At 45.3% G+C, this 288358-nt stretch overlaps 2 protein-coding genes and 2 long non-coding RNA genes across 15 annotated transcripts in view; 1 reads left to right on the forward strand and 3 right to left on the reverse strand.

The window, feature by feature from the left end:
• Positions 1 to 307: 307 nt before the first annotated feature.
• Positions 308 to 125880, forward strand: Dyrk1a (dual-specificity tyrosine-(Y)-phosphorylation regulated kinase 1a). 8 transcript variants are annotated; one of them, XM_011246094.3, is made up of 12 exons: positions 308 to 391; positions 41780 to 41865; positions 89858 to 90054; positions 94103 to 94222; positions 96277 to 96465; positions 99166 to 99313; positions 101664 to 101950; positions 103698 to 103844; positions 107813 to 107953; positions 115396 to 115702; positions 116840 to 116964; positions 121942 to 125425. In XM_011246094.3, exons 2-12 carry the CDS (start codon positions 41856 to 41858, stop codon positions 122560 to 122562), a joined length of 2292 nt encoding a protein of 763 aa, XP_011244396.1. In that variant the 5' UTR covers positions 308 to 391; positions 41780 to 41855; the 3' UTR covers positions 122563 to 125425. The 8 variants fall into 8 exon arrangements, with proteins under 8 accessions (XP_011244396.1, NP_031916.1, XP_011244398.1 ...); NM_007890.2 differs by lacking the exon at positions 308 to 391 and adding an exon at positions 567 to 895 and having other exon boundaries at positions 121942 to 125880; XM_011246096.3 differs by lacking the exon at positions 308 to 391 and adding an exon at positions 812 to 895 and having other exon boundaries at positions 94130 to 94222.
• A 15509-nt stretch (positions 125881 to 141389) lies between these two features.
• Positions 141390 to 144268, reverse strand: Gm41504. The gene is made up of 3 exons (XR_876281.2): positions 144210 to 144268; positions 142655 to 142725; positions 141390 to 142171 (listed from the first exon to the last, which is right to left on the reverse strand). It is a non-coding gene; the product is annotated as a predicted gene, 41504 (long non-coding RNA).
• Positions 144269 to 153688: 9420 nt separating this feature from the next.
• Positions 153689 to 155505, reverse strand: Gm41507. The gene is made up of 2 exons (XR_876285.2): positions 155104 to 155505; positions 153689 to 154921 (listed from the first exon to the last, which is right to left on the reverse strand). It is a non-coding gene; the product is annotated as a predicted gene, 41507 (long non-coding RNA).
• Positions 155506 to 175340: 19835 nt separating this feature from the next.
• Kcnj6 (potassium inwardly-rectifying channel, subfamily J, member 6) overlaps positions 175341 to 288358 on the reverse strand; it is a 252717-nt gene continuing 139699 nt past the window's right edge. Inside the window, exons 1-3 of one of the 5 annotated variants that reach the window (XM_011246104.2) lie at positions 286818 to 287068; positions 262660 to 263580; positions 175341 to 193046 (exon numbers count right to left, since the gene is read on the reverse strand). In XM_011246104.2, the coding sequence (XP_011244406.1) occupies positions 192721 to 193046; positions 262660 to 263557 (1224 nt within the window). In that variant the 5' untranslated portion in view covers positions 263558 to 263580; positions 286818 to 287068 and the 3' untranslated portion in view covers positions 175341 to 192720. Of the gene's footprint in view, positions 193047 to 252892; positions 255375 to 262090; positions 263581 to 286817; positions 287069 to 288358 lie in introns of those variants that run through there. The other 4 variants (NM_001025584.2, NM_001025590.2, NM_010606.2 and 1 more) reach the window with 4 other exon arrangements.

Raw genomic sequence — 288358 nt, forward strand, 5'->3', positions numbered from 1 at the left:
TCAGCCGGGGTTTTGCGTTTTGATTGACAGTTGCTATAGCGACCGGGTCGGTCCGTCGCCATTTTGTTGGTTGGTTTTTTTTTAAACCCTTTCGCTTCCCGCCCGAATAATAATAAAAAGCCCCATTGGAGTGAGGCGGGGGTGGCGGCGGCAACCGCGGCGGGGGGATCCGGGGAGACTGCTGCCGTCGCTGCTGCCGATCGCGGCCCAGGTCGGGCTGAGAAAGCGGACTCCCCGAGCGGGGGTGCGGGCGCCACCGCCGCCGCCGCTTGTGCTGCTGTTCCTGCTGCTGCTGTTGGTGCCGCTGCCGCTGCCGCCGCCGCCGCCGCCGGCGAGCGGGCGGGACCGGTGTGAGTGTGAGGGAGCGTGTGCGAGGGCGAGTGTGCGCGCGGTGAGTGTGCGCGAGTGTCTGTGCGGGATCGGGGGCGGGCGGTCCGGGCTCTCCTGGCGGAGCCGCCGCCGCCGCCGCCGCCGCTCGGGCCCCGGCGCTGCTCGCTGCGCAGCTTCGGAGCGCGCGCCATTTTGTGAGATTTACAAAAATCCTCGTCGGGAAGAAGCGGCCGGCAGCGGCCGCCACTCGGCGCCCGGCCTCGCCGCCGCCGCCGCCCTCCGCACCGGGCCGGGCCGGGCCCCGCCGCCGACACTCGGGGGCCCGGGGACTGCGGTATTTGCCGGGGAGGGGCTGTCGCCTGCCTCCCCGGCCGCGGGCGCCGCCGGCCCCGCCAGCCCGACGGACCCTGAGCCAGCGCGGCTGCGGCGCGGAGCCGGGACGCCGGGGGCGGAGAGAGGCGGCCGGGGCGGCGCTGGCTGCGGAGGCCGCGGCGGGAGCGCGGCGCGGGAGCTCGAGGCTGAGACTCACCGGAGGGAGCGGCGCGAGCGCCCCGCCATCGTCCCGGTGAGTGTCCGCCCCGCCCGGCGCGGCGCGGCCCAGCGCGCGGCTTCTCGGGGCCTGCGAGCCGGGCTCGCCAGGCCTCAAGCGGAGGGAGGGAGGGACCTGCCATCTTAGGAGCGAGCGGGCGGGCGGGCGGGCGGCCCGGGGCCCGGGGAAGAAGGCCTCGTCCCCGAGGAAAGTTGCGGCGGGTGGGACCCGCTGCCTCGGGCCGGGCCGGCGCCAGACCTCCACTGGCTGCCCGGGCGCAGGGGAGGAGGCTGTTCTCCTCCTCCTCCTCCTCTTCCTCCTCATCCTCTGCCCCCAGCTCCTCCCTCGTCCCTCCTCTCGGTCCCCACCGGCGTGCGGAGCGCCGGGGTTCTGGGCAAGGACAATGCACGGGATCAGAAAATGGGGCTGGCGGCCGGGAGGCGAGGACGCAAGGCCCGGCCGGGCCGGGCCGGCGAAGGTCGGCAGCCTGCTGCCTGCGAGGCCCAGTGGGCCCGCGCTCGGGCCTGGGGACCTGGTGTGCTCGGAAGTCGGGCCGCGAGCGCGGGCCACCCAGGGCACCGGAGGGGCCGGGGTGACCTGCATAGCAGCGGGAGGAGACTGGAATTAGAATGGAGACCTGTGTATCGCCTCAAAACTTCAACATCTATTTATAGGCTCAGACCCACTCAGGCTCCAGAGGCCCCAGAGCTGCTGAATATCAGCACTAAGCTAGAGGCCCCTCCCTACCCCGAAATAGTTAAAAATGGCAAAATTCGTGAGTCAGTGACTCCAATGACTTGTCTTGTCTTTGCCCAGCCCTAGATTATGTGACTCCTGTCGTCGAGGTGCAGCATCGTTTGCTTCTTGAGTTCTGCCAAATCCCAAGAAAATATTCCTTGTAACTGTTTGCACACTCATAGATTAGTGCAAGGCCTTTTATATATTACCTCGAATAACCTCCCAGTTGGAAATGCTGCCCATTTTACAGATGAGCAGACTGAGCCTAGAGGTGGGCAGTGACTAGTCCAAGGTCATACAGCCAGTACTCCAGGAGGCCTATGTCAGTTGTTAGCCTGGCTTTCTGTTCATTGGCTCCTAACTTATTATTAAGTACTGTATGATGACTCAGGGCTGTAACCTAGACTGTTTGGGTACAGGTTTTGGTAGAGTTAATTTAGGGTTTGCAGAAGTACAGTTTAGATGAGCCCCTGTAATGAAACTTGTCATGCCCCCCCCCCCCCAGGTAAACTAGTCTGTTTTTCAGTGGAAGAATTGAAACCACTGGTGCATTTTGTTCTTTGCGTTTAACTGTTACAGTGTAGAGTTCTTTTTGCGTATTGATAAGTCATAAAGTTTGGTGTGAAGTTATTTTTTATTTAAATACTTACATTTCTCTTTTGACACTGTACTTTGCACGTTAAGAATAACTATTAGGTATTTTGATTTGAGATGTTAATGTAGTGGAATTATCTTACTTTTTGTTTGTTAAATTTTTTTTAATTGTCTTAAAGAATTACATTTTTAAATAGACTGTAAGTGGGAGACAGGAGCTCAAATTTCACTTGTCAAGGTTTCAGAGGAATAGTGGTTAAGAAGATTTATTTGCATATGTGGATTTTCAGGGTGCTTGTCTTACAGCACCCTGCCCTTCGGAGCTTCTGCCCTAGCACGGCGGTGGTGTCTGTGGTACTGTCCAAAAAGTTAAAACTCTTGTCAGCGTCTATACCAGGTACTCTGTAAAAATGGCAACAGAAAGTTTGTATTTACCTCAGAGAGGCATAAGCTCAGAAATTGTTCTAGAAGGGCTGCTCCTGTGTCTGTAAGGCAAGGACACACATTTTGTATTCCTGGTGGATGATGAAGATTTTGTTGTCTTTTGAAGGAGCAGAGTTGAAGGGATGGTTGTTATCTGTAAGGATAGGAAACTGACTGACTGAGCCAGTGGAGCTTCTTGAAGACACTTTGGTGTGTGACCTGTTAAAATTGTAACCTCTATGCTCTGTGCTATGCCACTGCTATGTGCTAGGAGTTGAAAAATAAAATACCATTCACGAGAACATGGATAGTCAAAAAGACCCTTGGCTAGAGAAGTCTCACTTGAGAGTTCTACTCTGTCACTGAGTTTTCTTCGTGGCTGGACTCCTGTGCTTGTGACTCACAGATGGGAGTGACTGACAGTGTGACAAGTCTGTGCTGTGCAGTGCAGTGACTGAGGGTAAAGCTAAGATGGCTTGTTTCAGACATGGCATGAATTCTGTCATGGGTGTTATTATGTAACTGTCAAGGAAAGAAATACTGTATGTGTTTACTTTGGGTATTACTTTAAACCATTTTTAATAGAAATTTAAATAGCACAGAGATGTTACAGAGTTTATGGTTGGCAAATGTCTGTTCCAGAAAGAAATTTTGTATAGAATCTTGGATGACCAAGAATCATTTTGTACTGCAGGACATAGCTACATAGTATACATAGTTGGACTCCTAGAGGGAGGGCGGGAGGGAGGGAGGGCTTCATTTCTGAATCTCTTGCTACTTGGGGATGCTCTTGTTCGCACCTGCCAGCCAGTGTCCCTCTTCCCAGTAACTTCTCTTCTACCTCTCAAGAAGGAGCTTAGCCCTCAGACCCAGCAAACACCACAAGTTTCCAGAAAGTCTGTCAAGAACATGGCTCAGCACTTGCAGCTGTTAGTTTTAAGAATTCTGTGGTATTTCTAGACAGTAACTTGGCCCTAACACTCTATTTTGTGTTGAGTGTTTTGGTGGGTTTCCTCCATTTGTACTTGTCTACTTTCGACTTGGGAACAGATCTCTTGCTTGGACATAACAGACAGGGTCACCTGTAACTTCACAGTTTGCCTGTCACAGCTGTAGGACCAGAGTAGTAGTGTATGGAGTGGTATGTCTTCTGAAGGCAGGGACCCTGTGCTGTCCTACCCATTGTCATGTTTGATGGCAAGACAGTCTGTGGGAACTCATAACCCAGTGCTCGCATAGGGTGGGATTACAAAATATGGGGATTAAAAATTGGTGTTTAATTACTTGGAAAAACTTATTAAATTATTTTAAGTTACCTAAAGTTGTCCCTAAATGAAGGAATCTTTTGAAATTATGCTTCACCTCAACTTCATAATGTTAAGCTGTTGAGTGTAAAGTCTTCTGTTGGGTACGTGAGAGTTGAATGCAGGTTTCATGTAACTAAAATAAAGGTTCACATTAGCTAGTGCAGGCAAGTGTTATTTTTAAAATTTTAGTTCATATTGACATATAAAAACAAAATTTGACTTGGAAGTACATTGTATTAAACAGCTATGCTTTTTAAAGTTATATTTTGGCTTTGAAATTCTCATTTGAGCATTCTGTAGTGAGTTACAGTTCTTGGTTGAGAGACAAACCTAACGTTGGACATCTAACCTGCTGTGGGTCTACCAAGGCAGATTTGTGCTGACAAGGAGCCATGCTGGATTCTTGGCAGTTAGTTCTGAAGAGATGCCATTTTTCTCAAGGATGATTTTTTATGTATGTTATTATTGTTAATAAACTAAAATTTGACAAGAAATACTTTTTGACTAGGGATATGTGTGTGTGTGTGTGTGATATGCAGGAGTCATGTAAAAGTCATGTCTTGATGAGTCATTTCATCATACAAAATGGAAATCTCATAATTGAGACACTTTGCTTGGTGGGAACCTGCTGTGATGGTTTGAAGTGGTATGAAACCAGCGTAGAGAAGGAAGGCATCAACTCTTCTTTAAACAACATTGTCATAGTCACACAACCCCTAGCTTTTTTTCTTCCTTTTTTTTTTTTTAAAGTTGAAAAAAACAAAACAATTTCAGTGATCAGTTGATTTTTTTACTTAGAGATATTTAGTGGGATTTATGGCTAAGGCTGTGTCTTGGGTGTGTCTGGATGGGTTGCTGACACTGCCTTCCATTTCTCCAAGAGCTTTGAGACACCGGGTTCAGAGTCCTTGAGGCTCCTCAAGTACTTCTAGGGCGTGATCTCAGGACTCAGGCTCAGCATGGGTGTCCTCCCCTGTGACAGCAGGTTGGCAGCTGTCATGTTGCTGTGCAGATGATACTTCTCTGCTCTTCCCTGTCACCTTTTCAGACACACTCACTCTTCTTCCTCTGCATCATTACCTCAGGGGTGCCTTTCCTGTCCCCACCCCCTGGCCCCTCTCCCCCTTAGCTGTGCACAAAGTTAAATCTAGGACTTTACACACATGAGGCAAGCATTCTCCCTCAGCTTCCCCACTAGAGCCAAGCAGGGCTTTCTCCTTCCACAACCTTTATTGCTGATGGTTGTAGGGTGAGTCACAACTGATTTATATACACTTAGTCCTTTAATATCTGTCTGTCTCCTCTCCATTGGACAACAGGGTCTTCCCCACACATGTGCTAGTGGTCAGATCTAGTCATGTGACCATACTTAGCTGCACAGGAGGCTGGGATTTGTGGCCTTTGGAAGGGTGGCTGTTTATTTGGCTGAGAATTTGCTTCTATAGATAGGTGGAATGAAGGAAAATTAAACATTACTTGTTCACTTCTAAATATTTTGGAAGAAATCTCTGGAAATAAGGCAGTTTATTGAACAGTCACTGTTCAGTATTGGCCATTAAGCTTTGTGCTATAGTGAAAACTCAGATTGCCCAGATATATTGTTGGATCTGTTTTTCTGTTTTCTTTCTTTCTATCTATCTATCTATCTATCTATCTATCTATCTGTAGTCTGGTGAGAAGAATGAATTTGTACAATTTTTTTTTTTTGTAGTGGGGCCTAATATTTTACTGACACTGTTTTCTGAGAGAAATAAACTTTTTTTTTTTTTTTTTTTTGGTTTTTCGAGACAGGGTTTCTCTGTGTAGCCCTGGCTGTCCTGGAACTCACTTTGTAGAGCAGGCTGGCCTCGAACTCAGAAATCTGCCTGCCTCTGCCTCCCAAGTGCTGGGCTTAAAGGCTTGTGCCACCACCGCCCAGCCCCAGAACAATTTTATATAGTTATAGTTATATAGTGATTATATCATGTAAATAGTAAAATGTAAACTTTTGGATTTCCTCTTAATAGTCTGCTCTGTCCCAATAGTATGTGTGGCCCAGCAGGGTAGTGCTAGACCAACATTGAGTACTGGACTAACACTGACAGCTAGAGCAACACTTGGGTCTTGGGGCTTTCAGTGTCTGAGAGTCACTAGTGCTGAAAGATGCTAGCAGTGACTTAGGAGACAGTCATTAGCTGACGCCTCCTCCCTGGAGTCCTGGCTGTGAGGGAAGGGGAGCCCCAGCCTTTCTTTTAGCAGGTGGTAGATGTAGTGGGACCTGGGCAGGCTGACCTGCTCTCCTCTGGAGAACTTGGCAGGGTTTTGGAATTCCCAGGCTCAGGCATTTTTGTGTAGTTTTCGATGACCCCTGGAAGGAGCTTTGTTTATAAGGACTCTGGTCATCCTGTTGCAGCACAGACATCTGAGAAGAGCTCTGAGGGACTTGATTCATCTCACCTTACAGAGGAGGAGTGCAGAGAGACCGGGTGCCTGAACTGCACTAGAACGGGCTGCGCTAGCTGGGGCTCTTCCGACTCCTTGTTTGTTCTTTGTGGATGGACTAGAGGACAAGGGTTTATGGGGCATCCACATTTACAGGTGTCTGTCAGTCTCAGAGACAGCACTCTTCATGCAAGGAGCTCATTCCTAGGGAATGCTTGGTGTGACTAATTTCCTTTTAGCCTCACAGAAAAATAGTCCACATTAGAGGAATATTTAGAGGTAAGAATTGAGGTTTTTGTAAGGTATGTTTAGTAGCAGGACTCTAGTGGTGGTGCTGGAGTGGATGGGTTGGTGAGTGAGACCTTGCCGTGATTAGATGAACACAAGGCTTGTGTCCCTGAATTGTTACTTTGCTTCTTTTCTGGTTGCTTACAGTTTTCACTTGTTGGAACTCACTCCATTAGCTTCTCTAAGTTAAAATGGAAATAGGCTCAGAGGACTATCCTCCCTATTATCAGGTTAACGCTATTTCTGTCATTCAGCTGGCTGTCATAGGAATCAGAGGTCAGCACCCGCACTAATAGGAGACTGTTGAAATGGGAGGAAGAGTATGTCCCATGTACTTTTTCCTGAGCAAACATGGTGTCTGACAGCTTCACTTGGTGGGATTGTCATGGGTAGGGTTCGGAGAGACTTCTCTGGGGTTAAAGTTGGTGTCTTATAGTTTCTGGGGTGTGGTAACGCTTTTGGGGGTCATCCCATGTAGGACCTTCTGGGGTTCTGTACTAGACAGAGAAAGTATCCCTGTCTCCTTAGTGTGTGCCTTTCTAGCATGGAGGGTTTCTATTTTAGCAGCATAGCAAGTATCTAATGCAGTTCTGATCACAGAGGCAATTGTAGTCTTTAAAGATCGACAAGGGATGTACACTCTGATTTAAAAGCTATGGAATGCTGTCCCCATTCTCATGGGCCCATAGGTGGTAATTACTCACAGGCTTTCTACCTGTGCACAGTTACATCTGCATTAAGTTTACTATGTGCTGTGCTGTAGAAGTGTGCTAGATACGACCCTTCCACTGGGGAGTCAGACGCAGGGTATTGTGCACACTTCGCAACATCCCTAGTCTTGTTTTTAGGGTTTATAGTTGTACATCTGTGTGTGTATGTAGTGTCTATGCATTTAAGAATCAAAGATATACTAAACATAACAGCTTTTTGACTTAAACTTTATACTTATCAACTGACAGTCTGTCCCCCCACCTGTGTGTATGTCTGTGTGTCTGTGTCTTTGTGTCTCTCTCTGTGTGTATGTGTGTATTGTGCGTGTGCTTGAGTGTGACTGAACCCTGAACCAAGGATATCACCTGTAGGCCACTGAGGTACGTTGTCCAGTCCTTTCTCTTGCTAGTGTTTGGGAGGGACTTACTAGTGTTTCTTTAGCCTTGAGTTCACTCTGTGTTCCAGGAAGGCTTTGAACTCAGATCTTCCTGCTTCAGCCTTTGGAGTAGCTGGGGTTATAGGCCTGTATCACCTGGCCTGGCTTTTTTTTTTTTAAAGATTTATTTATTTTATATTATACTTTCTTCAGACACCCCAGAAGAGAGTATCAGAGCCCATTACAGATGGTTGTAAGCCACTATGTGGTTGCTGGGATTTGAACTTAGGACCTCTGGAAGAGCAGTCAGTGCTCTTAACCACTGAGCCATCTCTCCAGCCTGAGGCCTGGCTTTTTTAAATTTATTTTGGTGATAGCCTCTCTGGTCCTCTCTGGTCTGGAATTCATTATGCAGCTCACACTGGCTTCAAACTCACAGCAGTCCTCCTGCATTCTCTCAGGAGCTGGTGTTATAGGACTGAGCTGACTTCCATGTATGTGTTGTTGTTTTTTTCTTTTCTAAGTTGTGTGTCGTGTCGATGAAAAGGTTCTGCTGTGTGTGTCTGGCTGGCCTGGAATTTGCTCTATAGACCAGTCTGGCCTCGAACTCACAGCGATCTGCCTATCTCTGCCTTGGGGTGTTAGGATTAACATGTGTGCCACCTTCTTTAAAATGTTAGAGTATTTGTGTGTTTGTATGAGTGTATGCCACATTTGTGGAAGGGCCCTTGGGTGCCAGAAGAGTGTGTTGGATTCTGTAGAGTGTGGGCAGTTATGAACAGCCCAGATGGATGCTGGGAACCAGACTGGGTTTCTCTGGAGGAGCATGATGGGCTCTCATGTAGCCCAGGCTACCTTGAAATCCTTCTGCCTCAGCCCCTGGAGTGTTGTTATAGGTATGTGTCCCCATGCCCACTTTATGCCATGCTAGGGTTAAATCTGGGGATTCATGGGTTGTAGGCAAGTACACTACCACAGGAGCTGCATTCCTGGCCCTGGTCAGGTTTGGTTCTGTTGGTTTTGTTGATTTTTGCTTTCATTTTGCTTGGGAACGATTTCCTTTTATACATACCCTTTGGTTTCTTTAGTTCTCATGAAGGGATATTAAAATTGTTGTCACTTTTGACTGTTTTAAACAGTGCTGTTCTTATGTACACTTAGTGGTATGTAAACTTGTGCTCTGAGCATCTGCTGTAGGATACCTATTTATAAGGAAGACTGTGTACCAGCTATGAGCACACTGGAACGTATATTGTTGCCAAGGTGTCTTCTAAAATGTCATACCAGTTTATGTGTTTACAATCAGTGTCTGAAGAGCGCATTTTCCTCTTTTAAATTTTATTTATTTATTTATTTATTTATTTATTTATTATTTTGAGGCAGGATTTCTCTGTGTAACAGCCCTTGGCCCTGGCTGTCCTGGAACTCATTCTTTAGACTAGGCTGGCTTCAAACTCAGAGACCTGCTCCCCTCTGCCTCTCTGCCTCTCTGCCTCTCTGCCGCCTCTCTGCCTCTGCCTCTGCCTCTGCCTCTCAGTGCTGGGATTAAAGGCGTGCGCCACCACGCCCGGCTACAGGGTCTTCTTAGTTGAGAAAATATCGGCATGTCCTCTGTGTGAGGTGTGAGTGCAGTGGTGGTCTCTGTTGATTGTAAGGGGGAGGGGGACCTGACTGCTTTCCAGAGATAGGTTCAAGAAAAGCTGGGCGCAGGCACCACTTAGAGGTGTAGTCAAGGAAAAGTGAGCACAGGCAAGCCTGTGTTCTGAGAGATGTGGCCGTGTGGAGAGTGTGGAGAGCTGGTGGGCGCAGAACACAGGACGGCTAGATGGCTGGGCAACTCGAGTGAGTGAGGCTCTGTATGGTAGGCCAGGTTCCCTTGGTCAGGTGTGTTTATGGCTTTGGAGAGGAGAGGCAGGGCAGCTGGACACAGCGATGAAGGGGAGGAAGCAAGAGCGGGACTGAGGAGTGAGAGTCAGGACGGGCTGACAGGCAGGTGCAGCACAGAGCATGGTGTGCGTGTGTGGGGCTACAAACGAAGGACAAGGTAGATGATGGAGGGCACAGGAACTTCTTACCTTACATTTCTAGTAGGTAGCAAATGCATTTCTGTGTTCACAGAGCAATGTGGCTGAGGTTCTGGAGGTGGAGAGCCGGGTGGGGTGGGGAGGAGGGTGCTGTGGGGAGGGTTGCATAGCTCCCAGTGGTTTTAGTGTGACGCTGAGCCTCCTTCCTTCTTTCTGGTAGAATTAGTAGAGTACTTTGTGTCTTCCATGATGCTGGGTGGGGACAGTTTGCAGCACTGATGAGGATGAGAGAGAAGGTGGGGCAGTGGGGAAAAGGAGATTTTCAAACTGACCCCCTTTTTTTTCTAAGACAGGGTTTCTCTGTGTAGCTTTGGCTGTCCTGGAACTCAGTCAGACTGGCCTAGAACTCACAGAGATCCTCCTGCCTCTGCTTCCTGAGTGCTGGGGCTAAAGATGTGCACTACCACTACCCATTGAAACTGACTCTGGAAAGGGAAAAGTTGTTTCCTATTTTATAGTTGGAGATGCAGAGCAGTGGAGTATGTGAGCATAGTCACACCATGTTCTTAGTTTGGCTGTAGAGTGTATGGATGCAGTTATACTAGGTTCTTAGTGTGGCAGACTGTATGAGAGCAGTCACACCAAGTTCTTAGTGTTCTCATGGAAATCTCATGTTGTATTGCTTTGTACATGTATCTTAATTAGAAGACTGATCCTGTGTGCTGATAGAACTATTGATTGATTAGGCAGGATCTCACTACACACACACACACACACACACACACACGCACACACACACACGAACACAGACATGTACATGCATACACACATATCTGGCTTGGAGCTCACTATGTAGACCAGGCTGACCTTGCGCTCACTCAGAGTTGCCTCCCTCTGCCTCTTGAGTACTAGGGTTAAAAGTGTGCACCACCATTCTGGTTAAAACTATTTATTGAGTACCAAAGAGTGCCAAACATGTAACTGGAGCCTGGAAATCAACTCTAAAACAAGAGCTACTGTTGCCTTTGCCATTATGGAATGTTCTGGTGGGAAAGTTATTTTATAGTTAGAGTAGGATTAAGGATATAGTCTACAATAGCCATAAATTAAATCTCCATTTAAAGGGACATAGGATGATTGTAAAAATATTTTTGAGGGTCAAAAATGTCTTAGAGTCCTTTTGATGGTTAATTTTGAGCTAAACTATATTTAGATAGAAATAGAGCTCTAGTCCCTGAGACAAATACTGTCTGCTAAGAAGGTTGTTGTGATTTGATAATTTTTTTCTTAAAAACTGTCATTACAGTGGTGATTTTTTTGCTTTATCTTTATATCACACACATTCCTTTTTGATGGATCATTCCTTTTGTGATAGAAAAGATTCTGAAAGTTCTTCAAAACAGCGTGGATAAGAAAATGAGTAGGATCTCATTGAGTACACTCTAACTTTGTACATTCTCTGATAGTAATCCTACAGCAGAGTTAAAAACAGTGCTGAGTCTGCTGAGTTCCTGCGGGGCCTGGCTCGGTTGCTCAGCAGCAGCACAGTTAGGTACAGAGAGGAGAAAGGAAGGAAGGGAAGGTTAGGATCGTGGCAGATAGTTTGGAGAAGGCCTCGTCCTCTGCAGGGAGGCCCTCTATGGAGACGGCTGGGAAAGGGATTCCATGTGGGGAGGATCCCAGCAGTGTGGAGCCAGAGAGCTAGCGAGGGAGGGACTTGTTGTCATGAGAAGCAGCACTTGTCTGTTATTCAAAAACAAAAGAAAATTTCTGGCCAGATGTTGTGGTATCAGCTTGTGGAAGCCCCTGGAAACTTTGCTCAGGATCCACCCACCTTCTCTTTAGAGACAGTCCCTTTCCTCACAGAGTTCACTGATGAGGTGAGTGTGGCTGGCCCGGAATCTCTAGAGCTGTCTCTGCCTGCCTCTGCCCCTGCCCCTGCCCCTGCCCCTGCCCCTGCCCCTGCAGCACTGGCTTTGTGGGGGTGTGCCACCACACCTACTTTGTTTTTTTTTTTCCCATGGGTGCTAAGGTCAAACTTGGAGCCTAGTGCTTGCGCACCTATACTTTTAGCAATCACATAGGTGCTGGGCATCAAGCAGGAGTTACTCAGTGAGGCTTTTGTCTCAGAACAAACAAAATCAAAGACCAAAAAGAAAATCTAAACTCTGCCCAGAGCAAAACCACCCCCCACCCCCAAAAACCCAAACAAATCCAAAACCAAAGCCTTCCTTAATGGTGTTGTGACTTGTAAGGTAAAGACTAAAGGAGTCATAGAACCTGTGTTCTTGCCTAAGTGTCCTGTCCCAGGTGACTGACTCACCCCTCAGCTCTCTCTGGACCACATAAGTGACCCTTCTCTGCACTGTTGTCTTGGTCTGGGGTTATACCTTGTTTAGTAACTTTTTTCCTCATTCAGTTTTTGTTGAGAAATCCCTTTGTTGGGGAAGCACCCCCACCCCCATGTTACTCTAAGTATGTAAAATTGCATGCCTGTTTTTTGTTCATAATACTTTAAAAAAATTAAGCACTTTTTAAAAAGTGTCTATTTCATTAATCCTCTGTAGAAATCAGCTGAGTTTTTTACCTTCAGTATTTTACAATCATAGGCATTCCGGGTACCTAGTACCATTTAAGCATAAAATAAATGCTTGTTGAATGAATCAATACATCTTAACTTTTTTAGTTAGTCCCAAGGACATTTGCATGTGGAATAAAGAGTAGGGCAGGGAGTTTGGAAACCTAGAAAAAGGCAGAGGCGAAGCATGGTAGAGATGGATTCAACTGGAATCCGGATGTGTTGGCACACTTAGACCAGTTTTGAGGTAGGACTGTAGTGAGTTGAAGCTTCATAGTGAGTTCTGGCTAGAGGGTGAGTGAGACCCTCCTTAAAACTACTGTATGTTGGGACAATCTACTGAATATGGAAAGTGGAGAGATGGGGCCTCTGTATTATAAGAATAGCCTAGTAGTTACTTGGAGTCCATACAATTCTTAGTGGATATTTGGAGCGGTTTTATCGATTGACTGAGACGGGGAGACGGGGTCTTAGCAGGCAGCCCAGGCTGGTGACTGCATTCCGCCTCAGCCTCCAGAGGGGCACTCACTACCTGTCCTACTGGGGTAGACTAGCTTAGAGTCTGGGAGCAGTCAGCTTGGAAGGTGAAGTTGTTCGTTATTCCTTACTCCTAGCCAACAGAGGAACATTCTTTCAGCTAGAACTTAGATCCAGCTTTGTAGTAGGTCTCGTGCACATTTAAAATATGTCTAGCTTTGGAAAGTGACAAAAAAATGAAGAGAGGAGTCTAGATGCCTTGTGGCTGGAATTTCCTCCATTTTCATTGTTTGGGTTCAGAACAAGAGTGAGGCAAGGTTTACTGCATGAAGAGGTTTCCAAAAAGTGAGTCTTGTCACCACAGTGAAAGAAAAGTGAAGCTGGCATTCTTGCCAGGTGCAACAATTTCTTTTATGCTTTTTTTTTTTTCCTGAGATAAAGTATCTTTGTGTAGCTCTGGCTGTCCTGGAACTAGCTCTGTAGACCATGCTACCTCCAGACTCAAGAGAGATCTGCCTGTCTCTGCCTCTCAAGTACTGTCCGCCTGGGATTAAAGCTGTGCACCAGCACTGCTGCCTGGCTGCAGTTCTCTGTGAGCTTGGAAGGTGACATTTAAACAGGTGTTTATTCTCAGTGACAGCTTCCATAGTCAGTATTTGGAAAAGCAAAAATTTGGGTAACTTGTTGAAGATGTCCTTCCTCCCTGTGCCTGGTTCCTTGCTGGCTTCTTGGGACATGGTCATGGATCAGATTGATGTAACTGGTCTCTGCCCTCATGGAACTTTACTATGTTGTTAGAGCTTACTGGAGGGAAATGTAGAAAAAAAAATACAGGTTATACCTTGTATAAATGGCTTATGCCTTTTTTCTTGGGCTTAGTTTTGATGGTGACGCTTTATAACTTAATCTCTGGCAAGGTGGGAATCAGGATGGGGATGGCGTGGGCCACAGTAGTAAGGTAAGCTCCAGCTTGTTGGCACTTTGAGACCGCTCAAGCTGGCTTAAAATTCACGATAGATTGAGCTGGCCTTGACATGAGGGTCCTCCTGCTCAGTCTCTCAGATGTGAAGATCACAGGCTGCTGTTAACACTTTATAATGTGTCACATGGTTTTCTTTTTCAAGAAGGGCTCATGTAAACTGCGTTCCCACTGTTTAGTGGGAGCAGTAGCCACTATTGGTCAGTGCTCTGCACTAGGCAGGCCATTGGGCAGGCATTTGTTATCAGGCATTGTACCCTGTTCAGCAGCCCTACAGTGTAGCTGATATTATTTGTATTTTATAAGTTAAACAAATGGGGATGCAGGGAATTAATCTTGTTTCACATTGCTCATAGTGCTCATATGCTCAAAGTGCATATGGTCCACATAGTGCTACCAGGTAAAAGGCCCAGTTCAGCATTTTGAGGGAGGGCAGCTAGCCTGTAGCCCATTTACCTAAGGAACAGAGAAGCTGAGTGGTCAGGCCTAGAGCCCTGTGGTCAGTTTATTGAATCCTCTCGCCATCCAGGAGAGTCCAGGAGCTTCCCTGAATGGCACTGCAGGGAAGCAAACCGAGGCACTGCTTGGGGCCACTTGGTCCCCATCTTGGTGCACTTGGGTCACTGGGGTCCCCATCCTGCATGTGCTGTCAGGCACATTGTAGAGTTGTATTTAGTGGCAGTGTATCTATCCCAGAGGCAGCAGTGAGAGACTCTAGTTGTAGTGTTTAATCTGTTTTTATTGGTGTCAGGACAAGGGACAGTCGTTGAGTCTTGTGTTTTCTTCATTAAACAGGATCTATGGTTTGATTTTGGTCAGCCTGACTATACACCTGTATAGGTTTTCTAAGAGTGACTTACTTTCAGGCTGTGAAAGCCAGTGCTAGTATAGTATAAACCTATGCTAGCTATGCTAAGGAACACTGTCCTGTGGTAGGTAGGGAGTTCACGGAGAGTCAGGGCTACAGTGGGAAATCCTGTTTTAAAAGAAAGTAATTGTGGCTACAGCCTGAAGTTATTAGTTGGTTTCCTTGATTTGCAGAATAGTTGAAAATAAAAGTCCCAATAGCAGCAGGGATGGCAGAAGGAATCAACCTTAATATGCAACAAACAATAGTTTTCTCTTGCCGTGTAACTGTACCCTCACAGAGTTAGGATTAGGGTAAAATGGGGAGTCATTACCTCAGTTTCTGAGTCAGGTTCTTGGGTGCATTTTAGTTGAGTCTCTGTTCTAGAGTCTTAAAAAGATGTGCTAGATTTGATTGGGGAAGACCTCTTATAAAGTATGCTGTTGCTAGCAATATGGAGATTGGCAACTTCAGTTTCTTTCTGCTATTTGACAAGTATCTGTCTTAAAATCTTACTATACAGTTCTTTCCAACTTAGCTATTAACTCTATCAAGGCCAGAGTAGGAGCCTCACTTTACAGGCAGTTGACAGTCATATCTTAAAACCTTGGAGATAACATCTATTCGATTATTTTCTTAGATAAAGTCAAACCTCTGGCCCTGTTCATGTTCAAGGAGAAAGCAGGTGAGGTGAGCACTGAGAGGGTGATGGGAGCCAGGGTAGTCTCGCCAGCAGTGTAGAGAGGTGGCAGGAAGGGCCTCTGTACTCCTGGCCTTCAGGCTTTGAGTCCTAGCCCTGTCTTCCCCAGCCACAGACATACGTGGCTCTCTCTCCTCTTGAGCTTCCAGCCTAAGGTATTGTCTTCCTGCTCTGTGTCCTTGTGAAGAAGTGGATGCAGCTGAATGAGAGGCCTCTTCGGCCTCGGTGTGCTGCTGAGTCTTTCCTGCACGTTGTTGATGGCATCTTCCCTCTCTGCATCCAAGGGTTTCCTTGTCCTTACTTCAGACTCACTCTCTTGACGTTCATGCGTAGATGTGTTTGTTGGCCCCACCTTTTTTACAGTTCTTAAAAATGTCACAATTTTATGGTTCCATCTTTTGTTAGACCAAGTTGTGGTTTGTGCTTTCAAGGCCTAATGTACTAGTGTTTGGAATTCTGACTCCTTAAATATTGGCTGATTAATTGTAAGGGTATATTAATGCATCATGTCTTAGAATACTTCCTGCTACTCTATGATGCTTTGGGTTCTAGAGAAGTCAGTCCCCCTAAGGTAAGATGCTAGCAACTTAACAAGCACTGGCAGGCCTTTTCATCCTCTTGTCTGTGGTCACTGCCTTCTTTCTTGTGTTTTAAAACAAGTCCCTTAAGTGATTCTTCCTTGTGATCCTGTTGCAGGTTGGTGAGCAGGCGGAGCTCAGTGTGCTTGTTTTGTTTTCCATTGTTGTCCCCTTGTGTCCCCACCCCGAGTGTGTGGGGTGTATTCTCGTTTCCAGTATATAGGGTTTCATGGCTCTTACTGCATGGAATGAAAAACACTTTTATTTTTAAACTATTCAGATTCTGTTTGTAACTGATCTAACTTGTCTTTTTAGGTTACTTTCTGTTCTCCTGCCTTACTGTTTTTATTCCATAACTATTCTGACTAGTTTAATTTTCTTGTGTGCTAGCCTTTTCTGTTCCTTTAGTCTTAGCTGTCCCTTGAGCATGTTGTCTGTGCTTTTAGATTGTCTATGGAGCATAGAACTGGCATGTAGCAGATGCTTATTGCGTTAAACAAACAACGCTACATTGTCTAATTCAATGCTACTCAAACTTTGTGTTATTCATTATCATTTCCAAATGTTGTATTATCTCATTTAATTGCAGCTCAGCTCTGCCAGCGTCATTCGTCTTTCATAAATGCTGTTGAGCAAATTGCCCAAGGTTGCATAGCTGTTGAGATGAAGGTTAGACTTAACAAGTGTCTGTGTCTTTTAGGCTTAATTTTAGCTGGCTCAGGTTGGGAATAAAGCAGAAAAATCAAGTTCCTTTGAGCCAGCATTAAAATGCGTATATTTCACCCTTGATGGAGTGGGTGTGAGGGAAGCTAGCCTTAGTTACTCATTTAGATGTCATCTCTAGTTTTCTGTGACTTGGCAGGAGGGAAGCACATTTCTTTCCTGCTGCTTTCCCTAGTTTCTGTCTTTGTTCTCATTTTATTACACACACTATAAAGTTGCTGATGCAAAGTGTTTGGGGCCTTTCTCAGTCCGTTTGTGCTGCTTTGCCAGGACTTACTCAGACGAGGTGAGGTAGTAACACTATTGCTGCATGGCCATTGAGTCAGAGGTTGAGAGTCCAGTCACCAGCAGAGTCAGTGCATGGTGAAGGCTTGCTCTCTTTCCTGCCTCAGGTGGCAGGGCAGGCAGGTTATTCCAACCCAAACACTCGGCACTTTCCAACAAGCTCCATCTGTTTTCTTTAATGTTAAAAAAAACAAAACAAAACAAAACCCAAATTATGTGTTTGTGCATTCATGTGCATGTGTGAGTGCAAATACGCACGGATTCCAGAAGGGGGCGCTGGATTGTCTGGATCGCCTGATGTGGGGGCCAGGAATCAAACTCAGGTCCTCTGGAGATGCTCTCAGTCACTGAGACTTAGCTCCAACCAAGCCCCAACTCTTCCCTAATACTGCCAAGTTCTAACAAATTTTGGAGAAGACACCAATATTCAGACCTTAGTGCATGCTGCTGTAGTGCAAGTAGTGTGGACTGGATGAAGGAGCAGAGATGTAGTCACAAGTCTTTAGGCTGAGAGAGCCAAGATAAACTGGTAGGTTCATTGTTCGGTGATGATGTAGTATCTGCTTCCAAAATGGCCTCTGACAGAGAGATGAAATGCTGAAAATCTCTCCTCCTCTATGTCTTTAATCTGGGGTCTTGACTCTCTTCCTTCTCAGTATTAACCGTATGATATGAGTGAATATCTGTTGATATGCCGAAGAAAGAAAGTGTGAGGAGGTGGGATTCACAGCCTCTTTTTCAATTCGGAAAGACATTTCAGAAGAGGGAGAATGTTCCTGTTAAACGTTTACAAACGAGTTCATTGTAATTGTCCCTATATTTGTTAGTAAAGGAAATGCTGAGTTCCTGAACACAGTTGTAGTAGCATATAGCAACAGCACTGCTTGTCTACTGAGTATTCAGGTCTAGACAGGATAATTTCTATTCCAAATGGTATCTGCTTTCACTGTGCGGTCCAAGTTGACTCAGCCTTTACTTGTCTGGTGTCTGTCATCGTCTTCCACATTGCCTTTGCCCTCCCTGTTTAGGCTTTTTCATAGATTGGGATAGTTGGGCTTCTTATGGAATGACTGCTTTCCAGAGGTTAGACAGAGAGCTGCCAGTTGGAGCCTTCCTGGAAGCATGCCACTTCCCATCTTCTCTTGTCTTGGGTCAGGTCAGTCTCAGGGTCGGGACTGTGCAAGGTGTGGATACTGCAGTGGTGGTTGACTTGAGCCAGTGGACATTCTCTGCCATAACAAAAGGTGACAGTTTGTGTTGGCTCGTTCATGTTTTCATTATATAATATTATTTTGTGCATCAGCTTTTAGCTGTAAGTACATTGAAAGCACTATATAATAATATAATTCTCAAAATCAATTAAATGATATATTTAATTTTGATAGTATTCATACACACGTAAGGACTGAGCAGAAGTGATGATGGGTACTTTAATGGGCGTCTCAGTTCCATCTTACCCGTCACATTATGAGATAAAAGCCAGGCTGTGTAGTTTTTCAAATAAACCACCTTTTGGATCATGTTACAATCCATAAAACACCTCAGATATTCCCACAGTAACCTGTGGCTGTATTTTGTACAAGGAAAAAAAGGGCCAGACATTCTAAGACTGACTGTAATTGGAACTCGCTCAAGCTGTGCACATATCCAACTTCTAAACCGTGGGCCACAGCGCTGGCTACTTGACGGGAGACCTGAGAGATTCTCCTCAGAGACACATTCATCTCCAGCTTGTCCTTCAGCCATAGCTGTCTCTTCCAGGGAGTAAACCAGTTCCGCGTCTGCTCCTTTATAGTACAGGTTGGTGGGGGGAAGGGTGGAAGACAGCCCAGTGCCCCACCCTGTAGGCCGAAGGCATGGGATGGCTGCTGACATCTGGCGTGTTGGCTTAGTTCTGTGCTTTGAGCTGGGTACAAATAGAACTGTGTCCCTAGGAGTTGGTGGGAGCTGCTGGACAGGCATGGCAGAAGTACAAGAGTACTTTTTATCCCTAACACAGGGTTTCTCTGTGCAGTCCTGATTGTCCTGGAACTCAGTCTGTAGATCAGGCTGCCTCAAACAGCCCACCTGCCTCTGCCTGCCAAGCGCTGAGATTGAAGGTGTGCACCAGTACTGCTCAGCAGAAGACTGATTTTTTTAAACCTGCTATCTTCTATAAGAAAACTGCCAAAATGTCTATAATTTCAGAATCTGGTTATATCATAACATTGAGGGCAGAGGGAAGGAACAGACAGTTAAGAGCAGTGCCTGATGGTTCTTGCTTCTTGCAGTGCTTCTAAGTCTCCCTGGTCTGTCAGTATTCTTGTGTATAAACACCTGGTTTATAATCTTGTGATCAGTTTTTGGCATCCAGAATTTTCTTCTCAATCTTGTACTGCCTTAGAGGTGCCCTGTGAAGGAAGTTAGTTGCACTTGGCATCTAGACAGTAGAATATAGGGCCAGTGGCCACACACTGTAACAGATGCTGAAGGCAGGCGCTAGTCTTAAGGGGCTGCTGGGGTAGTTCACTCATTTCCTGTTGTGTTTTGCTCTCACCTGAGTGGGGAAGGTGCTCTGGATAGGGAAGTACGGGGACTGGGCTGCGTCCACTCTGCCCTTCCCGAGGCTTTAGAGGGTACCTTTCACTTTCTGTTATGGGATTAAGATAGATGGGCATAGCACCTGCATAGAGATGGGAAATTCAACAGGAAAGGGTCTGACCACAGAGGCCAGACTAGTCAACCAGCATCTCTCTATTCTTGGGAGGGTGGGGCTTTTTTTTTTTTTTAAGATTTATTTCATGTGTATCAGTGTTTCACGTGTGTGCGTGAATGTGTGTGTGTGTGTGTGTGTGTGCGTGTGTGTGCGTGTGTGCGCGCGCGCGCGTGTGTGATGCCTGTAGAAGTCAGGAGAAGGCATTAGATTCCCTGGAACTGGAACTATGGATGGTTGTGAGCTGCCATGTGGGTTCTGGGACTTGAAACAGTCTCCTCTGCATGAGAAACAAGTGCTCTCAACAGCTGAGCCACCTCTCTAGCCTCACCTTAGTCATGCATTTTACACAAAGTAAAATAGTTTGGCAAGTAGTGGCTAAAAATGCTAAGGATAATGTAATGAAAGATGTGTGAAGTTAATTAGAAATATACAACTCAACCAAACCTGATTCCGTGTTTGCCTCAGGAAGAGTTGTTGCAACCTTGCTTGTACTTAGACACATATTCAGTCTCTCTGCAGTGGAGGTCCTCTTCCTGGGAGCCAGCTCAGAAAACCTTCCTGAGCATTACCCAGGCTCTTGGACTCTGGGTTCTTGTCATAAATTCCCAGTTTGGCCTTGTGTCAAGATTGCCTAGGGATCTTGTTCAGCAAGTAGGCTCAGGCTATGCCCTCAGGAGACTGATGGTTCTGTCTCAGAATCTGAATTTTTAACAAGCCCCCTCAGGGTGATTCCAATGGAGCTGTCAGTAGTGTGGGAAACACTTCCTTAGAAAGTTGGTGTGTCATTTGCCTTATAGGAAAGTGCTTCTTTACCTCATAGGCTGAGAGAGGATGAAAATGGGTTGTATTTGAAGTTGTTTCATAAACTGAAAAATAGCATAAAAGCTTTAGATAGCATTGTAAAATTGAGTATCTGCCTGGTTAGCCCAGAAAGGTAAGTTTATTTCCTGTCAGAAATAAACTGGGAGGTACAGGTGGGAATCTAGGCTTCTAGAGTTTTGCATACTTGAGCAGGACTCAAAAAATGTTACCCTTTCAGTTTAACTGTTCTTGAAAACTAATCATGAGTAGACAGTTTTGATTTTTCACAGTTGTAGGATAGTAGGTGACAGCTCAATGCCCTGAGTGCAACACACTGAATATAGTATGCATGGAAGAGTCTGAGCTTTGGACTGTGGCAAGGCCAAGCTGAGTAAGATGTTCCCTGTCTGTGAGGAAGTTGCAGTGTATTACAGGGGGCTCAGAAATCATACTGTAAGTGTTAAGAGTTGCGTTCTCCTTTAATCAGAAAGAGATCATGTGAGGTAGTCTTTGTGTCAATAGTCTAGCTAGAGACAGCAGGGAACAGTTTGTTAGGAAGTATGAGGGCCCTTTGCTGTGCTGTGGAGCAGTAACCAGAACCCAGCAGCAAGGAAAATGGTGGGAAACTTGCAGAAGCGAAGGCTGCACCTTGCTTCCTGTGGGAAGGCAGAAGAGCTCAGATTTGGATGCAGGTTACGTGAGTGGGTTCTTGGTATTTGCTGACTTTGCCTCAGCAGTATCAGAGCAGGAAGAGACAGATAACTTAGTGCATACTAAGATAGTATAGGTACTGTAGATAAATAGTTTGGCATAGGGGATTTTGAAAACCCTCAAGCAGCAGTTTATAATTGTGGTGCCAAATCTGGATTGTTTGTAGGTATTTAAAATAAATGGCTTTTCTTGGTGAGGCAGCTTCCTAAGCCTCATTGGGTTCTCTGCCTTGTCAGTACATTAGATTTAGTTAGGTTTTGACAAAGACAGGATTGCTTCTAACCCATTGTGACATGAAGGATAGAGATCTATGGGTTTATTAACAAGCTGAGGCACTGGCAGGGGAAGAGCAGCGTGGAAAGCCTCAGCTGTTGGTAGTGAGGCGTGTTCACAGGAGCCAGGTTGCTTCCCCACTGCTGACGCGTGATGTGCCATTCTTACGTTGGGGGCTTGTAATGGAACATCGTGACTGATCCTGTTCAAGATGGTGCACACTAGTGTTGAACTTCAGCGAGCACAGTGGTGGTAGCTTATGCATGCCTTCATAAAGCTGGCAGGGCTCACTGGAAAGTCCTCTGACTGGAAGTCATTCCAAATAAGCTGGACCTGCAGTGCCGATTTCTACTTAAGACCACAGAGCACCCAGATCTGCTAATGAATGCTCTTGGAGTGTCTCCTAGGAGGCACTTCTAGAGTGAATATATTGTATGGAAATTTGAAAGGTTCTTCTTAGCTCCTTTATTAGTTTCTTGTGGCCTCTGTAAGAACTTTATGACTTAAAGCAACATAAATGTGTCCTGTTAGCTTTGGAGCTCAACAGTCCGAAATGGCAACCACTAAACTGTCATCAAAGAGGCTCCAGGCTGTGTTCTCTTGGGAAGCTGTGGGGGAGAATCCTGACCTTTTGGGCTAGCTGGTGGCTGCTAGCTGGCTTTCCTTGGCTTGTGGCTACATCATTCTGGCATCTCCTTCTGAGGTCACATTGCCTCCCTGTCTGCCCATGTCATGTCTGCTGCTTCTGTCTTAGGGGACACACGTGGTGGTGTTTAAGACACTTGACAGTTGTGGACTTGTGGACCCTGTGCTTCTTAAGGTCTGTCACTTAAACCACAGGAGCTGTTTCCAAAATCAGCTACAGTTTCTAGGTTCCAGGGTTCAGGATAAAAATATCCTCGGAGATATTCTTGTAAATGATTTGAAAGAGTAAGAAGATTGCGTTTGAAACAGTTAACTTTTTGGGTAGTATATCTTGTAACTTTTCAATGTTAGTTTGATGATCCAAATTTGGAATCTAAACTGGGAGGCAGTTCTCAATCTGTAAGGTGTCATTGACAGCATTGAATCGAGCTGCTTTCTGTCAGTGATGGAAGTTAGTTCTTCTAGAGCTGGCTTAGGATGGCTGACACTTTTATACCAGGTATTTATTAAAATGAGACTATTCAGGAGTTAACACCTGTAAAAATGAGTCTAAATTTAGGGAGGTAGTACAAATGCTGGAGCCTGTTTAGGAGCCTTAGAGTTTGAGTGACTGAAAAGATCGTAGAGAGTAGTGAGAAATACATGATCATGCTTTTCCTGAAGATTTGTGCTTGAGTTGAAGCGAAAATAGGTTATCATTGTGTTCTCACTGTGCTGCCTTTATGTAGTTAATTTTGGTGTGGGCTGCTAGCTTGTTTTAAATAAAGTATAAATATATATTCAGTAGTGTTGATGATCTACACACTCGAAAGCTGAGTGTGGTAAAGGTGGCGATATACTTACTCACTCCGGGAGTTAACACTCTGGAGACAGGAGAAGTGACTTTACAAGGTCAAGGCCACCTTTAGTTCCAGGCAGCTAGGGTAAGAATAAGACCCTTTCTTAAAACATTTAACAAGAAAGGTGGGCACACGTGGAGATGGAGGTGCCGGTGGAGGGCTTTTGCAGTTACCTGTACTTTCTTTTATCTGAGCATCCTACGTAATACATGTTTTGAAGTTTTCAGATCAGTGAATTCTAGTTTCTTCAGCAAGTGACCTAAGGCTGAGGTACATGTCCACCCCCTAAGCTTGCAATGTGATGGATTGCCTGCTACCTTTGTGATGGAGAGTTTGTGTCATCTTGTGTGTGATTGCCGAGCTTCTGAAGGTCCTCTGTATTTTGAGGGTGTTCACACCTGCCTTTAAGTATTTAGAGTCAGTGTTGTTCCAAGTCCTGTTGCACACAACCCTTTCCCTTCTCCTGTGCAGGGTCCGGTGAGTGGTGTTGAGCATGCTACCTGCCCTTCCTTAGGTTTGCTGGGGCCCAGCTTCTTACTACTGCTTGTATTGTACATGAAAGGCTTCTGCTTACTCTTACTGGGTTCTGCCTTAGGCCTGCTATTAAGCTGTCAGTTTCTTAATGAAATTAATAGGACAATAATCATTTATGAAAATTTATCTACTTTTTCATTTTCATTTTTTTAGTGTAGATTTGAATTTCCATGTAGTACTTCTTTTCCTTTAGACTGAAGAACACTTTTTTTTTCTTTTAGATTTATTTTATCTATGAGTATGAGTGTTTTGTCTATGTGTATGTTTGTGTACTGTGTATGTTCCTCATTCCCAAGAAGGTCTCAACAGGGTGTCAGATTCCCAGGCACTGGAGTTACGGATGTTTGTGAGCCACCATGTAGGTGCTGAGAATCAAACCCAGGTCCTGTGCAAGAGTAATATGTGCTCTCACCCTCTCACCGTTGAGCATCTCTCCTGCCCCAGAGGAACATTCTTTGACATTTCTTGTAGTGCAGCTCTGTTAGGATTGATGTTTCTTAGTCAAACACTTATCTACCAGTCTCTATTTCTTCTGTGTTTGAATGTGAAGAGTGGACGTTGCTATTTTCTTAGCACTGTGGCTGCTATCCTCACTCACGGGCCGGTGGGCGGTTCTGAGCACTTAGCTGCTCACTCTCTAGTGTCACTTTCTCTTGGGCTGCTTTCAAGACAGTGTCTGTATCTCTGGTTTTGAGCTGTGGGGTATGGCTATACTTTGAGATTTGTCTGGCTCACTATCTTTGGTTTCATTTTATGTGTGATTGTCAGTATTTGATGCTTCTCAGATCTCTAAGGCCTCTTCATCATCTTCTGTCTCCCTTCTCTGTCCTTAAGACTGATCTGTCATCGGGTTTCCTGAGTGTGTGTGTGTGTCTCTCTCTCTCTCTCTCTCTCTCTCTCTCTCTCTCTCTCTCTCTCTGCCTCTCATTCTGCTTATGTGAATGATACCTTCAATGTGTTGGTGAATCTATCTAGTACATTTTCTGTTTTGGTTATTATACTCTTTTTTTTTTCCTTTTGGTTATTTTCTATGGTTTTAGTTTTTCTATTGAGATACTCTGTCTGTTTACACATTGAAAGCCCCTATGTTTAGGTAGGCACTGTGATACTGGCCTTGACCCTAGAACTCTAGAGGTAGAAGTAGGATTTCTGTGAGTTGGGGACCAATGTGCTTCATGTGGTGAGTTGTAGGCCAGCCGAGGGTACATAGTGAGACCCTGTCTCAAAACAAGAAACTTTTAAATACTACTACCACCAACAAAAATCGTGTTTTCCTCTAAATTTCTTAACTTCATTTTGTCCTTTTCTTTGAGTATGTAAAATACCTGCCCTAAATCTGCTAGATCTGCAGTGGGTCAGCTGACTCCGATCTTCTGTCCAGTTGATCCCCATTCCATTGACATTTTTTCGACTCCATTTTTTAAATATTACATTTAATTTTTTCCAAGCAATATATTTTGATCATATTTTTTCCCTCTCTAATGTTCTTCCAGATTCTCTCTACCTTTCAGTCAACAAACAAGCACACAGAGAGCAGTAGAGTCTGCCGGCTCTGTCAGTGGCTGCTGAGCAGGAGGCCTGCTCTGTAGTGCGCTTGATACAGCCAGGATCACCCTACTGGAGAAAACCGAGTTTCTTCTCTCACTTACAAGGAGCTTCTTGGTTAGAGGTGGAACTTTGTGCACACTTCCTCTCTTGCTGGGATTTTTGTCTGGATGGTATTTGTTTAGGTCTTATGTATGTTAACACAGTCTCAATGAATTCAGACGGGTATCAAGTCCTGTTTGGAAAGGCCCTGTCTTTGGGCTTATCCACCACCTCTGGCTCTTACAGTATTTCTACCTTCTCATCTGCTTAGTTCCTCTTTGAGGAAACAGCTTCGAGGGGAAGAGTTTTATATAGACACCCATTTAGGGCTGAATGCTTCAATGTCTCTGTCTACACATCGGTATCTGGGTTAATTAAGATTTCCTGCAATAAGTTGTTTCTCTGATGAGGGCTAAACAATGCAGCAACAATGGGTATAGCAATGTTACTAGGAATAGTTTTATTGCTAGGTTCACTTAGTAGAATAAGTATTATATTTTCCCCTAGGAAATAGAAGTCTGTCTATTCTCACGTTCTTGGCCTCATTAACAGTGTCATGTCTGTTTCATCTCATGGAATGGGCCTTAAATTCAATCAGAAAGTGGTTGGTTGCTCCTGTAACATTGACTACTGTTATTGCACCTGGGTATCCTGCAGGCAGCTTGCCGTGGTTGGGTGCAGGGCATGTACCTGGATGAGAGACATGGCTACTTTTCTCTTCCAGCGGTGTGTGTAGCAGCGCCTTCCAGCAGTATTGATGGTTGTTAGAAGGAAGGCCTGAAGAAGCTTCTAGGTGGGCACCAGCTTGGCTTCATGATGTCTTCCAGTAAGGCTTTACTCTCGTGTTGTGGACACTAACCAATTGTGTTGGCAGCAGCCTGTAATGTTTGCAGTGAGTTAACAAGATAACAACACATACCTGGTAGTAAGGTAGCATATGATGTCTAGTTGGGCCTCTGCCTTTCCCTGTTAAATGGTAACTCTATTTAAATTCTTTCTTATATATTTTAGGAAGCTTCTAGAATAGTAGGTTTTTATATAGCTCCCCCCCCCCCCCCGGGTGTCTCTGTGTAGTCCTAGTTGTCCTGGAACTTACTTTGTAGACCAGTCTGGCCTCATCGAACTCAGAAATCTGCCTGTCTCTGCTTCCCAAGTGCTGGGATTTTTTGGTTTTTCGAGACAGGGTTTCTCTGTGTAGCTTTGGCTGTCCTGGGACTTGCTTTGTAGACCAGGCTGGCCTAGAACTCTCCTCCCCATTTAGTCTCTGTTCTACTTTGCCTCTTTTGTGACATGATGCTGTAATCTCCCCTTCCTTGGAAGATATCCTTCTCCTCCTCCCTGGTCCCTCACCAGTTAACTGCCCTTTGTGGATGTTCTAAGCAAAACATATACACATAACGATAAAAACTTAAAGCTAACATCTGCATATAAGAGAAAACATGTAGTGTTTGTCTTTGTGGGTTTGGGCTACTCACTCAGGGTCTCCATCTATCAGGTTTCCTAATAGCTAAGCAATAACTCCATTGTGTCCATGTACCATTGATTTGTTCTTCATATATCAGTTGATGGACATCTAGGTTGTTTTCCATTTCTGCCTGTTAGGACTAGAGTAGAAGTAAGCGTGGATGAGCAAGTGCTCTCTCTGTAGTGGGTACAGTCTTCTTAGTACATGCCCAAGAGTAGGTGAGCTGGATTTTGTGGCAGATCTTTCATCTTTTCGAGGAACTACCACACTAATTTTCATAGTGCTGTAGCAGTTTGCATTCTACCAGCAATGAATAAGTGTTCCTCTTTTGTCACACTCTTGCCAGCATCTGCTGTCATTTTTAAAATGAATCTTGGTTATTCTGACTAGGGTAAGATGATATCTCAAAGTAGATTTAATTTGCATTTCCCTGTGGCTAAGGATGTTGAACATTTCTTAGATATTTCTTAACCATTTGTATTTGATCTCAATTCTATACTCTATGTTTAACCAGGTAATTTTTAATTTTTTTAATGTTCAGGGTTTTTCTTCTTCTTTGCCTAGTCTAGATACTGTGTGTCAGATGTATAATGGTAAAGGTTCTTCTGTTGTATGTTGATGCAGAGGAGTTCCTTGTAAGCAGATGCTCGGTCTCTGGCTATCAGAAGAGAAGAGCTTTGCTCTCACTGTGATTCCATCTGCAGAGTATGACAGTCAAGGGCAGGACGTAGGCTCAGCTCAAGAGCCTTTCCTGCCTCAGCTTAAAGACTTTTCTTCAACATGTAGTTGTGCTGACTGTGTCATGTACTAGGCACATTAGCAAGATCCCATAAGTATAGTGCTTTATTGTGTACAAACTTTAGTTTCAAGCATAAAGTTATAAACAAAGTCCTCTTTAGGCTATGTTTATAAAGAACATTAAAATTGTAAATGTTATCTTTAGACTTTGGTCCCTCTAAAATCTGGAAGTCTGAATCACTTCTGGTTGTAAGCATTTTGGAGCAGGGATATTGGCCCTGTCCATCTTTAGTGACAGAGGCCTCAGCCAGGCTGGTTTGGGTCAGTCCAGTCAATTGCTCAACGCTGCTCACCTACTGCTAGAATCTGGCCAGAGAAATGTGCTGGGGCTTGAGTCCTGCAGAGGAGGCCCACCATCATGAGACAGCCCCTCACTGATCCCTTACAGCATCGCACATCTTAGCTTGACCCCTAGAGAACATGGGCCCTGTCTGCCTTTTTGTATGTTGTGAGTGATTATTTGGAGACACAGAGTTGCTGTTGTGCTTATTGACCTAGCTTAGCATTTCAAGATTCCCACCACTCATTGTTCAGGTTTTGAATTTTCTTACAAATTTTTCTGTGTAGATCTAAAAGTGAAAATTATGTCTTAGGAAGTTTTGAAGACTGTAAGCTTGGGTCCTACCTGTTAAGTTTTGGAACACTTACATCTGTCAGACTTTCTTTGACAGATCTAAAAACGTTTCTCCCCTGTATTTGTCAGTCTATGCCAGCAGTTCTCCGTCTGTGGGTGTGGGGGCACCTTTCACAGGTGACCCTTTCACAGGGGTCACATTGGATATTTACATTAGGATTCATAACATTAGCAAAATCATAGTTATGAAGTAGTAACAAAAATAATTGTATGGTTGGGGCTCATTACAACAGGAGGAACTGTACAAAGGGGCCAAGCATCAGGAAGTGTGAGAACAGCTGCTCTGTGTTTTTAGCCTTATCTTCAGCATGGTTTGCCATCATTTATTAGAGCCGTCCCTGCCCCTGTGTGTTTTTTTTCCACTTTGTAGTCTAAAGTCTGTGAGGGACTGTAGTGACAGTAACAGTGTAGAGTACTGTCTCTGTGCTTGCCTTGCTGGCTGAGGGACTGAATGACCACTTTGAAACTTTATCTTGTCATGGCATGGCTGGTTTATAAGGATGCTGTTTGTGTGTTCTCTTATGTGATGGTGTTCCTCTGGGGTCAGTAGTGTACATGTAGTTGGGCTGTTGAAGTGTGTACCCATGAGTGTGTAGCTGGGTCCCATCAGTTCTCCCTTCTGCCGGGCTATTCCCCAGTCCCATTGGTTTGATCAGAAGTTCTGCTGTCACTTTTGTCCATGCCCGTTTGAATGTGTCTTATTGGGCGGATCGCTGAAGCAAAGTAGCAATGTAGCGTGGGCCTGGTTGTACTTGGATGGGAGAAAACCTGTTAAATACAGGTTTTGGCTGTTACCTTTTTGGTAAGGGCTCGTGTTCTAGTGTTACATACTTAGGTGAAGCAGTGTCGTGTGAATATTCAGTCACAATGATGATGTGAGATGCCTTGATTTTACCATTGGTTTCATAACCCTCTTCAGTGTTTGTATTTCTTCTTATGTTTGTATACTCATAATTAAGGGATACAGCTTTGCTACATCTGTTTCTAGTGAAGGATTGATTCATGTGCTCCCCCCACCCTCTCCCTCTCTCTTTCTCTTGAAACAGAGTCCCTCTTCATAGCCTTGGCTCTCTTGAAACTCACTGCATAGACCAGGCTGGCATTGAACTAAAAAAGAGCCAACTGCCTCTGCCTCCCGAATGCTGAGGTTAAAGACTTATGCCATTATGTCCAGCAAAGGATTAATTTGAATATCAGAATTAACCCTTTAACTTTAAATCTGACAACTCAGTATTATTGTATAATTAATCTGCATTAAATAGGTGCTATTCTGTGTTGAGAAAGTATGGAGATAGGAATCAATGTGACTTTGTTTAAGGAAAACAGAGTTTAGGGGACTGGAAATGTAGCTCATTTGGGAGTGTGCTAGCCTAACATTCTCAAAACTCTGGGTTGGATCCTAGGGCTGAAAAAACCAGGTGTGGTATATATCTGTAATCTCTGTTATTATATGATTAATCTGTAAACTCAGGACGGGTGAGGCAAGAGAGGTTTCAAAACAGGTCATCCTCCTCTCACAGGTTCAAGGCTAGCCTGGGCTATTTATTATATGAGGCGGTCTGAAAACAAACAACAGAAGGGCTTGGGAGAATTGTTGGGACCTGCTGTGTCCTGCACTAAGACTGGTGACAGCCACCAGCAGCACTAGTGACATTTTGTCTGTAGGTAAACTGAGTCATAGAGTGTTCTGAAGTGATCCTGAGTTGCCTGACATATCTGAAAGGGAAAGGTTACTCTTAACTTCCTCAACTTTGACATTCAAAAAAAATTTTTTTTTAACACAATGGATGCTTTTTAAAAAGTTACAGAAATTAAAGCTTTAGGTAAATTTTTGTTAGTGACTTAAAATAATATCTCATGGAAAATAATTTGCTAAGGAGTTTTTGCCAGAGAGGAACAAGCACCTGCTCCCTGCAGGGGTTTTGTTGAGTTGGATGTTGGTGAGCTCTTCATGCAGTGTCCCGACGACATTTACACTTCTCTTAGCTGGCTGCTTTTACAGTCTAGTCGCTTCCTTGTTTTTGTGCTTTGAGGACTGTTGTACTCTCACAGCTTACATATTCTTTGTTTCCATCTGTGTGTGTGTGTGAGTGTGCAAGTGTGCAAGTGTGTAGGTGCACATGCATGTAACTGAGCTCTTTTCTGGAAGGTTGAGGAAAACTTACAGGAGCACAGTCTCCTCCCATCACGTGAGTTTCTGGGTTCCAACCCAGAGTACCAGCCTTGGCAGCAAGCAGTTTCATCTAATGAACCATCTTGTCAGCCCTAAAATATGTTTTAGAAAAGATAGTTGCTACTTAAAGGAAATTATTCCCATGCTTTATCTGAGTGCTAGCTGTTTATATAGAGGGATAATCAGAACAATTAGTCTCTACAGAGGCACTAGGTTTTGTGCTGTTTGTATTGGACTGAGTTACAGGACTAAGACACAGCAGACTCGACTCACTCATTGTGTATTAAAAGGGACCAACTTACTTGTGTCTGCAGAGCAAACCCATGTAGATGGCTTTGGAGATGAGTGGGTTAATAACTATGGCGTCCACGTTGTTCTAGTCAGTCAGCAGTGGTTGCTGAGGCTGAACTTCTGGGAGGTGAGGTGCACAGGACCTTTGTGCTGTCAGTGCCTTAGATGCTGTGCGTACAATTAGCTCAGATAAAGGTTGTAGGTCACTGTATCTGTGCGGTGCACTGTCTTTAGGAATGTGGTGGACACCCTGAGGGGAAAGTGCTAGTGTGTGTGTGCTTGAGTGGTTGTGGCAGGAAGGAGTGGACAAGGAAGATTTATGAAATAGTCAGCAAAAAAGAGGTGTTTATGGGAAGGATGGTTGGATGTTGGTCCATTTAACTTAGTTGTAGTAGAAGATAAGACTGAAAAAGGAAAAGGTAAAAGTAATTAAACTGAAGCACACAGTTCATTCTTGAAGGACAGTGCTGTGAATTGTTGTGAACTGTGCAGTTGAGTTTAACAATAAAATGCTTGGTGGCGACCAGAAGAGCTTAGATTTGATTCAAAGCAAAGCCAAACCACAAACACCAGAGGAGTTAGGTGTGTGCCCTTTTTGATCTACAGTTTTCCTCTTTAGGTCATACGACTGTAAGAACATAATTATTTCATGGTATTTAACATAGAGTATATGTACCACAATCTGCCATAATTTCTTTGTGGTAAGCACTTATATTCTAAATTTTTATTTTGATTGGTGAGGTTTTGCATATAAAGTGCATATTTTCTATGGTGAAATGAGTTTCTAAAAGTAAATTGAGCCAGGCAGTGGTGGTCCCAGAGTTTAAGAACAGCTGGGGTTACACAGAGAAAACCTGTCTTGAAAAGTAATAAACAGATAAGCAAAAGGAGTAGATTGCAGTTAGAACACAGGTGGGCTAGGGAATGGCTCAGTTGGCCAAGTGCTTGTCACCGTGTGAGCAGGAATACCTGAGGTTGTCTGTCCTTCTGCACCTGTTTAAAATCTGAGTCTGACAAGTGCACACTTGTGATAGCAGTGCTGGGGAGGTGGAGACAGAAGGAGCCATCTAGCTGAATTAGTTAGCTCCAGAGAGAGAGTGGGGTAGGGGAGGGAGGGAGGAGGTGGGGGAGGGGAGGTCCTTTCTCAAAAAGTAAAGAGGAGGCTGACCCAAGTCTGATCCCCAGTATACATTCACATCAATACACACGTGCATAAATACAAATAAACCTAAAGAGAGTGTGACACATTTGCATGCAACTGCACATGCCCTGGTGCGGTACACACATGCACTGGCGCACACATGCACTGGCGCACACATACACCATGCACACAGAGAACAAAAGTGGGTCAGTGCTGCACCCAAGGACTCCAGTGAAGTTCTTTTTTCACTTACTTGTGTACACTCTGTGCACTTTAGGGATCATAAGTTAGAACAAAACATGAGATTTGAGCAGAGAATTAACTGAGATTTAACAAGAATGATGGCGGTATTAATGTTCACTTGGAGATGAAGCTGAAGAATAGTCTGTCTCTAAAGAGGTTTGGTTGGCTGGGCATAGCTTAAAAAAAAAAAACCCAAACAAGAAATGCAGGCAGCTTGAATTTAAATTGGTGCAGAGGAGTTGGGGAGGTGATTTATGACTCAGGCTTGGGGGTTGGTAGGATAGTTTGTCATGAATTATTCTCTGAAATGGGTAAATTCCTAGTGCCTGTAGGATATTTGTCTGCTAAGGAGAGGGAGTGATGGTTATGACATCACGGAAAGCCCTTCCCCCACTTCCTCCGTCCTTCCTGCCTGCCTCATGTGTTTTTTGTCAGCTGGTTTCGTGTGGAGCCTGGAGAACAGTCACCCTGTGCTGAAGGACATCTCAGAACAAGGAAGCAAACACCACTTTACAAGGAGAGGGCGTCACGCTGGGGAGCAGTGTCTGTGTTGCAGGACTGAACCAGCTCGCTCAAGTTTGAATATTTAGATTAATTGAAGCTGGAGGAATTTGAAGCATGGACTTGTGATATTCAACTAGTGCGTGCGTGTGTGTGTGTGTGTGTGTGTGTGTGTGTATTGTGACAGTACCAGCTCATTCCCACAATTTTCCCATTGATAGTAAAATTACAGGTAAAAGCATTTAAAGTATAAGATTTTGTTTTGTCAGAAAAATTCAAAAAAGTTTTTTGAAAACTGAGAGGACAAAGACAATTTTATGCCATCCTCTCTTTGGAGGCAACTGTGTTTGTGTATATTATGCTGGTTCCTGTATAGCAAAATTCAAGTCCCACTACCTCCCCAACCCCCCAGCAGAACAGCATTTTGATTGTTATTCCACTGTTCCAGTCTGTTCACAGAATGGCAGTGGGAGACCAAGTAGTACTTTGCACATTGCAGATGTCATTTTGCTGAGTTATACAACAGTCACTGGAACCTACTGATAGATAATGCTTAATCAGGCCAGAAGGTAGTGTGTCTGTAACTGCATGCAGAGGAGATTCGAACACCAGCACAGGAGCTAATATATTCTTACCCATGAGGTGTGATGTCTGTCAGCTGTAGAAGGTTAAATCTGTATTGGAGATCATTTGTTGCTGAAGATACATGTAGTATCATGCTTGACAACCGGGGAAAACAGGATGGGTTAGAGTTAGGCTTAGTGGCATATTCTTGTAATCAGAACACTTGGGAGGCTGAGACGGGAGAACTGCCACAAGTTTGGGCTAGCCTGTGTTACACAGTGTATTTGAGGTCAGCAGCTCCTTGTCTCCCAAACCAAACACACACACCGAGAAAGTAGAGAAGTAGTCAGTGGCTGGTGAGGTGGTGCGATCACTGCAGTGCTGGGAACAGAGGTGCAGACTTCTCACATGGAATGTGGACACAGTGAGCTGGGGGAGTGGGAAGGACTCGCCCAGCAGCTTGCAGACTGATACTAAGTAAAAAGTTAAGCAGGAAACAGAATCCAAGTCCTCCTTTTGGCAGGGAGTCTTACAGTGAATGAATGGAGGGAGGGGAGAGTTCAGGGAAGCTCCCACCCTTGTTCAGACTAAAAGTGGAGGAGAGGCAGAATAGCGAGGGGCTCAGGGACACAGTAGTAGGTATTACAAAAGCACACACACAGAAAGTTCTTTAATCATGTTTAAGGCAGTGGGGCAGTTAGTTAGATCTGCAGCCTCTGCTCCAGGAGTCCCAGGACTAAGCTGTTAAGTGAGTGATGACCAGGAGTAGAGAGATGAGCTCCAGGCAGCATCACACTGGAAATGAGTGGCCAGTAATCCAAAGTTTGTCTTTGGCCCACTACAAAGAGCTTTAGATTTGAATAGAGGGGGGGCTGGGGCAGTAGGTAGGAGGTGTGCATATTTAAGTGGTCTTGGTGGAAGAGTGACTCACTTGATAATTACCTCATCTGCTATAGAAGGTTGTCCATCCTCAGGGGTGAGTTCGCTCTCCTGGGGATGGAGGGTTGGGATGCTGCACTTTTCTTGGGATCCAGGATAACACAATCGGAAGCATTCCCTATATTCCTCAGTTGCTCTTGCCTCTTCCTCCCCCTTTGAAGGAATGAGATAGGTGAGGCATCCCCAGCTCTGACTCTGAGTTATTATTAATGTGTCTACATGCACAGCTGATTAGATGACTCAGAATAAAGGAGACAGCTGTAAGACAAAGGCAGAGAGATACATAGTCACCTTGTAGAGCCAGGTGGGGACTCAGTCCTATTTAACAGAAGGAACTTCCAAAGTGCCTGTTACAGTAGCATTTCTCTGTAAAAGTTTTGTGTGGGAAGTAAATTACACTCTCGGTAATGGTTTGTTAGCAGTGTAAGTGGCAAACAACTGTGTTTTTGTTATTTCTGGACCTTGTTGTTTTTTCTCCATTTCTTCAATCCTAAAATAATTAAAAGCAATGGTTTATTAAAATTATACACAATTACATGTGTATAAAAGTATATAGCTAACTAAGCATATGTATACATGCATACTCTGATATAAATTGTATGTAACTTTTATATAAAATATATGTGAAGTGTTGTACTTTTAGACCTCTTTATTTAGGAAAACCAGTGCAATCAGAACGGTAGAGAGGGGCCGGTCTTTATGCCTGTCTCAGAAATTGGGTTTCAGAAAAGCTTTCAGGTTACTTACTGAGTGAATATGTTCTTTCTAATGCTTTATGCCTGATAGGCAGCGCTTTGTTTAGGGCATAGACACAAGTGGTTACCCTAGGTGCTCCGATTAGGGAGAGAAATCTAACAATATATTGTGTGAAATCCTCAGTCTGAACCGTGTTTGAATACAGACCACTGCAGGCCGCCTGCCACCTCCTAAGTTTCCAGATCTAGAATCTGAGAGAAAATGTGAGCGCATAGTTTGTAGGTGGTGTCTGTAGATGAGCAAGCCATTGGAAGGGGCTTACAATTCTTAGCCCTGTGTGTTATGCTCATATCACCATTAATTCCTGTTAGCAGATCAGTAGAGGGAGGTACCAAGTTTCAGAATTTTATAGTAGTGAAAAAATGGAAACCACCCACACAGTGTTCAGTGGGTGCTTGCTACAGTGCACTCAGGTCTGTTCAGGGGAGCACTGTCAGCCTGTTGATACCATGCAAGTGCAGTCTGTAAACTTTTCAAGTTCACCTTTACCTTTTGAGTGTTTGAGTCTGTCTGTGTTTGTGTTGTGTATTTGCCATGTGTGCCTGGTGCCTGTGGAAACCAGAAGAGGGTGTCAGATGCCCTGAGTCGGTGCTGGGGACTAAACCTAGGGCCTTTGCAGGAGGAGCTGGCGTGTAGTCTTTACTGCTGGGGCATTTCTCCAGCTCTGTAAGGAAAATTCTGATGTAAAGTTATACAAGTTTTCCAAAAGAATCAAAAATTGCACGACCACTGTAGACAGTCAAACTTTATGTGAGTTTTAGTTTCCTTTTTGTATTTAATACCTTTTTAAATCCAAGTAATTTTAAAAGTTATTATTATTTTATATAAAATGGTAGAAACATTGGGAGTTTTAAATTTCAAATAGAGGGTAGACTCATTTTTAAGTAGTTTTACAGTGTAATTATGCTTGGTGGGGTTAGTCTTGATGACAGGGCTGGCTTTTGAGGACTCTAGTTGGGATGAGAATAGGCTATTGCAGGTCAGAAGAGGCAAGCAGTGAGTCTGAGGAATGAGAGCCATGGCCAGGGTGGAAGGCCTCGCTCGCTCTCAGGCTGAAGGCTGCCGAGGAGATTATGGAATGTGCCGGAAGGGATAGGACAGAGTCCTGGGAGATAAGAACTTTGGTTTGAGATACTGGGCTGGTGATGACCTCCATTAACCCAGGTGGAGAATACCGGAGGAGATGGGTTTCTTCCCTGTCCTCCCTTGTTTTTGAGAAAGGCAAGTGATGGGAAATTGTAAACTCAGTTTAATATGGGGGCAAGAGTAGTGGTTTTGAGTATGAAACTTATTATCGTTTCCATGCTTGTATTTGACTTGGGGTGACTTACTTTTTTTTGGGCCTTAGTTTTCTCATGTGTAACAATAGACATGATAATGTGATTTATGTAACTAATTAGTAGAGGCTAAGAGACTTAAAAAGATGCTTCATGCAGTGAGTTATAACAGGGAAATTTTAGTTCACTGGGTCATTGAGAATCTTGATCTCTGGAGAGATATGAGTTGGAAGAGACTAAGGACTTAGACCCAGGACTTCTATATGTGCTCATGGCAGAGTGTTTCCCTGGCATCTTTTTATATACTTCGGAATCTGTGTTCTGATGTGGTTACTGAGGCAACCTCACACTTCTCTCCTTACATACACTTTAGTTGCTTCCCGTGGCTAGTCCCCATTCTAGGGTGTGAGTGTACCCATGCTTAGAGCACTTGGGGATTGTCTGGTTGTCATTGGCTTCTTAACCCCTCCCCATCTTTCTCATTTGATGGAATTTTTTTCTTTCTTTCTTTCTTTTCTTTTTTTGATAGAGGGAATATGTAGCAATCTGTTAAATGTTTGAATCAGAAATTTCTTAATTTGGGATAGTTAGCATTCCATTTGCCTAAGGTTTTTTTTTTGCATACTAATTTTGTTTGTTTGTTTGTTTGTTTTGAGACTGGGTTTCTCTGTGTATCCCTGGCCTGGAACTCACTCTGTAGATAGGCTGGCCTTGAACTCAGAAATCCGCCTGCCTCTGCCTCCCAAGTGCTGGGATTAAAGACATGTGCCACCACTGTCCAGCATACTAATTTATTACTTAGGTCTTTTGTTCTTCCATGTTGGAGATACATTCTTGTATCTTTGTAATTTTCTCAGTCAATTTATGACTTCCGGGAACCATCCTGAGGTGTAGAGAACTTTAGTATCTGACTGGAGTTCATAATTAATTAGTGGGTGGGGCCTTTGACCTGTTAGTCTCCTGACCCTGACTTTCCACACCTATGAAGAAAGGGAGGCTGCTTCCTTGTAGGGCTGCTACAGGATTAAATATGTCAGCATTTACCAAGTGTGTGAGCTGAGTGGTGGGGTGAGTAGTGTGTGTCAGAATGGGCTTTTCCTTGCACCTTACTAATAATGTTGGCATGGCAGCACATGCTACAGTTTTTGCAGTTTTGTTTTTTTAAAAAAGGCTGTGATTGTTTTCTGGAGGTTTTGATAAATGTTCTTGTTTTTTGGGGATTTTACTTGAAGTCTCCTGTTGGTGTAATTGCTTTTCCTATAATACCACTTGATCATCTTATTGGGAATTAGAGAAATGGATTATTTTCTCTTCTGTGATTAGTATCAGAACAATGAAATTTTTTCTTTTTCTTCTTAATCACTCACCTACTGTGATTTTGGAAAATTTACTTGTAAAATGACATGGAAAAGACTATTTTCTTCTGCCACTTCTTTTATCTGTCATGTAACTGAGCACAGAGTTACTAGCCACACTGTCATTTTTAGATAATTATAGCTTTAGTTTATGAATTTTTTGATATTTTTTTTCTTACGTGTATTAATTTTTACATGTATGAGTGTTCTGCATATATGTTTATATGCCACGTTTTGCTTGGAGCTGTTGGAAGTTAGCAGAGGCAGTCAGATCACCTGGATTACAGATGGCTGTGAGTCTCAGCTTAGGTGCTGGGAACTGAACCCAGATTCTCTGAAAGAAAAAGTGTGCTTAGCTGCTTAAGCATCTCTCTGGCCCCTACTTGTAGGTGTTCTATATTTAACTGGTTTTGCTTGTTTTCAGTTGGTGTCTTTTGAGCCACCTGAATTGTCCTTTTGAATTCCATGGTGCATCATATTTTTTCATATAGACAAAAATTATTTATGAAGTATATATAAAGCACAGGTACAATTAGAGAACAATAGGAAACTGTATATTTGCACTCAGTTTAATAAAATGGTACCTAATTAATCTTTGAAGCTCCTTGTCTCACTGTCTGCTTTTGTTGTTATGACCAGGCCTTATTGTAAAGCTCCAGGTAGCCTGGAATTCATAGAGAGCTACTTGCTGTTCCTTCTGTGTGCTGGGCTTAGGGTGTCCACCATCTGCCTTTTGTAGCAGGTTCCCATTGCCTAGCACTGAGTTAGAGACACTTTGTAGCTTGGTGTGATTACAAGCCGTTGTGACATTAGTGAAAGCTTTATCCCTGAGTTTGAGTACATTGGCCCCACCAGAGCATGCACTCACTTCTCCTTGCAGTCACAGTCTTGCCATGCTGGCCAGGGCTGCCTTTGTAAACACTAGCAAGTGGGCTCTGTTTACTAGTCTCCCTCTACACACCATGTGCTCCTCAGCCTGTTGACATTCTGAAGATAAGTTATAGGTTAATTTTAATCTACTTATTTCTCAGACAACTAAAAAACAGTTTGCAAGTTTAGCCTTAGAAAAGCACTTAAGTTTAGTTCTTGAATTGTTCATAGACTATTAATAGCCTTTGGCAGAATGTGAGCTAAAATATGCTGAAAGATTTTGAGACCCAGGAGAGGTTCCTTCTGTAGGATCATACATGGTTTTCATTAGTGCCTACTGTTACCCTCCACAGTCTGTGAGTGATTCCATTTATGAGGGAAATGAACAAATTGACTATATATGTTTTTCAGAAATTAAAAAAATATGGCTGTCTAATGTTGTAAGGCTCTTCACAAAGACAATCATATCCAAAGCAAGCCTGCAGGAGCAGCCCATTGCTGCTTGGAACACTCTGTTTGCAGTGAAGTCTTAGGCTACAGATTCTTAGCTCTTTCTTTCTTCCTTCCTTTCTTTCTTTCTTCCTTCCTTCCTTCCTTCCTTCCTTCCTTCCTTCCTTCCTTCCTTTCTTTCTTTCTTTCTTTCTTTCTTTCTTTCTTTCTTTCTTTCTTTCCTTCCTTCCTTCCTTCCTTCCTTCCTTCCTTCCTTCCTTCCTTCCTTCCTTCCTTCTTTCTTTCTTTCTTTCTTTCTTTCTTTCAAGATTTATTTATTTATTTTATGTATGTGAGTACATTATAGCTGTCATCAGCCACACCAGAAGAGGGCATCGATCCCATTACAGATGGTTGTGAGCCACTTTGTGGTTGCTGGGAATTGAACTCAGGACCTCTGGAAGAGCACTGAGTGAGTGCTCTTAACCAGCTGAGCCATCTCCAGCCCAACTTTTCCTTTTTTAGTGAACTCTACTGACGCCGTTGGGAGGGGTTATTAGACAGTTTGTTTAAAGTAACACAGGGTCTAGATTTCTAGTGCTAACTGTGCTGCTAACCTCAGTGTGTGATGGTTAGGTAGTACATAACCCAGGAGCATGTTGTGTGTCTTGTAGACACGTGTTATCCTTTGCTGAGGGCTGCTTTTCACGAGTAGTGATGAATGCATGGTGCTTCTAAAAGGTGTCAAAATTTTATTTTACCTTTCATTATTTAAATCAGCACTGAGTATTTTAATAAAAAGAATACTGGAGGCTGGAAAGATGACTCAGCAGTTAAGAGCACTTGATGGATGTTCTTACAGAGGATCCAGGTTCAATTCCCAGCACCCATATAGTAGCTCACAACTTGCTGTATGTAACCTCTTCTGGCCTCCCGGCACAAGACATGCACATGATGCACAGATACACATGCAGGCAACACACACACACATCAAACATTAAAAAAGTAAGAAAATCAAAAGAATACTGAGAGCTTGTTTGATCCAGTCTTTTGAGGACTTTGCTGTCACCTGTTTAGTTGAGACCATTCAGTTTGTAAGTAGCAGTATGAATGTTACAGGCAAATAGTATGAAGCAGAGATGAATACAGCTGTTTCTATGGCTCAGAGCTAGAGACTGAATTGATACTTTGTCTGTAGTTCTTAGTATCCATGCCAGGAGACAGACATTACTGAAGCAAAGATGGCATGAAGTAAACAGACGTACCTAATGGCACTGGTTCCGTTGTTTTAAAAGCAAAACTGTCATGATGGTTCCTTTATTGCTCATGGACTCGCCTCTTCATGCACTTGGTGACTCATCCGAAATGGCTGTCCTCTAGCAGGAGGTCAGGAATAGAGGCAGTGACTTCAGAACAGGCAGTTTGCAATTTAAAAATAATCCACAAATTTCAGTCCCTGTCCAAAGCAGATCGCTTACCCGGTAGAGTGAAAGTTACTTCTGTTAGGAGGGCAGAGCTGGAACTCAAACGTTCAGAAGTAGGAGGAATAATTAAAGAACAAAATATTTGGCAATAATAAATAATGGAGATCTCTGATATATATCACTTGCTGAAGGGCTTAGTTTTCTTATTATTTTGTAGCACTATTTGGATTTCTAGTAATAAGCTATAAATAGTAGAGCTCTGTTATAGTCGTTGATGCAGCTGTTTTAGTCTAGATTTGTTTTTGTTTTTGTTTTTGTTTTTTACTTTTTTGGTGGCTTATCTGAAATGGACTACTTTTGGGGTGACTTGAGTATAGAATAAGTTGGAGAAAGGAGATGCTTGGGAGGATGCTGTTATGTAAAGTGTAGGGAATCACAGGGCTTGGAATGCAGACAGTAGAACAGAAGGACAGAAGGACAGAAGAGAGATTGCCTAGATGATTTAGCTTACATAGGTTTTGTCTTTTCTTTCTTACAGTCTGTAATACCCATGACTACCAAGATCTTTGTGTTTGTTGGTTTGTTCCTTTGCAGGTTACTTTCTTTAAAAAGAAACAAAACCAACAAAACCAAAAACTTTTATGTGGTCAAGACCACTGGCTGGTCTTCTAGAGGACTCAGGTTCAATTATATGGCAGCTTCCCACTGTCTGTATCTTAAGTTCCAAGGGATCCGGCACTCTCACACAGACAAAAAGATGCACACAAAATAAAAATAAATCATTAAAGTTTCTTTTTTTTTAAAGATTTATATATTTTACATATATGAGTACACTGTAGCTATCTTCAAACACACCAGAAGGGGGCATCAGGTCTCATTACAGATGGTTGTGAGCCACCATATGGCTGCTGGGAATTGAACTCAGGACCTCTGGAGAAACAGGCAGTGCTCTTAACCACTGAGCCATCTCTCCAGCCCCCATCATTAAAGAATTTACATTGAAAACTTTTTTTAAAGGTTAGTATGTAAGCTCAACTATCTTAGGAATCACCAAGTTTTGCGCCTTCACCCCCCTCCCCACCTGCCTGCCTGCCTATCATCTGTCTGTCTTTCTGTTTATTTATGTATTCATCTATTCATTCATTCATTCATTCATTCATTCATTCAGCTTGACCAACATAAACAACTGCTTTCTTTGGAATGCTCACTGAATTTCATAGTATAGCTTAAAAATAATTTTTTTGAAAGTTACATTATAGCCTATTTGCCTTTGCTTCTCTCTTGTTACTATTCTTCTTGTATTCTTGCTTGCTAGCTGTGAGATTGTCCTCAGTTTTGTATCAGCCATCATGGTGGGCTCAGCAGCCCTGAAGTGGAAGTAATAAACAGGAGGGGCTGTGAGAAAAGTGAGGTGGACCAGTTGGAGAACAAGGGAGGGGTTTATGGTAGTATGTGAAAAATGTCTCTGAACTTTATCTACAAACAGTATGGTATCTTATACGCAGTCTTTCCTACAGGTAATTTTTATTACCTAGGCCTTGATAATCACTGTGAAAAGTGAACTAAAATTCTTATGGTTTGTGCAAATTGTATAAGATCATAAAAAGCAGTTTATTTCCTTAGATAAATTATATAAAACTTGACAGTTTCATGCTTACTTGATGCCTAGAAATGCCTGAAATGTGTATTGGTCATAGGCACATTTTAAAACTTTTTTTCTTTTCCACAATAAATGTCTACATATATTTTCATTTGCTCTAAGTGAATAGAGATTATTTAAATACGTGTAAATGTTAGTAATTTAAATTGACAAATTTGAAATAATTTATCAGTGTTTTGGGGTTGTAGTTATATTAGATACTCCTCAGTTAGGGGAAATTGTCTTACACCATCATATCTTATCGTAATTTGTTTTTCTTCACACAGTGTTATAGTTTTGCCGCTGGACTCTTCCCTCCCTTCCCCCACCCCATCAGGATGATATGAGACTTGAAAGAAGACGATGCATACAGGTGACTCAAGTTTTGAAATACAGTAGAGCTATGGCTGTAAGACAATGTGGGGACCACTGAGAGTGTACCTGGGGGGGACTTCAGATAACATTGAGTGGCGGGAATTACTTAGGCAAGTATGCAGAGGTGGAAGATACTGAAAGTGAATCTGGGTCTCAGTTTCATACTCAGTTTTAATAGTGATGTGAACAGTAAGAGTAATTCCTAGTAGTTGAACTTTTAAAAGCTGGCTCATACTTTTAAAGTTGAAATAATTTGTTTTAAAAATTAATAGCATTTACTCTAGTGGTTAAATATATGTCTCCCTGTATTCCTGTGAGAACGTAACAGATCTTCCATGGGAATGCGTGTTAAGATGATTTCAGCCCGACAAGTAAGAGTGGTTATGGTTAGCACAGCACTGCGTCCGTTGCAGACGTGCTGGCTGTGGAGGTTGTATTTTGTGTTCCTTTTCTCCCTATATTATTGTTAATGTAGTTTCCTGCCTCTTTCATCCCCGTGGCATTTGAGTTTCTTGATGGAAAAGAGTATGGTGTTGTCTGAGGCTTATGTTTCTTACTTCATAGTTAACTAAGGCATCTTATTGGTATTGAGAAGGCAGAGGCCCCTCCATTACCAGGGTGGCTGTGTCTATTAGACTCTAAAAAAGACAGTAGCCAGTGGGTAAGATGTGACAATCATGGTAAATCCGGTAGATGGGAGACATTTTACAAAATGAAGTTATCTTTACTGGTACATGTGAATTTTTATTCCATTGTATTGTAAATTAATATCTGAGAATGATTTTTCACTGGAAGGAAGCCTTGTTTTGGTGTCCGGTATTAATTGGTAGAACTGGTGCTGATTTTTATTTTTTGTGGTCCAATAATTTTCTCTTTTGTTTTAGAATGAAATTTTAGATGTCATTTTTTCATTGACAAAATGTAGTTGAATACAACATTTATAAATTATATGGTGTGGGAAAGCAAGTTAACATGTATTTACATGAGGGACTGTTCATTTTCTCTGAGGTACTTGTCACATGAGCATGCAGACTTCCCACATGTGTTTGCCTAGACACACACACTATTGCCAGTGTTCTGGGGATACATTGTCCCCAGTGGTTGGCTGCTAAATCACCTAGGTACTAACGCTGAGCGCCTCAGCCGTCATCAAGGAAGAATCAACAGGAGTGTTTACAGAAACGCTGCCTTTAGCTTTATAAACTTGGCCTTTTGTTGCATGAAGGGTTTGTCAGCCAGCACTGTTGGTTCCTAGATGGACCCTTGGCTGCAGTCGATAGCACCCGGGCTGTGCCTAGCACACATGGTCTGCTCTGCAGTGGAGGGCAGGAGAGCAGAGTGGCTCTGGTCGTTCCCTAGGTACCTGTGACTTACAGATGGCAGAGGTGTTCTTCCATGAGGTTTTCAGTTTGTAAATAATCAAAGATACAGTGCGTTTCCAAGTTACTGTTTGTCTTAAAAGCTTTATGGTCTCAGTGGAATCAAATAACTGGAGAGTAAATCTTGCTTTAATAAGATACACAATTTACTTGTTGTATTGCGGTACAAGAGAATTCTATGGACTTAGATTTGTGATATAAACCAGTCTTTTGGCTTTTTGGAACTTACTGAGTTATATTGCCTTACAAAAGAAATAACCCAGAAAGCTTTTTATTGTTTTATTGTTTACATTGTTGGTATATTTCTCATTCACAGTTTGAAAACTAATTGTTTTTTGATCAAAAAAATCAACAGCTCCCTGATCAATTAATATGCTCCTTTCCTCTAATATAACACACATGTGCTTATACTTTAGATGATACAACACATATAAGCTTATGAGGAGTTTTTAAATGAAGATTTATGCAGTGTCTACACATATTTGAAAGTGAATTCTGCTTGCCCCTGGCTCATGGACTGGCCTTGTAGTGTTGGTTAAGTGGAATGGTAACTTATTTGCCCATCCCATGGTTTTCATGGCAACTATGTGAGGTGATGGCTGTGTTAATCTTCTTGATTTTTTTTTTCTGTTTTGTAATTACTTTGCTGTTGTATACATACATAACGTATCATGCAGTATACCATAGGTTTGTACACTTGTTTTTTAGTTATATTCCAGTGAGGCTGAGGAGAAAGGAAGAAAGAGACAAGGAAAGAGTTATTGAACACTAAGCCAGTCAAACCTGTGTGTCTCCAGCACAGGTGTGTTCTGGTTGCCTGTGCCATACATGGTAAAGTCAGGCTCCTTTTGTTGTGTTAAATGGAACCAGAACTTGGAATTAAGTAGTCCATTTCTTTTGAAGTTTGGAAGAATACATGTAAAACATTTATTTGGCTAAAACTTGTTTTGAAACAGGTACTGTAATAGGTGTTGTGCCTCTAACTGGGTATGTATTTAGGGTCATATTTCCTTTAGAGCAAAGGGGTATAAGAACATAAGTCATGGAATGGGTGTGTGTCATACATTTTAGCATTTACCCATTGAGTTCAAACCTACAGCAAAAATAGCATGTTCTCAGGCTTCATCCGACAGCTCAGTGCCCATGTTACAAAGATGAGTCTAGGGTCAATGAAGTGTCCCAGTGGGTAAGGCTGACAGTGGGCATGAGTGTAAACTAAATGGATGTTCTCAACGGTTTTTACTTAGTTGTGTGTGCCTCAGTGTGCCTACTGTGGAAGTCAGTTCTCTCTGTCCTCCATATGGGTCCTGAGATTGAATTCAGGACTGCAGGTTCCTTTACCCACTGAATCACCCAGTCCCTCACTTGCAGATGTCTGTTTGGTTTCGGTGTACTCATCCCGACTGCCAGCTTTAGACTCAAGTGACTGCCTCCTGGTTGTCTCTCCTACATAACTCCTTCTTCCCATTCAGAAAACATTTTAATGATAGGATGTAACATCCCACTTGGGGGCACTTGTAATCCAAGGGCCTACAAGTAACCACATTGAGTTGATTTGGATACTGGATCATTCCTTAGATATGGGGCTGGAAGGAAGCAAACTTCTCAGAGTCCTGGTGCACGTTAACAAAGCCTCTTGCCGAAGGAGCCCGTGAGGCCAGCAGACTTCAGTGTGTGTTATCAAAGGATACCCTTTATATTTTGATTTTTACTCATTTACATCCTATAGATCATTATTTTGGAAAACTTGTTCCTTATGACAGTTGGTTCTGCTCTGTTTTAACGGATTTCTTTATCAAAGTAGTTTTTTGTTTGTTTGTATGTTTGTTTTTAAAAAGCACATTAATAGTGACATGCTAGTCACTTAGAAAATTGTAGTGGTGGTGGAGGAATGCTTCATTTGGCAAGGTGCTTGCTTTCCCAGCCCTGGGCAAATGGAGACAGGAAGATTTCTAGAACTTATTTTCCACCCAGCCCAGCTGAATCAGTCCTGTCCTGTCCTGTCCTGTCCTGTCCTGTCCTGTCCTGTCCTGTCCTGTCCTGTCCTGTCCTGTCCTTTCCTTTCCTTTCCTTTCCTTTCCTTTCCTTTCCTTTCCTTTCCTTTCCTTTCCTTTCCTTTCCTTTCCTTTCCTTCTTTCGTGTGTGTGTGTGTGTGGGGGGGGTAGAGGCCAGTAGAAGACACCTGATGTTGATTATTTGCTGCTGTGACCACACCCACACCCCTAAGAGATCATTTGAAGTAGTTTCAGAGCGCATGCCCCATTTTACACCACCTCCCTGCAAAACAGGGTGTCTTGTAGCTGAGATCGGCCTCACTCTGAGCTTCCTGGATTCTACAGGAAAGAAAGCAGGTTGAGCAGGCAGCACTCTTCCATGGCTTCTGCTTCAGTTCTTCTCTTGAGCTCCTGCTCTGACTTCTCTCAGTGATCAAGTGACCTGGGAGTGACTCTTTCCTCCTAAGTTGCTTTGGTCATGATCATAACAACAGAACTGTCTTCTGTCTTTTGAACTATGGCACATTCCCATCAGTCCCTGTGTCCCGTCTCCCCCCCTCCCCCAGTGCACCCCCTCCTCCCAGCCTCTGCCAGTGTCAGTTGAGATCATATTGAATACATTTATGATGGTGAGCTTGGGTAGCATGCGTTTGATGTTACTATTGACTACTGTCCCATCATTGAGTGACCTACTGTCACTTTGTGAGGTACAACCAATTTAAGCTTATCCCTGACTAGCTTATAAATAAATGAGACTCAGACTATAGCTATTTTATTTGGCTTTTGACAATTACTAGGGGGGTAACCTCTAATGTTCTCTTCTAACTGCTGGCCTGGCTACCTCCCCAGCAGTGAATCCCAGACACTTGTTGTTTCTCCTGGCCCTGTGCTCATGGTTCCTCTCCCCTCATGGCGGCTTCCTCCTTCTACCCTGTCCTTTTCCCTCCTCCTCCTTCCTCTCTCTCCCCCCCGCCAGGTCACTCCAAACTCACCTACCTCTAGTAACCCCAGTAATTGGCTATGGCCAATTTTATTTAACTAATAGTTTTAAATCAAAACAAAAAATTGTAAGCATGAGAACTCCCTCGCAAGCCTAGATCTTTGGGTATAGAATTTAGCATTACAATACATAGCAGACAAACCAAATCTCACCAACTTTGTCACGTGGGTAGGTCTAGATTACTTGGAAATAACTTAAATGGTCTTAGGGATGGATTAGTTGTGGCATGTGCTTCTTTGAACCTTTTTTATTTATCATGTGCATTTCCTAGTTTAAGTTCGATATTGCTTATTCACAGTTTCCCCCTACCCCACCTTTTTGGGTCAGGGTTGTTTTGTTATATAGCCCTAGCCATCTGGAACGTCATTTGTAGACCAGGATTGGTCTAGTACTCACAGACATCCCCTTCCCACCCCTCCCCTGCCTCTGCCTTTGGAGTTCCGGAATTACATATTTGTCACCATGCTTAGCTGTTCTTTAGATTTATTTCATATGTATGAGTGTTCTGCCTGCATGTGTGCCTCTGTACCATCTGTATGCCTGGTCAGTTCAGAGGACAGAAGAGGACATTGGATCCCCTGGGACTGGAGTTACAGGTGGTTGTGAACCACTATTTGGGTGCTGGGAATCAAATCTGGGCCCTGTGCAAGAAAAACAAGTGTTCTTAACCACTGAGCTAACTCTGCAGCCTCCAGCTGTTTTTTAAATTAATATTCTCAGTTTTACAAATGACTAACAGGTATTGAAGAGCATGTAGCTCAGGTCATGTGATTTGGAACACTCTAAAGCTCTCACTAATGTAAGTCACATAAGCTCTCACTTTCCAGCATTAGGCTTTCCTGGGGTCTCTGGTGGCAGTGTTGTTGCAGGGAGTGCTGTATCGGGTTGGCAGGGAGAGCACTGTCTGGAGCATGAGGTGCAGCGTCTGCTCAGCTGTTTCAGATACACAGAAGGTGAAAAGTCATGGCGGCTCCTTTTCCTGCGTTACAGGCCAGGGCTGTGCTTAGAACCCTTTGCTCCACGTGTGTCTGCAGGGTCTCCAGGAGAGCTGCCATCTTACCAGAGTTCATGCACAAGCCGCTCTCATGGTCTGCTGCATGCACTCTTCAGGGTCTGGTCCTCATTATTTGCCATTTCTTTTCAGGTCTTGTTTTGTGATTTTAGCTTTTATTTTCTAAGCAGAAGCAATGCTGATTGTGTCATGTGCATACACAGTATAAAGTTTTTTATGAAATATAGTATAAAATAAAAATATGAGGGCTGGAGATATGGATCAGTGGTTAAGAGCTCTGACTGCTCTTCCAAAGGTCCTGAGTTCAAATCCCAGCAACCACATGGTGGCTCACAACCATCTGTAATGAGATCTGACGCCCTCTTCTGGTGTGTCTGAAGACAGCTACAGTGTACTTACATATAATAAATAAATCTTTAAAAATATCTGAACACAGACACGTAGTAAGACCTCTACTAAATTTAGAAAAAAGCAGATGTTTACTTTCATTACATGTTTAAAATGACGTTATCTATGTGTGGGTATGCTCTTCTGCCACAGTGTGCCCGTGGACGTCAGAAGATCACGTGCCTTAGCCAGTTCTTCACTACAGTGTGGGTTTTGGGGAAATTCCATTTTACTGGTCCTTATAGCGTTTTATTTTTATTTTAAGGCCAATTTGTAAATGTCTGTCTAGTTAGGTGTCTTCTTTTTTTTGTGATAAAATATGATGACCAAAAGGAGCTTGGGGAGGAATGAGCTTATTTTAGCTTACAGTTTCACATCGTAGTCTATCAATGAAGGAAGTCAGGAACCACCTGAAGCAGAAGCAGTGGTGAAATGTGCTTGCTGCTGTACTTGTTTAGTTTGCTTTCTTAAGCCATCCAGGATGACCTCCCTAGGGGTGGCCCCACCCACAGTGGGCTAGGTCCCCCTCCTTCAGTCAGTAATCAAGACAGTACTCCACAGATTGGTCTTTTAGACCAGTCTTACAGAGGCATTTTCTATATTAGCATCCCCTCTTCTCAGATATGTCTGGTTGTATCAAGTTGACAAATACCGACCAGCCCATTGTACACCTAAGAGAGTGAGGGCCTGGCGAAGTGAGTCCGCTCTTTGAGAAGGCACTGGTGTGATTCCCACCCAGAGCTCCAGTTCTAGTGGATCTGGCACTTCATCTGGCCTTGGTAGGCACCAGACACACATGAATATGCACATACACATACAAAATACTGTGAGGGTTCTACAGAGTTACAGCTTAACATAGGTACTTCCTTTTTCCTCTAAAAGTGGGCAGAAAACACCTAGATGGGTAAAACCTCCAATGCCATAAACGCATCTACGATACTTGGTGGAAAACAGTAGAGAGAAGTGGGTAGGAGCAATGTAGTAACTATCACAGTGGTGTGGTATCAGGGTTTGTGCAGAAGAAAGGAAGCACAGTGGGCTTAATAAGAATCCCAAGAGTTCCAAGTTTACCAGCAAAGACTCCCACAGAAGCATATCATGCGAGTCTGAGAATATCAGAGAAGCCAACAAAGTGTGTATGCGTTTCCTGATTCCCAAAACCAGTTAAAGCTGCCTTTCTGGCCAAAGCAGAGACTATTGTAAATAGACTCCAATTGAGCAGTTGTGGAATCATCTTGGACAAAAGAAAGGAAAATTGGGGAAGATGAAAATACAGGAGATCTTATTTATTTTAATCTATATTTTGACCTCCTTCCTGAGAACAGGAGAGAGAGAGAATGCTTCCTGAGGACAGAATCCCAGCCTCCCGGGAGTGTTTTACGTCTGCTGTGTGGAGGTCAGAGGACAGCGGTCAGGAGTAGGTTCTCTACTGCCACCTTGTGGGATGCAGGGATCAAACTCAGATGGTTTGCACTCACTGAGCCATCTCGCTGTTCCCTCATAGCAGTACATTTTATATAACGCTGTATAGATTTACCGTTTTCGCAAAGATTATCAGACAAGTATGCAGATTCCTCACTGGTGTAGAGGTCAGCGTCGGCACTGCCACCTTTGTTGCTGCTGCTTTTGTTGTTGTTGTTGTTGTTATTGTTATTTTGACGTAGGTTTTTGATTGCATCCAAGCTCAGGATGGCTTGGAACCCCAAATCTTCAGCCTTGGTATGTGAAGTGCTGGATTTATCGATGCTAGCTGTCATGCTGACTGCAGAGATGCTTAGTGCTTAAGAGCACATAATGAATTGGCTGCAGCCCACAACACCCACACGACAGCTCACAATCACTTTAACTGTAATTCCAGAACCTACATGGACATCAGGCACATACATGGTATACATACATACATACATACATGCAGACAAAACACTCATATATATAAAATAAAATAAAAATAATCTTTAAAACCGTTTAAAAAGGAAAAACTGAATAACAGAGCATTACGTAGATAGTTAAAAAAAACACAGCAGAAAAAAATGCCTGCTGACCTGATGTCTTAGAGAAAGCCCAGAGAATCTGTAGGATTGATGGAGGAAAGAAAAGAGGGAAAACCCCCACCTAGGTGCTGGAGGTTTAGGTGAGTTGACAGAGTGACTGCTCATTGTGAGTGAGGCTGCGCTGCGCTGTGCCCAGCAGGCCAGCCGAGCTGTGCTGGAGCACTTGGAGGAGCAGGCAAGAAGAGCAGAGGGCCAGAAGCCTGTCATCCTCAGCCAACCTGGGATGCACGGTACCCTGTGTCAGGGAAACAGATGAAAAAGTCCCTGCCTCGAATAAATAAATGGTGCAAAAAAGAGGTTTGAACTTTAGAATGAAAATTTCTTTAGATAAGCAGGTAGTTAATTGCATGCAGAAAAATGTTACAACTCAACAAAACTAAATTTCAAAGTATATACCCTAAACATTCCAGAGAAAGTAATAGTTACTGAAGAAAGGCAGAGAAGTTTCATCATACAGCAACAAGAATAATGCAAGGATATTTCCTGAAGTGGAACAGTTTTGCCTGTGTATCAGGGGGTATAGTGGCTATTCCTGGTTGTCAACTTGAGTACATCCAGAATGAACTGCAATCCAGAATTGGAAGGCTCACCTGTGATCCTGATCTTGAGGCTGGGAGATAGAAGCTTCTGACCTGGATCTTGGCACGGAGATCTTGAGGCACAGTGGCTATGAATCCCAGAAGACTAAGGCAAGGAGATCTCTGAGTTCAAGGTCATCTGGGACAAAGCAAGTCACAGATCCAGGCATGGTGGTACACACCTTTAACCTGGGCCACACCTTTTGCTGGAGACCTACATGAGGTCATTGGAAGAAGGAAGATTCACTCAAGAATTCTTCTGCTTGCATTTACTTGCCAGCACATCTGTTGGAATCTACCAGCTGAAACAAGTAGCCTTGAGGGACTGAGTAACTGGTAGACGATTGGACTTCCTATCCACAGCTGCCCATTATTCGTTGGACTACAGACTAAGCAGAATTACCGTAATCAGAGAAACTCTGCGAGGACTAAGAGAACAGCTTCTTCACTTGTTTGTTGAACAGGAAGCAGAGATGTCGGAACAGAAAGTTTTAAATACTACCCACCTGACTTTGACCCATCAAAGATCCCAAAACTCAAGTTACCCAAGGACCGGCAGTATGTGGTATGGCTGATGGCCCCCTTCAACATGAGGTGTAAGACATGTGGAAAAGACATCTACAAGGGGAAGAAGTTCAGTGCACAAAAGGAAACAGTCCAGAATGAGGCACTGTTGGAGTTTATCAAAAGACCCTTACTCACAGGATCACAGAGACCGCCGCCATTGCTGCAAAATGCATGAGGATTTTTATTGATCCAACATGTTGGGGACTCCTCTTTCATCACACAGGCCAGAGGAGAGACCCAAAACAGAGAAAGAACACACTTTTTATACCTTTGTAAGGGGCAGATTTGAGCAACAAGGTTCTCATTGGTGTAGCAAGTAACCCTTTCAGGCATTGGTTGGTTTGTATAGTGACTCAGTAACCCTTTGGCCTAGTCCCTCACTTTGCTTGCCCCCAACGTGGGTTATTATGATTTGGTCAGCAAAGTAATAGTACATTTTGAACTTATGAATCAGCTATTAACGTCACAGCTATTAACGTCACAGCTATTAACGTCACAGCTATTAACGTCACAGCTATTAACGTCAGGGGGATGTCGGGGATTCTCGCAACAAGGTCTTTGTCAGAATTCAGTGTGGGGTGGGGGGCAGGAGAATTGCTAATCTTGTTATGGTTATTTCTTTGAGAATAGCTAATATTATTTTGGTAGCTGCAGGTTTAATCATTTTGACTGCTAAAACTATGTTTTTACATTTGTTTAGTCAGCCAGCTTCCTTATCTGGCCCTGCACTTGGCCTGCTAGTACAGTTTGGAAAGTCCTTTTCGAAGGGGGAATGTACTGGGTGGTCTTGAATTCATTTCGGATATTACAGCACAGGCTTCCATTCTCTGCTGTAGAGAGGAACAGGATGGGGAGTTTGTTCAGAGAGAAGAAATAAAGTCTTGACTGCCATGTAGTTATTGACAAGGAGTAAAAGAGTGTCACTTCAATTTAGATGCAGGTGGGGCAGGTTTTTATTGTTTTTCTGTGGGGAATTCTTAGGCCATATGTGTCCCTCAGACACATAAGAAACAAAAGAAATAGACAGGATTCGGTGTAGGAATAGTAAAACCATGCAGTGATAGCCATGGAAACCAGAGTGCGAAAGTTGACACTGACAGAATAATGTAACAGTGACCCAGGCTCAGCAGTGCACAGTCCCTGAGAGCACCACCTAGGGAGGGAGGGCCCTGTATTAATTAATGGTTTTTATGGCCCCTCCCAGTAGGCCCTGTGCTACCTATTCACATATGGGGCTAGCAGTTTCTTAAATTTCTCCCCCCCCATAGCCCCACAAAAGATACTCTTTAATCACCATCCCCCCAGTTCCATCCTACCAAATAGTATCCTTGTCTGAGTCACCTTAAATTTCTTGTTTGTATGAGAAACTGATAGATCTTGTCAAATTACATATAGTGCTCTACATTTTATTCTTCATGTTTCCAGTTCAAAATCATGTCATGTACGTAACTGGGAGTTTTTGATAAACTGTAGCTGTCACATTAGCAGTGAAGTTTGCATGGACTGCTGTGTACTCGGCAGGCACTGAAGCTCTGCTCCCTCAGCCCGAGCTCTGTGCTTGTGCCCGTACCTGTGGCTTGGGATTGGAATGCCGATTTATTAATTGAGGGTTTATAAGGCAAAAAAATGACTGGGTGAAGACTTTTTGGAACAAAGCTGAAAAGTTAGCATGTTGTTTTGAATGCCAATGCACTTGAACTGCTTTTTTGGCATTCATTTTGGAATGAATAAAACAAAGATATTTTGAGTTATGAGAATTTTTAGTTGACATATACTTAAAATAAATACTTGATGCTATGCCTGGCTTCATAAAGTGAACCATCTTTGTGACTGTAAATTCCTTATCTTCTTGAGGGGAAGCTGCTGCTTGTTGCTGTTTTACTTTAAACTTATCATCTGGAATACATTGTATGAGCATAAAAGTAACATTTGTGACTTGTACACTTGCTGATCTCATAAGTTCTTATGTCCTGGTGCACCTGTAATCACGCTACACCAGTTGGATGTGTTCCATTAAGAACCATTTCAGTTCAGGCTGGACTTGGATATAAAGAGTTCACCCATGCCCCTCACATACAGAGTGTATGGTCTTACTGTTTGGTGGCTGTGTTATCACTTGCTCTATATGCATTGAACCATTACTGTATATCAAGAACTATTATTTGTTTATTATTTATGTAGTAGCCTATTTTCTCTTGTTAGCTCACACCAGGTCTCACGCTGGCACACAGGCTGGGCTGACCTGCTTCTGACCGCATGCTGGGTTACTTGTTCCCCTGGGTATTTACCTGCCGGTTGTTTTCATGGCGCCACACTGCCTGGGAGCTTTATGCTCTTTCTTTCTTTTTCCTGGAATGGATAAGGTCCCGCAATAACAGCTGAACATAACAGGTTTACAGGTCTGTTGAACAAATTAGAATAAAACCATTAGCAATCTGTTGATGGTGATGACATTTTATTTTCCCTAATATATTTTCTCATGTAAAGAGATCTCTAAGCAGCTGGCCAGTGCTGGAGTATGCCTTTAATCCCAACACTTGGGAGGCAGAGGTAGGTAGATCTCTGTGAGTTCCAAGACAGCCAGGGCTATACAGTAAACTTTTTGGGGTGGGTTGGGGGCAGAGGGAATCCCTGAGGCTTTATAACTATTTTTTGATGTGATAAGGTACAGTAGCTTGCCAGTTTGGCTTTTTGTTTTTTGTTTTGTTTTGTTTTTGTTTTTTTGTTTTCTTCGAGACAGGGTTTCTCTGTGTATCCCTGGCTGTCCTGGAACTCACTCTGTAGACCAGGCTGGCCTCGAACTCAGAAATTCGCCTGCCTCTGCCTCCTGAGCGCTTGGATTAAAGGCGTGCGCCACCATCGCCCGGCCTCAGTTTGGCTTTTGTTCGTAGAAATAATCACTGTTTGAAACAGGAACATGTTTTCTTAAATAGTCAAATCAGAGTTTGCATTATTAACAGTGATTTAAATGCTTGACTGAATTGAAATAATATGCTTGTTTCTGAAAATAATTTTGCGTTTATGCTTTATGTTTTTAGAAAATATTATAGATTTGACTATTGTTTAAAATGTTTTAAATTTTAATTCAACAAATAAAACAGAAAACCCATACCAAGAAACCTGATGTCGATAATCCCTTAAAAGATAAAATGGAAGATTTCACTTTTGTCAAAGATTTACCCTGTCTTTTACCTAGACTTCAAGGAAAGTGTAGAGATCCATGTTCCCAGTGGCTCGGTGTTAGAGAGACTAGTAGTTTTATTATCATTTTGGCCTGATTGGTTTTTGTCAGCTGGGCATACAGTAGAGTTATCTGGGAAGATGAACCTTCATTGAGAAAATGCCATCATCAGATTGGCTTATAGGCAAGTCTGTAGGGCATTGTCTTGATTGATGGCTGAGGTGTGAGCTCCAGCCCACTGTGGGCGTGCTGTTGTAGAAGATAGCATTTTAAGCAAGCCAGCAAGCAGAGTTCCTCCGTGGTCTCTGCTTTAGCTCCTGCCTCCAGGTTCTTGTGTTAACTTTTCTGTATATCAAGAACTATTATTTGTTTGGATGATGAGATCTGTAAGCCAAGCAAACGTCTTCTTATTCAGATTGCTTTTGGTCACGTATCACAGGACTAGAAACCTAAGACACAATTCTACAAATTACAAATCATCTACAAGGAATTTATTGTAAATTTTTCTTTTAAAACAGATGTGCCACATATAGTAATTTTAAAACATGGCTGATAATTAAAAGTGGAGTAATTCCCTCCTTGTAGTGTGGTCAGGTGGTTATTTTGTTTTGTTTTGTTTTGTTTTTGTTTTTTGTTTTTCTGAGACAGGGTTTCTCTGTGTATCCCTGGCTGTCCTGGAACTCACTCTGTAGACCAGGCTGGCCTCGAACTCAGAAATCCACCTGCCTCCCAACACCCGGCTGTGTGGTCAGTTTTAATAACCTTTTGGCGGGGGGGGGGGGGGGTGGTGTTAAAGATTTATTTATTTCTTATGTGTAAGTACATTGTAGCTGTCTTGAGACACTCCAGAAGAGGGCGTCATCTCGTTTTACAGATGGTTGTGAGTCACCATGTAGTTGCTGGGATTTGAACTTAGGTCTTTCAGAAAAGCAGTCAGTGCTCTTAACCTCTGAGCCAGCCACCCCCCCCCCCCTTTAAAAATGTTTATTTATTTTTACTTATATGAGTACACTCTAGTTGTTTTCAAACACACCAGAAGCGGGCATCAGATCCCATTACAGATGGTTGTGAGCCATCTTGTAGTTGCTGGGAATTGAACTCAGGACCTCTGGTAGAGCAGTTGGTGCTCTTAACTGCTGAGCCATCTCTCCAGCCCCTAGTAACTTTTCTAATGGACATACTAAGCAATGCCACTGCTGCCTGGTTCTCTTTTTGTCTCTGAATATTAATCTCTCTGTCTCTCTTAATGTTCAGCCTTGAAATCTGGGCTTAATGTTGAGAGGAAGCCAAATGAGCTCATGAGAAAACCTCCTGTAGATGACTGGCTAGGTCCTCAGCTCTGGATCCTAGCCAGCGTAAGCTGCTGGCTTATGAGTGAGCAGGTTCCCCGTGGTCCTCACTCCTTTCAAGGCACTAACACTGAGTGTGGGAGTGATTCCCCCTGCCATATGCTGGTGGTTTGAATATGCTTGGCCTAGGGAGTTGGCACGGTTAGGAGGTGTGGCCTTATTGGGAGGAAGTGTGTCACTATGGGAGTGGGCTTGGAAACCCTCATAGCTATCGGTGAGATAGACTTCTGTTTGTCTCCAAACAAGATGTAGAACTCTCAGCTCCTCCTACAGAGCCATGCCTGCCTGGATGGTGCCATGTTTCCTGCTATGATGATAATGGACTGAACCTCTGAACCCAATTAAGTGTTGTCCTTTATAAGTGGTGTCTTTTCACGGTGGAAACCTAACTAAGGCACATATCCTACCCAAAGTGCAGTTTTATATGCAAAATAAACATAATAAATGGTTGAGTGTTGCCTTGCTGTGAAGTCAGACAGCAGCTGTGTCCAGGGCTGTTTTCCAGTTGTGTTCTGAGAGTGTCACCATGAAGTCTGACCCAGGGTCACTGCTGAGACCCCACAGTTGATGCCATAGAGGCAGGACACCCCAGTTAGTGACAGGCTACCTAGGAGAATGTGCACCATTCATTGGTGGGGCCTAATTCAAGACAGGAGGCTGAGACACATGACTGAATCCAGGGAGGACTCAGTATTGTCTTCCTGTGCACCCACCCCCTTTCACTTTCCTCACTTAGGATTTGTCCTTCACTGCTGGTACCACTCCAGGCACTCTGTGACTTCCACACGTGTACGTAAGCAGTTGCTGATAGACCTTCCTGTCCTCTTTTTGATTGGGTTGGAAGTTGGATGGACGGAGGGGTTTGCTCAGTACTTCATCAGTGCTGGCACTGCATGGAAAGCTACGAGCAGTTAAGTTGGTGTTGTGCCTGTAACGTGTTAGTTGTAACCAGTGCTCACATCCTACAATCATGGTCACTTAGGCCATGCTCAGCCCGTGTGCTAAATTCAGGCTTTCGTTTCCCTTTTTTTTTTTTTGTTTTTTGTTTTTTGTTTTTTTTTTGTTTTTTTTTAATAATTAATTTATTTATTATATGTAAGTACACTGTTGCTGTCTTCAGACACTCCAGAAGAGGGAGTCAGATTTTGTTACGGATGGTTGTGAGCCACCATGTGGTTGCTGGGATTTGAACTCCTTTTTTGCTGGGATTTGAACTTGACCTTCGGAAGAGCAGTCGGGTGCTCTTACCCACTGAGCCATCTCACCAGCCCCCTCGTTTCCCTTTTTGATATGCTTTAAGGTCGTCATTTCTATGCCTGCTTAGAAACCTCCAAGGTTTAGTGCCCTTTGGAGATAGAGACAAAAGGGAATTTGTTTTTCTTTTTCTTGTTCACATTTTTAGGAGTAACTCCTTTAATTTCTTTAACTTTAAAGTTCTTTCTTGATTACTTACATGATTTCTTAGATACAGTGATGGTTTATTGCTGTGTTTTTATATTCAGAAAACTACTGACAGTCTGCCAGGAAGACAGAGTAACTCTCTCTTATACCGTCCCTTCTTGCCATGCTCTACTAGGGCTCAGCTTAAAGTTTTTAGTTAATTAACATTCTATACAATTCGTTTCTGACTCATGGATTTTTAGACAGTCTTCCTCCCCAAGATAAGAGCAACCAAACTCATTTGCAGTGCCTAGCCCACCAGATGTGTATGCTGTGGCACAGGTATATAAACTTGTAGCCATTTTCAAAGTTATAGCTACAGCTCGTTGTTTTGTCTTTAAAAACCTGATGACTAGAGCCTACTATTTAAAATAACTTATAAGGTCAGTGAAAGGGAAGGTTTGCCTCCTCACTCACTGTATTTGTTATGGCCACAAAGAACATGTTAGCCCTGGGGTTGAAAGAGTTTTGTGGCAGGCAATAATGTCTCTAACAGATTCCTTTGTGTGGGACATAGTCACCCATCGCATAGTGTGTTTGCTGCTCTTTAATCTTAGATGCAGAGTAAGTGTTCTTGGTCATGTGTGCCTTTGCCTTTGTTTTATAGTGTTTTAGTGATAAACACTTTGAACCCTCATGGCCCAGTCAGGAGCCAGAGCTTACTGTCTGCCTCTTGTGCATTTCTTCCAAAGGAGAGGAAGAAGACAGGTGTCCATTGGCTGTCTGTGGATGAATGTAGTGAGGGTGAATTGAAGCTTTGGGAAGAAAAATACTTTATTAAATTGCCAGCTTGAGGAGGCCCTTCGGAGGAGTAAGGCCAGTCCTGCCCAGTCCTTAATCATGCTATGTAGTGTCCATAGTCATGGCTCTTCTCAGGCTTGGCCTGGTGTGAGGCCTTCTTTGTATGCTGCTTGGTGCCATAGATGCTTTCTTAAGAGTGATGAAGGAGTCCCTGCCTTTCCAGTTCTCCTCTCTACCCAGACAGCATGGTGGGGCTGTTGGATACACACAGACTTGTGCACATGCACAGAGTAGGTGGGGTGGGGTGGTCCCTCTGTGCTGCTTCATGGCCGCACTGCCACTTGTGCTGATTGTGGCTTTGGCTCTAGTGTTTCCATGGAGATGGTTTTGCTCTTAGACTTGTAGAAAGCTCTTAGAAATAGTTTGCTCACTGACAGGTCACTACACCATTTTAATTGATCCTTGCTTGTGATTATTACTATTCTGTTGGGTGTTTTGTTTTGTTTAAGATGTAAACAAGTATGCTTAGATTTTTCTAGATTTTTTTCCTTAGGGTTGTCTTTTCCCCCAAACTTACAGAACTAAGTTTTCGATGTCCTTTGGCTCCTCTAGTTCTCAGGGCTCCACTGTCTGGGCTGGTTCTTCCTGCCCTCAGAGAAGCTCTGGCTGTGCTGGGAAGTAGATGGCGAGCCTAGCCTCAGGCCACACTGCCTGCTGTGAGCAGCCAGAGGATGCCACGTCAAGTTGCCCCAGGGAAAGCCACTCTGGGAGCTCCACCTGTCTTCAGCCCTGTCTCTGACGTTTGAATTGGGATCTCTTTGCACGTTGTCTTCTGTCTTGTTTCCTCCCTGCATAGACTCAAGGGCTCTCTCTTCTTGCTTCTGAGGCTTCAGCTGCCTAGAGAATGACAGAGCATGTGTTCTTTTAGGTGCCCACCCCAGGTTTCTCAGAAGTAAAATATCATACTGTTCGGAAAAACGAAATAGGGTAAACTTCCTCTTTTAATTTGTTCAGTCTGGGAATGGATAGGTGGATTTCTGTGAGTGTGAGGCCACCGTGAATTTCAGGTTGGTCGAGATCACAAATGAAACTATATTTCCAGTACAAGCAAACAAGCCCCCATCAGCAACCAATACAAAAAGTTTCAATTCTTCTCAGATGAACAGTGACTAACAGGCAGTCACTTAATGTATTTGGGTACATTAGAGTACTTAAAAATGAGGATGCTGTTGAATAAGTATAGTTCAGAAGTATTTTTTAAACCATAAAACCAGTTTTTAAGTCTTTTGTTTTTAAAGCATATTATTAATTTCGTTAACTTTAAGCTAAATAAAAACTTCTGGTCTGATGTTCAATTTCCTTAATACCCGACTGAGAAAAAGTACATTTACTGTATAATGGTGAATTTGGAAGAGAACACTCCTAAACATGGATCAGACCCCCGAGAGTAAGACAGTCCGGTATTTGTAGCTTCCTGTCTGCAGTGTGGATGGATGCAGTTAACAAGTGGATCTGTTAGCCTTTTAAGAAGTAGGAGTAGGGTCAGGGCAGCTCTAAGGCTGGAGAACACAAGCCTTTTGTAAAAGATGCCCAGCATGCACTGCTGTAGCTAGCAGCTACTATAAAGATTCCCAGCATGCACTGCTGCAGCTAGCAGCTACTATAAAGATGACCAGCATGCACTGCTGCAGCTAGCAGCTACTATAAAGAGGGAGGTATTAAAACCGGTCAACATAGTCACTTACAGTTTTTGACTATTTTTTTCTAAGTAGATATTTTCAAAACTGTAAAGTTGACTGTTTATTGGAGTGGAGCATGACATATCTCTGGAGCTCGTAGGAGAGTGGACAGCAATGCCATGCTTCCAAGTCAAGTGTCTTGTGTGTGAAAGGAGAGCTGTTGCTTCTGCTTGTTGAACATGTTTGCAGTAGTTGAGAAATTACCGCCTGGTTGTTCTAATCTAGTTCTTCCTACAGTGGAGGAACCTGACTGAAAGTGCTGGCTTTTTAAAAGTTAATGATTAATTGTCTACTTAGCAAACCTTAGTATTTCCTTTCCTAGAAATCCTAGTGCTGCTCATGTGGTAAGGAGTCTAATTTAGTGAGTGAACCGCTTTTGAGCATTTTAAGTCTTTAATTTGTTTCTAAAACTAGTACTTACATTTTCCTAAATTCTACTTTTTAATTGCTTTGAAAAGAAATGATGTTACGCTACAGACATTTAAATGTAGGCTGCTTTACCCCAGAGCATCTGCCACCAGGCAGAGGATGTTTCCTTATGTCTCAGACCTTGAAGAGACTGCCGTAGTACCGAGGCTTTATTGGTCACCCCTTTCAGTGATAAGGGAAGTTCTGTGGTATGTACAGTGCTTGTAAGGTATGCTGGAGACCGCCTTGTGTACGTGCAAAGTGCTCTTGTTGCTGCAGATTGGAAACTAGGCTGAGTTAGGGATCTGAGTGAAGGAGACTTTAGAGCTTTGGCTGAAGTATGAAAGTATGAATGTGATTAGATTTTTTTTTTTTTTTTGCTTCGTGCCTTTATAATTGAGAATTAAAGGGGGCTCAATAAACTTGCAAGTATTTTAAAAACAGGCCAAATGATACTGAAGTTGGATGTATGAGTGTGAGCTATCTAAGGGTTAATGAGTGAGTTTTAGCTCTCAGTAGATGTTGTTAGTATGGTGTAGTGTGTGTAGGTGTTAGTGTGGTGTAGTGTGTGTAGATGTTAGTGAGGTGTAGTGTGTGTAGATGTTAGTGAGGTGTAGTGTGTGTAGATGTTAGTGAGGTGTAGTGTGTGTAGATGTTAGTGAGGTGTAGTGTGTGTGGATGTTAGTGAGGTGTAGTGTGTGTAGATGTTAGTGAGGTGTAGTGTGTGTAGATGTTAGTGAGGTGTAGTGTGTGTAGATGTTAGTGAGGTGTAGTGTGTGTAGATGTTAGTGAGGTGTAGTGTGTGTAGATGTTAGTGAGGTGTAGTGTGTGTAGATGTTAGTGAGGTGTAGTGTGTGTGTAGATGTTAGTGAGGTGTAGTGTGTGTAGATGTTAGTGAGGTGTAGTGTGTGTGTATGTTAGTGAGGTGTAGTGTGTGTAGATGTTAGTGAGGTGTAGTGTGTGTGGATGTTAGTGAGGTGTAGTGAGTGTTGATGTTAGTGAGGTGTAGTGTATGTAGATGTTAGTGAGGTGTAGTGTGTGTAGATGTTAGTGTGGTGTAGTGTGTGTTGATGTTAGTGTGGGGATGATTCTGGGCTCACACCTTATTTGTATCAACTACTGAGATACAAAATTACTTTAATATAAAAGGTATTTTTGTTTTTCCTATAGACAGGAGAAATTATTGTTGATTCACCAATACTATTTAGAAGATGGTTTGGGAAGGCTTAGATTTTTTTTTTATCTGTAGGATTTTTGTTATGGACTAACATTCAAAAAATGCAGTTGGTAGGATGAAAAGTTAGTACTCAGTAGCCTTTAGGTTTTCTTCCAGCTTGAAAGTTCTGTTATTGAAACCTCTGCACCTTGCAAGAAACCTGCTGTTTCTATCTTGGTACCTGTGGACTTTGAATGCTTTATTTTATTTTTATTTTTATTTTTTTATTTTTCAAGTCAAAAATCCTTGAGTAGAGAGAGAACATGGGAAGAAATTAGGGGACAGGAGTGAGTAGTGGGTGTTGGGGCTAGGCTGGAGATGGTGAAGAGTGACTTTAATTTTCAGTGTTTGTTTATAGTTGCTTTTGATTTTTTTTGTAGTTTTCCAGAACCACTGTTTGAGTGTGGCAGTCTCTACTCGCTGGCTGCTGCCCTGTGCTTAGCTCCTCCAGGCCCTTCCCTTCCTCCTCTACACAGCGGCAGCCTTAGGCATCGAATCCACTCACTTTCCCTAAGCTTAAAGTGTTCTGTGTCTTCCTAGGAAATATTTTTACAAATGATGCGAGTCTTTCTGGAGACATATACTGGCTCTGTAGAAAATTATTTAAAAGTAATAACTTCTCAACGTTGTGGGACAAATCTACATTCCATTTAGGTGAGGATAATTGCTAGGAATGGTGACATAAGTTCATGTATTTTAAAATGTGTCTTTGTGAGGTACAAGTGATAACTGTCTCTTTGACATATTTTAAAGTATGTGATATTAAAGAAATTCCCTCAACCACAAGATTGTCAGAACACTGATTTAAAAAAATAAACAAAACCCAAAAACAACTGTCGTCGTAGCTATTAAAATGTATTAACAGAGTTCGACGGTGTACATATAGTATCTAAATTGTGGCTACAATTGTAGTTGAATGCCATTCTCAGCTAGGAGAATGACTTGCATGGTTCCAGCCTGCATGTACTAAACCTTATGTGATTAACACTTCTTACATTTTATTCTTTGTGAAGTTATGTACATAATAAACGGTTAACAGGATTACATATTAAAAGTTACCATAATAAAAGATAAAATACTACTTTTTCCTAACCCCAAAATACTTCCTTGAGCTTTGTTAATATTCACCTCAACTATAGTTTTATGAAGATTAAAATGGTATGTAGGGTTTTCCTAAAGTGTAACGTTTCAGAATCTCTGTAAATGTATAGAAAGTCATTTAAACAATACCTAAATATTGAAGGCTGCAGGTGTTAGAAAAACAAATGTCTATGAAGTAAAAAGTTAAAAATTTAACAGATAACTGCTTTTAACAATATTCCCCATGTGTTAGCATCTGTTTGTTTTTGTAGTACAAAGTAGATTAAGATCTAATCCTTTATAGTTGCTGTTAATTTTGTTCTAAACCTGAAAGTGTTAACAGCAACTTGAAAATGTGACAAAGCTCAATTTCATTTCTTGTTTATTGCATGTTTTCCTATTGGACAATTGGAAGTAGCTCTACCCTGGCAACTAAAATAGTCTATTTGCATAACCTAGTTTGATTGGCTAGCATTCTGACTAACAGCTCCAATCATATGGTCCCGGTTTAGTGGTAGGCTATGCTAATTAGCTGCTGTTGCTGGGGTTCAGGATGCTTTCTGTGTGCTTTTCTGCATTGTGTTGCCTGCAGAGAGACATTGATAAACGCGAGATTAATGATCTGCAGCAGTTCCCACTCACTGCGGGCAGGCGGACTTTAGAAGACAAGTGGAAATAAGGATTTAATTGCTCTGTTTAATGTTTGTACCAAATAAGTGTATTAAATTATAGAAGTGAAGTTGTAAATCTTGATTAATTAAATATAACATAAAAGGCACTTTTGCTTTGTCTTTTGATATCACTCTGAGGTACCAGCACTATGTAAAGATTTTTCTAAAACTGTTTAGTAAATCGATCCTTTTGAGACTAGAAATAGTACCAGTTTGCAGTCAGTGGCATATATGGCTCTTTTCACAATCGTGATTTCCTGCAGTAATACCTGTGTGTAGTATATTACTGTAAACTCTCGGATAGAATTTATCTTGTATTCCATGTCATCTAGCAGATAAGAGAATGATGAACTTTGGTTCCCTGTCCATGTTCTTCTCTTCAGTTTGAAAATCACGTTGTATTCATTTACTGCTGTCATTTTCCTAATTGAAACCATTGACTGTTTAAGACACTGCTTTACTGCTCCTTATCTTTGGTTGACAACAAATCTACAAGGGTATGGCTAGGTGGATAGTTCTGTGGAAATCAGAAAGGTCAAAGCCTTGTTGATGAGATATAAGAGCTGAGACAGAAACATACACCTTGTTAGACGAGAATGCAAAGTGACCACAGCAGAGTGCCACCACCATGGCAGAGTACCACCACCACGGCAGAGTGCCACTGGGTTAATTTGAATGATTTGATGGGGTGGTCTCTAGCATTATTTTTAAAACTGAACTTGAACCCAACGTTCATATTTATTTTGCTTCCTGACTGTGCTTGTGTTTTCGTCAGTTTCTGGGCCTTAGTAAGGCATCGAGGAAGCCTGACCTGCCCCCCCCCCCCCCCCCCCACACACACACACACATAGCGCATACCACACAGAGCCCCCTGGGCCCTGCCGCCTGACCTGCTCTTGGAAGGACTTTACCCTCAGTGTGCCTGGACACACCCACACCATAGGTGGATTCTGGTGATTTCCCATGAAGGTACACAGTCCTATTGACAGATTTAAGACGGCTGAATTTTGTTGGAGGCTATGTTGTTGGGGAACCTATATCAAATGGTGTGTCAATCCCTGGACCATTCTCAGTGTTGCTTCAGAAGCTCTGGAAGGACTCAGGGCTCTCCAGAGCTCCATCAGAGGATCTGCTTGCTCCACACCTCTCCTGTGTTCCTTACACCAAGAACAGCAGACCAGCACTGCCCCCCCCCCCCCCCCCCCCAGTCATCCTGCAGATCACACTCCTCTGATTGGCTGCACTGTAAACAGAACAGACACAGAGAAGAGACAAGCCACCATCCCTCAGCCCTAGGACTTTTGACCAAGGGATGAAAGAATGTCTAGTCTGAGCAAATGTTAACAACACAGCCCTTAATACTGTGGTTTGGTAAAGTATGGCGTACAGATGAAATAGCTGGGCGAGTTATAGGAATGAAGAATTTTACTTAGGATGTGGATCTAATGAATAAAACAGCATTTTGGTGAGTAAGTACAGGTGCTTATCCTGATCAAGGTTTCTAGTGTTTAATCATTTTATCGTCTGAGATTCCAAACTGGCTGGTGTCATCCAGTGTCTCAGAATCAGAGCTATCATCTTACTGTTCAGCTAGTGTTCCTGGCGTTTTTCTTCCTTGTTTGTTTGTTTGTTTGTTTGTGGTTAGCAGTGCTTTGCATTTTCTGAGTCTATTAACATAGGGCACTTTTAAACTTTTTTTATTTTCTTGTTTGGCCCTAAGCCCTTGAAACACCCAAAATGGTCTGAACTTGTTTGTCTTCAGTTTTCTAAAATACTTACCCATTTAACTGTTCTGTCCATTTATTAAAGAACTAGTTAGGTCAGGGGGACAGGATAATTGGATAGTTCTGCAGACTTGTGAAGAGTGAAAATAAAACCAAACTAACTTGATTATTAGTTATATTTTTCTTTAGCCATGTATTATGAAGATATTTTAGAAAATAATCTTATTATTTATTATAACCTGTTTTATTTATTCTCAGTGTCAAAGCGGCTTGAACTTAAGTTAGAGTTTAATGGAAAGGATGTGATTTGACTTACAGGGCAGGGCAGGGCAGGGCAGGGCAGGGCAGGGCAGGGCAGGGAGAGCTCTGGACTGGGACTGGACAATCACTGCCTTTTCTTGCAGTGGCGATTGGTTTTTGAGACAAGAGTTTCTCTGTGTCCTGGTTGTACTGGAACTTGCTTTGTAGACCAGGCTAGCCTTGAACTCAGATTCATCTATTTGCCTCTGTCTGGCTTAGACAAGCATTGTGAGTGGAAGTAGCATCTGTGTGGTCTGGAGGTAGTGCTGTGAGGTCTCAGAATGTGGATGATGGCTCATCAAATGCAGGGAAGTAGATTGATAATGTAGTTGAGGGTTTGGAGAGCGATGGTGGTCTGGATACAGTGACTCATGTCTGCGTCCTAGCGTTCAGGAGGCTGAAGTAGGAAGTAGGTTTGAGATCAACTTGGACTACATAAAGAGTTAATTCCAATCCATACTTAATGAAAGATGCTTTATCCCTTAACAAATAGAAGCAAGAATGATTAATCTCAATTCAAATATCATCTAGTGAAAATGTGGGCATTTTGGTTTCTTTGCAGAATTGGTTTTACAATTAAGATATCTTAATTGTGTTATATTACATATCAGTAGTTTATTTCTGTCTTTTTTTATTTTATTTTACTTTTTTTTTCAGATTCTTATTTTGTTGTTACCACAGCTTACACATTTGTCTATTGTAAGCTTTTATCTTTTCACAGTTTTGACGTTACAAATGAAAGTCTCTATGAGTATCATGAAGACTGTCTTAAATGGCCGTGCTTTAATTTCTTGGGTAGAGTGAGATGATAGCATGTAAGAGATTTACACAGAACTTTTAGGGGCTGTGGGCTGTCTGAATCACTTTGCATTCTTAGCAGCACAGCATGGAACCGGCCTTCCATGCTGCACCATGCCTTCCTAGTGCACAGAACTTGTGGTCTGTTAGAATTTGATGGTGCACCGTGATGACTCACTCAGCTTCCTGGGAATTGTCAAAGGTGAACACATTTGTGCGAGCTTATTTGTCCTTCCAGTGGAAAATATTTACCTTTTTCTTGTTTTTTAAAAATAATCTTTAATAAAACAACTGGTTGTTTTCTTACTGAGCTTCAAAAGTTTCTGGTTTATTTTAGTCTTTTGTTTTTATCTGTATATGGGTTTTCAGGAATTTCCTCTTATTCCATGGCTTATTTTTCATTAAGTGTCTTTTAGATTAAATGTTTAAAATTTTTATGAAGTCTAATAACTTGATTCTTTTAAAAATTGTCCATTTGCAAAATCTTGACCTAAATGCTCTGAGATTGAGAAGGTTCTCCTGTGGTTTTTCCTTCCTAGATTCATAGTTCCATTAAGTCAGGGCTTCATTTTGAGTTAGTGTTTGGTAGTGTCTCGAAGCATAGGTCAGTTGTTATCATTGTTTGTTGAGTGTGTGTACCCGTGCGCATGTGCATGCCTACCCACATGAGTGTGCACCACCTGAGATTTGCTAACTGCTGAGCCCTGCCACATTTACAACAAAACCCAAAAGCCCAAACCCTAAGGGCTGTGCTGCAGGACCCTTTGTTGAAATCACTGTTTTTTTGAGAGTTACCGTCACAAAGTGTTTTTATAATCATCTCTCAATATCTGTGTTTCTCTGTGACCTTCACAGTTTTTGTTCCATGAATGTGTCTTTTTTTGTTTGTTTGTTTTTTTGTTGTTTTTTTGTTTTTTTTCGAGACAGGGTTTCTCTGTATAACTCTGGCTGTCCTGGAACTCACTCTGTAGACCAGGCTGGCCTCGAACTCAGAAATCTGCCTGCCTCTGCCTCCCGAGTGCTGGGATTAAAGGTGTGCACCACCACGCCCGGCTACATGAATGTGTCTTAATTCTGCCATCTTTTTTCTCTTAGCACTGTTGTGAGGTAATGTCAATCATACAGTTTTCTTCTTTAAAGTTGTTATCACCTTTATGTTTCTGTTTGAATTTCTAAGAGTTTGTTGTTGTTTTTGTTGTTGTTAATTTCTTTAAAAAAAAGCTTTCTAGAACACGGAATTAGATAGACTGTGTTAAATCTATAGTAATTTTGGAGGAATTTTAAACTATTGATTCTTTGTTTGTTTGTTTCTTTTTTTGTTTTTGAGACAGGGTTTCTCTGTGTAGGCCTGGTTATCAATAGTATTGATTCTTTTGGCTCAGTGCACATACTTACTTTACTTAATGTCTCCAGTTTAAGATTGTTTGATTTTATAAATCTTTCATATATATATATGTATATATGTAATCATTTATGACAAAAATCTTACAATTTTCATGTTATAAATTCATTTATACTTCAGATCCTGACTATGTGTGTGTGTGTGGACTTTTCCTTGTTGTTAACTGGGATAGGTTGTTGGTTTATGTTTTCAGTTTTTTGAGACAGGGTCTTTATAGATTGCTCAGCTATTCTGGAACTTTCTCTGTAGATCAGTGGCTTTGGGTTTACAGGGATCTGCCTGCCTCTGTCTTCTGAGTGCTGGAGTTAAAGATGTGTGCCACCACGCCCGACTTAGTAGGTTTTTTGATGGTAAATTATTTTCCTTCAGCTAGAATGGCCTGTTGTTGAGACAGTTCTCCTATTTGGTTGCTTGTATTTGTTTTCCTTACTTTATTATATTGACTGGAGTCTCCATGGACTGTATTTACAGAACATACTTACAAAACATATTCTCAGAAGACAGAACATAGCATTGAATAGAAATGCAGAAAAACAGCATTATTTCTTCTTCCTTGGTTCAGAAGGAGGAATGTTTTAAATTTTTACTTTTGGTTGTCAGATGTAGGTGGGGTTTTTCTTCCTTTTGCCAGTATTTATCACCTGAGGAGAATATTTTTCTATTCATAGTTAATTAAAAAATTTTTTTCTTGAGTAACTTGAATCTCATTGCTAAACTGACTCTGGATTTGAAATAAAGGCTACAGTCTTTGTCTGTTTGAACTGATTGTTGTATTCCATTTATTAGAGTTTAGTTTGATAATTTGGCCTCTTTTTGACCCACAGAGTGTTAAGGGGCTCACTGATTTCCACTACGTAGCACTGTGGAGTTTGTTCCCTCTTACTATTTATAGAGCAGAACCACTCACTGTTTTGAGAATTTTTGCGCTTTCTAATAAAAATTGGTCAGTGGTACTAGCCCAGCCCCGACCCCAATATTAGTCCTATCAAACCTTGCATTTCCCTTCTTTTCCATCCAGAACGCGTTGTGGCTTGAGCTCTCTCTTGGCTGTGGCTGCTCAGAACGGGTACTGACGGGCCGCACATACTTGAGGTGCTGCTGCTTCCCAGCTCACTTTTACTGTCTAGAGCGTTTGTGCAGTGCGGCCCCTTTGTTGGGTTCATTTCCTCGTGAAGTGGTGTTTTGGGTAAATGTGCTCTGTCAATGACAAGTGAGCTCTGCTGTTACCCTGTTTTGATAGAATGCTCTTTTGATGTCAGTTAGGTTTTGTTGATAGTGCTGTTGTTATATGCTGTCCTTACTGAATTTTTTTTTTTTTACTCTGTATTCTGATACTGAGAGAATATTGAAATGTTGATGTAGCTGTGTCTATCCTTCTTCCTGCCATTTCTAACTCCATGTGTTTTAATGCTATATTAATAGGTCATAACTATGTCTTCTCGATATTTGATACTTTTGTTATAATTGTTGATCGTTACTTCTTATTACTGTTAAAAGAACATACCCTTTCCCACACTTTTGTCTTTTAATTGTCAGTGTTATTATAGTTGCGGTCCTTCTCACAGGCAGCAGAGATGGAGCCTCGGGCGCTGGACTTGGTTCTGTCTGTTTGCTTGTTTAATGCAGTTACTGGTGGTCGGGTTTGCAGGATCCCCAGCTTGTGACTGAACTTCTCCTGTGTTCTCTTGACCCTTCACCTGGCTCTCCCCTCCCCCAGCTTATGTAGATTATTAAACCTGTTTATGGCTTAATTCGTTTGTTATGTTATTAATTTTAACTTAAACTTGCTGTTCTTTGTCAGAGACTACTCCTTAACAATACTACTCATTTCTTTCATCTGAAATACAGGCTATTGGCTTCCCCACAGGGTACTTGCATTTCTCCTTTGCCAGCTTGCTTACCACTTTTTCAAGGATTTTCTTTTTACATTGGTTACCAACCTCAAGTACATTACTATTCTTTAACAATCAAATTACAGTACCCTCCAATCAAATTTTGTTACAAACAATATTACTATTCTTTAACCATCAAATTATAGTTACTCTCTGTATTTGTCTCTTTATCCCTGGTTCCTTTATCCTCGAATTAAAGGTTTTGTAGTGTGACTCTGTTCACAGTTACTGTGTCTGAAGCTTTCCTAAGCTCTTTACTGTGCATCGGTGTGTTGGCTGGAGAGATCTGAAGATGCCCTTGGACTGGTAGCTGCTTATCCTCACTCTTCTTTCCTTACTGCTTTGTAGGGAGTTTTGTTTGTTGGTATTTTAAAGATTTTCTTCTGCTTATCATTAATTTTGTGCAATTTCTATATGGTTTGTATAATAGTTTTTATCAGGTTTTGAAAAAAGTTTGTGTATCTCCTTTCTTTTCCTGCTCTTTTTTTTTTTTTGAATGTAGGGTCTCATGGCCTGGCCTTGACCTCACCAAGATCCACTCGCCTCTGCCTCCAGAGGCTGGCATTTTCCTTCCTGGTCACTTGCTACATGTAGCATTGGGTTTCTCTGTCAAGTCTCAGAAGGATCACTCCAGTGTCCACTGGGGAGAGAATAATCCTCTAGGAAACGTTCTGTGCCTGGATGCTTCCCGTCAATGACCGGAAAGTATTGCTTGTGGCTTTGGGTAGTTTGCTAGCCTTGTGGATCTCTTTGCTTCTGCTTTCTCAGTCTGATTGCTGTGTATGGTCCTCCATAGTCTCGATCTCTGTGGCATAGGCACCAGTCAAATTGTATTAGTGTCTATCCTGTGACGTCATGTTCACCGACTGCATCTCTTGCCAGACTGTTTCCACAGAAACTTGTGTTCTGAGGTACTGCAGGCTCGTGTGTTGCATGGTAAGTTTAGAGAAGGCATAGTTCACCTTGCAGCCCCTTCTCCAACAGCGTCTCCTGCACTTGTGCTAAGGCGGTCTCAGGTTCTTGTCACTGATGCTCTGTTCTTGGTGTGGCGTGCTCCTCTTCTCCTCTCTTTGCCTTGTCTGAAAGCCATTTGCCAGTCAAAAGTGTTTGAGAAGTTTGCAGTGATACCATCTCACAAATAACCCATCTTGTACCAGCACTTGCTTACAACAGTGATGAAAATTGGGGAGGACTCTTTTGGGCATTTTGTGGTTACAGAGGTCACCAGTGAATTGATATGTACATGAATATACCTGAGGAGACAGGCTGTATGAATGAGATGTTTTAGCAAGGAATAGTATCAGGAAGGCCTAGGAGTTTAGATATGAAGCCAGGGAATTTAATTTGGAGGGCATTTGTAGTTAGGTGAGTTGAGCACACTGAATGGAGAGCCCATCACATTAGACCAGTGAAGTTTTATAATACACCTCTGTGTGATGATTTGTATGTGCTTGACCCAGGGAGTGGCACTGTTGGAAGGTGTGGTCTTGTTGGAGTAGGTGTGGCCTTGTGGGTATGGGCCTTAATACTCATGTCCTAGCTGTCTGGAAGTCAGTATTCTGCTAGCAGCCTTCAGATGAAGATGTAGCACTCTCAGCTTCTCCTGAACCAGGCCTGCCTGGATGCTGCCATGTTGCCGATTTGATGATACTGGACTGTACCTCTGAACCTATAAGCCAGTCCCAATTAAATGTTGTCCTTGTAAGAGTTGCCTTGGTCATGGAGTCTGTTCTCAGCATTAAAACCATAAGACAGAAGTTGGTATCAGGGACCGGGGTATTGCTTTGATAGGCCTGACCATGCTTTTGTTTGGAAGAATGTGAATTTAGGAACTTTGGATTTGGAAAGCCATGGAATGCCTTAAGTAGGACTTAATGGGCCAACCTAGTAGGAATATGGAAGACAGTGGTGCTGAGGGTGATTTGAAATGTGTAGGCCTACTGGCCCAAAAGGTTTCAGTGGAGAACTTAAATATGTGGCCAAGAGACTGCTTTTGTGATGTTTTTGTGAAGAACATGCCTGCTTTTTGCCACTGTCTGAAGAGACTGCCTAAGGCTAAGGTAAAGAGATTTATATTAATTGTATCAAGAAAAGACATCTCAAAAAAGCCCAACAGAGACTTTGTTCTCTGGTTAAGTCTGAGAAGAACATTTTAAACAAACATAGCAAGCTGAGAAAGGAAAAACATAAAATATGTGGTTCGAGTATTAAAGGGATACCGATGGAGCTGAATCCTGTGTTCAAGGATATTAAATTGAATTAAGAAAATAGTGACCTTGTGGCAAGATCCCACCCAGCTAGTTTAGGTTCAGGCAAGGTACAAGTCTTTAATACCAGGAAGCAAAGACAAGCAGATCTCTGAGTTTAAGGCCAACCTAGATCAGAGCAAGTTGTAGGTGAAGAAAAAGTTTAAGTCCAGGCTTGGTGGACCACACCTTTAATCCCAGTGGAAAATAGGCCTGCAGATGAAAAGAACTCAGTTTACGGGGCAAGTTCTAGGACAGCCAAGCTTAGGCAGTGAAGGAGTTGGAAAGCAGAAAGCTGGTGATGATGCAATAGAACAAGGGGGCCATGTTCCAATCCTGCAAGCAGCCTGACTCGGCAGCTTCGGCCATGTGGCTCTGGCTTTTGAGTCCAGAATAGAAGGGACTACTGGAACAATTGATGCTGGTTAGCTGGAGCTAAGATATCAGTGGTGATTAAGAAGAGACCTATATCACTGAGGTGAAATCTTCTGGGAAGTGCGTTCTGAGAACACAGACAGAGAAGCTGTGTTCCAAAGATGGCCAAGGTTGTATCTCCTGCTGCTGTTGGACTTGGTAATATGTAAGAGTCACTCAGGTGGTACTGGTTTTGAAGACATGAGGGGTCATGCAGAGCAGCTGAGGTTGACACCATGAAGAGAGCCTATGAAAGGCTATTGGTGAAGCCTAGTTGCAGCGGAAAACCCCAGCATATTGTAGATGCCAGAACCATGGGATGACCACCAAGAACAGCAGTTGCAGTGGAGTGGATCTACCTGAGCTTAGAGTGATACAGAGTGCAGAGCTGGAGAAGTCACACCAGCCCTTTGGAGGAGCCTAGAAGAGGTCATGTGTGACCCCAGACATTGAAATAAGAAGCTTTATGAAGTTGCCTTGAAGACCCCAAGATGTTGGAGATGTGAGAGTTGTGGGCTGTCTGCTGAGCAAAGCTGCTAACAGAGTGGAACCAGCCCAGGAGAAAGCAGTTTGTTGCAGTCAACCAAGATGAGAAAAGAGTTGGAGATCTGAAGAGCACTGACATCAGCCATGGAGAGGCAGAGTGTGGACTTTGCTGGTTTTCTCCTGTCTTGTTTTGGGGGTTACAGTTAAGGGATTGAATGGGTCTCAGATGAGACCTTGAACTTTGGACTTTTAACATTGTTTATACTACTATAGAGTTTGGGAACTCTAGAAGTTGGACTAAATGTATTTTGCATTATGCTAAGTTTCGGTATGGCCCCCATAGACCCGTATGTTTGAACAAACCTGTGGGGGCTGGGAGTGGAATGTGATGGCTTGTATGTGCTTGGCCTAGGGAGTGGCATTGTTGGAAGGTGTGGTCTTGTTGGAGTAGGTGTGGACTTGTGTGGGTATGGGCTTTAATACTCTTATCCTAGCTGTCTGGGAGTTAGTATTCTGCTAGCAGCCTTCAGATGAAGATGTAGAACTCTCAGCTCCTCCTGCACCATGCCTGCCTGGATGCTGTCATGTTCCCCACTTGATGATACTGGACTGAACCTCTGAACCTGTAAGCCAGTCCCCAATTAAATGTTGTCCATGTAAGAGTTGCCTTGGTCATGGTGTCTGTTCACAGCAGTAAAACCCTAACTAACAGGTACAAGCTTGTTTTGTGGTTTCTGTAGTTTCTTTTGTGACTTCTGGTTTTATTTTAGTGGTGAGTTGAGTTGTTTGCACTCTGGTTTCTGTAGTAGTTGGTCATAGTTGTGCATAAGATCCTGGGAACCTCTTCTTGTTTCCTGGGCAACTTTACAGTTTCTCCTAGGTGGGGGAAGCTTAACACTTCTCCATAGAGGAGCCTGGAAACTCCTTAGAAAGTCTAGACACTGTTAATTTTCATGTCCACGTTAGCATGTCTCTTGTTGTCCTTGTTCAGCTTGTGTTAGGTGGTCATGTTGGTGAGATCTTATGGGTGTAGCTTCTGACATTCCCTCCTTCCCTCCCTCCTATCATAACCCACCAAGTTTAGTTTGTGCTGACTGTATACTTGTAGGTGTGGGGATATCCACTGGAGCATGGTTGACCTACCAGAGTTTGTTAAAGAAGATTAACCCTTCCTCTTCCCTAGGGGATTAACTATCAGTAGCTCCTTGTTTAGGGATGAGAACTCAGGAACCCTCCCTCCTCCAGTTAGAATGTTGACCAGTTTGCTCTTGTGTAGACAGCCACAGCTGCTGTGAGTCTAACAGTCCTGTCATGAAAAAGACATTGTTTGCTCTGGTCATTCTCAACCTCTGGTTCATGTCTTTCTGCCATCTCTTCCATAGTGATCCCTTAGCCTTGGGTACTAGTGGTCATATCTGTATTCCATTTGTAGCTGAGCACTCTATGCAGTTGTTTTTGTTTTTGTTTTTTTCCTTTCTTTCTCTGAGATGGGGTTTCTCTGTGTAGCCCTGGCTGTCTTGGAACTCACTCTGTAGACCAGGCTGGCCTTGAACTCAGAAATCTGCCTGCCTCTGCCTTCCAAGTGCTGGGATTAAAGGCATGCCCCACCACCGCCCAGCACAGTTTATTTTTAATGTGTCTGGTATTTTTCCTCTCAGGACAGATAGATCATTGCCTGAAGCAACAGTTCCATCCTCAAGTGTTGATTGATTGATTGATTGACTGACTGACTGAAGTTGGAGAGGAAGAGTTAATAGCAGATAAATACAAATAGAAATCTATGGTGTTTTGTATTGCATAAAAATACATAGGATGGGAGAGAGCTCCATCGCCTTACAAATATGAGAGAACTAAATTCTGTTCTCAAATCCATGTTTTTTGTTTTGTTTTGTTTTGTTTTAAAGCTGAGCTGGTTTGGTGGTTCATACAGGGAGGCAAATACTGAAGAGGCTGTGACAGGAGGGGCATGAGTTTGAGGACAGCCTGGCTACCTGTGACAAGGTGTATAGTATACACTTGTAAACTGGAGAAGCAGAGATCAATGGATCCTTCAATGGATCCTTGGGGCTCACTGCCCAGCCAGTTTAGCTATTAGAAAGCCCCAGGTCAGTGAGACTCTGCCTAAAAACAAATACCAAGCAAACAATAATAATAGCAACAAAATCACCAGGGTGGGCTGCACCTGAGGAACACTATTTGAGGCTGTCCTTTGGCCTCCACAGGAGTATGCACTCACCTCCAACCCCTTGTCACATTGTTCTCTGTCACCCAGGAGCTCTCAAACATAAAAATGCAGAGCAAAAGTGATGCTCTTTTAAGTCTGTATTGGTAGATACAAGGTGTGTATATACAGACACATACTTACTAACACACATGGATTTAAAAAAAGAAAAAAAAGAAAAAAAGAAAAAGAAAAGAAAAGGAAAGAAATTCAGAATTCCAAGATTTCAGATCTAGCTTCTGCTGATTTTTTGTAAAAAGTTTTATTGGTGATACAGCTGTGCTCATTGGGTTTTACAGCAGTTTCTGGGTGTCTTAGTCAGGGTTTCTATTCCTGCACAAAAATCATGACCAGGAAGCACTTGGGGAGGAAAGGGTTTATTCAGCTTACACTTTCATATTGCTGTTTATCACCAAGGAAGTCAGGACTGGAACTCAAGCAGGTCAGGAAGCCGCAGCTGATGCAGAGGCCATGGAGGGATGTTCTTTACTGACTTGCTCAGCCTGCTCTCTTATAGAACCCAAGACTGCCAGCCCAGAGATGGTCCCACCCACAAGGGGCCCTTCCCCCTTGATCACTAATTGAGAAAAATGCTTTATAGTTGGATCTCATGGAGGCATTTCCTCAATTGAAGCTCCTTTCTCTGTGATAACTCCAGCTGTGTCAAGTTGACACAAAACTAGCCAGTACACCGGGCAACAATGGCAGGAGTGGGTGATTGCAAGTAGAGGCTGTATCACTCGGCCTGGCAGGTGATCAAGCCCAGGTGTTTCATCCTAAAGCACAGGAGCAACACTCAGAGACTCAGCATATGTGTGTGTGTGTGTGTGCGTGCGTGCGTGCGCGCGTGCGTGCGTGCGTGCGTGTGTGTGTGTGTGTGTGTGTGTGTGTATGTACTAATAGCAGTTAAACTCAGAAACTCAGCATGTGTACATGTGTGCAGATGTGTACATGTGTATGTATTAGCAGCTAAACTCAGAGACTCAGCACATGTGTATATGTATATGTACTAATAGCAATTAAACTCAGACACTCAGCATATATGTACATGTGTATGTACTAATAGCAGTTAAAGGAGGAGGGAGTGGGAGGACACAGGAAGAGTTAGAGGGGGGAAGGATTGAAATTATGTAAACAAAGTACTCATGAATGAAAGTGTCAAAAAACAATTAAAATTTTAAAAATTGTTAATTTCTGTCTGAGGCTTTGCCAACCAATTTTACAAAAGGCATGATCCAGGTTTAGAGCTAGAAAATTAAGCTTAGTCTTAGGAGCCACAGGAAGTGATGTGCTTAGACCTGAACTTCAGTGGACAACTCCCATCTCTTGGTACAGCATCATGATGTGATGTGGCCATAACCAGCTTTGACTCTGAACTGACAAATCTACTTTTCCCCTAAGTGTTTCTAGATATGAATTTATGAATTAATAGAAGTATTTGTAAACTAGACAAAATTGCTCTTCAAGCCCCCTGCTTCAAGGAAGTCGAGATAGGGATTTTCCTCTGAGTTTTACCTTCTAGATTGGACTTTTAACAATAATTCTATTTAATAATTTAGAAACATGCTTCATTTTAGGCCATATTCCTTCACATTTTAACCCTTCAATTACTTGGGTTCCCAGAAACACAGTGAGGATTATTGGTTATGTTACTGTAAATAATTTAGGCAGGATTAAGAGAATCTCCTGTCAGCTAAAAAAAGTTGATGCTCTGAATTTTTTATGTTATGCAAAATGTTACCTTGTCTGTCCGTCCATCCATCTCCCTAGCGTTAGTATCTTGCTGTCTTGTACACCAGGCTGGCTTGGAAATCACTCTGTAACCAAGAATGACATGACACTGATGATCCTGCCTCACCCTCCAGAGTGCTGTCACTCCACACGTGTGTCGCTGTTGTTTATTGTTGTTTTAAGTTAAACAGTACCTTCACAGGAATTCTTGTCATAGACTCCCGAGAGACCTTGGGAAAATGTGAATGTCTGACACTACATAGCTGTGGGTGTCTGGCGTGTTTCAGAAGCGTGCCCCCCCCCCCCAATCTTTGGGATAAATACGCATCTTTATAACCTGACCTTGCTATTGTAATGAAAATGGAAAGATTTAAAACAAGTAATGGAGGCATGCCCTAGTCTTCTGATGCAAATCATAACTTACTGTGGTTAACCCCAGTAGGCTTCCTTGAATTCAAATATTGAATGAGGCAGGCGTATGTACAGTAAATTGAGATTATGCAGCTTGACTTGAAGATGCACTCCAGCTTTGTTCTTGCCTGCTTCCCCACTGTGTGTTTGTGTACTTCTTCAGGAAACAAGCTACCATCTCAGCTCCAGAAGCATGTTTCTTGAGGACTTAGGATCAGTCTAGGTTCTTACCTGCTGTGCCCTTGACTGGTGTCTTCAAGAAACACAGACTGACATCTCTGGGAAGTGTATTGAGATTGGTATTTCTGTGTTCTCGGTGTTAGCCAACTGGTATAATCCATGTGCCGTTCCATTGGCTGTTAAATAACTCAGTTTTACAGTTACAGAGCAAAATGTGGACATCTTGTAGCAAAAAAAGTACCTGCAGGTGATACTGGGCTTTGGAAGCCAGTCATTGAATGTGAAAAGAGTGCAGAGTAACCCAAAGCAAGGTTTTATAAGCAGGTCCTGGTCTGCCACTCTGTAATTGTATGGTATTCTATTGGCTGGATTTTGTCATATGGCCAAGCTGGGAATGTAGTCTTATTGCAACAGTCAAGAAAAATAAGTACTATTGTCTATCCTGGTATCTTGATGGATATCATCACCACAGATGTCTTAATTAAGGTGTCTATTGTGATAAAATTCTATAACCAACACAGTTTGGGAAGGAAGGCTTATTTCATCTTAAAACTTGTAGTTTATCACTTAGAGAAGTCAGGGCAAGAACTGACGCGTAGGCCATGGAGGAGTGCTTACTTATGGGCTTGCTTTGCCTGCTTTCTTACAGTACCCATGACTGCCAGCCTAGGGGTGGCTCTGCTCACGGTGAGCTGAGCCTCCTACTCAGTCATCAATCAAGAAAATGCCCACAGGCCAACCGAGTGGGGCCATTTTTTCAGTTGATCTTTCCTTTTCCAAAATGACACGGGCTTGTGTCAAGTTGACATTAGCTCTTCTCTGATTAGCTTTTATTTCATGCTTTCTTTCTTTCTTTCTTTCTTTCTTTCTTTCTTTCTTTCTTTCTTTCTTTCTTTCTTTCTTTCTTTCTTTCTAATGTAGTTCCTAAAACTCCTTCCCTAATACTATATTTAACCTTTGAGGAGTGGTTTCCAATTACTCAATTTATATATGATATAGTCCTGTCTCAGGGATACAACAGAAACTCAGCCCCTGAGCCAGAAATGAGTTTAAGGGCAAGTTACAAATCAGGCCACAGAGCAGATTGGAGCTCTGGAGACTGTGAAGAGGCTGTAAGTGCCTGACGTGGATTGGCTCTGCAGCGCCTCCTGTAAAGCCTTGTTTTCAGGGAGGAACAAATGGGAAGACGCAGGAACTAAAAGAGAGGTATAGTGAGAAGGGCATGCCCATGATGCCCTTGCAGAAGCTTCCGGAACCCACTTCCTTCCCTTTCTCTTCCTTTTCTTGCTGTGTTAGGCACAGCTGTGATCTGTCTGCCATGTGCTCCCACCGTGAAACACCACCACAGGTCCTAAGAACTGAGGCTAAAATGTTCAGAAACCTTTAAGACTGTCAATCAATAAAGAAACTCTTTTCAGGTTCAAAGTGTTAGGCAATAGAAAAGACTGGGTCAAGCCACGGGACAGGCAGCTTAGGATGCCACATCTGGCTCTGTCTCCGTACTCCTTGTAACTCTGGCTTTGGTAATGAACAAACGGTAAACAGTCTGGTGTTTCTGGTAAGAATTTAGAGGTTTGGATAGATATTCCTCTAACACGCACACACAGATAAAATACTTGAGTTGGTATGAGAAAATTCAGGACCATCTGTCACTCAATGAAGAAGTAAGTGCCCTGTGTGGCATGCTTAGCTGATAAATCCTGTTCCTCTATTGTAGGCATGGCTTTCCTTCCCTCCTTCCCACCTTTTGGCTCTACAAGAAGGGTGTCCAGATTCCAAATAGCCCCATATGATAGCATCTGTATGCGAGTGTTTTCTATAGGCCAAGTATGCTGGGCTATAAGATGGGGACTGCTCTAGTCTGCATTTGCCGTTGACCTTTTTATATACGTTTGCAAGGTTCTCTACATCACAGCTTTCCCTTTACAGTGATGTCAGCACATCTACTCATTCAGGGACTGTCCCTAAGAGTGGGTATGACAGTCCTTGCATAGGAATCTATGTGAGCAGAGAAGTTGTGCAATGTTTTTGGTGTGCAGTGTTTATATCACTAGCCTAGGGAAGTGTAGGATTCCCCCAAGGAGTGCCCTATTCAGCCCAAGTCTGCACATCATGGGCAGGGAGCCACAGTTGCTCTTTCTTTCACTCATTAGCTCATTGTCACCTTTAAGGCCTTGCTCTTTTGTAGTTCCAAAATGCAGAGACAAATAACTGTTATCATCCTTCCTTCAAGGGTTCTGATTCTATTTCAAGAGCATAATGATGACTTTAGTACGCTTGCTCTGGGAGCTGAGAACAGTGTCCTAAGGGAAGGATGGTACTGAGTTATTTAGTAAGGTTCTAGGAGAAGTTTTCTTAGGATAACATCTAATTCGGGTCTCAATTTTTTTTTTTTTTAAAGACAGGGTTTCTCTGTGTAGCCCTGGCTGTCCTGGAGCTCACTCTGTAGATCAGGCTGGCCTTGAACTCAGACATCCGCCTGCCTCCACCTCCCAGGTGCTGGGATTAAAGGCTTGCACCACCACTCCCTGGCTCAAATTTTGAGTTCAAAATTTTTGGAGTAGAAAAGGGAGCAGGCTGCATATTCAAGACGTGTCCTGCCAGACGCTGTTGCAGAGCAGCAAGAAGGTCAGTGTGGTTGAGACAGAAGTGCTGGGAGATAGAACAGAGAGGAATGGTGGGAAGTGGGGTGGGAGAGGCGTGAGCACTTAGCCTGCAGGCTCTGGGGGCTCCAGGTGGTGAGATTTTGAGACTTCTGAGAACATCAATTTTGATAGCAATCCTGAGAAGCAACTGGGGGCATGGAGCCTGGGTAGAAGCAGTTTGGACCCCACTGTTCCAGATAAGGTTTTGACAGAGATGATAGAAGTAAGCTGGATGAGGAATGAGAGAGAGAGAGAGAGAGAGAGAGAGAGAGAGAGAGAGAGAGAGAGAGAGAGAGAAGAGAGACTGTGTGTGTGTGTGTGTGTGTGTGTGTGTGTGTGTGTGTGTGTTGGGTAGAAGGAAAAGACTGAAAAAGACCCCTCACTTGGATGGTGGATGGAGGCCATTTATAGAACTGGGTCAAACTTGGCTTTCCTGCTTGCTTTTGAGTCCCTGAAGACTCAGTTAAATATAGTATGCCATGCCTTGCAGCTCAGGCTGGAGTTTGCTTTGGAAGCTCTGCTGTAGCCCCAGACAGCCCCTACCAATGCACTGAGTTGTACTAAAGGAAGACCTGTTTGTCTTTAGTGTAGATTGTGGAGAAGACAAGAGAAGGGAAATGCTAGCACTCGTTCTCGCTACTGTACCTGTCTGGTTTCTTGTGAACAGCCAGCCCTTGGGATCTGATAACTTTGATTTGCACACCTCCCACTCACACAGAGGGACATGCAGACTTTCTGGAGGCCCAGGCTTTGCTCACCACCTTCACAGTTATACCACTAATGATAGACCTTTGCCTACAACAACAGTGTCCACGTAGCAAGCAATCGCATTTTAAAATTAATAATAAATTAAAATTAATTTTAATAATAATTATATAGTTTACCCAGTATATTTAAAATATATTATTTTAATATCTAATCAACTTTAAGATGTTAAGGAGTAATGAAGTTAAAGAAGTTAATGAAGTTTTACATTTATAACTTATCTTGGTCTGAATAGCCACACAGACTGTGAGCTATTGGGCAGTGCTGAGTGTCTGGCTCAGGGCTTAGTGAATGAACTGTTCAGTAGAGTTTGCTACAAAGATTCCATGTCATTCCGGGATGTTTGCTTTCATTGTGAAGCAGTTGAATGTTTTGCTGTACTTAAGTAGTAGTTATATGTTCCTGGGAGCTCCCAGGATCCAGTACTGACTGCGAGAGGAAGTCCTGGGGGGTTGTGCAGGAACGACACAGGGTCTGCAGTTGCTGCCTTCCTTCTGATGAGGACATACATGCTTCAGTTACATTGTAAGAGAATCCACAGTCCAGGCTGTTGGCATAAACACATTGTTTTTGTTGTCATTGGGTTTTGTTGTTGATTTTTCAAGACAGGGTTTCTCTGTGTAATCCACCCTGGCTGTCCTTGAACTCACTCTGTAAACCTAGGCTGGCCTCCAACTCAGATCCACCTGCCTCTGCTGTTCAGCCAACAAATCGTAACTACTCCTTGAGAACATTTTATATATGTACAGTATTTAAATAGTTGAGGATTTAATTTTTGAAGGTTTTAAAATTGAGTAAGGGGCAGAATTCTTAGTGGTTAGAGTAGCTGCAAAGCCCTGGGTACAAATCCCAGAGCTCCTCCTGAAAGGCAAGACTGTTCACGAGAAAAACTACCTTTTAACCTGGGAAGTAGAAAAGTTGGGTTTGGTGTGTGCCAGAATTTTTATATTAGTTATCATTCAGCTGGAAAGAAAGATTTTATGTATTAAAGATTAATTTACTGAATCTGAATTTTAGAATTTACTATATTTGATACTATATAACATGCATTTGAATAAAAGTGAGATAATCTTTCAAAAATTATCCCTTAGTCTTTGCACACTTCAGTAATTATGTCTTGTGTGGTTCCTCATATACTTGATATAAATTGCTGTGAATCAGTTTGACTAACAATTTCTCTTTAAGAATAACACAGGCCCACAATATCCCAATATCCTCTTCCTCCTCCTCTTCTTCCTCTTCCTCTCCCTCCTTCCTCCTCTTTCCCTTTCAAGATCTGGGATTAGAGGAGCATGCTGCCAAGCCTACTCATGATCACTTATTTGATCATAAGCTTCCAGTGGATCAAATGGATTTGTAGAAAAGTGATACAAAGACTTCACAAATCTTTGAGATTAGTGAGTTCATATTTCCAGGTGCTACTGTAAATGAAACTCAAGACCAATATTGGAAGCTTTGTTGTAATAAGTGGGAATTGTGAGGGCCATAGAGTTAATTGAAAACATCGGGTTTGTTTGTTTGTTTGTCTGTCTGTCTGTTTTGTAGCTGGCAACTGAATTCAGGCCCTCTGCAACACCAGTGCATGTCCTAGCTTCTGAGTCCTCTGACTGTCTCCCTTATTGTGGTACTGAAATCTTCTTGGTGTTTTGTTTTAACAGTTTTAACTGTCTTAGACTAGAAAATGTGGAAACTGCTATGCATATCAGAAAGTGGTCTTTGAATTTCGGGTCAGGATACATCTTGGGAAACACCATTACGTAGTGGAGTTGTTTTCTGACTTGTGCTAATCACCATTGTTTTCTAGGTAGTCTGGGCTCAGAGGTGTGTCCTGTTGATGCACTCAGGCTGTCAAGTGGACTTGATCGACTTTCATGCATCTCCCCTTTTCTGCACTACTAGCCTTACACTTATTTGCAGTCTCACGCTTCGGTTGTTGAATTAAAACACAAATTCTCTCTGTTTTCTTACCAAACCCTTTAAGCTCATCGTTTCTGTTATTTTAGTCAGAAACAGGGATGTTTAGATGCTGTTAACTTATTAGCCCATTTCTCAGATGGGAAAAGGTGGCGAGGATCTAGCTGACTTACCCAGTGTTACCCAGTTGCTAACTAATAAGTTGGCACATTGACTCCAGACACCTGAGCGTTGGGATGCTTGTGTGCATCTTCCTGTGCGTGGTCTCTCGCCCGCTTTAACAATCCTCGCTCCGTACTCTTTGCCCCCAATCCTTTTCCCGGCATGCCCTGTATTGTAGACTGAACTTCAGGATCTCATGTGTATGTTACGTCCAGCTCCACCACTAAGCTATACCCAAGCCACCTTGCATCTCCAGCCCGGAACTGTTCTGTGTTTAAGATGCTGCTTAAAAGAAAGGCAGCTGCAGGTGCAGCCTGAGGCTGGCTGGGAAGCACTTTGGAGTTCTGTGTTCTTCACAGGACAGTGAGCTGATCAGAAGATTCAGGACTATTAAATAAGGCCTTTTATCTTTATTTTTTAAATGTGCTTTCTGAAACGTGTGAATGCTGTCTTGCTTGAATGCTTTTTTAAATCTCTCTCCTATGGCCACAGCTACCCACATAGGTTTTGTCTAGAGCAGATGCTCTGTTGACAGTCTGTCTGTCTGTCTCCTTCCTCTACCGTGACTCAGTAACTCCTCCATTTCTTTGCAGATCCAGCAGCCCTCTTCTCTTTGGAGGAATCTGTAGGATTTCTCAAGAACTTTCCCAGCAGTATTTTTAAGGCATGGTAGAGACTGAGGGCTCTGTAAATAGTCTTGCTCTGCCTCCCTAGGAGGTGCTGCCAAGGGACTTGCTTCTTAGTTCTCACCTAGAGATGGAGCTGCAGCTGAGCCTTCACAGGACTGCTCTGGTTCTGTGGCTCATGACACAGTTTGGCAAAAGTTAGAGTTTAGTAAGTGCTTTTACATTTTATTCTTTGCTTTAATTCTTGATAGCTGTGCACAGAGCTGTGGTAAAGTGTCATAGAAACCCATGTTTTCCGTTCTTTTGTTATCAAGAGTAATCTTAGTATGTAGAAATGTGCCTCTTGAGAGGGAAAGGACACTTGGTTGTTACAGACTTAACTTAGATCAAGCAGTTCCACTTGCTTCCCCTCTCGTGTGGTTTTCAGTGGTGTCCAGTTAAGAGCGGGGAGACCATGTTAGTGACTTTACTTGTATCTGTATTTAGGATAGTATGCAGCCTTTGGACAGCAGTAGTTTCTAGATTAATTGCACGCAGCGTTAACTGCTTTTGTGTAATGAATGTGAAGAGGGTGACATTTATTACACAGATAGACTTTTAGTGAGTGGCTTTTATTCTGAAAATAGTAAAAGCATTATTGTGCAATTAATTTGGTTGGTTATGTTTATTATTTATTTATTTATTTAGATGGGTCTCACTGTGTATATCCCTGGCTGGCCTCAGACTCTGTAGACCAGGCTTGCCTCAGACTAAAAGAGACCCACTTGCCTCTACCTCCCAAGTGCTGGGATTAGAGGAGCCTGCCGTCAAGTCCACTCATGATTAACTTTTAAATTATCTTTGTTCAGAGAAATAACCTTGTCTTTTGAATGGTTTGTGATAGAAATTCTGTAAATGCACAGGTTTTAATTTGAATCGTTATCCCAAATGATTGCCTCATTGGATAATTTTAAGTGTTAAGCTATAATTCAATAAAGACACAAATACTCAACTGGCTTAAAATACATTGTTTATTTAACACCTGTTTAGTTAGAACTAAACAAGAGTTAAAAGTATGCACATAGCTCCATTTGTCCTTGGGATGAAGAAGGAGGCATTGTTCCCCCCTTCCCCTCTCCTCCCCTCCCCTCCCCTCTCCTCCCCTTCTTTTCTAGAAATGAGCATGCTGTTTGCCACCAAAAGATGGTGAGCACTTAGTTAGGAAGTAAGGAAACTTGAAAAAAAGTATTCATACATTTCTTGGAAGCCTAAGGCTTACTTCGTTAAGACAATAAGCATCATAAAGCCACTGCTACAGGGGCTGGTGAGATGGCTCAGTAAGTAAGGTCCTGAGTTCAAATCCCAGCAACCACATGGTGGCTCACAACCATCTGTAATGAGATCTCATGCCCTCTTCTGGTGTGTCTGAAGACAGCTACGGTGTACTTTACATATAATAAATACATTAATTAATTAATTAATTAATAAAAAAACCCACTGGTACACAGTGTAACTATTTTTCTTTTATTACATTTACCTCAAATTTAAAACATGATTATATAAGTGGACATTATTCCAATTGGCTGGCTTTGTTTTTTTTGTTTTTGTTTTTTGAAATGGGAACTATTTCTAGTATTGTTTTCCTAAACTCTGAGGCCTGTCAGTCAGTCCCACTTGTTACCATGGAAAGGAGCCTCCCTTTCATGCTGTTGTCTTCAGGCCGGGGACATGCAGGGGCCTCTGTGGCTGTCATTCCCGAGCTACCGTGCAGACAGAATGGAGAGGTGCTGCTTGCTGAGCTGCACAGCAGAGCTGCATTGGTTCTGGTCAGGCCTCTCAGAGAGGCTGGGGAATTCTGTTTGGTAGGTTGTTTTGTTTTTCCTCAGACAGTTTCTATGTATCTTTGTCTATCTTGGAACTCATTCTTTAGACCAAGTTGGCCTCACACTCATAGATCCACCTGCCTCTGCTAGGACTGAGCGTGTGCACCACCACCTGACAAAGTCTGTCTATCAGCCTTAATCTGTTTACCTATCTATCTACTTGACTACCTCTCTCTCCCTGCCTGCCTGCCTGTCTATCTATTCATCCCTATCTGTCTGTCTGTCTGTCTGTCTGTCTATCTATCTATCTATCTATCTATCTATCTGTCGGCAGTGATGGAACTCCTTCAAAGCTTACCCAGAGACATGGCGTTTCTTGGTCTGCCTGTCTTTGATTCCCATATCTCCTGCCCTTTTCATTCCTAGTGGGTGCAGACTTTTACATGGTTTTATTTCTCAGATGTTTTTAGAAGTATAGCTATCATCAGAAAACATTTTCATTTCTCCACTTGGAGTATTCAGTGCTATCAACATCTATAAAATGTCTGCTGGGAGCTGGAGAGATGGCTCAGTGGTTAAGAGCACAGATTGCTCTCCCAGAGGTCCTGGTAGCTCACAACCATCTGTACTGGGATCTGATGCCTGCTTCCGGAGGAGTGTCCAAACAAGTGAATAAATCTTAAAAATAAATAAATAAATAAAAAGACTGCTGCTATTACCTGCCTTATATTTTTGCTATTTAAAAATACTTTTAGCATGTTATAGAAAACACAGGTTTGCACATGTGAGTTCTGACAGTACAGTAATTAAAAATTAAGTTCTTGGGGCTGGCGAGATGGCTCAGTGGTTAAGAGCACCGACTGCTCTTCCGAAGGTCCTGGGTTCAAATCCCAGCAACCACATGGTGGCTCACAACCATCTGTAATAAGATCTGATGCCCTTTTCTGGTGTGTCTGAAGACAGCTACAGTGTACTTACATATAACAATAAATAAATCTTTTTTTAAAAAATTAAGTTCTTGGCTTCCAATCTCAGCAGTAAGGACCTAGTTTCCCCTTTTCAGGAGGTAAAATTCCTTTAGTCATGAGGCTAAATAAATTTTTCTGTTGTTTAGCTTTTAGTATCCTACAGTGTCTCAGAATTAAGTACAAGTGAAATAAGCAGTAAATTAAATGCAGACATTTGCATGCTGGCCTCAGAGTATCAAGACTGTCGTCTGCCTCCCGTCTTTGCAGCTGTCGTCTCAGCTGCTCTGGGGCTCAGCACACGCACTGCTCAGCTGTACTCTGGGGTCTGCTCCTGGCTCATCCCTGGGCCATGACCGCTGTGCACTTTATATAGATGGAATGAGCTCTATAGAATGTTATTTTTGCTCACACAGTTGTCTTTTAGAAGTATTTTTCTGGCGTACTTAATATTTCCATGTGGATCTTAGTTTCTGTCTAGTCATTTTCCTTCTATGAACCTCCCTAAACATTTTTAGTGTATGTTTGATGTTGACAAATTGTTTTGTTTACTGGAAAACTATTTTGCTGTCATTGTTATGAGGATATTTTCACTGAATTATAAATGTGTTGGCTGCAGGTCTCTTTCTTTGGTTGCCTTGATCGTTTCCTTTCTCTTGACGGGGCGTGGTTTTCCATAAGTCAGTGGTTTAGGAACATCTCTGGCTACTTTAATGGTTTGTTTTCTTCATAATTTATTTCAACAGTTTGGTTCCATGTTCTTTGTATTTGCTTTTCCCATTAATTTTCTTTTTTACTTCTTCATTTGATAAGTTTCTGTTACCATCATCATCATCCTTTTCTTCATTGGTCTTCCCTAGTGTCTGATCAATATCAGATGACTAAATTCTTCATTTCTAGAGTTTCCATGTGGTCCTTTCATAGGTCCCATGACTCAAGGAAGATACACTGTTTACAGTAGCAGTTTGTGTGTATTGTTTTTATCATTTCTTGTTAATAGATGCTTATGCCTCTTACAGTTTCCTGTGTTTTTTGGCCTGGTAGATTTGATTAATGTGACAGTGTATATGTTGGGCTGTTGAGCATCTAGATTTTGCAGTCCTTGTTGAGTAAGATTTGTGTCTTCATCCTTTTAGATTTGTTTTCTGTGTTAAGAAGGTCAAGCCTTTATTTTATGATCGAACCAGGTGAAGCCTAAACCTACAAAACATGGTGGTCTGGCTTCTGTTGGCTATCTGTGGTTGTTTATCTCGGTTAATTCACTCTAGGTGAGACACAGTGTCAAGCTGGTCTGTGAGATTCTTCTGATATTGTTTAGCTCACAGCTCTTACAGACTTTTGTTGCCTAGCTGTACGCCATTCTCCATTGTTGTGTAGCTTGGCTAAGATGAGAGTCTAGGATGATGACCCATAGTCATCGTCTTGAGTTCTTGATTGTGCTGCACAGCTCAACAGTGCTGCCATATTTTATTTGCATCTGACACTGCTCTCTCTGTAGGTTCCTGCAGATAGGACAGAGTGACTGTGAGACTCAAGATCAGTTCTTTTCTTTCAATGATCAGAGACTTTTCCAACACATCTGAAAACCAATTAGGTGTGTGTTGGCTGGTTCTGTTGTCATTCATGATGAATGAGTTCTCTGGTAACAGGGATCTGAAAGTGGTCAGAAATTGGAGTCTGAGGTGTAGGCTTTCGTTACATCCCACGGTTACTGAGGACTTGGTCTTTGGTTCATGAGTGTCTCATACTAATAATCACAGGCTTTGCAATGGTCTCATAAGTGATTTTGTCGTTTCTGTGCACAGCTGCATGTCCATGTGTGTATGGATGTGAATCATATACAACATGCATTGGCCATTGTAAGTCAGTTCATATGTCTTTAAGATTGCTTTTGTTAAATAATCCTTGTTACTAGATTCAGCAAAGCCGCAGTCGCTGTATAGTGTAATCTTAATATAGATTTCCCTAACACCAGCAGCTGCAGAGCTAACTAGACCTTGAGCTGTACTGGCCTGGAGAGCAGAGCAGGAGCTGACGCGACGGTCTGACAGCCTCTCTCCTAGAAGCCTGCTCCTTACTCTGACTCTTGAGCTGCATTTGTAGCGTAACTAACTCCTTCACCCTTACCCTTCTTCTCTCCCTCCCCTTCTCAGCTACTTCTTTGTAGATCCAGTTTGTGGTAGACTCAGTCATTGAAAAACTGCTTAGTAAATGCAAGACATGTACCACACAGCATGTTTGATGGAAAACTAACCAGTAGACTCGCCCTGGACTTACAGTCACCACCCACTTACTCCCAGACCTTCATTTCTAGCCATTGAAAGCACAGCTGGCTGCTCTGACATGTTTCCTACTTAACATTTTGTTAGCATTAATTTTGTAGGATATTCCATGCAAACTTGGCTGTTCCTGGTGTTTATTAAGCATTTTGTGTTACACCTTAGCTTCAGAGATTCCATATTTGTGTGCTCTAATTTGGGTTAATTTGAATTACGTTCATTTATTTGTTCTGTAGTATTGTTCTCAGGTTAGCTATACATAGTCTAATCTAATGTAGAACAATGCAGTCACTAGTCTTCTATCTGCACATTAGTAGTAGAGACCTTCAGGGTCACTGAGTATGGTGTGCATCAGACACTGATTAGGCATGTCAGTGTCTGAGGCAGGTGTCTGCTTGTTCCCTTTACACTCACTCAGGTCTTTTCCAGGCTCTGTGCTTGGGTCTGTTTGTGGGTCTGCCTTGGTGAGTCAGACCACATTCAGCCCCACAGTCTGCCAATGGACTGTTGTACACAGCCAGTGTTGCTTTTCATGAGGGACCTGCTCCGTAGCCACCGGAGCTCTGCCTTGAACACATCGACTGACACTTAGTTTTCAAGCTGTTAATTTGACAATAAAAGCTTAATGGAGTTTTGAAAGTTAAAACTTGCTTTTGTGGTAAAAATCAATTAACAATTCAGAAGGATTTGAAAGGTTCTCAAATAGGATCTTATATATGTTCTTCACTTGCTTTTGTGGTAAAAATCAATTAACAATTCAGAAAGATTTGAAAGGTTCAAATAGGATCTTATATATGTTCTTCAGTAATTTAAAATGAACTTTGAATAACAATGTGAAGAATTAAATATTACAACTTTATCAGGTAACGATATCATTTGATATGCTAATATATTGTTGTTATTAGACTAAAATAGTATAGTTACTTGTTCGTTTAATGGGATGAGGATCACTTGTTATGATAAGTATTGAGTTGAATCATACAAAATTGAGCCCAAAGGAAGCTAAATACCAACAATTTTCTATGGTTCAACCTAGTTTTTCATTATCATATTGTGTCCGCTAAAAGATGAGCAGTGTTCACTTTAACTTGACATCTGAGTGTAAATGGATGGTACAGACGTTAGGGAGAACACACATGGTGATTGGCTCGTTCAGTCGGGTTGAGAGAAGTGTCTGTACCCGCTTGTCTGGGATTCTTACAGCAAGAAAGGAATAGTGAATGGATGCCTTAAATAGTTCTTGTGAATGTTGGATATTCATTTTAGAGGAGACACAAGTATCTGAGGGCTAGAATTCATTGCCCTGGGTTTCATGTCTGCCTTTTCTAATTACAAATTTGGCTGGAGATAAGGTTGTTTTGTTTTGTTTTGTTTTTAAGGAAGTATAACCTTTCGGTTAGTCAGCGGACTCCAGTGTTCATTTTCCTTTTCTGCTGTGGAAATTAGAATCATGGTTTCTAGCTTACCTGAGCAGTGAATGCTGACTGTTCTGTTCCCTGTTCTCTCCTTCCCTCCTTCCCTCCCTCCCTTCCCAAATTGCCAGACCTGAGTTTTGTTGGGGCAATATTGGAAGAGTGTAGGGAATCTAGCATCCTTGAATTAAGTTCAGTTAGGTATTTGAGTATCTCTTTGCTCAGCTCTTGGGTAGCCAGTGATGCTAGTTGCTAGCACTGTGCTTTCTCCGATTTGTACTTGAGGACCCAATTAGTTGGCAAGGCTCTTCCCAAGAATTCATACTATATGACTTAGGGTTCTTGAATGTTGAGAATTTCATGTGTGAAAATAAGTATTAAAACTTGTTACTTTTGGATTGGTGAGATGACTCAGTGGTGCCAAATCTGATGGCATGAGTTTGAACCCTAGACTCACATGGCACAAGGAGAGAACCTGACCTCTGTAGGTTGCCTTCTACTCCCTGGGTACACTGGGCACAGGCATGCACAACCACAAAGGGAAAACAGTAAATAAGTGTAATATTTAAGTTGCTACTGCTTGTTATAAAAAGCTTTTTAGAGGATTTTCTCAAAAGAAATTTATACTCATTTTTAATCCATGTTTTCTACTATTTTACATATATAACATAGCTATTATGTTGAATGACCATACTTTTTGGTCATTACTAAGGCTTTTAATATTATTGAATTTTGTAAAGCACTAGTTTAAGTGGCTAAGGTACATCTGATGACACGTATGTCAGGCTGTGAGCACTATCTGAACTTGCTGTGTGTTCCCAGGAGGAGAGACTTCAGCATGCAAACCTTCATCTGTCCGGCTTGCACCGTCGTTCTCATTCCATGCTGCTGGCCTTCAGATGGCTGCACAGATGCCCCACTCACACCAGTACAGTGACCGTCGCCAGCCGAGCATAAGTGACCAGCAGGTGTCTGCCTTACCATATTCTGACCAGATTCAGCAACCTCTAACTAACCAGGTAATTTCATTATTATCAGAAATGATGTTGAAATTACAACTTAGCCCTTTGAAAATACTAGATTAGTAAAACAGCTTCAGTTTTACATGCTAAGTAGAAATATCTGTAGACAAAACATGATGCTCAGAAGTTTTATTTAAGTTTGCTGATTCTCCCCACCCCTTGAACATGAGTGTTTCATTTCATTGAAAGATACTCATTCTGGAATAAAGAAATTATTTTTAAAGAAGAAATGTTTAAAATAAGAAAACATTTGTGGGAAGTCATAGGAAAGTAAGAATCACTACTAATTTAGTGTAAAAAATCTGCATTTGTAAAATTACAGAGGAAAGACTCAAAGGAGAATATGTAAATATTAAGCATGCTATTTATTCTAATATTCAGACTACAGATTGACCAATTTTTCATAAATTGAGGATCTAGAAAGAATGCTGAAATCTCTGTGAACACATTAAACGCATACCTGTGGGTAAGCCTTACAGGCTTGAATTCACCCTGCCCGACCGTAGCCGCTGTTTTGGGGCAGTCTACTCACTGGTCATGTTGTGTTGTCGTTGTGCTGAGTAAGGAACACAACTGTTGTGAACAGATTTAGGATTTGGTTGGCATGGCTTTCTCAGATCCCTGAGTATAGCAAGTGGTTCCTACGCGGATGAGTTAGGTGAGATGTGCTTTCTCTTCTCGAGCAGCTTGTGGTGGCAATGAGTAGTTGGCTGTGGTTGCATGTCTGTGGTGTGGGCATCCTTTGCCAGAGGCCTCTCGCAGTACGCTTGCAAAGCACCGAGTGTGAACAGCAGCATTGTGACAGGGTTTAGAGTTGGTTTCAGGCAGTCAGCTGCTTTAGAAGTTAAGTCCATGTGTTAGAATTGAAGTCGTTCATCAGCACTGCTGTTCAAGTTTAGAAAGCTCTTGCTCATGTCCCAGAGAGAAACAGAAAGTGAGGGAAGTACAGAGTACACGGTCAACCTGAAGTGTGCGCCGAAGAACCAGGGTGCTCAGGGCTAGTCTCCCACTTGCTTCAAATCAGTGGGTCACACAGACATTGCTTTCAATACACTTTCAGTTGAAGAGACAGAATTTCCGTTTTTGACTTCTTGATGTATGTGCATGGTGGTAGGCTTTAGAGTCCAGTCCTGTGTGCTTCCTGTTTAGATGCAGCACTCTTGGATTTATATCGGTCGTCATTTACAGAGAGTCAGAAAAAAATTCCTATAACATTATTTTTTATCCATATATCATGATTGTTTATAATCTACTTAGCAGAGTATCTGTTTTCATATTCAGCTTACATCTTTAATCATTTAAAATATATTTTATTATTTCTGATTTAAGCCATAAAATACTTTTAAAGATTCATGTGATGTAAAAAGACTATTAAGTAGAGGCGAGGAGTATTGCACATGCTTTTAGTCCCAGCATTTGGGATGCAGAGGCAAGCAGATCTCTAAGTCTGAGCCCAGCTTTGTCTACATAGTGAGTTCTAAAACAGCCAGGACTACAAGAACATACACAAAAGCTTATTAATAAATAATTCAGTATTCCTTTCAAAGTCCAGAAGCTTCTGAATCTAATGAAGAAGGTAGATTCTTTAGGACTAATGTGGGGTGGCTTACCAAGAGGTATATAATGGGCTCAAGATCTGCTTGCAGGACTAGAGTTAAATACACACGGACACCTCATGTCTGACAGGTTCTTGAATGTGAAATTAGGACCTAATTCTAGACCTTCTTAGATATCTTCTAGCTGTCATCTTCTGTAAATTTCATAATGTGATTCATATGCTTCTTATCATTTTGCCACAAAATGAATCTTATTGTGCAATTACCTTGAAAGGAACAAAGTTAAGATTTATTTCTAGTCATTAATTTTTCTCATGAGTATGTTGGGTATAAAATATAAAAGGTTATATTTGAAAATGAAAATTAGAATAAAACTGAGCAGAGATGAGTGTCCCTCACATTGGATCCTAGAGCTGTAGGCTAGCCCAGCCCGCATGCTATCCTTTGGCATCCTGAGCTACAGCAGTGCCCTGAATGTCATTGTAAGTGCTGTTCTGTCCACCTCTTGCTTGCTCTGAGAAAAGCAGAAAGGCAGAAAATGCTCTCTGTTCCTTATGGATGGAAGTAGGAGTAATGTAAAGTGAATGAAATAGACACTAGTGTTTGAGTAGATCTCACCACACCTGCCCAGTCTGTGCGATGTGCCTTGTGTGTGTGCCTTGAGGGCTGAGCATTCGGCATTGGGTAACCAATCCTTCCACTTCGAGCACTCCTTAGCTGCTTGTGGTGCTTTTTGGAGGTTTCCCCATTCTGTGTGTCACATGCATTGGTGGTGTCCTTGTTCGGCTGCACTTGCTCTAGAGCATTGATTGAGGCAGCACTCCATATTCTCACTTATAAATGGTGACAGGAATAGTTCACTTATTTTTATAAGATTATTACAAAGTATGCATGCTTAAAATTGTTTTCAGTAGATATCTGCTGTTAGTATTGTTTTACTGTTTTGTTATTAAATTGGCTTTCCGGTAATACCAACTTTTTCATATAGTAGTAATAGACCATTTCAGTGGTGTGTGTGTGTGTGTGTGTGTGTACTCAAATCGAGGCTGCATTTTATCAGTTCAAGATAGAGACTCTTAAACATAAGTTACTTTTGTGAAACAATTCCAGGAACTTAAAAGGGAAGAAAAAAAACCCTATTAATTAAACCTAATTAAAGCTTTTTCATTACTTTAAATGCTTATAGCATTAGTTTACATGAAAGAATTGACATGTTTATTACTAGAATTGTCTACTCAACAAATTAAGTTCCCAAGGAATGGGTTTTTTGAGTTATTTTTTTTCCCTTTTATATTTTAAGAAATAAAACATTTGGGAAGTTAATTAAGTCTTGTTAATTATGAAGCTGGTGGAGTTGAGTAGTTACAGTCACTGTGGTTAGCTCCTGTTAGGTTTCCTTATTGAGAAAGATGACCAGTCGCTCAGTTCACTGAGGTTACCGCTTAGATGGCAAAGGTTTAGGAACTTGAGCATGTGGGGACTGGTGAGTGGCTGTCAGTAAAGCACTTGCCTTGAAGCACTGGTTTAGTCCTGGCATTCATATAGAAGTGGTGGAGTGAGCTTGTCCCAGTGCTGGGTAGACTGAGAAACATGGGGCTCCCTGAGGCTTCTTGGCTAGCTGCTAAGTACACCCTAACTAATGAGCTCCAGGCCAGGACAGTTGAAAGGAGGTAGACCATACTCTTACCTGAGGCTCTCCCTTGTCTACCACATGTGAATTTGTTCTTTCTATAAAAGGAGCAGGTACTTAGGGAACTTAGACCCATACTTCCTTAGCACCCACAACTGCAGTTTTAGAGTCAGCTAGGTTAAGAAGTTACAGGCTGGGGCTGGTGAGATGGCTCAGTGGGTAAGAGCACCCGACTCCTCTTCTGAAGGTCCTGAGTTCAAATCCCAGCAACCACATGGTGGCTCACAACCATCTGTAATAAGATCTGACTCCCTCTTCTGGAGTGTCTGAAGACAGCTACAACTCACATATAATAAATAAATTTTTTAAAAAAAGAAGAAGTTACAGGCTGGTTCAGTGGTTAGGTGTGTTTTTATCTGCCTGCTGGAAACCAGTCAAGCCTTTGAAATAATTCAGAAAAAGAAATTGTCATAGGACTAATTGTAGTAGAGAAAGTATGTGGGTCAGTATCACATGTCTACAAGATTGTGGATGTACCTATAATTCAACTGTTTGGGGAAATGGTCCAAACATAGATATCCAGGCATATTATCTAATTTTATTTATTTGCTCTAGAAGTTGTTTCCCTTAGAATCCATATAAAAGAAATAACTTTGAGAATGTATAATTTAATACAAATGTGTTTTTTTGATACATTAAGTCAACTTGAATTGATCTTGGTAGAAGAAGCTTTACTGGGTTATGGTAGATTGGATTTGACTACTAGATTATGGTAGTGGGAACTTGACTAGGCTGTGGTAGTGGGTGTTCAATACTGACTGCAGTGTAGTTAAACTGCTAGTCTCTCTGTCTATTTAAGGTGATGCCTGACATTGTCATGTTACAGAGGCGGATGCCCCAAACCTTCCGTGATCCAGCAACTGCTCCTCTGAGAAAACTCTCTGTGGACTTGATCAAAACATACAAGCATATTAATGAGGTAAGAGTATTGATTTGCTATAGTATCTTTATTTTCAATAGATCAAGGGGTGAGTTTTTTGATGCCCCTCTAGACAACTAAATGTGTTTTATTTCTAATTATCATTGAATTATATTATTCATATAATTCATAATTATTCAGATAATTATTCATAGGACTAATTGTAGTAGAGAAGGTATGTGGTTCAATATCACATGTCTTTAGGATTGTAGATGTACCTATAATTCAGCTGCTTGAAGAAACAGGATCTTTCGTAGTTATCCAGGCATATTATCTCCCAATTTCATTTATTTGCTCCAGAAGTTCTTTTCCTTAGAATCCAGATAAAAGAAATAACTTTGAAAATGTAAGTGTATTTTTTGGAAGGAGCTTTGAGTTTTTATGAATATTATAAATTCTAATAAGTCAATGATTTATAGGTAATTACAACAATAAAAAATGTATTAGCAAAGGCCACAGATTAGAAAGTTGTGGCTAACTTCCTTTTCAAAGGCATATTTATCACACTGAGCTATTTCTAATGCTTTCCTCAGGGCAAGAAAGAAGGACTAATAATTACAAAAAAGTACTTTTGCTTAAATTTAAAATTCTGACATCATTGAATGTTAAGTTAAAAGGACCCGCTTTATTTCATCTAATCAAAAATTCTGTCATGTCTCTTACACTTTTCTAAAAAAGAAAAATATTTCCTTATTTTAAGACAGGATCTCAATGTGTAGCCTAGGCTGATCTTGAACTCACAGCAGTCCTCCTGCCTCAGCCTGCTGGATTACAGGTAGAAGCCACCATGCTTGACTGTATGTGTTCTTTTATCCATGTCTTTCCATGGTAAGATATCAAAAAAATTATATTGGCAAATATCAAAAAAGAGTTGTACATTGAATTATTTCTATTGTAACTTGGCTTGTTGCCACTAAATTATTTTCTGTTGCAGTGTTTGGACCTTATCTGTTTCATTGGCATTTGCTTCTGGTCAACTCTAGTTTTATAACTAAGTGTTAAGTGAGAGTTTTCCAAAAGAGCGTAGACAATGCCCTGCCTCCCCACTGGAGCCAGTGTGCTAGAGAGATGGTGGTGGTGTGTAGAAGCACTCGCTGCAGCAGCTCAGTTCCATTCAGCCTGCTGTTTCAGCAGTGTGTCAAGAGAAAGTTAGAAAGCCTCAAGAGTGCTCCTGAGGTAGATGTATACATACTTGTTTATTATACCTTGTGATTATCTGGAAGTATCTGGGACATTGTTTCTCACAGCGTGTCAATGTCAGTTTGTTAACATGTGATGAATTGTTATCAAACTAAGTTAAAGTGTTGTTAATAGCATTCTTGCTGAGGCTCATTTATCAGCAGTCTTCACAGTGTATCAAGATACCAGTTTCTTGGAATGTTATTGTTGTCACCCCATTAGCTTTCATAACTAAGCTATAAGAAAAACTTGCTTTTCAATTGACCACAAAGGCTTAAGGCTGGGAAGTATGAAGACAGAATAGGTATGGTTTTTATTCATTATTACATTCTTCTGCACATAGAAATTAGATGATTTTAGTAAAATATCAATTGATTGACATTTAAAAGTTGTATTTTAAAAAAATCTTTTACTGTAAGATAAAATATCAAATTACCATTACCTGGAGAAGAGGGCAAGAAAGACCTTGAACATTGAGTTCAACTTTGAGGGAATGAAATGTTACTTCTTTTGTTTGGGGGTTCCTTGTGTTTCTAAGATCTGTGTAATCCCACTGTATGCAAGTTATGCCATACACTAACAAAAGTATGAGGTACTTTGATTCTTCATTAATGGAATACATTAGACCAGTCACTTAGTATATCTTATCTATAAGTACATCTGCAGTATAGCGCTACATTTCATTATAAACATGTCCCTATTGGTTATGTTTTTGTATTCAGATATCAACTGTTGAAGGTCTTTATTTTGTTTCTCATTTTTTATTTAAAAAGAATGGTTTATCCATTTCATATTGATTTGTTGGGAGTATACTTGTAAAATACATCCTCAATAGTGATTTAACTCATAGTTAACTTTGTATATATTTATTACAGGTTTACTATGCAAAAAAGAAGCGAAGACACCAACAGGGCCAGGGGGACGATTCCAGTCATAAGAAGGAGCGGAAGGTTTACAATGATGGTTACGATGATGATAACTATGATTATATTGTAAAAAACGGGGAAAAGTGGATGGATCGGTATGAAATCGACTCCTTAATAGGCAAAGGTTCATTTGGACAGGTAAGTCTATCAGTTGTTCATTGTTTTAGATGGATGCCTTCTGGGCTCTGGGCTCTGGGCTCTGGGCTCTGGGTTTTACCATGCTTCCGGTGTCTCCTTCCTGTCCCCAGAGCACAGCATTGATTTTCCTCTGCATGGGTGACGGCAGTGGGTTTGGCTTTTCTCTTCATTCTCTGAACCCAGTGTTTTCCTGTCTTCATCTAAACACCTAGACTCCGTGCTCTCCCACAAGTGCTCATTCCCTCTTTTGTCTCCATTGGAAGCGGTCTGCACAGGCCTTGTTCCTTCTTCAGCTTTCTTAGTGTTAGATGGCAGCAAGCTGCCACTTCTTGCACTTGTGTAAAGGTTTCTGGCTAGTCAGTGCCACCCTGCCCCAGTTACTAAGCTGTTGATGTTAGAGGCCTGGATTATTGTTACCGCCATTGTTTAGGTAATTACATGTGATCTAAATGTACTTCTTACGGAGTACAGTAAAGTGGAGGTTAAAGTGACGTCTCATGAGGCTCCCCTGTGCTGGTGTCGATCAAAAACCAACTGTACAGCTGGTGTAGAAACCCAAGATAGACTTACAGTCATGCTCCGTTGAGGCTCCTGCAGTACTCGAGACCATGTCAGAAGACAGACGCACACCTATGAGTCTGAGTGTGATTACGTAGTAGCCTTGAGGGAAAGCAAAATATATTCTTCAGCGAGTGAGGTGATATTCACGTGTCACACATAATTGTGCTAAGGGCAAAAGTACATTGTTGGTCCTAGCAGTCATAGACTGAAACTTAGGAGAGGGCTGGAAACACAGAGGCAGCTCTGCCCTCACCATTGAGACCTCCAGCACTGTGCAGCAAGACCAGAGTCTTAGGGCACGTGTGTATCTGCTCCTTTCTACACCATGAAGAAGTCTGTCACCTTTTTCTTCTGAGTCAAGGTTTTCATAATATTTTAGTAATCCCTCTTTATCAATTTTTCTTGACCGTCAGAAGTCTTCACTTTTCTATAAAACCCTTAGGAAAACACTGTTGCGGCCTGCCTCTTAACGAGGGTTGGGAACCCCTGCAAATGGAAGGAGTGCGGTCCCCACTCTGGGAACTGCTCCAGCATCTGCACATCTGCTCCTAGTAGGACCTCCTCCTCTGCTCCTAGTAGGACCTCCTCCTCTGCTCCTAGTAGGACCTCCTCCTCTGCTCCTAGTAGGACCTCCTCCTCTGCTCCCTCTGCCGTGGGAGCTCTGGCTCTGCTGCTCCCTCTGACCCCGCAGCGCCAGGCCGGTTCTTTCCTCTCTAGCTTAGCCTGCTTGTCTCTCTCTCTCTCAGAGCAGAGGAGCACAGTGTGGAAGCGTGCACACATTTGTTCTGTTTACCTGACACGCAGAGATATGTACTGGTGTATGTTCATAGCTAGGACCTGGCGCTCACCATACGGATGCTACCAAATTTATCTAAATTTTCAGTTGGGGTCTGTCAAGTAAAGGACTTTTCTTACTTCTTTTAGCCATTGTTTATTAGTCCTAACTACACATTGAACATTTCCAGAACTACATTTGTTCCATAGACCTTTGGCTACTCACCTGCTGCTGTTACTAAACTCGGCATAGTTGTTGCCAAAATAAAAGAATATCAGCACTGCTTGGTCACGTGTTTAAAGGCGTAGCTTCTGACATAAAAAAGGAAGCAGGTACAATGTTCAGAATTGAGTCAGTTTCCACTCAGCTGTGTAGGACATCATTTCCAGTGTATTTGACCTTGAGTGATTGCGATTGTGGAGCAGACTCCTCTTTGCTGATACAGTGGTTGTCAGACTTCACTTTGGGGCCTTTTTAGGTTCTTTTACCTCCAGACTTTTTGAAATGTAGTCAGATGTATTTAGGACCATGGCCTATTCAGCCTACTGTGCTGCAGATGGGTAATGTGTTCGTCAGGTCTAACCTTTGTGTTTGAGTAGAAGAGTTTTAAAACATCTTCTAATTACGACATTCCCTCAGAGTACTTTACTGGTAACTTTTTCATAAGCTAATTCTCTTACGTCGTTGTTTTTGTGTATGAGAATCTAAAATTAGAAAATTATTTGCTTTCTAAGAAACATCAGAACCTTTTTTTTTATTCTTAGGACTAAATAAAAATTTTTTTACATTAAAAGAATAGTTGAACTGGAAGTGGCAGTAGATAGCAGTAAACCCAGAACTGGAGAGACAAAGGCAGGAAGATATGTGACTTTGACTCCAGCCTGGTCTTCATACTGAGTTCTAGGCCATCCAGGGTCAAACAGAGAGACACTGTCTCAATAATAAAAAAAACCCAATAGCCGAGTAAGTTGTTTTATTTAAAAAGATACACATAGATGCACACACACATACATGCACACACACACACACACACACACTTTGATTTTAGTAAGAAAAAGTGAAGGTTCAACTCAGCCTTCATCAGGCAGCAGTCATTTTGTTTTCGAGGGAAGAAAACAGTTTCCATTTTGTTAAGTTATGTGAATAGTTAGAAATACTGCAGGAAGGATACAAGAGGACATTCAATTAAACAAAATGGATTTAGCTGCCTTGTGGTAAAGTAGATGATCTGTTGAGGAGAAGCAGCAGCTGCAGAAACATCAGAATGCAGTTAGGTGAGAGTAAAGTAGACTCGAGGACGGAGGAGGATGTAAACAGTGAGGCTGTTCCTAGTGAAACTGATGATAACTTGTTTTGTTTTGTAGGTTGTGAAAGCTTATGACAGAGTGGAGCAAGAATGGGTCGCCATTAAAATCATCAAGAACAAGAAAGCGTTTCTGAATCAAGCCCAGATAGAAGTGCGGCTGCTTGAGCTCATGAACAAACACGACACTGAAATGAAGTACTACATAGGTAAGGGCTCATCACGATGCCTTGATTTCAGTGGGCCTGACCTGTTGAAGAACATAAGCCGTTTCAGTCTGTGGGTGCTTTGCAGGGTGTCTGGGGGGACTGTTTGATGGTTTCCCATGTCACAACTCACAGGTGCCCATTGTTTGCTCTCATGTGTCTTTGTCCAGGGAGCCACTGTCAGGTGACTTGCTAGTGCACTGTGAGTGCCTAAGACTTTTTAAAATCTGTCTGAACTTCCCAAACTTTGTTAGTGAGGTATTGGCCTCATTATAGCCAGGCCACATTGAGAGCACACCACAACACACTCACCCTATCTCCCCTGCTGCTTTACTTCTGGTCTTCCCACAGGAAGGTGACCTGAGCCTTAGATTAGAGAAAAATTCCTTTCAGTGGTAAACATAAATGGTCTTGGGGCTCTGTAGCTGGCATCTGCATCAGCTCCTGCAGAGTCCTATCTCAGTGTTTATTCCATTGTCATGCCATCTTCCCACAGGAAACAAAACAGCCGGAGAATTAAGACTATTGGGAACTTAAGAGAGCAGTTGGTTTACAGACAAAACTCCTTCTAATATATGTTTCCTACTTTATTTCTGTGTACATACATACATATATACACACATGTGTACAAGTATTGTGAGGAGCAACTGTAGTGGCTGTGGGGACAGGTGTGAAAGGACAGGGTAGAGACAGAGTTCTGCTCTCACAGTACAGATGCACCACAGCAGTCCTGATGACAAGGAAGGATTCTGTCTTCTTATAGAGATGGTATTGTTGGGAAGTGTGTAGACTGCCTGTTAGGCTGACTTTAGGACTATTTCATCATGTAAATCATTTCAGTGCCTCTCTTTTATAATAGTGGTGCCTAAACTAATGACTTTCATTGTCCCTGAAGTTTAGTCTCATTGTCCCAAACACTTCCAAATAGTGTAAATGGGGAAAAAAACCTGCACTACACACAAATACATTGTTTCCACAGCAAATGTTGAAGGGCCCAATTTACCACAAATTTTGTGGCAATTTTAATGTTCAGCTGCTGTAATAAGTTACTGAGCATCATTAATATTGAGTGCAGAGTATGTGCGCGAAGAGGAGCAGCAGCGTTGAAGTTGATAAGTAATGCTCCAATGGGAAATTCAGTGTCAGAGGTAAAACTGGGTTCAAGTAATGGGCATCATTAAAGAAGCCATGAGTCTGTGTCATGGCTCCCAGAGCTGTCTGACTGACTGTAGCCTCAGACAATTCACACTGTGCCCATGGTGACAATTCACACTGTACCCTTAGTGACAATTCACACTGTACCTTGGTGAGATTCATATAGCATGAATGATATCCAAACAGCTACAGAATGTGGGCTGCTCTAGGCAGTCTGTCCAGTACTGTGTCAAGACTCCTCACACAGTGGCTGTTTGAATACTGTACTATTTTTCTGTAGAGAGAGTTCTTTTTGAGATACCATGAGACCATAGTGAGGAGTCCTCTTACCATTGTTAGCCTGACATCAAGCTGACTTACAGGCACTTGCTGGTGTGTGTGAGAGAGAGTGCGTGAGTGCGTCTCTGGGTGACGTTATCTGACCCTGATGTGCTTGAGCACAGTCTGGTTTCTTACTGACCTCAGAGAGGGCAGAAGCCGTTGCTGCTTACCTGTCTGTCCTTCACGGGTTTTTCTAAAATTTTTACTCTTATAGACGATTTTTCTTTTTTCAATTTACTGAATATGATAAATACATAGGTTATGGATTCCCAAGAACACAGTCTTCACCAAGTCTTCATGATTTCCAGATACTTGCTGTGTTTTCCTAAAACACAAAAGTATGCTGCTGTCTGTAGGCAGTAGCCCTTCTACACACAGCTTATACATTCATCAAAGCCGGTGGGCAGGGCGGTTAGATGCAGTGCTGTCATAAGTCAATCTTAGCACATGAGGTTTATAAGGTGGTACTTTGTTACCTTATGGGCTGTTTGTTTGTTTGTTTGTTGTTTTCTGAGACAGGTTTCTCTGTGTAGCCCTGGCTGTCCTGGAACTCTCTCTGTAGACCAGGCTGGCCTCAGACTCAGAGATCCTCTATCTCAGAAGTGCTGAGATTAAGGGTGTGTGCCACCTTATGCATTTTTTATTTTTTATTTTTTTGGATAGACTGCACTTCTTTAACTTGGAAGAGTGGTTTAGATCCTCTTAGTCAGCAGAAGAACGGGCTGTTACTGTTAGGGGCTGACCTGCAGACTAACCCGCTTTCCACTCTGCACCAAATGGTGCGGTGCTGGGGATGGAGAACATACCAAGTATATACTAACTAATGCTTGTCTTACCAGCGTGTGTAACTTAGGTGAAATTTTCTTTTCTCTTTCAGTGCATTTGAAACGCCACTTTATGTTTCGAAACCATCTCTGTTTAGTGTTTGAAATGCTGTCCTATAATCTCTATGATTTGTTGAGAAACACCAACTTCCGAGGGGTCTCTTTGAACCTAACACGAAAGTTTGCGCAACAGATGTGCACAGCATTGCTTTTTCTTGCGACTCCAGAACTTAGTATCATTCACTGTGACTTAAAGCCTGAGAACATCCTTCTGTGTAACCCCAAACGGAGTGCAATCAAGATTGTTGATTTTGGCAGCTCTTGTCAGTTGGGGCAGAGGGTAAGTATTCCTTTAGGACTTGTGACTTACCATAGAATTAGGTAGAATGGCGTGAATGATGTGTTTACAGTTGGAGGCGGTTGGTGGATGCTGTTCATCTTGGACAGGTAGCTTATGCTTCACACCCTGCTGATGTCTGTTTAAAATCCAGATAGCAATACTTGAATTGGGAGAGTTTTTAAGTGGATATTTAAAATTATGTTTAATGCTAGAAAATTTTAAAGAAAGAGATAAAAGAATGAAATATTAGGTGATTTATAGCTCTCAAATGGAGCTTTTAATATAAAATTTGAGTAATTCTAACTTAAACTAGGATCTTGACTAGAAATTACTTTTCCTTAAGTCACCAAGATAAATGTTCCTTAAACAAAACACCAAGAAGTACACACAAATGGTTTTGGTACTTACAGCATAGGTGGTATACCTGTTTGTTTTGATAAATAAGTTTAAGTCTTCTTACCTTACCCCACTAAGTTGGAATTGCTATAGATTGAACACATCAGAACTGGTTTTCTTTACACTGTTAAGAACAGACGTGTCTATTGTGATTGAATTCACCTGGCTCAGGGAAGCAGCCTCTCCCTGCTGTAGTTTGTAGCATTAGGACATCTGTAGCAATGGTGTGTTGTGCATGCAGACAGAAGCCTGTGGTCTTCTGGAATGGGGTCAGGGATGCTTCTGTTAGTGCTCGATTCATTCTTAATGCCTTTTCTATTTACATAAAGGTATTGGAATTATTTTAATCTAACATTGTAGTGTTACTATTTTTAATATTGGCATCCACAGTTCTTGCTTTCCAAGCTTGTAAAGCTTCTATCTTGTTCAGCTTGTATCTAGGTTTTAAGTAGAGCAAAGTGTGTAGTCAGTTTAGTTAGCAGACTTAGCTTTTGTCATTCTGCAAATTATCTTATAATAGCAAAGTTATATAATTTTGGAGGTAATTTTTAAATTGAATTTGAAGGCAAAGTGTACAGTTTCAGATGCTGCTGAAAAGCCTAGAGTTGCCTGAGCAAGCACACTGTATAGAGACACATGCCCACTGCGACAACGCTGGCAGTAGATTTTTCAGTTAGCAATTTTTTCCATCAATTTAAACTAAATCATATGTTCAGTCCTAACATCAAACACTATTATTTCTGTCTAGACAAACTGAGATAACTTATCCTTTTCAGCCATTAAGTTTTTAACTGTCGACGTGTATTGGTGTTGCATGTGAACTATTTTTGAGATCCATGGATGTATTGTACTGGGTCAGAGTCAGAAGGTGTCAGGAAGAGAAGTGTATGCATGGGAGAGGGCCCTCAGGGATTTGGTTTAAAACCTGCTTGACCAAAAAGTAGTCAGGTAGGTGACTTCCTTCACCTAGAATCTCTCAGAAACATAGTGTGGTTTGAACACTCTATGTCCAAAATGTTTCCAACTAAGGTATTTGTAGTCTCGATCTTTACTGGGAATCAAACCCAAGTCCTCACCCACGCTGCTCTCTACCGCTGAGGCATGCCCCAGAGCATGCAGGGTAATGACTTGGTTCACTATTTCTCCTGATTACTGACTGGACTACATGAAAGGATCTGAATCCTCAACCAACTTCTTGTTTGGTTATTCCTTTGAAATGTTTAGTTGTTTCACCATGTTTATAGTGTGATGTTTAACTTTTCTGTTGCTGTAAGTAGTTTTCTTAACCCAATATTGAATATAACTATAAATAAGGCATATTGAATTAATACTACTTTGAAATATGTTTCAGATATACCAGTATATTCAGAGTCGCTTTTATCGGTCTCCAGAGGTGCTACTGGGAATGCCTTATGACCTTGCTATCGACATGTGGTCCCTTGGATGTATCTTGGTTGAAATGCACACTGGAGAGCCTCTGTTCAGTGGTGCCAATGAGGTAGGTAAAGGGTACTCTGTAGTGACAGTGTCATCTCAAAGCTGTCCTCATAGGAAGATGTCTTCTTAAGAGCTTGATCATTTCTCTAAGGTCAGTTGATCTTATTTTACATTCTTTTAATTTTTCTTCTTTGTCAGTTATGTAATGGTAGGCTTCTGAACTAGTAATTAAGATACTTAATATGTTACTGAAGGAAAACAGAAAACTAACCAGAAAGTGGCATTTCATAGACATTTTCAGGTTTACGTACAATAATAGCTTAACTATGTGGTGAAGAAATGAGGCCACCCTAGCACTAGTCAGTGCTGTGAACCCTGATTAAAACCCAGATGCTGGGATTTAGTCCTTCAAAAGCAGTGCACAGTGCAGTCGTAGATGCTGCCTGAGTTGTTTGAGATCTACTAGGATTCTGGGCATTAGAGAGACTGCACATCTGCAGGCTACTTTGTGTTCCTAAGATTCCGAAGCTGAGAACAGAAGCTGGAGGGTTTTTGGAAGAGTAAAGGGAATTGCTGCCCTTGCTGTCAGCTGAGCTTGTTTGCTTTTTGTGGAAAAGTTGATCATTGAGGATCTTAATCTAAATTTTGAGTTATATGAGAGAAAAGAAAGACTAAATGACTTAACTCTGGATCTTATTTTTGTTAAGTTGAGATTTTTGTAAGTTGTCATGTTACCTGGGCTGGCCCTCAACTCTGGGACTCTAGTGGTCTTCAAACTTAATCTTTGAAATAACTGATCAGATGCACACCATCTCCAGTCACCATCTTCTTCTCTGCATTTAATTTTAACTTCAGCTCACGAACAAGGTGGAAGCAGCTTCATATTTGTTTTTATTTGAACTTAAGTAATTGTATCTTATAACTGGTAACTTCCTTAGGATTAAACAGATAATCATCTGAGAATCCAGTGGCTTCCCAATTTTCTCATTGTCAGAGCCAAAGTCCTCTTTTGTGTTTGGCATTCTCCTCTTCACTCTGTGCAGGGGTCTCTGCAGTGTCTCCTCTCCTCTGTTCCTTTGCTTCTGACTCATCACTGTCTTCTCTTGCTGCAGCTCCTTGAACACTAACCACCAACCCTGCTTGGCCCCTACACTGTTCTCCCTGTCTTGAAGTGCTGCCTCCCAGATGGCACTGCACACTGCTCTCAGTCAGCTTTCCATGGAGCCTTTGTGCCACCTGTGCAACCTTCCCCTAGCCCCTTCTCATCTCCCATGCATGGAGACGCCGTTTTTGTGGTCTCTCTGCCCCCTTTAGGCTCTTCATCTTTGAGTTCAACGAAAAATAATTGTTTAAAGTATTGCATATGTATAGGTAGAGAAGTGATTGGTCAAAAACTACTCCAGGCAAATCTTTTCATGTTTAGAATTTATCTGTGAGACAATAGAGTACAAATATCTAAATTTAAGTTTTATTAAACTTGAGATTAGTTATGTCTTAATGTTGAAATACAGTCTTTAGGTTAATTGAATCGCAGTGTAACTGTTACTGGTGTAAACTGAATCCATCATAGTAGGAATTTTACCTGTCCTAAACATGTTCTGGTCCTTTCCCTGTGTAAGGATTTTCTAAACAGTATAATGTAATGACTTTTTTTTTTTTTTTTTTTTAAGATTTATTTTATTAATATATGTAAGTACACTGTAGCTGTCTTCAGACACTCCAGAAGAGGGAGTCAGATCTTGTTGCGGATGGTCGTGAGCCACCATGTGGTTGCTGGGATTTGAACTTTAGACCTTCGGAAGAGCAGTCGGGTGCTCTTACCCACTGAGCCATCTCACCAGCCCCCGTAATGACTTTTTCTAGTATTTGTAATTATAAGAAACCTAGAAAAGATCTCAAGTATGAAAGAATGCACACAAATTATTTACAGATATTATTTTTGTATAAGAGATTTGAACACCTGTGGATTTGTGCATCCATAGGGTTGGGGCTAATCCTGCTCAGAACCAGTTCCTTGAGGAGGCTTGACTATGTTTGTAGTTAGCCTTTTCCAAAACAGGCTCTTCCTCTGTTTACCCTGCTGTATTATGTCAGTAAGCATGGTTTCTAGCCTTATGGTAGTTGCACTGTAGCATGAATGCATAGTTTTCACTTAAACTGTAATTTAATTAATGTCTGTAAGTTAGTAAGACATTTTTATTGGTTCTTTAAAACTTGAAAAACTGACCCTTAAAATTTCCTTCCTTTCTATCTCAGTGTTTTCCATTGTATTTGAGGTCCCAAGGTACACTATGGATCTGTATTCTTATTTGCTGATTCTCTACCTTCCCTTCTGTTGAGTGTGCAGAATGTGAGGGCAAAATGTATTATATCTGTTGGTTTTAGTGTATCCTCAAGAGTCCACAGTGTATCCATCCTCAGCGCCCACAGTGTATCCATCCTCAGTGTACACAGTGTATCCATCCTTAGCGTACACAGTGTATCCATCCTCAGCGCCCACAGTGTATCCATCCTCAGTGTACACAGTGTATCCATCCTCAGCGCCCACAGTGTATCCATCCTCAGCGCCCACAGTGTATCCATCCTCAGCGCCCACAGTGTATCCATCCTCAGTGCCCACAGTGTATCCATCCTCAGTGCCCACAGTGTATCCATCCTCAGTGTACACAGTGTATCCATCCTCAGCGCCCACAGTGTATCCATCCTCAGCGCCCACAGTGTATCCATCCTCAGTGCCCACAGTGTATCCATCCTCAGTGCCCACAGTGTATCCATCCTCAGTGTACACAGTGTATCCATCCTCAGCACCCACAGTGTATCCATCCTTAGCGTATACAGTGTATCCATCCTCAGCGCCCACAGTGTATCCATCCACAGTGTCCACAGTGTATCCATCCTCAGTGTACACAGTGTATCCATCCTCAGCGCCCACAGTGTATCCATCCACAGTGTCCACAGTGTATTCATCCTCAGCGCCCACAGTGTATCCATCCTCAGTGTACACAGTGTATCCATCCACAGTGTCCACAGTGTATCCATCCTCAGCGCCCACAGTGTATCCATCCTCAGTGTACACAGTGTATCCATCCTCAGCGCCCACAGTGTATCCATCCTCAGTGTACACAGTGTATCCATCCTCAGCGCCCACAGTGTATCCATCCTCAGCGCCCACAGTGTATCCATCCTTAGCGTACACAGTGTATCCATCCTCAGCGCCCACAATGTATCCATCCACAGTGTCCACAGTGTATCCATCCTCAGTGTACACAGTGTATCCATCCTCAGCGTCCACAGTGTATCCATCCTCAGTGTACACAGTGTATCCATCCTCAGCGCCCACAGTGTATCCATCCTCAGCGCCCACAGTGTATCCATCCTCAGCGCCCACAGTGTATCCATCCTCAGCGCCCACAGTGTATCCATCCTTAGCGTACACAGTGTATCCATCCTCAGCGCCCACAATGTATCCATCCACAGTGTCCACAGTGTATCCATCCTCAGTGTACACAGTGTATCCATCCTCAGCGTCCACAGTGTATCCATCCTCAGTGTACACAGTGTATCCATCCTCAGCGCCCACAGTGTATCCATCCTCAGTGTACACAGTGTATCCATCCTCAGCGCCCACAGTGTATCCATCCTCAGTGTACACAGTGTATCCATCCTCAGCGCCCACAGTGTATCCATCCTCAGCGCCCACAGTGTATCCATCCACAGTGTCCACAGTGTATCCATCCTCAGTGTACACAGTGTATCCATCCTCAGCGTCCACAGTGTATCCATCCTCAGTGTACACAGTGTATCCATCCTCAGCACCCACAGTGTATCCATCCTCAGTGCCCACAGTGTATCCATCTTCAGCAAACACAGTGTATCCATCCAGTTTCCACAGTGTGTCCATCCTCAGTGTACACACACAGCCTTACACAGATATGTGCACTCTATCTAGGAGAGAGTTGACAAGCAGAAGTGGATGAGTTTACAGTTGAAATTACAGGTTTTTTTTTTGTTTGTTTGTTTTTAATACAGGTCGATCAGATGAATAAAATAGTGGAAGTCTTGGGCATCCCACCTGCTCATATTCTTGACCAAGCACCGAAAGCAAGAAAGTTCTTTGAGAAGTTGCCCGATGGCACTTGGAGCTTAAAGAAGACCAAAGATGGAAAACGGGTAAAATGGGGGTGCACTTATTCTTGGTGGAGACTTCCCTTCCCCTTTTCTCCCTCTCCCATCACCCTTTTTTCTCTTTTATTGTTTCCTCATCAGAGCTGTTTGTTCATAGTTCCTTTGAATTTTCTTGCCAACTGTATTATAGTTATCAATTTTAAGAAAGTATTTTGTTCAAAAGTTGATTGTAGTTGAGCTGACTGTGCACTGGGCCAGTGTTTGCTTAATGGTCAGAGTTGTTTGGGTTTCAGTAAAAGCAAATGGACTACTACCTGCCTGTGTTTGGAGATAGCTGATAAAGCCTGTATACTTCAATACCGAATCAGTCAGTCTCAAAGCTTGTACATAGGAGTGAAGCCATAGCTGTAGACAGAAGTTATAATTGTAGTCAGTTACTAAATTTTTTAAGTAGGAAGATGATTTTTAAATTTCAGCAGTTCATGATACTTTTTTTTAGGATACCAGTCAATGCTGGAGTCTTCTGACAGGTTTCCGATTCCTTGCTCAGTGACCAAGTTAACAGGGGGCTTTCATCTTCTAATGCAATTGTATTAATTTATTAGAGTAAACAATACAAAATTTGCGTCTTGATTTTATGTCTCTGCAATTTGCCAAACATTGTCTGGTTTAGTTTGGGCTTTATTAAATAGAAGAACACACGGGTGACATAATTGGAGATGGTGTGCATTTGTTACCTTATAGTTGTAGTCTGCATTTTCAACATTGAAGAGAAGTTTTTTCTTTAGTTATTTTATCCTGTATTTTAGTGATGCTGCCACCAGGTGCCATTTCAGGGAACTAGGGGTACTGTTTCTTTGCTTTAATTCACATTTACTTAGTTGTAGAGTCTTTCAATGTCTAAAGGTTCTTGTTTTGCTTCTTTTTTTAAAGATTTATTTTTTATTCATGTGTGTATTTGTATGTATATATGTGCATACCCGAAAGAGACCACAAAGGAGTGTCAGGTCCCTTGGGGACTGGAGTAATATGTTAACTACCCAGTGTACATGCTGGAAACCAAACTCTGGTTCTCTTGAAGAGCAGCAAGTACTTTTACCCATCAAGACATTGTTTCAGCTGTACTTTCTTTGCTTTGACCTTTTTGTTTGTTTTGTTTTCTAACATTTTTTTGTAACCCAGGCTGGTTTTAACTTGCTGTATAAGTGAGGTGCTCAGCAAGAACCCCCAAGTGAACTATAACCCAGCTGCTCAGAGAATGACTCTGTGTAGTTAGTATCTCCTTTATACCTGCTTTGTAATGTCTCGCAGTCCTCCATACTATAATTGTAGGCCACACAATTCCCAGTTCCTAATTATACCTGTGACTATAGTCCTATGTAGAAGCTGCGGCACCTCCTGAGTCAATATTGAAATTAGGCATACTGGCTCCAAGTTTAGGCTGATAGCAGTCTGCTGAGGGGTACCTGCTTACTGACACTCTGAGTCTCTCTGTCGCATGCACATAGTTTATCAGTCACAGCCCATTTTCCTGTTGAACCAAAGCTCAGTGGAAAATTCTCAGGTTTCTTCAGTGGTGTTCTAGGTAGAGCCAGCCATTCTGAGTTAGCATTGAGGGATGAGAGCTGCTTTCTATCTTCTGTAGAATAGTCAGTTTCCACTTTGTCTTAAGTGTAAGTTCTCTCTCCTTAAATGAACATCCATCCACCCAGGTTTCCACATCTCTGTCTTTCCAGAGTGAAATCAAATCAAGCTATAATTATTACTGTTTATTGATTATTGGGGGCATTTCAGAAATTAGTAAGTCTTTTTTCTTTTTTAATTAAATCTTAACATATACTTACTACCCATTAATTAAGTACAGTGAGATTTCCCATAGTTAAGCTTAGTGGCTGACTTATTTCTCTTTTAGCAAAACAAAATTGCAGCAAAAATAAATCCTCAATCAATTGATCACGCTGTATGAGCAGAGATACAAAAAAAAAAAAAAAAGCAGGCACTGTCATTGACTGTGTAGTTTATTTTCTTAGAAGTTTTAACTTTTTACATTTCAGAAGCCCATATGCAAAGCTTTTAAAACTATTTGTTTGTTTATTTAGTGTGAGTATGCTATCACTAGTCAGACACACCAGAAGAGAGGGCTTTGCATACCATTACAGATGATTGTAAGCCACCATGTGGTTGCTGGGAATTGAACTCAGGACCTCTGAAAAAACAATGAGTGCTCTTAACTGCTGAGCTATCTCTACAGCCCTCATATTCAAGGTTTTAATGAAATATGTATTAGTTTTGTTGTTGTTGTTGTGTGATAAAAACAGCATGACCAGAGCAGCTTATAAAAGGGATGTTAGTTTGGCTTTAAGGTTCAGAGGAATGTTGCCAGTAATGGCTGGGGCAGAGTGGCAGTAGATGGCAGACAATGGTAGCTGGAGCAGAGAGCAGGGGTGGGGAGCTGGGGGGACTCGGGTAGATCACAACTGGAAATGGCATGTGGCTTTAACCTTGAAGCCTGGCCCCAATAACATACTTTGTCCAGCAAGACCAGTCCTGCTAAATCCACTCAAGCATTTCTACCACTTGACCACGCACTCAGACATATGTGTTCACTTTGCATCCAATGTCTAACACAAGATACAGAGCATTTCCACCAAGCTCTCTCGGCCTTCCTTTCTGACTCTGTTCTGTTTGTCTGCTTTCTACCGCAAGTGGATGTGATCACCAGCTGCACTTCATAAAAATGATAATCTCTGGGGTTACCATTTTCATGGGTGCCACAAGACACCTGACAAGAGCAGCTGGCAGAGGAGAAGGGTCTCAGCTGCGTTTGCAGTGTATAGGTACAGGAGGACCAAGAACTGGCTGTCCCTTGTCCTTGCAGTCAGGAAGCAGAGACGGGCTGCTGCTGTCTGCTCCTTGTCCTTCCTTGGGTGACAGTGCTGCCCACCCACACTCGGTGCTTCCACCTCAGGGAACCAGTGCAGGTCCTCTCTAGCTGACAGTGAAGACTAAGTATCACCTTTATTTAAAAACAGTATTTGGGAGATTTTATATTGTTTTGTATCCCAGGACTTAATTTATTTTATTGCTTCATGGTATTTCATTGAGTATGCTGTAATTTATTATCTGTCAGTGAACTTTTTTGTCTATATCTAATTAGGGACTAATTGATTAAGGCTAGAAAGAATACCGCAGGTCTTTTTTTTTTCTAGTGGCATTGTCTGAGAATTGCCAGGTCCTATGTGTGTTTATCATCATTGGAAAAGAGCTTTTTCAGTGTTTCTGATGTTTTGAGAGGTGCCTTACTTAATGCTGGCTGCTACTTGTCAGTACTTTTTCCTGTTCAGGAAATCATGGTCTCTGGGTGCCAGGGAACTTGTAATGTTAGTAAGATATCATTAATATTAGACAGTCAAACCTGTGGGGCTTCCCCCTCTCCCCGCCTTTAATTCCCAAGTATGTAAGGATTTGTTTTCTCCTGAGCAGATCACGTTGCATTCATTCTTGAGCTTGGGATAATGTGGTGGGTGGGGCTGACCTTTGCTTGTTGGCAGTTGCCTTTCTCTGTAGGTCTGATCTCATGCTTGTTTATTGAACTAGCTCACCTTCTGTGTTTGCAAGCTTGGACTCCCACTGCTCTGTCTGCAATCTAGCAGCAAGTGTTAGTGGCGCACATTCTAGGTCTTTCACCTCTACTCGAGTATCAAGTCCTGCTAGAACTTGCAGTGATACATGCCTTGCCACAAGCCTTTCCTGCATCTTCAGAGATGATGGTCATGTGGCCCTCACCCCTTGTTATATAGAGATTTTTGGCATATTTACCATAACCTGTGATGAAGCACACTTGGCCCTGCCATTTTATATAGCACTGAGTTAAACTTGCTGGTCTGTTAAGAGTGGTATTCTGAAGTGTTCCTCATTGTAGCTTATGGTTTTGGTTTTTTTTTTCCTTTAACAATTATCTTGAGTCTTGTTTCATTATTTCAAAATATTTGAGAATTTTCTACATATCCTAATTCATCTCTAGCTAAATAGCACTGTTTTCTAAGTGTGATGTCATTCATTTAAAATGTGTAGAGTGTGCTTTTATAGTCTAGAATGCGATCCGCTTGGTGATTCTTTGATGTGTGTCTGATAACAATGGAACTTTATTGTCGTGTTCTAGAGATGTGTGTGTCTGTCTGTCTGTCTGTGTGGCTGTGTATGGCTGTGTGTCTTTTTCTCTTTGTTTCTGTCAGTATCTGAGGGGCATTTTGACCTTCAGTAGTGTACTAGTTGCTTTTCTTGTCACTGAAGCCTGGACAAGAAGCGACTTAGTAGGGAAGAGCTTTTCTTCAGCTCACAGTCAGGAGCACTACCTCAGTTCTTCAGGTAGATGTGGTTCACTGCTTGCCAGAGTGTGAGGCTGCTTGCTCATGTATTTATTAACCAGGAAGCAGAGGTAGGCATAGAACTATCTATCCCTCCAGTGAGTTGCTTCCATCTTGGCCCTGCCTCCTAAAGGCTCTTTAGCCTCCCCAGGCTGAGCCAATAGCTAGGGACCACGTATTCAACGCATGGTCCAATCACTTTGAAACCATTACAAACCCTAGTAGTTATGTCGGGTTATCTTTAGTTGTGTCGTGGTTTTTAAAGCTTTGTTAGTAATTTTGTTGTGATTTCTGATAAGTTGACCCTTGTCATGAAATGTCCTATAATGTATTAGTGCTGTGCCATGGCAGGCTGTGTGTGTGTGTGTTGTGTCTCTTCTTTTTAAGTGTGGCTTGTATGCAGTGTATAGGTAGGGCATGTTTTAAAATCTGCTTTTCCTTTACAGTGAATATTTATTCATAGCAGTGGGTTTGAGGTTTGTCTTCTGTTTTTTGTTTGTTTAGTTTGTCTGTTTCTCTTTGTTGCTGTGTATAGAGCTGTTGAGTACTCCGGAGACTTGTTTCTTCAGCTTACTTCTCAGTTGTGGTATAATGTTTAGTGTTGTTTGACAATATGCATTTTTATGTCAGGTTACCCTTAGATACTGTCATATCACTTGTATGTTGTAACTCCCTTCTGTCTCTTAAGTGCTTGTATGTAAACATCACTTCTGCATGTGTTAGAATCCTCAGAACACGTCAACTGTTTACCTCAAGGAAAGGAAAGTGCTGTAGGCGCACTGAGTGCGGGGTCCTGGCCATCCGACATCTATGCTCACCATAGATGAGCCCAGCTCCTTCTTTCTCAGTGTACACCATGAGCTTATGATTGGAGCATCTCCTGCCTGAGGAGAGCACTAGTCGCTGTCTGTCTTAAACTCTCTCCTGTGGTTCCTTCTCAGCTGCACTGTAAGGAGAGTCAGGGTTTCTTCTTAGCAGTTCTCACCTGTGGTGTGGTTTTCCTTCCCTTTCAGGGTGCTTAAACAGTTTATCTTCATACTTGGTTATAATGTACCTATGCTTTTTGTTTAATTTTTCTTTTGTGTTCGCAGAGGTGATTGAAATTCTTGGATTTGTGAACTGATGTATTTGTAGGTCCTCAACTGTTATCAATACTTACTCTGTCCAGTCTTCTCGTTCTCCAGTTGCATGCATGGTTCTGCCGTGCTCAGTATTGCCCCGAGGTCCTCAGAGCGTCAGTGGGGAGTGCAGTAGCACCTGCCTTGCCTTTATGTCTTGAATTTGTATACTTCTTTTTGCTCTGTGTTTTTGGTCAGTGTTTTGTTGGTTAATCTGGCTTCCCAACATTCTAGATCTGTTCTGCTGTTAGAAGTATTCAGCAGACTAGAGAGGTGCGTGTCAGTTACGTGCTTCAACTTTTGACAACAAAACCATAGGCCAGTCCTTAAAGATCCACCTAAATGGGATGTTGTGTGTTTGTCTTTCCAGTGCTGGGTAGGGGAGATGGGAGACAGCCTGGGGCTTACTGACACCCTCTGACCTACTCTTTGAGTTCCAGGCCAGTGAGAGATGCTGTCTAAAGAAAGGAAAAAGATGTCACTAGAGCTTGTTCACAATACACAGATGGAGCGCAGGTTCTCCACTTAGTATTTTAGTTTAAGAATTTGTATTTGTCCTTATTTTTTACAGTTTCCCCTTTTCTGAAGTTCCATCTATTCACATGTGTTCCCTACCTTTTATTATTAAACTATATAACTTACACATTTATTTATTAGTTTAAAAATACTTGCCTGCCAGTTCCACTGCCTGGGCCATTTATTAGTATGGATTGATAACTCATTTTCCCCTGCTAAGTTACAGACACCGTTATTTTTTCTGTAATTATATATAAAAGCGGTCGATCTTTCTGTACTTGAGAATGGGTGAGCTGTGTCATTTTCCATGAGAAGCAGGTGAAAAGCTTCTCGTACTATCAGGCCAGGACGGTCTGATTCTGGGCGTTTAGTGTTTGCCTCAGGAGTTTTACCATCTGAGGAGGCCCCTTCAAGCATTGTTTGTTCATGACCGAAGGAGGCTCTAGAGCTCTACACATTGCCACCCACAGCACCCGGACATTTTCCTTTAACTCTTTTGCTGCCTTTGTGTGGCTATTACTATGTGGTCAGAACTAGGCTGAATTATCCTTGCTTGGGTCTAGCATGGTGGCCCCTCCTCCCCTTACAGGGCCCTTCTAATCTGCTAGTAGTTGTTTGGGGCTGGGGATGTGGTCAGTGGAAGACCACTTGCTGAATATGCACAGCTGTGATTTGTCCTACTTCCGGACTTTAAACAACTGTCACCAAAACTCCAGTACTGCTGTGGAGACTTGTAGAAAGACAACATTGTTCCTGGTTACTAATGAGTATCTATCAGTCCCATCCTGTGGTTAAGCAGCTGACGAACCATTTTGTAAGTGAACCGATCCCTTTACTTTGAGTGCATACATAGCTTTAATGAGCCACTGTTAGGTAGGCAGTGCAGCATATTCTCCAGTGCAAGCCTGGCATTGTGGTGCACACCTTTAATCCCAGTTGTCGCACTCGGCAGGCAGAGGCAGGCAGAGCTTTGTGAGCTTGAAGCCAGCCTGTTCTATGTGTAGTGAGTTGCAAGTCAGCCAAGACTACGCAGTAAGACCCTACCTATCTCAAAACAGACATTACTTACAGAGAGAGGCAGGTCAGAATCCATTCTGCTCTGCTCTGTAGAAGCTGTCATAGTAATTGTTTTATATTTGTGGATTTTCTGTGTCACACTCTTTGTTTACTTGCTTGCTTGTTTCACAACCTTGAAAATAAGAAATGTGTTCCTGGGTGAAACTGTACCAACCCAGCTTCAGGCTGGGCCAGTGTCTGCTTGCTGCTGAGCTCTACTGATCTTCAGAGTACTTTTTTTCTCTCCCAAAACTGTATTGGACTTCTTAAACACATGCTTAAGTGTTATGTGCAGAGTGAGGTGGGGTGGGGGTGGGGTCTAGCTATTTTAATAACTGTCTTTCTTCACAAAGCCTTGTACATTTGGAGTAAATCATGTTACCTCTCCTACCAAACTTTGAGACAATTTCTGTTCTCTCTTCTTTAATAGGAGTACAAACCACCAGGAACCCGTAAACTTCATAATATTCTTGGAGTAGAAACAGGAGGACCTGGCGGGCGGCGTGCTGGGGAATCGGGTCATACTGTAGCTGACTACTTGAAGTTCAAAGACCTCATTTTAAGGATGCTTGATTATGACCCCAAAACTCGGATTCAACCTTATTATGCCCTGCAGCACAGTTTTTTCAAGAAAACAGCTGATGAAGGTACCAACACAAGTAACAGTGTGTCTACCAGCCCTGCGATGGAGCAGTCTCAGTCTTCAGGCACCACCTCCAGCACCTCCTCCAGCTCAGGTCCGCCACGGCGCAGCGCGGCCCGCTCGCTTGTGCATGCTTTCTCTCTGCTTACTCGGGTGGGAGGCTTTTTCCCCCTCCTTTTTGGTTTTTTGAGGCAGGTTTTCTCTGTGTAGCCCTGGCTATCCTGGACGCCCCCTTGGTATGCTAGTCTGGCCTCAAACTCAGAGATCGCCTCCTGCCTCTGCCTTCAGAGTGCTGGGATTTAAGACACATGTTCCCACTGCCCAACTCCAATGTGGAATTCTTTCAGAGTATTTATATATATATATATATATATTTTTTTTTTAATTAGGTATTTTCCTCATTTACATTTCCAATGCTATCCCAAAAGTCCCCCATACCCTCCCCCCCCACCCCACTGCCCACCCCAGAGTGTTTATTATAAACTAATTTTTTGAATTTTGTAAATGGGTAGCAAGGGATTATTTTACTTCAATATGTTCTTAGTGTGTGTGGCTCTGAATTCAGTACCCTCAAACACACCTCCCCACCTGTATGGTTAGTAGCAAATTTAATTGTCAGATGTGTTCGTTATAATTGTCTGCCTGACAGTTAGAAACAAAGCTACTTATAGCCAAAAATTTAAATGGTTTTAAATGGAGTTATTTTTCCACGTCCTTAAGTTTTTACTTGACTGAGGAGAACCTGGCTGTATTAGCAGTTGATGTGGGAAGACATCTAAGACTCCAATTACTTTGTGGTATATTTCAAGTTAATACCATAGCTTGAAAGTTTTATGTGTCTGTATATGTGTTAAGTAGTGCATATACCTAACCGTGCATATGTGTGCACCTAAGGTCACATGTGGGTCTTGACACTGTGTCTTCCCTCACTGTCTTCCTTATTACTTGGAAATAAGAGTCCCAGTGCCCCAGAGGCCTGCTGTTGTATCCAGGCTGCCTGCCTGGCTAGTGAGGTCTTGGGATTGGCACTCCCTCACCCAAGTCCCGGGGTTCAGTCAGCCCAGGATTTTATACAGAGGCTGGAGATGCACACACAGTCCTAGCTCTGCTCCTGCTCTTACTGCGTACTCTCTCTACCCCATGCTTGAGTGGGTACAATGCAGTCTTAGAGTTCTAACTCGAGCAAAATTAGCTTTAAACTCACAAGTTTTTCCATGTCCTGATATTAAAGGTGGATCCTCGGGAACGAGTAACAGTGGGAGAGCCAGGTCGGATCCGACGCACCAGCATCGACACAGCGGTGGACACTTCGCTGCTGCTGTCCAGGCCATGGACTGTGAGACACACAGTCCCCAGGTGAGTGTTCCTAGTGCTCCTGCCATGGCCTTGCTAGCTTTAGCTTTGTTGGATGCCAGTCAGGACGACCATGTCTGTGTCCTCTTTTCTAAAGGTGTGTGGTATCCTCACTGCTTAGGAAATAAAAACTCCACTCCTTGTTAGAAATGAGAGCATGTGTTGGGTACACACACCACCGTCTTTCTAGCCATCTACTCCAGGTTTATTTTTCATTTGCCACAGCAGTTTCCTCCCTGCCTCTCAGTGGGTGCCGAGACCTCTAGATGCACTAATTCTCTGTGAGCTGTGCAGTCTGGGCCCTACGTTACTTCTTGTGGCCTCCAGCATTCCCACCCTGATTCTGAATCAGTTTGTGTTGGATTTTTAAACTTGTAATATTAAAGTAATTTTTAAAGTTAGTGTAGAACATGTGGTAGGATAGAAATGTGGAGATGCCATCCTAGCTATATTTCATTGCTGTGGTAATACCCAGACAGAAGCAGTGTAAGGATGACAGGGTATACTCTGGCTCACAGTTCAAAAGGAAATGATACCTTGTGTCAGGGAAGATGGGATGGCAGGCAGGGAAAAGCAGAGTGGTAGGGTCAGGAGGCCTCTGCATTTAAGAAACAGGAAATGGGTGGGGCTGTGCTGAGCTATAGAGCCTCAAGGCCTACTCTATAAGCCAGCCTCCTGCAGTAGGGCCTTCACCCCTGCCCCTGGCTGCCAGCTGGGGACCAAGTATTCAAGCACAGGAGGAAGGTGTTTACTGTTTAGACAAAACCATAAGACCTCAGTGAGACATTTCCTCTGCGTTGTGGGCTACATTTTGGCTCTGAGCGTGCCAATCGGTTATTTGATAGAGTAAGGAAAACCTGAGCTAGATTGGTGCTCATTCCTTAATTGTGACTGGGCCACTTGGTTTTGCTGGAGAAATTGTCACATTGTTCTGTCCTCACTGTTAGTATTCACCAGTCTCAGGCGGCCATCCTCAGAGGACCCCTTCTCCTTCCTATTGTCTGTGAATTACTTCCAACTTGTCCACTCGTAGGCAGAGGCCTGTGACTCTCTCTTCTGTGTGCAATCTTCAGACTGCACTGCTGTAGACGGGCTTTCTCACAGCTCGCCTCTCTCTGCTTTCACTGGGCTTCTTGTTGAAGGCCAGGCCCATGTCTCCTGTCTTCATGGGCTCTGGCTCCTTCTGTTGAACAGCACTGAGTCTTTGATCGTTCTAGCCTGTGGTAACTCTCCCTCACCACACTGTCATTCCTAGAGTTTCACACTTGTCTTCAGCAGCCCAGCAGCTCAGTGCACCTAACTCCTGGTCCCAGTTGCAGGCCCTGTGTCAGCCACAGTCCTCACTGATAGTCCAGAGGACTCCCCTGTTTTCCTTTGTCGTTGCCTGGTAGTATTTGGCAGGGTTGACTTAATCCACATACACTGAATTACCTCTGGTTTCTTTGGCAGCATGTGTCTGGTTCTCCATTTCTTTGTTCCCCCTCCCTTAACTGTCTTTTGGGGGGCAGTGTTCCTGTCCACCATGCCTTGAGATGACCTCACATGCTTTCTGCTTGGTCTCACCCCTTACTGCCAGTCATTACAGTCACCATTTTTAAAGCATTCCTTCCTACTTACCTCTGACTACACTGACCTCTGGGTTGTGTTGGGCTTACTGTAAATGCCATTCTGCAAGTTTGAGCAGTAAGAAGACTCTTAACTGTACCTGTTGCTTTGTAACAATGGTCCTATTTTCACTTACTTACTGTCATAGATTCAGGTCCAGGATGTTAGTCTCCAGGTTAGTGAGGTGTGAATTCTGATTTTATGTATATATAATTAGCCCTTCCACTGCAGGAACCATGTGTGTCCTGTCTTCCACTAAAGCACACTCTTTCCTGTGCCCTGACTAAGTGCTTATCAGCCTGAGGAAACTCTGCAGATGCTTGAACCTCGCTACTCCAGGCTAGTTTATTTCCCCTGCTTTTCATAGCCCTTGTTTCCCTTGTACCTGGACCTAACTAACGTGTAGAACCTCTTGTCTTTGTGCTCTGCCCCTACCCAGGCCTTTCTTTATTCTCTGCACTCAGAATGCACACACTGAGATCTTTCACTCTGAGGGTTGTGCCATGCTGGGCCTCCCACGCTTTCCTCATTCCTCCTGCGTTGGCTTAGTGGCACACTTCACACTTAGTAAATTTTTTTGGACCATCCTCTGTTCCTCTCTTTCATGTATGTATATGGTCTATGTACTACAAACATACATAGAAATTCCCAGAAAAACACAGTTGTATATCCCACCTACCTTACAGAAGTCATTGATCTGCCTGTTCACTTTAGGTGTCCAACAGGACAGCCCCAACTGGCATTTCTGGCTCATGATCATCGCTCTCCTTCCTCTAGGTAGTTGGAGTTACAGACATGCTTCATTCATTGTACCCAGCAGAGGTGTTTAGCTGTTTATTTATACTGAGTGTATGTTTGTGGGTGCATGCGAACTCATAGTATGCCTATGGAAGTCAGAGGACAACTTCTAGGAGTCATCTCTTCGTGTGTATTGGGGACAGAGGGGAGCTGGACAATTAAACTCTAAGACTGTCAGGGTTATTGGCAAATGCCTTTACCTGCTTAGCCATTGGCTGGCCAGGTTTTAATAATTGATGCAGTCATGTAGTAAGAAGAAACACACCACAGAGTTTGTGAGAAGCCCTCTTCTTCATGTCAGCTGGTGTAATACAAACTAGTATTTATAGCTTTTATATCTTTGAAAAGATGTTCTTTATGGAAAAGTAAATCTAGTTATATATTATCAGATAATATATATTAATCAGGTACTATTTAATATGAAGACACAATATTTATATACATTCAAACTCCTTTCCCAAGCATATTATATACTCTAGCCTCTCTATAAACACTGACATATACAGTTTTATATCTGTCTTTCTTCATTTGGCATAGATTTAGTATTCTTCCTATATCAAAATAAAGCTCTATTTTAAACTGTTTGCAGTATTACATTTAACTATTCCATAGCTTAGTTTATTCATGGGCATTTCTCTGATCTGCAGTCAACTTCACTATAATATCATAGTCAAAACCTTTATGTACACCAGTCCCACATGCGTACTTTGTCTTCTAAATTCCTGGAAACAGTTGGAAGTAAAATTGCTCAGTCAGAGTGAAGTAACAAGGAATTATGGTCATGATGACTAGGTTGTCTTCTGTATGATTTGACAACTCAGAAAGTTGAGTTTTGCCAGCTTGGAGTGTTGTGGTAGAACATTGCCTGGAGCACGCAGTGCCCTGGCTAGATAGTCTCCAGCAGCATGTAGATGCACACACTCCTGCTCTTCCCCCAAAGAAGAAAGGAAGAAAGGAAGAAAAAGGATGCTTTCAAGTTCCTTTATCTGTGTTTGATTTCATTGTTGATATCTACTATGGCCTGAAAATACCAAACAAAGAACCATTGTATCTTTATAAAATTGTGATTAAAATTCTGAATAACAGGATGAGATCTTATCCCATTCTGCTCTGTCCCGAGTTTAGCTTTGTCTATACCTTATACACAGCCTACCTGTTAGTCACTTAGGAGAGAGGCATCCTCATTGTTAGATTACTTTCTTTACAACCACTATGATTGTGTCAGTGACTGTCGTAATTTAAGATGTTATAATTAACTGTGTGGTAATGGGTTCAGGCAAGAGTAGAATGCTGTCCACTCAGGTCTGTCAGAGAGCACGGAGGCGCAGTTAGGTCTCTGTATTCTACCGTGTGGATCTCTTCTCTCGGCCTAGGGTTATAGGTGGGCAGCAGGAGTTGGCCCTACCCCATGGCAGCAGAGCCCTTCCATCATGTAGTGTGGTTTGCAGTATCAAGTATTTCTTATCTGAGACACAAACGTTGGAGTCATAAGGGTTTCGATTTCAGTTCTTTTAGATTTTGGTTTAGTTATTCACCTTTTACTCGTTGAATATCTTTAATCTGAAATTGTACTATGAGTGGCTGGCCTGTGTTTTCTTTATGAGATCGTCTGCCAGTTTTGTTTTCCCTACTGGATTTTCAGGAGTTTCAATTCCATACAATTTTTATTGAATATGTACTTTAACCATTTGTGCTAGACTCTAGTGGTAGAGACAGCCTTTGCCTTTCCAGAGCTCACAGTGACACAGCAAGCACACTAGGCTTGGGGTGCCCCTCTGAGGTAGGTATTGCCTGCATTGGGTTGGTAAAGTTCTGTGCTAGACCCCAGCACAGTCGGCCCAGCAGTCCAGAGTCATGTGACTGAGAAGGACTTTTGTTAGATTGAAGCATATTGAGTGAAGTAAACTAAACGCACACTATCTGAATGAGGCACCTGAGAGAATTCGGGAGTTTTCCCTCCCCATGAGTGCAACAGTGAAGTAGGTGTTGAGGTTATTGGTCATTTGTGCCCGGACTCCTAGCAGCTTGTGACGTAGCAGCAGACAGGCTTAGTGAGACCTAGACAGGTTTATTCCATTTCCATCCACAGTCTTGCTGGTGGCCAAGAGAATATCAAGTGGGGAGAGGGAAGGGCAGTGAGGGTGGCACAGCATCAGCCTTTGCCACAGGCGCTTAGGACTGTGTCAGGAACTGCACTGATCTTTAAAAAGATGTCCAAGCAAAGATTAGAAACAGAGGAAAGAGTGAGTGCAGATGCCTAGAAGTGTCTGTCCAGGTGAAGGGGTGGGAGGAAGACCTGGGCTTATTGGAGCTTACATAAGTAAAGAAATGTTGGAGAAATAGCTGTGGAAGGTTGGGCGATGGTGTCAGGATTTAGGAATACTTTATGTGCACTAGGATACACTGAAGGATTCTGGATGGGAAGCACTCTGCTTTGGAAGGATATACTGCTCCTCTCAGTGGGTTGAAGAAGGGAATATACCTACCCATGAGTGAGTGAGCGAGCACTGGTGTACATGTCAGGCATGGCTTAAGCTTGGAGACAGTGCTGATAACCCTTTCACAATGCCCCCACAGGTGCGCCAGCAGTTTCCGGCTCCTCTGGGATGGTCAGGCACTGAAGCTCCTACACAAGTCACTGTTGAAACTCATCCTGTTCAAGAGACAACCTTTCATGTAGCCCCCCAGCAGAACGCATTGCATCATCACCATGGAAACAGTTCCCATCACCACCACCACCACCATCACCACCACCACCACCATGGACAGCAAGCCTTGGGTAACCGGACCAGGCCAAGGGTCTACAATTCTCCAACAAATAGCTCCTCTACCCAGGATTCTATGGAGGTTGGCCACAGTCACCACTCCATGACATCCCTGTCTTCCTCAACAACTTCTTCCTCGACATCTTCCTCCTCTACTGGTAATCAAGGCAATCAGGCCTATCAGAACCGCCCAGTGGCTGCTAACACCTTGGACTTTGGACAGAATGGAGCTATGGACGTTAATTTGACCGTCTACTCCAATCCCCGCCAAGAGACTGGCATAGCTGGACATCCAACATACCAATTTTCTGCTAATACAGGTCCTGCACATTACATGACTGAAGGACATCTGGCGATGAGACAAGGGGCTGATAGAGAAGAGTCTCCCATGACAGGAGTTTGTGTGCAACAGAGTCCTGTAGCTAGCTCGTGACTACATTGAAACTTGAGTTTGTTTCTTGTGTGTTTTTATAGAAGTGGTGTTTTTTTCCCAAAAAACAAAAGTGCAAAGCTGCTTGAATCAGAAGGAGATTAACACACTGAACCGCTACAAGAGGGCAAAGCTGACTTTTTTTTTTAACTTGAAAAGATTGCAAAGGGACAATGAAGTTTTTAAGAGCCATGTCCACCCATCTTCACGGAGAGCTCAGAGTGTCCTCTTTCTGCCTCCCCCATTTAACTTCCATCTCCTGGTCACAGTGGGTTTTGTCTTTCTATCCAACAAGAGTTAATGTTCAGCTGTTGGTCTTGGTCATTTGCCAACTAATTTTAAAATAAAAAGGCACTGCACATAATTTGCATAAAGGGCCCCATAAGGGTGTTTTGTTTTGTTTTCATTTTTATTTTTTCCCTTTTTCCCTTGTTTTGTTTTGTTTCATTTTGGGCTGGGGGTGGGGTGGGAAATTTGGGTTTTTTATGTCCTCTACACACTTGGGCACGGAAATGCAGTACTGTAAGGAAGAGGGACCTCTAGCACACACAAACATCATCTTCAGCTGTGTGAAAGGGACGATTGTGTTGACATTTGTAAGGCACATTAAGCATGCTAAGTGGCGGGGATCAGGACTCTCCTATCTGAGCCTACTGAGGAGCAAAGCAGCCATTGCATGGGATCCTGTGGGTCTCCTGCTGGAGAGGCCACAGGAGGATAGGATGGAACGTGACTGGTCGGTCTCCTTACCAAGGCGCACTGAGAAGCAATCAGCGGGTCGGTTGTGGCCAGTCCTGGGGAGGTCTGAGTGGTGGTCCTTGGGATAACCTTTGGCCTTACGGATTTGGACTCGGAGTTAGAAGAGCCCACCATTTCAGATGCAATCACTTGTGGACATGCGTTTGCAGACAGTCCTTAATGCTGAAAACACAGAGAATGGGTAATTCAAGAGGCCTTTCTTTTAAAATAGACTTTTGTGACCCACTAATTGTAAGGTATTGCAAGGTCACTTTGCGTGTGTCATAAAGCTGACTCCCTTCTTGGTTGAAGGCCACAGAGGTAGTGGTTTGCTTTGATGGAAATAGCTACAGCTGTGTCCCTTCCTGCTTTTCCCTTTTCTTTGGCTTTTTCTCGGCACGTGGTGTCTCCACCATTTCTTCTGCACAAAGACGTCTTCTGTTCACCCTGAACATTTTAAAATGCAGAATTTTATGTGACTGCTTTTTTGCCTCACAATTATGCTGTGAATTTTACAAAAATTTATTTTCTTTTTTGATAATTTATTGTACCAAAGCTGTTTTTATAGCACATAGATGTCTGTAACCAATAATGTCGCAGGCCTGCACTTTGACACAGGTGTAACGAGACCGTTTTAAACGTCAGTTGAAATGATGGCTGTACTATTGCTTAAACAAAACTGGAACTGTTGTTGAATCCATAGCCAATACATTTACAGCAATCTTGTACTGGACAGAATAGATTGACATCTAATTCAAGATTACAACACCTGTCACATTCTAAATGTGTTCAGGCTTCTGAAGGGAAAGGGACACTGGATCCAGAAGCTATGGAGCCAGCAGTTGATCTTGTATTCCTGATTAACTTCCTTGTAAACTTGAACTTGAGACCTTGATTGAACCGACAGGTCCACAGTAGGAACAGGAAGCAGGCAGAGCTCTGAGCATGACCTGAAGGAAGCAGGCTGGCACTAGCAGTTGCCTTGTCTGGAGATGCTGCTGCCTTCAAGTAGCACAGTCTGGCAGTGGCTAAATCTGTGTTCCCATTGAAATTGAGCAATTTTAGGGTGTTATACTCTGAAGCAGTTGAATTGGGAGAATGAAGATAGAGTAATTTCCCTGTCCAGGATCAAAAGAAGCCTAGAAAGAAGCAGTGATCTACCTCTGCCAATAACCCTGTTGGAAGCAACGCAGCAGAACACCACGGTACTTTTTATTGCTTAATTCCACGTGGCTGACTAGGTCAAGGTTTGTTTGGTGTTTTTTTTTTTTTTTTTTGTTTCTGAGCAAAAGCAGGTTTTTTTTTGTTTTTTATATGTAAACAAAAGAAAGGCCTAAGCTCTGTGAGTGCAAGTGGAGACTCAGAGAGCCCCGTTTCTATAAACACAGACACTTCAGGTGTTAATCAGGAAACCCATATTGATTTTGTAATTAAATGTCAAGCCTGTGGATTGTTTTGAGCTTGGTAGTTGATGAGCATTTCCGTACAGAGGCCTCACCTTGAGCACAGCACTGTCAGGAGGGCGCAGCGCCTGTGGCTGCGGAGCCCCAGGTGCCACACACCCACCCCACGTGGCTCAGGTCATTCTTTTTTTCTTTCTGTGCTGGTTGCCACATTTTAGCAAGCACCAAAAAAGAAAGCAGTTTTTAAAGCTATATTTACGTAAAGAGAGCCACACAATCCAGTGCTTCTGCATACCGTGTCACGTTACAGTCCAGTTTTGTGTGCTTTACTACACAGTTTGGTTACAGGACTTCTGTGCATTGTAAACATAAACAGCATGGAGAGGTTAAATACCTGTGTTCAGATTGTAAGATCTAGTCCAGACTTGCTGTGTATATTGTAACGTTAAATGAAAAAAGACCCCCCTTTGTATTATAGTCATGCGGTCTTATGTATGATAAACAGTTGAATAATTTGTCCTCAGAGTCTTTACTATGCTTTTTTAAAAATTAACTTAAGGAAAAATGTAAACAGTAAAAAAACAATCTTCGTGTGCAGTGAAGCGGGTCCGGGTGTGGTAGGTAAAGCAGGCACAATCCTGTCGCCTATGTAAAGGGAAAAGACTTGTGAGACAGAGACATTGGCTGCAAGTGTCTTTGAAAGTAAAAATTGGAGGTTTAACAGATAATTTGGTTTTTAAAATGGATTCTTTACCTGAGTGATTATCATGTTGATTTGTGCTCCCCTGTGGTACTGTCTCTGTGTTGAGAGCACGTGGGGGCCTGTCCTGTGGGGATGAAGGACAGAACTGAGTGCCATCTCCCTGAGTCTGCTCTGTCCCTTTCCTGTGCAGAGCCCGGAATCCTGCCGTGCGGAGGCAGTTTCTAACCCACAGCCCTCTCTTTTCAGTGCTAGCCTGCACAGGGTCTGTTGAGTGGCCTTCAGAAGGTAAGAAACTTAGGTAGAAAAGAAACAAATGTGATTCTGGACACTGTGCTCATAGTCAGAGCTTGTGTACCAGAGCAGAACTGCCTTTTGTCATGGGCTACAGGACTCTGCTTTAGTTAGGTAACAAGCATATTTTGTGATATTGGACAACATACCCAAGAGTTACTTATACCTAATAAATAGTAGAACTACTTTTTTTTTTTTTTTCATTTTAAACAAAGCTGCAGTAATCTAAGACCTCAGAACTTGGTCACTGTCCTTGGTTCCCACTTACATGTCATTAAATGTCATGTTCTTACAGTGAGGGACACATAACATAAAGACGGGCGGGAAGCACTGCATTTTAAATTGACCCCAGCTCTGTTTGAGTGGCCCGCTTTTACTATACTTGCCTTGAGAATCCGGGCTCCTCTTTTATGTCTGGTTTTGTCTGGAGACTATGTGCAGTAAGTAGATCAAATGGTCCATTCTAAACGCAGGGCCAGCCTCTTTGTGTTGTGTGTGAGGACAGCCTGGGGATATGGAAGCTGTGCGTGGCACTGGTGGACTGAGTGCAGCTCCCATGGTCCAGGCTGTCTGCAGGGCAGCTGTGTCTGCAGTGCAGACTCAAGCTGCGCTCCTGCTCCTCTTACCTGTTTTGCCAGGTCCTGGGTGTCAGCAGCTGAGGTAAGGAGCCAGGCTGCTCTGGGTCAGGACGGGTCTGTTGTAGCACCATTAACCTTGGCTCAACACAGGCACTTGGTCACTTTCAAACACACTGTCCTCTTTAATCTTGACACAAAGCTTTTCCCCAACTGGAGACTGGCATAAACACAAAGTGACTGCCTGGATCAGCGGCTCTCAACCTGGGGTTCCTTTTGGGGTTGAATGACCTTTCATGGATCCCCTAAGACCATTGGGTAACAGATCTTTAACACATAACAGCAAAGTTACAGTTAAGAAGTAACAATACAAATAATTTTCTGGTTGGGGGGGCACCACAACATGGGACGTTGTGTGAAGGGTCTCAGCATCAGAGCAGTGGGGAGCCGCTGGCCTACATTCTTCCTGTATGGAGCTCCTGTAGTAGACGCTTTCCCCGCTTGCTCTCACCTCAGTCCCGCCCCCATCCAGATGGGTGGGCTACACTCGTGTCTTTGACCCAGCTCTCTGACCTACCCTAGCTAGACTGGGCTGGGTTCTCAAGGAACAGTGCTCAGAAAGGAGTCATGCTAGCTAATAAGGCAGCTTCACCCTTGAGTGTGGGACAGAGATAGCACGAACCCATGATGAAGACGCAGAAATCACCATGTTGGGGCTTCCACGGAGGATCAGGGCTCTGAACACGTGAGGTGAGGGGCCTGGAGGTGGGGTGGAGACCGGCTTGCTAAGTATCCTAGGAAAATGTTCTGGGATCTTTCAGGTTGGGCATTCCAAAAGCACCAAGCAGACCTTGCTACCTGTCTGGAGAACAGTAGTTGGCTTGATGATTGTTCCAATATATTTTGGAAGATTGTTACCATTGGGTTTTTATCTTACTGTAATCTTAAATCCCTTCAGCCATCCCCTAATTCTTTGCCTGAAGCCTGTAGAATGAAGAGGCTGAGCACGTCGGGCAGAGTCTGACGACTGTTGGGTAGTGGGCACCCTGCCTCGGCCCACGAGAGAAGAGGCATAACATAGTAGAGCCCGCCCAAGGCTGGAAGTGTTGGCTTTTTATAAAACAGACATAGGAAGAGGGCATTGGGTCCCATTACAGATGGTTGTGAGCCACTGTATTGGTCTGGAAACTGAACTCAGGACCTCTAGGGAAACAACCAGTATTTAATTGCTGAGCCATCTCCAGCTACTGGAAGTGTTGGCTTTTTAGGATACAGTTACTAGCCATTGTAGAGTAGCACCTATGCAGGTTGGGTAAGATGGGTTGATGAACTCCTTTGGAAATGAACCACTCACGTGAAATGGCTTTGTGTTTAAACCCAAGGTATATGCTGGGAAGTAGCCGAGGGGTACAGGGTAGGCAGTGCTGGCATCCTGGGGCACCTTTCTTACTTAGTGGGGAAAGGGTGGTTTTGATCAACTCGTGATCTCACCGAACTGTCACATGGGTACCTACAGGCCTAAACGCAGGTCAGAGGTCTTTGCAGAAGCACACAAGCCCCACTCAGTGTTTGATTCATGACGTTGGCGTGAAGTCAGGTCATCTTTTTAGAAAATCTTGCTAAGGTTCTGAACCTGCAGCTAGGCATGACTAGAGAGCAAGGAGAGGCGTGCAGCCAATCAAGAGCATCCTAAAAGGGGCTTTTACTGTTTGCACACACAAGACAGCTGAGTTGTGCTTGCATCACAGTATTGCAAGCAAGGCAGCCGTTCAGGTGTATACAGCACAAAGCACACACATTACTTGGGTGATCTTCCAATGTGGTGGTAGGTGGCTGGGCGTGACATCTTATCAGTAGTGGTCAGAAGTCCCATGAGGAGGATGTGTTCAGGGTATTTCCCAGTAATGATCTGGGTTTGCTTTCTTGTATCTCAGTCCTCCGGCCTTTTGCAACCAGTGGACTTTCCTCTCCCCAAGGCCTGGGCTGAAGATTTGTGTCGTAGTTACAGGCTTTAGCTGGAGTCAGGGATGGGTTCAAATCCTAGCTAGTGCCCATTAGCTCCAGTGACTCCTGGCAGATCCCTTCTTCATCCTCATGCCTGCCGTGTTCATGGGAGGCACTTTGTGAGGTGTCGATGAGTGGATGCAAATAAGGGTCTTGGCACATGTGCACATGCCTTGTGTATAGGTAGCATGGATCTGTGGCATGAGTGAAACCTGCATTTTCCACATGACCATACTGGAACTAGCTGAGTACTGAGCAGCCTGCAGCCTCTCTGCAGCCTGGCTGGGTATCAGCTGTAGTAACTAGCTTCCCCACCACACAGCTGTGGTAACTAGCTTCACTACCACACAGCTGTGGTAACTAGCTTCCCCACCACACAGCTGTGGTAACTAGCTTCCCCACCACACAGCTGTGGTAACTGGCTTCCCTAGCACACAGCTGTGGTAACTGGCTTCCCCACTACACAGCTGTGGTAACTGACTTACCTAGCACACAGCTGTGGTAACTGACTTCCCTCGCACACAGCTTTGGTAACTGTCTTCCCTAGCACACAGCTGTGGTAACTAGCTTCCCCACCACACAGCTGTGGTAGCTAGCTTCCCTAGCACACAGCTGTGGTAACTGTCTTCCCTAGCACACAGCTGTGGTAACTGTCTTCCCCAGCACACAGCTGTGGCAACTAGCTTCCCCACCACACAGCTGTGGTAACTGTCTTCCCTAGCACACAGCTGTGGTAACTGGCTTCCCTAGCACACAGCTGTGGTAACTGTCTTCCCCACCACACAGCTGTGGTAGCTAGCTTCCCCACCACACAGCTGTGGTAACTGTCTTCCCTAGCACACAGCTGTGGTAACTGTCTTCCCTAGCACACAGCTGTGGTAGCTAGCTTCCCTAGCACACAGCTGTGGTAGCTAGCTTCCCCACCACACAGCTGTGGTAACTGGCTTCCCTAGCACACAGCTGTGGTAGCTAGCTTCCCTAGCACACAGCTGTGGTAACTGGCTTCCCTAGCACACAGCTGTGGTAACTGTCTTCCCCACCACACAGCTGTGGTAACTGGCTTCCCTAGCACACAGCTGTGGTAGCTAGCTTCCCCACCACACAGCTGTGGTAACTGGCTTCCCTAGCACACAGCTGTGGTAACTGGCTTCCCTAGCACACAGCTGTGGTAACTGGCTTCCCTAGCACACAGCTGTGGTAACTGGCTTCCCTAGCACACAGCTGTGGTAGCTGTCTTCTTAGCACACAGCTGTGGTAGCTAGCTTCCCCACTACACAGCTGTGGTAACTGTCTTCCCTAGCACACAGCTGTGGTAACTAGCTTCCCCACTACACAGCTGTGGTAACTGGCTTCACTACCACACAGCTGTGTTAACTGACTTCCCTACCACACAGCTGTGGTAACTGGCTTCGCTACTGCACAGCATCCATTTTGCAGTTGGGGATGCCATTGGCTTTTGGGGTTTTGTTAGTTCCCTTGGCCTTCTCATCTCTGTCTGTGACTGTAAGAACCAGCACTGCCTTTTTTTTTTTTTTTTGGACAAGGTCTTACTGTGTATCTCTGGCTGTCCTAGAACTTGCTATCAGAGTAGGCTGGCCTCAAACTCACAGAGATCTGCCTGTTTTTGCCTCCTGGGAGCTGGGATTAAAGGTGCATGTCACTATGCTAGGTAGGCCACACTGATTTTTTTTTTTTTTTAACCAGCAATGTTATTAGGACCTGGGAATTCTGTGTCCAGTGGTCATTCACAGTCCCTCACTCACTGCAGCCTTCAGAGAAATGCCTGATTTAATCACAGAAAATATGTCTATGTGTGTGAGTGGGGTACTTGTGTGTGCCCACACATCTGTGTGCAGGTGCTCATGCCCACACATGCACAGGGATGTGTGTGTGTGTGTGTGTGCCCACACACATGTGTGTAGATGCTCATGTCAGAGGTTAACAGCATATTTCCCTCTATTGCTGACCACCATATTTTGAAACTGTGTCTTTCTCTGAATGTGGGGCTTGCTTTTGTGGTTAGACTAGCTGGACAGCCAGGGATCCAGCTGTCTGTCCCCTTCCCACACTCTCACCCCATCCCCCAGTGTAAGGATCACAGACCCCTGCACTTGGTATGCACATGGTTTCTGGGGTTGGGAGTCTTGCCCTCACACTTACAGAGTCAGCACTTCACCCCTCTCCCCCAACCATGCTACCTCAGTCCCATAGTTTTTTAAGCTATGAGTAGACAGTGACATCAGGGAAGCTTTGGAGATTTAAAAGCAGCAAGGCCAGTCTCTGCCGTTGTCCTCTCTGAGGAGTTAGCTTTGCAGATGTGTCTGTCCCATGTCCTGTTCAGCTTGCTGCAGGGCTACTCCCTTCTTATTTCAACATATCTCTTCTCATAAGTAAATTGTAAGGGTGAGAGAGTCTGTGCTCTGAGTAAGTACATAGCTTACAACGGCCTGGGTGCATTGAGACCACAATGGATGATGATGTTAAGATAGATGGAACAGCCGGGCGTGGTGGCGCACGCCTTTAAACCCAGCATTCGGGAGGCAGAGGCAGGCGGATTTCTGAGTTGGAGGCCGGCCTGGTCTACAAAGTGAGTTCCAGGACAGCCAGGGCTATACAGAGAAACCCTGTCTTGAAAAAACAAAACAAAAACAAAAAAACAAAAAAATCCCCAAAAAGATGGGTGGACAGCCTCCAGGCAGCAGAACCACAAGGACAGCTTTCTACCTGGAAGGCAGACTTGTGCCAGTAATAGCTGTGATCTCCCCAGGTAGGTTTACAACACCTCTGCACCCAGGAGATGCCTTTTGTGGCATGAACCTGGCCTAGTGAGTGCCATTGCCACCAGCCGAGTGCAGGGCTGGAGATGGCTGAGTTGCGGCTTACACCGAGTCCACCAGTTCTCACCTGGATAGGGTACATGTTCCACAGTGTCTGTTTTCTCGTGGGAGGTTGGGTAGTGGAAGAATAGGCCTCCCCTGCCACTCATGCAATCACAGTGGCCTTAGCATTTGCAGAGATTGGAGGAACTCAAAATGCAGGGGCCATGCTAGCGGTGGCTGGGCGGCAGGGATGGTGGTGTGTGTGTTGGGGGGAGTTGTACAGCTTTCATGTGGACCACCAGCTACAAACTCCACCTCAGTTCCAGCTGAGTCTTGGCTGTGTTAGGTCTCCCACTTGCCTCTTGAACTGGAATCCAAGCAGCAAGACCAGAGCTCTCCTTTCCTGGCAAGATTAAAAGGGAATGAAATTGAAACATCTACCTGCTAACAGAATCGTAAAAATGCGAAGAATTCCCAGGGAGAAACCCAGCATCTTACAGACAGGAACTCCAGGCTGTGCACAGGACTGGACTAGAGAAACGGTCAACAACCACCAACTGCATGAGAAAGGCTCCAGGGCTGGGAGGGAGGAACCCAATGCATTTCCTGCTCTCAGGAAAGATGGGAAAAGTGGGAAAGGCAGCCTTGAGTAAGCCACACTTTAAAGCATCCTAGTGTGAGCCAGGGCTGAGGAGGTGAAGGGTGAGCTCTTGCTGGTGACTGACTGTAGGGCTTAGCTGATGCCATGCAGTCCTGAGCTATAGAAGGGGAGCTGACAGGCCCTGGGAAATGCTGGAGTCGGAAGGAGAAGGAGCCAGAACTTGGGCATCTTTAGTGTTAAGGATTTGAAGGGCATCTAAGAGCAATTTTGGTACAAAAGAGTGGAGTAAAGGAGTTGGGCCCAAGGCAGTAGGATTTTTGGCTTTCCTTAAAAAGACAAATGATAGAGAACAGGAAGTTAGAGGGATAAAACCTGGAGTCTTAGCCGGGTGGTGGTGGCGCACGCCTTTAATCCCAGCACTCGGGAGGCAGAGGCAGGCAGATTTATGAGTTCAAGGCCAGCCTGGTCTACAAAGTAAGTCCCAGGACAGCCAGGGCTACTCAGAGAAATCCTGTCTCGAAAAACAAACAAACAAGCAAACAAACAAACAAACACAACAAAAAACCCCCAGGAGTCTTGATAAACCTTCGTGCTCCCTGCAGGCTAGCCTTCAATACCCTCGAACCCTTGGTCAGGACTGACAAGGACACAGTGAGTCTTATGTCACTGCCTTAGTTCCTCAGTACTAGAGAGATTGAAAAACAAGAGAAGGACATTAAACTTAATTGTTGTTTGGCTAAGCTAGGGAGAGAGAGAATCCAATTCCTCTCCAGCGTGCCTGTGGCACAGTCTTGTGATCTACAGGAAGCAAGGCAGAGTCCAGAAGCTGTGTGTGAGCTGCGAAGCAAGTGAAGGGTGGGGGTGGCCTCCTTGGCCTCCTCTCAGTGCAGGCCAAAGTTGGTGTTAAAGGTTTCTTTTTGCTTTATAGTTTAAAATGTTTGTGTGTGTGTGTGTGTGTGTGTGTGTGTGTGTGAGTGAGGGCACATGCACTGTGGCTTGTGCGGTCAGAGGACCGCAGTGAGCTCCAGGGACTGAATTCAGGTTGTTAGGCTTGGTGGAAGGGCCTTTACCCACCAAGCTGTCTCGCTGGCCCGTACACATTAGTGGTTCGAGAAACTGGTGAAGACCTCTCTAGATTTGTGGAAAGCTAAGAATTCATGTTGAGGATGACCCAGCTGACAAGGAAAGTCTCTGACTTCTAGTTTAGGCCTCTTTCCAAGTCTCCACGAAGACTCACCATGATGTCTACACATCAAAACCTTCAGGTGTGTGTTCCAACTGTGGAGACCACCAGCAGTCATGGCTGAGAATGACAGTGTCCATTGACATGGGGTCTCCCACAAGGGCTAAGGATGACGTGCAGGGTTTGGACAAGTCTGCTGCGGCAGTGGGAATGTTGGGCAGGTTTGTCTCATGCTGTCTTCATCTCCGTTGACATGAAAAAAGCCCCCAGAAGCCTCCGAAGAACCCCCACTGAGCGTTGCTCTAAATCTTGTCCAACCCCTTCCCTTCTCCCCCTATCATTGACTCCCTTCCATAATTCCACTGGGTCCGGAATTCACTTGATTCATTGTTATGTTGGGTCTGTATGAGTCTGGCAGCAGCTGGAGACCATTGGTACGCCTCTCGGTGCTACATTTCCACTGCGTCCACAGCCCCTCCTGCCTACGTGCAAACCAGCCTTCCAGTATTCCTGGTGCACGTGAGTTCTCACATAGGACGGTATTGAGTACTAAGGGCTGCACCTCTGGAATAAAGAATTAGGGGGCCATGGGTTCTAGATGAAGGTGAGACTGAGGGAGGCTATTGACTACACTCTAGCAACCATCCAAGGCCCCCTCCTGTTTTGTCTCCTTCACATATCCTTGTGGTGCGGTGGGTCCTTTCAGAGCAAGAGAGTCCTAAAGGACTGGGGTGAACTGGCATCAGCTTCCTGTCTCTGGCAAAAGATTTGAGCATCAGCAAATCACAACACACCATTCTGCCTTTGCACGGCCCACCAAAGTAAGGAATGGGTTTTTACATTTCTAAATGGCTGAAATAACATTGAAACAAACACTAACTTTAACCTTACCATCTGAGCAAAATGCTGTTGGAGTTTAGCCACCCTTGCTTACACATTGTCTTGTGATCATGTTGGTGCAGTGGTGGCGGCTGATCGGTTGCTGCGGAGATTGTGTGCTGTCACTGGACCTGCAGTGAGGCAGTCGTTGCTCAGTGGCACGCAGGTGCTCCCGTGTGACGCTGCAACACAGCATTTTTGTTTAACCCCAGCTATATGAATGATTCCTGGAGAGGCCTGAAAAATGTCTACTCACCCCAGCTAGGGCACCATGACAGACCAAAGTCCCACTGAGTCCAGCTTACTGAACCAGCAAGTTACTTGGGCTTATTTAGAGCACTGTGGGGGTTACTTACAGGACCGTTGGTTATCTTAAACAACCACACCGTGTCAGCCTAGGTAAGTGGAGTTGCCTTTTTTGTGAGCTCTCCACACTTACTATGCTCTAGCACCCCCTGAGACCCATCCCACCCAGCCTTGAGGGTATCTTGCTCAAGGGGTCAAAGCTGCTCTGTTAAAGAGGTGCTCACAGGACAGTGCTCACCAAACCCAGAACCCTCACGTGGCTTCCAGATGGAACTGAACTACGTGTCACTACATGCTGAGGTATAGCAGAGTCAGAGACACGTCAGCTGACATCTCAAGGGACACAGTCTTTGCTGATGATACACATTTTCAGTTCAAGGGGCTGGAGAGGTTTCTCAGCACTTGAGAGCACTTACTGCTCTTGCAGAGAACCCAGATTCCGTTCCCAGTATCCACAAGGCCCCTCACAGCCACCTGCAACTCCAACTCCAGGGACTCCAATGCCCTTTTCTGGCCACCTTGAGATTCTAATGTATTTGGTACTTACACATACATGAGGGGAACCAGATACAAATAAAATAAATCTATATAGTAAAGTGTATTTTCAATCCACAAACTCATTTTCAGAAAAAGTAGGAGACTTAAAGTTAAATACCATAGAATATAGTTGTTTATTTTAATGGTGAGAGTCTGGAAAGATGGCTCAGTGGTTTAGAGCACTTGTTGCTCTTGAAGAGGACCTGGGTTTGGTTCCGAGCACCTGCACGGTGGTTCACAACCATCTATGACTCCAGTTATAGGGGATCCGATTCCCTCTGACCTCCAAAGGCACAACACAGAATAGGCCTCCCCTGCCACTCATGCAATCACAGTGGCCTTAGCATTTGCAGAGATTGGAGGAACTCAAAATGCAGGGGCATGCTAGCGGTGGCTGGGGGGCAGGGATGGTGGTGTGTGTGTTGGGGGGAGTTGTACAGCTTTCATGTGGACCACCAGCTACAAACTCCACCTCAGTCCCAGCTGAGTCTTGGCTGTGTTAGGTCTCCCACTTGCCTCTTGAACTGGCTGTGAAAGACATCATATCTACGGTGAGCCCTGTCGTACTGAAGTCTTCTGGGCTTCCTAGTGGGTTATGTTGGTCTGTAGATCATGCCTACACTACAGTGACTGGGAGGGTTTTAGTAACTGATAGCCCAGCTCCCCATAAGCCACTTCTCTTGAGAGTTTCCCCAGTTCAGTGGGCAGGCCTTTCCATTTGAAACACATCATTTCAGAAGGGTAGTCCATAATGGGTTTTAACCTCCTGTGATGGTTTGTATATGCTCAGCCCCGGGAGTAACACTATTAGAAGGAGTGGCCGTGTTGGAGTAGGCATGTCACTGTGGGTGTGGGCTTTGATACCCTCATCCTAGCTGCCTGGAAGCCAGTGTTCTGCTAGCAGCCTTCAGATGAAGATGTAGAACTCTCAGCTCCTCCTGCACCATGCCTGCCTGGATGCTGCCCTGCTCCCACCTTGATGATAATGAACTGAACCTCTGAACCTGTGAGACAGCTCCATTTAAATGTTGTCCTTATAAGAGCTGTCCTGGTATCTGTTCATAGTTGTAAAACCCTAACTAAGACACCTCCTGACTCTGCATTTGTTAAGTCCACTTCAGTGTCTCAGGAGTGTTTGGAATTGTCCTTGTTTAAAGATTTACCTGGTAAGTTGACTCTGGGGTTTGGTTCCATTTGTACTGTGAGGGGTACTCCCCTCATGCCCACTGCCTTCCGTTTGGCTGTGATTTGGGTGCCTGAAAGCCAGTGGTTTCTCATCCTGCTTTGTACCAAGTTCTCTCCTTGTTTTCAGTCATATGTCCACTGAACCTTTTGGTTTTTTTTTTTCTTCTTCCTAATAAACAATGTTATTCACATAAAATAAAATGGCTTATAAGATATAAAATGCCAACAGAGTATTTTATGCCAACAGAATATTTTATGCTTTCTTCTCCAGCACTGCCTGGTTTTCTCTCATCCTTCGCTGGTGAGTCCGCAGTGTGTGGTGAACTCCTTTGTGCATTAATCCACTGTAGATGACAGAACCCAGTCGCCTTCCTAAATCCTCTCAATGCCACTGCCTTGGCAACCAAGCCTCAACACATGAGCCTGTGGAGCGATGGAGCGATGGCTTCATATAGCACCACCACAGTGGTGTTCAGGGGTGAGAAGCTGGGGAATCTAAGGTGTGCATGGGGACAAAGACCTCAGTGTTCTACACCCGTGTCCTCAAATGTCACAGCTCGACATACGACACACACAAAGCACCAGTGAGCTGTGAAGGGGTCTTTTCATTCAGTTGCCTGTGTTCACGGGGTCACCCACTGGATACCCACACAGGACTAAGTGGAGAACTGGTATTCTGTTTGCTGTTTTAAACATCTGTTGATTAGCTGTGTTCATGTGCACTGAGGTCAGAGGATAACTTTTGAGAGCAGTTTCTTCTATCTTGTGAGTCCTGGGAATTGAACTCAGGTCGTTAAGCTCGGTGACCCAGCTATCCAGCCCAAGAGTGGGTAGTTTTATTGGTTTGTGAGATATAGGCAAAAGCCATCTCCAGTGTTCTGGGAGACCCTTTGGGCAACTGTTACCATGCCACCCATGGTCAATAGGTGTTCTCCAAAGCAGAGCAGCTGGGGGCAGAGTTTAGTCATGTGACCTCTCTGTGAACAACACATTCAACTCAGTTACTGATCTGTGGAAAGAACTCACAGCAATTACTTTTCCTGCTTTCCAAAACCACAGAGGACTGGCGGTTTCCTACCGTCTCCACACTGGAGGTTACACCTCGGACTCGGTCTCTATCCTTGTCCTGTCTTAACAAACACTGAAGCCCCCAGTAACTGTCATCACTCTGATGCCAGCCTCCTTAGACCTCACGTATGATGAGGTCATGTGGTGCTTGTCTTTCTGTGATTGGCTCATTTCTCTTAGTGTCTTTTTTTTTTTAAACAGAAGAGTAGTATTCAAACACACGTGTGAATGCATGTACACACACATTCACACACACACACACACACACACACACACACACACACACACACACTTTCCTTATCCACTCATCTGTTGGTAGACATTAGGTTGATTCTATATCAAAGCTTTTGCCCTGTGATAAATAAAACTGTCTTTAACAAATTCATCTTATTTGGTCTTGAATGGCCGGACTGTGTGTGTCATTCTCTCTGCAGTCCTCTGAAGATGCGGTGCTCTTCCTATACAGCTGCTCTGATGTCCACCCCACCATTGGGGTCCAGGTCGCTCCTCATAGCCTCCTGGGTACTTACCTTCAGTCTCATTGGCAGTAGCTGTACCCGCTGGGCTATGTGCTGCCTCACTGTAGTTTTGATTTGGAGAATGGAGGTGGTATGCTCTTCTTGTGTGTCAAACTGGGTCTCAGTACATTGACTGGGCTGGTCTGAAACTTATCCCCCAGCCTCAGCTTCCCAGTGCTGGGTTTAAAGTGGGTTACCACAATGCCTGGCTGCTACTGTGTTCTTTCCACATACCGGTTGGCTGCTGTCTGTGTGTCTCATCCTTGGGAATATCTATTCATATTCTTCTCTCCTCATTCTGAAAATTAGGTTGATTTTTGTGTTATGTGGTTGCTTGAAAGTCCTTTTCAAAAATAGGATCCATGTAGACTTACTATAGGTGCTGACCCCTGGAAGGACATGAACCCTTCCTATCCAGGTAGACTTATTGTAGGCTGACCTGTGTGACCCCTGCCCCTGGGAGGACAAGGGCCCTTCCTCCTGAGGGCTTCAATTTTCATGCTGCTTCTTCTCTATGGACTGTTGGGTGTTTTCCAACTGTTGCATTTCCCTATTAATTTAGAAACTGTACAGTTACCATGGTGACTATGAGGGACATTTCTCATCAGAGAGCATTGTTATTTAGGCTCCCGAGTGGTCTGCCTGGGTGACACAGGCACAGCTTCACCAACTACAAACTCACTCAGATTACACGCCACTGCTGGCAGGGATTAATTTCGGATGCTTTGGCCCGTTGCTCTTTATACAGTCGTAGATGGAACTTGCCTCTTTTGGTGGAGTGTGGTAGCACATATCTATAATCCCAGCCTTTGGGTCCAGCCTATGCTATCTGAATGTGTGAGTATGTATGTATGTATGTATGTATGCATGTATGTATATATATATATGTGTGTATATATTTATGATCTATCTACATATCTGCGTTTCTGTCTCTCCTTTCTCTCCCTCATCCCCCTTTCCCTCTTCCTCCTTTTCCCTCAACCTTTTCTTCTGTATGAGTTTGTAACCAGGTAACCAGGTATTACTGTGTAGCTCAGGATAGCTCAATCCTCCTGCTTCTGTTTCAATTTATTTGGGGGGGGGGGAGAAAGAGAGAGAGAGAGAGAGAGAGAGAGAGAGAGAGAGAGAGAGAGAGAGAGAATGAAGAACGAAAATGTGTTCTCTGCTTCTGAGACATGGGTCCTGAGCATCGAACCTGTGACCTCGGGCTTGCTGGCATGCTTCTTTACCCTCTGAGCCACCTGGCCAGCTCTGCCCTCTTCCTACTCATTGTTGCTTTCTGCCTGTCTAGGTTCTCCACTAAGATTGTTTTCATTCTGTTCAAAGCGCCTCTTTTAGGTTTTTTTTTTCCTTAAAGTTGCTGATGGTGAATTAGTTAAGTTTTTGATGAGAGCACGCTACTTCTATTTCTGAATATTAATTTTTCATTAACTAAAGAAAGTGCCAGAGACAGCGCCAGAATGTTCCCAAGTGTTCTCGCCTGGTTTCCTGTGGTGTGGACGTGCTGTGGAGTCCCAGTGTGCTTATGGAATTCAACAAGGCCAGCAGCAGCAACGCAGCTCTCTAGCTAATGTATGCACACTGAAGCTTTCAGTGTCTGGCTTTGCTGCTTGCCAGAGCTCCCATGATGCACTGCGCTCTCCCATCTCTTCCTCTCCCTTAATCTGGACAGTCCTCTGTTGTTACCTTTCCCAATCCTGGCCTTATTTATTTATTTATTTATTTATTTATTTAATGTATGTGAGTACACTGTCACTCTCTTCACACACACCAGAAGAGGGCGCCAGATCTCATTGCAGATGGTTGTGAGCCACCATGTGGTTGCTGGGAATTGAACTCAGGACCTCTGGAAGAGCAATCAGTGCTCTTAACCCCTGAGCCATCTCTCCAGCCCACTAGCCTTTTCTTTTATAGAATTCCCACTTGCTTTGCCTCCTTCCCCCATGCCTTCTTACGTGCGTACCTCAGTTACATATTTTCGACTAGAGTACCAAAAATTGATGTTTGCGCTTGGTGTGGAACAGGAGGTGCTCGCCCTGATTTTATTCTTTTGAAACAGGATCTCATCGTAAAGCTCTGGCTGATCTGAAACTTGTTGTGTACGTCAGGCTGGCCTCGAACTTGCAGAGATCCACGTGCCTGGGCTCCCTGTGCTGGGATTAAAAGTGTGTGCCAGCACACCTGGCGAGTCACCTGCTTTTGATGCTCGGCTTTTGACTTTGGTTGACTTCCTGCCCACGGGGGAGTAAGCAGTAACTCTGTAAGGGGTACCCCATTGTGTGGAGATCTTCTGAGGCAACCACTGTGGAGTAAGTGGCCCTGGGGGTTAGTATTATGAACACCAAACTTTTCTGACTTCACAGTTTTGGGGGGGGGGGTTAGGAATTCGGGAGCAGTGGGACGCAATGGTCTTACTGGAGTCTCTCAGGTTGGGGTTATCACTCCTGTCAGTGAAGGCTTGACTGGGGCTGGAGGATCAATGTCTAAGACAGTGGTTCTCAACATGTGGGCTGAAACCCGTTGGGGTCGAAGGACCCTTTCCCAGGGGTTGGCTATCAGATATCCTGCATGTCAGGTGTTTACATTACCATCCCTAACAGCAGCTAAATTACAGTCATGAAGTAGCAATGAGATCATTTTATGGTTGGGGTCAGCACAACATGAGGAGCTGTATTTAAGGGTCACAGCATTTGGAAGGTTGAGAGCCCTGCTCTAAGATAACTCCTCACAGGCCACTAGCCACAAACCTCAGCCACTCACTTCTCCAGCAACTTCCATCCCTCGCTGTGTAATCCTTTCTCGTTTGTCTTGTTGAGACTATTACACGGCCCATGCTGACTTTGAATTCTATAGTGAATACTATATAGCTAAGGGTGACCTTGAACTTGTGATTTTCGTGCCTCCACCTCCTGAGTGCTGGGACTTACGCTGCCTTACCTGGTTTATGTCCTGCTAGGGATCCAACTCAAGGCTTCATACACAGGCAAGCACTGACTGAGCTTCGTTCCCAGTCTGCCATGAAACCAGACAGTCCACATTTCCAAGTCCACCTCCGACAGTTCCCTACGGAGAGCAACCATCGCAGCTTTCCAGAGTCTTCAAACCTGGGATGCAATGCCTACTTGGCTGCCCAATGGGGTAATTTAAGGGTGTGATGCTGGAAGCTACCACACTCTCTTGACTTATTCATGACCCTGTCATTGCTGCAGCTAGCTCTGTTGGTACCCACATCAGCCCTGTTTGGTGTGGGAGGGGATTGTATAATGGCGGGAGCAGAGGTCATCACAGTTTGGTTCTCTGGGCTCTGCCTTCTGAGCCACCCTTCCCTTGCTGTGAATGATAATTGATGATTGCACTGGGACATGGGAGTGAGGGAAGAGCTGTCCACCCCCCCCCACCTGTAATCCCGCCTACCTGTGGGAAGCACATCACTGAGGGTTTATAGGGGAGTTCAGTCTCTCCAGCTCATCTGTCCCAGGCTGTGACGCTCACTGTGAAGTGGAGGATCCTGAACTACAGACCTTCCTGTTTCTCTCTTCCCAGTGCTGGGCTTATAGGCACAAGCTACCATCCCCTGTTGATGCAGTGCTGGGGACCAAACCCTGGCTTCATGCATGCTAGACGTGCCCTCTAAAACCTGAGCCATGATCCAGGCTCTCCACAGCATCTTTGATCTATAGGAATTTTACACTTTTATACAGTTAGATGTCAATTCTTTCCGTCATGGCTGTTGACTTCTATCCTGCTAAAACTGACCTTTGCCCCACTGCGGGTCCTGTGAATACTCACAGAATTTTCAGACTTCTATGAATTGTTTGCACTTAAACACTTTTTTATTTATGAGTGTGTGTGTGTGTGTGTGTGTGTGTACCATCTCTCCAGTCCCATTTTGAAATACTCTGGAAAAGACAGTATGTTTGTGTGTGTGTGTGTGTGTGTATATATATATATATATATATATATATACATATACACATATATATATATATAATCTGTATTATAATACATATATATACATATAGCTTTATATTGCTAAGGAAATTTGTATGTTGTTTCTAGAGCAAACTTATCAACTTAGTAATGTCAAAACCCACCAGTGCTAGGCTCGCTCACTTCAAATTTCTGGCTTTACCAGTGAGGTTGAACTTTTCAATAGATTTTTTAAAACTATAGCTCTCCACTTCTCTCTCTCATCCCTAATAAAACAACTTGTCCTCTGACCTCCACATGTGATATTTTTGCATATGTATATGTGCACTATAAACAAAAATAAATGAAATTAAGGTTGGTCTAAACAGAGTGGTCTGACGTTCATGTTGCTTGAAACAGTCATCAGTTTTCTTCTTTTCTCTATAAATTCATCTGAAGCGCCATCACTCTCCCAATCAAAATTCCAGGCAGTTTTTCTGTCCAGTTCGTCAAGGTGATGGTAAAGTTTTTATAGAAATGCAATTTTGAGAGATGTTTTAAGAATATCTAAAATTATTTTGGAAGCAGAACAGAGCTGGCACAGTGACACCACCTGAGTTTGAGATTTTCTGTGAACACAGACACACACAGAGAAACCGAGATGCTGTGTGTTGGTAGAGAATGGGCGACAGGTCATTGCATGGAATCAGGACTCAGAAAAACATCCTGCTGGCTCTGGGTTGGGAAGCGTTGCAAAGATGGTCAGGAAAGCAGGGAGACATGACCGTTCCAATGGGTGCCAGTGAAGCAACTGGGTGCCCACAGGACAGCGAACCTCAAGATTGTCTCCCACCTGGATATAGCCTGCTTGAACGGGGTCCTCTGCACAGAACCTTAACGTATAGAAGAACACAATGAGACAACTTACAGAAAAAGCTTTGAAGTAAGAAAGTAGCCCAGGGGCTGGTGAGATGGCTCAGTGAGTAAGAGCACCCGACTGCTCTTCCGAAGGTCCGAAGTTCAAATCCCAGCAACCACATGGTGGCTCACAACCACCCGTAATGAGATCTGATGCCCTCTTCTGGTGCGTCTGAAGACAGCTACAGTGTACTTACATATAATAAATAAATAAATCTTTAAAAAAAAAAAAAGAAAGAAAGAAAGTAGCCCAGGTAAAGGGGGAAAAAACCCACTTCAATGCACAGGTTTCAAACGGAGTGATGTCAGTGTCCAACAAACTGCGAAACAGGCCCCAGACCTTAGCACAACTGAGGCCACATTAGAACCCTCATAACCAAAGACCCCAGCTCCTGCCAAAACAGGAACAAAGACCCAGCCCATCATGGGCCACACACAGTTCTAGGACATGTACCAACCTTGCTTTCTCGGCTTCTGTGGCTCCACTCACAGCTACTTGTTCCTGCTGATTGAAGTGTGTCAATCCAGGCTGTGGGTTTTGCGTATAAAAAGCTAAGAACAGGAAGGCCTGGGGCTACGTGACTCGGTGCAGCCATGAGCTGTTGAGACTAAAGACCATTTGGCTTTAAGTCTGTCTGTGTGTTCTCTGGCAGGGATACCTCACAGCAACTCAGTTTTAGGATTTGCCAGCACACAGATTTAAACCACAATGTGATCTTGCTTGAAGTTTAAATTTTGTTTATTATTCATTTATTTTTCTAGGCTGGTTTTGAATTTGTTTGTAGCTGAGGGTGACCTTGAACTCTTGATTTTCCAGCCTTCCGCAATGCTGGGCTTCTGGCATGCACCATCACACCCAGTTTTGTGCCATGCAGGGGAATTAACCAAGGGCTCTCGTGTGCTAGGCAAGCACAGTTATCTAGTAATCTACACGACAGCTCCTCTGCCTCCTTAAAAAAGGACCTGAGACAGGGTCTTAGGGTCCCAGGGTGTCTTTGAACTCCAGGTCTTTCTGCATTCACCTCCCAAGTGTGCCACCACCTCCCTCCCTCTACTGTATTGATTTAATTTGTATATTAGCTGTCTCTGTGTGTGTGTGTGTGCGCACGCGTTGTGACTATATCCTTGGAGAATGGCTAGGCTTAGAAACATAACAGCAGATGATGTTAAGGATATGTAGGGCATGCCTTTAATCTTAGCACTTTAAGGCAGAGATCTGAGTTCAAGGCCAGCCTGGTCTACTAGTGAGCCAAGGCTACTCCGTTAAGACCCTGTCTCAAAAAGCAAATAGCAGGGATTGTGGAGGCCACTATTCTTACAGTCATAGGGATGCACAAATATAAACTTGGTAAAAAGTGACACACATACTCTCAAGACAAGTTAAGCAGTCATCTGAGCATTGTAATTTCATATCATCACCATCATCACCATCACCATTATCATCATCATCATCATCATCGGTATTAGGGACTGAACCTAGAGTCTCACAGGCACTAGTCCTGTGCCCTACCACTGAGCCACACCCCCAGTCATCACATAACTTACATTTATCACTTACTATAGAATTATCAACATACAGCTACCACTGTGAAATTACAAAACAAAAAAACCTCATGTCACACTTTTTTTTTCCCCTTAAGGTTAGGATGGATCTAACTTTATCCCCTTTTGGTTCAGGATAGCTACGTGGGTCATCTCTGTTGATCCCATCTGTCTGAGGACTTGCCTTAGAGACACTTTCCTTTGGGCAAACCTAGAGGTGTTGCAGTGTGAGGAACACCCACACAACCATCCCTACAAGGTGCCTATACCAGAGCATCCATGCAAGGAATGTCAGCACAGCCCACAGTACTGTCCTTTGGCACGATCAGGAGTCTATGCGGTTTCAGGCTGAAGCCATAGCATAGCGTAAGCGAGCTGTGCAAGTATGACAACCTTCCCCTGGAAACCGGCAACACCCGGGGCTTGATACCTGCCCAGTACCCTGAGCCTCTGCACACACACCCTACATACCTGATCTGAGTTTCCTGCAGCAGCCCAGGGAGCCGCGCCCTGCGAGGAACGCAGCGGCGGCCACAGCGCCCCCTGGTGGGCATGCTGCGGACCGGCCGGCGCAGGACGCAGCCTCTGCAGCGGTCCGGTGTCCTCTGCGCGTGCGCCCTGCTTGATTTTGCTCTTCAGAGAAAAAGCAGGCATAGGTTTGGTTCATAGCAAGTTTCAGGCACGTTGGATCTTGAGACATTCTGATGCTGTTGCACCCTGGTCCAGTGACTGGTCACATAGGTGGGAAGGGCGGGGCCTTCTCCCAGCAAAGCCAGGGTAATGCCAGCGAGGAGATTTTTGGGGTGACACTGGCTTATGGTCCAGGTTGGTCCATTTCTGTTACCCAAAACTTTTAACATCACCTCGTAGTTCATATACTTCATTTTACTAGCCTCCCAAGCCATCTGTTTTTTTTTTTAAACTTAATTGTATTATTTTATGTGTATAGGTGTTTTGTTTGTGTGTATGTCTGCACCATGTGCCTTGATGTCAGCAGTCAGAACTGGGCATTGGATTCCTTGGAACTAGAGTTACAAACATTTGTGAGACTAGGAATTGTCCTCCGAAAGAGCCGCCACTCTGTGCTTTTAACCACAGAGCCACCTCTCCAGTCTCCCAAACCATCTAGTTTATTAATGAAGAAGCAAGAGCGGCGCAGAGTCTTGTCTAAGACCACGCGGCATAAAGAGCAAGCACCGTAGGGCCTGCCTGCGCTGCTCTCCTGGGTCCGTCTACTCGCTGAGCCTTCCTGACACACAGCGGACACTGACCCGAGATGGCTATCCCCTGCTGGAGCTTCACAGCTACTCCAGTCTGACAGTCTTCCAGAAGGATTCTCCACGGGGCAATGAGGCAGGAAATTTATGGCTTGGCCTGATTAATGGGCCAAGCAGTTAGGAGTTTGTTGCCAGGCTATTCGCATAATTTAACGTTTCCAGGCGGGAGAAGGCCTCTAACTCACATCTTTCAAGGGCTCTGGGAGCAAGAGGGGCAGGGGACCACTGACACATCTCTGCTCCTCCTAGCCCTGGTGTCCTCCTGTGTCGCCTCCCACCGCATCCACAGAACAAGCTTTCTGTATGAGTCTACATGGGAAAATGTAAGAAACCAACCCTAAAGACATGGCTTTTCAGCCGGTGCTTCTTTGGTCGTTCACCAGTGGGCTTGGTATGTACTGGGCGGATTCTCACTCTGCTCCCAGCCCAGGGAACGTGAATCTCCCTAGGAAAGCAGCCGAGTTCAGGGGGCAGCAGACAAAACACCATGTAAGGCAGGAGTGACAGAGGAGACAGTGTAAGTCTGTCCTTTCCCAAGGCGCTGTGCTGTTAGAACCCATCCCCTCACCTCCTCCCCGAGTCCCCTCCCCCAGCCCTCTGTTGGTGAAGAGTCGGGACAGATTGTCTTGGGGACTTGAAAGTCTGTAATTTTTGTTTCATTTGTGACCATCATATTTTAGTGTTTTCTAGCATCTGGAACTAATTATCTGTTTTACACATTTTATCTCAAATTCTAGCTATTTATGAGTATTTGAGCCTCCTTCATCTACGCATAACTTGGGTAACAAGTGTCCCTGGCAGGGTCCCTCCCTTATTTGGCTCCTCTTCCCTCTTTTTTATACATGGCTTCTAGCCTGGGCTGGTCTTGAGCCACAGCCCTGGCTCCTCTTATTCTTTACATTTTAAAATAATTTGTAAATGACTTATGAAAACTTAAGATGACTTACTTACCAACCCTTTCTTAAAGATGAACCTACCCAAGGACCGGCTAGATCGTGCAATGGGTAAGGTAAGGTGCTTGTTACAAACCTGAAGACCTGAGTTCCCGGGATACACACGGAAGAACAAAATGGACTCCTTCTGCTTGTCCTCTGACTTCCACACATGCACTGTGACACACACACACACACACACACACACACACACACACACACACACACACCCCACAAATAGATGTGAAGAAATGAACCCTCTTCACATAATAAATAGGACTGGCAGTTTCAGATTAGCCCTCCTTTATTAAAACACTCCTAACACAAGCATTTTATATAGAATTAAAAGTTAAAAGTAGACTCTAAGAATGTCCATTGCTTTTTTGATAAAATTCCCAGGCGTAACACACTCTCCCCCAGAAGAGTGTAATAGTGTTGGTCTGGTCTTTCCCAGCCAGAGCTTCCCTGCTTTCTTCCTTTCATGCTCTGAGAAGCTGATCCAGGTACCCTGAAGTCACTGGGAGGAAGAGGGGGGAAAAGGCAGTGGGTCAGAGGCCGAGTGAGGGCTGGAAGCAAGAGCCTTCGTGTTGCCACAGGAGGGTCTTGTGTTGGGACTAGAGGCTGTGTTGATGCCCACTTCCTCTTAGCACCTGCTAAAAAGCCGACCATTTCTTCCTGCCAAGAATTTTGGGACTGACATAGAAAGGACAGAACTGAAAAATTATAAGGGGTTTTCTTGTTTCTGTGTTTCTCTCTACTCACTTTTTAAGTGTTTCAAATTTTGATGTAAATTTGTATTATGTGTCTGTGTGTAGGTATATGCATGTGAGTGCAGTGTTCCTGGGGGCCATGAGAGGGCGCTGGAGATCCTGGAGCTGGAGTTACAGGCAGTTGTGTGTAAGCATATATTTTTTCCAACCTACTTTAACAAGTGTTCAACCTCCCCTCTAGCCTACCACCCACCAGAGGAAGTGGAAAGGAAAAGTTATTAGGACACGGGGGAAGTGGACCTGCTGAGAAATAGTTCCTTGTGGGAGAATCCAGTCTTCGTTGTCAGGATATCAGTAGCTGCAGTCCAGGCCTCTGGGCAGGCACCACACACGAACCAGCAAGGGCAGCTCAATCCAGAAGAAACCATAAGGCTTGCCAACCGGCCAGAGGCCACAGAAGTGGCAAGACGCTGCGGGAACCTCATGCAAAGTTCTTTGGTGAGTTTCTCACTATGGCATCACCATGAGTGAAGCTCAGCAATGCAGTGTAAAGCGAACTGATACATACCTGTCAGCAAATTGATACATACGTGTATACATACATGTTGGCAAACCAATACATACCTGTCATTAGCCAAGAAGAATATCCAGGTGGACCAAAGCTAACCAAGGCTCCAAGCTCCCACTGCCTGTGGGGACATATTTACACCATCAAGTGTCCTTTCACCTGGGTCTGCTTCAGGAAAACCTTCCACGTGTCCACTTTAGCAAAGCATCCCATCATCTGTGTGCCCCAGCAAAACCTCATTTGACATAACTGGCTTTCCAAAAAAACCAGAAGGTTCCACCTCGGTTGTGAGCCCTCTGATGTGGGTGCTGGGAACTGAGTCGGGTCTTATGCAAGAGCAGTCTTATCTCCTCTCGTCACTCTCTACTTCGCCGCCGTTTAGGACAAAGCCTCTTCCTGAACCGAGAGCCTAGCAATTTGGCTAGACTCCCTGGCCAGTGAGCGTCAGTGATCCCGTTGTCTACCTCCTGTTCCCTAGTCCTGGGGTTATGGGGACCTGCCACCATGGGGGGCTTTCCATGTAAACTGAAGTCAGGCGGTTGAGGGTTCAATGCCCCTAACTTTGACTTCTTCTTCCTGCTCAGGTTTGAGGACTTCCCCTAACTTCTGAGCCATTAGCTTCTCTCTGACTAGGGTAGGCTCTGATTAGTGTCCTCTCATGGTGTACTCTGCCCTCCTGTGACAAGTATGTGCCCACGATCCCTCTAAGCATTGCCGTTCCTGCTGTGGCCCTGAAGTTGGTCTAACCCCTGTCTAAGGACATACGGTTGAGTCTGTGGCCATGATATCAGGGACTCCTGGGGTTCCTAAGCTGCTTTTAAGGTACCTGTGGTGTCAGAAGGCTTTATTCATAACAGCCCTAAGGCTGTTCAACTTTCTTCCCTCCTGAACATTTTTCAAGGACTCCATGACTTGTGACAGAGGCACAGACCGGCCACGGGAGCAAGACTCTAGAATGACACATAATGCCAAGTGTGAAGCTCTTATTCTAGAAAATGTGGGTTTTTTTTTCCCCCATAAGAGTGTCATGTATATGGGCACTGATTTTCTTTTTAAATTTAAACAGTTTTCTCAGTTTCAATATGGCAAAGATTGAGTGCCATCTCTCATGTAAACAAAAGCTTCCTGGCATCTTAGAAGAAGGCTTTGAGCCTGAGTTTCTCTGCTTTCCCTCTGCATACCTTAGGTAGAAAGAAAAAAGGAAGATTGTGAACGTTCCCCGGGCCACATTTGGCCTGTGCTCAGTGTGAGGGGCTCAGTGGGACTGCTTGAACTTCATGGTATTGCAATCTCATGGGCATGGAGCCTTGATGGTCACCTACTCCGACTCCTTTGGGCCCTTTCAAGACACCTTGCATAATAGATCCTGAGACACACTGGTGACACACAAGGTATACTATATGCAACGTGAGGCAGAACAAATGGCCCATAGTGAGACTACTTGCATAGGCAGTAACAGGGTAGGGAGGGTCCTAATCCAGTATGCTTGGTGGCTAGACTAGACCTGCCGGGAAGAGTGTGTAGAGAGGAGAAAGACATCGGGGTGTGGCTCCAATCCTGTAACTAAAACTTGGCAATGACCTGGTCTGGAAGGTGGGTCTGGTGCCTTTGAGGGCACACCCCTGCTGATAATGTCAAAGACAGACTCCAGAACTGTTAGAGAGGATGATTCTGCTACTTAAATCCTGAGGTCAGGAAGCCTGTGAATGACGATGCTGGACTTGCCTGTCACAGAGAGCAGTTCTCATTGGAGAGGTTGTCTGTTAGTCCCACTCATTCCTGTGCAGGGAAGAATAGCCTTCAGGCAGAGTTGGTGAGACTGCCTTTAGCCCAATGTTGGAAGCTTCTTCCTGGGCTGTGGGCTACCTCTGCAGCAAGCAAGCTCTCGAGAGCTGATTTACACAGATCTCATGACCTGGCCCCCCAGAGCTATCATGAAACAGCAAGATGGCCTGGGTCATTCATGGCTCTGGGAGGCTACAGGCCAACCAGGGCAAGCCTTACCCTTAACCCTGGGAGCTCACAAGTGGGACATAGTTCCAGAACTCTGCATCGTTTGTGAAGCTTTGGGAGGGGGGGGATCCTTTAAAGGCACCCACCGAGTCTTTGTGTGCTGGGGTAGGCTGCAAACAAGTTATTCTGAGCCAGCACAGGCTGTGCTGTTAGCAGTAATAGTATTTTACTGCTGGTATCCTGGAGAAATGTTGGGTTGGGGGAGAAGAGCAGAGATGAGTTTAAAAATAGAAAGCTGTAATTAGCCAAGCATGGGTTTGTTCTTGAAGGCATCAATTACTACGGCAACCACACACCCCAGATTCTGCAGGGCAGGCTCCGTGAGTGGATCCTGACTTTTTACAGGAATTAGGCTCTGCTGAGTGTCTAATGGGATTTAACATTGCACAGGTCTGTGTTGCCACTGACACATTAATTCACAGTCGCAAACAAACTCCATGTCATGTCATGACTCTGCCTTTTTGTTATGGAAAAAAAAAAGTCATCCTGGTCTGATGCCCTGGGCTGTGGTCCTGTCCTGTGGTTGAGAACCAATTATGAAGAATTAGGAAGGTGTTTGTCAAATGCAGGGCTCTGGAAGTCTAAGGTGGGAGTCCCACCTAAGTTTTTGGCTTAACGTTTTGTGGGATACAGAGCCAAGGAGCTAGCTTTCCAGTTTCTGCTGTACTGGGCACAGACCATCTTCCAGAGGGCTGCCCGGCACAGACATGTAATCTGCTCTTTCTTCTGTCAGGCATGCAGGTGCCCGCTGGGTATGTGCTTAAAGGGACACATCAGAGTCTGGGGGACCAGAGAGAAGGAGCATTCCTGTTAGGGACAGAGGGTGCTGCTGCTGTAAGCCATAAACTCAAGGACACATATGGGGCTGGGAAAGTTATTTTCCATTTCCTGCAGATGACAGAGAGGCCAAGAGTCTAGGCGTCAAGGACTGGGAGAAGGTGGGGGAGCCCCCCTGCAATGGTGGGGGAGCCCCCTGCAATGGTGGGGGAGCCCCCCTGCAATGGTGGGGGAGCCCCCCTGCAATGGTGGGGGAGCCCCCTGCAATGGTGGGGGAGCCCCCCTGCAATGGTGGGGGAGCCCCCCTGCAATGGTGGGGGAGCCCCCTGCAATGGTGGATGGTCACTTTATCAATAGAAATCTATATTTCCCTCACTTTTAGTCTTGCTGTAAATACCTGCTAGAAAGGGACATTTGATCTAGGTCACAGTTCTCAACCTGTGGGTCACCTTTGGGGTTGAATGACCCTTTCATAGGGGTCTCCAAGACCATCAGAAAACAGATATTTACATCCCGATTCATAACAGTAGCAAAACTGCAGTTATAAAGTAGCAATGAAAATAACTTTATGATTGGGGGTCTCCACAACGCAAGGGACTATATTACAGGGTTGTAGCATTGAGAAGGTTGAGAACCACTGATCTAGGGAATTAAAAACAATTATTAAAAATTTTATAACAATATATTTTGATTATATTCTTTCCTCTCCCCCAACATTTCCCAGATCCTTCCCACCTCCCTACCTAACCAACCGTACATTTTCTCTTCCTGTAAAAACAACCCCACCTAAGTAAAACAATATACAAAAAAAAAAAGTAAAAACAATAAAAAGAAAAGAAACCCCAAATCACCAAACAACGAAACTAAACCCACAAAACATGGAGGTCTGTTTTGTGTTGACCAAGTACTCCTAGGCACAGGGCCTGCCCTGGAGTGTTGTTGATGTGGCCAGTGTCACTCCTTTGAGGACCTCTCACTTGCAATAACTTCTTGGTCAGGGGCGGGGCTTTCGGTTCACTTCCCCTCTTAGTGCTGGGACCTGGTCTGGCCTGACTCAGTGCAGGGCTTCCAGGAGCTGTATTGTCTGAGTTCACCCGTGCTGGTTCCTGGGAGTCAGCCTCTCACTCTTACAGTAATTCTGTCTTTTCTTCTGGTAGATTTCTGGGTTTTGAGGAAGGGGTCCGATGAAGATATCCCAGTTAGGGCAGAGTGCGTTAGGGAGGTCTCTCACCCTCTGCACATTGCCCAGGGGTATTTTGTCACCATCTGCTGCAAGAGGGAGATTCTCTGATGAGGGTTGAGTGATGCTCTGACCTGAGTCACAGCTGGTGTGACAGCTGTCTGGTCCAGGGACTTTTTTTTTCTTTTTTCTTTTTCTTTTTGGTTTTTTGAGACAGAGTTTCTCTGTGCAGTCCTGGCTGTCCTGGAACTCACTCTGTAGACCAGGCTAGCCTCGACCTCAGAAATCCACCTGTCTCACCTCCCAAGTGCTGGGATTACAGGCGTGCGCCACCACTGCCCGGCTAGGTCCAGGGACTTTTGTTGGAAATAAGAGCTAAAATAACGATGGACACATGGAGTCTACAAGGAAGGCTGACCTGACCTGACTTAACTCCTTGCCTCCCAAGCATCCCATGGTTCAGCAGTTAAGAGTGCTGCCTTCTAGCCTTCAGACGACTGGCTTGTACATTGGCCCGACGTCCACTCAGCTTCGGGAGGCAGTATCTTCAGACACTAATGTTTGGGGGTCTGAAAGTATGTTCTGTGGGCACCAGTACCCACAGCTGCAGAAGCCCGTGAAGCACAGAATTCCAGCCTCTTCTGACGAAGATTTCAGAGTGGAGGAATGTAGGGAATCTGCATTTGTTACCATACGTAACTCCTTGATTTTCTTGTGCAGCATCTTAACAAGTGGAGCTGAGCTCTGAGCACCCCTACCCTGCAGTCCCTAAATGGGGAGTATTATTTTCAGAGCTCTGAGGCGATGCGTCTGAATTCCTTTGGTCTGAGTGGCATGGCCATGTGTGTCTTTATAAGGCCAGGGCCCTGCCAAAAGATAACCACAGGTGGATCCAAACGGCTCGTGCTGCTTCTAAAGATAGCAATGTCAAATCCTGCCGATGACTCTGTAGGCTCAAATGTGTTCTCAGCTGCACAGCCTTATATAGAGAGGCGAGGCCCCAGGACGGATCTGTGGACACACGCTATAAAGCACCCCCCCCCCTGCTTTCAGAACTCTGACACGTCGTTCTCAGCAGCTGAAGCCATGTGCTGTGACTATCTTTGGAGCCTCCCCAGCCCTGTTTAGTGCACAGCTGAACTGTAACTGTTGCAAACATCTGGAGTGGATGAGATGGGAAAGGAGACCCGCAGTGATTGTGGATTCTGGGGAAGATGGACCAGTGGTGGTGTGGTAGATAGGTTGGGTGAGTCATGCTGGACAAACACCTTATCATGCTCAAATGTTATGTTCTCCAGGCTGCTGTCCTCTCTTCTATTTTAATCAGAGCACTCTTGCCTTTCTGATGTAAATGTATCCATGTTAGAGTTCAGCTCTCAAGTGGCTGCCAAAGGCTCAGAAGTTAAGGCTTTAGCACGAGCGTGGGACATGGGCGAGGGGCTCTGGTACTTTCAGGAGGCGAGGGCTGCTGGAAGGTCTGTGATCCTTTTGGAACTCCCGCTCAGAGCCCACTGGCTGTGCCTCTGATAGGGACCTGCTGTCTTTTGGGAAAGGCACAGACAGCATAGCGCTCGGGCTATGCTGGGAAGTGGGTGGGAGAGGAGAGGAGCAAGAGAAAGGTAAGGTCAGGAACCAAGAGAAAGCTTATCAGCTCCCGGACTCTAGAATCACCTGGGAGATGGGTCTCTGCGTACACCTGTGGGGCACTCTTGATGGTGCTCAGTGAAGTGAGCAGAGCCCACGCCTTCATTGTGGGCGAGACCATTCCCTAGGCAGAGGATCTTGGACTGTATTAGACGGAGAACACCACCAAATATTCCTCCTCCTGTTTCATGACTGTGGGTGCCCTGTGACCAGATGCTTCAAGCTCTTGCCACTGTGGCTCCCGCTTATGGGTTCCCCTTGACCTGAGCTGCGGGGAGAGCAAACACTGACCTGTACAAAAAATACTCATACATCACAAGGAGAGGGCTGACTTCAAGCCAGGTGCACTCAACGCTCTGAAGCGACACTTGCTGAGCGCCTCAGAAGAGTCAGGGAAAGCCTGCTCGGGCTTCATCTTCCCTCTTCCAAGCCCAGTGGGTGCAAGGGTGCACGCTCTCAACGAAGGGCCCAGTAACAGCGCCCAGTCAGGCACAAGGAGGGGGTTCAACTGGTGTCACCTGGACAGGGGACCAAGTATACTGTTCACTCCTAACAAGTGCTGAAGAGCACACGGCAGACCCATCTCCTTTGACCTCAAGGTCACTTAGTAGGACCAGGGAGGAAGGTGCAGGTGAGGCGATAGCACGGGTCTGAGATGCTTGCTCTAGGCGTGGGCGGGGCAAAGCTCTCATCTTTCTGAGCATCAGGTCTCAACCCTCCTGGGCTGTGGTTGCAAAACACACTGTGCCATGGGCCACCCCAGCCAGATATGGGGGTCCCCGGAACGAGGGTCTTCGAAGGCTAGATGGGTAAGGATTTGGCGGCGACCAACAGAAACATACACAGAGGCAGTTTGAATCTGAGTGTATTTTTTAGCTCTCAAGCAAGGATTTTTATGCATAATGAAATAAGTATTACAACTCTTAGAAGATGTGTTTAGTGGGGCAATCACGGATTGGACAGATAACATCATTGTTATTTGGCACAGCAAAGCACAAAATCATCCGAGGCTAATGGCATATTTCCAAGAGCGGGTTAATACATTTTATGGTCAGTTATTATTTAACATCTAGTACCTGATTTTTTTTTTTTTTGTGAATCTTCAAGGTGTGAATTTTAAATTCTATTTTAATTCTTTTTTATTTAAGTCTTTCTTTACCATATACCAAAGCCCACTTCTGACAACACACACGTAGCCACGTGAAATTTTGTTGTTGGGAAAGTTTTGAATCTATCATAATACTATTTTGTAATTTTGTAAATGATTTATGTTTTCTGGGAGATAAGGTCATGGCTAGTGACCCCATCTCAAGGGATGGTTTCTTATCCAGTTTCTCGATTAAAATCTCATCCTAGGCTATCAGGAGCATCTTGTAAATAAGAAAGGAATAGAAGAAGATAAAACAGATAAATTGCCATGAGAACTACGGCTCAATATTTTGCTCCGGCCAAGAATTCCACAACTGGTTCCAGGAAGCCTCCTTCTTTTGAAGCTTTAGCCTCAGTTTGTGGAACTTGTCACACAGATTCTACTGGGGTTGGTGTGGCAACAATGTAAGTTGTTGGGCGATGAGATCCCAGGGGCTAGGCACAGGCAGACTCAAACCCTAAGAGACTGTCTGATCCTGTTCCCATGACAACCGTCCGCAGCTCACATTGGCTGGCGCTCTGATTGGCAGTCTTGGTGGCAGAGTGCTCGCAATGCAGGGCGGGTGCAGGTCTCCTTCCTGGGATGTCCGCAATTGTCTCCGCTCAGGCCTCCCTGCAAAAGTCTTCAAGGCCGTGTTCCCTTGGGAATGCTGATGGGACTTGAGTGGCCTCAGGGCTTCCAGAATGGACCTATGGGGACGCCCTAGTGTCTTTTCTAGGAAAGCTGCTGTTTCTTTCCCGGAAGAAGGTGGCGGGCTGATGCTGCCCTGGTTCCTGCGTGAGTGCGTACGCGTGTCTGGGAAGTCACGTGTACATCTTAACGTCACACTTGCCGAATTAGGGATTCCTACCAGCCTCCTCCTAGAGTCAGCTTGTTGCGTCAGGAGTCCAGAAGGTCGCTCGCTTGGAAAAAGACTCTCTGCCTAGAGGGCGCTGGGAAACGGAGGAGGGTGTGGGTCATCAGCAAAAGGTGCACCCGCTCCTGCCTGCCATGCCCATGTTTCAGCCCCTTTGGGCTGTTTCATCTTTCACTCCGTAGGACAGAGATTGAAGAGGTTTCAACCCTGATCTTTTTGATCATCAAAATTCAGACATTCTCCCTAGCCCAGCCTTACCGTTTATCTAGTTAGAGCAATGAGATACAAGAAGCTTTGCTGTAGGGATCCACCTGTCCTGGATTTGTAGTCAGAGCGCACTTGGTGGATGCAGAAGGGAAACCGGCTCAGGACAAGCGTGGGCGCTCACCACAGAGCAAGGGTTGCTTCCTGTGCGTTCTGACTCCTGGTGTTACATCCCTCCTTTACGCTTGCTGACATCGCCTGTTGTCCTGTGGGTATTCCGAGCTTAGCAGCTCCCACGTTGCTTGTCTCTGAGTGCACCACAACACACACACACACACACACACACACACACACACACACACACACACACACACACCATGTGCGCGTGCGTGAGCGCGGCGCGGATCCAGCGTAGGCTGTCTGAGGCACTCCCTCTCATAGCCAATGTTGGCTAAATTCCATCCATCTTCCCCTTTAGGATGTTTTTATTTTCTGTGCCTTTCCAGCCCATGTCAGCGTGACACTCAGGTCTTCGCTGCAGTCAGCAATTACCTCTCTCTGCTCACCAGTGAGCTAACTTCTGGCTTTCTGGGTATATCTGCCAGTGATAAGACCTGCCCTTCCATTTACTGGTCTTGTTTCCTCTGTCTCTATATCTACGATATCTACGTCCTCTGCCCACGTGCTCACTTGAGGAAACTCAAGTGAAGCACTATATATATATATATATATATATATATATATATATATATATATATACACACACACACATATATACATGCATGCATACATACATACATATATACATACACACATGTACACTATATACATACACACATATATATATAGACACACACATCCTTCATATCCTGTATATATACATGTGTGTGTATATATATACACACACACACGTACACATATATACATACATATATACACACACATATATACATATATATACATATATATATATGGCCATATATGTGTGTATGTATCCTTCATATATATATACACACATGTACACATATATATACATACATATATATACACACATGTACACACATATATACATACATATATATACATATATAAATATATACATATATATAAGGCCATATATGTGTGTGTATCCTTCGTATATGTATACACACACACACATCCTTCATATCCTGTATATATATGTGTGTGTATATATATATGTATGTGTATATATATCCTTCATGCACACACACACACACACACACATATAACCAGATGCAACTTTCATGGATCTGTCTTCACCCTCCCTCCACCTAATTCAAGACAGGCTCTCTCTACCCTTGCTGCCCTCACCTTCTAGAGCACGGGTCAACCTGTGGGTTTCAACTCCCTTGGTGGTCACATATCCGATGTCCTGCATATCAGATATTTACATTACAGTGAGATTCATAACAGTAGCAAGATTATAGTTATGAAGTAGCAATGAGATAATCTTCTGGTTGGAGCCACTACAATGGGAGGAATTGTATTAAAGTTAGGAAGATTGAGGACCGCTGTGCTAGAGACTCCCCTATTTGCCTCTTACTCCCAGCAGTGGTACTGGGGTGCAGATGCCTCCTTTGCTCCAGGCTCCACAATCTCCCATGAGATTGTGAGATCTGAACTCGGGCTGGCAGGCCCACCTCACAAGCATGTTACCCATTGCTCTATCTCCCGGTCCAGGATGGAGCTTTGATTCCTGCCTCTGGTCCCTGGCTTTCCCATGCAGACCCAGTTCATCCAAATGACAAGCAGTCTTCTGATATGCCTAAAAAGTTTTTTAACATGCTTATTTTAACTAGCTCTATTTACATATAGTAAAATTCATCAATTTTAGTGTTTGATGGTTTAATAAATGCATATACCTATGTACCTATTACCTGAACTGACACATAGAATATCCTATCAGCTGTCCCTTGTCTCTCAGGGATCCCTTGGGACTTTTATCTATTTAACTTTCTTTGCCCCTGAATCCAGAAATGAGTATGATTCTGTCAGTGCAGTGAATTTCTGCTGTAGGTTAAGATAAATAAGGCCATGTAGTATTCCTCTTCTTTTTGTTAAAAAATTCTTTTAATGAAAAACTATTTTATTTTATGTATATGGGTGTTTCTCGTGCATGTATGTCTGTGCACTGTGCAGGGCGAGGGTATCAGATCCCCTGGAGCTAGGTTTCCTGATGATTGTAAGATGCTGTGTGGGCAATGGGAATCAACCCTGGGTCCTCTTAACCTAGGAGCCATCTATCTCTCCAGCCTTAAGGGTTATTTTTATTTTTATAGCATGTGTGTGTACATGTCTGATGAGTGTATTGCACACGTGTGCAGGAGCCCACGTGTTGAGAGCTTTTGGTGCTTCTTTTAGGGATTTGGCATCTGTCACTGGGCTTAGACAAGAATAAGAATATCAGAAAAAGCCAGGCGTGGTGGCGCATGCCTTTAATCCCAGCACTTGGGAGGCAGAGGCAGGCAGATTTCTGAGTTCGAGGCCAGCCTGGTCTACAGAGTGAGTGCCAGGACAGCCAGGGCAATACAGAGAAACCCTGTCTTGAAAAACCAATAAATAAATAAATAAAAATAAAAAATAATCAAAGAACATAGGTATTAATTTGAGACTGGTGGGAGGCACGGGAGGGGCTCCAGGGGTGGAGGAGGGAAAGGAGGGGGAAACCCTGTCTCGAAAAAACCAAAACCAACCAACCAAACAAAAAGAATATCAGAAGCAGTGACCTTGGGGCTTTGTTTACTACTTCACTTAATTATTACCTTGTGTGTGATCCTTTTGCTTGCTACTTTACTTAATTACTGTTAGCTCTGTCTAAGCTCTGTCCCACAGTTACCTGGCAACAGCAGGTGTGCCTGATTCACTATAAAAGGGGCTGCTTGCCCCCTCCTCTGCTCTCTCTTGCTCTTGCCTTCCTGCTCCTGCTTTGTCCTCTCATCCCCTCCCCCTTCTCTCCATGTGTGTATGGGTGGCCTCCCCTCCCCCTCCCCCTCCCCCTCTCCCCCTCTCTCCTTCTACTATCCGTGAATCCTAGCACTTGGGCAGCAGAGGCAGGCAGGTCTTTGTGAGTTCTAAGTCAACCTGGCCTACATAGTAAGTTCTAGGATGTAGCTACAAACCCTTTGATCTAATGGTGAGCTGACCGCAAATACACTGGTACAATATTGGCACAAAAGTTATGCAAGTAACCAACTACTACTTGATTTGATTTAAGACCACTCCATGGGGTGGATCCTATGCCCAACACTAGCCTGAGACGAGATATGCCATGGACCTAGGAGAAAACAAAATACAACTGTTTTGCTAAACATTTTAGTAGTAAAATGGCTCCGAATGACATCCTGCGGTATAGATCTCTGATTGCAAAGCCGTGATCAGAGTGGCTTCCTTCTGCAGTAGATGGGAACAAATGAAAAGACCCACACAGCAGGACAATGTGCAGAGAGCGAGAGACCTTGGAGCGCTCAGCTATAAATGGGATGTCTCCATCAAACTCCTCAGTGCTTAGGGAGGAGGCTGGAAGACTGTAAGAGTCAGAGGGGGTGGCAGATACCAAGTACACAAGGCCTTCAAACAGCCCAACGGATGCCCATATGAGCCTACAAACCCTATGGTGACATGCTTAGGACCTGCACAGGTCTAAGCCAAATGAGGTGCCAGTGCTGGGTGGGGGAGGGTCACAAGTCCCCACTCCTAACCCAGAAGCTGTCTCCAGTCGACAATCTCCAACAGTCAAGGTATACAAACCACACTCTGGGCAGATGCAGAGCAATGGATGCCAACACAAAACAAAGTCAGTGGCCAGTGGGATTCTGGAGGGTTTTTGACTCATAATGATTTGTCTGGACTTTTTAAAAAATATATACCTTCTAGGTCCTTTGCTTCTATATTATGGTTTCCAATTGTATGTGTGTGTGTGTGTTTTTAAAAGATCTATCTATCTATCTATCTATCTACCTATCTATTATGTATACAGCGTTCTACCTGAATGTATGCCTACAGACCAGAAGAGGGCATCAGATCCCATTACAGATGGTTGTGAACCACCCACCATGTGGTTGCTGGGAATTAAACTCAGGACCTCTTAACCTCTGAGCCATCTCTCCAGCCCCCAATTCTGTGTTTTTATGAGATTTCTGTGTGTGCATGTGTGTGTATCTTTGCATCTTTATGTGCTTTTGTTCTGCTTTTTCTTTGGCTCTTTTTGGTTGGTTGTTTTATTCTATTTTGGTTTATTTGTTATTTGCCTGTTTGCTTGAGAGGAAGTGGGGAAGATCTGGGAGAATGCAGGGGAGGAAAACTCTGATTAGAATATAGTGTATGAAAAATCTATTTTAAATAAAAATGAATTCTTTTTGAGACTGGATCTCTCTATGTAGACCAGGCTGGCTTGGAACTCAGACATCCTCCTGCCTCTGCCTCCCAAATGCTGGGATTAAAGGTGTGCACCACCACACCCAGCTAAATTTCTTTTTAAAAAGAGGGTGCATCAAATTAAAAATCCTCTACATGGGGGGACATGTAATATGAGCAAAGTACATAGAAAACCACATATGAACATGCTATCGTGAGGCGTAGCACTGTGTACAATGAATATACATGCTAATTAAAAATGAGAGTGGGCTGGGAACTGACCCAGTGGGTAAAGCACTTGCCGCCCAGGTTTGATTCCCAGCAACCCACAGCCATCTGTAACTCTCATTCCGGAGGATCCTGCTCCCCCTTCTGCCTGCTGTGGGTACTGCACATGTATGGTATATGGACTACAAGCAGGCAAACACTCAAGAGAGAGGAAAAGCATGCATCCCTCACAGTCCTAGAGGCAGCCCTCTCCCACGGTCCTGTAAAACACGGTCTTAGTCAGGGTTTCTATTCCTGCACAAACATCAGGACCAAGAAGCAAGTTGGGGAGGAAAGGGTTTATTCGGCTTACACTTCCACATTGCTGTTCATCACCACAGGAAGTCAGGACTGGAACTCAAGCAGGTCAGGCAGCAGGAACTGATGCAGAGGCCATGGAGGGATGTTCCTTACTGGCTTGCTTCCCCTGGCTTGCTCAGCCTGCTCTCTTATAGAACCTAGGACTACCAGCCCAGGGATGGCACCACCACCATGACCTCCCCTCTTGATCACAAAATGAGAAAATGCCCCACAGCTGGATCTCTTGGAGGCATTTCCTCAACTGAAGCTCCTTTCTCAGTGATAACTCCAGCGGTGTCAAGTTGACACACAAAGCCAGCCAGTCCAGTCACCTTAGTAATTCTCTGGTTCCACATCGGCTGGACTTGGGTGCAGTCCTCTCTTTGGTTTATCGTGATTGTTCTCTCTGGGATGAAGAGACATTTGTTCGTGTCTCCTCGGGAAAATTCACAGGACAGGTTCTCCTTCCTCCTGCAGGATCCCTGGTACCTACACCAGGTGCTCAGGAGAATTCCTTGTGAAAAATCTAAGGCCTTAGCGTCAGCAAACTGCCTTCTGAGAATCTGGGCAGACGCTTTTGGGGAGGATGCAGGTACCTAAGCACAAATCTCTGCTGCCACAGGGGCCTGGCGGTTGAGCTTCATTTTACCTAGAGCTTGGGACAATCAAGTCATAGAAGACTAGAATCAGGCTGGAGAGATGGCTCAGCAGTTAAGAGAACCGACTGCTCTTCCAGAGGTCCCAAGTTCAATTCCCGGCAACCACATAGTGGCTCACAACCATCTGTAATGGGATCTGATGCCTCTTCTGGTGTGTCTGAAGAGAGCAATGGTGTACTCACATACATAAAATAAGTATACTGTAGCTGTACAGATGGTTGTGAGCCTTCATGTGGTTGTTGGGAATTGAATTTTAGGACCTCTGCTGGCGCTGGTTGTCCCCGCTCGCTCCAATCAACTCCACTCACTCAGTCCCTGCAGTCCAAAGATTTATTTATTATTATACATAAGTACACTGTAGTTGACTTCAGATGCACCAGAAGAGGGAGTCAGATCTCATTACGGAAGGTTGTGAGTCACCATGTGGTTGCTGGGATTTGAACTCAGGACCTTCGGAAGAGCAGTCAGTGTTCTTACCCACTGAGCCATCTTGCCAGCCCATAAATAAATCTTAAAAAAAAAAAAAAGGAAAACTAGAATAATCGAGAATAATGAAGCCTTTAGGAGTAGCTACAGGGAAGATCAGCTCTGAGCAGAACACTGAATGGAGAGACTGAACAGTTTATCAGCAGAGAATGGCTGCCTGAGAACCAAGAGGAAGTGTGAGTCCTGACCGGTCTTGATGGATACCAGTCGCTTGATGGAGTGGCGCGGCTTGTGAAGGGGTGGAATCTGGGGACCAGAGCAAACTGGTGGGTGGCATAAACTGGAAGGTTACAGGAGAGAAACAAAAATGAGCTCTTCTTCCTACACAGAACAGAGAAACGCCCCCAGTGCCAGGACTATGTTGACATCCGGCAAAGCCTGCAGACGATCCTGCACCTGCGGATGGTGTCTGGGATTCTCTTCCTCATCAGGAAGTCGATCTGCAGCTCCTGGCAGAGCTTGTCAAACAGACGCCCACGGGGCTCCTTACACAGCCAGGAGGATCAGCAAGGGCGGGCACCCTGTCTGGTGAACACCTCCGTGCTTATTAAGGATCCACGTCTGATCACTGGGGCTTGCCGGCATGTTTGCACATCTCTGTCATGAGAGATTGGAAAGTAATTCAACAAGGACGAAAGTGATTGCTCTAGGAGAGAAGAGCTCTGAGACGGGAAATCTCCTCAGGCAAACCTATCTGAGACCACCATGACGCCATAAGGACTCAGGGTAGACTGATCAAAGGACACTTAGCAGCTCTGTCTTTGCATATCGCACAGGTATGTCGGCTAGCTAACAAATCTCCATGAGTGATAAGAAAGGGTCCCCGGTGTGGAGTTTCTCACACTGCCATCTTTCCTGTCAGATGTGGAGCTCTCTGTGGGGCTGGAAACTCAAGTCCTCTGAGCAAAAAAGTACCCTGAGGGGCAGATCTTGGATGCATGAAGGCCTAGCCTTTGACAGCCAGATGCTCCCAGACCAACAATACCTGAAAAGCGTTGCGCTGTGGCCTGCAAAGATGACCACAGCAACTGGAAGCAGCCATGTCTGTTTTTAAAGACAGAGTGTTATTGTGCATCCCTCCTTGGATGGTCTAGAACTTGATATATATATAGACCAGGCTGGCCTGGAGCTCACAGAGGCCCACCTACTTCTGCTACCCAAGTGCTGGGATTAAAGGGGTGCACCGCCACACCCACCTTTCTGAGTACATTTTGAGATCTTTTTTTCTCCATTTCTCTGAAGAATATTGGGATTTTGGTGGGATCAATTTCAGTAACAAGGCCATGTTCACAAGCAAAGTGTTTGTTGCTTGCGTTACTCAGTTTGCAGTGGTTTTTTTTTTTTTTTTTTGTCTTGATAGCTCAAGATGGCTACATTTCCTTCTTAGTTTAGATAATCTCAGATGATTTACTCCCAAATGGCTTTGAGTTCTACTAGTGAACAGAAATTGCAGTTTTTAGACCTTAAAGTTCCAGGGTATTACCCTATTCTTGTTCTGTCTGTCTATTGTCTGTCTGTCTCTGCCTGTCTGTGGTCTGTCACTCTTTGTCTCTCTCTCTCTGTCTCTGTCTCTCTGTGTCTCTGTCTGTTGTCTCTGTGTCTCTGTCTGTTTCTGTCTCTCTGTCTCTGTGTCTCTTTGTATCACTGTCTCTGTCTCTCTGGCTCTGTCTGTCTGTCTCTGTCTGTCTCTGTGTCTCTTTGTATCACTGTCTGTCTTTGTCTCTGTCTCTCTGCCTCTGTCTCTCTGTCTGTCTCTGTCTCTGTCTCTCTCTCTGTCTCTCTTAGAATTATGCCTAGGCCCTTGTAAATAGCAAGTACCAGGCACGTACTTTCTCAGTCACCTGTTCTCTCAGCTCTTCTCTTACCTTTGGTGTTTTGAGAGAGGGTCTCAGAGTTACCTGGGTTCTACACCAAGTTGCCCTGCATGCCTGTGTGCCACATGTGTGCCTGGTTACTTCAGAGGCCAGAAGAGGGCATCAGAACTCCTTGAACTAGAGCTACAGATAGTTGTGGGGCACCCCGTGGGTTCTGGAAGCTAAATGTGAGTCCTCTGCAAGGACAAGTGCTCCTAACCACCAAACCATCTCTCTAGACAGCCCCAAGCTTATATTTTAGGTAATTTCTATTCCTTCACTGATACTCTGTCATGAGGTATAATTCTAGCATTTTCTTTAATTCTTTAGATTTCTTTTGAACATATTTCAGTTACTAATGTCTTAGTCACTGTTCTATATTCTTAGTCACTGTGAACAGACACCATGACCAAAGCAACTCTTATAAAGGACAACGTTTAATTGGGGCTGGCTTACAGGTTCAGAGGTTCAGTCCATTATCATCATGGTGGGAAGCATGACCATGTGCAAGGAGGTACTGAGCAGAAGCTGAGAGCTACAGCTTGATCTGTAAGCAGGTGAAGAGGGAAAGAGGGAGGGAGAGAGGGAGGGGTGGGGGAGAGGGGAGGGGGAGGGGGAGGGGGAGGGAGGGAGAGAGAGAGGGAGAGAGAGAGAGAGAGAGAGAGAGAGAGAGAGTGAGAGAGAGAGAGAGAGAGAAGGAATCTGGCTTGGGCTTTTGAAACCTCCTAATCCTTCTCAAGCATTGCCACTCCCTAATGACCAAGCATTAAAATACATGAGCCTATAGGGGCTATTCCTATTTAAAATAACCATACCTAATATATGTTGGATTTGTTTATTTTATTACTTTGTGTGTATGAGTGTTTGTTTGTGTCTGTCTGTGTATGTATATATACATACATCGTCATATGCATTCCTGGTGACTGTGGAGGTCAGAAGAGGGCATCAGACTCCCTGGGGCATGCACATGCTAAGAATTGAACCTGGGTCCTCTGCAAGAACAACTCTTCTTAACTGCTGGGCTAACTCTCCAGCCCCTAAGTTATATTTGTATCTATTAAGCGAAATACTTGGGCCTCTTCGGGGAGCTCTTTTGCCCCCTTTCCCTACTGAAGTGGTCACTAGACAGAGACCATCTCCTATCTCCAGTCAGGTTCTTATCCATCCTCTCTCCGAGAATGGAGTGATGAGTCAGCCAAGGGAGAACAAGGGTAACTTTATGTGACAAGGGAATTTGGATGGAGAAGAACTCGGATACCCTTGGTAGCAAAAGAGTGTGTCAGTGAAGGGAAGTTGGCACTGTTCCAGCCCAACCCTCTCCAGGCTTGAGTGTCCAGCTGAGGGGCAGCAGCTATTACAGCCCGGTGCTCTCTGAGGCCTTAGGGTGCCTTGCAAGGCAGGTTACCAATGGGCGTGGCAGGAATGAGTCTCTTGGCTGAGCTCTGATTGTCTGGATGTAGCCATGCAAATAAGTATTTTAAATGGGGCCCATGAGGGGATTGCTATAGAGTGTTCCGGTTACTATGGGTCTTATGGGCTCTGCCTGCTGCACTTTCCCACCTGGTTGCCCCAGAGACTCTGGCTGTGAAAGGCCCCTTTGTAGTGGGGCCATTTCTCTCCCCCTTTCATCCTTTTGCCCTCAGGGCAAGAGTTTCCTGCCAGTCAGATCCCTCTGGTCCCCCCCCCCCCCAAACAGAATGAGGGAATCAGCTCTAATCGGAAATTAATGTCAAACTCCTGACACTGCATGCTATGTGAATAGGTAGATAACATGGGGTTATGATACGTGTGACCTCGTGACAGCTCTGGCTGTTGGCACAAGCCTTGCACAAGATCAGACTAGCTCAGATTCCAGTATAGATGGCTGAGGGGCTCATGAGGGGCTCCTCTACTCTAGCTGAGGAGCTGTCGGAAGCTGATAGCCACTGGGGGCCGGGTAGGGAGTCATTCTTCTTTGGGGGTTTGGCAACTGGTGGATTGTTCATAGCGCAGCAGATGGCTTATATGTGTGCACATATGGTCAGTACTCAATGGACTTAGTATCCTTTTAAAAAAATGAGGACATAAAATTGGGACATGGACATATGTGGAGAGATGAGGGAATTGAAGGAGAGAAGAGGGGGTGGGTATGATCATAGTATATATATCTTTGAATTTCTCAAGTAGCTGAATTTCTTCTAATAATTTACTACTTTTGTATAATCTCATCTCTCATTTTATTGTTGGAGTCCTCTTAAAAAGATGGGGGTGGGGGTGGGGAAGCTAGTCCTCTATGATTAACTCAGTGTCATGTGCATGACAGAGCGAACAGGACCCTCTCTCTGAGGAACACAGTAAACTAAACATAGACCAGATATCAAGACTCTGTAAAGTACATGTGACACCTTTCATGCAGATGGACTGACTGAGAGAAACAAGCTTACAAAGAGGGTCTGGTACCGAGAAAGTCTTCAGCCACACAGACTTTGCAAAGGTCCCAGGCTAGAACACACATCTGCTCCAGCCTTCTGGGCGGATAGCAGTATTGGGTTCCTTCTCCTGAACAGCATAATAGTGCCAGAAGAATGTATGTTTTGTCTGTGTTCCGTGAAGGGTCTGTACGGTACGTTCTCACTGACTTTCCTGGAACAGCTCAAAATATCTTTTTGAAGTGCACTTAAACCAGCACGCTCCAGGTCTATTAATTTTTAAAAAAGATTTATTTATTATTATACATAAGTACACTATAGCTGTCTTCAGATGCACCAGAAGAGGGCATCAGATCTCATTACGGGTGGTTGTGATCCACCATGTGGTTGCTCGGATTTGAACTCAGGACCTTCAGAAGAGCAGTCAATGCTCTTACCCGCTGAGCCATCTCACCAGCCCTCTATCAACGTTTTGAGCTATTTTTTTTCTTGCATGCATGTTGCTGGCATGTCTCTGTCCAATCTTTGCTGTTCTTGCAGAAGACTTGGGTGTCTTTCAGCACTGTCATAGCAGAAGGTTCACAGCCACATCTAACTCCACTTCCAGGGAATCTTCTGGCCTCTCCTGGCCTCTCAGGGCATTGCATGCATGTGGTGTACATCTAAACATGCAGGCAAAATGCCCATAGACATAAAATAAAAAGGAAATCTAAAATATTAAAAAACAACCAGCAGGGGATTGAGTAGACTGGCTTATCTGATACAGTGTGGGTGGTCCAACAATGGCTTCTGCACTCTGGAGAAAGAGAACCCAGTCGCTGTTTGAGTCCCTGATACAGCCTGACTCAGTAGCCCCAGGCTGTCCTGAAGGCCTGGAGGAGCTAATGATCTTTAGTCCATGTTAGAAGTCTAAAGAGGCTGAGTTCTCATATCAGCCAAGAATGTTGGCAGCACAGCGGCAATGGTGGCAGCTGCCGCAACAGTGGCAGAGCAGATGCACCAACAAGCAAGTGGCAAAGACAAGTTGGTAAAAACCAACAGCTTTCCCTTTGGACCTCCTTATACCTGGCCTGCAGGTCAGAGGTCACCCCACTTGCAGGGAGAGTCTCCCCGCTCAGTTTACTCTTTTAGGGAAAACACTGACAGACCTGCCCAAAGGGTTGTCTCGTGGCCAGGCCCCAAGTGGCCTAAAGTGGCTGTTGGGCTGACCAATGATCCCCTTCTTTCTGAGTCTGTGGCATCTCTGGGTTCCGAGTTTGGAATCATTGACTCCTTCTGTCACTTCTCGCTTGGTCTCACTCACAGCTCTTTTCGTCTGAATTTCTTGATACTGTCATCAGCGTTTATCAGCCTGTCTCTTCCTTTGTTCTCAGGAATCTTTTCAAAATACAGCAAGAGGACACTGATGAAGACTGTTGCAGGTCTAACTCTTCAGCCTGGCTTCAGAGGAGGGATGGAGGTATCTTAGCTGTATCCCAACCCTGGTGTCCTTTCCCTTTTAGGCTTTTAGGGGGTGTGGTAGTTTGAATAAGCTTGGCCCAGGGAGTGGCTCAATTAGAAGGTCTGGCCTTGTTGGAGTGGGTGTGGCCTTGCTGGAGTGGGTGTGGCCTTGCTGGAGTGGGTGTGTCATTGTGGGTATGGGCTTTAGGACCCTCCTCCTAGCTGCTTGGGAGCCAGTCTTCTAGAGTCCTTTAGAGGAAGATGTAGACCTCACAGCTTGTGCAGCACCATGCCTGCCTAGAGGCTGCCATGCTCCCTCCTTGATGATAATAAATTGAACCTCTGAACCTGTAAGCCAGCCCCAATTAAATGTTGTCTTTATTAGAGTTGCCTTGGTCATGGTGTCTGTTCATAGCAGTAAAACCCTAATAAAGACAGGGCACGTGCTATGTTCCACAGTGTCACACAGTGTCTGGGACACGGGGCATATCAAATGAACGCTGTTATGAAGTGACAAGCCCTTGCATGTCTCAGTAACTCCACTGAGACACTTCTCTGCCGAGGTAGATAGATGGTCGTTCTCTCGGGGTGGACTCTGTCAGGAACCAGAGCTTTCCATTAGACTTTCATCTCTCAGACTACCACGAACACTTGAGTAAATGTCAGGGGTACACAGGCTAATTTTAGCATAGAAAGGATAACTTTGAATCATGCCCAGCTCAGGGGTTGTGGCCAGCTCACAGGGGCTGCTAATAGGATAATTGGAGGTTCACAGCTCTCCCTGTCTTAGTCAGTGCTGAAGCTCTCAGTTTGTGGTGACACATAAGACTGACAGGCATCTTGATTGCCTGGAAACTGTTCCGCATCTGAATGTTTCATAGATAAATGGTTGCCACTCAAGGCTTTTTGAAAATTCTCCCAGTTAATGAACACTAAACATGTGGAAATTTTACTTGTAGCCCTTGTGGGGGGTTGAACATTCATGGTGAGAACAGCTTAGGTTACTGTGAATAGACATCTGGAGTCCTGGCTCCCTGGCTGTGGGGAATCCCCCTTCTACTTAAGGTCTCAGTCTACCATGACCGAATAGCTCCACTGAGCTTGGCACAAAGTGGAGGACTCCCTTTACCAGCAGGGCTTCCCTTCCTCTACTTTGTCTGGGGATCCCCACTCCCCATCCCCTGTACCTGGGGAAGGTTGAATAGTCCTTGGCAGACCTACAAATTCAACTTTCTCTTTCTGGATAAGAACCCACCCTGCCAGTATCTGAGATTCCTGGAATGCCTCTTCATACAAATGAAGAGAGTGAGTGAGGTCTACAGGAGCTTTAAACAGAGCTTTAAATTCTAGCCAATGATTTTCACTTACCTTGAAAACTCCTTCCCACTCTCCAAAGTTCATATACAGACCTTTTCCACCCTTAATAAAGTATATGTGTACAAGCCCACACTGAATAAAGGTATGTGCACAAGCTAAGATCATCAAAGAGAGCTGTCTCACTGAAGACTGTTGAAGAATGCCTTGGTCAGAAAGAGCTGAAACTCTAAGATCTTCAGGGAAAGCCTTCTCTGTTCCCCTGGCACTCACTCCCAGCCAGGTGGGCATCCTGTAGACCTCACTCACTCCCAGCCAGGTGGGCATCCTGTAGACCTCACTCACTCCCAGCCAGGTGGGCATCCTGTAGACCTCACTCACTCCCAGCCAGGTGGGCATCCTGTAGACCTCACTCACTCCCAGCCAGGCGGGCATCCTATAGACCTCACTCACTCCCAGCCAGGCGGGCATCCTGTAGACCTCACTCACTCCCAGCCAGGCGGGCATCCTGTAGACCTCACTCACTCCCAGCCAGGCGGGCATCCTGTAGACCTCACTCACTCCCAGCCAGGCGGGCATCCTGTAGACCTCACTCACTCCCAGCCAGGCGGGCATCCTGTAGACCTCACTCACTCCCAGCCAGGTGGGCATCCTGTAGACCTCACTCACTCCCAGCCAGGCGGGCATCCTGTAGACCTCACTCACTCCCAGCCAGGTGGGCAGACCTCACTCACTCCCAGCCAGGCGGGCATCTGTAGACCTCACTCACTCCCAGCCAGGTGGGCATCCTGTAGACCTCACTCACTCCCAGCCAGGTGGGCATCCTGTAGACCTCACTCACTCCCAGCCAGGCGGGCATCCTGTAGACCTCACTCACTCCCAGCCAGGCGGGCATCCTGTAGACCTCACTCACTCCCAGCCAGGCGGGCATCCTGTAGACCTCACTCACTCCCAGCCAGGCGGGCATCCTGTAGACCTCACTCACTCCCAGCCAGGCGGGCATCCTGTAGACCTCACTCACTCCCAGCCAGGCGGGCATCCTGTAGACCTCACTCACTCCCAGCCAGGCGGGCATCCTGTAGACCTCACTCACTCCCAGCCAGGCGGGCATCCTGTAGACCTCACTCACTCCCAGCCAGGCGGGCATCCTGTAGACCTCACTCACTCCCAGCCAGGCGGGCATCCTGTAGACCTCACTCACTCCCAGCTAGGTGGGCATCCTGTAGACCTCACTCACTCCCAGATAGGTGGGCATCCTGTAGACCTCCCTCACTCCCAGCTAGGCGGGTGTCCTGTAGACCTCACTTGCTCCCAGATAGGTGGGCATCCTGTAGACCTCACTTGCTCCAAGATAGGCAGGCGTCCTGTAGAACTCCCTGTATCCGACTCAGCTTCATCTTTCCAGCCCAGTGTATAGCAGCAGAAGTAGAAGATGCAGAAGAAGCAGATGTGAACCGTGCTACACGTACCAACCAGGGCAAAGCTACTAGAACTTTCTCAACACCTGTTTCCTCATAATAACAGGGGAATAATTAAACCCAGCATGGCAGGTTTGAGGAATCCCACATGCTGATGTCTTTAAAGCACACAGCAGAGGCATCTGGAAGGCTTCACGCAGACATGTTCCTCATGTGCCAGGTGCTCAGAAGAGCAACTACTTATTGCCCGTAGTCCTGTGGCCAGTGTGACTTCTATGCTTCAAATTCCTTCCTACAAGGCTTGAATAATAATAAAAAGACCAAAGACACCAGTTTTGAGGTCTTAATATAAAATGTTCCATTTAGGGTCATGCATGTGAGCCCTGGTTGATGCCACTTGTGAACAATTGTGGTGCTTTAGGGGGTAGAACATTGCTGGAAGTTTGTCACTGGGGATGTGTGAGGTTTTACAGCCTGTCCCCACTTTCTACTCTCTCTGTTTCCTATGTGAGGAAGAACAACGTAGTTAGCCAGATTCCTGCTCCCACTCTAGGCTGTTCTACCGTGATTGACAGCGCCCCTCTGGAATGGTAGGCTACAGTAAACCCCTTCCTCCTCTAAATTGCCTTTTGCCAGGGTATTTTATCATAGCCACAGGAAAGTAGCCACGCTGGCTAGTTTTCTGTGCACTCCACGCAAGTCTCAATCAGAGTGGCCTGTAGGCAAGCCTATGGGGGCATTTTCGTAATTGTTGATTGGTGTGGGTGGGCCCAGCTCACTGTGGGTGGTGCCACCCCCGGGTGGCAGTCTTGGGTTCTATTAGAAAGCAGGCTGAGCGTGTCAGCAAGCAGCACACTCCATGGCTTCTGCATCAGCTCCTGCCTCCAGGTTCCTGCCCTGTGTGAGTTCCTGCCATGACTTCCCTCAGTGATGGACTGTGTGATGGAATCATGAACTGAAGTAAGCTGATTCTTGCCCAAGTTGCACTGGTCACTGTGTTTTGTCACCGCAGTGGAAACCTTAATTAGGACCAGTCACTGAGTACGTGGAGCCCAGAGCTCAGCAAAAGACTACTCATTCCTGGTGTTGCTCCTGTCTAAGCATCTTCAGATCCTTGTCCTGTGGAAGCCACTATGTTGTTAGATTGCTACTTGGAGTCTTCCTCCTGTGAAGATCCAAGTCTTGTGGAGACAGACAGCAGCTCAAAGAAGCCGAGGTATCTTGGCTGATGGCTCGGAGACACACTTCTTGGGCACATCCTTCCCAAATTTCCAAGCCAGAAAGTTGTGATCAAAACTACTGCTTATTTGAAGTCTTGAGTTGGGGGCAGAAGAGGGACAGAGTCAGGATGTTGTGGCCATCATGCTGGTGCTGAGGTGCTGAGGTGCTGAGGTGCTGAGGTGCTGAGGTGCTGAGGTGCTAAGGTGCTGAGGTGCTGAGGTGCTGAGGTGCTGAGGAAGAGGCTGTAAGAAGGAAGCCACTGGGCACCCCAGCCAATATGTGAAATGTTCCTGTGCACACCAGAGGCCTTCATCTTCTATCTGAGAGGGATCACCCGCACGATCCATCTACCAGGCATTCTGAGGCAGGCCAGGGCAAATAGATATAACATTGCCTCTTGATTTAGAGTTATGGCTGATCCCAAGAGATCCCGGTGTGTCTCTGGGAGCAGTAGACCCAGAATGGAGATGATGGCCACGATCAGTATTGTTCCACCAAGATCTTCCTTCTGATCCTGGTGTGAGGAGCCTCTAGATAAGCTCCATGCAACTGGGGTGGTCCAGCCACTGTGTGATGGGTCCACCATTCCAGTCACATGGACAGCACATGGACAACACTCAAGAAAAAGTTCCACAGGCTCGCTCACAGGGCTGGTGGGCTCATTTTTCTCAATTGAGGCCACCCCTCCTACCCAGATGCCTCTAGTTCATGTCAGTTCATGTAAAGGTGGACTGCACACGGATAGCACATGGACAGCATACAGACAGCACACAGCACACAGAGCATACAGACAGCACACAGATAGCACATGGACAGTACATTTACAGCACATGGACAACACATGGAGAGCACACAGACAGCACATGGACAGCACATGGATAGCACACAGACAGCACATGGAGAGCACACAGACAGCACACAGATAGCACATGGACAGTACATTTACAGCACATGGACAACACATGGAGAGCACACAGACAGCACATGGACAGCACATTTACAGCACATGGATAGCACACAGACAGCACATGGAGAGCACACAGACAGCACACAGATAGCACATGGACAGCACATGGACAGCTCAAGGATAGCACATGGAGAGCATACAGATAGCACACAGTTAGCACATGGACAGCACATGGACAGTACACAGATAGCACATGGACAGCACATGGACAGCTCAAGGATAGCACATGGAGAGCATACAGATAGCACACAGTTAGCACATGGACAGCACATGGACAGTACACAGATAGCACATGGACAGCACATGGACAGTACACAGGTAGCAGATGGACAGCACACAGAACGCACACAAACAGCATACAGACAGCACATGGACAGCATACAGACAGTACATGGAGAGCATACAGACAGCACACAGCTAGCACACGGACAGCACATGGACAGCACAAGGATAGCACATGGACAGCACACGGACAGCACATGGACAGCACACGGACAGCACATGGACAGCACAGGGACAGCACATGGACAGCACACGGACAGCACATGGACAGCACATGGACAGCACACGGACAGCACATGGACAGCACATGGACAGCACGTGGATAGCACATGGACAGCACATCGCGGACAGCACATTCACTAAGTGTAAATTTTGTTTGTGGACAAGGTGGATGGCTCAAGGTCCCCACGACTTGATTATTACTCTCTCCTGAAACCTGTGGTTCACAGTGGGGCAAGATGCTGAGAGAACCTTTCATGAGTGTCAGGGTCTTGGCTTTTAGGTGACAAAGACCAACTGTCACACTGTCAAGCAATCACATGGACGGAAACATTCACACACTCAGCTCTCAGATCAGGGAGACGTCTGTCCCGGGTTCTTCACACCAGTCATGAGGCTCGGCTTACAATGACCTTACACATCCATTCACGTCACTGTCCACCACACAGTCTTGTGACATCTGTAGATAATGTGGACAAAGAAAGAAACCCTTGAACTCAAGTCGACTGCAGAGACCCACCTGCATTGTCTTTAGTCACCTCTCATTTGTTCTGGCAAATGTTTTAACAACAGGATTTCCAGAGAAACCTAAGTCCTCATCCGTAGAATGTGTCAATTTCTATGGTGTAAATTTTCCCCGGGAAGACTGGTTTCAAACTCCCAACTTGCTGTCTGTGAATACGGAGCTGGGACGGGACATGCTACCCCGCAAACATGGCAGGTATCAGTAGCTCCAGAAATACAGGAAACTATAAACATAGCGAGACAATCAGGAACAGATAATTTGAATGCTTTTCAAATGTGTGTGTTTAACACAATTCAATCAATTGTAAACATGTAATTTTGTGTTTAGTGATGAATGGAGAATCCTTGGACATGCAGGTCCTGGCACTTGAGGACAGTTCCAGCCTGTCCCAGCTCTCTGCTGCATGCCCTATCATGATATTCTACTCCTGATGGGGACTGACCTACAGTACAATCCAGAAGACAGTGGCCAGTGACTGCCCCCATGAGTACTGCTACAGAGGAGTCCCATGAGTAGACTGGAAGAGTTTAGGGCTGAGGTAGAAACTAGCAGACAGTCAAGGATTCCTGCTTATAAAGTTACTGTTGTCTCCAGATCTGCTCAAGCCTGGCCCCTGCTCTTTATCTCCATCCACTGATGCAGAGTTCCTGAGCTACCTACCTACCTGGTGGCCAGCTCAGAACAGGACAGTTAATAAGGTCATCGAGACCCAATATTAGCCAGTATTGTGTCCGTACTGGCCTTGGCTCCTTGGTTGATATTCTACAGATTCTTCCTGGCTTAAGGCTAATGCCCCACACCATGTTGGCAATGAGAGTTTGTGCTTGCTTTGATATCTTCTTAAATACAAAGTGTGCATATACTGGGTCATCTCCAAAAGTTTACTATGTAACCAACAGTCTAACTTTCAATTCAGTGTTACAATTGTGTGATTCTCACTGTAATCTGCAATGCCATTCTGGACTGACTAGCTACTTCAATAGTCTCTAATCACTTAGCGAGAAAGTGAGACCTATGTTGCTGATGTTGCTGGGTGATTAGCCTTAGGCCGGGTATGCACAAAGGGTGCCCCACACCTATCACAAACACACTAACGGGTGCAGTGTCTGTTTGTTGTGGTGGTGTTTGTCCCATGATAACAGCCACAGCCCATGAGAGAGAGATGCCATCCGATCCCAAAGTGGAAAAATGATGTTTTTTTCAGACTAGCTAAGTGGGAAAGAAATAAGACCTAAGATGCATTTCCAGTGGACCCAACAAGCCTGCTTTGTCCTCGGTTTACCTCAGCAAGGTCTCTCATGTCTTTGGGATTCTCTTGAGCCTGGTCTTCCAGAGTCTCTTCTGGAGACAGGGTTAGCTCAACATTTTGACAGAAAATAGAAACCAGGGCTGCGGTTGAAGGAGAATGTACCCAATCAGCTTTTAGGGAGAGCCATAATGGGGAGGAAAGATCATCATGTGTTGTGTGTGGCAGGGCTTCCCAGTTGGACTCTTGGTCCCCACCTAGTGGTACTGTTTTGAGAGTTGGCTGAGACTTTGGGAGGTGGAGCGTGGCTGGGAAAGCCAGTCCCCAAGGGTGCATTTCAAAGGTTGGTTGATCCTCTGCTGGTTTCCTAACGCCCCACAGCCAGCTTCTCTCTGCTTCCTGTTCAGCGAGCTGAGAAGCCGCTATCACTCCCTGCACCACCATCCTCTGTTTCAGCACAGGCCCAGAATCAACAGAGCCCAGGAATACCGACAGAAACATCTGACAACAGATGCTTACATAAATCGTGCCCCGTAAGCCGTTTGTTTATGTCAGGGAGCATCAAGTCTGATTGGTGCATTAGGCAGTGAGCTTGCAGAGAGCTGTTGGTGCTGGCTGGAGAGGACTGAAGTGAGGAGACTCACCCCAGCATCGCCCACAGGGAGTGCTTCCTGTGAGTCCCTCGACTCTGCTCTTTGGAGTCCCTCTGGGTGTAATGTCTATCCCTTTTGCGCAGCTCCATGTGGGTGGTGAGTGTGGGAACACTTACCTTCCTTGGCCACATGCTGATAAATGCCTGGGTCACAGAGTGAGCAGCAGACTCATTTCACAGATGTTCCCCACAAGGCCCGCCACATGCCAGGAGGTGCTGTTTGGTCAAAATGTCAGACACTGGTAGAATGAACAGCTGTCTGCCAAAGGTGGGTGGGTGGGTGGGGGTTGCACTAGGTAACAGTTCCTGGCTGGCAGAGTGAGTTGTTCACAGTTTAATGCATTTGTAAAAGCGTGAGTGTCTGTGGAATATTTCATCACCCACCTTTGAAAGAGAGAGGGAATCAGGCAGGGAACCTTGGGCAGTGCACGATGCTGAAGAGATGCAGGCAGAGAGATCACAAAACAGAGAGGAAAATGTAGGTGGGTGGAGGGGGAGACTGTATAGTTATGGAACTGCCCTTGGATTCTGGGTGCAAGCTCCCACATTTTGAATGACCCCATGGCAGCTCATAGCACACTTTGAGATGAATTCACTCTCCTGCCCGTAGAGTAGGATGACATCTTTGGGCGAATATATGTAAAGAAACCGAGACCATATCAAATTATTCTTTTATTGTTCCAGTCAAAAAAAGAGGAACGCCTCAATATGTAAACAGTTTCCCTAACACAGCGATTTCTTAAATATATATATTTATTTATTCTAAAAAAATTTGGCATTGTAGAGATTTCTCAATACATAATTTGTGCTTTCGCATCAGGCATGCTTTCGCCTTGTCCGTGCGCAGACATACTTGGATTGAGTACAGGGAGTTACAAAAGGATCGGAAGGTGGGTCGGGAGCCAAACCAGGGCTGGAGCTCTGCCTGGCTTTCACTTGTAAAAAGCATTGTGGGGAGGGTGGCAGCAATGACCTCAGAAGCAGGGGGCAGCTATTTTACTGCGAAGAAATCTGAAGCCTTGATGGGAGACTTTGGGGAAGATGTTTTTCCCTGTGTTTTCTTGGCATCTCTAGAAGGTCATTGGTTTTGCTTAAAGAAAGCTACGGTGACTGTCCCAGCATTCTCAGCATATGAATTTGCTGGGCTTATAATCAACTATTCCATGACACTGAAACTCCACTTTTTCCTTTTTTTTTTTTTCCAGGCTCACTGAATTATTCTGGGGTGCTTGACGGTTGTGTCAAGGACATCTTGCTTCGGTTCAGTGGAGACTGTCCTTTTGTTCAACCTTAAGAGTTAGGAGCTATTTTGACACCGTGATGGCTTTAATAAACTACGGTCTGCATTCCTCCACCTTCAGCTCAGAAACTTCTACAGTTTAGCACCAGTTTTCACAATGTATTTTTACCAAATTTCCTGGGAAGCCACCTGCCCTTTGTAGACTAGCCTAGGCACTGTCCCCTGGCCCACTACAGCCATATCTTTATGTCTCAAGGTGGCTCCTCTTTATGGCATGACTTTTCCTTGGGTTTTCTCCTTCTGAAGCCTACCCAGACCTCAACAATATCAAGGTCTACCCCTCCCTGCCACACGACACTACTGCTTACTGTCCACACAGAGCCTGCCTCGCTGTTGTTAATTTCCAGGCAATTGGTTCTAGCTGTCCTTCTGGATTAACTAGCCTTATCCCTAAAACTAGACTGACTTTCTTCATGAGTGATGTGGGAGTTAGCTTTTGCTCATAGGGGCTTGCGTGCTCACTCAGTAAGAGTTGATGGCCACAGGGTAGTTGCAGACAATAGAAGATGTTGCTATTTCTTAGTGTCCCCAGATGACCTTGCTTAAGACCTTGGTCATTGGACAGCAAGCACCCATCGCAACCAACACACAGGAACCTCCAAGAAAGCTTTGCATGGGGTTCTGCCTTGTTTTAGCAAGCTGTTTGGATTGTTTAGAACAAAAATAAGTTTCATCATGTTCTCAGCCTTGAACCTGGGGACTGCCTCAAACCTGAACATGAAAACCTTATTTCTCTGCAGGGCACAAGCATTTTATTAAAATCTCCAGTTCCTAGGAAAAATTGCTGGGTTTGGAGTTGAAGATTAAGTCTATCTGTGCTTCCATGGTGGGGGGAGGGATTTGTGTTTGTTTAAAACATTTTAAAATTTAAATTTAATTTATTTTATGTGTATATGTGCATGTCTGTGTGAGTTTATGCCACTTTGGGTGTCTGAGAATATCAGAAGAGGGTGTTAGTTCTCTGGAGCTGGGGTTACTTGGCATGGATACTGGATGCCAGGGTTGCCTGGCATGGATGCTGGAGCCACACTTGAGTCCTCTAGAAGAACAGTGGGCATTCCTAACTGCTGAGCAGCAGCTAACAGCTCCTGTTCTTGGTGTTCTCTGGATTGGATTCTGGTGGGGGCCTTACGACACCTCAACTTTAAAACCCCGTTCCAGGGCTTCCTCCTTAACAGGTCTGTGTGAGAGTTTGGTGAGACCTTCATGGCACACCACAGGTAAATAAGTCCCCTAGACCGGACTCAGCCTTACCCTGTGTTTCCTAGAGCCATGATCAGAGGATGTTGAAAAACTGGTACCGATAGTGGGCTTTCCTGAATATGGTTCTTTTTCCTGTCCTAGAAAATAGGTCAAGGAGAATCTCAGCCACGGCACAAATCTGGCCCCTTACTGGGAGAGGAAGATACTGTCATTATTTAAAACTAATAGTGAGAAGGATTTCCATTCTTTTGTGCTTTGGACAAATAGCTAAACCAGGGCAGAAAAGAAAGTGATTCTGTTAACGTGTGTTGCAGCTAAAATACAGAAGGGCCGTAGAATGTTCTTAAGGCCTAAGCTTCTTTTTTATGGTGTGTTCGGTACAGTACCAGCACAGTTTCGGCGAAGTCCCTGCATGCATGTTTCCAGCGGTGCCGGGCTGGCGTTGTATCGAATGCAGCTTACCAATATCATGCTGGCATTGGATTACTTATACAACAGTATTCTTATTCATGGGTATCTGTTTGTGGTAGAATGCACACATGTATTCAAGTGCAATGGACACCATATAGCTGGAGTCACAGGTGGCTGTGAGCTTCCTGACACAGGTACCAGGAATCAAACTCTGGTCCTTTGCAAGAGCAACGAATGTCATTAAAACCTGAGCCATCTCTTCCATTCCCTGGATGACGTTTTCATTTAGTACGCAGCTGTGCATTTATTCTACATCAATGCTGCTAACCTTCTGTGAAGTATTCTTCTACTGTGGAGGTGGTCACTGTGTCTTAACACAGTGCCTACCCTTCAACTCGCCTGGCTGCCATCTGGGTTTGTGTGGTAGGAGGTGGGAGAGGAATGTGGTTGGTGAAGGATTGCTGGAGACAGGGGTGCTTGGGTTAGTTAAATTTCACTTTTACAAACAGAAGATTTTTAAAAGTTGGAAGTTAAAAAGCTGACTCAGTTAGGGACTATAAGTATAAGAGTGACACAGACGTGAACTGATGAGGTGTAACTAGGAGTGTTAGTCAGAATCACAGAGACAGGCACAGTAGGGTCAAACATAGAGACATGCGCAGTGGGGTCAAACAGAGTCAGGGACAGTAGAGCCAAACACAGAGACAGGGATGGTGGGGTCAAATACAGAGACAGGCGGGGTGGGGTCAAACTCTTGCTGAAAAAACGAGGAACCGAACATCAGGCGACCAATTCTTCTCAAAGTCACAGAGAGCATTCACTACTTCATTTCGGGCCATCAGACACACCATGCCACATTAACACTATACAAACTCTACAGTGTTCTCTTGTAGAACACAGTGGCTTTAAGATAGAGATCAGCCACAGAAAGAGACCGGGGGCATCTCTAAACACTTTAAGATTAAACAACGCAATTCTCAGCAACACACGTGTAGAAGAAATCTCAGGAGAAATTTTAAAAATAGGCATTGAACTCAGTGAAGATAAAACCACAGTTAGACACGAAGTGGGGACAGCCCGAGTGACAATCCATAGCATCAAATGCATCGAGCAGAAAGAAACCTGAGACCAGTCACATAAATCTGCCGGAGTGAATTAAATCCCAAGTAAGCAAGGACATAAGGATGAGGACGCAAACTGACGGAATTAAAAACAGGAAGGCAACTTAAAAAAAAATCTGAGGAGTCAAGAACCAGTTCTTTGAAACAAATGATTACATTTCTATTTGTGTAGAGAGGGAGGGAGAGGGAGAGGGAGAGGGAGAGGGAGAGGGAGAGGGAGAGGGAGAGGGAGAGGGAGAGGGAGAGGGAGAGGGAGAGGGAGAGGGAGAGGGAGAGGGAGAGGGAGAGGGAGAGGGAGAGGGAGAGGGAGAGGGAGAGGGAGAGGGAAAGAACTGCAGAATTGTCAGGGAACACAACAGACCCTGCGGCCATAGAAAGGACCCCAAAGGGCGTGTCCACACGTCTCTGCGTGGGGGAAGTACAATCAGTACTAGAAACATTCAGTCTTTCAAAACTCACATTAGAAGACATAGATAGCCTGAAAGGTCTATACATTAGAGACTTCAAAGTTTTGTTTCCGTTTATTTTTGTGCAGGAGTCTGGATGCCTGCGTGAGCTTTTGTGCATCTCACACATGCAGTAGCCCATGGGAGCCAGAAGAAGGTGCCAGGTCCCTCGGAACTGGAGTCCTAGGTGATTGTGAGCCACCACGTGTGCACCGGGAACTGAACCCAGGCCGTCTGCAAGAGCAATAAACCATCTTAACCGCGGCGTCATCTCTCCAGCCCCGACTTTAAGTAAATTATTGATGACCTTCCCAAACAGAATGTACTAGGTCCAGATGGGTTGGGTGAATTCTGGGTGAATTCTTCCAAGCAGTGAAGGAGGAAAAATATATCAGTTCTCTGTAATGTCTGTCAGAGGATGAGCTTAGAAGGAACACTTCTTGATCCACACTAGGAGCCCAGCATCACCCTAAGAACAAACGAGGAGAAGGTACTTCAGTAAATGGAAGCAACAAAAGCCCATGAACACAGATCCAGACAGCCTCAACGACAAGCTACTCGCAAGCTGAATCTAATGATGCATGAAAGGAAAAACATACCATAACCAAGTGGGACGGATGCCAGATAAGAACGGCCATCCAACATTCAAAAATAAGCTCCTATAATCCAGGTTAGTGGGCAGAGTAATGAAAATTATATGTGAGAATATCAAAAGATAAAGAAAGAGATCTGAGAAAAAAAAACCCAAACAACAACAACAACAACAACAAAAAACCAAACACCATTCAGTATAAAAGTCTTCAGTAGGTAGCATACAGCTGAAATCAGGCAGGATTGTGGTCTTTTTATAGAATTTTTAAAAAACTTAATAACGTGCACTTAAGGCTATTCTGTGCTGTTCTGTGATTTTATGATTGATTTTCAATCGTGAAATGCCTCATTGTTTATGTTTACGCCTTTTATTCTTTTGTCTGGAGAGCACATCTTGGCCTCTGAGCCATTTGTAATTATTAATAAAACTGTTGTAGACAACAAAAGGTTATCTGCAAAGGACAAGTAGAGGGACATTTTCTGAACTAGAGCAGCGGTACTCAAACTTTTTGGTTCATTTCTCTTAACTGTCAAAAACGTGTTTTCTGTTCATACCTAGAACAGGGACTACTGTTATTTAAACATGATTTTAAAATTCAGTTGATACAATAAGATAAGAGAAGTTAATTAAAAATATACAGATTGGAAGGAAAGAAAAAGTTATCACTTATAGATGACATGCTCACCTCTAGAAAATCTTTAAGAATAGAATTGACAAAACCCTTTTTTTTTCTCTCTTTGGACAGTTTCTCTGTGTAACCCTGGCTGTCCTGGAACTTGCTTTGTAAACCAGACTGGCCTTGAACTCATGTAGATCCCCCTGCCTCTGCCTTCTGAGAGCTGGGACTAAAGGCTTGCACCACCACATTTGACAAAATCAAGATTTAAAAAAATTACATAAAGATTTTAGACACAAATTATATGCAAAAGCCAATTGCTTCCTCATGTATCAGCAATGAGCAATTAGAATCTGAAATTTAAAAAAATGAACATTTAAATCAACACCCCCTAAAATGAAATACTTGGGTATAAGTCTTGTAAAATATGTGAAAGATCTCTGTGAGGGAAACTATAAAAGGCGAAAGATCCAAAGAATAAAGAAACGACATCCAGGGTTCGCGGGACGTTGCGGAGGCATCCTCTCTTCTCCACTTCATCTTTGGAGTCAAGACGATGCCAATCCAAAGTCCAGCAGATTGCTTTGTGGAAATGGGCTCTTTAACTAGTTTGTAAGAGAAACAAAAGACCCAGAATAAGCGAAATCGACCATTCACTGCTGAAGAAATAGCAAGAAAACAGAGGACTGACTGACGGCCGTGGCTGAGTCTCACTACTTGTCCTCTCCACGACGACGGAAGGAGTGGTATTGGCTACAGAGTAGGCAGACAGACGGAGAATCGCCGACTAGAGAGCGCAGACACAAGCCACATAACTGAGTGATCGGCCTGTGCGGGTCAGAGGCTGCCTCTGACAAAGGATGGAAGGCTGCTGTTTCAGCAAACAGCACTGGAACTCTTAGACGCAGTAAGAATGAGATAAAAACAATCCGAACACAAGCTTTACACCAGCCACAAAACATCATCAAAGACCTGTGGAAAAGGTGAAATATCAAAGCTCCCAGGACACTGGAGAAAGTCCGGGTGAATCTGGGGTTAATGATGGCCCCTTAGATACAGCTCCAAAGGCGAGGTCCGTGAGGGATGATTGGCAGGCTGGACTTCATTGAAATAAGAAATTTTTTCAGAGCAAAGAAAAACAGCAAGCAAAGAGGAAACATTTGCAAAAGATGCCGCTAATGAAGGACAGGTATCCAAAATATACAAAGAGCCTTTTCAGTTCAAGAACAAGAAGATGAACAACCCACCTACAGCAGAATGGACAAAAGATCGGAGCAGAGACGCTTCAACATGACAATCTACGGACAGACAAGAAGTATCAGAGAAGGTGCTTAATCCCGTAGTGAGCTGCACGGCACATAGCTGTAACATACCGTGCCACCCCTCTTAGAAGGGCACAAATCTGAAACAGTGACACCACCAGACACCAGGGGGGAGCAAACGGAGCTCTCACCCATTCCTGGAAGAATGAGAAAAACAAAACAGTACAGCCACCCTGGAAGGTCGTTAATCAGTTTACAAGGGAGATAGCTCATCAGATAATTTAGCTATCATGATTCCTGGTATTTGCCCAATGAGCCGAAAGCATATTTCCATATAAAAACCACCCACAGGTGCCATTTTATGAAGGCCGAGACACCATTAAGTAAGTAAATAGTTAATAAGCTCTGGTACGTCCAGAAAGTGGAACATTGCTTTGCGCTGGAAATGAAGAGCTATGAAAGCCACAAGGAGACACTGGAGGAACTGTGAACGCTTACTACCAAGGGAAAGAATACAAATTCATAAGGCTTTTCCTGGATGACCCTGGCCACATTCTATTCAGTAAGAGGGAAAGGTGTACAGACTGAGGGAAAAACAGTGGCTGGTAGGACGGGAAAGTCGGTTACACATCTGGTCAGACACATTCAGTGTTCATGGTGAAGGATGAGCCCTGACGTCACCAAATGTGGGTGATGATGGTGTATTGGGGTAAAGTCATGAATAGCAACAAACATGCAGTGGTGTGTCTTGTCCGTCATGGGGGAGGCAGGCAGGGGAAGGGGGCATGTGCCTCCTGCTTAATTTTTCTGTGAACTGAAAGTGTCTCTAATCACTTCAGAAAGAAGCGGCTTTGAGAGAGAGTCAGTGATGCACCTACGACCACATAGTTCATCTGGGGGCAGACCCAGGCTCCCATCTCCAATAGGAAACATTGTGTATGGGTGTGGTCATTGATGCCACTGTGATAATAGAGGAGAGTGCTCCTCACTCATGCTTAGTCCTCCAGAAACCTTTTCTTAGATTTTACTTCTATTATTTGAAGCGTGTGTGTGTGTGTGTGTGTGTGTGTGTGTGTGTGTGAACATAAGTACAGTTGCCTGCAGAGGTCAGAACTGTCACATTCCCCTGGAGCTAGAGTTACAGGTGCTTGTGAAATGCCTGACTTGGGTGTCTGGAACCCAACTTAGCACCTCTGCAAGTAAGAGCGGTAAGTGCTCTTAGCTGCCGAGCTCTCTCTCCAGCCCCAAACTTTGTGGATTTGATCATAGCCATTTGGGGGGGGGGTATAAGAATGCGGTCTGTGTTTATGTGTTTATGCACATGTGTTTATGAGTGGCTATTTTATATTTTTCAGTGTTTGTTATGAAGGTCTGGGAACACCCCCACCACGCTGTGTAGCATTCAGAGGATTCTCCATCTCTTTAGAACAGCGGTGAGTAGAGGGAGAGTTGTAAATCGGAGGGAGTGTGTGGTAAAAAGCCAGAAGTCTTGATGCCTGCTAGAAATCAGACGGGAGCAAGTCCTACAGTGTGATGTTTGGGTTGTGGGAAATTCTCATTTCACCTCCAATGTCCCTGAAGATACAGCAAGCACAGGAGGTGAGCTCTGGGGCTGAGACGGGCAGCCTGGGCACAAGTCCGACATCTGAATACAAACGTCTCTCTGTGTAAGCAGATCCTCACCCCACACCTCTTTCATCTTGAGCACTGCTGGCTCCCAGCCTTCTGCCTTTGGCCTGAGATTGCTGTGGAGTTGCAACCCAGCTGATTTCTTCCTGCCTGCTCTCGGGGCCAGACTGACGTGCACGCCGAACACTTCAGTGCTCAAGTCAACTTTGCTGTGTCAATCTGCCGGAGCCTAGTCCCAGGTTCGAAGCCAGATGGGAATGGCAAGTTCAAGGAGAAATATAATTCCGAGAGCTCTGAATGCTGGATGAAAACGAGAGTCTTTAACTTAAAGTAAGATTTTCAACAAATAACTGTTTTGTTTTGTTTGTTTGTTTTAGATGAGGACTCAAGTAGCTCAGGCTGGCCTTGAACTCCCTATGGAGTTAAGGATGACCTTGAATTCCTTCGGCCTTCCTCCACCTACCTCCTAAGTTGCTGGGATCACAGGCATGTGCTACTATACCCAACAATTATGAATAAAATGTTTTTTTATTGCTTGTAATTGAACCATTATTTGTTTTTGGCCAGTCCTAATTTGGCAGACAGTGTTTACTTATTGATTATGGAAATGGAAACTCTTAGAACATCTGTTATATTGGATACTGTGACTATAGTTTCTGCAGTTTGAAAAATTTGTGTGTGTGTGTGTGTGAGTGTGTGTGTGTGGTCCATGCTCACAGATGGAGGGTTGCCATGGTAACAGCTGACAACACCTCCTGTGTAGCAGGCATCTCAAAATGCTGAGTGCTTCCCTAGAGCACAGTTTGTACAGACTGTGGGCAGAGGAAAGACCGCAATACAGGCACATGTTTGGGTCATTTCAGACCTGTGCATGCAAGTTTACAGTTGCCTCTGATTTTAGAGGAGGTGTTTGGGGCTGAATAAAGATATGCAGGACTTTCCTAGGAATGCTGTCTAGATAATCATAGGTTGCAAAGGATGGGAAGACAGGAAGACCTAGCCTGGCAAGTCCACCTGTCCCTTCCGCAGGAGACCTCCCTTGACCCTGCTCTGGTCATGTGCTAGGTTGGGGTCAGAAATGTTCAGATACTAGTAGTAAGCTAAGGGGTCTAATGGCAGGAGCCAGATATTCTAAGGGTTTGATCTCAGGGGTCAGACCTCAGTCAAGTGGGCAGCAGGGGGTTAGTGATATGAAGTGGGACTCTCAGGTAACAGGCTGCATGTGTGGCCACTGCTCAAGGATGAGGCTTAACAACTGTCCCCCAGTGGCAGCTGTCCCCCTGTGGCAGCTCTTGTAGGGAAAAGTGTATTGATTTAGGTGAGAATCTTATTGGTTGTAAGGTGGGTTCCAACAGACCAGCTCTGAGACTTGCTTAGACAGAGGGGGGAAGGTTCAACCACCCAGAAAGCTGACCGTGTTATCCTAAATGATGGCTTCCTGACCTCACACCATTGTGAGACCCCAAAGTAATGCTTTCTCAGGCAGGAAGAATTTGATATCTAACACAAAAGTCACCGAAACAGTCCTTACGGTGAACCCAGACGTCTGCCTTACACTCACGTCATTCTAGCTTTAGGATTTTATTGCATTTACCTAATGGCTGATACCTAACCGACTTTAAAGGTCCAAATTCATTCCCGACCCAGAATGCTCTGTGAGAATGCCTCCCAGATTCAGCTATTAAAAACAAGGACATCATGAAATCTACAGGCAAATGGATGGAACTAGAAAAGATCGTCCTGAGTGAGGTAACCCAGACTCAAAAGGACATGCATGGTACACACTCACTTATAATTTTAGTGGATATTAGCCATAAAGCACAGGATACCCATGATACACTCCACAGGCCCAAAGATGCTAAATAGCAAGGAAGGCCCAAGGGAAGATGCTTGGATCTTTCTCAGAAGGGGAAACAAAATAGTCATGGGAGGTGGGTGGAGGGAGGGAACCTGGTGGCAGAGGGGGTGGGGAGGGGAACCAGGGTGAGGGTGGGACGGGATCAGGTGTAGAGCAAGCCAGGGAGAGAGAGGGAGGGCTGGGAGAGCAGGGGTGGGTAGGGAACATCTCTAGGACAATAAACAAACAAACAAGCAAAAGAAAAATGCCTCCTAGGTATTCTTAGAAGTTCACAGACCTCAGAAGACACATCTGTGGTGTTATTGTCTGGATGTGCAAGAAGCAGACCCCATGTGGGAATTCTGAGAGGCCTCAGAGGTGGGCATGGTGAGCCTTGTGCACTGGCCAAACTGGGCAGGGGAGGGGGTTGCTCAGGTCATTCTCACAGACAGAGGGACTGAGAGAGGATGCCAGGGTGCATCTGAGGGCAGTGCTCTTCCTTCTCTGCAGACGCTGATTAAAGTACCCAGAGGTTCCCGTGGAACACAGCTGGCTGGAATCTGAGGCTCTAGCTCCAGGTGACCTGTTGTTTGTATTTACGACTGTAAATCTAACACTGGAATGCTCTGAAGGGCCTCCGGCCTCAACTTGGGTCTGATCTTAGACTCCTGGGATTTCTTGTGGGCCTCTTGCGCCTTTGGGTGAACACACTATGAGCGTTGTTTAAAGTTTAGAAGCCCTGATGACTGTCATGTTAGGTTCACTAGTGCTTGTTGGTAGCAGATATTTACATTGCCTGAGAAAAACAGCCCTTCATATATATTGGCTATGTTGGTATCACAGTTTTAGTGGTGAGTGTTAGTATAGTGGGCACTGAGCCCTGATCTTGTGATGGTCGGTTATATGAAGGAACCTGTCTACCTCTGGAAGTGAGACCTCTTGACTCTGTGGTCATTGCTGTCTGCCAACCACACACACACACACACACACACACATACTCACACACTCTCACACACATCAGGATCCAAGCCTAGGGGCAGAGTGTCCAAATGAACATTATGGATTTTGACAATGGCCAACCCTCTGCTCTCCATCAGCAGGAGACACCCGTGAACCCATCTTGTACATTAACGCATTACCTCCTTTTCCCTTGGGCTGCCCCACATGAGTAGCTGGGTGCGTGAAGCTTTCTTGTGCTAAGGCATGAGGCCAAGTAGAAGTTTGGCTCCTTTTACATTTATTTAAGTTTCATGGTGTTGGAGTTGGAGGCTGTGTAACCTGGCCTTTCTTCTAAGTGGCCGAGGAGCTGTAAGAGTTCTGCAAGCTTTCTGTGATGAATGGCATCGCCTACTTAGAGATATGGGACACTTCTCTGTCAACAGCACAACGTACAATAATTTGTCACAAAATATTTTCATTTCCATCTAATTTCCTGGAAAACATGCATAAGAGAACTTGATATGTTTGCTCTCTCTCTCTCAAATATAATTGATAAGATAAAGAGCCAAATTTAGCTGACTGCGGTGAGAAATGCTTCCTTAGACCAAAAGTAAATCAAGTTTGTGACTCTAAACAATGCCATTTAATATTGCCGAATCTAAAACTCCTATCATTGGGATCGGTCTGTTTTGCAATCCACAATGATATAGGACCTTGTTCTGTTTTCCCCAGGCTTGCAAAGACCTCTTAGGTTCCCAGGGAAGGACAACCGTCTGCATGCTGCGGGGCCAGAGAGAGCCAGGGCCAACGTAAAGAACAGCTGTGGTTCCTAGATCCTTTGCACCACAGACCAACCCTGAGTTTCAGACTACAGGAAGCAACATGAGAACGTGATTCACCTCAGCAGCCTGTTTCTTCTCCACACTGCCAACCTCACTTGAGCAAATGCCAGCAGGCTGAACAGTCTGTGGAACTGAAAGCCCACGGGCACAGAGAAGCCATATTCAGTGATGGGCCAGGAACTTTCATGTCTTTATTGCTCATTAATGAGTGGTTTTATTCTACTGATTTCCTAGGTGGACACTGAATCCCAGAAGGCTGTAGGAAAGGAAAGCCTTTTACTCCGAGAGCCCCGAATGTATGACCCTACTCTCAAAAAACATAACGTGCTCTGCTGTAACAGAGCTATTAGTGACTCCAGGAGATCTGGGGTGGGGAGAGGGGTCATTCTCAGACCTTCCCAGATGCCTGTGAGACTAGTTTAATTTTTTTTTTTTTTTTTTTTGGTTTTTCGAGACAGGGTTTCTCTGTGTAGCCCTGGCTGTCCTGGCACTCACTTTGTAGACCAGGCTGGCCTCGAACTCAGAAATCTGCTTGCCTCTGCCTCCCGAGTGCTGGGATTAAAGGCGTGCGCCACCACGCCCGGCGAGACTAGTTTAATTCTTAACAGTGTTGGTACACATACAATGGTTAGTATTAGTAAGAGTATTGATGTTGCCGGCCATACAACCTCTCTTGCAGTCACTCAGGTCTCCCAGAACAGAGTCCGAGCAGCCGCAGGCAATGCATGCAGATTAGGTGTGTTGTGTTCCAATGAAACCATTTATTGTTTCAAAGTTTGAATTATCATTTTCTTTTGAGGGTCTCATGTAGCTCAGGCTAATCCCAAACTCTCCACATGGCTGAGAATGACCTTGGAACACCTTCCTGCCTCCACTTCCAAACTACTATCATGGGCTAACATGGTTTGTTTACGCAGCAATAGGGACCAAACCCAGAGCTTTCTGTAAACTAGGGCAAGTCCTCAACTAACCAAGTTCCATCCGTGGCCCCTGAGATCTGACTTCATGTCCCCCAAGTATTCCTGGATTGTTTTCCTCCCAACCATTTGTAAACATAAAGATCAGCATCAGCTTGAAAGAGTGTAAGGAAGGCTGCCGTAGCAGATCGGAGAGCCAAACAGTTTCATACTAAAAACCACCCCATGCGCACACCCTTGTGACCTGGGTTTGAGACCAGGGTCTGTTATTTCCTGGCCTGGACCTTTGCTAAAGTTAGTCAGTTTGCCCAAATTATAAAGATGCTGACAGTACCTAACCTCTTGTGGTGGGTAAGAGTTCCAAGGGATAATTTGTGGGAGTGATCAGCATTTACAATGTCAGGTAAAATACTGTTTTGTTGCTGGGTTTTCACAGTCAAAACTGTACATATTGTCTGCATCCCTTACTAACCCTCCGACAGTCTTCACATCTACATGACATCTCGAATCCTAAGTCCCCTCTGAGATGCAGAGGAGACACAGCCTGGGAAGAGGGAGGCTTTACTCTATTCTGAAGTAAAGCGAAAGGTAACATTTTCTTAAATACAGTTTGGACAGAAAGTCCAACTCAAGATAGTTAGCTGTGTAGCTCTTTAGCTGTGTTGTAATATCAATCAGTTATGCAAAAATTGCTCATCTTTTTCAATTTTCCAACTAGCCACTGAAATGAAGCCGTAGAAATGAGTGCAGTGTAGTGACGCTGGTCACATGTATAGGTCATTTCTTCTGAAGCTGCCATCTCGGCTTTGTCATTTAGAGCATGTCTGAAAGTCAGGGAAAGAAACGACAAGGTGACCCTTGCTAAGTTGCATTGGTAGCAAGTGTTTAGGCTTTCAGGGTTTCTCTCGGCTAGAGATCTGGTGCTTTGCAGCCTGCTCACGGGATATTCCAGGGCATCTGACATTCTCTCTTTGCACAGTTGGACAAACAGTCTCCAGGCACTCCAAGACACCAGAAATTCAACCAGAAAAGCAACAGGTGGGGGAAGAAAGCTAGAAATGTAAACATCTGGGCTTTAAAATGTAGTCATAATTAAATTATAAATTAGAGTATAAAGAAAAAAAAACCCAGGCATGTCAGAATCCTATTTTGGTTAAACCTGTAAGAGAAAAGTTGTGCTTAAGAAATAGGTTGATATCTTGATACAGTAGCCAGGCTTCTATTGGGGAACTCAGGTACTAAATTAACTCAGTGGGTGTGGAAGGAAAGAGAGAACAAAAGAGAGGGGCAGACAGGGAGGGAGTGCAGGAAGAGAGGGCTCATGAAGTTACAACCACACCCAACATGAAGGACCTGAAAGGGATGAGCCAGTAACAATGTAACCTAGCAGTTCTAATGTGTCAACACAGGCATGCCGAGTACCCAGGGAACTGCCGCAAACAATGAGCTGTATTGATAACATACGGTCTCCTATAGGAGAGCTAATGGAGGAAGTGAGGTCAGCAGAGCAAGGGTCTCTTCCTCCCTATTCTTCCAGACAAACCTCCTTTCTTCAAGGAGCTAGTGTGACTGTAGACTGGGGTCCGCTGTAGTGACTCTTACCCTTGAGCTGAAGGTACTTATCTGGCCTATGAATTTCACTGTGCTTTGGGGGGGGGGGCGATGATTCAGAGATAACAACCCAGCAGCCCAAAACATCAAAGAGGGGGAGGGAGGTTGAGGGGGAGGGGGATGGAGAAGGGAAGGGGGAAGGGTGTGTGTGAGAGAGAGAGAGCGTGAGAGAGAGCGAGAGAGCACTCTTCAATGGTTATGGGTCTTGGTGCATTGATAGGCTTATACATTTTTACAGGATTTAATCTACTGGTAGAGATACTGTGGGGACAGTGACAGGGATTGTGGACTGGAAAGGGGAGGCATTAGGGTCCCTTTTGTTGAATTAGCTTAATGAAAAACCCATTGACCACTTGCTGCTTAGAAAATTCAGTCACAATGACTTTTCAAATTTTAACAGTTGACACAAAATACACTGTTAAACCTTTTTCTCAGTAGCTGTAGAAAAATAGACACGTTTGATAAGGACATTCTAATAAAAGGTCCTTTAGGAATGCCTTCTTTAAAGATTCCGAGCTCATGTTACAAACAGGATTGAGTTCCACTTGTGTCACCCACCACAGTGACATCAAGAAGATGAGAGTCAGGGAGGGACCATCAGAGTGCCCTGCTGAGGGAGGTCACAAGTGACACAGGTGTTGCCCAGGCCTATTGTCCCGTTGTGCAAGAAGTCACCGACCTCAAAGCTGCTCTTTCAACCCATCAATAGGGGCTCCTTTGTCCTTCAGACCTCAATAATAGATTTTTTTAAAAGGCCCAATGAGTCTTCAGGAGATAAGTCAGCAGATCATTTGAAGGCTTTCTCCATCTTTCTTTGTACTGCATAGGCTCTGTCTTGGGCTGCTGCAGATTGATGCCCCAAAGCGGGGCGTTCTTCATAAGGCTAAAACAAGGTCAGGTCATGGGACCTCCCACAGCCTCTGGGGAACTGTGTCAGGATCCCGCCTCTACCACCTCCTGCTTAGAGTGCGCAGGGTGAATGCATGGTTCCATCCATAAGTAACCAATGCCAAAAGGAAATGCTGGCAGGCAAGGGAGGGCCACAGCCAATAGCTTTGTTTTCTGGAGTCAAAGCTAAGAAACGGTTGTCTGGGTGGCAAGATTTCTGCAGAGGGAGAGGAACAACCCAGATGTTGGATGGAGGAGCCACTTCTCATAATTCCTAGGGCACCTCTCTTATAAGCAAGGTTCCGAGACTACAGCAAAGCCCTTTGCTGCCTGGTGAGGGGAGGTAAGGGGGGCGGGGACCTGCTAGTTTGATCCCTTTGACCTCAATGGCACGGAGTCTCAAACAGCACATCTGAAGGAGCTGAGATGAATTTAGATCTACTCGATGTGTATTTATGGTGGGCAATGGTGTTTAAGAACAGTTTATGAATGCAAAAGCAACAGGAAAGATCGGTTACAGTGAGAAATCTCCACCTGCCCCTGAGGTCTCACTTAAGACTCTCTTCCCAGTCTTCTTTCTCACGTCATTTTGAATTTAGAATATTACACATGTTGCCTGCCTTTCTTTGTTCCTTCCTTCTTTCCTTCTTTGAGGATTAAAATGAGATAGAGAGAGCTGTTTGACTGTTGTTGATGTTTGTGTTCTTGATTGAGAGACACGGGTTAGATTTTCAATTACTGGCATACTCTCACACCCTGGAGAGATTTCTCTGTTGCCACAAAGACTGTTCTCTAATCTTTGTATACCAAATTCTGGCCGTTTCACAATAATGATAGCAAGAATGATGGTAGAAGATAAAAAAATCCCAATGTAAGAAAAGGTAAGGGCAGGGCCCAGAGACAGGGCGGGGTCCAGGGAGAGGGTGGAACCCAGATATAGTGTGTGACCTAGGGACGGGGCGGGGTCCAAGGGCAGGGCAGAGCTAAGAGATAGGGTGGAGCCCAGGAAGAGGGCGGAGCCCAGAGTTGGGGCGGGGCCTAGGGATGGGGCGGGGTTCAAGGGCAGGATAGAGCCAAGAGAGAGGAGGAGCCAAGGGAGACAGGGCGGGACCCAGCGACTGGCGGGGGGCGGGGGGGGGGGGAGGGGCAGACTTGCTAGATGAAGTGAGAGAGCAGGAAGCTGGCAATGTAGTCCTGTCATTTCACCCACAGGGCCTTCCTGAATGCCATGGCCTTTCCCACAAGTCTTCTGTCGACTAGACAGCTCCATGGACATTCTGCAGTCTCTCATGACTACATAAAAAAGCAATCAATGCTTTCACAGAAAGGTTTCTTAAACTGCTATATTTCACTGGAAATGTCATCTGGGGCTGTGCTAGAGTCCTGTTCCTGGTAGAGCCTCTCAAGGGTGCTCAGAGAGTCCCACATTATCTATAAACAATGACACCCGTTTCGTAAATGTGTCATGGTTTATCAGCATTTTGGATGGTGGACATCTTTTTACACCTCCAGACTGTCCCCAGACCTATGGCTTATTAGATTCAACTTAAGGATGACAAGGGAACAGAGAGGTGCCCTAAAAACTGTCAGTCTGGGGGACCTGGAACAAAGGCCATGCATTTAGAGGGCCAGCAGTCAAGGGGATCAAAAATAATTAGAAGACTCAGATATCAAAACAGAAACGCCTACTGTACATTGGGAGTCTTTTTTCTTCTTATTTCTAAAGTTATAAATCTAAAGCTACATGAATGATATGTCTATGTACATTAATTATTAGGATTTCTGCTCCATAGTACTTTTGTGCATGCTGGGTTTGTCTCTACTCGCCGAGAGAAAATAATTCCATAGGGCAGATCTATGTACAGTGGTCTATCCTTGGCTCATCTGGGTCCTGTACTGTCAGTGTCTGTGTGGTCAAGTACCTGCCCTGTGCTAGGTAAGATGGACTGGGCTCTGTAAAACCAAGGGGCTTCTCTGCATGACCCGAGGGCATGGTAAACAGGTCATGTTCTTTGTGACACTGGGTAAAACTCTGACAGCTCTTTTGAATGATTCGTATTGGATAGTAAAGAGGATTAAGTAGTCTCTTCTGTGAGTGGAGACTAGGCTTGGGCACAATGAAGGTACATTGTACCTTCACCAAATATCTGTCTGCTTGTCCCATCTGAACATCTGAGAGGGGCAGGTAGGTATTTTACACCTTGAAGGTTTGTGTTCTGGAAATGCCAAAATTAAATACAAATGAATCAAGATCAAAGTAAGAGAGACAGAAAAGAAGGAAATGGGAGACAAGGAGAAGTCATGTCTGAGAGGGGAGGCTGACCCAGCTGAGTCTACAAGGAGGGGTCATCTGAGGGGGGAGGCTGACCCAGCTGAGCCTATAAGGAGGGGTCATGTCTGATGGGGGAGGCTGACCCAGCTGGGCCTATACTTTGGATTCATTCTCTAGGTTTGCCACGTCACCATTCCTCTCCGTCAGTTCTTCCGGGTTCTTCTCTTCCTCTTCTGTCTCCAATTCTGCATGTTGGTTCAGTTTGCTGGACACAGACCAACTCAGAGGCAGCTCTGCCCGGTTAGCCAGCTCCGCTAGCTCTTTGGCACTAAGGGACGGGGTGCTGGTCTCATAGGTCTCATGGAAGCTGTTGTAGTCAACTTCGTAGAACCCGTCTTCCAGCGTTAGGACAGGTGTGAACCGGTAACCCCACAAGATCTCACTGGTGATGTAGGAGCTTCGGGCTTGGCACGTCATTCCTGTGGAGAGGAGAAAACTGGCTTTAGGATGCATGTTTGGGCTTCCCAAGGCCAAGGAGACTGGGGATCCAAGAAGAGGTTGTGTTATGGGCAGATAGTTATGTTGTACTGTGACCAGCACTGGAGAGTGACAGCTATAGAGCCGTCTTTCACATTGCAGATGTATACCACAAAGTTCCAAGACTTTCTGAAACTGGCCAACTGAGTTCAATCTTCCAAACCACATGTAAAGATGGGAGATTGCTGACCCCATAAAGGTAAGTTTTGACTGTCTCACACACATGGTGGCAATGCGTCCTCCACACACACAATTCATGCCCCTCCTCCTCACACAAACATTATTAAATAAAACAAGTTAAGGAAGGTATAACTTCTTAAAGTGCAGACAATTAGTGTTCAGCCACAAAAGGGAACATCTACATCACACCCTCTCCTCCCAAGACTCAGAGACCCTCACAGAAGACAGGGCAGAAAGACTGTAAGACCTAGAGGTTCAGTTATATCATGTCCAGATTTTTGGACAGAATCTCCTGGACATGATATAACTGTCACATCCATGAACTCACTGCATCTATGGCTACCTGCACACAATCAAGGCCGTTGATATCCTAGCATGGAGTGGGAGGGCCTTATGAGCTTCCACTCCTGACTGAGGAGAGGTTATGGATAGTGGATAACTTTGGGGTGAGGAAGAGTTAGTTTTCTTCAAGGGGGTGGTTCCTAGGGGGGATGATCATATTCTAATGGATAGCTCCACAAACAGAAGTAATGAGCAGCATAAACTGAGTTTATAGATTATTAATGAAAGAAGAAGAAGAAGAAAAAGAAGAAGAAGAAGAAGAAGAAGAAGAAGAAGAAGAAGAAGAAGAAGAAGAAGAAGAAGAAGAAGACATGAGTTGGTGGTGGGTAGGGAGGATCTGGGAGGGATTAAGGGAGAATTTGGTGCTGAATATGATCAAGATACATTGTGTGGCATTCTTAAAGAATTAATAAAAATGCTTCCTGCCAAATCACAAACAAAACAATTATAAAAGCTAAAAGACATGTAACAGGCCCCTAGATCTTAGCACAATTGATTCTATTCAGGCTGGAAAACTCAGTACAGCACATAGATAGCACCACCAGTCAAAATAAAAACAAAGACCTAATCCATCAAAGTCCACAGTTCTGGGGAAGTCTCTAAGTGTACTAGCCTTGCTTTTTGGCTTCTGTAGTTCTGTTTCTGACTAAACTGGTAGAGTATGTGGATATTCCACAATAGGCAGGGAAGACAGTTTTCAAAATATTGAAAGAAAAAAAATATTGTCAACCAAGAATTGTATACCCAGCAAAACTACCCTTCACAAAAATGAAGGTGAAATGAAGACATTCATCAAATAGAATTGGAAATGATTTGTTGCTGTCAGTTCTGCATTATGCTGAATCATGAGGGAGTCCTTCAGGGAAACAAAAAGACTCTGGGTGGCAGCTTAAATCCACCCGAAGAGATAGATGCTGGTGTAAAGAACTATAGGGGAAAATACATTTTTTAAAAAAAGTATAATTTTGTGCTGACTACATTCTAAGATAACAATTCTGTTTTATGATATAGTATGCTATAGTTTATATAATAAGACAAAGTGACTCAAGAGTGTGTAGTGTGGTCCACACCCCCTCATGGCCTGGGAAGGCTTCTTTCTCTCTGGTTCTGCAGCTTTCACACCTTCACAGGCAGACCAGGGGTTTTTATACCTGCACAGGCAGACCCAGTCATGTCTGCAGGGGCTTTCACACTTGCACAGGCAGACCCAGTCATGTCTGCAGGGGCTTTCACACCTGCACAGGCAGACCCACCCAGTCATGTCCACAGGCATTCTTGGTTACCATTGAATTTGGATCACTCCCATCCCTGCAATCAAAAATTGAAGCATTCTCCTACCAGCTCTTTATACCTCACAGTGGCAGAAAAACCACAAAAACAGAACCAAACTTCTACTCAGCTGAGGAAGGTGACTCGCATCAGACACACATCCAAGGAAGAAGTCCATGTGTGTATGTATATATAGGTACATATGTCTGCATATGTAAGTATTAATAATTAAGGAGGTAAGAATTTGAGAGGGGTGGGGGCAAGGTAGGAGTTGCGGGGTGGGGAGAGGGGAGGGTTGAAATGATATAAGTACCATATTTATTCTCCACCTTATTTTCTGAGACAGGAGCTCTCACTGAACCTGGAGCTCACCAGTTTGGCTAGACTGTCTGGCCAGAAATCTCCAGGGATCCTCTTGTCTTTGCTTCCCCCAGTTGGGATTATTTTATTATTATTATTTTTGGGTGTGGTTTATGGGGACTAAATTCAGTCCTCAGCCTTGCGCGGGAAGCCCTTTACTGACAGCCATCTTCCCAGTCTCATTTTTGTAGAAACCATTTAATCTCACAACTTCTTTACTGAGAACTTTTCTGAATCTCTACTGGGTTCTTGGGTGTTTCGGAGAAGAACATAGAAATGGCCCATCTTTTGTTACCCGTGTTATTCCTAGATAAAGCCACAAGGGGTGAGCCTTGCAAGGCTTGCTCCATCTAGGACCCAGGAGACACACACACAGCTAGCTAAGGAATCTGTACTAAAACACCGGCCGACCTACACTGCGTGGTTTAAATTTAGCAGCCAAAGCCCTATTTTTAGACTCAGTGACAAGTTACAATGGGAGAGGCCGTGTGCAGAATGGATGAAAGGCATCCGGAGAAGCCCCTTGGGGCACAGCCAGAGGGCGAAGCAGCAGAGAAATAATGGGATCAGATCTGCCTAGAGAGTAAGATTGCAATAAAACCAAGCACCTCACTTCTGAATGATATAAAATAGATCTGCATTGCTGGCATTCCAAAACAGAGAGGGACTTCTCACAGACGCTTTGCCATTTCACTTCAGAGATCAGGGTGTGTGACAGGGTCTTTTTTCCCTCAGTGCCTCCTGCTCGCCCCAGAAGAACTTCACTCAAACAGCGTGCATGGCTGTGCTGGAGTCTCAGCACCGGGCTGCCAACCATGGCAGATTGATGTGAGGCACAAGGATGTGAATGTCGCTGAGTCTGGTCATGAACATACAACCCCTGCTTTATGCTCGGGCTCACAGTCCCTTCAGTGTGCCCAACATGCTTTCCCCAGCACTACTTTGGGGGTCCATTGTGGCTGGCTTACAACTATATAGAAAAAATCGAAATGTATGTCTTAAGAATGACCCAAGGAGCAGGCAGTGGTGGCTTTAGTCCCATCATTTGGGAGCTGGAGGCAGGTGGATCTTTATAAGTTTGAGGCCATCTTGGTCTACAGAGAAAGTTCCAGGACAGCCAAGTCTATCCAGAGAAGCCCTGTCTTGAAAAAAAAAAAAACCCAAAAATATAACAAAAAACCCCCAAACACACAAACACAAAGGACCCAAGGAAAGGAATTCTACACCTGCACTGTGACTCTTGCTAAAGTAACTGGTGTGTTCATAATTTAAATGTTGAATCGAGTAATAAGTGCTATTTCTGAATGTTGCTGTATGCCAGGAGCTAGATGTGATGAACAGATGTTCCTGGACACCACGTCTAGAGAATGATTGATTGGCCCGAACGGAGGGCGGCCATGATTGGAGAGAGTTGGGATGCTGCATATTAAAAGCCCAAATTATCTCTGGCTATCTCTGTCTCCATAATAGCCAAATATTTCCAGCCTCTTTATTGATCTTACGACTTTGTGGCTAGCAGGACACTAGTGTCTACTCACTCGAAAGCTAAGAACACTTTTCGGATGGCATCTGAGGACTATAGGAGAGGTGTCTGCTCGCCCTGCCTGTTTCCCTACCAGTGTGCCTGGTCGATGCTTTGATTTACAGCTTTTTAAAAAAACATTCTTTAAAGTTCCTGTTTCTACTTCCATGGTGGAACATGCCGTTCAAGGAAGCTTGAGTCCAGATTCCTGGGCCATGGTCACTCAGGATAAACTATGGCTTAATCCCTTTGGAGATGAGTCATGTTTTGTATGCATGTGTGTGGGTCATCTCACCCTTGCGACAGCCCCCTGAGTAGATGCAACGGCCATCTCTAGCCTACAGAGGAGCAGTCTAAACAGAGAGAGAAGCATAGCGCTATAGGCTCAATGATTCTGTGATGGTTTGAATATACTTGGCTCAGGGAATGGCACTATTAGGAGGTATGGCCTTGTTAGAGTGGGTGTGGCTTTGTTGGAGTGGGTATGGCCTTGTTAGCATAGGTGTTTCACTGTGGGTATAGGCTCCAAGACCCTCACCCTAGCTGCCCGAAGGCCAGTATTCTGCTAGCAGTCTTCAGATGAAGATACAGAACTCTCAGCTCCTCCTGCACCATATCTGCCTGGATGCTGCCATGCTCCCACCTTGATGATAATGGACTGAACCTCTGAACCTGTAAGCCAGCCCCAATTAAATGTTGTCTTTTATAAGGCTTGCTTTGGTCATGGTGTCTGCTCACAGCAGTAAAACCCTAACTAAGACAGATTCCAAATTTCATGTCTTGAAACCCTGAGTATGTATGGAGTTTGGGTCTCACAGGACTGAGTCTATATCCTTGTCACCTCTCCAACAGAGGAAAAGGCCAGGCATGGTAGCATGTGTTTATAATCCTAGCACTTGGGAGGTGGAGGTAGGAGGATCAGGAGTCCAAGATCATTCTTGACTACACAGTGAGTATCAGGCTAGCCTGGGCTACATGAGGTGAGACCCTATTTTAAAAACAAATGGGGGGAAAAAGAAAGACAAGACACCAGAGCATGGGAAGTCCTTTCTCCAGCAGACATACAGAGAAAAGGCCATGTGAGGACACCCAGAAGACAACACTGTTCACAAGCCAGGGACAGAGCATGCCGAGGGGCTGCTGCTGCTGGGGCCCAACTCTCAGACTCCTGGCCTCTAGAGCTGGGAGGAGAAGAGCCCACTACGGGAGTCTCCTAGCTGCGGGGCTTTGCTCTGGCCACCTGCCCATCACCGTGTGGGGAACCTGAGCTCTGGTCTGGGAAGCTGGGCTCCAGAGCCTGTGGTATTTCCATAACATTCTTCTACTTTTGAAGACAGGGACTGTGTGCTAATTTTGGGTCTGTGTAACTCTGACAGCATCCTACGCTTCAAGGATTAGAACACAGCCACCAAAATAATGTATATTCTATGAAATAAAGTAGAGTATATATGTATGGCTCAGGAACAGTCATGGCGGTAACTGTGCAACCCACCCACTCCTGCTCACTGTCTGCTCTGTGAACTTCTCCCATCTAAGTTTCCTCTGAGGCTCTCCACACTTCAATTGCTTCCGTACAAGATTTGTATCTTCTACCAAGGTTGGGGGCACCCCCACCACCCTCAGGAAATTGCTTGGAAACACCAAGGCACTATTTATTTATTGCTGTTTGTACTGCTTGTGTATGATGTGGTGTGTGCGTGTGTGTGTGTGTGTGTGTGTGTGTGGAGTGCATGTATGTCTGGTGTGTATGTATGTAGTGTGTGTTTGTGTATATGTAGAGTGTGTGTGTAAGTGGTGGTGTCTGTATGTTTATGAGTATGTGGAGTGTGTGTGGTGTGTATTTGTGTGTGTGTATGTGGAGTATGTATGCACATTCATGTGTAAGTATGTGTGCATGTTGTGTGTGTGCATGGAGTGTGTGTGGTGTGTATGTATGTGGTGTATGTTTGTGTATACGTAGAAAGTGTGTATGTGGTGTGTGTTCATGTATATGTGCTGTCTATATGTTTGTGTGTATGTGGTATGTATGTGGTTTGTGTTTGTGTGTATGTATGTGAAGTGTGTATGTATGTGCATGTGGTGTGTGTCAGTGTGTGTGTGGTGTGTTTGTGGTATGTGTGCAAGTGTATATGGTGTGTGCGTTTGTGCAGTGTGTATGTAAAGTGTGTGTGTGTGTATGTGGAGTATGTGTATTGTGTATGTGGTATGTGTGTCATGTATGTGCTGTGTGTGAGTGTGTGTGTTGTGTATGTGGTATGTGTCCAGAGATCTATGTCTAGTATCTTCTTTGATTGCTTCTACCTTAGTACTGAGGCAGGGTCTCTCACTTTCCCCTAGAGCTCCTGGATTTGGCTGGTCTATGTAGCCAGCCTGGCCTGGAGACAGCTTTTCACCGACTTCCAGGTTCTGGGGTTCTGGGCTGGCCACCATGTCCTCCTGAGCTTTTTATTGGGTGTTGGGGATCTGAATTCTGGTCTTCACTGTGGGTCTGGGGGTGCTTGACTGTTTTCCCAAGAATGGGTCACCTCTTTTGGCGTTATTAGTCAGTGAGTTCTCATAGACTTCTAAACATTTCAGGCAACTGACAGTGTCTTGAGTTACCCTCTAGAACTTGACAACAAGAACCCCTCACTGAAGACAACACAACGCTGAGCCTTAGAACATGGAGAAATCAAGCCGGCGCTCATTTGGAGGCGTTTTCCTATTGGCTAGCTTTCACATTGCTGGTAGGTGTGACGCACACTCCTGGAGGAGAAAAGTGATCACAAACCAGCTGTGGACTCTGTAGGATACAGTAATGACGGGCCTGGCAATGCACGCCCACTGGTGCGATACTGACACAAATGCTGTGGGAATAACCCACCACTTTCTGATTCAGTTAAGGCCCACGCCACAAAATAAAACTCGTATGTGGCACCATTACCTGACCAACAGCCTGTGGCTAGACAGGCTACAGGCCTAGGGGAGATCTACAACTGTTATTCTGCGAAATGGACATAGTATTACACTGACTCCTAATGGCTTTTCATAACACTTAGATTAATACATCTCTTGACCATCATCAGAGATGTTTCTATTTGCAGTAGATGGTTATTAACCCAGAAACCTACCACTAGCTGAGGTGCAGAGAATAGGAGACCACAGAATGGCTCAGTCCTCTGTGTTAGCATGTAAGCATTCCTTCTAGGCTCCGCCCAACAGTTACCTAGCAACAGCCAGGTAGGAGTCTGGCTTGCTATAAAAAGACTGGCCTCTCTCTGACACCCTTCCCTTGTCTCTCCTTCTCTCTCCCCTTCCTCTCTTCATGTGTTCCTGGTTGGCTGGCCTCCTCTCTCTCTCTCTCTCTCTCTCTCTCTCTCTCTCTCTCTCTCTCTCCTCTGTCCCCTCTCTTTCTCTACCTCTACTCCCTTCTCAACTCCCTTGACTTGCCCCCAAATAAACTTCATTTTATACTAGACCTGGGGGGTGGAATGCCTCAGCATGGGCGTGCTAAGGCACCCCTCCCACCACATCATGCCCTGCTTTACAAAATATATCACATTGCACACCAGGGGGTGGTAGAGCCAGAGGCAGAGGAGGACTACAAAAAGACAGTGTACTCCGGACACAGCAGGGCAACTTCATATATGAGTTCACAGTAGTTGTGACAGCATGTACAAGACAAGCGTGCACATGCTCAAACCCTACCAAATCCTAGCACAGAGGTGGGCGGTAGGCACGAAGTCCAGCCTCTAGTAGAGGAGCTGTTGGCCAATGTTAGCTCACTGCTGGGAGAGTCAATTTTTCTAAGAGTGTCAAATAGTCAAGCATGTATAGGCAACGCAAACTGGGTTTGACAGGTTAAAAAAAGACATAAGGAGCCAGGCATGGTGGTGCACGCCTTTAATCTCAGCACTTGGGAGGCAGAGGCAGGCGGATTTCTGAGTTTGAGGCCAACCTGGTATACAAAGTGAGTTCCAGGACAGCCAGGGCTATACAGAGAAAAAAACCCTGTCTCAAAAAAAAAAAAAAAAGCAAAAGAAAAAAAAAAAAAAAAAAGAAGGGCCAAATATGACTAAACATACCCACGCTTTCGAGGAGGTCATGAGATATTCTCAACTCAAATGTCAAGATTTGCCTGCAACTGACCCCTTCTGTCGTTCTTCAACTGAGGGAACCTGCAGCCCTGTTGCTCTACACGTCCAACGTCCCTGTCCTGCAAATCTCGAGAATGTATGGGAACCATCATCCCAGTGATTTTACTGAGTGATTTATCAAAAGACTCAGATCCTAGACCCAAGGCCCCAGCATTCTTCCAGCCGAAACAGGGAAACCAACTTGACCTTATTCAGACCAGAAAGTCCCTGTTACATACCACATAGTGTGAACCAGAAACTACCACACGCACTCTAAAGCCAATCAGAAACCTCCCCTGCTTCCAAAAGTCCTCCCCTAATAGAAGGTCTACCAATCAAAAGTGTCACAGTAGTTCATCCATTCACTGTCTTAAAGTCCTTTCTCTCTACAGAAGGAAACCAGTGGTAGCCGACTGCCCTGTACACTCCTGGTCAACAGGCTTTTGTGAATTCTGTCTATGCTGTGGTGAAAGTGAATTTTTTCCTAACCTCAGAATGTTCCCATAAGGCTGTGTGTCAGGCCTCAGAATATTCCCATAAGGCCATGCATCAGGCTTATGGCTGTAAACTATTTCATTTCCCTTATTTTTTATTTGTGGTCCTGTTACTGACTGGGCTCATCTGCTCCTATTCATATTTCCTCTTTGTGAGTTTACTGTTTGGTTTCTGGACCCTGGGACAGGGGGCTGAGGTGTGTATTTTACACATCAAAGCAGACCTGCCCTCCAGGTTCTCCCAGCATCCCTCAGTTCCTACCCGGCATACCCTGTCCCCAACCCTGAACTTCCCAGCCCAGGGGACTAACTACCCTTCCCCCAGAGACTTCTCACTATATAATCCAGACATTTTGCGCACGCTCTCTCTCTCTCTCTCCCTCTCCCTTTTTCTCTTTCTCCTTTTCTTTCTCAGTGTGCATACCCTTTTTGTCTTCCTCTCTTCCCTCCCCCTTTCTCTCTCTCCCTCTCTCCTCCTCTTCTCCTGATCCTCCTTTTCTTTCTGTGTGTGCATGCCCCCTTTCTCTTTCTTTCTCCCTCCCCTTCTCCCTCCCTTATGGCGACTTCCCTGGCGTCAGGTCCTTGGGGCCAGTGAGCTTGCTCACCCGAGAGCACCTTCCCCATAAGCCTGCCTTTGATATAATCTAACCTGGCTTGAATTAGCTCATCTCACCGGCGTCGGAGAAATAAGCCATCATTTACTTTAGTCATTTTGTTTTTCTTTGCTCTGAAATTTCTAAATCTCTTGAATGGTTAATAAACTTGGTTGGCCCTCAATGACATATCCAGCAAAGTCTCACCCCCATCTCTCACTGCCAAGCCACCTGCCTCCTTCTCTCCCTCTCGGTGCCCTGAGACAGGAGGATGGATGACAGAGCCTGAATGAGCTCATCATCCTACACCAGGAGTGGGCACCTGGGCGTGGAAGGGAGTCACACGGAGAAAGACAGAGACAGGCTGCAGAGTGGCCATGTGACCTTGGCAGGTGACAAAGGACGCCCTTCCTTGCTCAGTGGCTCATCTGTCATTACTGAGAAATGATGTCCAGGCTAGAGGTACAAGGTGGGATGCCACATCCGAAGCTCTCAGTACAGGTGTGAACTCTTGAGTCTTTAGAGAGGTGAGTGTGAGTTTAAAGAGTCTGCAGATGGCCCGCAATCCCAGCACTTTGAAGGTGGAGGCGGGAGGATCAGGGATGGATGGTACTCTGGCCTCTGTCAGCCTCAGGCTGGGGATGAGACGGTATAGAATCCTGGAGGGAAGGGGAGTTCCTGCTTCGCCGAAGACAGAACCTGAATCTCATGGGAGACTTCCTCAGAGTCTTGTCCCCTGCTTGATGACTTCGTCTAAGCTCTTTTGTGATCATAGGAGCTTGTATAATCTCTTCACGGGAGGACCATGTTCTCAAGGACCTCTGTCACTTCGAGTTTGTGTTTGGGCTTTGTCTAAACTATTTTATTAGTTGCAATTATCTTTCAGCCAACACAGACATCTGCCCGAGGACACTTAGTGAGTGTCCCCCTTTCCTGGTGGCCTGTGAGGGCCACCACCAATGGTCAGCCTAGCACTATTGATCAAGGGTGCTCACAGTCGTGTTTTGCCATTTGTTGGCCAGCTCTGGTGTCGCTCACCGTGTCTGCTTTCTGCTGGTATCAGCACATCCTGTTCTCTGAACGCCTCACACTCCTCTCTTCATTTCCACTGTCTCCTGCTATTTATTTATTTTTTTCAGGTTGTGGCACTAACCATTTTACTCCAGGACCCTTCAGGGAATCTGCTGAGACTCACAGATCCTTGTCTCTTAGAATCACTCTTGTGTAGGTGTGTCCTCTGACCCAAACGGCCGGCCACCATCCGTGTGAGTTCAACCACAGCTGGTTTTTGTCGACTGCTGACATTCATTCCAGTTACTCCTCCAGCCGTTGTGTTCAACTCTAACCTAATCATACATGGTGGCCTTGGGGAGGGGCTTGCTGTGTTTCAGCTGGGAATGACTAGAAATGGGACCCCACTTCTGTGGCTGCTGGAGACTCTCCCCATCATTCATGCCAGGTGCAGTGTGACTTCTTTAAGGCCACTCTTAAAGAAGTGCTTCTGGCTCTCACCCTCATCCACTGCTCTCTAAGCAAGCCTATAAGCTCATTGGTTCCTGGGTAGACTTGGTTGCATCTGTGCTTGTCTTTGGGGCCTTAGAGGAGGAGCGGGTACTGTTTACATTACCTCCAGAGAAGGAATTTTAGTGATAGACACGAGACAGACAGAGCTCGCAGATAACTGTGTGTTCATTCTTTCCTAAAGCCAATGGGTTCCTGATCCGAACAAAAAAAGGAAAAAAAAAATGAATGGAGGAACCACTCTGCTCTGAGTGTGTGTGTGTGCATGAATGTAAAGATGGGTTCAATGGAATTTAACAGGGGAAGGAAAGGATTTGCTTAACTGTCTAGATTCCAGGCCCCTGCATACCCCACACTGGCTGGTGTATATCCTTCACCATGCTGTGATAGTCACATCGGTATTGGACCTTGACAGGGGCTCTGAGGGGCGGAACTCGGTCTTGGCCTCACTTTGCCTCCTACCCCAGTATCATGGTTGATAATGCATCCAATTAATATTTGGAAATGCCTAAATGGGCAAAGGGATGCAGGTGATAATTATTTTATTTGTTCATCTTAGATTAATTGAAGACCCCCTTTCTGACTCAGGCTCTTGGATGGACTCTGGGTAGAAAGATCTCGGTCCCAGGTTTATCAGACTCACGTTCTGCTGGGACTGAAGTAGACATTCATGTGAATGTAAAGTTGCCATTGTGAGGGTAAGAATGGAAAGTAGGTTTTTTTTTCTTCAAACGACCAACAAAGAAGGCCACTGTGCTCAGGTGTGAGAAGTAATAAAAATGTCCCAGAGGGCTTAATATTTGAGGTGAGACCTGAAAATGAGAGGGGGGTGGGGCGGAAGTAAGGGCTTTGAGCAGAGTCACCATCAGTAGACAAAGGCTGTGTTAAAGGAGGGAGGCAGCTTGGGGCAGTCCAGAAACGAGCATGTGTAGGATCTGATGCCGGGGGAGCTTGGCTCTCAGGCTTGAGGAAGGGAAGTAAGTTGGGGGGAGGGATGGTAGGCAGATGTGGAGGGATAAACAGGAAGTTACTCAACAGTAAGACAGAGATGACATCAGAGACCCTACTGTCGAGAACCTCTGGGTGAGTTGGGCTGGAGAGTTGTGCTGTATCAGTAAGGGGTCTCTAGAGGAAAAGAAGCTAAGGAATGAACCTATCGCCTATGTATGTATGTATGTATGTATGTATGTATGTATGTATGTATGTATCTATCTATCTATCTATCTATCTATCTATCTATCTATCTGTTAATCTAATCTAATCTAATCTAATCTAATCTAATCTAATCTAATCTATTAGAATGGCTTATATGCCGTGGTTCAGCCAGTTCAATAATGACCTGTCTGCCAACAGAAGGTCTAAGAACCTAGTACTTGTTTATTCCAAAGGCTGGACATCTCAGCTGGTCTTTGGTAGAAGTAACTCTAATGCCAATGGAGAAATGGACTTGCCATTGAGAGTAAGAGCAAGCAGGCAAAGAGTGAGACTTTTTCTTCCCTGTTCTTTATATAGGCAGCCAGCAGAAGGTGTGGCCCAGATGAAAGGCGTGTCTTCCTACCTCAAAATATCTGGACTAAAAGTAGGTCTTCTCACTTCAAACGATTTAATTAAGAAAAAAAAAACCAAAAAACTCCTGGCCGGATGTGGTGGCGCACGCCTTTAATCCCAACACTCAGGAGGCAGAGGCAGGCAGATTTCTGAGTTTGAGGCCAGCCTGGTCTACAAAGTGAGTTCCAGGACAGCCAGCACTATACAGAGAAACCCTGTCTCAAAAACAAAAACAAAAACCAAAACCAACCAACCAAACAAACAAAAAAACAAAACAAAAACAAAAACAACAAAAAAAGAAAAAACTCCCTCACAGATGTACCTAGCCACTTGGGTTTTAATTGATTCCATGTGTAGTCAAGTTGACAACCAAGACTAGCCACCACACTTGCCTTGAAATCATGGGCATCTGGGCTCAGATTCCAGCACCCATGTACAAGGCCAGGCTTGGCCACACATGCATCTGTAGCTCCGGAGGGGATGGAGAAAGGTGGGTTGCTGGGGTTTGCTGACTGACAGGCTCATTCAGGTTGAGTGAGAGATTGTGTCTCAAGGGAACAAGGTTACGAGTAATACAGGCAGATATCCAGTGTCCACTTCTGGGCTCAATGCATGTGCATAAGTGCATGCCTTATGTGCATATACTACACTATATTACACACACACACACACACACACACACACACACACACCACCATACACTACACACACAGACACACTCACACCACACATACACACACCACACATCTCACACACATCCCCCCACACCACACTCACACACACATATACTCATACCACACACACACATATACACACCATACACAACACAAATGGATACACATACACCACACTCACATCATATATACACACCACACACACTCATACACATACACACCCCACATACACATACCATACACATGTACCACCACCACCACACACACACACACACACACACACCATACACACACCACATACCACACACCACACTCATACTATACCTACACAGCACATACAACCCTCCCATAGAAAGTGAGTTATCATAAATGGGAAAAGTTAAGTTTCTTCTCTTGGGAATTAAGGCATTTTAAGAGCAGCTAGTTTACACTGCAGAGAAAGTCAGTTCCATTTACTTATCTCAAGTGTTGAATCTGTAAAGGACAAACTTTCTTGAAGAATGTTTAAAAACTTTGGCTTAGAATTCTTAAAAGCCTTCCCTTGCAAATAAGTCTCAAGATATAATGAAAACACCTTCTTTGAAGAGTGGGGCCTGGGATCCTGACTGCTTCTCCAGGTGACAGATTCTGTGTGAAGTATAACTTCTCTGTTGTCCCTTTTCAACATTATCTAGGAATATATATGCATGATACATATGTATATATAATGTATATATAACTTTTATATGTTATACAACAGAGCTCTAAATTTGAGTTTGATAATTAGATCAATATCCATATATCTATATAAATTTATATAGTAACATATATGTATGTATATATCTTAAATATATTTCTATATATTTGGAAAGAAGCTTAATTTTTGCCTGTTCTCCCTCTCAACAGAAAGTCCATTTATTCCTTCATTGGCATTAGCATCTCTATCTACTTAGGTATATATTATTCAAATATATTATTTAAATACATATTCGTATATATTAGTATATTTCACTATTCAAAAATATTCAGTATATATTTGAATAGCAAATATATGTTGAATATAATATATATTTGAATTTGAATATATATATATATATATATATATATATGTATGTAATTGAAACAGACCTTTAAGTTTGACTTTGATAATTAGATCAGTGAAGAGATTTGGGGTCACTGTGGATAAGAGACAGGGTTCTTGGGCAAAGGACATCCCATGGCATTTTTTTGATGAGCCTGTGGGTTCTCACCCAGCAATGACTCTTCCCAGATCATGGTTCTGTGAGAAGACAGCTGCTGTGTGAGTGTCTGTGTAGACACTGAGCACGTTGTGTCTCTAGCAGTTGGGGCTAAAGGTAGAAGAGGAGGCAAGGTCTCGATGCCCTGACTCCCTTAACTAATGGCTTATGAATCCCACTGCTCAGCGGGAGTTGCGTATGGACAGGGGACAACTCCCACAGCAGGGAAATATCCCAACTGCTATAAGTCAGTTCAAGAGTTCCGAGTGTCTCCTCCATGTCACATGACCCTGCACATGCCCTGCCTGCCATTTCTTCCTCCAGGGCCTTCGGGATTCTCCCTCTTCAGCCTCCTGCCCAGTGATAACACTCCTTCCATCTTGGGTGATGTCATACACAGATACTTTTATGCATGGCTGCTGACCTTTAAAACTACATCTCTAGTTCTCCTCTTTCCCTGGTCAATGGAATCCCCAATTTTAGATCTCCTCTACTATATGGCTTAGTAAATGCCCTTGAGCCAACGCAATTAGCATTTTCCCTCCAGATCCGGTGCTCACCCCCCAATCTGGAATTTAGCCAATTTACTATGTCTTGGGTCCAATCCTTTCCTTGGTCCCAGCATTCTACCTCTTAATGCTCATGGCTGACATCTGGAATCTTCTTGGAGCCCTGGCACTCTCCTTCATTGCTGTCACCCTGCTACCTCCAGGCCCCTTTCACCACAGAAACTCCACCCAAGCCTTCCCACCATGCTTGTCCATCACCTTCCTGCCACTGGAGTGAGCTCAGAGAAGGCGGACATGCTTTGTGCTGGGCAGCCATTTGTCAGAACAACTAAGATACCGAGAGAGCAGCCTCAGGGGAGACACGGTAGTATGGCTCACAGTTTCAGAGACTTTGGTCCATGTTTGTTTATTTGTTTGTTTTACTCTAAATCCCTGGGCAGCTATCATGGGGGGAACTTAAGGAAGGGGAGTTCCTTTAGGGCAGACAGGAAATGGAGAGAGGAATACAGATGGGGCCAGGGAAAAAGTCAGTCCCAAGTAGACAGCCCCGGTGGCTGACCCACCCCAACAATGCCATCCTATACATTACAGACCATAGGAGATCAAACTACTCATTGGACCCAAAATCCTGGAAATGCTATGACAGATACTCTAGAGGTGGATTATTAAATTCAATCAAACTGATAATCAGAATTAATCACCACATGCTCCTACAATGAAACCCCAAATACGGACAGCAGGTTTTTTTTGTCTGTCTGTCTGTCTGTCTGTTTTTTAAATCTCTACTCCTCCCAACTGGAATGGCCTCTGTCCCCTACTCTCATTCTCTAGGTGAATGGTCTCCTGGCTGGAGGCCAGGGTTCCTCCTGCAGTGGGTCCTTGCAGATGCTCACACTGGATCCCATCTTTGCCACATCCTTAACACTCAGCTTGTCCCTGCCTGGGCACATTTGTAATCCTTTACCAAGTGACTCTTCTCTGATGGAACAGTGCATCGTGTGGTAAGTGCTTAGTAAAGATTTAGGGCATTAAAGGCCTGTCTGAGAATCACAGTATAACCAGTGTTCTTTAGGCTAATAACCTTTCCCATGGTGGAAATTACTCCACACTCCAGTGGAGTCTGCGCTACAAGTCCAAAAGCTTGGCCGCAGTCCTGAGGCAAAAAGTTTCACGGAAACTGGAGTCCTGAAGTCTTTGGCATCCTGTAACACAGATGTGGTTCAGATATGTCCTTGCGATAGTCTGGTGAAGGGTCTTGCATGCTTTCCTTCAGTATTGTTTTATTATAAGTGCCTCCAAGGAATGATTTGACAAATAGCTAAGTTAGATTGAACATCGCTTCCTGGCCTCCACCAGTGTCCCAATATCCTAGGCAATCGTTGAGCCGACCTTGGGCTTTGAATTTTGTAAGAATGCTACTTATTCAGATGAAATAAGTTCTGATAGAGAGATAGTGAAAGAAATTAGGCATTGCAGTTTACTGGATAAGAGTTAGAAATCTCAAGGTCAGTTCAATAAAGTAAACTTAGTATTCTCTTTATAGTCATGTATGGCAGACTACATTACATATTAGGGGAAAGTTGGTGGGCTCCTCTGATAAATGTAGGTTCCCTAAAGATACTTAAAATAACAACTAAATCACTCCCATATGCAGGAGTTTACAATGGCCTAGGGAGAAGGTGGATTATACAATAGACTAGAATTGGAACTATGGCTAGGGTGTGAAGCCCTTGCCCCTGGCTTCTAAGAATAAACTGACCTTAGGTAGGACTGATTTTTATCCCAGTCATAAACATGCCTGGTTCCTGCTAGCTTTTATGTATGTATTTCTCTGTTTTGTGTAAAGAGTCATTATGCATCGGGTAACCTCAATGTATCTCCTAACTTCCTTGTTTTCTTCTGTAATATAAGTCTGATGCTCGCTTTGAAAAATTACATTCAGATCTAGCACTCCCTTGTGTTTGTGTCTGTTTGTCACTCGCCGACTCCTTGCCCACCTGAGTACTGGGACCCTGATTTCCCCTGTGGATTGAGGGACTTCAACAGAGCCAGCCCGCAGGACCATGGCACAAATCCAGCTGGAAAGTTGATTACATGATATTTAACCATGAGAAACGTGCTATGAGAAATATAGTGGAGAGTGTGTAGCTATGGATGGATGAGGCTACGTTGAGAAACTTGCAGGTCAAGGGCCTCCTGGTTTGTGCTGGGTCAGGGCTAAATGGGAAAGCTCCTGAAAAGGAGAGAGGCCCACACAGCTGCGTAGATGGAATGGGAGAGTGGGCCGGCAGAGACAGCAGTCATCTTGGGATCCTTACCAGTCATTTTAAAGCAAACTTTGGACTAAGGGGTCATAATTTAAAGCACTTTAAGATCTGGCAACTCATGGAGATTTCTGGTACCCACCCCTAACTCTGAAACCTCTTCCTCTAACCTATTTATTGCTGGACATTTGTGCCTGGGCTACTGTCTGCAAAGGTTAAAGTCATAGAAGGGTCTACTGAGGGCAGGAGGTTACCAGAGAGTAAAAGCTTTAACTGAGTTACACTTAATTTGCCAACAAATATGAATCTGTGTTAGTGCCTGTTAAATCAGGGCTCACTTCCCTAGACCAAGATGTAACTGTTGTGTGAGACGCTGTGTGAGATGCCCGTCTCCATTCTTTGGTTGATGAACAGCAATGTGGAAGTGTAAGCTGCATAAACCCTTTCTTCCCCAACTTGCTTCTTGGTCATGATGTTTTGTGCAGGAATAAGACAACCCTGAGTAAGACAAGTGAGAACCAAATACTTCCATGCACAAATGGAGACCTGGTATGATGGCTCAATCCCCTGCCACTCTTTACCCATTGCTTAGAGGATCACCACCAGGGAACCAACTTCTACCCTGCCTGCTATGTCCTAGTGTTAACAGTAGTTTCCTAACAATTTATATTTACATGCCAAATGTGTTATCATCACAGGAGGATACAATGTTCCCATCAGAGTTGGACCATTTATTTTTCTCTGGTTTTAAGACAAGGAAGAACTAGACAACACTTTATGCTCCTCTCTGGACTTCCCTCTGTCTTTTTTTTTTTTTTTTTTTGTCTCTCTGCTCTTCCTTGAAGGAAGGCATACCATGTTGCAGCTGCTGAAGCCAGTATGGCAAGCGACTGAGAGAGCAGAACCAAGCTTAATTTTAACAACAGCAGCACTTCTGTATCAGTGGGGCAGATTAAAGGGGTGGGCAGGACCTTCCCAGCTCTCCTTGATGGTAAGTTGTAGAGCGGACGGTATAATACAGGAGTGTCTGCAACGCTAACTCATTTATGGACTGTACACACCACTGTTGGTCATCTCATAGCCTGCCTGTACCTACAGACTGTACACACCACCGTTGGTCATCTCATAGCCTGCCTGTACCTACAGACTGTACACACCACTGTTGGTCATCTCATAGCCTGCTTGTACCTACACACTGTACACACCACTGATGGTCATCTCATAGCCTGCCTGTACCTACAGACTGTATACACCACTGATGGTCATCTCATAGCCTGCCTGTACCTACAGACTGTACACACCACTGATGGTCATCTCATAGCCGCCTGTACCTACGCCTATACCTACAGTCTGTATACACCACTGTTGGTCATCTCATAGCCGCCTGTACCTACAGTCTGTGCACACCACTGTTGGTCATCTCATAGCTGTCTGTACCTACAGACTATACACGCCATTGTTGATTGTCACATAGCCGCCTGTATCTGCAGACTAAAAAATGCTGTTGGTCATACCATAACTGCCTGTTGCTTTCCAGTTGACTATATCTTTTGTTTGATTCATTTTGCTATCAAAACAATTTTAATGGAAGTTTTCATTTTCAACTAGGTTGTATGTCCCTGGAATTTAGTAAATCTGTTGGCTTTGTACATTTTTGTGCATCCAGTTTCATTCCCCAACCAATAGGATTTTATATCTTCTGCCTATAAAATGCAATAAATATTTGATGGTAGCCACTAGATGATAATATTTGACAGCAACTTGAAAGTGGATAACATTATAGATTCAATGGGCACTGTGAATCTTCTGTTATTTTGAAATGTCTCATAAATTATGTGAGATATATATTTTCTAACGTATATGTCTTGAAAGTCTGATTTAGTAAGTATTCACACTCAGTATCTGATTCAGGTACTATATTGATTCAGGGACAAAAGAATGAACAAACTAAGGCACTAAAGAGATGGCACCTGTCACTCCAGTCCCAAGGAGTCTGATGCTCTTTTCTTGCTTCCATGGGCACCTGAGCTCATGTGTGTGTGTGTGTGTGTGTGTGTGTGTGTGTGTGAGAGAGAGAGAGAGAGAGAGAGAGAGAGAGGAGGGGGGAGTGACTAAGTTGGGGATCTATCAGGCTGAGTAGTGGACAATGGGGTGACCCTAACATTCTGGATTGTCGAAAAAGAAAAGAAAAACCCACATGTCTAATTTTGCCATCTTATTCTGTATGAAAAGTTTGTTAATAGAAGTAGGAAGTAGAAGGCCGTGAAGCCAGGCTGTACTTTTTCTTAATTGACCCGTGTGTGCTAAAACCTGATTTGGAAGAGTCCTGGGACACAGGTTCGGGGGGGTGGGGGGCAAACAGTGCCTTCTGAAGCCCGTGTTTCACAACACTATGATTATATCTTCCCTGTGGGGATTTGCAAGCTGCCAGGGTGGTGAGCCAGGTTTGCACTCAGACCTGTAGACTACCGAACGTGCTAAGCCAGCTAGGCTTAAGCGTGGAGACTCGCTTTTGAAACACACTGATTTTTCTTGGGACAAGGCTCTAGTTTCTGTTAGTGTGCATCTGTGACTATTACAAATGGGACAGACAGAGCTGCTGCGATACAGTTGGCCAGGGGCGATGGCCGTGCGCAGTCAGGGCCCAATTAACTGATTTCATAGTGGCCACAGCATGACTGAAACATTCATTTTGGAGATGAAGTGGAAAATAAAAGCAAGATGAGGGCCATTGCAAGCGTCTGATAGAAACGCACGGCGAATTCAATGGAGAGACAGGAGCGTTAGGTCCCGGAAGACAAGCATGACATTGCAATTTAGTAGTGACGAGAAAACTGACGTCTCTTGGAAACACTGACCCACGTTTGCTGGCTTTCTCCGTTAAGTTTGTTACTGCGCAGCCGCAGCTGTTTAAAGCCCGTCCTGAAATATCTGCAGTGCAGAAAATTGGGACTTTGCAGCAGGCAGAAAGGACTGGCTGTGTACGACTTTCGATGGATTTGGAAAGCCCTGCAGAAGTGGGCGGTGACAATGGAGAGGTTTATTTTTTTCTTTTTCTTTGGCTTGTCTGTGGAATGGGTGAAACGGGAACACATACTTGGGTATCGCTTCCCTAGCACACCCGAAAGGTGAGCATCAGAGACAAGACCCACAGGGTAGAAAAAGCATGGCCAGGCCAAAGGCAGCCAGCCACACACACATAGCTTTCCTTCAGAGGCCATTCCTGGTGCAGATGGGGAAACAGAGGCAGCAGCGGCGTGTGCTGACTCTCAGCTGTTTAGGAGCTGAGCCCAGAACATCCATTGCCCAGACCTCCCCCTTTCCCTTCTGTTCCCCAGCCATGAAGTCTCTGCCTGTAAATGTTGGCGCCCACATTCAGAACATAAAACTCCTCCTCCTCTCTTCTCCCTGAAGGATTAATTTGTTTTCAGTGTTTACATTAGCCAGAGACCAAGTAGGGAATACTCCTAATTCATTTTTTTCAAACGAGATGTTTTTAATAGTTTCCCGGCGTGGGCTGCTTGGCTGCTCTGTGAGAGAAGCCAAGAGTCTGCTCAGAAAACTCGCTTCAGCTACATCAAAACGCTGCTGTCAGGGCCCTCGAGGAGCCCGACAGTTGTCAGTCATGCGCAGACCTCACTGTTTTTTTTTTTTTTTTTCCCCCCGAGCATCCTGGAAATAGCATCCAAGACTGGACTATATCACTCCAAAAGAATAGTGTGTAATGATGGGGCTGTTCCCAACCATAGCTGAGAATACAATACATCACGGACGGGGATGCAAAGATGTTAGACAGGGGTGGGGCGCTTTTCATGGCCGCAAAGCTCTCGTGCTTGGCAAGGCAGGGCACAGCGGCTACTCCTACTCTGGTGTACAGGCAGGCCTGGGGCATGACTGAAGAGAGGGTCAGAGTGAAGGAAAGCTGGTACAAGAGGAGGGTTAACAGGGTTGACCAGAGAAGAGACTGACAGCTGTCAAGCAGGGTCACATGTTCTAGCCACTGTCTCAGGATTCAGCTGTGGAGTCTGGGGAGGCAGGGTAGACACAGACCTGATGATTCAGTTTCCCCATATGTTGCTGGACTCAAAGGAGATGCCATCTTATGGGCTTGACTCCATGCCTGGGCTGTAGTCCTATTGAAGACCTGAGAGCCCGGTGTCCTGCTTGGTCCCTGGACGTGTTGTTCCCACTAGGACACTGCAGAGACTCTCCTGCATACTGTCCACCATCGCTCTAGCCCCGAGGGTCCTCTGGTTCCCCATGTTGGAAATGTGAAGGGTTGGACCAAGACTTGCTGGGAGCCATCATGCGGTTTGAACTTGCCTTTGCTGGTTTTGCCAACCTCAGGAGGAGGAAACTCTTTTTGAATGATCTCATGGTGGGTTGGGGACCGGCACAAGTGAGAGGCAGTTTACCTTAAGGAAGCCCACTCTCAGTGTGTCCTGCTGCTGTCTAGTGTCCCAGTCTGACCTTAGGTTGATTCATTGCGGCAGTTTTAAGGATGAGAGAGAGTGAGCAGCACATGCAATAGATTGACAGGCGCCCCCTAGTGGAACATTGACATCACACTTCCTCCCGAGGCCTGGGACTTTGTAGGAGAGGACACTTTGTAAGTGCCGAAGGTTGGGGTATAGTGTCTTCTGGACACGACAGGGCTGTGGCACTCATGAGCTCTCAGCATGGCTGCCTTCACAAAATCTACCCAAGACCATGGCGGTCAAAATTTCTGTGTGGATAGGGACTGGCTCTTAAAGCTCCGCCTCTAGCTTGGGAGCTATTGGTAGTTGGAGGCTGCTCAGGGGGAGAGTCAGTTTTCTTCAGGGGTGTGGCTCCTGGTACCCATGCTCTACTGTGTGGCCTCACCCCGCACCCAGGAGCATACAGGCAGCATTAATTCACTGGGATCGGGCCATGATGGAGGGGTCTGGGAGGAGTTGGAGCTAAGAGTAAGGGCTGGGTATTACCAGAATACATTGTATACCCGTATTATTTCTCAAAGAATAAATATATATTAGAAAGAGTAACATAGAGTTAATAGCTGTTTGATAAGTCATGGACCCCCCGCGCCCTCTTGGTTTAAATTCCCTGGAATGAGAAGGTTTCTGTGGTGCCGTTCTGTAACTTCAGTGGCAAATCATTTTACTAAACATAAGAGGCATGTATCAGATTTTAGATCATTTAAGGTGTTTTTCAATAATCAGTATATGACTAAAAATAACTTTAGTGGTGTATCTCTCAGTACATTACCCTACGCTCCAGTGAATGGCCTCACAGCCATACACATATGAGCAGCGCTAATCGGTCTCAGTGGGTTGAAAGAACTGATACAAAGCTGAGAGAGTGGCATGTTGAGGAGAGCGGAGGAGGGTGTGTGTGTGTGTGTGTGTGTGTGTGTGTGTGTATGTGTGTGAATATGATGAAACTCCACTATATTCCTTTATGAAATTCTCAGAGACTAGATAAAAATAATATTAAAAAAGAGACTCCTAAGACTAAAATAAGCTTAGCTAAGGAAATGAAAGATTCCCATGCAGAAAAATACAAGGTGATGCTGAAAAAAAAAACCTAAATAAACCAAATTACATGCTATGTTCACAGGTTGGAAGCCTCCATACTGTTCGGATGGCAATACTACCCAAAGTGTACAGCTTTACTGTCGTCTCTGTGAAAATTCCAGCAGCCAGTTCAGAGGAGATCACAGGAGCCCACATGGCTGGAGCCAGATAGCTGAAGCCAGAAAGAATCATGAGAGCCACACATGGCTGAAGGTAGAGGGGGTCACTGGAGCCCCACATGGCTGAAGCCGAAAGGGATCATGGGAGCCCCACATGGCTGAAGCCGAAAGGGATCATGGGAGCCCCACATGGCTGAAGCCGAAAGTGATCATGGGAGCCCCACATGGCTGAAGCCGAAAGGGGTCATGGGAGCCCCACATGGCTGAAGCTGAAAGTGATCATGGGAGCCCCACATGGCTGAAGCTGAAAGGGATCATGGGAGCCCCACATGGCTGAAGCAGAAAGGGATCATGGGAGCCCCACATGGCTGAAGCAGATGGGAAAGAACAGACATGAGAGAATTTCACCTCCTGATGAGAACCGTCTTGGTCACTCTGAATGGCTTTTCACACTTAAACAATGCAATAAAGTAATAAAGTTGAGAGTCTGGAAATAGTCACAGTCACCGTGACCATTCAATTTCAGTAAGGGTGTCACAATTGCTTCATGGGAAATGACAGCCTCTTTGCAAATGCCCCTGGAACAACTGGGTGTATACGTGCAAAAAAAAAAAAAAAAAAAAATTACTCCCTACCTCACCCGTATATAAAAAGGCATCTCAGTAAGAAAGCTAAAGATATAAAATTGATAGAAGAAAACAGTTTGCCATGATGGCTTTGAGTTTGGTAGTGGATGCTTTACTAAGATACTACAAGTAGAAGCAATAAGACTCTATCAGAATAACGTTCTATGCATTAAATGTCATTATCAACAAAGTGGAAAGACACCAAGGAATGGTGAAAATAGTCGAGATGATCTATCAGCTAAGCATCTAGCATCTAGGACACAAGCAGAATGCTTACAATTAAAAAATAATGATCCAGGGCTGTGGAGACGACTCAGCAGTTAAGAGCACTTGCTGCTTTTCCGTAGGACCTGAGTTTAGTTCCTACCACCCATGTCTGGCTCACAGCTGCCTGTGACCCCAGCTTCAGGGGAGCTGACGCCCTCTTCTGGCCTCCATGAGCAACTGCACTCATGTGCACATAACACACATTAAAAATAACTAATAATTCACTTGAAAATAAGCAACCCCCCTGACTAGCCCATGTAGATGCATGGAAACACCTCAAAATGAGCTATTGTTTTCTACCTCACCTCAGTCATAAAGCAACGAGGCCAAGTAACCATGGACAGAAACCTCAGACGCCCGGAAACCGCAGGAACTTCTTCCCACTTGGAGTGACTTCCCTAGGCATTCTGTCACAGCAGTGGATCGCTGACTGACTAACATGCCTTCTTCATTCTGGCAGGTTTGGGTTCCTTAAACCATGGGGTCTCTCTATTTCCTTCTTTTTCTTTTGCGTACATTGGTGCGGGTTCTCTGATATTGTTTTTTGATTTAAAACATTTTTTAAAAAGTTCCAAGATACATGTTTAAATTTACTATCCCTGGTTGTTTCCTGTAGGCTTGTATTTAATCAAAAGATAATGAAAAATGTGTGTGTGTGTGTGTGTGTGTGTGTGCGCGCACACACGTGCGTGTCTTTTAAATGAGACAAACGCTTTTTGGTTAAATTATAGTATAATTTTCTCAAGACTTTTAAAATGACTTGTGGTCACTGTGGGATATGAGATGCAAACAAGGGAGGGCTGGGAGAATGGGTGGGGGAGGGTAACAGGTGAGATACTGGGGGTGGGATGGGGGGGGGAAGCAAAGATAGGAAGGGACAGCATCTGTAGCGCCCTGTGGCCAGCCGGTGCCAGGCTGGTGCCAGGCTGGGGCTCTCAGGAGGGTGGGAGGCAGTCCGGCTCCTCATATCCAGCAGCTCTGGACATCACCTGAGGTCAGAAAGGTGCTAGGGCTGTGGCCTCCTCCAGTCCCGCTTCTGCTTCTTCATGAGGAGTGGCTCCGTGGGTCTTTGCTTCAGGAGCTTTAGACTGCTTGTTAAATCCGATTGGCTCACCCCACACACTGGGCACTGGGCTGGCTACACACAGTGCCAGGTCGGGACCCTGACACAGGAGGCAGATGAGTGTGTCTGATAACCTTAGAGGTGTCTTTAGAGCAGGAAGGGAGGGACTCACGGGTTTCAATTACACAGGGACACTCTTACAAAAGATGGGCTGGGCTTTGAAGAATGAGGAGTTTATTAGGTAGAGCAGGAAAAGGCTAGGGAAGAGGTTCTCTGTGGTACGTGGGACACCTGAAGAGGCCTTGAGAAAACTCAGGGGATCTCCCCTGTCCTGCAGGGCTCATCTGGCTGCTTTCACAGTGTGACTTGCAGTCTGTGGCTCCCCTTAAAGTTACAGCTTCCCCACCCCATGTCATATACCCCCCCTCTGACTGGAGGTCATAGGGGCAGTAGAAACAGGTTACTCTGAGGTATGGGTCTGGGGAGAACCTGCCCACTCCTGTTCACCCCTGGAATGACTTTCATCATGTCCCTCATCCCACTTAAGCTTAGCCCATAACTCAGAGGGGACCCCTGAGCCCCCACAAACCAAGACCCAAGACGCTGGTCAGCCATAGCTCACATACCAACACAGAATACATGCAGAATCACTCTAGTTCCTTCTGGGCACCTTCACAGTGACCCTCTCAGAGCGGAAGCTGTGTCCTTTTCAGGAAATCCTGCTGGATTAGTACTTAGCCCAGATAGTCCTCTTTGCCTGCCTGCCTGCCTGCCTTCCTTCCTTCCTTCCTTCCTTCCTTCCTTCCTTCCTTCCTTCCTTCCTTCCTTGCTTCCTTCCTTCTTTATTCCCCCATCTTCCTTCCTCCCTTCTTCCCTCCATCTCTCCTTCCTCCTCTCTCTCTTTCGAGCTCATGTGCATGTGTTTGCACATGCGTGTGAGCGTGTATGTGTGTGTGTGCTCACACGTGCGTGCCTGCACAAGATGTTATCATATTTCCTGAAGCTGGAGATTCATGCATTTGTGAGCTGCTTGCTGTGGGAGCTGGGAACTGAACTCCTGGCCCTTTGAAAGAGCAGCAAGTGCACCGTCCTTCGCACGGCTCCATAAGTGCCTCCTGGGCTGGGGCTAGGAGCTACAAACTGGGCTGTAATTTTAAAGTATTTTCCCAGCATCTGAAGTCGCTTGAGAGTCGCTTTGAAGTAATGGCCGCTGAAAACCCGAAGTCTTTCCTTGCATCTGGAGTTTCATAGGTGGTGGCTACATTTCAGAGATGTGACAACTCCAGCGGAGAAGGAATGTTGGGCCTGTTGTGTGGGTGACAGCTTTTGCTCTTAACCGCTCTACCTCTGCGCTCCAGAGGCGGCTGTGTGGCCGCTGCGCCGCCAGGTGGCGCTGGCGCTTGCGCATCTTCATCCTTGGTCTGAGGCTCCAGGTATCCGCTGCTGGAAATTGGAAATTCGGAATTGGGAATTGGAAAGCCTAGGGTCTCAGGCTTCCTGGGCCTCTGAATCTCTGGGAAGGGTGGTTGTGGTGTCTATGGCTTCAGGGGTGCGCTGACATCCCCCCTCCCCAAGTCCTTCCCTGGATACAGTCAGTTTTTCCTTGCTTATGTAGAATTTTCCAGTCTCAGAAGAAGCTGGGTGGCCGTAAGGAGCTGAAGTCTAGATTCTGAAGATTCTCTTTAGAAACTTTTGGACTGTTTTGCCAGAAACAGTGACCCCCACAAGCTCACCCCTCATGACCTCCCCTTTCAGGATTGGAAGTCTGTCGGTTCCCCTGACTTCCAAAGGTATATTTCTAGAATCATCTTCAAGGTGAACGCCTGTGTCTTCAGAAGGCAGTGAAGGAACCTGCTGGGAAAGTTTCTAGCTGTGGCTTGGCACCGCTCTCCTCACAGGAGGTCCCAACCACACTGCTTCACCGGGGGCTCCTGCCAGTTTTCCGGGAATGCAGAATCTCGCCTTCACTGGCTGAGTCAGAGCCAGCGTTTCAGCTAGACTCACAGATGACTTGGGGGCTCTGTGCAGTTACTGAAGTGCTGTAGAGGACCACTTTGGGTCTGTAGTGTAGGGCAGTGACCCCTGGGCTAAGACTAAGAGAAAGCTCAGGAGCCCTTCCAGAAGGTTCTGGAACCACAAAGATCAAATGCTTACTTAGGTAAAGTGGTGCTGAGCTAGTGACAGAGTTCCTGCACTTTGTTCACTATGGAGCTCTGCAGCTAGACGCTGCCAGGCTGCTGTTATGTACTGTTGCATGAAGAATGAAAGTGGGCAGAAAGTCCTAATACCCTGTGAGGTTCCACAGAGAATCCAGGAGGGCATGGGGGTTGTATAGGGTACCCAGAAGCCAGGCTCAGTTTGTGGATGCTGGTACCTTGGCACAAGGGTATGCAAGACAGACTTTATTCACCTTTAAACTGTGCCCCAGGCCAGCATGTAGAAAGGGTAGTGAGTGAGCAAGGCCTGGGAGTTGGGTTGGTGAGTGACCCCAGCTTGTTGGGTCACGTTGCTGGCAAAACAATCCAAAAGTCTCTAGGGACAATCTTCAGAGTCTAGAGTTCATCTCCTTAGGACCTCCTGTGTTCTGGGATTTGTGGGGCACAGCCCTTGTCTAGCAAGAACCCTAGATTCATCTTCAGTGTTGCCTAAGAAAACCAACCAACCAATCAACTACCCCCCCCCCAAACCAAAAAACCAACCAACCAACCAACCAAACAAAAACCCCCAACTATACAAAAAAAAGTCACAGCAGGGATTCTAGGTGTTCGTGGAGGTGATTGCCCACTTTGGAAAGTCAGCTATTTGGGGACTTTTTTTGACAGTCACAACTGAGGGCAGGTGTTGCTGGGTTTAGAGGACAGAGTCGGGTATTTGTAAGCACCCCAGCATACAGAGGACACCCTAATAATAGGACAATACAGTCCCAAGGCTATTAGCGTTGAGCTCAAGGACGGGAGAGGAGGCTGCAGGCAGGCCCAGCAGCTTCCAACCCCTGCCTGCAGTGTGAAGGTCTGAGATCTTATTAGGAGTGAGCATGGATCTGGTCCCGGATGCCTGTAGGAACAGGGCTCTCAGCCAGGCTAACGCAGTGCTCAGCGGTCAGACTGACTAGGGGTAGAAACTGGTAATTGCTTCGAGTTCTTTTCCCAGATTTTAGGCATGCTATAGTGCCCTCTACCCTCCCAGCAGCAGTATAGCGCCCTCTACCCTCCCAGCAGTGGTATAGCGCCCTCTACCTTCCCAGCAATGGTATAGCACCCACCACCCTCCCAGCAGTGGACTTGGACTATTGCCTCTGGCCACAAAGACTGTTTCCTCCAGTGGCTCAGGATAAGCTCTAGTCACCTGCTGCAGTGTGAGAGTGGAGTCCAGTAAACGCAGTCCCGAGCTGGTGTTTTTCCACGGTGATAGCTCAGTTCTGGGCATGGAAGGTATCAGGCAGGTAAACCCTGCATCCCCAACAGAAGCAAGCTGGGTAAAAGGGTTGGTTTTCAGTTCTTTAGAGGAACAACAAGAAAACAACCCAAATAGGCTCAAAAGATCAAAATTCTGGGATTTGCCAATTATTCTTTTATTCCCCTTTCTCCCACTCCCTATCTTCTTCCTTTTTATATTTGTATTTAAATTTTAGGACTTCTCTTTAATATGAGTTTATCCTGATTAGCTATTTTTCATAATATTTCCCTTAGTAAATGGCTCCAAAATATATAGACAATATCATCTTTACTTGACTCCCATATACGCCTTCAGATTAGAACCTCTGCCTTTATCTTCCTGCTTCCCTACTTGCTGGCACGCATAATTACATTTATCCATGCAGCATTGCATCCACACATCTGTCCATTGCACCCACCCACTCACCATGTCTACTCAGCAAACTCTCCATTTACCCATTCACCTATCTACACATCCACCCACCCACCCATCTATCCATCTACCTATCTATCTGCCCATCCATCCATCCATCCACCCATCTATCAGCAAACACCTATAATGGCTGCTTTCAGCCCACAGAAATATTACCCAGACATATCTCCTTGGTGGACAATAGAATGAGCACAGATTATTAAGAGTAATTTGATTGTTGCATACAAAGTTCTAGGGGACCAAAGAGAAGGAATTGACTAACTTGAGGAAGGAGAGTGTCAAGAAAATGTTCAAGAAGCTAGAATTCTCAGGACAGCTGTGAAGGATAAGCATAGGGCAGGGCCCAGCAGTTCTCTAAGGGAACAGATCGTGGATGATGTAGGCTGGAGGTAATGTGGACAGGAAAGTCAGGACTGTATAGTGACAGGCCTGTGGGAGCATCAAGGGATTTTCTGTAAGCCTCTCACAAAAAACGGGGAGCTATTGATGTGTATTATGGGGGCTCTGTGGCTTCAAAGCAACACTGCACATTGTCTTAAATTCCTCTGGTAGGTTTGGAGATCTCTGCTCTGGCTCCCAGGTTTGTTTCACAATTCTTAGAAACACCCAGGGAGACTCCATGACAGGCTGTGGTGCCTGGCTTGCGGCTGGGGGAAAGTGCCTAGAAGGCAGAAGCCAATTACATGAGGTGCAGAGTTTTGTGCATGTGGCTGTCAAATCAGTTAACCAGTATATACGGGGGAACCTACCATAACAGCGAGGTGTTTGGCCTTTGTAGTCAGTCTGATGGGCCACATCATAAGTGGAAACCTCTCATATGCTGAGGTTGTTTAAAATGTGTCCCCAGTTTCTCTGGTGCTCTACTGTAGAGGCAGAGCCTAGCTCCCCTCTCCTGGTGTGTGGGCTGAACATGCCGCCTCACTCTGATGAAGTGGAAATACGCAGTTTCAGAGACTCAATTAGAAAAGGCATCATGGCTTTTCCCTGTTGTCCTTTGAACTTCCTGCTTTGGGGAATGTTGGCTGGCATGTTGGGACGACACTGGGCATTCTTTATGGAGAAACTGAGACCTCCAGCTGGTAGCCTTGGAGAGAGGCCACCTAACATAGATCCTCCGATCTGGTCAAGCCTCCGGATGGCAGTTACAGGAGAAGCCCCAGAGGCACAATGACACAGGCCAGCAGCTCTCGAGCCTTGATCAATGAGGCTGCCTTCAGTTACCAAGCTTTGGGGTAGGCTGTTATGTAGCAAACTGCAATGTGTGCCCTTGAGTGAGTTAATCGGGTCTCCTGTGCCTCAGTGTCCTCCGCGGTATACGGGGCTCTGCGTGGAGTCTGCATCATGGAGGAGCTGTGAGGTTCTGTGAGTGAGGATGTGTGAGGCGCTTAGAACACACACACAGCCAGTGCTAGGGACAGGAAGGAGATCAAGTTCTTGCCAAACAAGTGGAGGACAGGAATCAATAAGCGACCATTGGCCAATGCTGCCCATCAGCCTGATGGTGGTCACTGATCTTCACTGGGAGGGATGTGGGGCAGGAAAGCTGTTGGACTTGGGAGCCAGTCTGGAGCAAGAGCAAGGTCGAGACATGTTCACACCCTGAAAATCTTTGTCCTGAGACCTGGAGGAGTAGGACTGCTTCCTCCTTGCCTGGACCTACATGTCCCAGCACACATAAGCCTTACAACCCCCACCTCCACCACCCTTGAGATAGTCATGTAGCCTGGTGGCCAGATTATAGGTTTAACCTCCTCTCTCCCTATAAGGACATATCCAGCAAGCACCTGGAATTCCTCTTCATGCAAATGAAGCATTCCCAGCACCCCAGCCCAGCCAAGGATGCACACTCTCCCCGCAAACGCCTACCCACTCCCTAAGGTTTATATAGCCCTCGTCATCCTCAGTAAGGAGAGCTGCTTCACTGAAAACCATCTCCAGAGAAGGCTGTTTCTTCTGCACTCATGTTGACTGAGATCCTGTTAACCCACCCTCCGGGCTAAGCTTCATTCCTTCAGGTCCAGCCCAGAGTACAACGGTGCCTGGATATCCTAAGGGAAATAGCAGACCAGGGCCAGCAGAGGGACATTCTGTGCAGAGCAAGAATTGGACAAAGCCCAGAATCCTTTTGGTCTCAGTGATTCCTCATGGCCTTCTGCAGTGCTTCAGTAGCTCACATGTACTTTGCTCTGCAGGCATGCCTGCCGGATTCGATGCAGAACAGGTTCACCAAACTTCTGCATGTGTGAGGCAACCCAGAACACCCCAGGCTCTGGTGCTTAGGGAAGCCCCAGCCAGCAGGAGGGCAGCTTCTGCTGTGATTCACATTCCGCACAGTCAGATCCTCACACACGCCTCACATGAGCATGTAATAGAGAGAAAACTTCTCTGATCAAAAGTTCGACTCACGATTCTTGCTCATTCCCAGCTGGTTCCCCCATCAGCTGGAGAAACGTTTAAACTGCTGCTTACTCATTTCCTTCCTTCTGGAGTGGGAAAGAGAGATATGAAGTTTTAACCTGAGAAGAGACTTTTGAGGAAGCAGGCTTTCTCAAGACAACTTGGGTGACAGGTAGAGTCTAGTGTGTGGGGTGAAGGTTGGGTCCCTGAACTGTCCTGAACCAAGCCTGACTAGCCAGGGCCCAGGCAAGCGCTGGCTGCAGTGGACTCCCTCTCTCCCTCCTCTCCCCTCCCCCTTTCCCATTTCTCTTCTTCCCTTTCTCGTTTTCTCCCTCCCTCTCTTCCTCCCTCCAATCCTTATTTTCTCTTCCCTCCATCTCTCCTCTTCCCTTTTCTTCCTTCTTTCTCTCTCCCTTTTCTTTCCTTCTCCTCCTTCATTCCCTCTGCCCCTCCATTCCCATACTGCTCCTGTGGACTCTGAGGTATAGAACATGGCGCCTGTCTCCTTTGATGAGTGTTGGGAATATTGAGAACCTGGTCTCACATCTTCCTTCACTGATGGGAAGGTCTGCCCTGTCTGCGGCTCCCCTGTCCTGTGGGTTTCTCATTTCACAGCATCCCTTATTCAGATGGTCACTTGGTGAGGGACCATTATCACTAGGGATACATCAATTTCCTGTGATTGCAGGTAGGCAGGGGACTAACAGGAGTCAGAAACATCGCACAGGTCAAGAGGCAGTAGGTGTGAGACCAAGGTTTGGCAAGACTGTGCTCCCATGAAGGCTTTCGGGACTCTTCCTTCCTTGATCTAGCGTTGGATGGCATCAGGTGACCCTTATTGGCTGTGTCACCTACCTTCATGTGGCCTCCTCCTGTCTATGTGTCTCTAAGGACACTCATTGGGCTTTTGGCTACCTGCCGTCCAGAATAACCCATCTTGAGATCTTTAAGCTAAGCGAATCAGTGGATATGCATATCTTTGGGTGGTCACCAGTCAGCATGCTACAGATGGGGTGCTGTCTTGTTACTGACGAGAGTAATTTCCTGTTCACCCAAGAACAGCCGAGGTATATTTCTTGGGGTAGATGCAGAGCTGATTGTACCACCTGCCCTGGAGCCACCTGTCCCTGAAGCTGCTGTGAGCCCATGGGGAAGGCAGACAGGGCTGCATCAGAGAGCAGTGGGGTCATCTCTACCAGCCACTGGGGAACAGGCTCTGGTCAGGTTAGAACTTGAGTTTTCAAGCTTGATTTTTGTCTAAGTAAGCACAGCTTGCTTCTGCCTACAGTTTCACAGTCTCTAGCGACAAGCTAGGGAGGTGTTCCTGGAAAACCTCACCATCTGAATCACATCGTTTACATTATAGTTCCCTCAACTTTGTGTTCCAGGGGCGGGGGTTGGGGGGGAGGAGTTGGCTGCAGGACACCATAAAAAATGAACACACAAGCACACAGCAAGTGTACTGGCTGGTTGTGTGTCAACTTGACACAGGCTGGAGTTATCACAGAGAAAGGAGCTTCAGTTGAGGAAATGCCTCCATGAGATCCAACTGTAAGGCATTTTCTCAATTAGTGATCAAGGTGGGAGAACCCATGGTGGGTGGTGCCATCCCTGGGCTGGTAGTCTTGGGTTCTATAAGAGAGCAAGCTGAGCAAGCCAGGGAAAGCAAGCCAGTAAGGAACATCCCTCCATGGCCTCTGCATCAGTTCCTGCTTCCTGACCTGCTTGAGTTCCTGTCCTGACTTCCTGTGGTGATGAACAGCAATGTGGAAAGTGTAAGCTGAATAAACCCTTTCCTTCCCAACTTGCTTCTTGGTCATGATGTTTGTGCAGGAATAGAAACCCTGACTAAGACAACAAGCCTATACCAAAATAAATAAATAAAAATCCTATTTGCACAAGAGAAGGAGTTCATGCCCCAAGTCTGGTCTCCCCATCATGACAATGGCTTTGAGTTCAGCCTCTGGGCCAGGGGAAGCTTCCTTCCTGGAGGATTTCAAACTTTTGCCTTTGAAAAAAACACATTTAGAGAGACACACAGCCCCGAGAGCTCCCTACAATCTCGTCTTTTCTTTATTTCCACTTTCCCCTCTCTATCCCTCCTCCCCCTTTCTTCTCTTCCTCATGGTCCACTGGCTTTTAGTAGCTTTCTTTTACATACCTAGGGGAACCCCTTTCAGCAGGTCTTCAGGTGTACTGTCTCTTTAAGGGCAGCAGTGGTATTAACTCTGCTCAGCACAGGACACAAGAGAAAAAGGTCAAGGTTGTCAGGAAGAAGAAAGGAAGACAGGGACCCAGATAAATCCAAGGAAGCAGAGGGAGGGAAGCCGAAGGGTCGAGGGTAAAGCCACCCAGCACTGGGCTGATGGGCTGAACCTTGCACATTTCTGAGGTGTCCCAGAGAAGGGACACTGAGTAAAGAGGGGCAGAGGGTGGCTTTTGCAGCTCACGAGGCGCTTGCTGCTTGCAGTCCCTGCTGAGCTGGTGTGAGTTTTTCTGTCTGCCCGAGCTGCTCAGTGACAGAGGATGAATGTGTGCTTGGCCCTCAAGAGAGGAGACTAAGACTAGGCTCCAGAATATGCAGAAGTGTCTGCATGCAGGGAGCATGCTCCAAGACCTGCCCTCTCCCCAAGAGATGCCTGAAGCCACAGGTCACACTACATCACAAACATACAGAGTCACACACACCAAATGATACTGCTTAACTTGTAAGTCTAGCACAACGTGAGATTAATACCAATTCACCACACATCTGAGCCGCCTCAACACTTACTTTTTAAATAATGAATATCTCAGTGCAGGTAAAATTTTATTGTCAGCCTTATAGGTCTTAGAATCAGCTTGGGAGAAAGTCTCCATGAGGAATTATCTGTATCAGGTTGAACTGTGGGCATGCCTGTAAGTGACTGTCTTGACAGTTCAGGTGGGCAGACTCACCCCCGAATGCGGGTGATACAGATTCGTGGGCTGGGCCCTGGTGTGTGAAGAAGGCCAGCTGAAAGCAAGGAGGCAGTGATGTTTGTTTTCTCTTTGTTTGTACCTTCCAGGTGCTGAGAGTTCAGGAGTGCGCCACCACGCCCAGCGTACGTGGTGCTGGGAATGGAATCTCCCATGAGCCTCATGAGTGGCAGGCAGACAGCACTAGCTGAGTCACATCCCTAGCTCTTGGTGCCATCATTGCTAATACAAGGGTGAGCTGGACGCAAGCACTGTGATGCTTGACATTTGATCTGAAGCTCAGTAGCTGCTTAGTGGGTGGGTAGCATATATGGTGTGGGTGTTTTGGTCAGAGAGATGGTTATAAGGAAGATGGTAGACCTCATTATACTACTCAAGATAGCCAAGATGGCAGGAAGCTGAAACGTAGGCACTGTTTATTTCTAGAATATTCCATTTAATATTTTCAGAGAGTGGTTGACCATAACCAAAACCTAGGAAAGCAAAACCGTGTACCACAGGGGGATTGCTATAATGAAACTTTCCTAGTAACGGTTGTATTGGTTTCTCCAGGCGGCCATAAAAAGTGCCACAGATGGCGTGGCTTAACCCACAGAAGTGGTGTGCTCACATTTGCCCCGGGCCAGACTCTGAGGTCAAGTGGCTGGCTGTGTGGGGTCCTACTGAAGGCTGTGAGGAGGAGTCTGAGGTAGGCTTCTCTCCTGGGTTCTGGTGGGTCCTTTAAAGGTTTATTTACTTATATGTATGTGAGTACACTGTCGCTGTCTTCAGACACACCAGAAGGGGGCATCGGATACCATTACAGATGGTTGTGAGCCACCATGTGGCTGCTCGGATTTGAACTCAGGACCTCTGGAAGAGCAGTCGGTGCTTTTAACCGCTGAGCCATCTCTTCAGCCCAGGTGTGTGAGTGTTATACCCTGATCTCTCCCTTTGTTCTCACATGGGCTTCTCCTTGCATCTGTCTGTGTGTACGAATGGTCCGTTTTCATAAGGACGCCAGTCCCTTGAGATTAGTGTGACTCTGGGGTGTGTCCTTGTGTTAACTAACTCCATCTGCAATGATTCTATCCCCATTTAATGTCCCATTCTTGGGTATTGGGAGTTGGGAGGACAGAGGTTGGCAACAGTGGTCGTGAGCTGTTTCATAGGCACAGACAGCTTTGAGGAACTGAGGCTCATATTTGTCACAGTCAATGCAGCCCAAACAGGAGGAACATTCTCCTTTGGCCAAAGAGAATCAGGAAGAATGAGGAAACACGGAGCCGATGAGCTCTGAAGGGAGCTGAATTGTCTTGGGCAATGTGTTAGGACAATTGGCCGGTCATTTAGGAAAAAAATGGAAGCTGGATGCTTTGCTGAGTCAGCTCGATCAAAAATCTCAGCCAGGAAAAACCAAAAAAAAAAAAAAAAAAAAAAAAAAACCAAGAAGCAGAACACTAAACAAAAGAAAAAAAAAAACGAAAAAAACTGGACTGTAGAAAGTGAGGGAGACTCATTTTGCTGTAATTAGCTAGGAAGAATAGAAGAGGCTCTCTGAGAGTTTCGTAAAAGTGGTCACATGAAGCAAGATGTCAATTAATCCTATAAAAAATAAAATTTCCTACCGTCAAAGGATATAAAAAGTAAAATTCAATTATTAAAGAAACGTGTGAGGTGAAGGACAGACTATGAAAGATGTTTGCAGAGCGCATAGCTGGCAGGGGGCTGATTGGCTTTATGTCATGTCAATTAGATGAGCTAATAATCCCCAAGAAAAACATGCAGACAGCAGCAAAAGACAGATATCAATATATTCCCAATTATGCTCCACGCAACACAAACAATATCCAGCTTCACCGTCTTATTGGCAAAGATGAATGCGTTGCGCATTTGCAGAGCGGCTGGGATGTGTACGGGCCGCTGCGGTTGCCTCTGGAGAGAGACCATAAACTGTCACAACGCTATACAGCCCCGAAATCTTTAAAAACGGCGCACATAGTCCTTTTGAATCCCATCAATCTTCTGAGAATCTGCCCTGGGAGAGTCGGGGCTCATTGCAGTGTTGTTACTGAAAGGTGGTTCCCTAAGGTGGTCTTGCACAGCGCGGGCCCTACGTACATGTGCGATGTGGATGAGAAGAGGAGAGTAAAGAACAGACTCTACTCCAGGATACAACAAGGGAGGAGCGGTGGGGTTGAAGGGGAGGAGCGGTGGGGTTGAAGGGGAGGAGTGCTGGGGGTTGAAGGGGAGGAGCGGTGGGGTTGAGGGGGAGGAGCGGTGGGATTGAAGGGGAGGAGTGCTGGGGTTGGGGGGAGGAGAGCTGGGGTTGAAGGGGAGGAGCGGTGGGGTTGAGGGGGAGGAGCGGTGGGGTTGAGGGGAGGAGCGGTGGGGTTGAAGGGGAGGAGCAGTGGGGTTGAGGGGGAGGAGCAGTGGGGTTGAGGGGAGGAGCGGTGGGGTTGAGGGGGAGGAGCGGTGGGGTTGAGGGGGAGGAGCGGTGGGGTTGAGGGGAGGAGCGGTGGGGTTGAAGGGGAGGAGTGGTGGGGTTGAGGGGGAGGAAAGGAACGATACAGGGAGCTGGCTACAGTGTGGCTCCCTGTGGGGTGAGAATGGGAGACAGAAGCTAAAAGGCCATCCAGGGACTGACCTAACTGGGATCCTCTCATGCACGGGCACCAAACCCTGACACGATTCCTGATGCCATGTTGTGCTTGCAGACAGGAGTCTGGCATGGCTATCCTCTGAGAGGCTCTACCAGCAGCTGACTGAGGCAGAGGCAGATACTCATAGCCAACCATTGGACTGAGCCTGGGGAACCCTATGGAAGAGTTAGGGGGAGGGTTGAAGGAGCTGAAGGGGATGGCGGCTCCATAGGAAGAACAACAGTATCAACTAACACAGACCCCTCAGAGCTCTCCGAGACTAAGCCACCAACCAAAGAGCATGCATGGGCTGGTCTGTGACCCATGGCGCATATGTAGCAGAGGACTGCCTTGACTAGCCTCAGTAGGAGAGGATGTGCCCAATCCTGTAGAGACTTGATGCCCCAGGGAAGGGGGATGCTGGGGGGAGGGGAGGAGGGGGGTGGGTGGGGGAGCAACCTCTCAAAAACAAAGGGGAGGGGCTGGGGTGAAGAACTTACAGAGGGGTGACTAAGAAGGGGGGACATTTGAAATATAAATAAATGGGATAGTTTAATAAAAAAAGGAAAAAACAAAACAACTACAAAAACCCAAAAACACATAATCAAGGTGTCTCTGGTGAAGGCAAACAGGCAATCCTACCTACAAGCTACAACTCTTTGGAGCCATTGTTAATAAGACCCAGTTGGGGGGTTTGGTGATTTGGGATTTGAGATTTGCCAAGGAGAGAGGTCTATTTTGTCAGTCACTGCTCATTTCTCTAAGGCCGTGGCCAGGTGTCATGTTAAGGGGATGTTGAGTGTCTAAGACTGAGCTGTTCTGGGAACCCAAGAGCCTGGTGATGACAGGGTATAACTCTTGGGCAGGAGATAACCAGGGGAGAGAGTAGCAGAGAGCATTGAGGGAAAGATGCAGAACTTCTGATGATGAGAGGCTCAGTTAGGGACAACCATCCCCACCCCCTATCTAGAGCTGACCTTGTCACCCATGGCTGACTGCAGAGATGGACACCCTGACTCCAAAGCCAGCAGGAAGCCTGCTTTCTCTCATGTTATATGTGTACATGATGTCATATGTGTGTGTATGTCACATGTGTGTATGATGTTATGTGTGTATGATGTCATATATGTATGGTGTCATATGTGTGTATGATGTCACATGTGTGTACAATGTCATGAGTATGATGTCATGTGTGCATGACATGAGTATGATGTCATATGTATATGGTGTCATGTGTGTATGATGCCACATGCATGTATGATGTCATATGTGTGCATGACATGAAAGTAAGGAGCATGATAGAACAAGGAAAAGATGCTTGGGAAACAGGAGATGAGGTTGGGGCAGGAAGGACAAATGTCTCATTCTCTCTGACATGAAGAATATAATGTGTGCACACACGTATTCATGTGTGTGTTCTAGCTGAAGGAGGCTATATGAGGAGCAATACTGAGAGGAAGAGGAGGGGGACAAGGGATGGTAAGGGGTGGTGGTGAGTATGAACAAAGTATAATGGTGTTCATGTGTGTGTGCGTGCGCACGTGTGTGTACACATCTGCATGTGTGTGTGCATGTATGTGTGAGGATGTGTGTGTGAATGTGCACATATCTGCATGTGTGTAAAAATGTCATGATGCAGGGCTAGAGAGATTAAGAGCACTTGCTGCTCTTGTGAAGGATCTGGGTACAGTTCCCAGCACCCACTTCGTGGCTCGTAACTGCTTGTAACTCCAGTTCTGGGGATCTGGTGCCCTTGCCTGGACTCTGCTGGCAATTGCACACACAGGGAATTCATACGTATACTCGGGCATCCACAAACACATAAAATTAGAAACTATTTTAAAACTTTATATTAAATGTCATAATACTCCCACTGGTTTACAAGCCAACTAATAAAAACACATCACCCCTATTTCTTTCTGAAAACAAACTAACCTGTTAGTGTGTTTATAGAAATCTACTGTACATGTAACATTTTGAAGCAATTAACCGGTGGGGGGGGCGGTGCATGCTATCATGCAGACAATAAGAGAATATACAGTGATGCATGTCACGCATGTTTCAATAGGAAAAGAATACCTGGTGACATATTCAAGCCACCGTGTGCATTGGTTCTGCCTGTGTGGAGGAATGAGCCCTGGGGGAGGGGATTTTCATTCTATGCTCATTTGTGCTATCTCAGAGGCTACCGTGTGCAAGCTTGACTTTTTGTCTAACAATATGAGAACTAAAAGTAGAAGAATGAGCACAAAACATTTGGTCCTGCTCTATAGCCAAGAAGGGTTTGCTGGGAGCAGCCCATGCGTCCTTTCATGTTTAGTCGAGGATGGTGACAGGGAAGGCCGGTTGCTTCAGACTGAGGCAGACTCCGACCAGCGCGAGGGCTCTGTGCTGGGAAGGGAAGGGGCTCCTGTGATTTTGAACTTGGTCTTTCTGACCTGTGACTCACATGCTTGCTCTCCTGTGGGAGGCACTAAGCATGAGACACCTGCAGTCGGGGACATGCACATTGCTGGTGGACTCGGCTTGTTCCTCACATTCCAGGCTTTGGACCTGACAGAGGTAGAGAACTACTTGGATGTAAACACTGGGCGATGGCTCCCTGGTGGGAGAGCCAGCAGCTTTCCCTCAAGGCACACAAAGGGGAACTCCTGAGGGATGCTACCCCTGGCTTCCAGGGCAAGTGAGGAATGGGGACCCCAGCTGTTAGACAGCTGTGCACAGGACTTTCTCTCCTCTTCCTGCTCCAGCCTTTTGACCTCAAGACCCATGGCTGCCACTGGAGGCCTGTACAGACCTCCAAGGACTCCTAAGGCTGGGGGCTGGCTACTTCTAGCACTTAGGGCAATTGTGTCAGGCCCTGATAGCTGCTCTCAGAGCTGGCTTGGGTCAGGACAGCATGGCAGAGGCTTTATAACTTGCAGTGCCTGGACTGGGGTAACCCTGCTGAGAGGAAGCAAGAGGAGCAGCTATGGCTCAGCTAATATCTCAGCCATGTGTTTGGGTCTGTGGCCCAGGATGGATGTTCCCAATGATGGAGGAGGGGCATCCTTTAAATGGCAGTATAACTAGGCATGCATCTCCTAACTGAAGCCAGCTACCTTGCAAAGGATGGCAGACACCCTTTTTCATCACTGTGATGACTGGGTAGAAGTTTGTCTCTGAGTCCTGGTGTCATTGGACAGAATCCTCAACTATTTTATCTTCAGTGCAGACCAGGCTGCAGGTAGTTGGAAGTGGGACAGGTACACTGGCACCTCACTGGTGGGTCCAGACAGCTGCCCATTTGACCTTTCCCCTTTGATTTATAGCCCTGGCTCCCTTGCTTTCTGTGAGAAGTGCTGGTGCTCTCAGTGCAAGCCCTTCCTCGGTGCTTTCTGCTGGAAGACACAGGCTCTGCCTACCCTATTAATAGTCTGAGGTCACAGTACGTACACGATCTTGGATACATTGACACTACACTTTTCCTTGGGGAAGGGGCTGGGGCAGAGGCCTGATCCCTCTGCCTTCATTGTAAGTGTATGATTTCATGCACGCACCACCACAACTGGCTGACATGCCCCCGCTGTGTGTGTGTCTGTGTGAGAGAGAGAGAGAGAGAGAGAGAGGGAGAGAGAGAGAGCGAGAGAGAGAGAGCGCTTATACTTGGAGGTCATGAGATGACCTTGAGTATCATTCACACCTTCCTACCCTCCTTTTGAGACAGGGTCTCCCAACAGTGGCTTGGAATTCACCGAGCAGCCTGGGCTGTCTGGCCAGGGAGCTCCAGGAACCCTCCCATCTCTAGTTCCCCAACACTGAGATTACAAGTGTTCCCCACCTTGCCTGGCTTTTAAAAAATGTGTGTGCTGGGAATTGAACTCACATCCTTATTCATGCAAGGCAGACTGAGCCACCTCCTGGCCCTCTGTCACCATGGCAACTTCTGTGACTGCATTTGTCCCCTCATTTTAGGGTTTGTAGTCACAGATCTTTGATGGGTAAAGTTGGTAGACCAAGTCCTGCCACCTGAGAGCAGGGGTGTCCATTTGGCCTGACTTGTGTTAGGTATAAAGTGCGTGAGAGACACAGAGACCTTTCAGCCTGGGATTAGTTGGTGGACAGTTGTGTCTTTTTCTTATGGGGATAATCTCAGAGCTAAAGTGTTCTAACATCTTTGAATTTTACATGTGTGGCTCCCAGCTCTTCTTATCAAGGGTCCACCAGGAGAGAGTTGCCAGCTAATGAGGAGAGAGTAACCACTTTTGCTAGGTTGACATTTTTAGATGTTTGAACCATCTGCCGTTTCACGGGTGCCTGGGAACTCCAGGCACTCCAGGTGTGCCAGTGTGTCAGATGCAGCCTCTTTGGTTTAATTGTGTCCCTCAGTTCAGATTCCAAGCCAGGCTTCTTATTTCATGTCCTTTGAGACGCCTCAAGGCCAAGCTGAGCAGATACCACATCAGACACAGGACCCGAGGTCCAGGGAGATCTTACAGCCGTGACTGTGAGAGACACAGCTAATAAGCAGGAGGGTTGGGACTGTGAAGCTGATCCTGGCCCAGGGCTTTCCCTAGTGATCTCGTGATTATTTCTCAGACCATTTCAATGTGGACAGGGCCACTGCTAGCCAGGCTGGTTCTGCGACTTTGATCTCTGATGGCTGCAGGGTTGGGAACGAGCGTGCAGGAGTCAGTGAGGTGCCAGAGATTATTTGCTAATAAGACTTGTCTGTCAGGATACTTGTCTGGAATCCAGACTTTCAAGCTTGGATTAATCGATGCATGATACAACTGTTTTATTATACCCAAATATAATATTTGGTATATCAAATATAATACAATATACTTGATATATGATATAATATGATATAATATGATGATGATTTCTATTATGATTGTCACCGTGAACAAAGATCACGAGTTCTCTTCCTCCTTTAACATTTTATTTTACATCATGAACCTGACAGTGACCTGAGCTTAAGAGACTCCTTAAATAATTGATTATTTAACCTATTGAGACACCACCTCAATAAAAGACCTTCCTTTCCAGTACAAGGTGATGTGTTTCAACTCAAGTTTGATCAATGCATGATATAATTATTTTGAAATATATCATTTACACATGACAAACTATCTGCTAGTATTATGCTGTGTTGTCATTATGAACTACTCAGTATATGGAGGTGCCTCCCCCCTTCCTCTCTTCCTCATTTTCCTGCTCTATGTGGACTTGATTGTGACTGAGGTCCCTTGATATGCAGGGGTGACTAGTCATGGTCCCCCTAAGGCTACCAAAGTCTACAGAGGCACATGCCCCTAAATAATGTAGACTGGTAGAGTATTTTCATATAAGGGATGCATCTTTTTCTGCATACTTTATATTATAGATTACGTATAATACCCAGCACAAATAGCTACATGGTGTTGTTTAGGGAATGAGCAGAGGAACGGTCTGTGTATGTTCAGCTCTGCTCCATTTCTTTGTCATTTTCCATCTGCGGTTGGTTGAAATGTGGATGTGATTGCCAGACAGACCATTCATTCCCCTTTATGTTTAAGACTGGAGAAGCTCAAGGGCGGCCTTCCAGAAGACCTCAGTGGAATGAATGTCTGTTTTGCATGGAGATGAATGAGTGCTGTTTGGGGCTCCTGTAGTTAGTGGCTGTTGGCAGTCGACAGAGCTAGGGAAAAAGGAGCTTGCCTTGGGAGAACTGCAGATGTTTGTACTTGCCAGAGGCCCGAGAGGGTCTTCCTGAGGTCTAGGTCTGTGCCATGTCCCTGGTCCAGTTAACTCACAACTGCAGTGGGTTGGGGATGTGAGTTAAGACTGCTCAGGCTTCTTACTCTTCCAGATAAGAGAACTGACAGTGGCAGAAATGGACCAAAGTGATGTGTCCCTGGGAAAGACTATACTTTTCAGTCTCTAGCCACAGCAGCCTAAGGCAGCACCTTTGAGGAAGAAGGAAAGAGATGGGAGATTGTGTGTGTATGTGTGTGTGTGTGTGTGTGTAGGTTTGCCAGACGAGAAAGCCCCCACCATAGGGGCCCACTAGATAGCTATGAGTCAGAAAAGAGTTCCCTGGGATTTTCAGACCCCAGTGGGTGTATGACAGGACCTTTAAGAGTAGCTATTAGGGCTTTATTCACTGACTTGAAGAGAGTGATGTCCCCCAACATGGGGACTGTAATGACCCCAAATCACACTCTCTTATCTAAGTGTTAAGATGATGTAAGGCCAATGTGGTTGGTGAGTTTGGTGTGTCACAAAACTGGTTCTTAAAGATTTGCTTTCTGCAGCCTGCACAGCCCCTGGGAGCTCCTGGGGAAGGTGGGAAATATGGACATACAGGGACGGCGTGTCATAGAAAAAGACTTCTGAAGGGTTCCCTCAGGCATTTTGTTCTGCTCTGATTCATCATTTGTCCTCTGGCTTGGACAAGTCTCAGGAACAGCCAGAGCTTCCTGCTCAAGACTCACAGTCCCTACTTTAACTTTGCTCAGTTTTTGGCAAGAGTTAAACCCTAACAATGCCAGCAGGGTGAGGTGGGACATAGCCGGAGCCATTTGGCAGGGGTGGGATTGCTGTTCTTTGGTTCTGACAGGACTTTGTACTTTGGGACCATTGCTAATAGGTACATACACCAGAGTAGTCAATCTGATAACCGAGGTGGCCACATGACTGACAGAAGAGTTAGACACACAGATCGATACAGAGAACGAAGAATGCAGTAGATTCCTAAAACTGAGGGATCCGACCACACCTCCACAAATGCCATGCAATTAAAAACTTAGAGGCTATTTTTGAACATTTTTGTTGAGCGTTTGATTTTTCAGTTGAGCACTGGTAACCAAAGCCAAGGGAAGAAACAGCAAGCTCCTGTTTGTGGCCTTGAGACACCTGTCACCCTCCATCTTTGCTGCTAGTGTTAAAGAAAAGATCAACAGGGAGGTAGAACCATTGTTGGAGCATGCTCTGTTTTAACAAAAAGACTGAATCATACTAACCCCATTTAAATCCATCAGTTGACTTATTTAAATGTTACATGTGGGGCTGGAGAGGGGGTTCAACAGTTGAGAGGGCTTGATGAGGACATGGGTTCAGTTCCCAGTGTCCACACCATGGCTCATAAATATCTGTAACTCCAGTTCAGGGGATCAGGCTCCCTCTTCTGGCCCCCATGGACACTGTACACATATAGCATGCACACATATGTAAAGGCACATATACACTCACACATAAAAGTCTTTTAGATGTCACCCTTTCTTTCTGAGATCATAGCAAGAGCTATGCTGTGATTATTTTCTTGGTCCTTGCAGACATGATGGTGTTTTAGGAGTGCTATTCACATGGTACTGATTCATATTGGGAGGGTATGATGGGTGTTTATAAGAGATGGGACATTATGGAAGTGGCTGGGTAATTGAAGTGTGCCCTTGAGGGTGGAGGGGAGAGGTCCCTCCTATCTCCTCTGCTTTGTGGTTTGTGCAGTAAGAAGTTATACTTGGCACATGGAGCCACCCCACAATACCCAAAGCAATGACAGCTGATGACGGGCCCAAATCTCCAAAACTGTGAGCTGAAGCAAACCTTATTTCTTTACAATTGATCCCTTTGAGTATTGCATCACAGTGACAGAAAGCTGGCTAATCAGTTTGCTACCCAAGCAATGACTAAGTCAATACTGAGCTATGACAATACTGTTGTTGCTTTTGATTAATACATATTTAGATGATGGTAGTGTGATGTCATCTTCTACAAGAAATCACGATTGGCTGAGTAAAAATCAAAGGAGCCTATAGGATGGGCTGTGACAGATGAGTCCACAGACAGGATCCTTAGGAATACTGGGAAATAAAAACCATGACCCAGATGGGGCAAGATGCACCTTGTGGATCTGGGCCTTGCCAGGCAAGTGTCTACACCCACCTCCACATCTTTATATTAGATGAGCGCTTGTCTCTGAGGATGTGCAACCTCTTAGACAATTGCTGTCAGGAAGGGGCTGTGGGAGAGGTGGGTCACCCAATGAGATCAATAGATCAGAATGACTATTAAGTATTTGATGTCAGAACTGAAGTGCAAACACCACTGGATGAGTTTGAGCAACGCTCTTCAGACCTGTAGGCAACAGTCCCAGCGACAGACAATGTCCTTCCCGCCAGTGGCTATCTCCTGTAAGTCTTCCTTCAAGGTGAGGAAGATGGCTCTGGAGTCCATACCCTGCTGTATTTGTCTTGTTGGCTCTCTTCAGGAGTTCTCCTCACCCGTGCACAGAACTCCTCTACCTTCTTGCCCCTGGATGATTTTGCTTGCTATTGTGCTCTTAGATACAGGGTCTCCTGTAGTCTACAGTGGCCTTGAACTTGCTATGTAGCTGAGCATGACCTTGAACTTCTGATCCTCCTGTTTCCACCACCCAAATCCTGGAATTTGTGGTATGTGTGTCTACAGCCTGCTTCTAGAAGCCTCCTTTTTAGCAGTGGGAGACTCACACATTTAAATACAGAGGGGGAAAGTGGGCAGCTTTGGAAGGGACAGTGCAGCTTTAGTATTCTTAGTACTAGGAGACAGGAGAAAGAGCCAATATGATGTAGTCAGTTATTTACTGGAGTTTACCAATTGCAGGCACAGTCCTATGCTCAGCTGCAGAGATCAGGCTGTCTGTGTCAGTTTCAGTGGAATATGGGGACTGATGTGGAGGCTAAGGACCCCTGGTAACCAGGGAAACACTGGGTCGCTCTACTATTATCCTGGTTGATTCAGAAAGACTGTAAGCAGTTCCAAGGTATCATGGGATGAACTGTCTCCCCCAAATCTATACATTGATTTGTTTGGGGGATGAGACTGTAAGAGTAAGGAAGGTTGAGTGGTCGTAAGGGCAGTGAAGGGAGCTGGCCCAGTAGGTTGGATGTCTTTATAGGAAGAGGAGGGCAATGGGAAGCCTCATGTCTGCCAACAGAGGAAGGTTCTTTGTGAGGGCATGGAGAGGAGACGTCCCCGAGCTATGGAGGGAGCTCTCACCAGGAAAGAACTGGACGGCTCATCTGAGACTCCCAGTGTCCAGACTTTGAGGACATAAATGTTGTCGAAGCCACCACTTGTTCATACTCTGTGATGGTGACCCAAGTTAGTGAGTGTCCACAGCAGATAAAATAGCAAATGAAGGTGGTACTCAGGAGAGAAAACTCTCGGGATAAGCTCCCCAAAACCAACCAGAACTGAAACATCATAAGGATAAGCAGTGCAGCAACCCCAGATGGCTGTACCTCCAGTCTGACGCTAGCCTAGCTCTGACCACAAGGGAGCTCACAGTATCTGCCACTTCTGAGGAAGCTGGCTGTGGTCAGAGCTAGGACACAAAGCAACAGGGATGGCTGGGATGGGGTCAGAGTCAGTTCCCCTGTATCAGGCAGCTCAGTGAAGATCTTCCCATTGTGTTTCCACTGTTTTCTTGGATGACCATTGTTGGACTTTTGCTTGCTCTTCTTTGGGTACCAGTGTGGGCCAGCCATGCCCTGGAAGGATGGAGAAACCATGGGTCTGCTGGCAGTCTCTTGCTGTGCTCTCCTAAAGACTAGAGGCAATGGGTGTAGGATTTCCCCATGAAGAGTTTCTAGAGGGCTGTGATTTTAAATATTTTCATCACAGGGAGTGGTGGGGATTGACCCTAGGCTCTCATGAATGCTAGGGATGTGCTCTCTTACTGAGCTATATATCCCAGCACAGGACGGAGGTAATCTCCACCTGGTTTAGCTCAGGGATGTATGCTTGGCAGAAATTGGGCTCTTCTAAAACAGCTTTTGCTGTTATAATCTGAGGGATCTGGTAGGAAGGCTTGCTCATCATGGCTTGTGTCAGGTCTTGGCTTCTAAAGAGCAGTTATGACTTAGAGGCACAAGGAATCTCCATGTCTCTCTGGAGAGCTGGAACTAGGACGACCCAAGGCGAGTCCTCAAAGGGTGGGGACATCTGAGGACCAGGAAATGTTGGGCTAGTTTGAGCATCCTTTACTTGTGTAAGTAAAGGAAGTGCAGATTATAACCACCGAGGACAAGAGTCATGTTGATATAAATACAGAGACAGTGAAGCAGAGGGAGGAAAGAACCATCAAAGCTAGGCCAGAAGAGATGCGCAGTCAGGTGAAGGCTACCACTTGGTGACCCACGTAGCCCATGTGGGCTCTGTGAACGTCTAATGACATTCAAAGAAGCTTTTAGGGGAAGCATGGAATTACCCAGGATATTGCCTCCATCTTGAAGTATTTACTGAGATGGTGGCCTATACAAAGTAAGAGACAACAATTTGGCAGAAAAACCCTTCACCAGCTGTCTTAGGGTTTTATTGCTGTGAACAGACACCATAACCAAGGCAAGTCTTATAAATGACAACATTTAATTGGGGGTGGCTTACAGGTTCAGAGATTCAGTCTATTATCATCATGGCTGGGAACAGGACAGCATCCAGGTAGGCATGGTACAGGAGGAGCTAAGAGTTCTCCATCTCCATCTGGAGGCTGCTAGGAGAATACTGGCTTTCAGGCAGCTAGGATGAAGGTCTTAAAGCCCACACCCACAGAGACACACCCACTCCAACGAGGCCACACCCACTCCAACAAGGCAACACCCACTCCAACAAGCCAACACCCACTTCAACAAGGCAACACCTACTGTAACAAGGCCACACCCACTCCAACAAGGCAACACCTACTCCAACAAGGCAACACCTACTCCAACAAGGCAACACCCACTTCAACAAGGCAACACCCACTTCAACAAGGCAACACCCACTTCAACAAGGCAACACCTACTGTAACAAGGCCACACCCACTCCAACAAGGCCAACACCCACTCCAACAAGACCAACACCTACTCCAACAAGGCAACATCTACTCCAACAAGGCAACACCTCCAAATAGTTCCACTCCCTGGGCCAAGCATATATAAACCATCACACTAGCCTTGAAGGTAGCATGGCTCCAGATAGGAACAACCAACACCCATGCCTCCTAGTACGATGTCTGACGTGGGCACAGCATCTTTTCCAGAAGTAATGGCTGGTGTGAGCACAGCTTCCTTTCCGTTGACTTCATTCACACACATTCTAACAAATGGTTGACTGTGTTTTCCTTAGGTTTCCTCATGAAGATGCCATGAGAAAGAGTCAGCAGCAAGAAAGATGCAGAGAGGATGAGAGGGCTCCACAGGAGACAGAGCATAGAGAGTGCTGAGGGTTTCTTAGCCTGCGAAAGAGACTATTGAAGAAACGAGCAAAGCCCAAAGAAAGCACCGTGGAAAGACAGGAGAGTCAATAGCAGAGAACCAGGTTTGTTTTCCAACCAAGATCTCCAGTAGTAAAAAATGAGTTTTTTTCCCCAGGCATGTCCAGATGTGCTATTTAAGAGCTTGTCGTGACAGCAGATGCTGGTGAGGATGTGGAGAAAGAAGAACACTCCTTCATTGTTGGTGGGATTGCAAGCTTGTACAACCACTCTGGAAATCAGTCTGGCGGTTCCTCAGAATATTGAACATAGTACTACCGGAGGATCCCACAATACCTCTCCTGGGCATATATCCAGAAGATGTCCCAACCGGTAGAGATGGACACATGCTCCACTATGTTCATAGCAGCCTTATTTATAATGCCCCTCAACAGAGGAATGGATACAAAAAATGTGGTACATTTACACAATGGAGTACTACTCAGCTATTAAAAAGAATGAATTTATGAAATTCCTAGGCAAATGGTTGGACCTAGAGGGCATCATCCTGAGTGAGGTAACACAATCACAAAAGAACTCACATGATATGTACTCACTGATAAGTGGATATTAGCCCAGAAACTTAGTATACCTGAGATATAAGAGACAATTTGTAAAACACATGAAACTGAAGAAGAACGAAGACCAAAGTGTGGACACTTTGCCCCTTCTTAGAATTGGAAACAATCACCCATGGAAGGAGTTACAGAAACAAAGTTTGGAGCTGAGACAAAAGATGGACCATCTAGAGACTGCCATATCCAGGGATCCATCCCATAATTAGCCTCCAAACGATGACACCATTGCATACACTAGCAAGCATTTGCTGAAAGGATCCAGATATAGCTGTCTCTTGTGAGACTATGCTGGGGCCTAGCAAACACATAAGTGGATGCTAACAGTCAACTATTGGATGGATCACACGGCCCCCAATGGAGGAGCTAGAGAAAGTACCCAAGGAGCAAAAGGGATCTGCAACCCTGTAGGTGCAACAACATTCTGAACTAACCAGTACCCCTGAGCTCTTGACTCTAGCTGCATATGTATCAAAAGATGGCCTAGTCGGCCATCACTGGAAAGAGAGGCCCATTGGACACGCAAACTTTATATGCCCCAGTACAGGGGAACGCCAGGGCCAAAAAGTGGGAATGGGTGGGTCGGGGAGTGGGGGTGGGGAGGGTATGGGGGACTTTTGGGATAGCATTGGAAATGTAATTGAGAAAAATACGTAATAAAAAAAAAAGAGCTTGTCATTCAAGATCTGGGGTCCTTGTGAGCTCAGAACCTGCCATGTGTTCTTTTGCCACTCTCTTAGTGTCTTTTCTTTTCTTTTTTCTTTTTTAAAAAATATTTTATGTATCTCATGTGTGTAGGTGTTTTGCTTGCTTGTATGTATGTGCATCATATACGTGGAGTGTCTGAAGAGCCCACAGAAGGCGTTGGATTCCCTGGAACTGGACTGGAATTATAGAGTTGTGAGCTGCCTTGTGGGTGCTGGGAATTGAACCTAGACCTCTGGAAGAGTAGCAAGTACTCTTATCTACTGACCCATATCTCTGCCCTGTCTTAGTGTTTCTATTGCTGTAATAAAAACACCATGAACAGAAGCAGCCAGGGAGTAAAAGGTTTATTACAGCTTACAGCTCCCAGCGCATTTTATCACCAAGGGAAGTCAGGGCAGGAAGTCAGGGCAGGAACTGAAGCAGAGGCCATGGAGGGGTACTGCTTACTTCTTGCTCACAGGCCATTCTAGTTGGAGCATTTTCTCAATTGAGGTTCCTGCTTCCAAAATGACTCTAACTTGTGTCAAGTTGACATAAAACTAGCCAGCACAATTAGTGGCCAGGAAATTTGAATAGTGTCATTTGGATGCTGTGTTGGCAGTAGCTGTTTTGAATGGTGAGAGGTATTGCTAATGCATTCTTAGAGGATCAAAGGACTGGGTATTGCTAATGCATTCTTAGAGGACGGCTTTCTGTACAGATACTGTCCATGCTGGCACATACGGATCAAAGCTTGCAGTGGACATGGGATTCATCAGTTCATTTTTATGTTTTACATTTGTTTGTTTTATATGTATGAGTTTCTGCCTGCCTGTATGTATGTTTGTATGTATGTATGCATGTATGTATACTAAATGCATGCCTGGTGTCCTTGGAAGGGCAGAAGAGAACATTGGACCCCTGGAACTCAAGTTGTGGATGGTTGTGATCCACTATGTGGGGGTCTGGGAACTTAACCTGCATCCTCTGTGAGAATAACAAGCATTCTTAAATGCTGAGCCATCTCTCTGGCCCATAAACACTAATTTGAGGCAAAGGTAGAAAGAATGCTGTCACTAATGACTAACAGCCGGCCGGAGGGTCCTCAGCCTCCTAGAGGGTTTGGACAAAGAATGGCTCTCTTGGGGTAGGATGAAGTTGAGATTTTGAGATTCCAAAATGAACAAGGGCTGAGAATAAATGCTACTTGGAGAGGAGCCAGGGAGCTTGAAGTTGGCGGAGCGGTTTCTGTCCAAAGAAACAAAAGCAAGTCAGAAAGGGAAGGGACCAGTGCAAAACCCCATTAAAACCAAATGTCCGTGTTCTTTAGTCTTGTCCTTTGCAAATGCAATGTTAAGAAGAGGACTGTTTACTGATGGGGCCCGCTTCTGCATGCAAGCTTGGATTGCCAAGCTCTGCAAAAAAGGTCAGGAGCTTCTGCTTCCTGTTAGATTTCCACTCAAAGGAGAAGTGCAAGCATAAATGGTCTGGGCTCTTCAGGCTCAGGCAAGCCTCCTCCTCCAGCTGCACTGCCTGCTGGGTCTCAGCCCTGATCAGTAGGATGTGCTGAGCCGGGGAGGAAGCTCCTGTTCTTCCCAGGCACCCCTGCGGGTGGGGTACTACCTTGCATTGTATTGTACTCTCTCTCTCTTTTTTTCAGAATAGGGGAGAGCTAAATATGGTTTTGACACTCTTTAAAGGGTTGGGAAAAAAGTCTCAAGAAGAATAATCCTTTCTGACACATGAAAACGGTAATAAGTAAAATCTCATCAGGACACAGTCCTGTTCGTTTTTCTCTTCTCCCCTTATTGCCATGTTAACATTAGTTAACAAATCTGGTAGTTATGGCAGAGACTGTCCCCAGTAAACATTTACTCTCTAGCTTTAGAGAGAAGACTTCCAAAGTGCTCCCCCCCAAGTTCTGAACTGCCAGCCCCTCAAATATGGGGCTGATTCTCTCTATGCACAGCAGAAGCAGGTGTGGAGATCTCACTGAGGACCAAGCACAGCTGAACCCTTTTTTCCTCTTCAGAATGGTCTTGTTAGGGGCATGGGGGTTTTAGTTCAGTTTGTAGATTAGCCTGCCCAGGATGCATGAAGCCATGGGTTCAATCCCCAAGTTTTCATTAAGTGGGTAAGATGATCTACTGCTGAATCCTGAATGGCCATGTAGAAGGGACGGTGTGACATGATTTCCCTTCCCTGGAACAGAGACAGCAGGGTGTGGGCTTCCATGAGTGCTGATGGTTGCTAGGCTTGAAGCCTGTGTGTGTATTGCTGGGCATGAGACTTGTTTTTACTTCATGTCCTTCCTTCGGGAAATATTCTCCCTGTCAGGGTCATTGGGGAATGTCCACTCTGTCAAGGTTAATGGCTCCATGATAATCAGAGACAGCACAAATCTAGGAATTGAGGCTGTATCTAATGTCTCAGCAAAATGGTAGAATGATGTGACCTTCAGGGCAGCCTTTAAGGCTGTGGGAAAGAACTCTGAAAACATGAGTTCAAAAATATATAATTTCTCAACTATGTAAAATATAAGGACACAATATGAATTATATGAGGGGCTTCACAGACCGTAAAGAACAGACTCCGTGGCACCGTGAGACAGCTTGTCAGAAAGATACAAAGGCAGGCAGATTCCCGAGTTCAAGGTTAGCCTGGGACAGAATGAATTTAGGTCCAGGCGTGGTTGGAATGGTCATCTCAGGATGGGATCCAACCCAGCTAAATTTATTGTTTGTGCCTACAAAGGCAGGTAGATCACTGAACTCATTGGCAATGTTAAAAATGTACTTGCTGTCTTTCTAAGAATCAGGGGGCTGGGGTCGTGGGATGCTAATTTGGGGGACCTGGGAAAATGATCGAATTGATGTAAATAAAAGACAGGGCTTTTGATCGACAAGAGATGAGCTATCCAGAGAGTTTTTAGAATTCTTTTCAAGCAAGAGAGAGCTGTCTCGAGCAGAGAGCTGCCTGGAAAGCTACCTAGAGCAGAACACAGGCTGTCAGCTTGTACCTAACGATTTGACTTTGAGTTGTCCCTCCACCCCTGATGCTTTCAAACTCCCCTTCTCTTAGGAGCCTCTCTCCAAGCCGAGGCTGGTCCTTGGCAGTGCACACCTGTATTATCAGCAAAAAGACTTTAAATTCATGGCCATGTCACTTTCTTCAGTGGCTTAGCCATTGATAAGTTGTCTGTGCTTTTGTGAATAACTCCCTCCATGCCCATGCAGGTGCCCTAGTTAAACATGGCAGGACACACAAGAAGCAAGACATAGGAAGTAGGAGAGGGACTTGGTGGGAAAAGAGTTTCGACAGGTGGGAAACAGGAAACAGAAGATGTAACGGGGGTAAGAAAATGTAACGGGGGTAAGCTAAAATTCCTCATGTATGTGTATAAAACCCAGAAATAAAAGCACAGAGTTAGGAAGGGAATCAGAAAACAAAATAAAGGTTTGTTATGCTAGCATATCATATGTGTATGTTTAAAAATGTCATATTATAGACAATAAATACAACTTTCCTCTATTAGGTAAAAGTAAAATTCTTAGATGATGATGGAGGCTTGTCTATATGATCTGGCCTTTCTGTCTTTACTGTCATCGCTGCAGTGGGAGGGATGAGTGCAGATGGCCTTTGATTTCAGGGTAGAAACTTATGTGTAGACCTCCTGCCCACACCTTGTCTCCCGAGAAGCTCACTTGTTAGGACTTGGTAGTAAATTTAGATGACATCAAAAGCCTCTTAGTGCATGGGAGTAGAAGGAATGGATCTCTAAGGGCCACTGCTCCCGCAGCCTGGCCTCCTGACCTCACCAGCCTTCAGTGGACAATGAGTCCATTTTCAAACAGTAACATGTCGCTCCATTCTGTGAGACCTTGCATGGAATTCTGAGACTGAGTGCTAGGGACAAGCTCACCTTTTGGATTTCTGCTTCAGACAATCTGTTCATGTCAGATGGAGCTTGTGAACATGTCTTGATTCCTGAGTAGGGAAAGGACTCGGCAGAATTTCGAGCAGCAAAGCATCGCAGGCCTTTATCGTTGCTGCGGGAATGCCTGGCAGCAGCAACTTAAGAGAGGGAGGTTTTATTCTGGATCATGGTCTGAGCGGGAGCAGTCCGTCTTGGACAGAAAAGCATGGCTAAGATTGTGGCAGCAGAATCATGTGGCCGAGACACCTCCCATCTGAGCAGATCAAGGAAGCAAAGAGCTTTGACTGGAAACAGGGCCAGATTGAAAAATCTCAAGGTTGTCCCCAGTGACTCATTTCTTTGGCTAAGTCCCACCACCTGAAAGATCCACAGACTCTCAAACAGCACTACCACAAGCTATAGACACCAAGTATTCAACCCACGAGCCTATCAGGGCCATATTTAAACCACAAGCTATAGGCACCAAGTATTCAACCCGTGAGTCTATCGGGACCATATTTAAACCACAAGAACAACTAATGTGAGCACCATGGCACATTAAGCTCTAGAAGAAGGCTAGGTGCTGCCTGGCTTCTGGTGCATATGGCCAGTGAAAAGGAGATATCACAGGTCTGAGACACACTCAGAGAGGTCGGACCTTGTTTATAAGAAATTACTGATTCTATCTCTTTTATTGAGCACTGATCATAGGCCAGATTGTAGTCCTTGCTGAAAATAGAAGACAAAAGGCAGCTTTTATCTTGGTAGTCAGATGGCGCCACCCACGTGTGGTCTGTCACCTCTATGGGAAAGCATCAGAGGCACAGGAAGGGCTTCTGAGTCTGCCAAGCCCTTCATAAGGCTCACTGGGGGCTCACAGTTAACACAAAGGCATAGAGGCGACAGCTCAGGCAGACCTAGTGCCACAGTAGGTATGAGGGTGGATGTGAGCCGGGCCACAGTGAACTCAGGGCTCGTGGCTTGTGTGTGGAGCAGAGTGGAGGACAAGGTGTTAGACAGGTCACACACTATGACATGCAAGAGTGATTGTTTTTCCTTTTATCTCCACTGAAGTGGCTAGGGATGTGGGGTTAGAGGATAAAGAAGTGGATTTGTTTCAAAGTTTGTTTTGTGTGGTGTGGAGGGGGACACCCCAAATAAGGAGCTAACATCTGTGAGACTATCTTCGGAAGATGTGAACCCCAAATATTGGAGAGGTGAGGGTGGCTGGGTATGAGAGACAAGTATGGGGTCGCACGGACAAGCTCAACCAGGGCCACCATGTGTGGGTTGTTTACTGTACACCCGGTATCTGAGAGGTGTAGATTTATGTTGTTATAACACGAACTTTCCAGAAGGTGGCAGTGGAGAGTCCAGAGAAAGCCTGCCTCCTTCTTCGCATCAAGAAGCCCCATGAGTGAGCTGCAGCTCAGGGCTTGAGGAGTTGTTGGTCCCCAAAGAATTAAGCAAGTGAAGAACAGAGGGAGGGATGGCTGCCAGATCTGCAGCCCAGGAAGCTGAGAGACCAGAGGTTCCTTCACTGGGGTGTAGAATATCTGGGGAGTGGGGAACTTAGGGCTGGGGTAGTAATGGGACTAAAAGCCACCCTGATGGAGAGGGAGACTGAGAATGGGTGTCTAGTCTGCAGCTCAGCGGGAGCCACCTGAACCCTCTGGTTCTCTGGAGCAATTCTCAGAAGACAGGCGCTTTGGGCCGACCATGACTGTTGTCTTCACTGACTTGGCAACTTTAAAAGACTCTAAACTTTTTTTTTCTCCTCCTGTGTGCTTAAGGAGCCAAACTGGTTTGTGACCATACAGGATATTTCATTTGCTCATAATTTACTTGGCCCTGGGCTCTGGGATCAGAGCACCGAGTGAGGCAAGATACCTTTCTTGCAGAGTTTGCAGCCCGGCTGCTAATCAGATGAACGAGGAAAGTTTGCCAGCAGCCGTGGGCACGCAGGCTGGCCGTGGTCAGTGTGCAGGAAGTGGCCCTGCAGATGGTTTCTGAGGAGGCTTCCCTGAGAATGAATCAAAAAACTCATATAGCTTAGCATGAGTCAGGTGAGCAAGAGGATGGAGACGGGGCAGGCACACGGTGCAGGCAGGGGCTGGCTACAAGGACTCTGGAGGAACTCATGAGTCATCTAGATTTTCCTGAGGCAGTGGGACTCTCTGGAAGCTTTGAAAACTTCTAATGAAAAATTTTTCAAAGGTTTATTTATTTATTTTATGTATGTGAGTACACAGTCGCTGTCTTCAGACACACCAGAAGAGGGCATCAGATCCCATTACAGATGGTTGTGAGCCACCATGTGGTTGCTGGGTATCAGACTCAGGACCTCTGGAAGAGCAGTCAGTGCTCTTAACCACTGAGCCCTCTCTCCAGTCCTGACTTATTTACTTCTGAGATAAGGTCTCACGATATAGTCCTGACTGGCCTGAAACCTGCTATGTAGATCAGGATGATCTCAGACGCATAGAAGTCCACTGGCCTGCTTTCAGGAGTGCTGGGATTAACTGCGTGTGCCTCCTCACCCAGCCTGCTGGTGACTTTCAAGCAGGGGAGGTGATTGATTCCTATTAGAATTTTGTTAGGAGGGCGGTGGCTTCTGTAAGTGGCCACTCACAGAGGACCCAGGCTCCTCACCCTGACAACTTGATCTGGGGCATCAGCTGTGGGGGTGGAAGTGGATGTGTTCACCATGCAGGGAGAGGCACAATGTTCACATGTAGCAGGAGTTTGCTGCCTTTTTGGCCCATGTCACTGTGTTGATGATGTCACTGATGCTCTCGGGGAGGATGGAGAGAGGAGTAGAAGGCTGAAGAGCTGAGCTCACCTCCGCATTGAGTGCATAGGTTGTGTGAGCTTGCTGGGCCCCTGAGCCAGGGAGTCAAGTGCGCAACACAGTTGGATCTCTGATCAGAGAAGCTGGGAGAGGTGCTAAGGTCTAAGGAGGAAATCCAATATCACAGAAGTTAGCAATGAAATCCCAGGATCTGCCTGGAGGTAAGGGAGAGGAAGCGAAGAGCTCTGGGTGGAGCAGGCTCTGAGAGGGCGTGGATTGCAGAGGACCGAGGAAGTAGAGCAGGTGTCAGGGAGCCATGAACGTCAGGGAAGAGTGTTACAGAGAGGCAGCTATCAGGGCAATACGAGCAACAGGAAGTCCTTCTCAGGTCATGTGGGAGGAGAGCTGAGAACTAGAGGGGAGCTGGACACGCACCCAGCAGAAGCACAGGCTATTCTTGGAAGCAGGGATAGGGCTCCTCATGTAGCTCTAGGCTGGTGTGCAACTTATTGTGTAGACCAGGCTGGCCTTGAACTCAAGATAAGCTTCCTGTCCAGAATGCCAGCATCACAGGTGTGTACAACATTCTAAGAGTGAATATTCTTAGGAAGGTAGACATTACAAAAAATTTTTTTTGATAGGGTTTCTCTGTGTAGCCCTGGCTGCCCTGGAACTCACTCTGTAGACCAGGCTTGCCTTGAACTCAGAAATCCACCTACCTCTGCCTCCCAAGTGCTGAGATTAAAGGCATGCGCCACCACTGCCCAGCACAAATGTAGTCTGATGTTAACGGAAAGACTAGAGAGGAGGGAATTGCAAGAGAGAAAAGGGAGAGGTGGGTAAAGGAGTCTTGGGTATCAGAGAGTAGGTGTCAGTGCTAGCCCTTGACTTTAGAGGAGATGAGACCTGAAAGTGGCTGAGACCCAACAGGGGAGGACCATAAAACTTCATGGAGATGTGTTCTACCCATTCTGACTTCTTCCCAACTAAGCATAGGACCAGGTTGTCATCTAAGGGAGACTGTGCTGAAGGATAATGGGAGAAAAGAGGTGAAAATCATGAGTTTGGTGGGTGGCAAGGTGAGCAGATGAGACATGTAAACACGTCCTCAGACCCGTCTGTGGACTCACTTCTTCCTAGGAAGAGACCCTAGGATGAGACATGTGACAGGAAACTCTGGTACCCTCCCTGTCCCCTTGGCCTGGGTTTCAGGTGGCCACTGTTGATGAGATGTCCCATTGAGCTTGGTCTAACCTGGTCTAACCTTGGTCTAACTTGGTCTAACATTTGCTAGATTGTGTTCATCCTACCTGATGCCACAGCACTCTATCTGCTTAAGTGACAGTGACAAATGCTTTGCTTTGACAACTGGAGACATAGAGTATCCGCAGTGAGTCTCTTCCACATTGGGAACAGATATGCCCAGTCATGGTGGGAGCTGGAGTGCATCTGTGCCAGATGTCTGATGACGTAGAGACTGGGGTGCTGCTGGGATGTACCATGCTCTACCATGTTTGGGCTGGACTTGGTGACCTCACTTATGATCCTGCCACATCTGTAGTGGGCCAGTGATTGTGGCCTCCTGCTCTTCCTAGCCTAAGAGCCAAGTATCATAAGCAAATACAACCTTTATTATCACGGTAGCCTTCTGAGTTGTAGAACTCTACTTAATTTCGGGCAACGTAACATTGGACTATTTTAGAATCAGTTTTTGTGATCCGCTCTCCTCAGTGTTTTGTGGGTTATTCTGTCTGTCATTATCCACAAACCCCCTGTTATAAGTATGTTACATAAAAATATTTGAGAAATTGTAAAAGGAGAGGTATCTAACTAATGGGTATGTAATTAAAATCGTCTAAGGATGACATTGTAACTGGGGAATCACCACCACCGTTATCACCACCACCATTATCACCACCATCAACATCACCACCATCCTTCTCCTCCCACAGAGGGCTCTGGCTGGTGTTCCACAGTGAAGTAGAAACCTCAGACAAGCTGAACTAGCCTGGCCTAAATTGATGGCCTCACCATTGTGCTTTCTGGCAAGGAGTCCAGACTTACCATTGATTTTTCCTACAATTGATTGTTCTTTTTTAACATTGGGTTTTTATTTTTCCTTCCCTGTGGTTTGTCAACTGGCTTCTTGGTTGCATTGTGGGTTGTACGTGGCATTACAGAGGCCACACTGGGTCAGGCTGGCCAGAGTATCTGCTGATACAATCACCCAGGGCGATAACATTAGACCTGGCTAGACCTGGAAGAAAAGGCCAGTGGACTGCCTTTGTGTTACATTTTTAAGTTTATTCTTTTATTTTCTGTATGTCTGTGTGTGTGTGCACGTTGCTCTGTATGAGAGTTTATGTGCATGTGTGTGAGTGTGTGCATGTATGAGTGTGTGTACAAGAGTATATGAGTGTGAGTGTGTGTGCATGAGTGTATGTTGGAGTGTGTGAGTGTGTATGAGTGTATGTGTATGTATGAGTGAGCATGAGTATGTGTATGAGTGTGAGTATGTGTGTGTATGAGTATGTGAGTATGTATATGTGTGTGAATGAGTGTGTGTATATGTATGAGTGTGTGAGTTTGTGTTTGTGTGAGTGTGTGTGTGTGTGAGTATTGTGTGTGTGTGTGAGTGAATGTGGAGTTTAGAGAACAACCTTAGATGTTTCTCTGGATCCTGTCACCCATATTTTTGCATCAAGGTCTACCATAGCCTGTAACTTGCCACTCTGGCTACTCAGCCCAGGGAGCTACCTGGCTCCACTTGCCAGCACTAAGGTCACACACATGCTGCCATGCTTTTTAAAACATGGGTTCTGGGAGATCAATCCTGGGTCCTGGTGCTTCTAAGCACTTTACCTTCTGTGCAGTCTTCCCAGCCCTGTGTCATCCTGCCTGAGTCCCTTGGTCAGGCCCAGTGAGCTTAGGGCAGGAAAGTTCTAGCTAAGAGAAAACCTAGCACCAGATGTGGTTGCTGGCTCAGTAATAAATTGCAGGTGAGTGGGAGAGGGACAGCCCTGAGGTCTGATTTTTTTTTTTTTTTTTTTTTTTTTGGTTTTTCGAGACAGGGTTTCTCTGTATAGTCCTGGTTGTCCTGGAACTCACTTTGTAGACCACGCTGGTCTCGAAATCCACCTACCTCTGCCTCCTGAGTGCTGGGATTAAAGGAGTGTGCCACCACGCCCAGCTCTGAGGTCCGCTCTTGATTTACCACCTCAGTGGTCATTTTTGACCTCAACTCCTCATCTAAGAGTCAGTCTTCACTCTTTGTCAAGTGGGAATGGTCTTAAGCTTTCAGATTGTCTTAAGGTCTGAAAAGAAACCACGGGAGACATCTATTGAAATAATCTGTGGACCAGTGAGCTGGCTCAGCAGGTAAAGTGTGCACTGCCAAGCCTGGTGCCCTGAGTTTGATTCTCAGGATGAAGAGAACTAATAAGTTGCTCTTTATGTAGATGAAGTGGTTAGTGTGTACCAGGTCCCATCATAAAGGCTTGTGTGATCCTGTGGGGATAAAAAGCTATGTATGGCAAAGCTAAGAAGTGCGATGTGCCCAGACACCAACGTGTGAGAGCAGAGACAGATTAACATCGGCTTGTTTGGTGTTAAAGTCTTCCCGGGGGAAGAACGAATTCACAGCAGGAAGAAGACATTCTGCAAGGACACTAGCTGCAAACCCACTTCCTGGCGAGTCTGGCGTGCTTGGCGTATGCCACGGCCCACTGTCAAAGTGTCATCGTGACATTTTGTTTCAGGCAAGGCAGGCTACATTTGCCATGGTAACAAACAACCAGGATCTCAGTTGCTCTGCTCAACAGAATGCCATTGCTCAGCTGTGCTTCATGTCCTCGGTGGCTTGGCAAGGGGCCTGTTACACGGGGCCAGTCAAGGATTCAGACTGGCAGAGGGTTCACAGTGCCACGAGAACCCAAAGTGGGCAGGACTGTAACACACTGGCTTGTAGGCTTGTCAACAACCGGATGGCCAACACTTCTGTGGATGGGATTACTGATCCCAACGGCCTTGGTTCAATAGGAACTGGAAGACACAATCCTGGATCCCCTGATCTGGGATCCACATCCATCTGAGGGATGAACTAAGGACCACCGTACATCTTAAATGATACCTCACAAAAAATTCAACTTTATATACCATTTCCAAAACTCCAAGGAGATTTATGGTAGATTAAATAATTAATCTCAGTTATTTTTTTCCAAATCCCCATGAGAAAATCCTATTGTCTCATTCTGCAGATACCAGGACGTGTCACAAAACTTTTTCCGACTAATAAATCGAGGGCAGCAGTGAGGTGTTTTTTCATTTCTCTGCCTTCCCGTGATGGGAGAATGGCGTGTCCCATGTGGGGACCCCTTCCTCACCCCGTATCTTTCAGTGAACAAGGGTGTAGACAGAGCTGCAGAGAACATGTCTTATGAACAAGAAACACGCCTTTGCTGTTTAAAGCCCTTGGGTCTTTTTGTTACTGTAGCATAGCAGAGTCAAAGCAGACTGATACAGTATCTTTATCACTCTTTCATAGGAAAAAGTCATATTTGTTGTCTGTATTGTAGAATTAAGTGTATACTTTAGAGTAGAGGTTTATGGAATTCAAAATGATTTGGTTAATAGCACAAGGTTGAATCTTTCTAACAGGGATATGGGAGATGTCTCAAAAAATTCATGGAACATTTAGAAGTGGGATGCAGAACAGTGAGCCTCCATTCTCAGAGGTAGTTTGCCCTGTCCTCAGTGGCCTCAGAAGAGCCGGGGGTAATCTACATTCACGGCCACCGTTGGCAGGCATTGTAGTGATGAATGTTGCTATTTATGGGACTGCAGAATCCTTTCTGGCCGGCTCCAGTGTTCCTTATTATTTCAAATATCATCAGTTTATAATTCATGGTAGGTGACCAGGGCAGAGGCCACCTTGGCTTGTGGACGGGCACACATCAGTCAATATTTTTCACATTGACTCTTTGGAGCACCTTCAAAGGGGATCATCTGACATTCTGTCCAAGCTTCAAAGTCCCTGGAAACAATGGAGCCTCTTGTGAGGACTGGTCTTTCCCTCTGCCTCCCTACAAGGCTTTGTTCTTTATTGCATTTCACCCTGTGGCCTATGAGAAGGAAATAATCTTCCCTGGTTTGAGTCTGTACCTAGGAAGGTCACGGGGGAGGATGGTGGCTTGGGGGGAAGAGGCATCATCATCATCATTCCCATTTCAGAGTTGAAGAAACTGAGGCAAGCCAGTGAATGATGTAACTGTGGGTTGAAATTAAAGAGGACACAGATGAGTAGGTCTATGGCTGGGAGATATTATTTTTGAGAAAGAAGCTAGCTGGGTAATTAACACAACAGACGAGATCATAAATGGATGCCAGGGCAGGGCTAAGTGGAGAAGCACTCCTGGCTGTTGAGCTGCGTGGCCGGAGTGTGCACATGTTGACACGTAAATAATTCATGCTTTCCCCCAGCGATCCTCTTCTGGGTGGTTAGGATTGTCAGGTTGGATTGCTTCATTGGTAATCCGCTGTCCCCACTCGGTGTTCATAGGAAATAATCAAACTCCCCTGACTTAAGGACGTGGTGATTAGAGCCACTGTGGTATCTCTAAGATAAGCACACTGTCAGCCTCTGGATCTGAGTTGATGGGGCCTTGGCTTAGAGTCCACATTGTGTATGTCATATGACCATCACTAATAATCTCTGGGCATCTCTTTGTGGATCTCTGCATGGTCCAGTTGCAGAAAGAAGAGCAGTAATACTTTTCAGGTAAGGTGTTTTAGTAATGAAACATTCTATCCAGTGGTTTAGTCTTTTCAACCCAAGTCATTAATGGTCAATCTTGGCTCCTAACTTTTTGAGTTTATGGGATTCTCTCAGTGCCTTCTGAAGTGTGAGAATTTGCCTTGTTTGCAATTGCAAGTGTGTGTCCCGATGCCCAGGTGCTTACAGGTGTGTACAGGGGCTAGAGGTCAAGCTTGGGTGTCGCTTCTCAGGATCCACCTCTTGTTCTTTTGTAGACAGGGTCTCTCATTGGGACCTGGCTGTTAGGCTGAGCTGGTGAGCCCCAGGAATCTGCCTACCTCATTCAGAGCTATGGGATGAGGAGTGTGGGTGATCATGCCCACCTTCTTCCATGGATGCTAGGGATCCAGATCAAGACCTCAAGCTCTTTGTGGACCAAGTCTTCTCCCCAGCCTGAGAAATGTTGGCACAAGTCATGTTAGGTTTCTTACAGTGTTTTGCTTTTCAACGAGGAGGTGAGCAGGCATGGGTCTCCACAGCCTTAGCCTCACACAGGGAGCTGGGCTACAGGCTCCCCAGCTGTTGAAGACCATAGGTTTTACTCAACGGGGTTTTATGGGGGCAGTGCCATTGATTTATATACTGCCAAAGTTACTGCTGGGATAGCTGATACCAGTGTCTTGGAAAGAAGTCTTTGGCAGAGGAGTTGAAACCGGCACTGAACGGACGGGCGGATTTCTCCAGGTATGGAAGTAAGACTCTGACCTTCGTGAGACTTCCCTACTCTGTCTCTGTAGAGACTTCCCAGAGACGCTGTCTCTGCAGAGGTTTTCTACCCCAGAGTTTAGCATTTCAGGTCTTATTGCTTAACTCTCCTCCCAGATGAGGTCACTGGGCACTGGGCTTACAGCTCTGAAAAGAAACAAAACCAAACTCTGGGTATACTAGCTCGCCCAGGCTGGAGGAAGTATAGATTGTTAAAACAAAGGAAGAAACTAAGACCTGGACGCTGTGGGGGCTGGGATGATCCAGCCGGGGAAGAGTGTATGAAATCAGCCCTCAGCGGTGTTATCCTTCAGGCTCTGAGTCTCGTTTCCTCTCCTATCAGATCAGACTAGCATTTTTGATTGCAGCAAATAAAAGCAGTTCATGGACCCAAGATCCAGCAGCATGGGGGTCTCCCAGGGTGTTCTTATAGACCTCTGCTTGATTTCGATTTCAGAACTGCCCTGCAACAACACATCTTGCTTTAATATATGGTTGTTACAAACCTCGTCAGGGATTTTAAAGTGAATTGATTAAGTTGGGAAAGCAACAAAGGAAACTTAAAGAGAAACAGGGGGAGAAAGGACACAAGTGTATCAATTGATCAATGCCTGAGGTTTCCACAATTAAATGTAGTTTTCTCTCTGGGGCTCTTTCTCTGTAGATTTCTCATAAGCCACAGCACTGATGAGACCCAGAAAGGACCTCAGAGGGCTCCCCATCAACATAAGCCCCTTGAGCCCCAGAAATTTGCCATGGCTGCTTCATCTCAGCCACATCATAGTCTGGCACTTGGATTACCCCCCTTTCCTCATCCTTAAATCAAGGGCCGGGTGAAGATTTTATCTCAGAAGCCCCGTGCTCCGTGGTGAGATTTGTGCCTACAGACTTTCTACATGAACACGTCATGAGGGGGTGGAGCAGCTTGTCCTCCCTCATCTCCGGAGCTTCCTGGCCTCCTTGGTAACATGAACAGTGATTTCTGCTGCCTGGTCTGCGCACTGCTCTTTGGTACCCATGAGGAATTGCTTCTGGAGGTCTTGGAGTTACCCATATCTACAGGTGCTTAAGTCCTCATAAATACATTAACATATAAACATATCTTGGTATAGAATTTTCATAGAATCTATACATATCTTCCCATATGTTAAATATTCTCTAGACTGCTTATAATACCTCCTGTAATGTCAATGGCACAGAAATAGCATCTATACTGTATAGTGCGTTATGACGTCAAGAAGTTGCCTCTGCCTGTTTAGAACAGATGTGTTTTTTTTTCTTTCTCAAATATTTTTAGTCACTATGTATTGACTCTTTAAATGCAGGATCTGCAGACTCAGAAGGACTGACATGGCATGATATATAGTCAGCACCTCCCTGGGCTCCATTTTCTCCGGTTTTCTATGCAGTGTTTGAATCTTTCGTGAGTTCTCTTTGCTGGGGAAAACTTCTAGGGAAGAAACAACAATCACAGATGGAAAAAAAAGATAAAAGCCTGAAGATCTGAGAAAAGAGCTTCCCTAACTGTACTGAGTTAACCTGTGTGGGTGTGTTTGTGTGTGTTTGCATGTGTATGCACACATACATGTGTATGTACATATGTCTGTGTATGTGCACATACATGTGTATGTGCATCTATACATGTATGTCTCTGTATGTTTGTGACTATGTGCACGAGTGTGAGTGCACCTGTGTGTATATCTGTATGTTTGTATGTGTGCTCACATGTGTGAGAGTGTGTGTGCACACGTGCGCAAGAGTGTCACATCTGGATTCATGGCACAGGGTAGGATAACTTGTCCTCATCTCCTGTCTCATCTCTGTTGTTTCTCAGCGTATACGTTAGGCTAGCTGGTCCCTGAGATCTCTGGGGTGCTCCTCTCCTCTCCCAGGTGGCTTTAGGAGCCCTGGGAGTAATGATTCAATACCATTGCACTCAGCTTTATGTGTGTTCCAAAGCTTCGAACTCAGGTCTAAATACCCGTGTGAAAACGCTCTCCCCTGAGCCACGACCCCAGTGCTCTTGGCTCTATTTAAAGAGACCTGTACCAGCGAGATTGCTTAGTGGGAAAGGTGTCTGCTACCAAGCTTGATGACCCGAGTCCTATCCTCTGGAACCCACGTGGTGGAAAAAGAAAACTAACTCCCATGAGTGTTCTTTGATCTCTACACCTATGCTTTGGCATGTACACTGCCCCTCCTAATTGATCAACCAATCAACCATCAATCAATCAATCAACCAACCAACCAACCAACCAACCAAGCAAAACACACTACATTTGTTTTTTGAAAGATAAAGAGTCCTTATCTTCTGTAGGAAAGGACTAAGACATTTATAGCTAAAAATCCTGTAATGCTGGAGAATATTAGGATGTAACATGTTTGGCCCTGAACTGACAGTTATCAGAAACAGATGGCAGGTACCCATGGATTTATGATACCAGTCGGCTCATTTTTCTGTCAGTCGTACAGTTTTCAAGATAAAAAGAGTGTAGAGCCCAAACCCAACAAGGCTCAGAGCAGGACTGTGCCGCCGAGGCATGCACTCAGGGTGTTGGGCCAGGCTGCCTGCCATAGCTGCATAATCACTGAGGGTAAATATGGAAGTTCAATCAGAAAGGCTACAGAGAGGCATTGGTTGGCCCTGAGCCCAGCACTGTGTGGCTGTCATCTCGCTGTGAGGCCCATTTGCCCTCTATAAATAACAGTCTGTATGAATGCCCCACTATTTTAACGCACATTTGCCACAGCTGCTGAGCGTGTTTGTTTACGTAGCTAAGAAACCTTCTGTAAACACCACTACCTCAAAATTGCCCATGCGTCGGGGACATAAAGGGCCCTTCAAAAATATATTTGCAGATGACACACAGCCAGCTCTGGGGTGTCTGGGTGGCTGATGCCAGAATTTTCCAGGGTTTGATTTATGTTCGAAAATAGACTCACATGACTAGAAGGTTCTTGGCAGGTTGCTTCTAACTCCACCCCCTGGACTGCAGGCAGGACCAGGATGTAACGGTCCTTGGAGAATGTGTGCCTGTCCTTTACTTGTGTTGGTCAGACTATGATGGGATCTCTTCATAGCATTAAGGACAGACAAGGCTTGCTTCCTGCCTTCAAGGGTCTCTCTCTCTCTCTCTCTCTCTCTCAACAGGGTCTCCTGTATGCTGTTCTGTCCTGGGACTCACCACGTAGCTTTGGATGACCTTGAACTTCTAATCTTTCTGCGTCTGCTGCAGGAGTGTTGGGATTACAGGCATGCATCTCCACATCCAGTTTTATATGGCGCTGGGGATCTAGTCCAGAGTCTCTAGTGTGATAGGCAAGCAGGCCGCAACCCATGCCCCTTGGTTTCACTTTCTACTGGAGTCTGTAGTGCAACTGGTATTGGGACATAGGGTTCCCACAGAGTAATCGCTGCCTGTCCCGCTAGCTGAGTTCCCAGCAGACCCCAGGCCTTGGTGCTCGGATTGCTGCAAGACAACTCAGGTCTCTAGAATATTCTGTTGTCAAGGTCTCCAGGAGTGCAGCGTGTGCATGATAGAAAGGGCCTGCTGATGTCCAAGTGCAGAGAATAAAAGACTGAAGTGCTCTGCCACAAACAAGACACCCCCTGCCCTATGCCGCTCCCACAGGTTCAGAATATTCTGGAAGAGGGAGTGGAAAGTTTGTGGGAGCCAGCGGTCAGGGAGGAGAGCCGTGAAACAATATCTCCTGGTCGTTACCGGAAATCACAGAGGCTGTGGCACAAAAGCTGCACAGAATCTAGCCAGTCAACTGTCCAGCACGGAGGGGCGGGTCCAGCGCGGAGAGGGCGGGTCCAGCGTGGAGGGGGCGGGTCCAGCGTGGAGAGGGCGGGTCCAGCGTGGAGTGGGCAGGGCTCACAGGCCCTTCTCCACTTAGAGGAGGTTGTGGTGGAAAGTGATCCGGACTTGGTGGGTGGAGAATAGGCATTGGCTACGATCGAGATGTATTGTATACATGTGTGAAATCCCAAAGTGAAATTCCAAGGGAAATTAATATAGACCCTGGACACAGTTGCTCACAGTCAGTGGAAACAGGCTTTTTATAACTTTTTCAAAATTATTCTTTTATGTGCATGGGTCTATAGACCACACGCATGCTGTGTACTTGGAGGCCATAAGAAGGCGTTGGATCCCCTGCAACCACAGTTACAGGTGGTTATGAGCCACTATCTCAGTGGGTGCTGAGAACTGAATTTGGGTCCTCTGGAAGAGCATCCAGTTCTCTTAACCACTGAGCCATCTCTCTGGCCCAGTGCGGATAGTTTTGAGAGAAGTCTTGAGCTCTTGAGAAGCTGTTCTGGGCCAGTACACCTTGGCTCCTGACTTCCAGCCCTGACTCCAGTGAATAATTGGAACCCCCTTAATCCCTTTTCCCAAGGTTCACATAGTTTTCTTTTTCTGTGGCTTTGAGACATTGAGGTATTTTTTTTTCTTCCTTTAATTTTTTTCCCCTTCCTTTTATTGCCTGTAATCCCAACTGTGGTTTTCATTTTCAAAGAACGTGTCCCGCAGAAGTTATGTGTATGTGGGGAGGGGAACTGAGCTGTTTGAGACCCCTGTGGAGAGGTCCAAAACTTGTGCAGTTCCCAAATGTCCCTAGAATATTCCAGAAGATCTTTTCTCTACTAACTATATGAGGAAAAGATATGCATATGCATATATACTATACACACATATAAGTATGTGTATACATATAAGTATATATGTATACACATAAGTATACATATATATTTAAAATATATTGAAATACATACTTAAAAAAATCAATACCTGTTGCCTTTTCTCATGAGCAGGAGAGGTCTGATTTTCTTTGCTGGCAACTTCCCAGGTATGGGTAAGAACCCTCAGAAAGACGAGCGTGCTCTTAGGCAAGTATCACTGTTAATTATCATAAAGAGGATGTTTCTCACTGCGGATAGTCTTGTTCCGCACAAGCTGTCATCAGAAAGACAAGGCCTACCCCAGGGACAGTGCACACATGATTTCCTTGCTCGGATTCATTTATATTTGGAAGCTGGGCTTTGGCTGGAGGGAGGGCAGTGTGTGGCTGCTGCTGTTGGGGTTGCACTTGGAGCCAGAGGCATGGATACCTGTGTGCACAGGCCAGAAACAGGAAGATTCACCTACTGACCATCCTCAAGTGCTGTCCAATGGGAAGGAACCTCGGGAATGAGGGCCAGCACGTGCTGTGGGGGGCTGTGTCCCACAGACACCACTAGGTGGATGGATTCCAAGTCCCTGCGCTCTCCCAGGGTGCAGACCAGGTTGCTGCTCTGCTGGACAACGACAGGGTTCGCTATCTCAAGGGGACGCCTTCCCCTTCCTTTCCTAACTGTCCTCTTTCCCACCCTTCCTCTCCTACTTCATTCTCTTCCTCTTCTCTCATCTCCTCCTCTCCTCTCCTCTTCCCCCTGCTCTCTTCTCCTCCCCTTCTGTCTTCTCCCTCCCCTTCCCCTCTCCCCTCCTCTCTCATCTGTTCCTTCCCCCTCCCCATCTCTCCCCTTCTCTCCCCCTTCCTTTCCCTCTCCTCCTCTTCCCCTTCTGTCTTCTCCCTCCCTCCCCTCCCCCTCTTCCCCCTCCTCTCTCATCTGTTCCTTCCCTTTCCCCTCCCTCCCCTTCTTTCCCCGTCCTCTCCCTCTCCTCTTCTTCCTTCTTTCCCTCTTCTCTCTCTCCCCTCCCCTGTCTCCCCCCCCCCCTTCCTTCTGCTTTGGCCAATTATTACCTCAGGAGAACATAAAAAATTCAAGCCAATGTTCTTATGCAAAATCCAGACTGAAGCCCTTTAGGAACCCTGAGCTTGTGACTCAGAAGTAAGCAATAGGCTTTCCTTTCCCAGTGCTAACTGGAGCTGCTCCCCCAGAGAGAGTTCCCTTCTTACTCCCTTTTCATGATCAACATCCAGGCCTGTGCCTAGCTTCAGAGCAGGTGTGGGATAAATGTATATCTGTCTCTCATCCCCAGAGGGCATCGATGCTAGGGCTCCCCAGAGACACCCAGATCCTCAATTCATAAGTCCCTCTTATAAAACAGTTGTGTTTGCATAGACACTCCACTCATCCACACACTTCAGATCATCTTTAGGTTACTTATAATACAAAGTTACGTAAATATTTATGCTGTATTATTTAGGAAATGATGGCAGTAAACAGGAAAACATTCGATACCAGATGTTTCTTGTTTTTATTTTTTTGAGACAGGGTTTCTCTGTGTAGCCCTGGCTGTCCTGGAACTTTCTCTGTAGACCAGGCTGGCTCTTCAAACTCACAGAGATCTGCCTGCCTCTGCTCCCTGAGTGTTGATATTAAGTGTGCACCACTACTGCCTGGCATCAATACCACATTTGTTAAAAATGTGCTGAACCCATGGTTGGTAGAATCCATGAATATGGGCTCTTTAGATATAGAAGTCCAACTGAGCATTGTTATTCTTTAAAATTCTGTTTCTTGTTTGGAAAAGGATGTACTGGACCGCTGAGACTCACATTTTCAGTTTGCTGAACTTTAAAAATTTATTGGAGAAGTTGTTTCTTCCCCATAAGAACTACTTGGTAGGAGTTGTGACTTTGCCTCCTGTTGGTGTAGAATACATGGAGGCAGAAGCACAGGACCAGGGACTTCCCTTTGGAAAAGGATACCAGGTTAATGAAGAATTGGGCCAACCCAGGACACAGACCAATCTAGAGCTTTAGGCTGGAGGCTTCTGACTCAGGACTAGCGAATCAGGTTGGATTGATATTCTTTCTGAGAGGTCTGTAGCTCTGTTCAAGGCTTCTGACTATTTTGAAGAATACTACCAATAAATGTGGGCAGTACATACTTTGTTCTCAGAATGTGGAACACACATGTAGTTTACATGTGACAAAGACAAGGAAAACCATTTCCCAAACCCTGAGAACGTGTTACGTGTTACATGTCTTCTGACATGCTTATGACTAGTGTTGCCACCAGAAGGGTCCAAAGGACTCTGAGGGACAAACCTTTAGCCTCTTTCCCTTTCTACTGCAAAGGAAATGTCTGCTAAGGGCTGGGACGTTCAGGTGTAGAGAGACACTTAACACAGGAAAAAAGAACAATTCTACAGGTCTTAATGAAGATAGCCAAAGAAGGGGCAGAAATAGCAGTCTTATTAAGGTTTTTTTTTTCTCACTTTTTTTTTTTGGGCAGGGTGGGGGGCGGTTTAACTCCCCTTTGGCTTGATAACAAATAGCTACAAATATTTAAATGAGAAATGGTCTAGAATCATTCAAAATAATCCTCAGACACAGATCAAAATCTAATTTCATTAAGTACATGGAACTTTAACATACATTATAAATCATTATTTTGCCTTCTAGACAGCGTTAAGAAGGTGAATGGGGAGCTGTAGAGATGGCCCAGCAGTTTAGAGCATGCGCTGCTCTTGCAGAGGACCCTGGTTCAGTTTCCCAGAGCCTACTGTACCTCAACCATTTTGTTACAGTTCTAGGGATTTTGGAGCCCTCTTCTGGCCCCACAGGCACCAGGCATGAACGTGGCGCACACACATACACACATGCAGGCGGAACTCTTCTACACATAAAAACATCAACCACACCACCAACCAAATCTTAAATTTAGGAAAATTGAAAAGCAAGATAGCTAGACATCCCAGAGCACGTTTAAGGTCGGAAGACAGGCAGACACAGTATTTCACACCTGAGGGTCTGAATGCATTTCTCACAGAAAACCCAGGGCGAAACCCATCTTACCTGTGGCTTCCACCATTCCCTCCAGGATGACCACAATCTCCAGTTCCTCTTTAGGCAGCTGCGCTTTGGAGATCTCCCAGAAGGGACTCTGTTGGTTAATTTCATGGCTAATAATCAATGGTGACACCAGAAAGAGCCGGTCGTCCCCTGTGTAGTACCCCACGTTGATATCAGTCTGGTTGAGGGGAATAAACTCCCCCTCTGAAGTCTGTTTGGACTTGATCAACTTGGCTCTGATGGATGCCTCCACAATGTGAGAATTCCTCAAGTCCCCCACCCGGAACATCAAGCACAGTTTCCCATCCCGCATGGAGATCACCGCGTGGGTGGAAAAGACCAGGGTCTCTGCCCTCTTCTTGGGTTGGGATATTTTCACAAACATACATCCTACCATGAAGGCGTTGACAATGGACCCCAACACGGACTGGATTAAGAGGAGAATAATCCCCTCAGGGCACTTGTCCGTGATGACCCGGTAGCCATAACCGATGGTGGTTTCTGTCTCTATGGAGAATAAAAAAGCAGAGACAAACCCGTTGAGGTTGGTGACACAAGGAGTCCACGAGGGGTCCTCTATGTGGTCCATATCTCCCCGGATGTACGCAATCAGCCACCAGATCATCCCAAAGAAAAGCCACGTCACTGTGTAGACCATGACAAAGATCAACAGGTTGAATCTCCACTTCAGGTCCACCAGGGTGGTGAAGATGTCCGTCAGGTATCGGTACGTCTCCCGCACATTGCCGTGGTGAACGTTGCACTTCCCATCCTTCCTCACGTACCTCTGGATTTTCCTTTTGGTCCTGTCTCGGCTGATGTGTCTCGGCAGGTCGTCCCTGGCCTGCTTAGGCAACTTTGGCTGGTGAATGGCCACTGGGCTTTCCACATCCTGGTCCATGGAATCGCCTTCCAAGACGTTAGCTGTCAGTTTGAAGGGGGGAAAAAAAGAGTCCAAATGAGATGTTGGTTTTTTGTTTGTTTTTGTTTTTGTTTTTCAGGCAATGGAATCAAATGCTTAATCTATGGCAGGAAACCCAATATCATTTTTGTACTGATGAACTAGGTGAACAGAGCCAATCTCACTTGGCACCATCTGGACAGGTCCTCAGTTGACTTCTGGGCGCTGAGGTCTAGCATGTGCAAGTCTTTTGCCATCCAGCTCACCAGGATGAAGCTCAGATCTGTGGCATTAATCCCCTGTCACTCTGTACCTGCTCTTGAGGAGGAACACCTCTGTTTCCTGACTGTATCTGAGGGGCTAAAGCATGGGAGAGGCTGCAGGCTCTTAGCAGAGGCACTTTGGGATTCAAGCAGTTCTGCCTGCACCACCCATGCATGTATGAATGTCCACCCTCTGTTCTGAACTGAACAGTGGTGTCCCCAAACATACAGGTGAAGCCTGAATGTTCAGTATAAATGTCTTCAGGGACTTAACCTTTTGGTGGTAGTTTATCTTGTCAACTTGGTTAGATTTAGAATCACCATGTAAACGCATCTCTGGGTATATCTCTAAGAATGTTTCCAGAAAGATTCAACTGAGGAGCAGAGGTCTGCTGTGAAGGTGGGCACCATTCTCCCCAACTGGGACACATTGTATAAACAGAAGGAAGGAACAAGCAAGCAAAGTGTGGACATTCATCTCCCTCTGTTGAGTGGGATACAATGTCACTGACCACCTCATGCTCCTGTGGCCAGGCTTAAAACTCTGAGCTGAAAGAAACTACATTCTTTAAGTTGCTTTCCCTAAGTGTTCTGTCATAGCAAGGAGAGAAGTCATGAGTACAAGCCTCAAGGAGATAATTACAGGCTGAGCTGGGCCTAAGCTAATACAACCCATGCCCTTAGGAGAAGAGACACCAGGATACACATGAACAAGAGGTTACACAGAGTGAAAGACACTGTCTCTAAGACAGACAGACAGACAGACAGGTGTGTACATTCACACACACACACACACACACACACACACACACACACACAGAGAGAGAGAGAGAGAGAGAGAGAGAGAGAGAGAGAGAGAGAGAGATCAGTCTTGCAGAGAGCTTGACCTTGGGCTTCCAGTCTCCAAGACAGAATGGTAAGACAATGAATATCTGTTACAGCAGCTTGATCTGGCAAATCCATTGCTCAAGTGCACAGCTTCCATTTCTCATGAGGTCATTACAAGGGGAAATGAAACCTCACAGGTGACAGAGGCCTACATGGGCTATCCTTAAACATACTTTTTGCAGTAAATTGCTTTATTAATCTTTATGTCCAGGGCAAGCACTCTGAGCAAGTTCTTTATGTACTGTTCAAACTTCAGGGCTTAAACATTTTCCTGGATTTTGTGGGTAAGGATGCGTGTCTCATGCTTCAACGGTTGATCCAATGCCAAGGTTAAAAAAGAAGCGTGGAGAAACGTTCTCTCTGTGTGTATTCACACGTTTGGTTCGCTCTTTGCCTCAGCTCTGAGCATCTGTACTTTGGCATGTGGAGTTATTTCTTTCTGATGGCCTTCTTGAAGAATGTACCAGTTAGCAATGCATTAGGAGAGCTCTCTCCGTGGCGGAGTGCAGAGGGAATTTTAGAACGGACTCTGCTATTAAATGCATAGAAGCCTTTAACGTCTGCAGTGACTTGTTTAGCCAGTGATTTTGGAGCTGCTGAAAGTTTTATGAGCGCCTCTCCCCCCAGGATTTCACTATGGCCCTTCAGTTGAGCTAGGTATTGCTAGTTGTGGCTGAGTTTCCCTCTTGGGTCAGGAGGAGGAAGTGAGGTCTGGTGAGAAACCGGCACCCATCTGAGTACGAAAACAGGCAGAGAGGGCTGGGACTTACTTGAGTGGTATCCACTTATGGATCAACCTTGCTTGTGGTTGGTTGGTTGGTTAGCCCCCTTTAAAAATCAATCGCATGGATCAGTTTTTCAATTTTTATCCAAGGGAGCACCGGATCTATAGAGCTGACTGGGTGATTTGATAGCTTTGTCCTTTAGATCATTGGCTTCAACCGCCTTTCAGTTTTAAACAGGAAAATTTGCCCCCACCCCAACCGGTACAGGGGCTGGAGTGGAGGAGCAGGGAGGCCCACAGCTGGTTAAGGGATATGGGTGGAGGGTCTCATCCAGTCCCCTGCCAAGAGGGATGCTTTGGGTCCTGGAGGATTTCCTCTGAGCTTTTACTCTTCACCCTTCCTCAGTGGCCTCTAAATAGGACTCTATGTGGTTGACCACCGAGATCAAACTGCGGCAGTCTGGGTAGGCTTTGTCTGCAAGCTCGCAGAGACCTCAGGAGGCCTGAAGCACACTGAGATCTGGACTAATGGCAGGCATAATACATGGCTGCTCTGAACCTTCACCTGTGTGCGTCCTGAGGCAGAAAGAGAGGGTTTGTATATTAGCTACTGCTTTCTGGGCATTTTCTATGCTGACACACTGGAGGGGATCGGTTTCCAACTGGAAGCTGCTTCCCCCCCACCCCCACCCCATTTTTTGACTCATCGGCTTTGCTCCATCGTGAAGGGAGGACCCTCTCCTGAAAGGGTAAGGATCTGATAGAGCTCTGGCAGCCTGCTGACTCCTCAGGGTGGGGAGCACATTTCCATCCTCTTTGTATTCAAGGCTCAGGGAGGGAGAGATCACAGCAGCAAGGCAAACAAAGGCAGACAGTTCTGGGCCTTCAATTGTCACCTTCTGATTTCAAAGACTTTTTCCCATCACTGTGACAAGATACCCGACAGAAGCGCTCCAGGGAGGAAGGGGTTAACCTTGGCTCACAGTTTGAGCTTGAGCCTGTCACAGTCACAGTGCAGGAAGGCATGGCAGCAGAAGCTGGTGACAGTGGCACTGGTTACACCTTCTGTCTTAGGAAGCTGATGAGGACTCGTGTTAGCATCTTTCTCCCTGTATGGAGTCTCATGATGGCGGCTTTCTTGCTTTTATGACCTCCAACCCATGAGATGGGTTTGTCCAGAGGTAGGGTGGGTATCTGCCTCAATTACCCAAGTCTAGAAATTCCAGAGGCCTGCCTTCTGGGTGGTTCTAGACCCTGTCAGGTTGGTAATCATCACCCTCATTGAAAGGTCGCTATGCATTTTCCTTTGATCCCTCCCCACACCCTCCACCCTTAGGTCATAAACACAGACCAGAGGACTATAGAGTAGGAAGCCCTCGTGACTGGATCAAGCTCAAACAGGCAGGATGTGAGAGAGTTAAAATCACAGCCAATGAAGACGAGAGTCAAGGGCTGCTGAATGAAGTCAGTGGATTCACTTGCTCAGTTAACTCAAGACCTGCTAACCTGGATGCCGCACTTGATCCTTTCCTCCCCCCCCCCCGCCCCCCAAGACAGGGTTTCTCTGTGTAGCCCTGGCTGCTGTCCTGGAACTCACTCTGTAGACTAGGCTGGTCTTGAACTCAGAAATCTGCCTTTCTCTGTCTCCCACGTGCTGGGATTAAAGGCATGCACCACCACTGCCTGGAAATCCCACTCATGTTGATAACACTCGAATGCATGGATTATGGTGTTGGTGTCTTCTCAAGGACTGTCAAGGCCCCATTAGATGCTACAGACACCAGATGGACAGCTAAGGGAGGAACAAAGTCTGACTTGTCCGACGTTATAGCACTCTGCCTAGGCTTGATCCTGTTCTACACTGTCCTGTGCGCAGATCTGAGTATCATTCGAGAAAGGCTTTGACTGAGGCTAGAACTCAGAGCTCACCAAAGCTGAGATGTTAGCACATCAGAGGAAAACATCTATTAAAAAATTACACCCATCATTCATTGATGAGGACCGAGCATTAGGCGCCTCACCCCCATGTTGATGAAGACTTGCAGTGTCACCTGTGTCACAGACTGGTCACCTCTGCTCTGCACTGCCTCCTTCTGACCTGAGTCAGGCAGCTCCAGCTGAGGTCCCAATAAAGACTTTGCCTAGTTGATAATATGTGACTTGGCTTCATTTCTACTGGTTCAGTGCCACAGTCCTGCCACCTGGTGTCTAGGTAGTCTCGGTGGTAGTCATGGCTTATCTAGAGTAGGGCATGACTTTCAGGATCAAGGTTCTAAACAGTAAACGATGTCCCCCCCCCCTTATATTTTTGCCTTTTCTATGGTATGTGGGTCACAGAAGTCCAGAGGTGAAAGAACCTGAGTCCTGAACAGTACGGGGAGCTGTCGTCTGTCTAGGAGCAAGAAAAGCCATGGCTGTGGTTGGCCATTATACAGTTAGCCTCTGTTATCAAGTCTGTCTCTATGTTTACAGCCAGAGGACATACACTGCCTCTAAGAAGACAGAAGAGTTACCAGGCAGGGAGTAGTTAAGAGAAAGACTGCAGAAAGGCAAGGATAGAATGCCTGTGTTTGTGTTTGTGAGAGTTAGCATGTGGTTAATTGAAAGTTCTGCCTAATGGAGCAGAGAGTGTGGATGCTCCACTCCAGTGACTTCAAGAACAAGCAAAGGGAGCCAGGATTCCTCAGGCCTGTGGGGAGAATGTTGCCTTGTTGGGGCTCCTTCCTGTGAGGCAAGAGGTGCTGGCCACACACATTATGGAATACAGGGGAGCGGGCAGAAACCTCATAGAGTTGAAAGAAGAACCGAAGAGGACAATATTGGCAGAGAAGAAGAGGCTGATGTTGGAGGCTGGGCGCCCAGAGGAAGGGCAAAGACCAGGAGAGTACAGTACACGGTGGGCGAAGTAATGGGACCAGGGGCAGCTACATGACTGTGTCTGTGACATCCCAGGAGCTATGCCCAGGGAGAAGGGACTGCTGCAGCTGTGAGCAGTGCCCACGTGATTGACCATGTGCAGCAGATGTGTTCAGAGGAATTACAGAAGGAGGCGCCATTGGCGGCATTTAACAGTTCCTTCTCTTACAATGCGTGTGTGTATTTGAGGGATGATCTGAGTGACATTTCCAGAGCATCCCAAGCTGTGTGCCAGTGTAAGCTGCAGCTGGGTCGGGGAACATTTCTTCTGCGTCTTTGCACAGTCCAGGACACAAACAGTATCTTTTAAGCTGTGTGAAGGAGAAATGTCCCCACAGACTCAAGTGTCCGAATACTTGGTTCCCAGGTAATGACAATGTTTGGGAAGGTGATATGGGACATTTAGGAGTTGTGCTAAAGGAGAAAGTATGAAACTGGGGATAGGGTGGAGTGTGAGGTTGTATAGTCTGTCCCTCTCATCCAGATAAAAGATGATCTCTCTGTTTCCTGACTGCCAGCCTCAGTTTCCTGCTGCTGAGGGGTGGGGCCTGTAGGAAATTGCAGTGCCAGTGATTGGCTGATGGGGCTTGCAGGAGGACACCTGGGGCTGATAGTCTGGAGGGGCTCTCATAGTATTGTCAGGAAGAGAATAAATACCAGGCACATTGTTCCCACCAGGTTGGCCTAGGTGCAGTACTTCAGGCAGTGGCCTCTGTACATGGAGATGTGGCTCCTTTCTTGTTGAACATGCTGTGCTTGATAAAAAGGTAGACACCCCACAGAATGGGAGTGGGTATATAATTTCCAAACGTTCATTCTACAGGGCATTCTACAAGACGTGAGGGATCTCCTAGAGCTGAAAACCAAAACAAAAACAAAACAACGACAAAACCCCCCAAGAACCAACACATTCAGAAATGGACAGAAAACTGGAAACATTTCTGTAAAGGAGCTACGCAAATGGCCACTAACCCATGAGCAACATTCAGCTGCTAGGCATTAGGAAAATGCAAATTCATTACTAATTCATTCACCTTACAAAGGCTATTATAAAAGAAAAATTACAAGTGTTTGTGAGAAGCCCACATGCATTGCTGATAGGAATGGAAGGTCCTGTAGCCACCATGGAAGACACTGTGTTTGTTGCTCAAAAAGTACACATAATGGAGCTGGAGAGATGGCTCAGCAGAGGACCTGGGCTCAATTCCCAGCACCTTCATGGTGGCTCACGTCTATCTGTAACTCTAGTTCCAGGGGATCTGATGCCCTCTCCTGGGCTCGTCCAGGGCCAGGCACATCCACGGTCTACAGTCAGGCAGGCAGGCAGCCCCCCAAAACAGTTAAATCAAAAAGACCGGGACTGATCACCTGGTCCAGCAGCGCTGATTTGAGATATGAACCCAATAGAACAGAAAGCAAGGGCTCAGGCGGTTGCTTGTGTGCTGACCTTCTCAAAAGCCCCATTCACAAAAGCAGAGAGAACCATTTCCCGGCAATTCAGAATGGATAAACAGAAAGAGAAGCAGACCCAGGAGGCAATTCACTCACGGAAAGGAAGGCAAGTCTGACAGAGCTGTGCTGTGAGTGACCTTGAAGACATCGTGCTAATTGATGGAAGACAGATGCCAAATGGCAAACAATGTGACCCCACTTCTAGGAGGAAATAAGGGGAGCCAGAGGCTAGGCAAGCACACACAGGAGCCGGAGTTGTTTGTTCAGGATGTTACAAAGTTGCAGGAAAGACTAACAAGGGCAATTTCAGAGCCGCATGTTGCACTCTTGTTTCTGAATTGTGTGTCTAAAATGGCTTAAGTGTTAAATGGAACGTTGTGTATACTTTATCACAGTAGGACTTCCTTAAATAGTCCCCTAGCTCCTGAGAACAGCTAGAGGTTTTAGATACTGGTCACCACAGCTCTTCCTCTGCTGCAGCCCCAACCCCCAAATAAAGCAGCACTGTCCTTTAATTTTAGGACTCATCAGTAGCGAAAAGTTGGGCATCTTGCCACATGAGACCTGCTGCTGAGCTCCAAAGGGAGTCAAGAAATGTCAGAAACTTCAGAAGAAACATCCTCTAGTCAGAAGGAACGTGTTTGTCCTTCCTTCCTCCCTCCCTTTCTTCCCCCTCTTTCTTTACTCTCCCCCCCCTTTCTCCTCTGTTCCCTCCCTCTTTTTCCTCCCTTTCTGTAAACCTTACAAAATGTAAAACTATGGGGGTTGCCAAACCCTGGATTAGATGTTCTAGAAGAAATGATTGAGTTAAGGAAGAAGCTACCAGTGAGTGGAGGCAGCCATTGTCTGAGCTGAAGAGAACCAACAGAACCTGGGAACCAGAGAGAGAGAGAGAGAGAGAGAGAGAGAGAGAGAGAGAGAGAGAGAGAGAGAGAGGTGTGAGTGTACATGTGAATGTGTGTGCAGTAAGCATGTGTGTGTATATGGGCAGTGAGTGACTCTCTCTCTCTCTCTCTCTCTCTGTGTGTGTGTATGTATGTGTGAATGTGTGTGCAGTGAGCATGTGTATGTATGTGGGCAGAGAGTGACTGTGTATGTGTGTGGGGGCAGTGAGTGTGTGGGTTAGTGTGTGTGTATGCAGTGAGCACGTATGTGTATGTGCAGTGAGTGTGTGTACAGTGAGTGTATATGTGTGAAGTATGTGTGTTTGTGGGATATTGAATATATATGTGGGCAGAGAATGACTGTATATGTGTGTGGGGACAGTGAGTGTGTATGCAGTGAGCATGTATGTGTGTGTGCAGTGAGTGTGTATGTGTGAAGTATGTGTGTCTGTGGGGTACTGAGTGTGGGGGCAATGAGTGTGTGTGTATATTTGTGTTTGTAGTGAGTGAGTGTGTACGTGAGTGTGGGGGCAGTAGTCACAGAAACAGCAGGTGAGGAGAGGGTGGGGCTGGTTCAGTTTGAAGCATTTGAAGATAACTAGGTGATCTGTCTGGAAAGAGCACGGGGCAGGCAGGCTCTAGGCCTGGGAGTTTTCCATATGTGTGAGTGGAGAGTTGTAATTCCAGGTGTGGATGTTAAGCTGTAGGGAAGGCACCGTGCCAAGTGAGCAGGGAATGAATTAGAGATCAGAGAGTGAGAAGAACAGGTAGGGCACTGAACCTGGAAAGCGGTTGCATTAAGAACCGGAAGGAAGGGCTGGTGCATGCCAAGGCAGAAGGGCCTTGGCAGGAAGCTGGATGGCTACCACAGGATGCAGGGCAGCAAACAGTATTCAGGGGTCCCATCTAGCACATGCTGGGGACAGTGGTGGCCCACTTGTACTGTAGAGAGACTCTTCTCTATTTATATATCACAGTGAATTCTAGACAGATCAAGGATTTGAATGCAAAACATGAAGTTACAGCCGTAAGTATGGAAGATGTTATTTTTACAAGTAACACCAAGAGTTGAGAAGGCCCCCTTTAAAGACACATTAGGAATCCAGGAGCTCCACTAAAAGTTGATATTTTTGGCAACATAAAAATTTAAATGTCTATTAAAAATATAAGAGGACAAATCAGGAAAAATATTTGCAAAACGCAGCGTGCACGAGCCCTACTTATGAAAGTGCAGCTGCCCAGAAAATTGGCGACAGAGAGTGGATAAGGCATTTGTGAGAGAAGAAATACACAGAGGCAGAAAGGCCAGGGTGTGCTAGTCAACCACAGCAAAGCAAAAGCAGAACAAATAAAAGGACAATAAAAAACAAAGCAAACCGAGATCAACAGTAACTAGTGTATGTTTACCCCATTGTCTTCCAATAGTCCTCATGAAACACAGTTGCAGATAACAGCAATGGACTGTTGTGTGGTTGTAACTGAAGAGTTTACCCATTTGTTATAGTCTTCTAGGGTCTGTAACTGATCATCTTTCCAAGGGGGCTGACACTTAAAGCCCTGACTACTGCCTCCCAGAATTCTGTCACTCTATCTTGGTCTTGCTTTTCCATGGGACTTCTTTCCACAGGAGACATGTCCCTCTGGCCCTAGCAAGAGAGTCTCTCGTCCATGCAGCAGGCCCCCAAAACTATTCCTGAGGGAGTGAGGGAGTAGTGTGTTCGGTGACCTGGCGAATGGTCTACACACGGTGTTAAGGGCAGATGCAGATCAGAAACACACACCCACTCTGCGTATGCTGCTTTCTCACAATAGCATTTGTGTGCTTGTGGAATTCGTGTTGTATGCATATAGAAGAACATCCAAAATATGGATTTTGATCCACTTCTGAGCTGTAAGTTTGTGTGGGTATTTACTTTCTCTTTCAACTTTTCTATATTTGACTATTCCCCTTAATATTTTTCTTTCACTTAAAAATAATCAGTGTTTTTTTTTAAGTTCTGATTTTATTATTCCAAGCATGTTTTGTATAAGATACCAAGACAGCCCGTTGTTGCCCTTGGTGATCAGGATTCACTGGTATGAGCTGAAGAGTGTCCTCCCAAATTCAAGTCCACCCCAAGTCTGGAAATGTGATCTTACTCAGGAAAGGGTTTTTGGGGAATTAAGTAGCTTAAGGGACAACATGAAGTTGTACTGAGCTAGGCCAGAATCTACGTCCAATTAGATGTCTCATAAGGGGCAGGGTGCAGGAGAAATATAGATCTGGCCACTTGATGGTGGAGGTAGAGAGTCGACAGAATGGTATAGCCATAAGGCACATGAGAGCATCTTTCAGCTTGCAGAGGGTGCACCACCCTGCTTATGCCTTGACTTGGAACTCTGACCCCCAGGGCTCAGAGAAACCAGGATTTTTGTGACCTTAGAGCTCTCAGCTCACAGCACTATGTGTGGTTTCTCCAGAAATTGAACTCTAGGGAGGTATGGATGAGGTAGCAGGTCTGAGGTGGGTTTAGTGTACAGACTGAGAAGGCTGAGGCCAGGAGGGGTGGTGGAGAAGGAGCGATGAGAGGCAGAGAAAGCTGGAGGGACATGTGTGTGTGTGTGCACTGTCTTGGGCCATGCATGTGTGTCTGTGAACAGGACAGGCCTGGGAACGTTTACCAGCTAAGGCAGAGCCTAGTGTGTGGGACAATGAAACACTGGGGACATTTTCTCAGGCTTTGCATCCTGCAGGAACCTCATGTTGGCTCCATTTAAAGAGTGCATTTCATAGGCTGCCCAGCCATACACAGGGTCACAGAAGCACCATGACATTCACAGTACCCCAAGGTGGAGCTTCTGTACAGACCAAGTGAGTGTGGCTTAGCACACAGTGAAATGCCATTCCATTTAAGGAGAAGGAAAAATTTGACACACGAATGAGCCCTGAGGACATGATGCAAGCAGAAGTTAGTCACAAGAGAATAAATACGGATGAGTCCCAAGTCCACCATGGCAGATGCAGTCCCTCACAGCATTCACCTCAGAGACAGAGAGAGCAACATGGTGGATGCTGGGTTGGGGCTGGAGAGCTGCTGTCTCAGTGACTACCGAGATTCTGTGTGGGAGAATGGAAAAGTTCTAGAGATGGAGGGTGGTGGTGGAAGCATAGAGTGATGCCCTTAGACATGGTGGAAGTGCAGAGGGGGCTCAGCCACCAGAGAACTTGCCACAGATATTCAAGGACCCAAGGTCCCCAACACTCCTTTGAACAAACAAAACCAAAGCCGGAATGGTGGTGCCTGCCCGAAAGCCCACTCCCAGGCTGGGGTCGGGGTGGGGCAGAGAGACAGGAGGATGTCTTTGACCAGGCAGCTTGACTGAATTAATGATCCCCAATCGACTCTTAAGCCGTAGGGTGGAGAGCCATCCAGAGGATACCTGGCAGTGCCCTTTGGTTTCTGTGTGGCACATGGACACACCTCGTGCACACCTGCACACGTGAGTACACATAGGAATGTACAGTTGTAAGTTCTATATTACAAAACGGAAGCTGTGTTAAAAAAAGAAAAAACGGATAGACATTGGAAGCAAGCCTTCCTTATGAGATAGGTCTCACCCCGGGGGAAGGTTTGTAAAGAACTGTGGCACGGCCGGCCGAGGGTAGAGAGCTGCTTGTTCCCTTTCATTCTTCACGGAACTCTCCTAATTCTAACCAGGCCCTGATGCCCCTAGGCATATAGCAAATGTTTGTAGTATAAAGGAGATGCAGAGAGGGTCACGTGGGGACAGGGAGAGCAGATGCCCTCCTTGCCCTAGATGCACAGGGAGAAGTAGCTTCTCTTAGTTGTTTACAGATGTGCCCGAGCTTAAGGCCAGCTCCTTCTCTGATGCCCATTTCCAGCTTGGCGTCCTTATCTGGGGATCTCACCCTGCAGGGTTGGTGACAGTACTTGTCGCTTGCTTATCCATTCTGTCCGATGTACCGTGTGAAGGTGAAATGGCTTTCAAGAGTGTTCTGCACCCCGAGCTTGGGTAACCTCTGCAGACGATGATAATCAGAAGTCTAGACAGGTACTCAGGTTTAAAGTCACAGGTATGTGTGATGAAGTGGGTCTTATCTCGCAGTGGGGACTTGTGACAGCCGTCAAAGGGCAAAGGGGCCTGTTGGAAACTTAGCTTGGGGGGATCCCAGGACGTGGATGTAAATTTAGAATGTCTAGTACCTGAGCTGTAAGGTCAGAACACGGATGCTGACGTTGTGTGATGTGTAGTTATTGCCTGAAGGGGCTAAATGACAGCTCACCTTGGGCTGGATGGAGGAGATGGACACACAGTGAGTTTTCTTTGAAAGTCATCTCAGGATTCAGACTGCAGCAGGAGTCTATGGGAGCCTCTCAGGATCACCAGCCCACTGTGCAAGTTGTCACTGTCTGGCTGAGAAGCCAGAGGACCTAAACTGGGTGTCTATCAGCTAAGGCTCCCAGCCCTGCACAGCCCCGGATCTGCTCACAGGAAGGACACCCTTGATAACTTCATCATGGCTCAGTAAGGGCTAGCATCCGAGCTGTGGGCCTCAGTAGATTTTCCCCTTCTTTATGATTCAGCATACAGAAAGTGAGGCCCCAGGCAACAAAGAGAGGGGGTTTCCTGAGATCCAGTCTGCAGTCGCCACATTCTTGTGCTTTTAGAAGTGACTGCTACTGGCTTGTTTTCTCCCTGGGGACCCTGGCGTTGGTGGCTTCCTTCCTAGAGCAAGAAGGCCAGCCTAGCTAAATCAGTGTGTGTGTGTGTGTATGTATGTGTGTGCATACATGTGTGTGTGTAGGAGTGCATGCATGTGTGTGTGTGCATACATGTGTGTGTGTGCATGTGTGTATGTAGGAGTGCGTGCATGTGTGTGTGTGTATGTATGTGTGTGCATACATGTGTGTGTGTGTGCATGTGTGTGTGTTGGCATGCATACATGCATGCGTGTGTGTGTGTGTGTGTGTGTGTGTGTTTGTGTGAGCGTGTGTGTGGACCTGGAATCTTAGGTGCTCCCTGGCACTGGGACCTACAGCCTTCAAGAAGAGGTAGGGTGCCCCCTTGCTGGGCTTCTGGAAGAATCAATGGATACAATGCATGTGTGGGGGAAGGCTCGTGAGCCAGCTGGCCTGATGAGACTCCTGTTCAGGAGCAGTGTGTATCTGCTCAGGCCACTTCTACCTCTGAGTCTCAGAAAATGGACTAGGGAGACTGTCCCGGTCACTCCTGTATGCCAGCACTTGGGAGACTGAGGAAGATGAGACTTCTGTGGGGGCATCTGGGTGCTCAGTAAGTTGCAGCCCAGCTAGGGCTGTATATAAGAAGACCCTCTCTAGAACTAAACCTAACCTAACTGAACCATCTGAACCCAATCCAACCCAACATCTTCATTGAGGTTTGACCATGAGAAACAAATGGATTGTCAAATACAGACATGAACACACAATGGCAGTTGCTCCTGAGTCTGTCCTAGGAGGGCACCATTTCTAAGTAGAATAGTCACTATTTTTATAAATTCAAGATTGCCCTGGAAATAGTGTGAAAACCCAGAAACAGTCTCAGACACAGATGGGAAGACCCATCTGGAGGCTCAGAGTGGAGCCTGGTCACACAGAACTTGTCCAAAGTCCTGTGTGGTTGTGTTCTACACTGCAGATGAGAGCCCACGGATGTTCTAGCACATAAGAAACCGAAGTCAGCAGTGACTGAAACCACTGGTGAAGGCTTCACAAAGGAAGTGGAAATGCTGGCTTGGGGAAAGGAAAGAAGAAAGTCAACCTTGAGCAGACATCTATTCCACATTAAGCACTGGACAGGCCCAGCTGTGCTGATCACAGGAAGTGACAAGCACAGGAAGTTCCGGCCACAGGAAGTGATGACCAGCCTTACACCTGAGGAGGGAGGCTTACAGAGTTCAAGTGCTTCCTAGAGCTGACACAGTTTGTGACTGGTGGGGATGAGAGGTAGAGCTGAGAGGTCTGCAGTGCAAATTCTTCCCCTTCTAGCACTGAAGATAGGTGAGAGAAGGTACGTTGGTACATGTGTGCATATACGCATGTATATGCATGTATATGCACATGTGAGTTTATGTGTGTATATGTATGAGAATGTCCACATATCTGAGTGTATGTGTTTGCATGTGTGAGAATGTATACATGTGAGTATATGTATGTTTGAGAATGTGAGGGTATATGTGTATGTGTAAGAATATTAGCATATGTGATTGTATGCATGTACATGTATGTGTATATGTCCATATGTATGAGAATGTTCAAATTGTGTGTGTGCATATATATGTATATGTGCATGTATATATGTGTGTGTGTGTGTGTGTATGTGTGTGTGTGAATGTTATCATATGTGAGTGCATGTATGTGAGTAGGAGGAGGAAGGAGGAAGGAGAAGAAGGAGGAGGGAGGAGGGAGAGGAGGAGGAGGAGAGATCCTGAAAAGGAGGAGGTTCTGCTGGCTGCCAGGCCTCAGGATAAAAGGCTGGGATGTGCATCTGACAGAGAAGAGGCCCCAGGGATATATACCCAGGTAAACACTGAAGGCCTGCATAGGATGGTCAGGGAAAGATGATATGTTTCATGTTTCCTGTGATACATCAGGAGATGTTTTGTCTGTAAGTAGAAGAAGTTGCAAGAGTGACTGCTGGGGACAGTCAACACAGACCTGGTTTTCCAAATGATGGAGAGAGACTGATAGTGGCCATGGAACAGTCCTGTCTAGGGAGCAGAAGTTCTCAGAGAGAAGAGCAGCCCTTCTCTATCTGTGGAAGGTACCACAGCCCCTCAGATGGAGACAGCCATTCCACCCTCCATGTGTCCATTGGTGGGCTGAGACCATCTACTCTGACAGACACAGGGGTGATGGGATGCCCTAGACTGAATGTAGCCCTCTTTCACCACAGGCTCACATGATTGAACACTTGGATCCCTGTTGATAGTGCCATCCTGGATGGTCATGGACCCTTTAGGAGGTAGAGCCTCACAGGAGAAAGTGACTCACTGGAAACAGGCCTTGGAGTTAGAGTCTGGCCTTCCTCCCTGTCCACTCTGCTTCCTGACTATTTATGAGATGCAAGCAGCTCTCTAACCCTCTGCTGTCCTGCCTTCCTTCTGTGATGGACTGTATCCCCTCTGACTGTGAGCCACAGTAATTCTTCCTCCTTTAAGCCATTATGTCTCAGCACTTTGGACTTGACCTTAAGAAAAGCAGGCTGTGCCCAGCTTTAAGAGGGTGACAAAAGTGGAGATGTCTTTCCTGCAGGCCACTACTCCCAGGTTCTAAAATCAGGGGAACACCTACTGTTTAAGTAGGGACAGGGGCTGGGGAACAGAGGGATTTCAGAGCGCCTTGTATCTGCATGGCTGAGGGAGGTATATGGTTCTTCCTGGACAGACTGCTTTAGGCTTGTTCCAGTTCTACCACACCATGGGCTCTCCTGAGAGACTAACAGCGGTTAGCCAGAGCTCCATTTCAGAGAAAGGCCTCACGTCCCACAGACCCCTGTCAGTCACTGAGCCGAACAAGTGGAAAATTGGATTTCATCTCCTCTGCTGGATTTCATTTCCTCCTGCTAATGACAGGAACCGGGTTTCAGAGAGGGAAGAAAAGGCCCTCGGTCAGTTCCTCCAAGCAGTTGCTCTGTAATTGATTATTCTAGAAAATGGTGCCTAGGACTGAGCACCTTCTGTGGCTCTGCCTGTGACAGCCCAGACAAGGGAGCCTGGCACAGAGGAAGTTCGGATTCTTTTCGTGAATTGTGCTTCGTTTTACAAGAGGCCGTCATGTCCCAGCCAGGCCCTCTAACCACCCTCTAACCACACTCCTCCTGCTGCCATCGTCCTGTGCCCTCGTCAGGTGTTTATGGCTTGAACATATAAACGTCACTTCCTCCTCTGTGATAGGAGGAGTCCATGAATGTATCTTCAGAATCATGTGAATTCCTCCATCAGTAAAGCAGAATTACTGTACTCCCACTGTGGTTTGAATTCCTGGGATGCAAAAGGCATCTTAGACTCATTACATCCCGTTGTTCTAGAAGACTTTGCTGTGGGTGTTCCCAGGTGGCACCAAGTGAAAGATATTCACAGCAGCCAGGAACCCTTACATCCTCTGCCTGGGGCCAGTGAAGATGAAATGTGTGGATGGGACAGTTTGGGGCTGAGGACTCAACCTTTCCATTGCCACTGGGCGCTGGTCGTTGGCCACTGGCCTGACTTTTCTGCATCACAGTGTCCCTCCTCTAGGCACTGCTAATGGATGGCCTACTCAAGCTGCTTCTACTTTGAATAAGAGTCACAGCAGTAGATACCTGATTTATTTCTGGAGGGTCTGAGTTACGTTTTCTTGTTTCAGTGCTAGGAATGGAAGTTGGGCCTTCACATAGGCTACCCAAGCTCTCTCTACCTAGCCACAGCTCTCCCTCTTACCAAGTTGCTCTGTTGTTCTTGAACTCATTCTGTAGCCCCAGGCTGACCTCCCAGTCTGGTCCTCTTGCTTTAAGTCTTGTTGAGCACCTGGGGTTATAGGCTGGGTTATTAGGCATGGCTTGTCTTTTATTTTCTCTATAAAGGAAATGAAATGTCTTGAGTAGCAAGTCTTCACGAGGCTTCAGCAGTACTGGGAACCAGCCAGTGGTGTCTTGTGGGGCCTGTGCTTCACAGAGGAGAGAGTCTTGCTCTCCCCCAGGGCCCTCATTCACCTTCCCCCTAGGTAATGCTGCAAATCCTACCAGGAAGGTCTCTGTTCTCTTTATTGGCCTGGAGCCACTCCCCCTCCCACAAGCCTCCAGTGGAGTCAGCAGTGTCAGAGGATATTTAATCCCCAGCTTTGACTCCTGCAGCCTCTTGCATGAATTTCTTCATTCACTGAGTTACTGAGCTGTGCACCTGAGGGTCTCTGGATAGACAGGCAGGGTCTTTACACGGGACATGGTTCTTGGTTTCCGTTTCTCTATGTTCCTAGACACTATTGATTGCATGAAGCTTTTGCCAGGTGAGGATACTTATTAAAACAAGTAGTGGTCACTGGGGGCGTGGGGCGTGGTGATGACTTAGCACACACAGAGCTGCAGAGCAAGCTCAAAGGCCCGAGTTCCCACTTCAGCCACATATACACTGAAATAACAATAATGTAGGGGCAGTCAGCCTGGCCCCTGCACAAGGGTGACATGCAAACCTGCAAAGCATCCCATGGTTTACACATAAAATAATTTACAATCTTTAAAACAAACCACCACTACCAAAGAACAAAAGTCATATATGGCTGTGGGTCTTGTAGCCAGATGCTGGTAGGACAGGCAGCAGAAAGCCTGGGGCTCTCTGACCACCAGTCTGGCCAAACCCAAAAGCTCCACGTTCAGTATGAGACCCAATCTCAGAACTAAGATGGAGAGTAATTTGTGAGAATACCTTGGGGGCACACGGGCATCCAGGAACACACACCCAGAACACATATGCACACATACGTACAAAATAATCAGTGGTGAGACCCGTCTTCGGGATGGTTTGAGAGGTTCCCCACTGCAGGGGTGGGGTGAACTGAGGCCTCTGTGGGTCTGTGCGAGTGGGAAGTTGCTGTGGCCTCGGGGCTGCAGAGTGGAACCCGGCTCAACAGTTCCTTAGAGGAGCAAGTGAGATGTGAGATGTCCTTAGACACCCAGGAAGATTCCAGAAAGTGAACTAAACAGAGGGCCGTGCTAGAGAGCGGGTGGGGGAAGGTCCCACTGGGGATTGCCTGGCTCTCCAAATTCCCTGTTTAACAATTCGCCGTCACAGGCCTGTGCACACTCATTTCTACACCACGCTAGATCAAATCCTAGGAGTGGGGGTGCCCGGAGCCTGTTTATCTGGGAGCTCCTGGGGAAAGGTGAAGCAGGGATAAGGGATCAGGAAATGTGGCGTGCTCTGTCTCTGTATTTCAGAGCTCAAAAACATGTCGGTGTAAGAAGTGTGCCGAGAAACCCAGTGCTTATGCATAATGCTTAACTTGTTTCCCCAGCATCCCCCAAGCTCTGCTGAGCAACCCCGTGCAAGTCCTAGCTTTGGGGAGATGTATTCAGCGTCTTTGGGTTTGACGGAGCTCAGAGTGAGTGACGGGATGAGCGGGATGAGCGGTGGTCAGCCTAGCCTTGCTCTTCTCCCTCTGACACAGCCTAAGGCTGCCAGCCTGGGCATCACTGTCAGCTCTCCACACTTTTCCTCGGCACACACTGACTCCCCCTCTTCCCTCCCCCTGCCTCATCGAAGCAGAGGAGACGTGACTCAGTCAGCCGCGAGCGAACAAAAGGAAGAGTGGCATATTATCCAAACAGAGGAGGCTTCTCTGACACACACGGGAGGTTGGCTCAGACTGTTGTTAGACGTGGAGCGGAGGATAAAGGAGACCCCAAAATAGACTCACAGAAGGAGAATCAAGGCCACCCAAGGCTGGGATCTCCCACAGACTCCTGATAACTTTTGTCTCTACCTCCTCTTGATGATTCCTCCCTAGAGTGGAAATGGCACAGCTCTGTGTGTGAACTGGGGCTTGCCTTTGGGGTAGCAGGGGACCCCAAGCCAGCATTCCTGACCTTGAGCCTTTGGAACTTTGACCCTTAGCCCACCCTTCTCCCCGAGTGTCTTGGTTCGAGTGACCTATGAGTCTTTGATGAGGAATTATATGGTTCCAGAGCCAGCCTGACCCCTGTTCAAGGTGTATGCAAATCTACTCTCTCTAGAAAGCAGCATGGATGGGCTGTGTGTGTGGGGTGGGGTGTGGGTGCTTAGAACCTGCGATTTTGGAGAACATCAGAGCTGAAGGAGGACAGGGGACACCTGTTGTGAGTGAGGTCCTCATGAGCCCACTATGGGCGAAGTCAACTCCTAAAGCAGTGAGTGTGTGTGTCTAGATATTGGAGCTGGGCGCAGTCAGAAAGGACCTTGATCCAGTTGTGGAGATCCCAGTCTATTGTAGCCTGACTGTGTCTTGAGGAAGCTAAGCAACCAATGCCATGCCGTGGGGAGGCGTCTAGGCGCGAGAGCGTCACCTCAGGGCTGGATTAGCTCCGACACTTCTGGATTTGGTGGAGGATGTCACTTCCCTTCCTCTTCCTCTCTTCATCCCATCTGACCCACGCAAACACGGCCATCCCCCTGCAGGAGGTAGCCCAAGGAGCCATTTGGAAGTGGAGACTGGGTCCTCACCAGATGCTGAATGTGGCCCACTGGTCCGGGGTGCTCAGCTCTCACCACCAGTGTGGCAGTGGCACAGACGGGCTACTTACCTATTTTACTAATTTTTTTTTTATTGTATCTCACAAGGCTCCCATGCTTCGGTTTTCTAAGGGAGGAGGGGTTGATGGAGTTACCTCTGTGGGGTGAACCCTCTAGGAAGCTCACTGGGGCAGGAGGAAGACCTTATGGCTGCCTCTGGATTTCCTGGTAGCTTAGATCATGGGAGAACAACTCACGGGACCTATGGTAAAGTTAACGTAAAGGGTTGTCTCTAAACAGAAGAGCTGGCGTGGAACTCTGCCTCTGCCCTTTGACTCCATAACTTTGACAGGTAAGTATGAGCCCCGTGACTGGCCTTGAGCACACAGACACTAAGGGAACACAAGTGGATCTATGTCAGAGAAATTAAATGTGTTTTTATTGTTAGAGCCTGACCTGAGATAGAGGGGGTTGGAAGGCCAGTTAAGGCACTGTTTTAAAAGTTGATTTAGGAAGTGGCTGTTGTGCATGATGTATACACACACACACACACACACACACACACACACACACACACACACACACACGATTTCCTTTTGGGGTGGCTGGAACGCTTCAGAACCTGAAACTGCGATGGTCACAGGGTCCTGTCAGTGTATCTAATGGCATCAAACTGTGCACTGTGGAACAGCTCATTCTGTGGTGTGCAGATTTCCCTTAAGATATAACCCCGGGGGTTGAAGAGCTGGCTCCACAGTTAATAGAACTTGGTGCTCTCACAGAGGACCATGATTTGGTTTCTATCACCCATGCCGGGAAGCTCACAAACACTTTCCAGTTCCAGGAAATCTAACACCCTTTTTCGTTACAGCTAACGCACCTGCACTCACGTGCATGCATAAACTCATGCCGAAACACGCACACACATGTAAAAATATTGCACTGGTTGGTGCATATCTAGAAATCCAGGATCTCTAGAATGTCAAACTTCCCCACCTGCCTACGCCCAAGCATCCAAACTGTAGGCTCAGGCATCTGGGAGACAAAGCACGTTGGTTGCTTGCCCAGTGCCACTCCTGTATGTGGAGGCAGGAGGATGGCCTTCCAGCTCAGCCTGGATGGCATCCCATGCACCTCCATGACCCATGCTTGAAGCTAGGGGTAGTGTGCATCTAGCATGACATCAACAACATGAGACTTTGATAAACTCCTCTGAGTTCCAAAGGCCCCTGGCACTCCGTGGTCACCCAGCCGGAGGCAGGGCTATATTGCCACACTGGGCTGCTGCAGTTGGCCGGGTAACAAGGTTCTTTGATTGATCTCCATACAAATGACTTTGCTGGGAAGTTGGACTTTGCCGTCATTGCTCGGTGTTCCTTCCCGCGCTGGTCTGCCTGTCCCGGGGAGCTGCAGTTTCCTTAGACAGCATAGTTTGCTCCCTCTCTGTGGGCCTCACTGTGCGTCAGCACCGGGTCCATCCAGAGGCCCCTGCCATTCCATTTCTCCCTGTGCTAAAGGAGGAAGTCTCTCTTGCACTCTGGAACTTAGGAGTCCTGCGTGAACCGGATCGCATCTATCATTCTGCTTGCTCCTGGAGGCGGTTCCTACTCCAGGCTGACAACAGAAGATTTGCATCTTTCTTCTTCTCCTGCCTCACAAGGTTTCCCTCTTGTAAAATTTAGAGCGAAGTAAAGTGAAGTCTAGCGAAGGCAAGAGGGGCTTTCTCTGCAACTCCGTTAGAGTAGCGTCTTTCTTTCCTATCATCTGTTAACGGGAAGACGTGATCGTCCCAGTGTCCTTGTCCCTTCCCCATCCTGTGGCATCTCTGACTGCAGCTCATCTAAAGTGGAGTCTTTGGCTCTGAAAGAGACGGATCTGGGCATAGCAGTCTCAATCACCTCGTGTCTGCTGGCTGTCTACTGAGGGGAGACCTGGATGGTTTCCTGGACATGGGCTCCTGGACATGGGGCTGACCTGCCACAAAAGCTACCATCTGGTTCTCTAGCCACTGTGCCTCTCCAAAGCATCTCCCCAGGAAAGGAGAGAGAGCTTGGCTGGAAGGCTGCGGTGGCCCTGCCTGGGCACCCGAGCCACTCTGGTCCTCTGTTTTCAAAATCAACAGTTCAAGCCAACTGGAAGTGTGTGTGTGTGTGTGTGTGTGTGTGTGTGTGTGTGTGTGTGTGTGTAAGTGACCTGGCTTCTCACAGCGGCCACTGTAGGGAGAGGCAGGACTGGGTTTTCAGAGTAATTGAGGAACTTCCCTCATGAGGATATGCTGTCTCTCAAGTCAGCTCTCTTTGAGGCCTGGGAAGAGAAATCATTTCTGGTCTATAGCTTCAGGTACTTGCAAAGGCTGTACGCATTCAGTATTCTTATCTTGTCCCCTTTAAGCAGGGAGGCTGTGGGTCTTTCCCAGTCTCTGCTCATGCAGGTAAACGGCCCCTGCCATGCAGAAGCCCTGGTGTAACTTTGATGCCCACTTGACATTCAGTCTCCTGAGGCTGACTTACGACTAATCTGTGAGTAGCTTGCTGCAGTCTGGCCTTCGTGTGCTTTGGAAGTGGTCCCTTTGAGAACCACATCTCTCCCGATTCTGCCCTCCTCCCCAGGGACCCTGGCACTTCTTGCTGCTCTTAGTTTTCCACTCAGTCACATCCACCGTGTGGATCTCCAGAAAAGGCTTGTTTGATTTCCTTACAGTTTCTTGATAGAGCTCCCAACACAAGCACACGCACCGTGGCCATGACACACGTGCTTCTGGAAGGAAGGCAGGCTACAGATCTATGTTCCTGTCTGTACTCTGCCTGGGCCGTGGAATCAACACCTGTCACAGACATGCCCTTGAAACATCACTCAGCCTGCTGAACCTCTGATCTGGAACACAAATTTAGAAGTGTGGGTGCTTCCAACCTGAATTCTGACATTCTTATTTCCACACCGCTCAAAAACATTTCCAAGAAATGTTCCTCAGATAGGTTCTCTGCTGGATCAGGGAGGTTTGTGTGTGTGTGTGTGTGGGGGGGGGGGGGCACGCAAGTGTTCCACGGACTCAGCTCTGACTCGGTGCCATTGAGGGTGAGCACAGGGAAGGCCTGGTGGAGTGTGAGCTGGTTTCCTCTCCTTATAGCTCTGAATCTTTAATAAGCTCTCGATACACCCAAAACACAAGCTTCTATTTATCTGCAAGTTCTTCCATGGAGGGGCTTAAGGGTAAAGGTTATCTGGGAGGGAAAAGGTCAACTGTGGAGGAGAGAACTCTCTGGAGATGACCAGAGGGCATGGCAAGTGTGTAGTGATGTCATGCAGACTTGTGCTGTCAGGGGTGGCAGCCACCAGGCCTCTGAAATGGGTCTGGTCTTAATTGAGACATGCTGTCAGCTCAACCATGCATGCATCTTAGACATGGGCTGTGGGAGTGATGCATGATTACACGAAGGGTGATGTTCTGGTTACACAGTGCATTGTGTGTTAATTTCACGTTTAATACTCCTTAGAGGCTTTAAAAGGTTTTAAAGTGTGTGTGTGTGTGTGTGTGTGTGTGTGTGTGTGTGCATTGTTGTGGATAGCCCTGGGGCTAATTATATTTGATGTTAATTCCGTTCTTCTGTAAGTGACTGCAAACAAGGAATGAGTCAGCACTCAGGTGATTTCCTCTGTAAACCTGCTTCTCACCTTAATTTGTAAAATAAAGGAGAGCTGATGACTGGGCAGATAAAAGGGAAGGTAGAGAGAAGGAGGAGAAAATGGAAGAGGGAGAGGATGCAGAGGAGGAAGACTGAAGAAAAGCGGAGCAAAAGCACATGGCCTGGAGAAACTGCAAGTTCTAAGGGGTCTCATAGATGGGGAAGATGGTAGGTAGTGGTAGATCTGTCCAATCTAGGCGCACAGCATGTATTCATATTAACTGAGTTGTGTTTTCATTGCCGGGGCATATTTGGGATGGAGATTTACTGCAACAGTGTGTCTGTGTGTTGTGTGTGTATCTGAGAGTGGGTTTGTGCACATGAGTGTTGGTGTCCTTGGAGGAAGCAGAGATGTTGGATACCCTAGATCAGGGATGATAGGAGGGCGTGAGCTGCTGGGAACGGAACTCAGGTCCTCTGCAAGAATAGTATGTGCTCTTAGTCACCAAGCCACCTCTCTAGCCCACGTTTAACATTTTTAGGTATGTGTACTAGAGAACTTTAGTACATGAGAGGCTCACCTCAAGCCTGCAGCATTGGAGCTCTGACAAGCCACCAGGACTCAGTCAGGCCCAGTGCCCTGTTTGGAGACAGAATGGATGCAGTGGGGGGATCAAGCTTCTGGCCTATGTTGGAGGGAGAAAGATGCAAATGTGATCGGCACATTTCAAAGGACAATGATGACAACTACCTCCTCTCAGTCTCTGGCCCTTGAACCTATCTATGGGCCAAGGATTTGATTTAAGTACATTCTTTTTTTGTTTCAATCTTATCCTATTCTAATTAAAAAGGTCAGACCTCACACAATGTCAGTACTTCTGTCTGTCTGTCTTTCTGTCTGTCTGTCTTCCCTCTTTAATCTGGAAGAAATGAACTGAAGGACTGCCAAGCCAGCTGAGCAGGTAAACGCCCTTGCTATGCAAATCTGGTGACCTGAGTTCAACTCCTAGAACCCCTACAAAAGGCCAGATGTGGTTGGGCCATTATAACCCCAGCACTTCTACAGCAGAGAGAGGAGGCGGAGACAGGAGAATGCGCTGGAAGCTCATTGGCTAGCTAGCCTGGAGAGTGCAGTACCCATGGTGGAGGGAGGGAACCGAAACGGCTCCTGAAAGCTCTACATGTGTGTTGTTGCACTTACATGCACACACATGTTAATAATAATAGTAATAATAATAATAAATACTAATAATACAAAAACAACAAAACCAACGTATGAAGGGGAACAGATCACGTCCACTCACAGCTGTAGTTTTTAGCCTGTCACTGGGTAGCCTAGTTGCTTGGAGTCTGAATCCGCACAGATTGTAGAGGTGAGCACACGTGGTACAAGAAGCCGGTTACCTCGTGGCCAAGTAGAAGAGGAAGAACCCAGATGCCCATAGTCCTCTTCAAGGACATGCTTCCAGTGACCTAAGATCAAGCCTCTAGGCCTCACGTTTTGTTAGCCACCATCTTGGAGACCGAGCCTAGAACACAAGAGTGCTGGGGGGAACATTCTAGAACCCAAGGCCTTTTGCGGGTGGGGTGGGGGGGTGGGGGGGTGGGGGGTGGGAGGGTGGGGGGGAAGGGGGAGGGGCGGCGGGCATTCCAGGCCCAGATTATAGCAGATACAACCCTGATAACCACTCTGGGTGCTGCTCTCAGGATTTGTGGGGATTCTCAGTGACTCTGCCCCGCCTCCTCACTGCCCCGCCTCCCCACTGCCCCGCCTCCTCATTGCCCCGCCTCCCCACTGCCCCGCCTCCTCACTGCCCCGCCTCCCCACTGCCCCGCCTCCTCACTGCCCTGCCTCCCCACTGCCCCGCCTCCTCACTGCCCCGCCTCCTCACTGCCCCGCCTCCTCACTGCCCCGCCTCCCCACTGCCCCGCCTCCTCACTGCCAGCTGCCTGGGATTCTGTCTTCTCCCAGGGTTTGTCCCAAGCCTGCTCCTCCTATCTCATCTTTCATGAGGATGGCTCCCCAGTCAGCCCTGCCCCTTATCTGCCTGTTTCTTTACTGCCTATACGACCCCACGTGGGTTTCCAGGAAGAACCTTAGAATGCTAAGAGGGTGATCACTATTCCCTCACCATCAGTGCCTCTCAGACCCTCTCCATACTCCCCACACCTTGTGAGAATGACCTTAATGAATACATTCATCCCTTGTCTTCTCTCCCTGTTGGGTTCGTTCTTGGGAGGCACAGGTAGGGCACCCTGGAGCAGCAGGAGAATGGGACACTCCTCTTAGGAATGGGCTTAGTTCTTCTCTCCATAACCAGGTCCCATCTGGAGACTGGTCTCATACAGATGTTTCTTCCTCTTCTCCCTTTCATGTCAGGGAGGAGATGGGTCCAGCTTTGTCATCCCCTGGGTACCTCTCCATCTGTCCTAGTTTTCTTTCTGTTGCTGTGATAAATCCTACAGCCAAGAGTCTTGGGGGTTTACCTCACCTTTCAGCTTACATTCCATCAATCACCAAGAGAAGCCAGGTCAGGAACCATGGGGTGATGCCGTGTACTGGTGTGTTCTCTCTAGCTGGCTCAGTTTGCCTTCTTATATAGTCAAGGCCACCTGCCTATGGTTGTCACTGCCCACAGTGACCAAGGTCTCCTCACAATGATCAGGTCTATGTCCCATAGACTTGCCTACAGGCTACTCCAGTGGATATGGTTCCTTAGTTGAGGTTCCGTCTTCCCAGATGATTCTAGCTTGTGTCACGTTGACAACAATGAAGGCACACACCCTCCCTGGCTGCTCTTCCCTAGCCTTGCCCACATCGCCATAGACTATTTTCTAGTTGCCT

The sequence above is a fragment of the Mus musculus genome, chromosome 16 (assembly GCF_000001635.26).
Source record: "Mus musculus strain C57BL/6J chromosome 16, GRCm38.p6 C57BL/6J".
Taxonomy (NCBI): domain Eukaryota; kingdom Metazoa; phylum Chordata; class Mammalia; order Rodentia; family Muridae; genus Mus; species Mus musculus.

Excerpts from the sequence above, each read along its gene's own strand:
- Dyrk1a (XM_011246094.3), top strand. Across the intron at positions 90,055-94,102 it reads AGCAACCTCTAACTAACCAG|GTGATGCCTGACATTGTCAT; the intron begins GTAATTTCATTA and ends TGTCTATTTAAG. Across the intron at positions 107,954-115,395 it reads AGACCAAAGATGGAAAACGG|GAGTACAAACCACCAGGAAC; the intron begins GTAAAATGGGGG and ends CTTCTTTAATAG.